Source organism: Dipodomys merriami, unplaced genomic scaffold (assembly GCF_024711535.1).
Source record: "Dipodomys merriami isolate MVZ:Mamm:240054 unplaced genomic scaffold, mDipMer1.0.p SCAF_42, whole genome shotgun sequence".
Taxonomy (NCBI): Eukaryota; Metazoa; Chordata; class Mammalia; order Rodentia; family Heteromyidae; genus Dipodomys; species Dipodomys merriami.
In genome coordinates, this window is record NW_027205826.1 from 1,796,508 (window position 1) to 2,072,747 (window position 276,240).

General features: G+C 52.4%; 11 protein-coding genes, 1 long non-coding RNA gene and 3 other non-coding genes across 24 annotated transcripts in view; 7 read left to right on the top strand and 8 right to left on the bottom strand.

The window, feature by feature from the left end:
- The first annotated feature begins 17,448 nt into the window (after positions 1 to 17,448).
- Positions 17,449 to 34,417, top strand: St6galnac2 (ST6 N-acetylgalactosaminide alpha-2,6-sialyltransferase 2). 2 transcript variants are annotated; one of them, XM_069992931.1, is made up of 9 exons: positions 17,449 to 17,617; positions 22,435 to 22,495; positions 26,304 to 26,478; positions 27,061 to 27,229; positions 27,572 to 27,710; positions 29,526 to 29,629; positions 31,388 to 31,471; positions 32,736 to 32,835; positions 33,619 to 34,417. In XM_069992931.1, exons 1-9 carry the CDS (start codon positions 17,493 to 17,495, stop codon positions 33,784 to 33,786), a joined length of 1,125 nt encoding a protein of 374 aa, XP_069849032.1. In that variant the 5' UTR covers positions 17,449 to 17,492; the 3' UTR covers positions 33,787 to 34,417. The 2 variants fall into 2 exon arrangements, with proteins under 2 accessions (XP_069849032.1, XP_069849031.1); XM_069992930.1 differs by lacking the exon at positions 17,449 to 17,617 and having other exon boundaries at positions 22,144 to 22,495.
- Positions 30,488 to 31,392, top strand: LOC138807305 (testis-specific serine/proline-rich protein). Its single transcript, XM_069992933.1, has one exon. The coding sequence runs from the start codon at positions 30,503 to 30,505 to the stop codon at positions 31,385 to 31,387; it is 885 nt and encodes a 294-aa protein (XP_069849034.1). The 5' UTR covers positions 30,488 to 30,502; the 3' UTR covers positions 31,388 to 31,392.
- A 1,034-nt stretch (positions 34,418 to 35,451) lies between the features above and the next one.
- LOC138807306 (uncharacterized) lies at positions 35,452 to 40,363 on the bottom strand. Of its 2 annotated transcripts, none has more exons than XR_011366119.1 (5): positions 40,279 to 40,363; positions 39,639 to 39,801; positions 38,964 to 39,057; positions 37,084 to 37,165; positions 35,452 to 35,789 (listed from the first exon to the last, which is right to left on the bottom strand). It is a non-coding gene; the product is annotated as an uncharacterized lncRNA (long non-coding RNA). The 2 variants fall into 2 exon arrangements; XR_011366118.1 differs by having other exon boundaries at positions 38,964 to 39,060.
- On the bottom strand, positions 36,821 to 36,894 carry LOC138807520 (small nucleolar RNA R38). Its single transcript, XR_011366188.1, has one exon. It is a non-coding gene; the product is annotated as a small nucleolar RNA R38 (small nucleolar RNA).
- Positions 37,287 to 37,369, bottom strand: LOC138807519 (small nucleolar RNA R38). The gene has a single exon (XR_011366187.1). It is a non-coding gene; the product is annotated as a small nucleolar RNA R38 (small nucleolar RNA).
- On the bottom strand, positions 39,315 to 39,392 carry LOC138807521 (small nucleolar RNA R38). Its single transcript, XR_011366189.1, has one exon. It is a non-coding gene; the product is annotated as a small nucleolar RNA R38 (small nucleolar RNA).
- Positions 40,364 to 44,165: 3,802 nt separating the features above from the next.
- On the bottom strand, positions 44,166 to 54,833 carry Prcd (photoreceptor disc component). The gene is made up of 5 exons (XM_069992937.1): positions 54,760 to 54,833; positions 54,414 to 54,488; positions 51,472 to 51,552; positions 50,850 to 50,933; positions 44,166 to 46,015 (listed from the first exon to the last, which is right to left on the bottom strand). Exons 1-3 carry the CDS (start codon positions 54,831 to 54,833, stop codon positions 51,531 to 51,533), a joined length of 171 nt encoding a protein of 56 aa, XP_069849038.1. The 3' UTR covers positions 44,166 to 46,015; positions 50,850 to 50,933; positions 51,472 to 51,530.
- Positions 54,834 to 56,418: 1,585 nt separating this feature from the next.
- On the top strand, positions 56,419 to 67,581 carry Cygb (cytoglobin). Of its 3 annotated transcripts, none has more exons than XM_069992935.1 (4): positions 56,419 to 56,818; positions 63,211 to 63,442; positions 63,580 to 63,754; positions 66,380 to 67,581. In XM_069992935.1, the coding sequence occupies exons 1-3, from the start codon at positions 56,676 to 56,678 to the stop codon at positions 63,745 to 63,747; spliced, it is 543 nt and encodes a 180-aa protein (XP_069849036.1). In that variant the 5' UTR covers positions 56,419 to 56,675; the 3' UTR covers positions 63,748 to 63,754; positions 66,380 to 67,581. The 3 variants fall into 3 exon arrangements, with proteins under 3 accessions (XP_069849036.1, XP_069849035.1, XP_069849037.1); XM_069992934.1 differs by having other exon boundaries at positions 56,420 to 56,818; positions 63,580 to 63,743; XM_069992936.1 differs by lacking the exon at positions 56,419 to 56,818 and adding an exon at positions 57,090 to 57,315 and having other exon boundaries at positions 63,580 to 63,743.
- Positions 67,582 to 75,762: 8,181 nt separating this feature from the next.
- Rhbdf2 (rhomboid 5 homolog 2) lies at positions 75,763 to 100,948 on the top strand. Of its 3 annotated transcripts, none has more exons than XM_069992938.1 (19): positions 75,763 to 75,831; positions 89,170 to 89,313; positions 90,998 to 91,160; positions 91,850 to 91,974; positions 92,405 to 92,600; positions 92,678 to 92,881; positions 93,665 to 93,793; positions 94,151 to 94,269; positions 94,371 to 94,565; positions 96,477 to 96,588; positions 96,778 to 96,852; positions 96,991 to 97,152; positions 97,400 to 97,515; positions 97,652 to 97,715; positions 97,810 to 97,904; positions 98,091 to 98,166; positions 98,330 to 98,430; positions 98,562 to 98,665; positions 99,458 to 100,948. In XM_069992938.1, exons 3-19 carry the CDS (start codon positions 91,011 to 91,013, stop codon positions 99,997 to 99,999), a joined length of 2,565 nt encoding a protein of 854 aa, XP_069849039.1. In that variant the 5' UTR covers positions 75,763 to 75,831; positions 89,170 to 89,313; positions 90,998 to 91,010; the 3' UTR covers positions 100,000 to 100,948. The 3 variants fall into 3 exon arrangements, with proteins under 3 accessions (XP_069849039.1, XP_069849041.1, XP_069849040.1); XM_069992940.1 differs by having other exon boundaries at positions 98,562 to 98,715; positions 99,458 to 99,962; XM_069992939.1 differs by lacking the exon at positions 75,763 to 75,831 and adding an exon at positions 76,229 to 76,344.
- A 748-nt stretch (positions 100,949 to 101,696) lies between these two features.
- On the bottom strand, positions 101,697 to 103,880 carry Aanat (aralkylamine N-acetyltransferase). The gene is made up of 4 exons (XM_069993271.1): positions 103,768 to 103,880; positions 103,177 to 103,395; positions 102,653 to 102,807; positions 101,697 to 102,047 (listed from the first exon to the last, which is right to left on the bottom strand). The coding sequence occupies exons 2-4, from the start codon at positions 103,337 to 103,339 to the stop codon at positions 101,742 to 101,744; spliced, it is 624 nt and encodes a 207-aa protein (XP_069849372.1). The 5' UTR covers positions 103,340 to 103,395; positions 103,768 to 103,880; the 3' UTR covers positions 101,697 to 101,741.
- A 14,516-nt stretch (positions 103,881 to 118,396) lies between these two features.
- Ube2o (ubiquitin conjugating enzyme E2 O) lies at positions 118,397 to 172,273 on the top strand. Of its 2 annotated transcripts, none has more exons than XM_069992942.1 (18): positions 118,397 to 118,882; positions 158,779 to 158,838; positions 158,954 to 159,064; positions 160,779 to 160,876; positions 161,261 to 161,324; positions 161,792 to 161,935; positions 162,253 to 162,362; positions 162,489 to 162,564; positions 162,890 to 163,362; positions 163,708 to 163,862; positions 164,023 to 164,135; positions 164,220 to 164,348; positions 165,079 to 165,168; positions 165,580 to 166,276; positions 166,542 to 166,678; positions 168,969 to 169,172; positions 169,268 to 169,325; positions 170,308 to 172,273. In XM_069992942.1, exons 1-18 carry the CDS (start codon positions 118,463 to 118,465, stop codon positions 170,976 to 170,978), a joined length of 3,810 nt encoding a protein of 1,269 aa, XP_069849043.1. In that variant the 5' UTR covers positions 118,397 to 118,462; the 3' UTR covers positions 170,979 to 172,273. The 2 variants fall into 2 exon arrangements, with proteins under 2 accessions (XP_069849043.1, XP_069849042.1); XM_069992941.1 differs by having other exon boundaries at positions 118,404 to 118,882; positions 162,489 to 162,639.
- An 855-nt stretch (positions 172,274 to 173,128) lies between these two features.
- On the bottom strand, positions 173,129 to 175,314 carry Sphk1 (sphingosine kinase 1). The gene is made up of 5 exons (XM_069993272.1): positions 175,232 to 175,314; positions 174,749 to 174,901; positions 174,567 to 174,661; positions 174,356 to 174,471; positions 173,129 to 174,092 (listed from the first exon to the last, which is right to left on the bottom strand). The coding sequence occupies exons 1-5, from the start codon at positions 175,239 to 175,241 to the stop codon at positions 173,327 to 173,329; spliced, it is 1,140 nt and encodes a 379-aa protein (XP_069849373.1). The 5' UTR covers positions 175,242 to 175,314; the 3' UTR covers positions 173,129 to 173,326.
- A 28,863-nt stretch (positions 175,315 to 204,177) lies between these two features.
- On the top strand, positions 204,178 to 234,687 carry Prpsap1 (phosphoribosyl pyrophosphate synthetase associated protein 1). The gene is made up of 10 exons (XM_069992943.1): positions 204,178 to 204,534; positions 207,993 to 208,045; positions 210,787 to 210,853; positions 219,564 to 219,736; positions 222,507 to 222,622; positions 223,403 to 223,458; positions 224,830 to 224,975; positions 231,128 to 231,198; positions 232,572 to 232,718; positions 233,792 to 234,687. Exons 1-10 carry the CDS (start codon positions 204,365 to 204,367, stop codon positions 233,948 to 233,950), a joined length of 1,158 nt encoding a protein of 385 aa, XP_069849044.1. The 5' UTR covers positions 204,178 to 204,364; the 3' UTR covers positions 233,951 to 234,687.
- A 1,592-nt stretch (positions 234,688 to 236,279) lies between these two features.
- Positions 236,280 to 269,021, top strand: Qrich2 (glutamine rich 2). 3 transcript variants are annotated; one of them, XM_069992945.1, is made up of 21 exons: positions 236,280 to 237,148; positions 237,340 to 237,432; positions 238,721 to 238,780; positions 239,255 to 239,365; positions 245,908 to 252,100; positions 255,245 to 255,330; positions 256,712 to 256,809; positions 257,859 to 257,973; positions 259,450 to 259,704; positions 261,040 to 261,162; positions 261,261 to 261,335; positions 261,972 to 262,136; positions 262,244 to 262,365; positions 262,884 to 262,949; positions 263,359 to 263,460; positions 263,671 to 263,865; positions 264,228 to 264,369; positions 264,982 to 265,072; positions 265,207 to 265,248; positions 265,759 to 265,884; positions 268,812 to 269,021. In XM_069992945.1, the coding sequence occupies exons 1-21, from the start codon at positions 236,504 to 236,506 to the stop codon at positions 268,994 to 268,996; spliced, it is 9,090 nt and encodes a 3,029-aa protein (XP_069849046.1). In that variant the 5' UTR covers positions 236,280 to 236,503; the 3' UTR covers positions 268,997 to 269,021. The 3 variants fall into 3 exon arrangements, with proteins under 3 accessions (XP_069849046.1, XP_069849048.1, XP_069849047.1); XM_069992947.1 differs by lacking the exon at positions 268,812 to 269,021 and adding an exon at positions 266,063 to 266,154; XM_069992946.1 differs by lacking the exon at positions 265,207 to 265,248.
- A 2,180-nt stretch (positions 269,022 to 271,201) lies between these two features.
- The window catches only part of Ubald2 (UBA like domain containing 2), a 5,277-nt gene continuing 238 nt past the window's right edge, over positions 271,202 to 276,240 (bottom strand). The window contains exons 1-3 of the mRNA XM_069992948.1: positions 276,069 to 276,240; positions 275,883 to 275,945; positions 271,202 to 272,359 (exon numbers count right to left, since the gene is read on the bottom strand). The exon at positions 276,069 to 276,240 is cut by the window's right edge and continues 238 nt beyond it. Of these exons, the coding sequence (XP_069849049.1) occupies positions 272,051 to 272,359; positions 275,883 to 275,945; positions 276,069 to 276,188 (492 nt within the window). The 5' untranslated portion in view covers positions 276,189 to 276,240 and the 3' untranslated portion in view covers positions 271,202 to 272,050. The remainder of the gene's footprint in view (positions 272,360 to 275,882; positions 275,946 to 276,068) is intronic.

Here is a 276,240-nt window from a genome sequence, read left to right on the forward strand (position 1 = left end):
TTCCCACGCGAACCCCGCTCAACAGATATTTCAGTTCTTTGTTCCAGCTCTCCCCCAGGAGGTGGACTCTCCACTCCCTGAAGACCCTAAACAGAATGCGGGTACCACATAGCCCAGATAGAGGTGGAGAGGAGGACAGATGCCTGGGGGAGGGAGAGGGCGGGCAGGAGGGAGAAGGAGCTGGAAAGAGAGAGAAGAAGGGAAAGAGAGGAAAGGAAAGGAAAGGAAGAAGGAAGGAAGGAAGGAAGGAAGGAAGGAAGGAAGGAAGGAAGGAAGGAAGGAAGGAAGGAAGGAAGGCAGGCAGACAGGAAGGAAGGAAGGAAACTTCCCCCAGCCTGAATGCCTGGTTCCAGTAGGCTGGATCACGCCACTCAAGCAGGGTGCAGTGCCCGCTCCAGGCAGCAGGGGGCAGCAGCCCCTCTCTGGCTCTCTTGGGTGGCAGGCAATGTCTCTAGCAACCCCAGAGCACAGGGTTGACAAGGCTTATTTGGGCAGCACTGTCCGGGAAGAGACCCCTGGAGCTAATTCCATGCTGTGTGGGGATGGGGCGGGTGGGACCGGGTGGGGTGAAGTGGGGTGGGGATGTCCAGAAACCCCAAGAATGCAGCTGGTAGGCACTGAGAGGTGCGAGTGGCCTAGCCCTCTGGAGTAGACCACTGCACCTGGGGTGCATCCCGGGTCCAGGCCATGGTGGGGAGGTTGGGCAGGGGACAGGAAGTGGCCTGTGGGGGCTAACGTTGGGCCCTGCCCAAGGTCACCCCTTCCCAGTGCCCTGTGCCCAATAAGAAGCAGGAGGGCTCAGAGCCGTCCTGGGGTGATCCGACAGGAGGTGCCTGCGGCTGGACCCCAACTTCTCAGGTCTGGAGAGCAACAGAGGCTTTCTCCTCAGCCACTAGTCAGCATGGCTTTGGTGGTGGCACCATATCCTGTTGGAGCCAGAGAGAAAGTCACAGCCACCGCCATCCACACACCTGCCGGAGTACGCCGGGGCTACAGCTTGACCTCACAGAGCGCCCTCTTAAGTCCAAAGTGTGGTCCACCCACTCAGAGACATCAGCCAACAGAATCAGACAGGAGGAACTGGGGCGGGCTCAGTGCGACAGGTCAGGCAAGAACCTAGCTTCATCCCCAGCAACACAATATCCACTTAATCAATTCCTTAATCGGAGGGACAAGAATCGGAGAACACCAAAACTGTCTTTCTGCACAGATGATATGGTCATGTATGCTAGACTATGTTATATATCACAAATGCAATGCGTGAGCAAGATATTAGGTTAACATATAGAAATCAGTAGACTTCATTTACACAAACAATTATCAGCTAGATGATATAATACATAGAAAACCCATCAACAAAGAAGATAAAGTACAGGGTCATAAACTTGGCAAGAGAATGTCCCAAATCCATATTAGGAAAGCATTAAAGTACCTCTGAAAGGCCGTGATGATGTGGCTCAAGTGATAAATCGCTCTCTGTGCCTTGAGCACAGAGAGGCTCAGGGACAGTGATTAGGCCCTGAGTTCTAGCTACTCAGAAGGCTGAGATCTGAGGATCAGGGTTCAAAGCCAGCCCAGGCAGGAAAGTCCATGAGACTCTTATATCTAATAAACCACCAGAAAATCAGAAGTGGCACTGAGTGCTCACCTTGAGCTGAGGAGCTGAGGGACAGCGCCCAGGCCCAAAGTTCAAGCCCCATGACCGACAAAAAAAGAAAAGAAAAGAAAGAAAGAATGGAACACATCAAATATATCAGAAGCAGATCTGAAGAAGGGTGAAAATAAACAAAGAATAAAACAGGAATCTATATTAATACAAATAAACATGAAAAGGAAAACTATTAGATGGTAATAAATAATTATGGATAGAACTTTAAAAATTGGAAAATTACTACTTGACAATGATCAAACTTACAGGTTCAAGCAAGAAGTAGGTAAACGTTCAGTAGAAAATAAAACAGCGATACAGTCTCAATCCCTACAAAATACTAATTATTTTGTGCCCATACTGGGGTTTGAACTCAGGGCCTTGTCTTGCTTGGCATTTTCACTCAAGAATGATACTCTACTACTTAAGAGGCACAGCTCTATTTCTGGTTTTTTTCTGGTTAAGTGGAAAAAGAGTCTCACAGACTTTTCTGTCCAGGCTGGCTTTGAACCCCAGTCGACAGATATCAGTCTCTTGAGGAGCTAGGATTACAGGTGTGAGCCACTGGCACTGCGCCTACTGTGAACTTCTAAGAGGAGGTGTACCTCCAAGGAGGACCTCAATTTCAAAATGGAGCTTGGTAGCCATTTGGTGAGTGTGTGTGTGTGTGTGTGTGTGTAAAATACACACATACTTTGTGTTCCTGAAAGAACTGCCAAGTGAATTTTTGGGGCCTGTACTGTGCATGTTCCTGTTTCAACAGCTTCTGGAAAGTCCCATTTTTATCACTGGGACGGGACCGGGAACTGTGATTTACAATCGACCAATCAGGACCAGGTACTTCCCAAACTGACACTGCTTCATTTACGTAGCTGATCCTGCGGAGACCTGGGCCTGCCTGCACTCTCTCCGCGTGAAACAGCCCTTCTTGTTTTCTCATTTTCCTTGGATGACTGCACAGTTTTTGGAAGTCCACAATCAAGCTGCTGGCATGGAGCCAGGGCCTTCTTGCCTTGCCAGCCCACGGTGTCATCACTTACAGGAACTGCAAAAAGTTCATTTCTGAACTGGGTGTGGTGGCTCATACCTGTAATTCTAACTTACTTGGGAGGCAGAGATCAGGAGGACTGTGGCTCAAGGCTAGCCTGACCATAAAACGTCAAGAGATCGCTTTCTAACCAAGAAAAAGTGGGTGAAGCTGCAGGTCCCTGACATCCCAGCTACTAAGGAAATATAAAATAAGTGGGCTGCAGTCCTTGGTATGAACGTGAGGCACCATATCAAAAAATAACTAAGGAAAAACATAACAAAACAAACAAAGAGTTGTTTCCTCCAAGAAGCCCTGTCCTGAGCCCTCACCCCAAACTCTTTCCAATATTTCTATGCCCTGTTAAAGACAGATAAAACAGACCAGAGGATCAACTCAGGGGGGTGAGGGGCAAAGGAAGTCACTTGCGATATACTGAAACCATTCATATGTCTCTCAAACGCTCAGATGTTAAGCTGAATATTCATCTACCTAAATAAAAAGTCTACCCTCAGAAGAAAGTCCCTAGATGCCCAGAGACCCATGGCCAGCATCCAAAGGACCTTGAATATCTTCTCAAAAGACAAGATCCTGGCTGGTAAGGTGGCTTAGTGGTAACGTGCTTGTCTAGAATGCATGAAGCCCTGGGTTCGGTTCCTCAGTACCACATAACCAGAAGAAGGAGGGAAAAAAGCCGGAAGTGGTGCTGTGGCTCATGTGGTAGAGCGCTAGCCTTGAGCAAATAAAGCTCAGGGACAGTGCCTAGGCCTGAGTTCAAGCTCCAGGACTGGCAAAAACAAACAAACAAAAAACAAGATTGTGGTGAGACATCTCAAACTGTAGTTACACTCATCTCAAATTACATTGCCTGTACTCTTGACTGTCTCTTCCTACCCCAACCTCCATTTCACTCCCTGGGCTGTGCAGATGGGGCCCTCACAGCCTAACAGCACCAGCCTCAGGCTGGTGGCAGGGTATTGAAGAGCGCCCCCTCTCGGCCACTGGTGGCCTGGCTCGGAAAACTCGGCCAGCCTCCCTCACTTTTTAGGGCAGAGATTTTGTAACTGACTTGAGAACCTAGATGCAGGCATGTTCCCACTGCCTCACGGGAAGTGTCTCCTCCCTCTTCTGACCACACACTAAAAAAAACAGTCCCTGGGTGAAGGAAAGGGTGCGTTGGCAAGATGAAGGCCGGATATAAAGGTGTGATGTGTACTTAAAGATCTGGGGGCTTCTCCCCTCTGCCCCCGTGGCTGCTCCCATGGCCCTGTTTGACCTACATACAAAGGAAAGATGAAAGCCAACCACTCATACTCACTGAAGGAGAAAAGTACACCTTCCAAGCCCAAGGATTTAGACCTGTCGTTACACGAAATTGTTTGCAAATTGGCTGAAGCTAAACATAGCGTTGTCTGACGCCCCTCCACCCCGCCACAGCTGGGAGTCAGTACTGCACGGGACTCCGCAGGCCTTGTGGGGGGCCTCCGGGAGCACACCTGCATCACCAGCACCCCCGGGAAATGGGGAATGCTCGCCAAGATCTCCTCCCTGGCACAGCTGACAAACGGGAAGCCACCTGTCCCAGCACGTCCAGGCTTCGGAAGAGCAGGGGCAGAGGAAAGATGAACTACCAGCCAAACCCACACCATGGGTGGGGATTCCTCTCTCCCACAGACGCATGGTGGATATCCCACACTGCTTGTGGTTTGGGGGTGTCAGGAGACTGCAATGAGAGAGGGCTAAAAAAGAACAATTCAGAAGAACCATGCCAAGCAGCATAGGGTGGACAAGAAAGGCCAGCCAAGCCCATACCTGTCACCCTGGCTAGTCAGAAGGCGGAGATCAGAGGATGGGGGGTTTCAGAAACAGCCCAGGCCGTGAGACTCTTATCTCCAATTAACCAGCAAAAGGTTAGAAGTGGAGCTGTGGCTCAAATAGTACATATCTAGGAACAACAACAACAACAAAAAAAAAAGCTCAGGGACAGAGCCCGGGTCCTGAGTTCAAGCCCCAAGACTGGCCAGTGAGTGAGTGAGCCTAGAAGAAGAGAACGAGAAGGTGAGAGGGGGAAGGGGGAAAGAAATAGAGACTAAATAGAGAGAGAAGAGAGAAATAGGTGGGAGGGAGGGAGAGAGAGAGAGGAAAGCCTAAACAGACAACCACAGCAGAATCACTAATTACAGGACTTGGCTACAAAGACACCTACACAGCTCAAATGTCAGAGGCTTCTTCAAACATTGATCCACCCTTAGTAGGGAAATTGTGAAAGCTTTTCTGTCACCTCAGCTTATTCATAAGAAGCCTGCTCACTCTCCGATATGCTTGACAAACTTACCAATATCAGAGTGACCTCCTCTTGGTCTATTTAACTCCCAGATAGATTTTCCCAGAGGGTCCCAGGATCCATACACACACATTGAAGTCATCTTTATGTCACTGTTATTATAGACGCATAATTCAAACTTGCATGTGAGTCTGAGAAATCTGCCTGCGTGAGTGAGCACGTGTTCTCGGTCATGCGCGAAGGCTGGGTTGTCATAAGGCTGCAGAAATAATCACTGCTTTTTGGTCAATTGTGAATTATCACCAGACCTCTGACAATAGCTGTTTTGTTTTCTCCTGGAGTCAAATTGCTTAATTTGTATGGATGTGAGCAATTATAGAGGTAAAATGTTTGTCTTCAGGGAAGTCACTGGCAAGAGTAAAATGAACTCTGGCAAAGTACAGGTTTCCAATCACTTTGGGCTAACCCAGCAAATCCAAAGCATTTGAAGGGGGTCTGTTTTTGTTTATTTTTAAAAGTTTTAAAAAATAGATCCAGGGCTGGGAAGGTGGCTCAGTGGTAGTGCTTGCCTTGCATGCATGAGGCCCTGAGTTCAATTCCTCAGCACCACATAAACAAAAAGAAAAAGCCAGAAGTGGCGCTATGGCTCAAGTGGTAGAGCGCTAGCCTTGAGCTGAAGAGCTGAGGGACAGCACCCAGGCCCAGGGTTCAGGCCCCATGACTGGAACCCCCCCCAAAAAAAAAATAGATCCAAAGCCAGGGGACAGTGGCTCACACCTGTCATCCTAGCTACTCAGAAGGCTGAGATCTAAGGATCACGGTTCAAAGCCAGCCGGGGCAGGAAAATCCCTGAGACTCTTTTTTTTTTTTGGGGGGGGGGTCCGGGTACTCTGGGCCTGGGCACTGTCCCTCAGCTCTTCAGCTCAAGGCTAGCGCTCTACCACTTGAGCCACAGCACCACTTCTGGCTTTTTTCTTTTTTGCTTATGTGGTGCTGAGCAAGCACTCTACCACTGAGCCACCTTCCCAGCCCCCCTGAGACTCTTATCTCCAATTAACTACCAGAAAACTGCAAGTGACACTGTGGCCCAAGTGCTAGAGCACTCACCTTGAGCTGAAGAGCTGAGGGACAGCGCCCAGGCCCAGAGTTCAGGCCCCATGACCCATAAACAAATACATATAATAGATCTAATCAGTTTTTACCCTAGTTTTAATGTTTCACCTCACCTAACAGGCTGAAAGACTTGACATAGGTCCAGAGGTGGCAGGGAAAGGAAACAAAATATGGTTCACTGAAATGCCCTTTCTGTGCCTCTTAGGAAATATTAGACTGCCAAAAGGAAATGAGAGGCCTCAACAATCAGACCAGGATTTAATCATCGGCAAAGAGGAGCACCAAGTGGCACAGAACAGAGTCGAGATCCAAGGGGCAAGAAGCGCGGCGGGGTTAGGCTTTAATCTCTCGTGGAGTATGAGAGTTTTGGATGTGGAATGCCCTCGTAATTGTAGCAGAAGGTCCAGAAGGTTTGAGATGTCTTCTCGGTGGAGGCAGATGGTCCTTTTCCTTCTGATGAGGCCGGGGGTGAACAGAGATCCTGGGCTGGGAATGTGGCTTAGTGGTAGCTGTGCCGGCCTAGCATGCATGAAGCCCTGGGTTCAGTTCCCCAGTACCACATACACAGAAAACCCGTAAGTGGTAGAGCTCTAGCCTTGAGCAAAAGAAGCTCAGGGACAGTGCTCAGGCCCAGAGTTCAAGCCCCAGGACTGGCAAAATAATAATAATAATAATAGGGATCCTGGGGGAGATTGCCCGAAGGGTGCCCAGGGGAAGGGCTTCAGCACAGCTTTACGACGCGTGTGAAAGATGGTTGGATTTCTCATTTCCCTTTAGAAATTTTAGTCCTTCAACTGCCAGGGGTCCCTGTTCTCTTTTCCTCTGAAAGTCACCCCTCACCCCCAGAGGAGGGGAAGTAAGGATTTAGTCTGCCTTTTAGGAAAGCTAACATTTGTTTAGGACTGTGGACAAGCAGGGAGTTGGAAATTATATATATATATATATATATATATATATATATATATATATATATATATATATATATATATATATATATATATATATAAGGATGAGCAATTATATTAATATTTCCGGTTCTAGTCGTTTTTTTGTTTTTAGTCAGAGTAGCTAAGTTTGTGGCCAGGTGCAACCTTGGGGATTTTGTAATTCAAGTGTTGTGGGTTTTCTTTTCTTAATGTTCTTTCTTCTTGTCATCCAGAGTTCTGTTAACATTATTTCTAATAAGTTTGTGATCCATTAAAAGAAATTGTTCTCCTAAAAAAAGAATGAAGGGAAGAACTTTCCCAGACTCTAATGAGGAAACTGATGTGTTCTTCAATCTGCTGATTAACATCAGGCAGGATTAATTAACTTGAAGCCAGGCACCAATGGTGCACACCTGTAACCCCAGCTACTCAGGTGGCTGAGATCTGAGGATCACAGTTCAAAGCCAGCCCAGGCAGGAAAAATCCCTGAGACTCTTATCTCCAATTAACTACCAGAAACCAGAAGTGGCTCAAGGAGTAGAGCACTTGCCTTGATCTGAAGAGCTCAGGGACAACACCCAGACCCTGAGTTCAAGACCCAGGACTGGCACAAAACAAAAAACAAATGGAGTGGTGGCTTCAAGACAAGAAACATAACTAGAAATAAATAACATTTTATGATGATAAAATGGTCACGATATCAATAGAGAAATCCTAAATGATATGCAGGTGACCGTCATATAATATATGGAGTTATGGGGACTGATTCCCACCCCCCCATAGTAGCAAAAATCCACAAATAATGGTGTGTATGTATGTGTATATATACCAGTATTAGAGCTTGAACTCAGGGCTTTGTGCTCTTACTTGACTATTTTGCTCAAGACTGATGATCTACCATTTGAACCACATCTCCACTTCCAGCTTTTTGCTGGTTATGAGAAATAAGAGTCTCACTGATGTTCCTGCCCCAGAGCTGGCTTTGAAACATGATCTACCTCCCGGGTAGCTAGGATCACAGGCGTGACTCACCAACACTGGACACTTGGCCTCATTTTTAAAGGGAGAAAAGTACTGAAGATTTCTCTCAGGGATAGAGTACCTGCTCAGCAAACACAGAGCCCCAAGTTCAAATTCTAGTATCTTTCTCATGCACACAAAGAGGTGTGGCCTAGTAGGAGGGGTTCAGGTCTTGTAGGGCACCTCTCTCCTGAGAGGTTAATACAGAGCTTGTAGTAGCAGGTGGGTCTTCAGGAAGTGAGCTGTTGTTAAGCCAGCCTGGTCCCTCACCTGGGCCCTGTGATCTCTTCCACAACCACCATTGTGATACTGGCTGTCTGCCCTGATGCCCTCACCTGAGCCGGACAAACATCAGCATCACGCTCCTGACTCTCTCAGACCTGGCAGCTAAATCCAAACAGACTGAAACCCTAGGGGAAAGAATCTTAAGGGAGCCTGTGCGGCCCTCTCTGAATGGAGTCTTGCTGCTTTCAGATAACTTACTCTCTTTACTTTTTGTTTTTGTTGTTGTTTTAAAGACTCTTCTAGCCGGGTGCCCGTGGCTCACACCTGTCATCCTAGCTACTCAGGAGGCTGAAATCTGAGGATCATGGTTCAAAGCCAACCTGGGCAGGAAAGTCTGTGAAACTCATAACTCCAATAAATCACCAAAAAAAACAGAAGTGGCGCTGTGGCTCAAGAGGTAGAGTGCTCGCCTTGAGCTGAAGAGCTGAGGGACAGCGCCCAGGCCCAGAGTTCAAGCCCATGACCAACAGAAGAAAAAAAAGATCTTCTTAGCCAGGCACTTGTAATCTTAGCTACTCAGGAGGCTGAGATCTAAGGATCACAATTCGAAGCCAGCGTGGGAAGGAAAGTCCATGGGATTCTTATCACCAGTTAATCAGCTAAATGCCAGAACTGGAACTGTGGAACTGTGGCTCTAGTGGTACAGTGCCTTTGAGCTTTGAGCAGAAAAGCCAACGGACAGTACCCAGGCCCTGAATTCAGCCCTAAGACCAGTACTTTAAATAAATAAATAAATACATAAATAAATAAATAAGGGCTGGGAAGGTGGCTCAGTGGTAGAGTGCTTGCCTTGTAGGCATAAGGCCCTGAGTTTGATTCTTCAGCACCACATAAGCAGATAAAGCCAGAAGTGGCACTGTGGCTCAAGTGGTAGAGCGCTAGCCTTAAGCTAAAGAGCTGAGGAACAGCACCCAGGCCCAGAGTTCAGGCCCCATGACTGACCAAAAATAAACAAACAAACAAATAAATAAATGGGAGGCAGAGGGGTCAGAAGATGACTCTAATAGGAATGGATATGGGGCATTGGGCATCTGGTGAAGAGATGGGCGCAGATTTGAAAAACACTTCGGAAGAAGGTAGCTAATAGGTTTAACTTGCATTCTAAACTATTAAAAGAACCACTGTGAAGAATTTTAATACAGTCTTCATAAGTAGACAAAGAACAAATCACAGGACTTGTTTTGAAAGTCAAAGAATTACAATGTATGTGATATTATGGCAGTACAATTGAGATTAATGATGAAACAGTTTCTGAGTTTCCTCATTTTAACATCTTTGTTTCCTATTGTTACCAAGATGAATTACAATTGTGCAAGATTCCATCAGCTGTGTGTAATATAAGCAGGCAAATCAATCATTATTGTCCAAATTCCTTTCTCACTTACGATAAAATAACATTTTTGAATTGCATCTTTAACAAGTTGAAAAACATAATCTTCCCATTAATAGGTCTATAGAAAAGATATATAAAAAAAGAAATATTTCCAATACTGAAAGGCATTGAGCTGTAATTGAGAGGCTTAAGAGTTCATCCATTTTTCTAACTGATCCAGCACCCTGACTTCCATTCAAAACAGCCATCAACTTCATTTTCTTTTTGCAAGCACCCTTTATACTCAGCAGAATTCAGTGCATAAATTTGCCTCTTTTTTAATATAAATTCTTGACATACAAGTGGAACAATTTGCATCATGTCTTTTTTGCATAAAATCATTAATCATTTAAATGCAATTTTGATTGAAACAAAAAAAAAGCCTGATATACAATTAGAACATCTAATAAGTTTTGATTGGGAGTCTGGTTGAAATTCAGGCCATTTCAGAGAGTAAGAAATAAATCCATTTTAGTAAACATGGACTTTTGCAAAGGTGCTACCATGATTGTTTACAGCAGAGTACTGAAGTTTTGCTCTCTCAATTTCTTTCGAATATTTTAACTTGAGTTAATGGCAACTTAGTTTTTAGCAATACCAGGATTTGTATTCAGGTCCTTGTGTTTGCTAGGCTGTATCACTTGAAGCATGATTCCAACCCAATGATATCTTTATATTTATTAATAAAAATATCTGAGTTTAAGCCGGGCACCAGTGGCTCATACCTATAATCCTAGCTACTCAGGAGGCTGAGATCTGAGGATCGTGGTTCAAAGCCAGCCCAAGCAGGAAAGTCCGTGAAACTCATCTCCAACAGACCACCAGAAAACCAGAAGTGGCTCTGTAGAGCTCAAGTGGTAGAGTGCTCTGAGCTGAAGAGCTGAGGGACAGCATCCAAGCCCAGAGTTCAAGCCCCACAACCGACCAAAATAATAATAATAATAATAATAATAACAATAATAAATAAAAATTTATTTCTGATGTAGGAAAAAGAACATTACTAACAGATAGGACCTCCCACATTATTTTTTACTATAATGTAAGATTGACTTAAATGGTTTGGATTCATGTCCAAAGGCCAGAGCCTGTGTTAAAGTTTTTATAGTTCCTGCGTATTAGTGGCTAGTCATGGGGCTGAGACCCAGAGAATTTTCATGGTTAATTAGAAATTAAATTCCTACCCAGGCAGGCTTTTTTTTTTTTTTTTTTTGAACTGTCCCTGAACTTCTTTTCCTCAAGGCTAGCACTTTACCACTTAAACCACAGTGCCATTTCCAGCCTTTTCTACTTATGTGGTACTGAGGAATCAAACCCAGGGCTTCATGAATGCTAAGCAAGCACTTTACCATTAAGCCACATTCCCAGCTCCAGGACTTTTTTTTTAATGTCAGTTCTGGGGCTCAAGGCCTGAATACTGTTCCTGAGATTCTTTTTCCTCAAGACTAGCACTCTACCACTTGAGCCACAGCTCCACTTGCAGTTTTCTGAGTGGTTTATTGGAGATAAGAGTCTCATGGACTTTCCTACCTGGACTGGCTTTGAACCACGATCCTCAGATCTCAGCCTCCTGAGTAGCTAAGATTACAGGTGTGAGCCACCGGCACCTGGCGAAGTATGTAGTTTTGCTGGTCCTAGGGCTTGAACTCAGAGCCTGGGCTCTGTCCCTGCGTTTCTCTGTGATCAAGACTAGCACTCTACCACTTGAGCCACAGCGCCACTTCCAGCTTTTCACTGCTTATGGGGTGCTGAGAAATCGAACCCGGGGTTTTATTCATGGTAGGCAAGCACTCTACCACTGAGCCAAATCCCCAGTTCCACTTTCAGCTTTTTGATGGTTAATTGGAGATCAGAATCTCATCAGTCCCTGCCTGGCCTGGCTTTGAACCAAGAAGCCTAGATCTCAGCCTCTTGAGAAGCTAGGATGACAGGCATGAGCCACCAGTGTCTGGCCAGGGACTTCTGAGACAATGATTCTGGGTGGGTGGGATGGGTGGGTGGGTGAGGCCACCCAACCTCAGACAACCTTCAGGACTTCTGCCTCATGGCCACATCTCACTTATCCTCCAAAGAGAAGCTCGGGAGGTGGTCCTTATAAGCAAAAAATCTCAAAAACCAGGCCAACATCTAGTCCCATGTTCTGCCCATCTCCCTCTGTCCAGCCCCACCCCTGCCCTTGGGGTGACCCAACACTTGCTCCCTGACTCTGACGAAGGTCATGAGGGCCGGCTCTGTGACACGGGCTGGCTCTGTGACATGGGCGGGCCGGACTCTGGGAGGATGGCCCTGGAGATATTGACAGGTCTGCCTCTGGACACAGGATGGATAAAGGGACAAACAATTATACATACATACACACATATATATATATATACTATATGTGATATTATATATGTATATATTATATATGTATAGTGTGTGTGTGTGTGTGTGTGTGTGTGTGTGTGTGTGTGTGTGTATGTGTGTGTGTGTGTGACAGTCCAGGGGCTTGAACTCAACCTGGGCACTGTCCCTGAGCTTTTTTTACTCGTCTAATGTTCTACCATTTGAGCCACAGCGCCACTTCCAGTTTTTTGGTGGCTAATTGGAGATGAGTCTCATGGACTTTGCTGCCCAGGCTGGCTTTGAGCCACAATCCTCAGTTCTCAACCTCCTGGCTAGCTGGGATTACAGGGGTAATAAGCCCTCAGTGCCCAGCTAAAGATAATCATTTTTGCTTGGGGCTTTGTCTTGTGTGTGTTGCTTTTTGGTGTTTTCTTTCTTGGAACGGGATCAGTCCCAGGACACTGCTTGCCAGGCAAGCACTTCGCCATCGAGCTACATCCCAGCCTGAGAAATGTATGTTCAACAAATATCAAAAGGTCCAGATTCAGAAATTGAAATCAACAACTGAAAAGGCAGTTAAACCCCTCTCCCACCACACCCACTTCTAGATGTTAAGTTACACTTTTATCTCCCTCAACCGCAACACAAATTAATCTTTCTCTACTTTATTCCACCTTCCCGTTAAACCGTTCTTTAAAAGCTTAGCCCCGACGTTTGCCAAAATAGTCCAATAGAACTGTGCCCTCTATCTCCTCTTTACTACCACCATGGTCAAGGAAAATCTAACGCAGGAGGATATGTTTTGGAGCCTCTATTCCTCTAAAAGAAGAAGCCAGGTGCCAGTGGCGCCACCTGTAATCCTGTAATCCTAGCTACTCAGTAGGCTAAAATCTGAGAGTCGCAGCTCAAAGCTAGACAGGGCAGGAAAGTCCATGAGTGCTGTCCCTCAGCTCTTCAGCTCAAGGCTAGCGCTCTACCACTTAAGCTACAGCACCACTTCCGGTTTTCTGGTGGTTTATTGGAGCTAAGTGTCTCATGGACTTTCCTGCCCGGGCTGGCTTTGAACTGAGATCCTCAGATCTCAGCCTCCTGAGTAGCTAGGATTACAGGCATGAGCCACCGGCGCCCGGCTCCACGAAACTTTTATCTCCAAATAACTACCAAAAAGAACAAAAAAAAAAAAAAAAGCTAGAAGTGGATCTGTGGCTGTAGTGATAGAGTGCTAGCCTTGAGAAAAAAAAACCCAGGGACAGTATATTTTGAATTCAAACCCCAGGATGGGCTTGAAAAACAACAGCAATAAAAAACCTTAATAGGTGGAAATTAAAAAAAAAAAAAAGATGAATGAAATGGAGACAAAAGAAAGAAAGAAAAAGCTGGGCACTGGTGGTTCATGCCTATAATCCTAGCTACTCAGGAGGCTGAGAGCTGAGGATCTCAGTTCAAAGCCAGCCTAAGCAGGAAAAGCTGTGAAGTTCTTATCTCCAAAAAACCATCAGACAACCGGAAGTGGCACTGTGGCTCAAGCTGAAGAGCTGAGGGACAGCGCCCAAGCCCAGAGTTCAAGCCCTATGACCAACAAAAAAAAGGAGGAGGAGGAGGAGGAGGAGGAGGAGGAGGAGGAGGAGGAGGAGGAGGAGGAAAGAAAGAAAAAAAGAAAGAAGAAGAAAAGAAAGGAAGCCAGGTACTGGTGGCTCACACCTGTAATCCTAGCTACTCAAGAGGCTGAGATGAGGATCTTGGTTCAAAGCCAGCCCAGGCAGGAAATCCATGACTTTTTTTTTTTGTCGGTCGTGGGTCTTGAACTCTGGGCCTGGACATTGTCCCTCAGCTCTTCAGCTCAAGGCTAGCACTTTACCACTTGAGCCATAGCACCACTTCTGGTTTTCTGGTGGTTAACTGGAGATAAGAGTCTCAGGTACTTTACTGGCTGGCTTTGAACTGCGATCCTCAGATCTCAGCCTCCTGAGTAGCTAGGATTACAGGCGTGAGCCACCAGGGCCCAGCTCCATTTTGTTTTAAAATTTGTAAGCTGGGGATGGGAAGGTGTTCAGTGGTATCACGCTTGCCTAGCATGCATGAAGCCCTGGGTTTGATTCCTCAGCACCACATACAGAGAAGGCTGGAAGTGGCACTGTGGCTCAAGTGGTAGAGTGCTAGCCTTGAGCCAAAGAGGCTCAGGGACAGAGCCCAGACCCACCAGGACCGGGGGAAGGTGGTGGCTCCAGGCTAGGGGAGGTGGCCCAGATGTGGCACCAACCACTGAGAAAACACAGAAAGATACTTGGGGCGGGTCAGGGGGCTGAGACTCCCAGCTCTCTGGGGCTCCAGGCCAAGCCTAGGAGGAATCGAGTGGCAAACTTAGCGGCAGATGCCACAGCATTGGGCCTGGGAACTGTCTGCTCCGGTAGGACTAAGTACGTGCTCCCCGCCGGCTTCTGCGGGTACAGTTCCAGGGCCCTGGCAGCTCTAGAAACCAGCTGCAGCGAGGAAACAGAGCAGAGTTCTTTGCATAAAGAACTTGGAGGAAGAAAAAAGCAATGAAGAAGGGTGCCAGCTCCACAGTTTCTGTTGACTTGTCGCTTTTCTTGATAGGACAAGCTATTTGGGGCCATATTTATTTGCTGTGATGTCTGCCTGGTGGCGGGGGTGGCTGCCAAGGATGCCACAAGCAGCAGGACACTGGGCTCAAGCCACGGGGCCAGCACTAAAAAGAAGAGAGGAAAGGAGGGGAAGGGAAGGGAAGGGAAGGGAAGGGAAGGGAAGGAAGGGGAGGGGAGGGAAGGGAGGGGAGGGGAGGGGAGGGAAGGGAAGGGAGGGGAGGGGAGGGGAGGGGAGGGGAGGGGAGGGGAGGGGAGGAGAGGAAGGAAAAGAAAGAGAGAAAGGAAAGAAAGAAAGAGAGGAGGGAAGGAAGGAAGGAAGGAAGGAAGGAAGGAAGGAAGGAAGGAAGGAAGGAAGGAAGGGAGGGAGGGAGGGAGGGAGGGAGGGAGGGAGGGAGGGAGGGAGGGAGGGAGGGAGGGAAGGCAAAGAAAGAGAAAGGAAAGAAAAAGGGATGGAAGGAAGAAAGGGAAGGAAGGAAGGAAAAGAGAAAGGGAAGGAAGGAAGAAAGGGATGGAAAGAAGGAAGGAAAAGAAAGGAAAGAAAGAGAAAGGGAAGGAAGAAAGGAAGGGAGGGAGGGAGGGAGGAAAAAAGAAAGAGAAAGGAGAGAAAGAGAGAAAGGGAGAGGGAAGGAAGGAAGGAAAAGAAAGTGTCTCCTGTAGGGCCAGGGCAAGTTTGCCTGCAGCTTATTTTTTTATTGTTATTATAAAGGTGTTTTAGGGCTGGGAAGGTGGCTCAGTAGTAGATTGCTTGCCTAGCATGCATGAAACCCTGGGTTTGATTCCTCAGTACCATATACACAGAAAAAGACAGAAGTGGTGCTGTGGCTCAAGTGGTAGAGTGCTAGCCTTGAACAAAAGCAGCTCAGGGACAGTGCCCAGGACCAGAGTTCAAGCCCCAGGACTGGCAAAAAATAAAACCTAAGAGGTGATGTAGGGAGGGTTGCAGTTGGATGAGTTGGGTAGAGAACATTTCTTTTGGGACAGGGCCGTCCCTCCCTCCCTGCAGCATTGCATGCAGCATTTGATGTCCCTTGGTTCAGGCTTGTCAGCCAGGCTACGGCCCCCCTGTGTGAGCACACCCCCACCCCACCCCCACAGCCTGCACCTCACCATCATGGAGAAGTGACCCCGAACCCGACGCCTATGTGGCTTGCCAGACCAAGAGTGATTCCGTCCTTGGTCTCCAGTCCAGACATGGTATGTCTTCAGCCAGCTTGCCCGGAGCTGAGGTGGGCTCCACCCGTTGGTTACTTACCAACGAGACCATCTCAGGCCCTTCCCTAGTTCCTGACAAATGCTTATGGAAGTTGAAGCTCACTCATGATGCTCCCCCATTTTCTCAAAGGTATAGCAGAGACAAGAGAAGGCTGGGGGGGGGGGGGGGGAGAAAGCCCTTTCTAGCCAGGTGCCGGTGGCTCACGCCTGTAATCCTAACTACTCAGGAGGCTGAGATCTAAGGATCATGGTTCAAAGCCAGCCTAGGCAGGAAAGTCTGTAAGACTCTTATCTCCAATAAACCACTCAGAAAACCGGAAGTGGAGCTGTGGCTCAAGTGGTAGAATGCTTGCCTTGAGCTGAAGAGCTGAGGGACAGCGCCCAGGCCCAGAGTTCAAGCCCCAAGAACTGACAAAAAGAAAAGAAAAGAAAAAAACTCTTTCTAGAATCACTACCAAGCATGGCAAGAGCTGGAGCTTGGTAGGGCAAGGCAATGCCGGTGTGGGGCACCCAGCTGGCCTGAATCTGTGAGGTTCTCTTCTGTTCTGGTGCCGGCAGCACCAGCAGAGGTCAGCCTTGAATCCTTGTGGTAGTTCAGCTGGGCAGAAGGCGGGAGCTGAGGGATGTGGGTTGTTAGTGAAAGAGTGGGTGGGATGCTGACCCAGAGACCCCCCTACTCCAGGACATCCCCCCACCCCCACCTGGCTGAGAGGACCAGGCTGCAGGCCCTGGAAGATCTGAGGGAGGGATGCCATGGGGTGCTGAGGACAGGCCCTGGTCACAGGCAGGGAATCGACTCTCCTAAGGGAAGGAGGCAGGAGGAGGCTGGGCTGCCTTGGGGGCTGAGGGTGTAGGTTTCAAGGTGCAAAGTTGAAGCTGGGCTCCTGAGAGACAAGGGGATTGAGAAGAAGACGCCAGAAGGCTGAAGCTCAACTCTGTTGATCCCAGCAAAGCCTCAGCTATATACATTTTGCATCTTTGTCAAATGCTTGCATGGCATTGTTCCGGGACCCACCGCACGTCCTGCCTCATTCTCTTCCAAACAACCTTCGTCTACCAGACTCCCTCACATGAGCCCCCAGGCCCAAAGCCAAGAAAAACACTTCCTCAAGTAAAAGGGCAAGTACTTGCAGCCCCGAGGGTTGGAGTCGATGCCTTTGCTCACTCGTGGCCAGCTCCTGGCACGGCAGGGGCTGCAACAGGTATCGGCGGTGGCTCACGCCTGTCATCCTCGCTATTCAGGAGGCTGAGCTCTGAGGATCGCGGTTCAAAGCCAGCCCCAGCAGGACAGTCCGTGAGACTGTGATATCCAATTAACCACTGGAATACCAGATGTGCAGCTATGGCTCAAGGGATAGAGCCCTGGCCTTGAACACAAAAGCGCAGGGACGGTGCCCAGGCCCTGAGTTCAAACCCCAGGACTGGCACAGGCGCGCACACGGCCCTCACTCCTAACCACCCGGGAAGGGTCCGGGCCAGCAGTGCCTGGGGCCCCATCGCCCGGGTCTCGGGTGGCCCAGCGGGGACGAGGCGGAGGCGCCCGTGGGCAGCACCATGGGCAGGACCGGGCGGGGCGGGGCGGGGCCACCTCCGGGAGTCCTGCCCGGTGCCCCAAGCCTCGGCCTTCCGTGCCCGGACCGCCATCCGCTGGACTGAGCTCCAGACCCCCGCCCGAGCCTCATGGGGGTCCCGCGGGGCCGGGCCTTGCGGTTCCTGCTCCTGCTAGCGGCCGGCGGCTCCGGGATCCTCCTCGCGCTGTACTCCCGCGCGGGGGAGACGTCGCCGAGGTCCGGCTCGGCAGCCAGGTAGGGCTGCGGGGAGAGGGGCGCGGGGGGGGGAGCTGCGGGGAGAGGGACGCGGGCGGGGAGAGCTGCGGGGAGAGGCGCGCGGGACGAGATGGAGCTGCGCCGGGAGAGGCGCGCGCGGGGGGCGCGCGGGACGGGGCGCGGGGCGCGGGGAGGGCGCTGCGTCCCGGGCCGCAGACCCCTCGGCGATGGCCCGCCGCGGGGACCGGCCGCGGCCCTCGGTCCCCGGAGCTCCCGCCCGCGTCACCCTAGAGCTCCCCGGGCTCCTCGGGTCCCCACGTGGGGCCTGACCCCCGCGTCCCCGCCACCACCCCCCCCCCTCCGCGCGCACACACCGTGATTGCCCCCATCCGCATGACTATAAACCACCGGTCACCGGCTGATGAACAAAGCACCGTCCTCCAGTCCCCAGCTTCCCGCGCCCGCCCCGCCAGGCTGGTTTTTGTAGCTCTAAAAACAAAAACCAGAACCAGAACCGCACGGAGCCGGCCGCGCCGCGGCTGAACACGCTGCTGCCGGCGCCCAGCTCCAACCTGCATCCCGAACCTACAAATTCAGCCAGTGGCCGGCACTCCGCGTGGACAATCTATTTGTTTATGTATGTATGTATGTATTTCAGCAATCCCAGGGCTTGAACTCAGGGCCTGGACACTGTCCCTGAGCTTCTTTTGCTCAAGGCTAGCACTCGAGCCACAGCGCCACCTCTAGCTTTTTCTGTGTGTGTGGTGCTGAGGAATCGAACCCACTGAGCCACCTTCCCAGCCCTGGACAATCTATTTTTAAGGCATGATGTGGGTACAGCGGGGAGGGCGCGACTCCTAGAAGACGAGGTAGCTTCTGGGTCTCCCTCTCACCCTGCGCTGACTCCTCCCGGGCTCTGCTCCCTCCAGTGTGCCCTGGTACCCACTTCTCATTTGTGCACTTAGGGGGGCAGCCAAAGAGTCCGCTTTAGGCAGGGAACCATTGCAGTTCCCAAAGAAGCCTCGAGAGGATTTCACTTTACTTCAACTGGCAGGCCAGCCAAGCTGCACCCCAATTCTGAGTTTGGGAGGTGGGAAAAACTCCTCAGGTTTAAAAAGTCTCTGCTCACAACGCTTTTCCCTACCGAGCACTTTGCACATGTGCACCCTCAGCCAGGCTCCAGGTATAGGGGGAAGAAAGCAAAATTAGTAGCTAACTGGGAAGCGATCAAGTCAAAGAACAGATTCAAGTTGCAAAATCAGACATAACACATTTGCAAATGGCCAAGTTGAGTCTTAGAAGGAAGAATGCTCTAGTCCCCTCTTTTAAAAACACCTAAGATAACTTATATTCAGTTTTGGATGTTTCCATTCTGTCTCAACAAAGCTAGCTTTCTTTTCTTCTTCTTCCTCCTCCTCTTCCTCCTCTGCCTCCTCCGCCTCCTTTTCTTTTTCCTCCTCTTTCTCCTTCTCCCCCTCTCCACTCTCTCCTCTGCCCCCTCTCTCTCTCTTTCTCCCCAAAATCAGTATGACTCAGGAACCTGTCCATTTCCTGCTGTTCCTCGGTGATGTTTGTGTGTTTGTGTTACAGCTTCAACTCCAGGGCAGGTCAGGGCAGGTCAGGACAGCCTCCCAGGGCAGGTAGGTGAGTAGGTGGATATTTAGCGCAGGTATGAAGCAGGATGGGAGGTGAATGGCCTTCTGGGTAGTGCCAGCCGGCTTCGCTGCCAGGAAGCCTGAGGACAGTTCAGGAAGAGTTGCTGGGACAGGGTCTGAGGAGCCCAAAGAGGGGGCTCTCACGGCACTGGAGAAGAGTCTAATCCGAAATCTACTCACGGTTCATGAGGGCTCCTCAGAGACAGGAGAATTTCTAGAACTGTTCCTTTCATGTCTGTGTGTGTGTGTGCGTGCACGCGTGCACGCGCCTGTCTATCCTGGGGCTTGAATTCACACTTCAGGGTCTGGGTGTTATCCTTGAGCTTTTTTTTTTTTTGCTTCAGGCCATTTCTCTACCACTTGAGCCTCAGCTCTACTTCTGACTTTTTGGAAGTTCATTGGGGTAAGAGTCTCATGGACTTTCCTGCCTGGGCTGGCTTTGAATCACAATCCTCAGATCTCAGCATCCTGAGTAGCTAAGATTACAGGTGTCAGGGCCACCAGGGCCAGGCTAGAATTCTTTTTTGATTGTTTTAATAGAGATGGGATAAGGGTTAACACAGGGCTGTCAGTTACAATCTATTTTTAACATTTTGCAAAAGGGTCCCAAGTCAGTAACAATATAACCTCAGTTGAGGAAATTTAGTTTTATCAAAAAGGCATTATGCATGCCAGGCGCCAGTGGCTGACACCTGTAATCCTAGCTACTCAGGAGGCTGAGATCTGAGGATCGCAGTTCAAAGCCAGCCTGGACAGGAAAGTCCATAAGACTCTTATCTCCAATAAACTACCAGAAAACCAGAAGTAGTGCTATGGCTCAAGTGGTAGAGAGCTCACCTTGAGCTGAAGAGCGTAGGGGACAGCGGCCAGGCCCAGAGTTCAAGCCCCACAACTGACAAAAAAAGAAAAAAAACACTATGTTAAGTGGTTCACACCGTGATCCTAGCTTCTCAGAAGGCTGAGATCTGAGGATCTCAGTTACAAACCAGCAAAAATACAAAAGTGGAGTTGTGGCTCAAGTGGTAGAGTGCCAGCTGAGCAAAAAATTCCAGCAAAAGCATGGGGGCCCTGAGTTCAAACCCCAACACTGGCATTGAAAGAGAGAGGAAGGAAGGAAGGAAGGAAGGAAGGAGGGAGGGAAGGAAGGAGGGAAGGAAGGAAAGAAGGAAGGAAGGAAGGAAGGAAGGAAGGAAGGAAGGAAGGAAGGAAGGAAGGAAGGAAGGAAAGAAGGAAGGAGGGAAGGAAGGAAGGAAGAAGGGAAGGAAGGAAGGAAGGAAGGAAGGAAGGAAGGAAGGAAGGAAGGAAGGGAGGGAGGGAGGGAGGGAGGGAGGGAGGAACTGGAGCAGAGTCCTGGTTGTCATCTACCTTCTTCCTCCCTCTCCCCACCCTGCAGACTCTCATGTGGTCTAAAGTTTGCCCCATTCAGCCAGGTGCTCATTGGACTTACCTGGCAGGGGCGGGGTGGGGGTGGGGGGTGGAGGTGGGATTGGAATCCATGGATCAGAATCTCCTGGGGTGGCAGGGAACAGTGACTTGTTCCCAGGGGCTCTCCTGGGCAGCCTACACTGAGCAAACCCCCCCCCCTTCTTGGGGAGAGGGTCATGGTGCACCAGGGGGCGGGGCTTCAGGGCTCTGTGAGTGACAGGTGGGCCAGTTCTCTGCTCTTCCCACCCGCTGCCCCTCCAAGCCCTTTCAGGAAACCTGGAAAACCACAGTGAGTCAGATCACCTGAGTTCGTCTCAGCACCAACAAGAGGCCTTTGAGGCTTTTGCAAAGAACTGGTCCCAGGTCCTTGCCGCCTGCTTCCTTGTGGCTGCTGGCGTAACAGCTGCCTTTGGATGGTTCAGTAGCTTTATTTCTTTCTCACTGTCCCTCCACCCTACAGTGGGGGCCTCTGCTTAGTCTTTCAGAATCGGGAGTCCCTTACACCTCTCCAGAATGTACAGTCAGAGAGACGTTCTTTGCCTTCCTCATTCAGGAACAATAGTGACAGAGGAGCCCAGCACCCCCTTGGTCCTATTGTAGAGATGCAGACACTGAGACTGTTCTGCCAGCAAGTGGTAGAGTCAGGAGACAAAGCCACGCCCTCCAGCCCTCCACCAGGAAAAAGCTGCAGGAGCAGGGCACGCGCAGAGGACCTCATTCTCTGGACTTCGACAACTCCCGCGCCCCCACAGTCACAAACCCAGGGCCAGCAGTCTTTCTTGCTTAATATTTTCACATTTTAACCATTTATCTGCTCCTGTGAATTTCACATTTCTCTCACTCATTGAGGGGTTTCTCTCATTTGTGACAGTACTTAGTATTTTACGTGCTGAAAGATTTGAACAAGAGGACTGGGAAGGTGGCTCTGTGGTAGAGTGCTTGCCTAGCATGCATGAAGTCTTGGGTTTGATTCCTCAGTACCACATACACAGAAAAAGCCAGAAGTGGCACTAGGGCTCAAGTGATAAGAGTGTTAGCCTTGAGCGAAAGAAGCTCAGGGATAGTGCCCAGGTCTTGAGTTCAAGCTGCAGGACTAGCATTAAAAAAAAAAAGGGGGGGGGTTGGGAAGGTGGCTCAGTGGTAGAGCGCTTGCCTTGCATGCATGAGGCCCTGGGTTCCATGGCTCAGCACCACATAAGCAAAAAATAAAAGCTGGAAGTGGCGCTGTGGCTCAAGTGGTAGAGCGCTAGCCTTGAGCTGAAGAGCTGAGGGACAGCGCCCAGGCCCAGAGTTCGGGCGCCACAACCAGACTTCCCCCCCAAAAAAAAAATAGATTTGGACAAGACTAGAAAGTGGAAACAGAAAGGTCAAAAGAACAGACATCTGGGTGCCGGTGGTGGCTCACGCCTGTAACCCTAGCTTCTTAGGAGGCTGAGATCTGAGGATCACCATTCAAAGCCAGCCCTGGCTTTGAGATGCTGTGAGACTCTGATCTCTAATTAACCACCCAAAATCTAGAAGTGGAGCTGTGGCTCAAGTGGTAGTGCATTAGCCTTGAGCACAAAAGCTCAGGGACAGCGCCCAGACCTGATTCCAAGCCCCAGGATCAGCAAGAAACATAGAAAAAAATAGAAAAAGACACCAAATGGTGTCTATTTTTGGTCAGCCCCAGAGCCAAGGGAGTCAGTCCAGAAGCTTCCCCGGGGGTGGGGTGCCGTTCCCCAGGGATGCTTGTACCAAGCCAAACCCGTGCTTTATTCCTGCCATGTCCTCCAGGCACATCGTGTCACCTCAAGCATTCTTTCAAACCAAGACATGGAAGTCTGGGCCCGGAAAGGTACAGTGTTCAGTCACCCCATGGCAGTTTTCCACATCCTCAGGTTAGTGGGGGGAGGAGGGGAGAGCTGAGCACACTAGAACATCTTCTTGATATTGCTGAGTCTGAGTGGTCCGGAGCGCCACGCTGAGCTGCTGATAAGCTTGAAGTACCTCAGACCCAACCACCAGGGTATCCTTTACTCCTAAAGCACAGAAGGACGAATAAGTAAGTTCTGCTGGGGTCTAGCCAATGGAAAAGTTCTTGGTAGTTTGCACCTGAATTGGTCAAGTAGAGCCAGAAGCTGATGGCTCACACCTGTCCTGTCAGCTATAGGTGAGTCTGAGATTAAGAAGCGTTCAGGGGCACTGGGAAGGTGGCTCAGTGATAGAGCGCTTGCCTTGCATGCATGGGGCCCTGGGTTCGATTCCTCAGCACCACATAAGCAAAAAGAAAAAAGCCGGAAGTGGCACTGTGGCTCAAGTGGTAGAGTGCTTAGCCTTGAGCTGAAGAGCTGAGGGACAGCGCTCAGGCCCAGAGTTCAGGGCCCACGACCGATAGAAAAAAGAAGACGATCCAGGCCAGTCCAGGCTCCTGCCTCCCACCTCCCCCCCCAAAAAAAAAAAATCTCAACTCTCATCTCAACAGAAAAGGCTAGGCATATCAACACACACCTGTCAGCCAGCTACAGTGGGAAGCACGGATAGGAAGATCACAGTCCTGGAGCTGGCTGGGCAAAATTGAGACCCTATTTCAAAAAATTAACCAGAGCAAGCAGGGTGCAGGTGGCTCATGCCTGGAATCCTTAGCTACTCAGGAGGCCGAGCTCTGAGGATTGCGGTTCAAAGCCAGCTCAAGCAGGAAGTCTGTGAGACTCTCATCTCCAGCTAATCACAGAAAAAGCTGGGAGTAGAGCTGTGGCTCCAGTGGTAGAGCGCTAGCCTTGAGCTGAAGGAATTCAGGGACGGGGCCCAGGCGTAGAGTTCCAGTCCTAGGACTGGCAAATAAATAACCAGAACAATAAAGGCTGGAGGTATGGCTCCAGTGGCAGAACACCTCTCCAGCAAGCTTGAAGCCCTGAGTTCAACTTCAGAACTGAAAAAAAAGGGGGTGGGGGCAGGTGAATTTTACACTCTACCCCTAGAAATGACTTTTAACTATAAATCACATTCAAACTACTCACTATGGAGAATTATCTCCAAATTCGGGCCAGATGTTGCATTGTTGCTCAGAAGGTTCAATAACTTCAGGACTCTAACCCACAACCCTAAGTAATACCTGCACAGCTCTTACCCACGTTCTCTTGGAATGGAGAGCTAGGAGGTAGCCATCCCAGACGATTAGCTGGTGGATGGAGCAGTTCCCCTGCCTTGCCTTGGTCCTGGGATAGAGGCCTGGTCTCCCCCTCCCGGGCCACCCCAGCTCTGTGTACTGCTGACCCATAAAGGATTAACACAGGCTTAGAGTTGTTTTCAGCTCCCAAGAGGCTGAACTGGAACATGTGACCTGAGTCTCAGGGACTCAAGGAGAAAAGACTTCGGTGCATACAAGAATTTAGTGAAGGCCAAAGGTGCAGATACTGAGCAAGAACAGAAGCTAATGGACACTTGGCCAGCAGGCTGCCTCTTCTGAGTGCCTGGAACAGGTCATCTTTGTTTCCCAAAATTTTTTCAACCTCAAGCTACTTGATGCCAACAGACATATCTCCCTATCTGGTTTGTGCTGTGTGTGTTTATTTCATGCCAGCACTGGGGTTTGAACTCAAAGTCTTGTTCTCCTGTTTGGCTTTTTCTGCTCAGGCTGACACTCTACTACTTGAATCACAGCTGCACTTTGGAGTTTTTGTTTTGTTTTTAAGATTTTTTTTGGGGGGGGGTTCCGGTTGTGGGGCCTGAACTCTGGGCCTGGGCACTGTCCCTCAGCTCTTCAGCTCACGGCTAGTGCTCTACCACTTGAGCCACAATGCCACTTCCGGCTTTTTTTTTGCTTATGTGGTGTTGAGGAATCGAACCCAGGGCTTCATGCATGCAATGCAAGCGCTCTACCACTGAGCCACCTTCCCAGCCCCTGTTTTTAAGATTTTTAATCTATCTATCTGTCTATCTGGTGGTTACTTGGAGGTAAGAGTTTCATGGGCTTTTTGCCTGCATTTATTTTGACCTTGATCCTCAGATCTCAGCCTCTTGAGTAGCTAGGATTATAGGTGTGAGCCATGGCATCTAGCTAGTCTTGATTTGTTTGGGGGGTTTTGGTGGGCTAATCCTGTGGGGAGGGGTTGTTTTTTGTTTTTGTTGTTGTTGTTGTTTTTTGCTGGTCCAGGGGCTTGAACTCGGGGCCTACATGTTCAAGGCTAGCTTGCTTCCACTTGAGCCACAGCTTCACTTCCAGCTTTTTTTGGGGGGGGAGGGTCAGGGGCTTGAACTCAGGGTTTGGGTATGGTCCCCGAGTTCTTTTGCTCAAGGCTAGAAAACTTTGAGCCACAGCACTACTTCTGGTTTTCTGGTGGTTTACTGGAGATGAGAGTCTCAAGGACTTTCCTGCCCGGGCTGGCTTTGAACCACCATCCTTAGATCTCAGCCTCCTGAGTAGCTAGGATGACAGGTGTGAGTCATGGGTGGCCAGCTCAGTCTTGTTTGACTGCAATTTTGCAAACCTTGGTAAATTTAGACATTCATACATTACATTAGAGCCGAAATAGCTGAACAGAAATTCTTTTGCTCTCCCCTTTGACTGACCGCTACTCAACGGGCTTTGTTCAGAAGTACTAGTACTAGTACTAGTACAGGCTCTGTGAGATTCTGATATTAATTCTGATAATACTGAAGCAATAGATTAGGCTGGGGCCTCTGGAGACTCCCTCCCTCCCTCCATGCCTCTGGATTCCCTATTGCTGGTGGAACAAATGCCTGCAGATCGGGGCTTTAAACAGCAGGCATCTGCTCTCCGGCTGTTCGAAGGTGCTCGCAGGATCACCCCCCCACCCCGTTCTGAGTTAGCTCCCTTTGCCTTATCCCAGCTTCTGGGGGCTCCACACATTCCTTGTGTGCAGGTGCACCACCCCAGTCTCTACCTCCATCATCACAGGACCGCCTAGGCCCAGAGAGGCCTCAAGGACACCTGCAAAGACCCAGTTTCTAAGTCAGGTCACTTGAGTAGCTAGTTTTTTCTTTGATTAAAAAAAAAAAATAGCTAAAAGGGGAAAAGTTGTCTTTCCAGCTCACGGCTTCTGAGGTTTCAGACGTGGGTCATGTGACTCCATTGTTTCAGAGACCTAAGCTGAGGGAGAACATTACTGACATTATAGCAGACAGCCTGCGTCAGGGGAGAGAGAAACAGGGGGGGGGGGACCTAGGTCTCACCTCTACACATTTCTACAACTGCCCAATAATGCCCTTAAATTATAAACTCATCTAGGGAACGCCTCACTGATGAAGGCAGAGCTCCTGAGCTAAACTGGCTCCAGGTTGGATCCTTAACCCAGAATCCTTTGGGAGGATTCTTTATGTGCAAACCAGGTGGGAGAGGAGAGACTGGGGAGGGGTGATGCTCAATAGACTGAATACATGCACCCGAAGGTCGCTCTCGAGTGTTAGAGGAGCTTGGCTGGCATCTAGGAGAGAAAGGACTGGCCTGGCTAAGTCCAGAAAACTCTCTAATGCCCACCTACCTGGCTGTTGGGCCACAAACTTGACCTGAGCCAGCAGACCCAGGGGTGGCCCCAGGCTGGAAGGGGGAAGGGAGGCTCTTCTCCCCCCCACCTGTCCTGTGAGGTCTGTGGGCTCCCCCTCCCCCCACATAACAGGGCTCAGCCCCCTCTTCTCACCCGCAGAACCAGCCCTGCCAGCGCCCACTCTCCCTGGCCATTCAGCGTCACCAGCGCTTCCGGGGGCTGTTTAATCTCTCCACACCAGTGCTGCTGTGGGGGGGCCTGTTCACCCCAGAGCTCTGGGACCACCTGAGCAGGCGTGGAGACCCCTACAGTTGGCAGGGGCTGTCCCAGCAAGGTAACGCCTCTCCCCTGCCTCTCCTCTGCCTTCTGACTCAGTGCACCCCTTCTACCTGCTGTTGGCCCCAGGCTGGACCAGGGATGACTGCCTTCACTGCACCAGTTATGTGGGGCTCCCCACCCCCCACATCTGAGCTCATGCCTTTTGCTTCACATCCTTCCTTCAAGCCCCCAGGGTTCCGGGAAGGGTCCTGGGGCCCTGTGGTTCTCCCTGGCACGGCCGGGTCCAGTGTCCAACAGTGGCTGAGGACAGAGGCCAAGCAGCATCCACACAGGACCTCGAGAGCTACCATGGAGACATCACACCACCTCATGCCTCAGATTCTTCTGCAATGCAGTCTTGAGAGAACTAGTTATTCCAGTTCTTCAAGCCCAGCTGGGGCCCCAGGCCCCCCTCTCCCCCGCCCACCCCCCAGCCAGCAGGCTTTTCTCAGTTGTCTTTGCCCATTGACTCCCCTTCTCTGCCAAACCGCTCTGCTTCCTGGGCGCTAGGTGGGCACTGGGAAAGACAGCCCACAGCAGGAAGGACCCGAGGGCCCTGGTGCCAGCCCTCAGGGCTGCTTCTGGTCCTCATTCACAGCCATTGCCTCCACCCTGAGCCTTCTGAACAGCTCAGAGTGCGCCAGGCTCTTAGCCACCCCCAGGAAGCCACCTGCGGGCTGCGTGCGGTGTGCCGTGGTGGGGAACGGAGGCATCCTGAACGGATCTGGGCAGGGCCCGAACATCGATGCCCACGACTATGTGTTCAGGTCCGAGGGGGGTAGGCCCTGGGCGGAGTGGGATGCAGGAGCTGGTGGGGAGCCCCGTTCAGCTGGCCCTGAAGGCCAGGCCCAGGTGGCACTGATTTGGAGGCGGCGCCACGGCTGCGATGGGGCGGATGCTTAGCCAGCTCTGAGGACAGTGCTCACTGGCCCAGAGGAAAGGGGATTCAGGAGGAGGGGGCCACCCTGGTGTCCCTTGGGGGCTGAGGGAGTGGGGATCGGGCTGTGGGCCCAGCAAGTGGTACGGAGGCTACTGGGGCTCTGCCTGACCCGTGGAGGTGATTGAGCGGCATAGCCGCAAAGATACCCATAAGCCTCTGCTCTGGGCAGGCTCAATGGAGCGGTCATTAAAGGCTTCGAGCACGACGTGGGCACCAAGACTTCCTTCTATGGCTTCACCGTGAACACAATGAAGAACTCCCTCATCTCCTACCAGCACCTGGGCTTCACCTCTGTGCCTCAAGGACAGGTGAGGCCTGACGTGGTGTGCCATTGTGGTGGGCAGTGGGGGCCATGTTCCCCGGGCTCCCAGATCCTTCCTTAGCCAGTTGCTGAAGAGTAGTGCAGGATCTTGGACCGCTGAGCCTGGAGGCAGATCTGGTCAAGGGTTCCTTGTCCTTTAAGGCAGCTCAGGCCTGCTTTGGGCCGGGGAGGGGAATAGCCACTCGCTACTGAGTGCTGATGAAGACCCAGCCATCTGATGGCGGCCCTGTGAACCCCACTTTGCTTGGGAGATTAAACTCCAGTGTCTTTGACTTGGAAAGTCAGCATAGGCCAGGGTTCAAATCCAGACTGCCCACCCCAGAGCGCTCAGCTTCTCCAGGGAGATCAGCACCGGTGGCCCACACTTATAATCCTAACCACACAAGAGGCTGAGGTCTGGGAAGGTGGCTCAGTGGTAGAGTGCTTGCCTTGCATGTATGAGGCCCTGGGTTCGATTCTTCAGCACCACATAAGCAGAAAAAGCCAGAAGTGGTGCTGTGGCTTGAGTGGTAGAGTGGTCGCCTCGAGCTGAAATGCTGAGGGACAGCACCCAGGCCCAGAGTCCAAGCCCCACAACCAACAACAACAGAAAAGAGGCTGAGGTCTTGAAGATCATGGTTTGAAGCCAGCCTGGCCAGGAAAGTTCTATGAGACTCTGATCTCCAATTAACAAATTAAAAAACAAAAGCTGGAAGTGTCTCAAGTGGTAAAGCACTAGCCTGAGCAAAAAGGCTTAGGGACAGTGCCCAGGCCCCGAGTTCAAGCCCAAGAACCAGCACACACACTTGCACACATGTGCACACCCACACACAAACACTTCCAAGTCACGGATATTATCACATATTATGACTTCAGGAGTCAGGTGTTTGGGAGTGACTTAACAAAGATGGTTCTGGCTCAGGAGCTCTGAGGTGGTTGGTGTCTATCATCGAAGGCTGGAGCGGTGGCCATGATGCAGCCCCCACATCCTGACCTCTTGTAGGCTATTCTCAAGTAGTCCCTCTCGAGGGACCAAGAGACAAACAGCAAGGCAGCTGTGGTGCCTTTTATGACCTAGTCCACAAAGCCGTACACCACTGTGTTTCTGGTAGCTGCATACGGTCAGCCACTGGGGCTTGAACTCAGGACCTGGGTCCTGTTCCTTCGCTTTCTCAATCAAGGCTGGCATGCTACCACTTAAAGCTCCACTCCCAGCTTCTTGCTGGTTACTTTTGCCAGGACTGGCTTTGAATCACAATCCTCAGATCTCAAGCCCCCGAACAGCTAGGATTCCAGGCGTGAGCCACTGGTGCCTGGCTCTATAATTTCTGTGAGAAAAAAAAATTCTATATCTTAGTCACCACAGCCAGTTCATACCCAAGAAGATGGCAAGTAGACATCACCTCTTCTAGAGAGGAATTCCAAAGGGTTTGTGAGCCGGTGGCCCACGCCTGTAACCCTAGCTACTCAGGAGGCTGAGTTCTAAGGATGGCAGTCCAAAGCCAGCCTGGGCAGGAAAGTCTGTGAGACTTTTATCTCCAATAAACCACCAGAAAACCGGAAGTGGCACTGTGGCTCCAGTGGTAGAGTGCTCACCTTGAGCTGAAGAGCTGAGGGACAGCGCCCAGGCCCAGAGTTCCAGCCCCATGACCGACAAAACATAAAACACCAAAAAACTACCACAATTGCTCAAAGTGGAAATGGAAATGGCATGAAAGGGAACTCCCCAATCAGACTAGGGAGGAGGGGGGGACAGGAAAAACTCAGTGGAGGGCTGGTCTGTCAAAGCAAGGCATGAATGTGGCCTTCTCTGACACAACAGGACCTACGGTATCTCTTCATCCCCGCGGGCATCCGTGAATACCTGATGCTCAGATCAGCCATTCTAGGAGTCCCTGTCCCTGAGGGCCCTGATAGAGGGGACAGGTGAGTCACCAAAAGGTGGTGGTGTTGGGCTGCGGCACAGGCCGGTGACCCCGCGGTGGCTCCCACAGTCTCTGGTGGGGGGAGGGGAGGGAAGCGCTGTGGAGATCAGAAAATTTCCAAGAAGTCAATCATTGCTCAATGGCTCAATGTGTTCATTAAGCACAGTGTCTACTGTCCTACTTTGGGAAGAGTCCAGTGTCCCTTCTGGTCCCCTTTTCTGAATGGGGTGAACAGGCCTGGTGCTTTAGCTTCAGGCTGCTGTCTCCAGCTGCTCAAAGCCACAGCCAGCCACAGCAGAGGCCTTTTCTTGCTGGCCTTGGAGACCATTGTTCTAGAAGCTATGAGTCGGGACAGTATCTGTAGCATTCATGGGGGAGGTGGTAACAGGTGTGCATGCTCCCCAGGCTCTGCCCAGGAGACAGGAGCACTGGCGCAGTCTCCTGAGAGACAGAACAAAGGCCCCCTGTCTTCTCTCCCACCTTCCTGCTCAGTGGCCCCGGCTCCAGTGTTGTGTGATCCTTATCCTCAATCTGCTCCCTGCCTGTCCCCATGCCTTGTTCCTGGGTCAGGTGCTTAGGAATCTGTGCCCACTGTGGCTGAGACCAGCAGCCTCCACTCAGGGCTCTCAGGGCATCACCCCCACCCCCTCCAAAAGCAGTTTGGGAGGGTGGTCCTTATGGACGGAGTCACAAAACCCAGTCCTGTGTCACGGGCCAGCCGGGCCCCACCCCCGCCCTGGCGTTACCCAACAATTGCTCCCAATGCCACTGTTGGTCATGAGAACTCAGGATGGGCTCTATGACACGCGTGGGGATGGGCTCTTGGGGGGACTGCCCCAGACACACCGAGTGGCCATAAGCCTCCTCAACACCAATGAGCTCCCCCTCCCACACCCCCAATCCGTCCCCCACCCAATCCCCCTCCCAGTCCCGATCCAACCATTCTGTCATCCCTGCTGGAGGCGCAGCCCCTTCCCCTTCCCCTTCCCCGACCCGAGGCTCTTCCTCTCGCCAGACCTCCCACCCTCCCACCCCCAATGCCTCTCACCCTGCCACCCCCAATGCCTCTCAGCCCTCTTCCAGGGCTTCCTCCCTGTCTCCCAGCCCTCATGTCCAACACGTGCCTCGAGGGGCTTCTTCCCAAGGTCCCACTCCCCCTGCCTCCAAATCTCCCTCCCAGTCTGGCCTAAAGCCTCTCTCCCGGAACCCTTCCCTGACCCCGGGGAACTCTGTGACCGCGTCCAGGTCCCCTTCCCACAGCCCTGGCACCTCGGCCTCCTACATCGGGCCTGTCCGGTCCATCCCCTCCTACATCACCCCCTACGTACCCCGCTTCATGAAGGAGCCTCCGTTCTTCCAGCCTCCCACAGCCCCACTCCCTCAAACCAAGTGCTTCCCTTGCCCCTTCCCCTGCAAGCCCCAGGACCCCCCTCCCCCTCCGCCCCCTCCAGACTCGCTCTACTTTCCCCTGCTCCCCCCGCCCCCCCACCTCCCCCAGGTGAACTGCTCCTACGCCACCCCCCCAGCCCTGTTCATCCCCCCCTCCTCTCTCACCTACTCCCCTCCCATCGACGTCCTGGTGGGCGGAAAGCCACACGTGGTGCCCACCGTGCTGCCGGCCACCTTCTACACGCCTTTCTCCCGCTACTACTCCCAGCCTCGGCCCTACCGCACGCGGCGCCTCACCCCCTTCCCCCTGCCCTCCCAAATGCACTACGACAGCCCTGGGCGCTCCGTCCACTTCTATCGTGGATCCTAGGCCGCACACCTATTTTGGACCAGAAGCCTCTGCCAGAAAATTCAAGCTCCTGCATCCAGCCTTCATCAGCTACGTGACACAGAGGTACCAAGGCAGGGAGGAGGGGCAGGCAAGGGGGGCCGGGGGAGGGCCAGCCTCCTGGTGCTTACCCTGGTCCACATCCACCCTGCATCAGCTCCTGGACCCAAGCACTGGTGGGTGGCTTCCCCTTGTATCCTGGCTACTCAGGAGGCTGAGATCTGGGGATCACAGTTCAAAGCCAGCCTGGGCAGGAAAGTCCATGAAGATAGTACCCAGGCCTTGCATTCAAGCCCTAGTACTGGACTGGTGTGCGTGCGTGTGTGTGCACACACACACACCCCTTGAGCACTACACTTGGTTTCTTCATCTATTTGATTTTTTGCTTGATGAGGTGATGCCTTAGTGATCAGGAAAGTCAGAATAAACCATACACACTTAGTTCCTAGGAACTTTCACCAGGGCAGAATCTGGTGTGCGGGAGCTAGAGGGTGAGTAGCAGGAGTGGGTATTTGGAGCAAAGTGCCATTACCTGGAAGCCCAAACCCAGCCAACACAAGGCCACCTGAGAAACCAACAGCCTGCCCTCCCTCCCTCTTGACATAGAGGTGGGATGGGTGGCATCTGGTCCTGTCTGGAGACTGGACAGGGAATAGGAGGCAGAGGCCAGGACTTCTGGTGAACACCTCACTCCAAAGGACTATCCCATCCCATACATCAATAGTGCCATGGGTGAGAAACCCTGCTATAGATCACAGAAATACGCACATGCACTCACCCCAGGACAAGGAGGTGGTAAAGAGGGCTGGCAAATGGAACCTGGCACCATTATATCCCAATTCTGCAGAGGAACAAACAGGCTTGGGGAGCTGAGGGGACACCGGCCTGGCCAAGCCTGGCCACGAATGCAGGTCTAAGGCTAGGGACTTGTAGGTATCATCGTACCAGAGAGCCCAGGACCTGAGCAGCTCGTTCAAGATTCCTGCTTGGGTCAAGATGTGGGGTGAAACAGGTTTCTCTCCAGGTCACTGTGAACCGTGTGCCTCAGAGTAATAACAGCAAAGATGTTGTAGGGCAGGAGAAAGCAGGGAAGACCTCACTGAGTTCCTTTCTCACAGTTTATTTCAACCAAATATCCTCACACTTAAGTTCACTTGGCGTTTCCCCAGAATCAGGGGATGGCTTGGGATCGAAGGACCAGAAGTTTGTGAATGATTTTCAAATGTATTCGAATGGGTAGCTACTCACTGTAAACTTAGACCTACCAAACTAACTAGTATTTGACCTCTGAGTATCTTAGGTTTCATGTTTGTTTGTTTTTTGCCTCCAGGTTTTTGAAATCAAAGTTGATTAACACAAATTTTGGAAACATATATATGCCTAGTACTGGAGCCCTTGTGCTACTGACCGCTTTACATACCTGTGACCAGGTAGGAGGTGGTGTTCTCTTTCAGGAGCCAAAAGGAACAGAGGGAACAAGGAACTCTGACCCCATTTTCCTTCCCTGAGGCCTGCCACCCACATAGGTGGCAGAGGATTCCCCAGCAGCAGGGTGCCTTGTCCACTCACATGCCCACTGGCCATCAGAGGCCTCTAAAGAATGGGCCGGGGCCAGGACCCCTGTCCCAGTGCTTTCTCTGCCTTTCCGCTATATGGTCTGTTTAAGGAGCCCATTTTCAGACTGCTCTTCTAAAAGCAAAATCTCAACAGAACCGGGTTAAGGACCGCCTTTATATAGCCGAGGTTTACAAAGCTTTACTATTATGGGATAGGATGTGTTCCTCTGGTGTGTAGAAGTGGGAAGAGGTTGAGCAGTAGTTTTCAGAGGCTGAGCCCCTGTAAAAGCCAGCTTGAGAGTGGACCCAAATGCCATTCAGGCTGTATCGCTTTCCTGGATTCTAATGCAAGACTTGGAGCTGTCACTGTTGGAGCTGGAGTCAGGCTGTAATGGGCTGTTGGCTTCCGTCCTTGAAGTCATACTCAAGGTCTAAACTCAGGATGCATTTACTTTCTTCCCCTCTTTATGGCATCTGTTCAGTGAGAGTAAAGGGCCTATGAGGTCAAAGTTCCTATGAGGTCATACAGCCAGCTGAGGGGACCATGTAGAGAGCAAGGCCAGGGCGAGCTTGTGAGTTTCTTTGCGCTGGCATGTATCCTTCTGAATTCATGTCACGCCTGTCTACACACTAACCATTGACTGTCTTGGTGTCCAGGTCAGTGCCTACGGATTCATCACAAGCAACTACCAGAACTATTCTGACCACTATTTCGAACGAGAAAAGAAGCCATTGATATTTTATGGGAACCACGATCTGCCCTTGGAGGCTGCCCTGTGGCGGGACCTGCACGAGGCCGGCATCCTTTGGCTGTACCAACGCTGATCCCCAAACACCAAGTGTTTGGCTTCTCACACAGCTGTAACTCTGGTCCCAAGTGGCCAAAAGCCATTTTGACTCCTCCACCTCTGAAAGGGGCTTTGTCCCCCTTGACCACCTCCTCCTTCACAACAGAAGACAGACTCCCAAGTGCCGTCAAAGCCTGTTGGAGGCTGGAGCACCACCCACCTTGTCTTAGGCTCCTGAGAGAAAACTCTTCTCTGGGTCTTAGACAGTCATCCCCACTTTGTCCAAGGGAAGAGCGAGCGGACTGCTCTACTGGACTCTTTCCCAAACGGAAATTACCACTCCCAAGTTGTGACAGTGACCTTGACAAGGCGCAGACAAAACCCCAGATGAGCAGCTCAAAGCCAATTGTTGGTACTGAATTTCACAACGCAAGTGACACCAGGCAGGGTTCTGTTGGTAACCAAGATCAAGCAGCAGCGCGGGCAAATTGCTTGCTCACTCTCCAGCAAACCCTCCCACTGGCCCATCAAGCCCCCCCCAAACGCCAAAGTAGCTCAATTGCTGAGGACACCTATAAAGAACAGAAGATCCATTGGAGAAACATGCTTCTGCCCATGAGAAAGCGAGAGGCAGAATTTGATTTGAGAGTAGAGAACTGCATAAACGACCAATGACCATTGTCTTCTTTTGTGTTGGTTAACGTAGAGTAAAGCTTAGAAAGCACAGGGTGTCAAACATGGAGTTTTATGATCAAATTCTAACAAGGGACTTAGAACAGATAGCAGGATGACACAGCCCAGGGAGACAGGAACCTGACCATGCATCCTGCCACCACCACTGCCCCCTTCCCCCAACCCCCGCCCTGTGCGGCAAAAGAAAAAAAAATTTAAGAACAATGGGAGGCACGGGTGCTAGGTCAGCGCTCTGACACCTGCATGCCATAGAAGCCCCATCAGAGATGACGCCTTCTGTCACTTAATTGGTTGTTACTGGGTATTGACCCCAGCATGGCTTCAGTAGATGTGAGCTTCTATAGCTAACAGGCAGTTTCCTAATTTTATGGCCTCTTAGCTGACTTTAAAAAATCTTAGACCCTGAGGGCCTCCCCAGCGGCTGGCCAGCTTCCCAAGGCAGCAATCCACCAAGGCCAAGGAACTGGCTTCTGATTCTGGCACTGGTTTGGGAGGATGAGGAGGGACTCAGTCACCAGACACAGCAGCACTTCAGAAACCCAGACACGGCTGAGCAACATGACACTTGGGCTTTGATTACTAAAGCAGCTATTTGGGGGAAAACAGCATCCTGCTGCCCTGGAGGGCAGAAATTAGAGAAAAGCAGGGGTCAGGTAAAGCCTCTGCTGGTGGGCTCATCACACACAGCCCCTCTGCCAGAACACTTGAATGTAGTCAGTTGTGAAAATACACAAGGTATCTAGTCCCTTCCATAATGAGTCCTGGAGTGAGGAAGCCCACCCCGCCCTCACCCAATCATTGCCTTTCCCACTGGACAGTGTAACAAGGCTTCATTACGTTGCGAGTTTAATGTCTGCAGGTTGGTACCCCATCAGTAGGGCGTGAAATCTCAGGTTTTAAAAGAAGTAGAAGACATGAAGTTCTCTAACTGGGACTAAGTATTATGGTAAACTATGTGTTTTCCAAGTCACAGAATAATGCGTCTCAATCTCAAATCCACAATGCCAAATGTTTTAAAACATTTTTTATTTGTACTTCCAAGTGTAAACCCAAGCCACAGGTGGACTACTCAGAAAATGCAGAGGTGGTACTAGGTCACCATGGGTCACACTCCTTCAAAGCTACACATGGAGATGATATCCACGCACCCAAACTGCACTTCTGAATGATCTGTTACCCCCAATTCACCAACTGCCCAAGGTTTTCTTGAATCAGTCAATTCTCTGTGGTCACTTAGCTGAACAAGGCTTGTACAATACTTGATTGATGTTACCCCTCTCCAACTCTTAAGTGACTCTCTTGGAAAGAACTTTTGTTGTTTTAAACAGCAGAAGCAGGGAGATGGGCCTGGAAAGGCAAAGGAGAAATTTAAAATAACAAACTAAATGGCTCAAAACTAAAGGATAAATTATTCAGGATTCACTCTTCCCACTATTCACTGGGCACGTATCGTTGGGGGAGAACTGTTCCTGATCACGTCTCAGTGCAGGCTGCTGAGCTTCCAAGATTACTTCATTAAGCAGATGGTGCCGAAGGGATAAGTTTCTGGTAAGTGGCCAGAAAAGCTCTCCCACGACACGAGCAGAAATAGGTCTATTTCCCTCCCTGAGGGTGTGTTCTGTGGTGCCATCGATCCACCCAGACAAGTACAAAGAGCTGCCCCACTGTTAACCCACCTTCTCACTTGGCTTGACTTGCAAACCCTAAGCTGCTAGGGAGCGTCCCAGACCAATAAACCTCACCCCAAATGCAACTTCCTTTGTGACCAAACCAAAACATACAATCTGTATCCATTTCCACTGAAAAGACCCAGCTATCTGTGCTCACTTCAAGGCTGGCATTTAAATGAGGAAAAAAAAGACAAACCCCACTCCACCCTCCCATGCTACTTTGCTCACATGCCAGCCCGTTGCCAGTGGAGCAGCCTCACACCAGGCATGCCAATCAGACAGGAACCAGGCTACACTCAGAGGGCCCTGGTGCTGTTAACAAAGCACCTGAAAACCAGACAGATCTGCCAGAGCCACACACTGACCTCCTGCAAGCGTCAGGACGCCGCACAGGGCAAGGCCAGTCACTGAACATTCTCTCACTCCACAAGCTGGCACACTTCCTACATTCCTGTCAAAGAGTACATTCATTTCCTGAAATAAGTGACACGCACTCTCTCAGTACAAGCACACAAGGAGTCTGCGACTAGCCTGCTCCTGCCAACTCAGCCTGTGCCCCAAAGCACCAACCAGGACAGAGGCACAACCAGATCTTTGGTGTTTTAGAGTGATAACACACCAGACAGGGTCTCTGCAGGGCACCCACCCGCCCTGTGGAGCCCACTTAAAGCCCCCATCTCTTCTGGAGCATGAAGCCACCCACACCCCTCAAGCCTCAGAATAGATTAGTTTCCCTCAGCTGAGATTTTCAGACAGGGATAACTTGAGCATCACAGGCTGGTGGGGCTTCTCAGAGACACAAAAGATAGAAATATAAAGCTTCCAAATAGGAGTAGTGTTTCACTTGCCTCGGGCAAAGCAGTTAAGGTCAGGAAGCTGGCCAAGAAAAGAAAGAACTCTGATAAAGTGCCCCCTCTACTCAGCACAGCCATGGACCCCAGGGGCTCTCCTGGTTCAGGGGCTCTCCTTACGTGCATGGGGTACTCCATCATGGGTCCAGGTAGCTGCCACAGCTCCCTTTTCAGTCCCAGAAACTCAGACTGAAAATTGCACCTGGAGAGGGTGAAGATGTGACAAAGAAAAACTTACTCAGGAGACGGCTACGAGATGACCAGTAAGTACCTAGCTTTCTTTAAAATCAGGCCTAGATTGTGCAGGAGGCAAAGCCAGGGAGCGAAGTCTCAGATATCCATATTCCACACAGAAGGCCTTTCTTTGCCTTCAGACAGGGATAACTTTACATCATCACAGACTTGGCTCCTGGCAATCTGCCAGCATACAACATTATTTTCTATCAAACTGTGCTTTATTCCCTTCATAAAAAACTCTGTTGCCGGACACCAGTGGCTCACCTGTAATCCTAGCTACTCAGAAGGCTGAGATCTGAGGATGGCAGTTCAAAGCCAGCCTAAGCAGGAACATCCTGTGAGACTCTTACCTCCCATTAACCACAAGAAAACTAGAAGTGTCGCTGTGGCTCACTCAAGTGGTAGTGTTAGCTATTCAGCTCCAGGACAGTGCCCAGGCTGAGTTCAACCCCCATTACCAAACAAAAAACCAACCCTGTCAACCTTATTTTTGAGTGTAGGCTTTCCCTCCATGGTAAGAACTGTGCTACCTAGATGTATCAGGTCCAGACCTGGCACATGGGAGTTCCTGTCACAGGGTCACCTCAACTCCAGCGACCGAGCAGAGGCCAGCTTGCAAAGTCAAGGCTAGCCTGGGTTACGATGAGACCCTGACTCAAAAAACCAAAAGCCCCTATCCCAATACTTAGCAGTGTCTGAGCTGTGTACAGGTATGGATTTAAATCTCTGTAGCATTTGAGTGAAGTGCATAAGGCTGTGCAGGTTACTGGTCATTGTAGCTGGCCTACTGAAAGCCAGACCAACCAGTACCTGCTGCCAGCACATGACAATGTTATACAAGGTCACCACCCATTTGCATGCACAGAACCACCCTGCAGACCAAGCAAATCTAGTATGGTTTTTTTAAGACAGAGGATTAAAGATTCATCCTAAGAGCTACTTAAAAATAGCCAGCCAACATTATAATCTTGCTGTAATAAAATCCTTGAGCTAAAAACAGATCAAATCATCAAATTGTTCCTATGCACCTGCTCTCAGGCTGGCCACAGCCAGCAGCTGGTGCCCTTATCAGACAGCAGGTTGAGACCAGAGCTGGGTCTCTGGTTAGTATAATATGCAGTTCCCATTGGTTTCTCAACCTCAACTCTTTTGACATTTGTTCTTTTTCTAAAACAACTTATCTTTCAGTTAGACAAATCCTTTTACTTCTAATTAACCAGCAAAAAGTAGAAGTGTGGCCTTGAGTTCAATGCTGTCTGTAAGAATGCTAGGCAGGCACCAAGCTCAAGGAATTCCACTGTTGGAATTTGCCCTTTTCCTAAGGCAAAGTTGCTCCACCTTCCAGAAACTCTCCCGTGGAATCTGAATCTACGTATGAAAGCCCACCCACCTCAGGTGACTGCACCTGAGAGCTTCCACTGGCAGTCCACAAAACAGGTTCCAGGAAAGAGGCCATTACCAGGAACTCTCAAGGCACTTCCTGAAACTCCAGCAACCCTCCAGTGACATTCCACTTGTGTCTCCTGACCCTCCTCATTGGCATCCCTTTTAACTTCCATTAAAATTGATCTGGTTGATGTCCTGGCCTGCTTTCATTCTCCTCCCCTTTTCAAATCCATCCTTTTCCTTATCACACTACTTTCCTACCATGAGGATCATAATTCAGCACATCCCCAAATCTAACAGACAAATAGCTAGATAATGGGGACCATAAGCTATGCAACTCTATGAAAGAACTAAAAAATACATTAAAAAAATCTTACCACACACCGAAATGTCATCAAAGATTCTCATGCTGATAATGGATTCTCAAGATGATGGATGTTCATGTGACTTTTCTAAATCCACAGCCAACACCTTCTGGGGAAAAAAAATTCATTCTAACAGTCTTAAGGCATTTATTCTCAAAATACATGTTAAAAAAATGAAGCCTCCGGCTGGGAAGTTAGCTCAGTGGTAGAGTGCTTGCCTTGCATATGATTCCTCAGAACCATATAAGCAGAAAAAGCCCGGAGGGGCGCTGTGACTCAAGTGGTAGAGCACTAGCCTTGAGCTGAGGCCCCAGAGTTCAAGTCCCACCACAGACACCCCCACCAAAAAAAAAAACGCTGAGGCTGAGCCTCAGTAACTCAGAACTCCTCACACAAAACATCTTCTCAGACAGGGATAAGTTCAAATTATCCCTGGCTCAACCAGTTACAGCCCCTAAATGCCACCCAACTCAGACTTTTCTTCCAAGTTTTCCCTCATCCAATGTCTGCACAGTGTCGTTCATTGATTTTAAACAGTGACATCTAGCGGCCCCAAATTACACAGGTGGACCCCTTCCCCAGTCTTAGCAGCTCAGACTTAAGAACCTGAGACTGAGCATTCTGGCTAATTTTCTTCCCCTAATAGTACCCAAAGGTGTCAACATGCATGCATGCAGTTGAACATACTTTAGCATGAGCTAGACCATGCAAGACGTATCTGTTTTCCCACTGCAGGTGACCACAGGAAGTCTTGCTTCCACCCGCTTCCGGTTCTTCTGAGTCCATTCATCACTTTTTAAGGTGGAACCTGGAGCTTTGCTTCCCATCTTCTCAACAGATGCCAAAAGACCTTCAAGGCAGTGCAGGGAAAGGGGATGGTGTTAAAGCTACAGACTTCCAGTCCACAACCCCGCTCTGCTCCTTGTAGTGGTTAAACACCAACCACTGGCTGGGGGGGGGGGGGGTCCTCGGGGAGCCGAGGCGCACCCGTGAACGCGACGAAGAGGGGGCCGACCACCCCGACTCCCATCCCCCCCATCCGCCCCCCACGGGGGCGTCCACGCCGAGCACGTGGGTGGGGTAGGCGCGCGGGCCGCCAGCACCCCTCCCCCGGGGGGGGGGGGAGTCCCCACAACGCCCAGAGCGGGCCTGGGCCGCGAGCTGCCGCGTCCCGCCGCCCGGAAGCCATTTCCCCACACCCGGCCTCAGACGCGCCAACCACGCCGGGGACGGAGCAGGGAACAGAGCCTGGCGTCGCCATTTCCCCTCTGAGGAAGTGCGGGGGCGAGAGAGCCAGCGCCGTGTCCAAGAAGCCCCACAACCTTACCACCACCACGGGCCTGAGGCTGCCGGGCGGGGGCCGCGCAGACAGGAGCCGCCATGACCCTCCACACGCGGCGGACCTCGGAAAGAGCGCGAGAGCGCGCCTGCGCGGTGTCTTCCCGGGCGGTCTCGGCGGAGCTCTCGCGATGGGAGGAGAAAGGGCTGATGGGAAATGTAGTCCAACGCAACCGGCGCTGGGAGGCGGCCGCCACTCCTCCTCCCGTAACCGCGGAGCCCGGGTAAGATAGTGGCGGCCACCGGGAGCGGCAGTGCGACCGGGGGTGGGGAGCTTGGAAGGTGTGGAGAGCCGCGGCGGTCCGGAAACGGAGGCTGGAGGTCGAGTCAACCGGACAGAACTGTCCCTCACCGGGACTGGGGGGGGGGCTCTGAAAGTTCGCGGGGCGGGGCGGGGTGGGAAGGGGGGAGTGACCAAAAAGGAAACTGAGGCCGGGCCCAATCCCACTTTTAACTGCTCTGTGGGTTTCATGCGGGGCAGACAGGGGCGGCGCGTCCGGCTAGTGAGATTCCTTCCGCGTGGACGGCCGGGCGCGGGCGGCAGGGGGCGCCCGGGAGCTGCGGGCCGGGGTCGGCCGGGGCCCGGGGCCGCACCAGGCTGCGCACCGCACGAGGGAGCCCGGGCCGCGAGGACAAGGGAAGGCCTCACCCCTGGCGACAGTCCTTGTAGTGTGGAAGTCCGTTTCGTACGAACCCCAAGGCGTGTGGGCATCCTGCCCGCTAGCTGACCGCGCCAGGGCGCGCAGGGAGCTGGTCTGTGCGCCCCGGGCAGCCCCCGGCCTGGAAGCTGTCTTCCATCTTGTGTGCCAGGCAATTCTGGCCAAGTTCGGGGGAAGTTTCCTCCTTGCTTTCAGAAACAACAGCCTGCCTTCTAGCTCTGTGACCTTGTGAAGATGTGGCCACGTGGGACTGCCCCAGCCATCTGGCCTGTGAGGCGCCCTTCAAAGCAGGTGCCAGGGGCCTGGGAAGGGAGAACGAGGCCTGGGCGGATGCCTGCCTCCCAACGGCGGAAGCAGCCAGCCCTGGAAGCCCTAACCTTCAGACCTCTTGTTGTGATTTCAGAGACACATTTTGATATTGAATATTTCTGAATACGGAAGCGCAGAAAAAATACTTCTGAAGATGGTGAAGTATGTAGCTCCCCCCTCCCCACTCCAGTTTTACAGGGAAGGCCCTGCAGTGTTTTACAATAAGGGAAAATCTGGAGTGAAAGAGTAAACATACTGCCCCAGAGCAAATGGTTAAACTGGGACGAGCTTGCTTTACAACTTAGGACAGTAAGCCCCAGGTCATTTTTGTTTAATTAAGAGTATAGGCTGCAGGCCTTTCTGCTCCAGCCTTATCTAATCAGTACCTTATCTCCCTGGTGCTAACTACACATATGTAAATTTTGCAGTTTCTGCCTTTTAAAAGCCCCATTTGACTTTCCCTCAAGTCTTTGAGTTCCTTTGTTGATGGACACCTCTCCAACTGTCTGCTTAAATAAAGGAACTCCAGCTAGGGGCTGGAGGCTCACTCCTAGCTACTAAGGAGGCTGAGATCTGAGGATCGCAGTTCAAAGCCAGCCCAGGCAGGAAAGCCTGTGAGCCTCTTATCTCCAATTAACCACCAAAAAACTAGAAGTGGTGCTGTGGCTCAAGTGGTAGAGTGCTAGCCTTTGAGCAGAGGTACTCAGGGACAGTGCCCAGGCTCTGAGTTCTAGCCTCACGACTGACATAAATAAATAAGTAAATAACCTTCACCTTTCTCAGTGTGCTTGAGTATAACAACGGAATGTACCCTATGAGCAACAGCGCATAGTTTCAGCAATAGAGTGTGTGATTTAAAAGAAAGCTTCTTGAGCATGGTTACACAAGTCTGTAATCCTAGCACTGAGGAGGTAGAGGCAGGAAAATCAGGAGTTCAGGGCAAACAAGCATAGGCTGCACAGAGACCCTGTCTCCAAAACTCCAAAGATCTGGGACATAATTCACTAGTAGAATGCCAAATGTAGTAGTAGTCTGAATGTGTAAGGCCCTAGGTTTGATCCTCAGCCCTGCAAAAATAGAAAGTTCCTTGTTGCTGAAGTTAAGTCAGATGTCCTATTCGTGTCAGAAACATCTTAAATGATAAATAATACCAGCATGTCCCTTTTTCTATATAGTCATAACACCCTGGAAGGTGACAAAATACAAAAATGATTTGCCATGTACAAGCTGTCTTTCTGAAATGACAGTACATATACAGTACTTCCTATGTGCAGGGCCCTGCCCCGAGTGCTTTCCATCAACCACCTCATTTCATCTTCACAACAGCCTGTCTTTGCCGCACCCTCACCCCCATTTGCAGCTCAAGAAGCCCAAGTACAGAGAGGTTAAAGGAATCATTGAGATCTAGACTCAAGACAACTCAGCCCAAAAAAGCCAATGATACCTACCAGTGCTGTAGTTCTGATGTTGACTGTCCCCCAAAGGCCTATGCAGGGAGGGCTTAGCTTGCTGGCTGGCACTACAAGGTGGTGGTGGAGCCTATTGGAGGTGTGGCTTAGTGGGAGGTCTTTAGGTCATTGGGACCATGCCCCTTTGAAAGAGCTTTTGTTGCCCCAACTTTCTGCTTAACTCTTTGCTTCCTGGCTCATGAGGTGAGCAATTGCTCCACCTTGCCTTCCCACCCCCAAATAAAAGACTGAACCAGCCGGGTGTTGGTGTCTCACATCCGTAATCCTAGCTACTCTGGAGACTGAGATCTAAGGAATGGTTCAAAGCTAGCCCAGGCTGGAAAGTTTTATGAATCTCTTAAAACTCTTACCTCCAGAAAACTGGAAGTGGAGCTGTGGCTCCAAGTGGTAGAGCTAGCCTTGAACAAAGGAGCTCAGGGACAGAGCCTAGGTCCTGAGTTCAAGCCGCATGACTGACAAAAAAAAAAAAAAAAGACTGAATCCTTCAGAACTATAAACCAGCCGGGCGCCGGTGGCTCACGCCTGTAATCCTAGCTACTCAGGAGGCTGAGATCTGAGGATCACGGTTCAAAGCCAGCCCGGGCAGGAGAGACCGTGAGACTCCTATCTCCAATAAACCACCAGAAAACCGGAAGTGGCGCTGTAGCTCAAGTGGTAGAGCGCTCGCCTTGAGCTGAAGAGCTGAGGGACAGCATCCAGGCCCAGAGTTCAAGCCCCACGACCGACAAAAAAAAAAAAAAAGAACTATAAACCAAGCTAAAACATTCTCTCTTTATGAGTTCGTTATCTTGTGTGTTTTGTTTATAATAATAGAAAGCTTACTAACACAACACTGTGCTGGTTTCCTTAAAAAAAAAAATCATGCTGCAACAATGGAACATTTTTTCCTAACTCCAGTGCTTTTAGTTCATCCACCTCAAAAGTCCATTATGAAAACCTAAGAGATGATTGATTTTTTTATTCCCTTCTAAACCATGGAACATTGCTACAAATCATGTTCAGCAAAAATCTTGGGTTACTGAATATGGCCTTAACTTTCTAGAGGAGAAGAAATGTACTCCCATATATCCTGTTTGTTTGAGAATGAATGACCTTGGAGTTGTGGACTTACAGGCCGTGGTTCAGGAGGGAAGGCTGGGCATGTCACCTGTCTGCTCCGCCAAGCTACCTTCTCAGTAAAAAATCCATTTGAATATGGATTTTGAAAAAATAAGCAGATTTTAAGCATATATAATACTCTCTGGGCTTCATTTGTGGGTTCCTGGACATGTCTCCCATTCCCAGAAGCCCCTGCTTCTCACAACTGTTGCATAACCATTGCTTAAGGTGGCATTGGTTCCCTTTGCCTCAGAACTCCCTTCCCCTCATCTTCTTCTCTGCCTGGCAAGTTCTAACTGGTACTTAAATAACCATCTCTGCATAGTCCTGGCACTGTGCTGCAGCAGCCCCAAGATGGCACCTCCCTCTCTCCCTCTCTCCTTCGCTTCCCTTCCCTTCCTTTCTTTTCCTTCTTTTATTTTTTTTTTTGGGGGGGGAGGGGAGGCGCACTCCTGGGGCTTGAACTCAGGGTCTGGGCACTCTCCCTGAGCTTATTTTGCTCAAGGCTAGCACTCTACCACTTGAGCCACAGCGCCACTTCCGGCTTTTTCTGTGTATGTGGTACTGAGGAATCGAACCCAGGGCTTCATGCATGCAAGGTGCTAAGCACTCTACCACTAAGCCACCTTCCCAGCCTCTTTTCCTTTTTTATTTTCCTTTCTTCCTTCTTGCTCTCCCTCTCTCCCTTCTTTCCTCCCCCCCCTTCTCTTTCTTTCTTTCTTCTTTTCTTTCCTTCCTTGTTCCAGACCTGGGGCTTGAACTGAGGGCCTGGGTGCTGTCCTTGAGCTTTGGTTCTCAAGGCTAGCGCTCTAGCACTTGACCCACAGCTCCACTTCTGGGGTTTTGGTGATTCACTGGAGATAAGAGTCTCATGGCCTTTCCTACCCAGGATGACTTTGAACCTCAGTCTTCAGATCTCAGCTTCTTGAGTAGCTAGGATTACAGGTGTGTGCCCCAGTGCCCGGCATGACACCTTTCTTTTTTTTTGGGGGGGGGGTCCGGTCGTGGGGCCTGAACTCTGGGCCTGGGCGCTGTCCCTCAGCTCTTCAGCTCAAGGCTAGCGCTCTACTACTTGAGCTTATGTGGTGCTGAGGAATCGAACCCAGGGCCTCATGCATGCAAGGCAGGCACTCTACTGCTGAGCCACCTTCCCAGCCCGGCATGACGCCTTTCTGTGGCAGGTGGTTAAGCACATGCTCTGCAGCCAGGCTGGAGTCTGGAGCAGAGTCCCAGCTTGCTGCTTCCAGTCCTGCCTGTCTCTCGGGATCCTCATTGTCATCTATAAAATGAGGAGCTGATGAGCAATCAACCCTCACAGGACTGTTTCTAGACTGTACAATGCCTGGCACAAAGTAAGCAATCTACCCATGGGAGCTCTTGTTCAGACCAACTTCTAATACGGGGGGTGGGGGTGGGGGGAAGGGGGCACCCCACCCCAGTTGTTTGTTATTGTTTTGTTTTGTGCCAGTCCTGGGCCTTGAACTCAGGGCCTGGGTGCTGTTCCTTGGCTTTTACGCTCAAGGCTAGCACTCTGCCACTCCACAATACCGCTTCTAGCTTGATTCTGAGTAGCTTATTGGATGTAAGACTCTCACGGACTTTTCTGCATAGACTGGCTTGGAACCACGATCCCCAGATCTCAGTCTACTGAGTAGCTAGGATGAAAGGCATGAGCCCTGGTGCCCCGCTTTGCATTTTCTTTTATGGCCAGTGCTTTCTGAGTCCCATTGAAGGGTCCTTCCTTTCTCTTCGTTTGATTTGGGGATTCTGGTGACCCATGTGAATATCATTACGAGTATCAGTGTCTCCTCCTCACCCATGTGGCTGTCTCCCCGCTGAGATGAGGTAGGAAGTTGTTTCTCTGTCTCTTGGGGTCACTCTAGTGTGCTGCTCACGTCAAGGGTCTGCTTCCTATATTTTGCCCAGTTTTCTGGTTGCTAGAAGATCTTAATCCATTTTTGTGTCCTGGCACACAGGCACGCCGTAAGAGCTTGTCACATGGACAGGTCTTCGTCAGCACCTCCGGACATAATCCATTTTAGTCTGTCTTGCTGGAAGAAAATCTCTTAGGTCCCTGGAGATAATCTGGTGCAATACTTGATTTTACCAGACAGACCGTTTCCTGCGGAGGTCATTAGTCCCTTCCATCTCAGCACCAGTCCATGCAGCTTCACTGGTTGAATGGGGAAAACTGAGGGCCAAAGAGCAGAAGGCCATTATCAGAAAGGTTCCTCTTGACAGGCCATGCCCAGCAGCTGACACAGTACCTGTTGGTGGCCTCCTCATACACACATTCCTATAAACCAGCAATCGAATAAATATATTCATTTTTATTATCTCTTTTGCTTTTTTGAGGTAGGATCGTAATGCTGTGTAGACTAGGCTGGTTTCAAATCAACAATCCTCCTGCCGCAGCCTACTGAGTGCTGGGATTATAGATGTGTACCACTGTCTGTACCTGCCTGACTCCATTCGCTTCTTTGAATGGTTAGTTCACATGGCTTCTGTCTCTGCATATGATATCGTCTGTGTGTGTGTGTGTGTGTGTGTGTGTTTCACATGGGAACAGGACGGGGATTGACCATCCAGGCTCCATATACTCTTGGTAAATCCTTTTCTTTGTGTTCTTCAATTTTTTAAAGCTACCTTCTGATCTTAATTCCCACTAGGGGGCGCCTGTATCCTATACCAAGAGGGTCTGTGGTCCTGGCATACCGGCACTGATTGCTAGCCATGGATCCCTCTGGACGCTACCTCCTCCCCCCTCTGCAAACACACACAATCGGGGGTAGCCTTCCTCCTCCCCAGCTGGCTGCTGGCCTTTCCACGCCCCAGGGTCCTGCCCCGAACTGAAGGAGGCGGCAGAGCGACAGCGCCAAGACAGAGAGCAAGCCTTGCTCTGTCACCCCTGCCCCGGGCCGACACTTCCTCCCTGAGTGGCACTGATGCACGCAAGGAGGCAGCTCTCTGCACTGGCTTTCAGGGCCTGGAGTCGGGTCTGCCCTTGGCGGAGCGCCCTGAAGAGAACAGCGGGCATAGCTCGCCTCGGGCTAGCCTCAGAGCCGGGGCCAGCACAGGCGCACAGCTCCGCTCCTGTGCCCGGGTCGGTAGCTCACACCTTGAATTTCCTGACAGCCACTGATCCCAGCCTCAGGGAATCAGATTTCCCTGGGCACAGGCCCTGGCTTCGCCCCAGCTGTGAGTGCCCTTGAACAAGTCCCTGAACCTCTCTTGCTTTGTTGGGTAAATGAGGATAAGGACAGTTCCTGCCTCATAAACGAGGCAGTGCTTATAAATAAGGCGCCGGGCACTGTGCCTAGCACATAAGTGTTTGGTACAGATTAGCTTTTATTAATAGTATTATTAATGTCATTATCATTGGATGCCTGTCAGCCTCAGTATCACCACTTTGCCATTCTCCCTGTGGCTCAGAAGGAAGCTCTCCTTGACTCTAGCTCAAGGCTTTGGCTTTTTCCTAGCAGTGAGCCCTCCCCCCACCCCCCCCCCACAGAGGGCCTGAAAGTGGGGTACACTGCCCTTGGCTGCCACAAATTGGACCCCCCTCATGGGACGGTTCTGTGCACATGTGCACACCACGCATTTGGGGGGAGCCACATCTGTCCCTAGGGGTGGGCGGTGCAGGACCACAGCGGCTGTAGCAGCTGCTATGGGCACCTCCTCGCCGCCCCCCGCCACCTCATTAGTTCTCTGGTCATGTTCCAATCTCCAGGAGAGACTGGCAGCCATCCGAGTGTCAGCCACAGGGGCAGCAGACAGCAGCACCTCCTGCTCCCGCCGCTGCCCCTGGCCGCCCCGCAGCTCAGCAGCCTTTTCCCTGTCACTCAACCTCTCCTCTCACCAGCCTAGGATTAGCATTCAGATGAGGGGGAAGCAGCCGGGCAGCCAGCGCCTGGCTGCTTCTTCAGCAGCTCAGATTCACCGGGGAAGCAGAGCAAGCCGGGGAGAGGTGTCCAGGCCCAGACCCTCCTCGAAACCCACACACTGTGTGGGCATCTGGAGAGGCCCGGCTGGTCCTCTTTGACCGCTCTGGGTGGTCGGTCTCCCCCAGCCGGGCAGTGCTGGCCTTCTGCCCTCATTTGGTTCAGATCTGTCCTCTTTGGTGCCCGTGGGAAGATGGGGCAGGGAGGACCTTAGGTGAAGGGGGAGCACTCCACCTGGCCTGACTCGGCCATTGCGCAGTCGCCTGCCTTTCCCACCGGGCCCTCTAGCTCGCGTGGAGTGGATGGAGCACGCCCCGGGGCGCTCACACTTGCGACACAGGACCCACCCTCACCATGCCTCTGCCTCTACCCTGTCTCCCTCCACCTTACAGGTAGGAAAACTGAGACGCACAGACGTGCCTTAGGGACGTGACCCTCCACAAGGTCACGGAGGCGGCAGTGGGGTAAAGATTCCGAGGAGGAGCTCTGATCTTCCATTGTTATTTCATAAGAGCCTGCGCCTGGACCAGCGGCCGCCCGCTCTTCACCTCCCCCCCCCCCTGCAGCTGCCCCGCCGCCTCTGCCAGGTCCCTCGTGTCTCCGCTCCACTTGCAAGGAGTGAATTTTGGGTGGAAAACAAAATGGCAAGGGAAAGGACTCAGCCTCCCTATGAAGACATGCCAGGATCTCAGTGACTCCCCTAAAAAGACACCTCTAAGCCCAGCCTCACAGCCCCCCTTTTCCCCTGTGATGGGTGGGAGCTAGTGGCCAAGGACGGGCGCTTGGGTCTTGGAGAGGCGTTCTCCGCAAAGCTGCAAGTGTGCAGATTCTGCAGAGAGCCCAGGGGTGGGAGAGGCCCTGGGAATCAGCCGAGCGTGGGCTGGGTGTGGGGGGGAGGCGTAAACACAATCTGCTCCCTCCAAAGCCAGCCTGCTCCTTGGGGAGGGGGGAGAAAGTCCCCCCCAGCCCACATGGCACCCCAGCTGCCAAAGCCCAGGCAACCCTCAAGCCCGGGCAGTCATCCCCACCCCCCACCCCACCCCCAACTTCCACTAGAGCAGCCCCTTTCCTCTCTCCATCCCACCCTTCATCTGGAATGACTGTAGGAAGGAGCCACTTTCTCCCAGTGTGGGACACCGCCCATACAGGGGTGCTGTCCGAGGGGAGGGCCTCCAGGCTGGGATCCTCTGCTCTACCACCTTGGCCTGACAGTTCCTCCGGCCATTAGAAGAAGGAGGCGGGCAACTCTGAAAGCGGAGGGGGCTAGGATGGGATCACAGGAACGCGGCAAGTAGATGACAGAATGAATGCAAAGCGGGGTCCCACCTCTGGCCCTTGCCTGACAGCTCAGTCCCCGGAGAAAGACAGGCTGACAGGAGCCAGGCAGGTGGCCAGGGCTCTCGTGGAAGAGTTCAGGGGGGTGCTCGGCTCTGGTGGATTCCTTCCCCTGGCACAACCTTCCCCTGCCTCCACCCTGGCCTACTTTGAGAGGAGGCTCCCACGGGGCTCCCTCCCTCGGCAGGCTGCGGCCTCCTCCCCCTGAGCTCTTCTCCCTGCACCTTGGATGTGGAGGGGCGCCGGGGTGCTGCTGACTACAGCATGAGCGAGCCAGGCAGAGCCCACACTGCTGGGCCAGCAGTGGGGCGGGGTGGGGAGGAGAGACCAGTGGAGGGGGGTGAAGATTAATGACTGGGAGACAGTCGGGAGCAGCTGCCTGCAGGGTCTGTGCCTGGATCTGGGAGCAGAAACGGAAATCTGCTTTTATCTCTGCTCAGGATCCGGGAGGAGTGTAAAGAGAAATGGCAGAGCAGCTGGGGGCAAAGGAGGTGCCACTTCACTGACAAAACAAGTGTCAGGCTCTTCCCACACACGACTGCCCACTTAGAACACAGGCACGCGCACACACACACACACACACACACACACACACACACACACACACACACACACACACACACACTGGGAGAACGAGCTGGTGGCTCCTCTCCTCCAGCTGCAGGCAGACATGTCACAGATACCAGTGATCTTTCTTATTGGTAATTTCAACAGAGCTACCCATAACAGGGGGACTCCTGGGGACTGAGAGAGGCAAATACCATAAGAACTGAGTGCAAGCCGGGCGCCGGTAGCTCACGCCTGTCATCTAGCTACTCAGGAGGTTGAGATCTGAGGATCGAGGTTCAAAGCCAGCCCGGGCAGGAACATCCGTGACACTCTTATCTCCAATAAACCACTCAGAAAACCAGAAGTGGCGCTGTAGCTCAAGTGGTAGAGTGCTCGCCTTGAGATAAAGAGCTGGGGACAGCGCCCAGGCCCAGAGTTCAAGCCCCACAATCAACAACAGCCAAAAAGAACGGAGTGCAAACACCAGCACAGGCCCAGAGGACACAGGATAGTTCCGGAGCTAACTAGCACAGGGGGCTGGGTCATAGAAGCCCTTTTTCATCCTGCCATTGCAAGTTGGGCTAGGCTGTAGAGCCACAGGGTGAGTGAGCCGTGGGCTCCCCACTTCATAGCTAGGTGATGCTAGCAAGCCATTTAGCCTATCTCATTCCTGAGATGTGGGGAATATGGCCAGGTACAAGTGGCTTGTGCCTGTAAATCCTAGCTGGCTTACTCGGGAGGCTGAGATCTGAGGATCAACCTGCAAAGCCAGCCCGGGCAGGAAAAGTCTGTGAGACACTTTTCTCCAGTTAACCACCAAAAAGCCAGAAGTGAAGCTGTTGCACCAGCCTTAAGCGACAAAGGAAAGGGACAGTGCCCAGGTCCTGAGTACCAGCATACAGACACAAGCATAAAATAAAATGTGCGTATTACCAGTCTCCATGGGTTACAGGGAAGGATTGAATTCTAGAATGAATGGAAACCAATTGGTGTCCTTGACCAGGAGTCTGCTGGGCTGCCTTGGAGTTAAGCCTGGAGTTAAGCCTCTCTGTGTACCTCCTGTAGCTCTGCAGTCCCTCAGAGGCGGCACAGGACCGGGGAAAAAGCCCAGGAGCACTGAGCTGAGCACTCCTGCTCTTCCTATTCGCCCCAGCCAGGCTTTGCCAGGGCCCATCCTGAGGCTGAAGGGAAAGCCCCTACCTTCTCAACTACGGCTTCTCCCATTCTTCTGGCTGCTGCTTCCGGCCCTGTGATGTCCTCCTGGGCGTCAAAGCAGGACTTGAGCTGAAACAAAGCCAAAACAGATGGCACTTGCTCCCATGTTCCAAAAATGGGAAGGTGGCTCAGTGGTAGAGCGCTTGCCTTGCATGCATGAGGCCCTGGGTTCGATTCCTCAGCACCACATAAGCAGAAAAGGCCAGAAGTGACGCCATGGCTCAAGTGGTAGAGTGCTAGCACTCAGCTGAAGAGCTGAGGGACAGCGCTCAGGCCCAGAGTTCAGGCCCCACAACTGACCAAAGAAAAAAAAAAATGGGACATCAGAGCTCCCCCTTAGAATCTCCAGCACTACCCCAGCACAACCACCACCTCATGCCCAAGTCTCAAAAGTGTGTCAGGACCAGACTTTGCCCCGTGGCCTAGACTGTAGGAAGCTTAAGACAGGAGCCCAATGAATGAGTCCAGCCTCAGACTCAGCCTCTGCCCTGACCACAAGAGCTGAAGACCTAATCTCTCCCCCATGCCCAGGGCTGGGCCTTGCCCATTTCTTCTGTGCCCCCCCAGCCCTGCCCTCTGCCCTCTGGGGCTTCCGGCCCCGCCCTACCTGCCCATACCAGCCAATCCTAGGTCCTGGAGTTGAGCCCCTCCTGAAGAGCTGCGGACTTACTTCAAAGGCTCTTTTTCCCTAGATAGAGGAAAGCACTGGAATTAGAGGATGGAACGTCCTGTATTTCTGCTGTCTTCTTCCTCCTCACGCTTTAGGATCATGTAAGAAACCATTAGAATTCATGACTGGGTTGGAGAGCAAACATCTCACCCTGTGCACCCAGCCAGTTCTCTGTGGCAGCTGCCCATCTGTACTCTGACCCTCTCTGTCAAACCAATTTTTGTAGGAACAGACAACTGCTTCCTTCTGGCTGAGCTACATCAAGCCAGGCCTGGCAGATGGTGCCTCAATCGGGCTTTCCTCTCCTACCATGGAGGGTTACCGAATTTTATGTTGAAGAGCTGGGCTACTTAGAAGTTAGGGGACCTCACATTAAATTGTCCTGTTCCGCTAGGCACCGGTGGCTCACACCTGTCATCCCAGCTACTCAGGAGATCTGAGGATCACAGTTCAAAACCAGCCCAGGCAGGAATGTCCATGAAACTCTTACCTCCAATAAACCACTCAGAAAACCAGAAGTGGTGCTATGGTCCGAGTGGTAGAGCACTGGCCTTGAGCTGAAGAGCTGAGGAACAGCGCCCAGGCCCAAAGTTCAAGCCCCACGACCAACATAAATAAAAATTAAAAAATTGTCCTGTTCCTTAGTTTTCTCAACCCCTAACAAGTGACTGAAGAGCACATATCCTGCCAAACCTCTGAGGTGGCTGAGAATTCAAAGTGAGAAATGGGAAAAAGAAAGCACTAACCAAGCATAAAATAAGTAAGCAGCTACTCTGTGTCTTCCTCCGAACCTCAAGGCCACTTTGTTACAAACCCCAGTCCACAAGAAACAAAATGGGACTCAGAGCCAGTGATTCATGTCTATAATCCTAACTACTCAGGAGGTTGAGATTTGGGGATCCAGGTTCAGAGTCTGGGGCAGAAGAATCCAGGAAACTCTGTCTCCAAAATAACCAGCTAAAAGCAGGGCTAGACGCATGGCTTGAGGGGTAGAACACCAGTTGTGAAGAAGAAAGGCAAGTGAATGAACATGGCCTTGAGTTCAAACCTCTGTACTGCCAAAAACTTAATAGTAGAAAAAAAAAAAATAAGATAAAATGGCTACAGAAGTTGCCCAAAGTCTCTCATAAAAGGGGGAGCTGGGCCAGGCACCAGTAGCTGTAACCTCACTCCTATAACCCTCGGTACTCAAGAGACTGAGATCTGAGGATCATGGTTCAAAGCCAGCCTGGGCAGGAAAGTCCAAACTCTTCTCTCCAGTTAACCACCAGAAAACCAGAAATGGTGCTGTGGCTCAAAGTGGTAGAGCACTCGCCTTGAGCAAAAGTCGCTCAGTGACAGTACCCAGGGCCTGAGTTCAAACCTCACATCCAACCCCCCCTCCCCCCCCACAAAACCCCAAGGGGGTGGGGGACTAGGATTTAAAATCTGGCAACCAAACAATAGTGAAGACCTGTGGTCATGGGACAGTCTCCTACTGGAAAGGCCCAGTGGAGGTCTTCTCAGGTGCCAGCCTGCTCAGAGCGGTCATCAGGCACGCCTGTGGCCAGCTTAGCTCCTGGTGGCGTTAGGAAGGAGAGAAGGGTCACAGAAACGCTTCCGTCTCCCACACGTGCCCAGGGCTTCCTATTGGGTCTTCTGATAGTTTGCATCTGGGAGAATCCCAGGACTGAGATAGAGATGAACTCAAGTTCTTTCTGTGACCAGTTTGTACGAATCCAAGGGACTCACTGCAGACACAGAGGGTCACAGGCATTGGTACTGACAGGCCAGCCACCTGGGGGCAGCCTCCCGGGAGTGTGTGCCCTGGAGCCAGTAGACTCCACAGAATCTCTTACTTTGTTTCTCTAAGAATGACAGAATCGCTCTTCAGGCAGGTCTTCCATGCTAGAAAGGACCACACACACAGAATGTGTGTGTAAGGCGGGGGGGGGGGGGGAGGAGGGAGAGAGAGGGAGAGACACACAGAAACAGTGAGAGAATTTGGACTTGAACTTGGAGACTGGGCGCTGTCTCTTAGCTTATTCATTCAAGGCTGGTGCTCTACAACTTAAGCACACTTCCACTTCTGGTCCTCTTCATTCTTTTTGTGATTAATTGGAGCTAAGTCTCAAAGACTTTCCCTGCCTGGAGTGGCTTTGAACTGAGATCCTCAGATCTCAGGCTCTGTAGGATTACAGGTGTGAACCACCAGCACCTGGCTAAAAATACCTCATATTCAGGAAACTTAACAGACACTGGTTGACTTTTTTTTCAATGCTTTGTAAAAGGGGCCTGGGTCCCCTGTTATCAAAGGGCACTGGCTAGCCAAGGCCATGTAGAAATGCCCACAAGTTTGTCCCCAAAGGCCACATAGCTTCGGCCCCGGGAAGAGTTAACTTTGTGGCCACTGGAGACAGTGTCCTGCCCGTAGGGGCTGCTCAGCCAATGGCACTCAGCACCAGTGATGTCATGCACCTCCTGCGCCTCCTATTGGGGACTGGACAGCGAATCGGGCTGAAGGTTCAGACAGCGGAGCCCAGGCAGGCGGGGACAGAGGTAGGCAGAGGGGGAGGGAAGGACAAGGACAGGAATGCACAGCAACAGAGCCGCTTCTACCTCCTCCCTCTCTGCGCTCCTCCGCACCTTCCCACGGGAGGACCTCCTGGGGACCACCCCACACGCACACTCAGAGAAGCAGAGCTCTGGGCCAGAGGAGGGGGCTAAGGAGCTCCCACTCCTACCTGGTGAAAACATACCTGGCCTGCCTGCTATGCAATGAACAGGGTGACTAGGCTGAGGGCCTGGATATGGTGCACTGCACACATGTATTGGGCCACACACACACACACACACACACACACAGCTTCCTCCCCCCACCCCTGACTCTCCTCCTTCACCTGCCCAAGGAAGAGGACTGGAGGTCTGTATCCGAGCTACTGCCCATAACTGCTCCGTCCGCTCGGCTGGGCTCTCTGTGGGAGGAAAGAGCAGGTGGGAAGAGCTGTGGGCAGGGCTGAGTCCTCCCAGGGTAGAGCCACATGCAGTGTAGAGCCTGGAGGCTGCCGTCTAGTGCCCCCCACACACACACACACTCTGAGAGTGAACCTCTCAGGTTTCCCTTCAACCACCAGCCCAGCCGGGGTCCAGTCAGCCCCTACCCATCTTCAGCTTGCCCATCTTCATGCCCAGCCTGATTTCCACCACCCCCTCAATTCCCGATCCATAGCAGAGGCAGTTTCTCACGGTTCGACCCGGTTGGCAAATCGGCGGCGCCAGAGCATGGCCAAGGTGCTGAGCAGGAAGAGGGTGGTACACATGGTTGAGCTGCCCCATCCCCTCAGGCCCGGCCTGAAGAGGGGCTAGGAGATGGCCCCTGCCAGCTCTCAAGCCTCAGGGATGGATTAGGAGGCTCAAGATGATTAGTGGGGTCAGCAGCCCTGACCTTGTAGAGACTGATTAGCCTCAGGAACCCAAAATCTCCCCTCTAGCGGTGAGGTTAAGACTTGAAATGAGGATCTGATCTCTGATAGTGCCTGGGCCTCCTGCTCTAGGGCTCCCAGACAAGACAGCTGAGCCAGAGATTGGCCTACCGTGGCCTAGGGGCCACGAAGAGCACCTGCAGAGCAGGAATAGCAAATACGGGGCAACTCGAGGCAGGAATCAGGGTGTCTGAAATTACAGGTGTTCTGAGGGCACCTGAGGCTGTCAGCCATGGTGGCGAGAGGAAAGGGGAGTAAAAGGGGGAAGCCGTGGAGGATGAAGCCCACAGACAAAGCCAGAAAGTGAAAAGCTGGCTCCATTCTACCTTCTGGACATCCCTCTCTGAACTTTTCTGATTAGACTCCGTTTTGGCAAAGAGAGAGAGAGAGAGAAGGCAGCATTTAAGTGCGCTCACAGAATAGAGATGAATTATAAATTATATCTTATATAACCACATTATGTAATTTATATATAAATGATAAACTGATAAATTATATACTAGACCACTGTACGCATACATCCTGACGTTGTAAGACATAACATTTGAGACGAAAAAGCAACAGAAAGGAGACTTCTGCTTGTCTCCGGGTGGACTCTGGGCCCTGTGCTTGGGGAAGTCTCTCCACCCGCGGTGGGGGATGATGAGAGTTCAGAGCGAGCACAGCAGGGCCGTGATGGTGGGGCTGGACCCGGTCACCCCAAGACCCACAGAAGGCCCACGCTCGTCCTTCCCTCACCCGCATCGCAGCAACCACCAGAGCCCCGGGCTCCAGGAAAGGCCCGGGCTGGCCACGGGGCCCGCGCAGGTTCCCGCTGCTCCCCTCGGGCGAGGCCTGGGCAGCGGGCGGCGCGCGAGGGTCCTGGAGGGGCCCGGGCCCGGGGGAGGAGGACGGAGCCGAGGGCGCCCTACCGGCGCGGTGTCAGAGTCTGCGGGCCTCCAATCGGAACCAGAGCGGGGGGGGGGGCCCTGGGGCCCCAAGACTGAGCGGATGGAGACTTGGACGGTGCCTGAGATGTCCCCCACTATCCTGTGTCTCCCCCTCAGCGGCTGCTGGCTCCGCAGCCGGATGTGCTTCGCCCCCTTTCCCCGGGAGTGCGGGACTTTGAGTCCGTTCCCCCGCCGTGCGCAGGGCGCACCGACCGAGCCGAGCGGGGTGGCCCCCCGGGCCGCGAGAGCGAGAGCGCGCCGGAGACCCCCCGCCTCCCGGAGCCCCGCGCGCGCGGCGGGCCACGCCCACCAGCGGGGCCACGCCCACCTCCTGGGCACGCCCACCCCGCCGCGCGTCGCCCCGCCCCGCCTTCACCTTGCCAGGATCGCCCCGCCCACGCCGCGCGGGGGGGCTCCGGGCGCGTTTATTTATTTATTTCTTGAACATTCCTCCGACCGACCGCATCCCCGCCCCTGGCGCGCGGCCCCCGCCCACCCCCTCCGCACATATACCCTTGCGCACGCACACGCGCGCACACACACACACACACACACTCACACACACACCCGGCGCGCACACGCGCTCCTTCCCTCTCTGCCTCCCGCGCTCGGCCCCTCGCCCGCCGTCCGCGCACGCAGCCGGCCCCGCGCCCCGCGACCCGCGCCCTGCGCCCCGCGCCCCGGCTCCCCGCGCCCCTCCGAGCCGAGCCGAGCCGGGCCGGGCCGGGCCGGGCCGGGCTTGGAGACGCTCATGGCGAAAGTGCCCGGCGAGATGGAGATCGAGCGCAGGGAGCGCGGCGAGGAGCTGTCCGAGGCGGAGAGGAAGGCGGTGCAGGCGACGTGGGCCCGGCTCTATGCCAACTGCGAGGACGTGGGGGTGGCCATCCTGGTGAGGTAGGTGTCGCCCCGGCCCGGCGGGCCGGGCCCGGCGCGGGGACGGCGGGCTCGGCTCGGACCGAGCTCTGGCGCCGCCTCTCCAGCTGCGATCGGGGGGCCGGGTCGTGGGGCACGGGAAGCAGGGCGCGCGCGTCGGGCTCAGCCCTTCCAGGCTCAGGGCTTGGGGGCTCACCGGGAACTAGAACGCAGCTGCAGGAGGACACCCCCCCCCGCCGTCTCCCTCCCCTCCCTGGCCTCCGCTCGGGACCCCAGGACCTCAGCCAGCAGGCCGGCCAGGCCGGGCGCACACACATTCTACAAGCCCCGGTGGCTCTCATTTTGGGGTGGGGGGAGTGGACTGAGACTGCCAAAAAGGGGCTCAAAGAAGAGCAGTCTCTCCCCTCCAGTCCAACTTAGCTGATGAGCAAAGAGCAGGAGAGAAGAGGGCAGGAGGAGAGTGAGGTCCAGCTCTCCCACTGCCCCTTCGGCCAGCCCGCAGACCAGGTGACGCACAGGTGAGTTTGGTGCTTGGGAAGGAGAGAAACTTCAGGAAACAAGGCCCTGTCCTGGGACCCCCGGCTAAGGAGGAAACGGCAGTGTCTCTGGCTTGAGGTTCAGTCAGGCATCAGGGTCCCCAAGGGGACCCCACCCAAGGTCCCCCGGGTGCCCATATAGCCCCAGCCAGCTAGAGACCAACTACTGCTACAAACCGAGTCTAGACTTTCTTCTCACAGGTCGGATGTGGGGTACAGGAGGGGAGTCTGGGGCTCACTACCTCAGCCCCCTGTTTTAGACTCAAGGAGGCTGGCAAATGTGAGGCAGATCTGGTGGGGGGTCTTAGAGTGCAAGCATGGGGTGCACCCTTACTGTGGAAGGAGGGGAGGGCTCCTGTGTGCCTGTCTCTAGTCCTGGCCCAGCCTCTGGCTTCTTTCTCCCCCCTCTCCCTTCTGCTCCCCCAAACCTGGGCTCTACTGAGCTCCACATGGATAGGTTGGGGTTCCAACTGAGAAACAGATTTGATAGAAAAGACCGAGAAGCTCTTTTGGGAGGCTTGCCGAGGAAGGGGTGACAGCGAGCTAAGAGAGGGACTGGGGACCCCCGAAGCCCGAGATGCTCAGGATGCACTTGGCAGCTGCTCAAGCCCACAGTCCGCAGCCCAGGCGCTGCTCTATGCTGGCACTCACCGCCCTCGGCTCCCATGCATGGGGGGGGGGGCAGGGCAACACCACAGGACCTTGCGATTTTACCTTTTACTAGTGAGGGAGATCCTAGGAATCAGGGGAGGGGGAGTGGATGAATCCCCCAAGGGGAAGGCTGCTTCTTGGGTCTGAGTTCTTCGTATTATTTCCTTCCTCTCGCTGTTCCATCTCCTTCTGGTGGTCCATTCCCAACACGAAGGGTTACGAGGTCTGGCTGGGGGAAGGCATTTAGCAATCTTCCAAGTGCTTAGACCAAGACTAATCAATGCATTGCAGCGGTGGCGCTCACCTTTGGCTTGTTGACACCCCAACACCACCTCTGTGTTGACCAGAGCCTGCCCAGGACAGCCTGAGCCAACCCTGTCTCAGCCACACCCTGCCAGCTCCCCGTGCCACCAACTACTCCTTGTCTTCTTTCTCCTGCCGTCTGCCCTATGGCCTGTCTGGTAACAGGACTCATTAGCTCCATTAGCCCTGACCCCCAGCTCCTGTGTGTTCCAGACTTATCCCAGCTCCCATCCTCCCATCTTCCCCCACACAGTGAGCCCACCAGCCCCAGCCTAGCCTTCTGACCATGGCCACCCCCCTTATCGACCTGCTGAGAAAGAGGAGGCAGGGAACCTCCACCCTCCACCTTGGGAAGTTAGCCGTCCAGGTGGTGGTGAAGGAGGAGCTGGTGTGGGCTGAGGCAGACCCCACACTGCTACTCCCCGCCAGGGAGGAGTCTGAGGCAGACCCTCACCCACCCTCGCTCCTGGTTGTAACGCTGACACCTTCCCCCTCACACTCAGACAAGACTATTTCAGGCTCTTGGAAACCCAGATGCCTCTGGGAGCTGAGAAACTCCCCACGGCTGGCTGCCGAGGCTTCTCCCTGGCAGTGGGGGCCCGTCTGGAGGGTCCGGAGGAAGCAGAGACCGGAGAGTGAAGCCAGGACTCTGGAGAGGAACAGACAGGGCCCCACTCCCCTGGCTGAGAAGCGGGGCTCTGTCATTCTTCAGTCACAACAAGGTGCTGTGGGTATTGAGGCAGCAGATTCTCCCCTCCCCGAGGTGCCAGGGCCCGGCCCACCAGTCTCTCCAGGGACTCTGGGGGAAGCCATCAAAGCTTGGCTCCTTCATGATGACTCAAGCAATGTTGGGCATCAGTCTGTGAGATGGAGACCCAGTGCCAACCTCAGGAGCCCATACACTGAGTGCTCAGCAGAGAGTCCCTGTAACGATCTCAGTAGTGAAGTGGGACAGAGGACTGACTGCACAGTTGTGTGTGTGTGTGTGTGTGTGTGTGTATGCGTGCATGCGCGCACCATTACTAGGGTCTGAACTCAGGGCCTGGGTGCTGTCCCTGAATTTTTTTTTTTTTTTGGTCGGTCATGGGACTTGAACTCTGGGCCTGGGCGGTGTCCCTTAGCTCTTCAGCTCAAGGCGAGCGCTCTACCACTTGAGCTACAGCGCCACTTCCTGTTTTCAGGTGGTTTTATTGGAGATAGGAGTCTCACGGTCTCTCCTGCCCGGGCTGGCTTTGAACCGCGATCCTCAGATCTCAGCCTCCTGAGTAGCTAGAATTACAGGCGTGAGCCACCAGCGCCCGGCTTGTCCCTGAATTTTTTTCCCCTCAAGACTAGCACTCTACCACTCAAGCCAGCTTCTTGGTGGTTAATTGGAGGGAAAAGTCTCACAGTCTTTCCTGCCCAGGCTGGCTTTGAACTGTGATCCTCAGATCTCAGCCTCCTGAGTAGGATTACAGGCGTGAGCCACCAGAGCCTGGCTGGGTTGAGGTAATTAAGGACAATACAGAGAAAGAGGGGATGGGGAATGGAGGGAAGGAGGGACTTTGTAAACACATCCACTCAGCTCAGAAATCATTATTTGTAATGCAATTATAATGCCCTCCCCCCCCCCAAAAAAAGTCTGAGGTGCTCACTGACACCCAGACTGGATTTTTCCATTTTGTCTGTCAATACAATGCTTCTGTTGAAGAATCCAGCACATTGGTAGACTTCCTCTGTCCTTGCCCATTTGTGTAGGAGCCTTCCTAAGGCTCCTCTGGAACTTCTGCAGACAAGGAGGCCCCGGAGTGAGCCCATGGTCGCAGCCAGCCTCCAGGAGGGGTGCTTCTGGTTTGCCACCTGGTGACCAGAGTGTCCACATGGAGACCAGAGTGTCCACATGGAGCCACGTACCCTGGTTGTCTGAACCTCGCCTAGCCAAAAGCAACCAGCGCGCCATATGCTAGCCAGATGCCTGCTCTGTGCCCATCCAGCTCTCACAGCTGAGACTTGAGCCCTGGCTGAAGGCACAGATTGCCAGCTGTGTGCTATGACAGAGGGAAAAGGGCAGGCAGAGGAGTCCCAAGACCCAAAGGACGGGTCCCAGGTACTCCATTATGTGGTGGCTTTGCTGGAGTCCCACCATGTCTGCACGGGGTCCAGTCCCTGTGGGAGAGGAGGTACTGATGTCACCATCCCACACAGCAGACTGTGAGGGCGGAGGCCAGGAAGGCCTGGTAGATGGCGCCAATGGCCCTGAGGCGACATCCGTGGTCCTGGTCAGCCAGCCCAGTCAGGGAGGGGAGGTCTGCCTGGGGAGTGAGTCAGGGAGGCATTCCACTCCATGGAGAGGAAGGCTGGCCAGCAGTAAGGGCAGCTTGTGGGCTGGACCAGAGATGACTCAGGGCAGGGGTCAAGTGGATGCGGTACTGGAGAAATGACTGTGGAACCGTGGGTAAGAGGCCCGGAGCACCAAGTCAAATAGGTTTTTACATTTTTTTTTTCTGGTCAGTTGTGGGTCTTGAACTCAGGGCCGGGGTGCTGTCCCTCTTTTTTTTTCTGGTCAGTTGTGGGTCTTGAACTCAGGGCCTGGGTGCTGTCCCTGAGCTCTTCCTTTTTTGCTCAAGGCTAGAGCCCTACCACAATGCCACTTCTGGTTTTTGAATAGTTATTTGGAGGTAAGAGTCTCATGGAGAGGCTGGGAATGTGGCTCAGTGGTAGAGTGCTTGCTTTGCATGCATGAGGCCCTGGGTTCCTCAGCACCACATAAGCAAAAAGAAAAAAGCCGGAAGTGGAGCTGTGGCTCAAGTGGTAGAGTGCTAGCCTTGAGCTGAAGAGCTAAGGGACAGTGCCCAGGCCCAGAGTTCAGGCCCCATGACTGGACCAAAAAAAAAAAAAAAAAGAGTCTCATGGAGACTTTTTTGCCTAGGCTGGCTTCAAACCATGATCCCCAGATCTCAACCTCCTGAGTTTATGGATTACAGGTGTGAGCCACTGGTGCCTGGCACCAATTGCAACTTTAATAAATCAACCAGTGTTTACTGCAGGCTGAGGAAACTGAGCTGGAAGAGGAGGGGCTGACCCGAGCCTCTGTTTCCTCTCTTCACTGGCTGAGTGACCTTAGCTAGGTCACCTGACCTCCTAGGAAAGCATTAACTTTAAGTAAGGCTTCACTTAAGTTGGGAGTAGCGGGGCCTGCCTGCGATCCCAACTACTCAGGAGACAGAGGCAGGAGGACCATACCATAAGAGTCCAAACTGGGCAAAAAAGTAATGTGACTTTCTTTCAAAAACAAAACACAAGGGCTAGGGGTGAGGCTGGTTTAGTGCTTCTTATCTAGCCGACTTAAGGCCCTGGGTTTAATTCTCAGTTCTGCCAAAAGGGAGAGAAGTGGGGGAGGACAGAGGGAGAGAGAGGTAGGGGGAGGAGAGAAGGAGGGGAGGGGAGGGAAGGGAGATTTACTAAGGCCTGCATGTCTGAGGACACTGTATTCAGGACATATCGTTTCTCATCTGTCCTCACAGCCCCTTATGAGATAGGAACAGCAGTGCCCTTTTTATGAATGAGAATTGAGGCTCAGCTAGGCCACATAACTAATCAAGTGCAGTGTTATATGCCTATAGTCCAGACTGAGGCGGGAGGATTTTTTTTTTTTTTCAAATGCTCATCCTAAGGCTTGAACCCAGCGCCTTCTTCTCACTCTAAGCTTTTTCTTTCTTTCTTTCTTTCCTTTTTTTTTTTTTTTTGCCAGTCATGGGCCTTGAACTCTGGGCCTGCGCTGTCCCTCAGCTCTTCAGCTCCAGGCTAGCACTCTACCACTTGAGCCACAGCACCACTTCTGGCTTTTTTCTGCTTATGTGGTGCTGAGGAATCGAACCCAGGGCCTCATGCATGCAAGGCAAGCACTCTACCACTGAGCCACCTTCCCAGCCCCTCTAAGCTTTTTCATTCAAAGCTGGCAATCTACCCGTTGAGCCATACCTCCACTTACAGCACTTTGATTTGTCTGCCGGGCTGGCTTAACTCCTCCAGCCTCAGCTCTTGGTCTCCTGCATAGCTGGGATTGCAGGAAACCAGCACCTGGTTTGCAGGAGGAGCTCAATGAGCCCAGGAGTTCAAGGCCAGCCTGCAAGCAGAGCAAGATCCTGTCTATAAGGGAAAAAAAAAAAAATACCGCAAGTTGAACAACTGACCAATGATTCCAGAATCCAGGCTCTTGTGCTCTCCGTGGGGACTGGAGCCAACCTGCCAGGTTGTATAAGGCTGACAAGTCAAGACCAGGCTGAGGCCTGGGAGGAGGCGCAGAGTCCGCAGCTGGACGCGGCAGTATGGCCAGAGGAGGCGTCTGGGCTTGGGGGGCATGATGATGAAAAGCAGCAAAAAGAATCAGGGTGGGAAGCCGGGCGCCGGTGGCTCACGCCTATAATCCTAGCTACTCAGGAGGCTGAGATCTGAGGATCGCAGTTCAAAGCCAGCCCGGGCAGGAAAGACCGTGAGACTCCTATCTCCAATAAACCACCAGAAAACCGGAAGTGGCGCTGTAGCTTAAGTGGTAGAGCGCTAGCCTTGAGCTGAAGAGCTGAGGGACAGCGCCCAGGCCCAGAGTTTAAGCCCCACGACCGACAAAAAAAAAAAAAAAAAAGAATCAGGGTGGGCTGGGAAGGTGGCTCAGTGGTACAGTGCTTGCCTTGCATGCATGAGGCCCTGGGTTCGATTCCTCAGCACCACATACACAGAAGAAGCCAAAAGTGGCGCTGTGGCTCAAGCCTTGAGCAAAAGAAGCTCAGGGAAGCTCAGTGCTCAGGCCCTGAGTTCAAGCCCCAGGACTGGCAAAAAATAAAATAAAAATCATCAGGACGAGGCTGGCTCCTGCTTCCCTGTCCTGGCCCCTGCAGAGGGGCCTGGGCAGCCCCTCCTTCAGCGCCCCCCCCCCTCTCCTGCCAGGTTCTTTGTGAACTTCCCCTCTGCCAAGCAGTACTTCAGCCAGTTCAAACACATGGAGGAGCCCCTGGAAATGGAGCGGAGCCCTCAGCTGCGCAAGCATGCCTGCCGGGTCATGGGGGCCCTCAACACGGTGGTGGAGAATCTCCACGACCCTGACAAGGTGTCCTCCGTCCTGGCCCTGGTCGGCAAGGCCCACGCGCTCAAGCACAAGGTGGAGCCCGTCTACTTCAAGGTAGGCAGCTGGCCAGCATACCACCCTGCCCGTTGGTGTCATGGGACAGCGAGGGGCCCCCCCCTGGGGTGGGGATGGGGGTACCGAGGGAGGTAGGGCGTCCAGGCGTTCAGTCCTCCTTCCTCCCTTGGCCCCAGATCCTCTCTGGGGTCATTCTAGAGGTGATCGCCGAGGAGTTCGCCAACGACTTCCCCCCTGAGACGCAGGGAGCGTGGACCAAGCTGCGGGGCCTCATCTACAGCCACGTGACGGCCGCCTACAAGGAAGTGGGCTGGGTACAGCAGGTCCCCAACGCCGCCACGTGAGGAGGGGGTGAGGGCGGGCTGGGAAGCCCCCCATGTTGTCTCCTTTCCTGGCCCCTAGGCCTCCCACCTCTCTGGGGACCCTGGCCCCGACCATCAGGGTGGAAAACGTCTGGTAGACTAGCTGACTTTGGAAACCTTAAAACCAGGCGTTCATAGGAGAAGGCCTGGAACACAGATCGGTGGGACTGGAGGCCAGCGCCGGCCCCAGCCGCTGCTTCCTCCCCAGACAGAGCAGCCCTGGAGCCCTAGAGGTTCCTAGCACCCAGGTTCAAAGGGCTCTTCCCAGCCGGGCGCTGGTGGCTCACGCCTGTAATCCTAGCTACTCAGGAGGCTGAGATCTGAGGATCGAGGTTCAAAGCCAGCCCGGGCAGGAGAGACCGTGAGACTCCTATCTCCAATAAACCACCAGAAAACCGGAAGTGGCGCTGTAGCTCAAGTGGTAGAGCGCTCGCCTTGAGCTGAAGAGCTGAGGGACAGCGCCCAGGCCCGGAGTTCAAGCCCCATGACCGACAAAAAAAAAAAAAAAAAAAAAAAAAGGGCTCTTCCCAGGCAGGAAGGCTCTGAGATGGCCCAGGTCAGCTCAGCCCCTCTCCCTGGGCCTGCGGTCAGCCATCCAGTGCTGGCCGTTCCTAGCCGCCCTCTGCCTCAACAGGCCAGGGAGAGCACGAGGATGTGTACACGCATGCACGCATCAGGTACACGTGTGTCACATGCCTGCTACCGCGGGAGCGTTCCTTTGCACCCTGCCCTGAGGCCAGCTCCCTCCCAGCTCCCGGGGCTCTAGGAGGGTGGTCAGCCCCAGTGACCAGGCCCCCAGACACAGCAGACACAGCAGCTGGGAGCGCTCGCCCCCAAGGGTGGAGGCAGGGCTGGAAGAGGAAGGACGGAGCTGGCGGAGGCGGGAATGGGAGGTAGGGGTCAGCCAGCAGCTGGGGACGCACATTGTAGGGAAATATTCCCAGCAGCTTCCCTGGGGGCGCGGCGGCGGGGGGGGGGGGGGGGGGGGGGGGGGGAGGGGGGAGGAAGGGGGAGGGGGAGAGGCAGCTCTTCCAGGGCTCCTCCTCCCCCTTTACGGGCCCAGTGAAGGAGGTCCCCCAAGCCTGCCGGCCTTCCTGCCACTGACCCAACTGGTGGAACGGCTTCCTTGCTCCCCCCCTCCCCCTCCCCCTCAGGAAAGCAGAGTTCCCAGGGCCCGCTGCAGCCAGGCCAGCCCCAGATGTGCACAGCTGGGCCCTGGCCTGTCCCCAACGCAGGCATGGACGGGAAGCGAATGGAAGGCTTTTACCTACCACAAGAAGGCACTGGGAGAACTGGGGCTACCTGCCCCTCCTTCAGCTGTCACCCCAAAGGGCCTTGGAAGGGAATTTGGGGCAGGGGTACCTTCCCCTCCCTCCCAACCCTCCCCCCCCCAGGCAGGCTTGTCTGCCCGGTGATGAGTTTGTTTACAGCTAGGAGACAAGACTTCCTGCTTTTCGAGAAAAGGCTGTTTTACAAGGGCCTAGAGGGACTCTGGGGGAGAGCTGGCCGGCGAGCCCCAATGAATCAGAAACACATGGCTGCTGCCCCCCCTCACCCCCGACTTCTCCTGCCCCAGCTGGACCTCAGGGACTTAGATCACCACGCCAAACCTCAAACATCAGGAAACCACCACCACACCCTCTGCCTTTCTGCCCCTGGTGGATGGGACAGAGATGGGCAGCGACCAGGAGAGGGCCAGGGTCTAGCTGCCTCCATCCGGGCACTGTCCTGTCACGGGCCTGTCCCCACCTACCCCCATCCTTGGGCCGTAGCTCTGCCCCCCCCCCCAAGCCTGCAGCCCCACCCCACTGCCGGAACCCTTTGAGCCCCACGGGTGGGCTGGTGTTACAGAGCTGTCTAGAAGGCCCATCCAACTTCTCTTATCAGGGCTGTAGCATGGGCCAGAAGCCACTGTTTACTCCACGTCTGGGCTTCAGGGTGTGTGTGTCTCTGTGTGGGTGGAGGGGCGGTGGGGTAGGGGACAGGGCAGCCAGCAAGCAACCACAAAGGGGCTGCACAGAAACCCCCTGGGTGGCCAAGGGAGGGTCATGACCTGAAGGAACAGAAGAGGATTTGTATGAAATGCTCTTGTAGTTTGTGTCGCTCGCTTCTCTCACGCAGGCAGGCCAGGAGGCTGCCTCCACCTTTAGGAAAACAGAGCTTGGGCTCTCAGGGTCTGCAGGCCGGCCTGAGGTCACACAGTGAGTTGTGGTAGAAAGGTATGGTGGTCCAGGCACCTTAGCGCACACCTGTAATCCTAACTATTCAGAAGGTTGGGATGTGAGGATCGCAGTTTAAAGATAGCCCAGGCAAGAAAGTCCATGAGACTTATTTCCAATGAACCACCAGAAAAAGGCAGAAGTAGAGCTGTGGCTCAAGTGGTAGGGCACCAGCTTTGAGCAAGAACAAAAAACGGTTCAGGGACAGTGTCCAGATTCTGACATCAAGTCCAGGGCTGGCACACACACCAAAAAAGAGAAAATGGGTTGCTATCATGCTGGGGTACCCTGCCTCACCACCCCAAGATCCCTCTCCCCATGTCCCAGGAGGCGGGGGCTTGATCTCCCTCTAGACCCCCCGTAACCTATGACTCCATCTCCTATCTTGTCCACAGCCCCCCCACCACGCTGCCCTCCTCGGGGCCATAGGACCCCTCCCAGCTCCCCCCTTCCAAGGCAGCACCTTGAGCAGAAGGCTGAGTTCTGAAGACCCTCCTTGACCCTCCATTTTGGGGTGCCAAGGAAGCTGGAGGAACCCCGACTTGACTTCCTGGAAGGAGGCCTTCGCCACGCCGGCCTCAGTCCCCCCCCAGCTACCGGGAGGCCATGTTGGCTGCCTGGATGCGGACCCCAGCTGGCGGCTGGGGGGGGCACCCTCCCGCCCTGCAGAGGGGGCCACTCTTAGCTTTTCTATTCACCGTTTAGAGAGGGACCAAGCTGAGCGGCTGGCGGGGTGCGGGGACGAAGTCTAAGTCACTCTGGGAAAGAATCAGCCCAGTTGTGTTGTTCTGGCCACCAGCATGCAGGTCTCCACTTCAGCATCTAGAGTTGAGCGCACATCTACCATCACCACAGATATATTCTATATACGATCTCTATAGAAATCTCTATACCTATATATCTATATCTATATAAATCTATACCTATCACGTGTATCTGTAGGCCTGGGACCCTCGCCTGCCCCTCTCCCTGGGGGGATGGGAGGTGTGGGGGGAGGGGAGGCCTGGTTACACTTCTGCGCTGACAGCCGAGTTGTGCTGTCCAGAAGAACGTGGGACAAGCACCGAGGCTTGGGCTGGCTGGCTGGGAAAAGCTGGGGTGACCCAGCCTTGTGGGACAAGTCCAGCCACTCAGACCAACTCCCCACATTCCTGCCTTCCACCTCTGGGCAAAAATGATTTCGCATTCCTACCCTTCCCCCAAAGAGCTTTGGCTCATGGACTTGTCCTAGAATGGGGAAAGGGCCAGGACAGGCCCAGAGGCTCACAGCTCCCCACTGGGTGGCCACGTGGGGGGAGGTCGGGCAGGGAGGGGCTCAGTAGGGAAGGCTGACAGGCCAGGTTCACTGACCCTCTGGCAGACAGCACCAGCCCAAGTGCAGAGCCTGGGGCTCACCCCCTCCCCCCTCCTCTCCACCCATCCGCCTCCCTGGGCCCCTCCCCCCATGTGTGCCCTTGGTCACGTGATTGTCCCGAAGGATAGTTTGCCTGCATCCCCTCCTGTCCCATCTTCCCAAGGTCCTCCTGTCCACCTTTTGTAGTCTCGGGTGTTTGTAACCAGACCCAGCCGTGTCATTAAACAGACCTGTCTTCGTGTCCCCGAGCAGTCATTCCATGTCTCTCCCGCCACCTGCCCCCCACCCCCACTCCCCCACGAGAGACCCTTTCACCCGTGTCTGAGCCATAGCATCTCAGGACCCATCTTTCCCTTGGGACCGAAGACTCCTGTGGCAGTGCTGACACGTAAGCTAGGAACACAAGCTACAAACGAGAGGAGCCTGGGGAAAGTCTGTCCTGATTAAAAAGTCAGAGAGCTTTTGGGATTTTGTTCTGGAAGTTGCCTCACCAGCCTAGATAAAAGAAAGGAATCGGCTGGGCACTGGAGGCTCAAGCCTGTAATCCCAGCTGCTTACAACACTTAAATCTAAAGGTTGAGGTTTGAAGCCAGCCTAGACAGGAAAATCTGTGAAACTCTTATCTCCAACTAACACCCCCCTACACACACACCCCAAAAGCCAGAAATGAAGTTATAGTGCAAGCGATAGAATGCCAACCTTGAGCAAAAAGGCTAAGGAACAGTGCCCAGGTACTAGCGAAAGAAAAAGGAGAGAGAAAGGAAGAAAAGAATGGCCAAGCTGGGCACTGGTGGCTCATGGCTGAGATCTGAGGATCGAGGTTCAAAGCCAGTGCAGGCAGGAAAGTCTGTGAGACTCTTAGCTTGAATGAATCACCAGAAAACCGTAAGTGGCACTGTGGCTCAAGTGGTAGAGCACTCGTCTTGTCAGATGAAGAGCTGAGGGTCAGCACCCAGGCCCAGAGTTCAAGTCCCATGACCTACAAAAAAAAAAAGGAAAGCATGCTAGGTGCTGGTGGCTCATACCTATAATCCTAGCTACTCAGGAGGCTGAGAGAAATCTGAGGACTGCAGTTCAAAGCTAGTCTGGGCAGGAGACTCTTATCTCCAATTAACCACCAGCAAACTGGAAGTGGAACTGTGACTCAAAGTGGTAGAGTGCTAGCCTTGAGCACAGAAGCTCAGGAACAGAGTCCAGGCTCCAAGTTCAAGCCCCACAACGGGGGGGGGGGGGGGGGAGGAGATGGGCATTGGTGACTCATACCTGTAATCCTAGCTATGCAGGAGGCTGAGATACGAGTATCACAGTCCAAAGTGCCTGCAGGAAAGTCTGTGAGACTCATCTCCAATTAACCACCTGAAAAGCAGAAGTGGAACTGGGGCTCAAAGTGGTAGAGTACTAGCCTTATGCACAAAAGCTCAGGGACAGTGCCCAGGCCCTGAGTTCAAGCCCTATGACTGTCCCCCCCCCCCAAAAAAAAAAAGGAAGAGAAAAGGAATCAGGGGAGAGATTCACAGGGAACAGGGACCTGACCTCCCTGTTTGAGCATTGTAGCAAGAGTCAAGGATTGAACTTGACCTTCTAGATCTGAGCACTGGCCTTGGTGGAGGAGGGGGACAGGGGACCGCTGAGCCCCGGCCAGTGACAAGCGGCACCCCAGTCCTTGAGTTCTCAGCCTCCAGAGCCCCTTTCCTAAGCCCTGCTGGGCCAGGCCTGCCCAGCCCCCACCCGGATGGAGGCCGACAGTCAGCGGTAGCATCAAATCCCCAGGAGAGAGAAGCAGGAAACAGCCTCTGCCCCTGGGGAGGCTTCGGCTGCCTGGAAGGACTCAGCTGACACTGGAAACGTCTAGTCTCGCAGACCGTGAACTTGCATTTAGGCAGCGCCTCCATCTCCTGGGGCTGGCTCTGTGGAATACTCCATGGAAATTCAAAGAATAAATAACTGCGACTCTTCGAAAGCGAGAGCAGTACACCAGCCAAAGAGTCCACTGCACGCAGGGTGCCCAGAGGGGGGGCAGGCTGGGCCTGTCCAGGAGGCGCCATGCCAGGCAGGGCTCCGGGCTCAGGTTCAAGTCATTGGACAAAGCATCCAACCTTTCTAAGCTTTGATGACTTCTAGAGACCGCGAGGACCAGGAGGATGGCGCCCAGGCCCCAGGGAAACTAAGGAGGAGGAGGAAAGAGGGTAGAATCCTGAGAGAGAAGGAGAAGCCACAACAGGGGGAAGAATCAGGTCAGAGCCGGGCACCGGTGGCTCACGCCTGTCATCTTAGCTACTCAGGAGGCTGAGATCTGAGGATCGAGGTTCAAAGCCAGCCCGGGCAGGAAAGTCCCCGTAAGACTCTTTAATAAACCACCAGAAAACCGGAAGTGGTGCTGTAGCTCAAGCTGTAGAGCGCTTGCCTTGAGCTGAAGAGCTGAGGGACAGCTGAGGCCCAGAGCTCAAGACCCACCACACACACACACACACACACACACACACACACACACACACACACACACACACACACACACACACACACACACACACACACACACACACACACAGAATCAGGTCAGCCACTTCCGGAGACCCAGGACAAAGATGGGGCAGCAGCAGCCTGGAGACCTTCTGGAGTCCGGGCTGCATGACCCCTGGGGGCTCAGGCAAAGCTCAGGCTGGCTGGTGGCCATTCAGCCATGGAGGTGGTTGGCAGGGAATTGTCTCTGAGAAGCAAGACCCCCACCCTATTTCACTCCGATTGGCGTAAGAAGCCATGCTGAGGCGGGAAGCAGACCCACCTTGCAATATATGGCCCTTGGGAATGACCCTCCCCTCCCCACCCCTTGGACAGGGCTCGGCTATCACCCCAGGCCCTGGCTAGGGCAGCTGAGTGGGGGTTTGTTCTGCACTCTGCCTTCTCAGAACAATGTCTGCAGAACAACTGGGTCAGCTTCCCCTGGGGAGCTCTGCCTGTGCGCCATGGGGTGTCAGAAATGGGGGGGGGGAGCAGGAGGCTGAGGTTCCTTCCAACAGTGCCCAGTGCGCAGTCCCACAGTGCCCCCTGCTGGCCACTAGGGAAACATCCACGTGTACTCTGCCTGCCCCACCAACTTCTTCACGTCCAAGGAGTCTAAAGAGACAAAACAACAAATGCCCAGCCCTAACTGCCTGTGAAAACGTCCCCCCCAGATCAACCCAAAAGGTAATAAATGCTCGATGGTTTAAAAGATGTAGCCAGATGATGTGGTGGATCAAGTCTCACACGGGCCGGTTTGACCTTTGACTTTCCTGTTCCCTTGATCACTTTTACCGACTGTGATTCTGTGACTCTGTCATAGAAAACAGAGACTTCCTACTCATCTTCCTGAGATTCTTTTTCTTTTTTTTTTTTTTTTTTGTTGGTCATGGTGCTTGAACTCTGGGCCTGGGTGCTGTCCCTCAGCTCTTCAGCTCAAGGCGAGTGCTCTAGCGCTTGAGCCACAGCACCACTTCTGGTTTTCTGAGTGGTTTATTGGTGATGAGAGTCTCACAGATTTTCCTGCCTGGGCTGGCTTTGAACCATGATCCTCAGATCTCAGCCTCCCGAGTAGCTAGGATGACAGGCTTGAGCCGGACCTTCTTGAGATTCTTATCTCCAATTAACCTTCAAAAAGCCAGAGCTGAGGTAGAGCACTGGCCTTAAGCAAAAGGAGCTCAGGATCAGCACCCAGGGCTTGAATTCAAACCCCCAGGACTGGGACACAGACACAGACACAGACACACAGACACACAGACACAGACACACACACACACACACAAATTATTAGCATGAATTTTACTGTCCATCTTTATGTTGTGCAGTGCATCTTGGGTGTGGAATCCACACCAGCACACATTTTCTGATTTGTAACTTGCAGATCTCTGGGGATGACAGACAGGCGCCACTGTACCTAACCATTGGTTGAGACGGGGCCTCATCAACTTGTTTGCTTAAGCTGGCCTCAAACCAAGATCCTCCAATCTCTGCCTCCCAAAGAGGATCACAGGCTTGAGCTACTATACCCAGTTTTCACTGGCCTCATCTCACATCTTGCTTGAATCCTATTCTAGGGAAGCCAACTCCATTGGAGTGGAGGGCTTCTCTGGAATCTTGTCGCCACCCATGCCCTGGGGGTCCCCAGAGCCCTGAGCTCATGGGTTGCTCAAGAATGGGGGGGGGCATGTGACCAGGAGCATCTCCGCTGCCCTCAGCATGGCTGTGTCCTGTCCCGGTGGTGCTCATTTACAAAACACAAGTTCAAAGATAAAATGATTCGGAATCTCGAGACAGGGACAGCATAAGTAAGACAAACTCAGTGTCCTTCGGAGCCTGGGATCCCAGACACTGCCCAGGAGACACTCCGAGGCACAGGACAGGAGCCGGTGGGGAATTAAATCCTGCCACCATTTGAGCTATCCTGGGAACGGACTATCCCCATCAGCCTGAAGATAGCCTTCGGCCAGCGGCCCTGTCTCACTCAGCCTGTGAGAGATCCCAAGGGGAATGGCAGACCTCCACCACCGCACCCATGAGGTCATAGCTGTGACATTGTAAGCAGCTGCGTTTGGGGGTCATTTGTCCTATGGGGGCCTCTCGTGGGAAACCCTTTCTCTAAATCCTGCCCTGGAGCTAGCTGGCGACTTTGAACTAGCTCCCAGTTGTCAGGCAAGATGAATGTTTCTCTCTTCCCTTCCATGCCTCAATTTTCAAAGCGCCATATTCACTTAATTAAGCGCCTAATAAATATGTTCAGTGATTATGTGTCAAAGAAAAAAAATAAAAATAAGCAAGAATTAAATTGGATGTAGGAATCAAATTAAGATCCACTTTTTTTTTTTTTTTTTTTGGTGTGCCAGGCCGGGGGCTTGAACTCTGGGCCTGGGCACTGTCCCTGAACTCTTTTTTTGGGGGGGTTCTGGTCGTTGGGCCTGAACTCGGCCTGGGCGCTGTCCCTCAGCTCTTCAGCTCAATGCTAGCGCTCTACCACTTGAACCACAGCGCTACTTCCGGCTTTTTTCTTTTTGCTTATGTGGTGCTGAGGAATCGAACCCAGGGCCTCGAGCATGCAAGGCAAGCACTCTACCACTGAGCTACCTTCCCAGCCCTGTCCCTGAACTCTTTTGCTTAAGATTCAACCACTTTGGGCCACAGCTCCTCCACTTCCAGCCTTTTGGTGGTTAATTGGAGCCAAGAGTCTCACAGATTTTCTGCTCAGGCTACCCTTGAATCACAATCCTCAGATCTCAGCCTCCTGAGTAGCTAGGGTTATAAGTGTGAGCCATCCATATCTAGCCTAAAATCCTTTTTTTTTTTTTTTTAATGTCTTGGGGGCAGTTCTCTGGGTTTGCCTGGGTTTGAGTTTCTCAGGAACGCAGAGGAGTCTGCAGAAATCGAGGGCATCTTGCTCTCATTCAATCCTTTCGATGTTCAAGCTGTTAGCAGTTGGCCACTGCAGTTCCTTCCGCCAGCTCCTGTGTCCTTGGAGCCTGACCTCGTTAATCAGTGACACTTCCGCTTTAAATAAGATGCCTCAGCTCCCTCCATGAGAGCTGAGGCCTAGTCCTGACCCCAGGGTTTCCTTTCTCCAGGGAGCCCTGCTTCCTTAAGGGTGGGGGTGGGGTGCCTGCTAGAAAGACACAGAGAGCTAAGCTGCATCCCTTCATGACTAGCGAGGTTGGACACTGGTTCTTGATTTTGATTTTATTATTATTTTTTTTTTTGTCAATCCTGGGGCTTGAACTCTGTTCTTGAGCTTATTGACTGGCGCTCTACCAACTGAGTCACGCTTCCACCCGCAGGACCTCTTTTTTAGTTCTAGATAGTGGTCCTTGATCAGTTACACTGCCTTCGAAATCCTTTCTCCCCCTCGCTTGCTAGGCTCTGGCCGGCCTTTTACCGCATACAAGTCTAAGCTTCTATATTCTCTGACCTCATAAGCCCATTGGTGGTGAGTTGGGGTACCTGAGCATTTAGTTGCCTCCAAAGCCAGTGTGCTTCCCCCAGGCCAGGCTGCTTTCCTGGGGTGACTACCACCTCTGAGGGGTGCTGGTGGATAACAGTGGTGCTCAGAACTCTGCAGATGAGTCCAGGAAGGGTACAGAGGTGAAATCAATCAAGTCCACTGCCAAAGGAGGCGTGCGCAGCCCTGGCTGAGGTGACTGAGGAGGTTGGTGAGGGAGGAGGAGAGTCTGCACCAGGAACAGGCTGAAGGGGGGGGTGGAGATTATTTCAAGGTCACCTTGGGGAAGGTGAAGGCATGGGGGGGGGGGGAGTGGACAGGGCTGAAATCTTTTCCAGGATCCCAGGAGTCTGACCACATCAGCCCCCTTTCCCCTTCTCCCCTGGGGATGCCTGACACCCCAAGTTTTCTCCTGGGAGGCAGACAGCTTTTGGAATGCCCAGGGTCGTAGAGTATATGAACACCTAGATGAGTGTCCCTGGAATCCTGTGTCACAGAGAGATGGGAATCTTATAAACCACTGAAAAGCCTTCCTAAGAACAAGCGTGGCTCTTAACCTGGAGGTCAGAATACCTGGTTTTCAGATGGAGGGAGCAAAGAGACCTCGAGGTCACTTGACTAGTTGGGGCAGCACCATGCAATACCTGTTAGAACCACCAGAGGGCGGTGCCCCACCATCCACACCAGCGGTGGCGCCTTCTGACAGCTTGGCTCTTTTTTTAGGAGGGTGAACTTCACACCTGGGCCGTCTCCCCCTTCCTTTGTCCCCTGGCGCCCCTTGGGTGAAGAGACGTCAGAGTACAAGTTCTAGGAGGAGTGGGGACCTGCCTGAACATGCAGATGCTCAGGGGCCGCCCCACCCTCACCCAAACCCATGTGTGGGAGGCTCTCAGGTGTCATCCTAGCTATTCAAGAGGATGGAGGTTCAAAGCCAGCCCTGGCAGGGAAGTCATTGAGACTCCTACCTCCGATTAACAACACCAGAAAGCTAGAAGTGGAGTGAGCTGCGGCTCCAGTGGTAGAGTGCAAGCCTTGAGCAAAAACAAGCTCAGGGACACCACCACAGTCCTGAGTTCAAGCCCCAGCAGTCACACACATTAAAAAAAGTTTTTGTGGCTCTTCCCACCTAAATGTGTGTGTTAGCTTTAAAATTAGGTACATTATACGAAGCATAAACTTTTCTTTCTTCAGTTCATGTATCTTTGAGATGATTCTTTACCAGCACTCGGAGAGCTGCCTCTTTGTTTTTAACAGCAATTGGCATCACCACAACTGACAGCCCTGGTCTGTTTCCCCTCCCTACCTCCTCCCTTCCCCCTCTCCTCCCTGACAGGTGCTTGTACTAGGTGAGGCTGTGATTTGTGTCCCTGCATCTACCAGGCTGGGCAGCATGCCACATTTCTATGGCAAGATCCCTGACATCAGCTTAAAAAACACCCTTCATCTCTACCCTCACGGGGGCTCTGACAGACTCCACAACAACATTTGCTGTAGTCAGATTGTGTCCGGCTTCTGTACAACCCTAGAGCTCCACCATCTTCTTCTGCTCAATTTTTCCCCCTTCCCACCATGGGGAGGAAGGATAATAAAGGCACTCACTTCTTGGAAGTGTGCCAAGGATTCAGCAGAATGACAGACCTAGACTAGAAAGTTTCTCTCTCTCTCTCTCTCTCTCTCTCTCTCTCTCTCTCTCTCTCTCTCTCTCTCTCTCTCTCTTTCTCTCTCTCTCTCTCACACACACACCCCAGTAGATAGGCCTGTGGTCACACTCAAGGAGGACAGCTGAGTCCAAAGAAGGTTTTGGGGGATTTGTCCAGGGCCACACAGGTGGTAACTGGCAGGTGGGGGATTTGAACCCCCACCTGTTGGTTGCTAATGTAACTTTACCTGTGCTTCTCATTGCCTATGCACATCAGCTGCATGGAAGGCCCCTAAGTTGCTACTTGGCCAATTAGGATTAGACCAGCAGCTGGGCCCTGGGAGCTCCAATTAACCACCAAGAAGCCGGAAGTGGAGCTATGGCTCAAGAGGTACAGCGCCAGCCTGGAACGGAAAAGGAAACAGGCCCTGAGAACACGGGCACTGCAGGCAGGGAAGGGGAAATGATTTTTCCTGAGGACGGGGCGGAACATCACAGTGGCAGGTCAGGCCTAAATTAGGCTTTGTCAGAAGAGGGGAAAGGGGGTAAAGGGGTGTGGGGCGGGCGGGAGTGGGAGACAGATCCGCTGGGACCGGAACCTCGCTGGGCCGGGGGGCAGAAGCCGGGGACTCGCTCAACCAATCAGCGGAGGCCCGCGCAGCGTTAAGGGCCCCGACCCGGACTCCAGGTCACGCCCCTAGCCATTCGGCCCGGCCCCGGACTCCAGACCACGCCCACCGCCGTCACGCCCCGCCCCTGCCGCTCGGCCCCGCCCCCGCCCGCGCGCAGGTAGGGAAGAGGCGGAGCGCCAGCGGCGCCCGGGAGAAGCCGCCGCCCAGCCGCCGGCCGGCGCCGCTGCGAGCTGCGTCCCGGGTCGCGGGACGCCGGGGAGGTGAGCGCGCGGTGCGGCCGGGCGCCAGGCCGCAGGCGCGGGGAGGGCGGCCGCGGGCCGGGGAGCGGGGGGGGGGGGTAAGCGAGGCCGATCCCAAGTTGCCCTGAGCGGCTGCGCGGTGGGTGCGCGGTGCCCGCCCCGCCGGCGCCGGGGCCCGCGTGGGTCCTCCGGGGCGGCCGGGGCCGCGCTCGCGCTCGGGCGGCGCCAGCCCGCCGGGCCCCCGGACCCCGCGTGCCGGCCCGCGGCTGGGCCCGGGCGGGACGCCTGCGGGGGTCCCCAGGACGGGGGGAGCCGGCTGGCTGGGCACGTGGGTAAAAGCGGCTCTTGGGGGGGTCAAGCCCAGGTGCCCGTCGTGCGTAGTGTTTCCCGGTGGCCACGCTTCCTGGGACTCTTTGCCTTTGGACACAACCTGTAACTTCTCTGGACTGTTCGGGGCCAGCGAGCCGCGCGGGGAGCGTGGATCTCGCGTGGAAGGAGCCAAGGGGCGCTGCCGGGACCGGCTGGCCGCGAGAGGTCGGTGGAGGTGCGGGTTGGAGACCCCCCTCCCGCAGCCCCCCTCTCCCGCAGCCCTCCCCTCCCGCAGCCCCCCTCTCCCGCAGCCCTCCCCTCCCGCAGCCCCCCCAGCCCCGGGCCGGGCCGGCCGGGACGGAAAACAAAATGGTAAACCTTTGCTAAGAAGGAAGGAATGGCCCCCTCTCTAACCTGGTAACCCGCGGTTCTCGGGCTGTGAGCCCAACTCCTGGACCCGGATGAAAACAGCGCGCTGCCCAGCTCCGGCTGGAGTAACGGAATCGCATCCTTTCCCTGCGAGAGTAAATCGCCCCGAGCAAGTCTGGCGCGCCTCTGGGTGTCTCTTCATTTCTGACACCAGAGCCAGGTGTCCTAGCTCGGGGAGGGAGGGAGGGCTGGCTGCCCCGGCAGAGGTGTGCGGTGCTGTCTGCCATCCAGACCCCTCCTTTCTTGGGCGGAGGGTGGGGGCTCCAGGTGGACCCACGCTGAGGTTCGCCTGTTGAACTTCACCCCCTGTGAAAAAAGGTCAAACAAGGTCCCAGGGTCAGAGGGGGAGCAGCCTTACACCACCAGGCTGGACTGTAGCTCAGAAAGGGGACTCATAAATCCTGACGGGGATTTGGGGAGGTTGCCCCTGCCCCAGTGTCCCGGCAGGAAATTAGGTGAGTGGGTTCCGGAGGGATAAGTCCTATAGGATCCAGATCCCTCCCCCAAACCAGACTGGTAGCACTGGTCTCCGTCCCTGCCCAGTGCATGGAAAACTTAGGGAGAGGTCTGTCGGCTTGGTTACATGGAGGTGAGGAAATCCAGCCGAAATGGGGTGAATGCTGCCAAGCAAAACCTAGCACAGGTGACATTTGCCAGAGCCAGTATCTGTGTTGGGTGCTATGTGGGGGAGGGGGTTCAGTGGGAGAGGGCAGGGAATGGGCAAGGGAAGCTTGCCTTACTGAGAGCAGTTTGCGACCAGAAAAGGGGAAGGAGAGGGCCTGGCACTGCCTGGGAATGTTGTTTTGTTTTGTTTTGTTTTGGTGGGGCTGGAGCTCTGGGGCGGCTTTTTCTGCCCTACCCCTTGCGCCACACCTCCACTTCAGGCACTTTGCTGGTTAATTGGAGATAAGAGTTTCCCCAGGCGTACCTGCCTCGGCTAACTTCAAACCGTGGTGATCTTCAGATCACAGCCTTCTTAGAAGCTGGGATTACAGGCCTGGCCACAGGCACCCCTGCTGGGGGGAATGAGCAACACTCTCTGGAGTTATTTGTCCTGTGGTCGACCGAGCCCACGCTGGACTGTTGTTGCTCTTGGAAGATAGCAGATAAAGGCCAGAGACATTGCTAAACAGCCTGCGGTGCACAACTCAATCAATCACTTGAAAGGATTGTCCTGCCCTCCGTGCTGACGGGTTGTGCTAGCTTTGAGAAACTGCTGGAGCACCTGGTCCAAGGTGTAGCTCGAGGTTATCTCCTCCTTCCCTCAGTTGTCCCTGTGGTTACCAGAGACACTGGAGTTAACCTAGATGAGATGCGAGGTTAAGGAGGTCTGCTTCTCTGGGCAAGTGTTCTGCTCTGGTCGTGTGAGCCGCCTCTTCCCTGCTTCTGGCCCCTGCTTCTCATGGGTCTTGTGGGAGCTTAGGCCTGGGGCACTTCACCCCAGGGCAGCCTGGGTCAAAGGGTGAGCCACAGAGTGGCCCTGGGACTCAAATATACCAGAGGTTTTTCCCTGCCCAGATTGCCGAGACCTGTGTGCAGGCGTGATGCCGCATGACCGTGTGGAATTTTCCACACCTAACTCCTCCAGTTATAGTTCTACCTGGAAAAGAACATCAAGGAATTCCCAGGGCTCCTAGTTCCTCCTAATTGTGGGCTTCTGTTCCTCCCTCTTGCAGTACAAATTTCCCCAGTAGTGGTGGGGGCACCGTGGCCCTCAGTGGGCTCAGCTGCTGGTAGATGAAGCAGCTTTGCTTGTGGTGTTAGCTGACCCGCAGCCAGTGTCTGGTAGGAGATGTCTCAGGATGGTTGTGTTGTATTGGGTGAGAGGATGTGATTTCTAGCTTTCTGGGAATGTAAAAAATGGGGGGGGGTGCTGACAGGGTGGGACAGGAGCAGAAGACAGACACACCTGTATGTGGAACCCAGGCCTCCATTTCCTGAGAATTCTGCCTCTCTCTGGCCTGGACCCACTCAGGTACCTGGATTTCTTGTCTGGGAACTCTGGCCAAACAAGTGGGCAGGTGGGGGCTTTGGGTTGCTTAGTGCTGGTCTTTTTACTATGTATAAATAGACTGGACCAGCTGGGAAGGTGGCCTGGGTTCGATTCCTCAGTACCACATAAGCAGAAAAAGCCTGAAGTGGTGCTGTGGATCAAGTAGTAGACCACTAGCCTTGCGCAAAAGAAGCTCAGGGACAGTGCCCAGGCCCTGAGTTCAGCCCTAGGACTGGCAAGAAAGACATAAAATAAAAAGATTGGAGTGAGCCAGGTGCTAGTGGCTCATCCTAGCTACTCTGGAGGCTGAGATCTGAGAATAGAGGTTCAAAGCCAGCCCGGGCAGGAAAGTCCCTATAAGATTCTTATCTCCAATTAACTACCAGAAAACCAGAAGCAGTGCTGTGGCTCAAGTGGTAGAATACTAGCCTTGAGCTGAAAAGCTGAGGGATAGTGCCCAGGCCCAGAGTTCAAGCTCCACAACCACCAACAAAAGACTAGAGTGAAACTTTACATTGAATAGAAATAATAATCATATTCCCAAGTCAGCCTCTCAATGTACATTGTACATAGCCGATCACCCAGGCCTCTGCAGACCATGTGGGGACTCCTACTGCACCTATGCACCTACACACTCCTCAGCCAGCGCTGTACCTGGTATGTCACACACACACTTTCTCTGTCGCTCTATCTGCTCACACATGCATGGGCGCACACACACAGTTTTTCTTTCTCTCTCTCTCTCTTTCTGCTGGCCAGGAAGAGGACTTCCTCTGTAAAAGGAGACCAAGTCAGCCCACACATGTGCTGGAAGGCCATTGGGTTCAAGCTTGCTCTGGGTTCCTTGGTGGTTTTTGTTGTTGTTGTTGTTTTTCTCCTCTTGTGCCCTGAGCTCTGGAAAGTGTTATGGCCCTCAATGAGATTCTTGTTCTACTTGTACAAACTGTGCCTCAGACAGATGGAGGAGAGTCAGACAGACAGACAGCAGAGGAGAGCAGGAGGAGGTCCAGAGGCTTCCGGTGGGTGTCGGTCCTGGCTGAGTTACCTGGACCAGCCACCCAGCCCTTGGGCCTGCGCTTGTCCCTCCCCCGCCCCCACCTCCTCTGTATGCCACCCACTTTGGAGTAGGCCCAGGTGTCGCCCGACTGCCAGAGGGGCTTTCCAGAATGAGCTCATTCGGCATGGCAGGTCAGAAGCTGCTCCCGGTTTCCTTTCTGTCCAGCTGAGCCAGGCTGGGGGAGGAGTGACGTCACCCCGTGGCTGAGTGAGTGCCAGCTGACCTCTGTAGCATGGCGGCTGGGAAGTGCGTTCTCTCAGTGTCACTCTCTCAGTGTCACCGGAGGCCAGCCACCCCCTGCCCCACTGTCGGGGAGAATGTGGGTTTTCCCAGGACTGACCCTAGGACTCCCCCCACCCCCCTCAAGTAGACAGGTTCAATAAGGAACACCTATCTTTCCTTCTGGTCTTCAGGGAGGTGCAGCGGGCCGCCAACTCATGTTCTATAAATCTATCCAGGGGCCTAAACACAAGTTCCTGTGGTTCAGATGCTCCTGGGGGGCAGTTCCAGCCCCATCTGCCCCAGCCTCTCTGGGATGATGGTTTGAGCCAAACGGGCACTGGCCTGGTCGTGGGATGACCGTGGTGGCCACAGGAAGAGGGGTACAGGGACTCCAAGCTCACAGCCTGGCAGGCACTGGTCTAAACTGTCCGGGCCTCTGTTTCCCCATCTGTCCAGAGGTGGACTCTGAGGTGCAGGTGGCATCCCAGCCTTCAGGCAGGACGTGGCCGTGGTGGGGACAGGGTCGTGCTGCTGGTCTTAGGAGCTGTTTGGGGGGTGGGGTGGGGGCGGGGGGACCTTTTTGTTGGTGTCAAGGGAGTATCAGTGGGTTTCCATCTGGGTCTAAACTGCTGTCCCCCCTCCCCCACTCAGGATCTCCTGGCCTGTGTCACTGATAGCTTTGGGGGATCACCCCTCCAGCTCAAGCTGTCATGCTGGTGATTCTGTGCTCCACGTGTGGTCCTGGAGCCCGGTTCCCTTTCCCTCTCCAGAGGGTTCCTCCTCGGTTCTTGTCTCATGTGGACACCTGGAGGCCTGGAAGGGGAGGCTGGGGGAACTTGCGGTGGGAGTGGGGATAGGAGCAGGACTGCTGCCGGTCTCTTTTAGGCAGAGCCCTTAAATGACAGCTACCTCCCATCTGGGCCTCCACGAAATGAGCTAATGCTGGAGATAAGCTGGGAGGCGTTGGGAGCCTTTGAAGTTGACACATGGCTGGAGGGGTTGGTGGGGGTTCAGGAGCCAAAGGTCTTTCCACTTCCACTTTTCACTCCACTAGCCACCACCCTAGGTGTGGCCTTTTGCCTCTTGGCCTCTGCAGTTCCAGAAGGCCACTCTGAGTGGGGGTTAAGAATGTAAGGCCGTGGGCTGGGAAGGTGGCTCAGTGGTAGAGCTTTTGCCTTGCATGCATGAGGCCTTGGGTTTGATTCCTCAGCACCACATAAGCAAAAAGAAAAAAGCCGGAAGTGGCGCTGTGGCTCAAGTGGTAAGGCATTTGCCCTGAGCTGAAGAGCTGAGGGACAGCGCTCAGGCCCAGAGTTCAGGCCCCATGACCGGACCCAAAAAAAAAAAAAAAGTAAGGCCTGGGGTTGGAGGCGTGGCTCAGTTGGTAGAGCACTAGCCCATGAGCAAAAGCGGTAACGTGTACCTAGTCCAAGTCTCTGTCTGGGACCTAAAAAAAGAAAAGAATACAGGACCGGGTCGCTGGGAGTTCACACCTGTAATCCTAACTACTCAGGAGGCTGAGATCTGAGGATTGAAATTCAAAGCCAGCCTGGGCAGGAAAGTAAATGAGACTCTTATCTCCAATGAACCACCAGAAAACTGGAAGTGGCACTCACCTTGAGCAAAAGAGCTGAGGGATATGCCCAAGTCCCGAGTTCAAGCCCCACGACTGACAGTAACAAAAAAAAAAGAATATAGGCGTCAGTAACTCCTAGCTTCTTAGGAGGCTAAAATCTGAGGATCCTGGTTTGAAGCCAACCCCATGCAGGAAAATCCTTGAGACTGTTTATCTCCAGTTAACTACCACAAAAGCCAGAAGTGGAGCTGTTTATCAAGAGTAGACCACTAGCCTTGAGCGAAACCACTTAGGCAGCCAGGTCTGGGAGGTTTACACCTGTAATCCTAGCTGCTCAGAAGACAGATGCTGGTCCAAGCCAGCCCATGCAAGAAGGTCCATAAGACTCTTACCTTCAATAAACTACCCCTCCCCCCAAAAAAGCCAGAAGTGGAGAAGTGGAGTCCTGGGTCAAGTGATAAGAGCACTGGCCTTGAGCAGAAAAGCTCAGGGTCAGCACCCAGGCCCTGAGTTGAAGTCCTGGGGCTGGCACAAAAAAGAGTGACTCAGGGAGGAGCAAGAAATAGGACTATGGGTATGCCACACCCCCGCCTGACTTCCTACCTAATTGATGACTTAAACTTTCCGAGCCTCAGTTTCCCCACCTGTCAAGTAGAGCTCTGTCACCTGTAGAGCTCTCACTCAGACATAGAGGCACCCCTCAGTCAGGAACAAAAGGAGCCAGCTCTTGACGTTGGTTTTGTACCAGGCCCTGCACACTCGGGCTCTGCCACCTCTGCTGGCTCCCTCTGGACATCACCCCACTGCTCAGGGAACCATTCATACTGCTGACACCAGCCCCCAGCTTCCCAGTGCCACCCTTGTCTGTGCCCCCCCCTCATTCTTCAGTAAGGGAACACATAGTACCCCCAAAGCGAGGAGGCAGGCATGCAGCCTGGTCAGCCCAGCCCACCTGCTGTGGGTGTGTTCAAGTGCCCTGGCACCTACTGGGGCCTGGGCCAGTCCCTTCCCGGGGAATGGAGGAGCCCCAGGGCAGGATTCTGGGAAATCAGGTTTATTACTCCTTAATGAGTGTTTACAAGCTGAAAAGTGTTTGTATGGCATATTCCCTCTGCCAGGGGCTCTAGGCAAACTGAAGCCGACCTGGGCCTCTGGACCCCCCCCCCCCCCCCCCGTCTCCGCATGAGGGAGACACACCCAAGGGCAACCTGTAGCTCTGGTCTTCATGGCCTGCCAGCTCTGCCAGCTCTGCCAACTCTGCCAGCTCGGGGTTTGTCTGGTTCCGTAACACAAGGCAAGGCGCTTTTCCTCCATAAGCTTGGTCCTCAGCCAAGCCTCCGCCAGGCTGAGCCTTTGTCACTGGTGAGACAGCGACCCACAGATCTGAGGCTGAGTACCGGGAAGCTATGCAGCATCTTATGCACAGATAAACTGAAGCTCAGAGATGCTGAGCCATTTGTCCATGATTGCACAACAGTCAGGGCCCGCCCTTGTGACCCTGCTTTCCCCAAGCTAGCGATCTTTTCACTCTCAGTAGCCAGGCCACGAGGCCGTGGGTGGAAATTGGATGAGCATGTGGGAAATAGCACGCACAAGATAGAACCCAGCCTGTGTGCATAGGGGTGTCAGAGAGCCCCCAGAGGAAGTGAAGTGGATCTTCTCCCCTCCACCACACCGTACCCCCATCTGGTCCCACCCATTGAGTGCAAGCTAGACCTCTGCTGCTCCTGAGAACCGGCAGAAAGCCAGTTCCCCAAAGAGGCAGGTCTTCAAGGTGAGCACTTCACAGCTCACACCCATATGGTGTTAGTATGACATGGCCTCCTCCTGTGTCCTGGTGTGGAGTCTCCTTAGAAAGCCAGGATCTGGCCCTATGTTTGCTCCCCAAAAGCTGCACTCCGCACCCCTTATTTACCTACCTCTGAGGCTATTTGCCCGGGCATGGGAGGACACCTGCTGTCCACCTGGACTGTCACCACCAGGAGCTTCTGGGGCTGAAATTCTCAGGGGACTCAGGGAACCACGCCGAGCTGGTAAGGCTTAGCTGTGTTCTTACTTCCCATGGTGCCTGCCCATGTGTGACCAGCAACCAGTGCCTCCTACCGAATGCAGGGTTCAGACACCCCAGTTCCTGGACCAGCAGAGGAAGAAGACTTTTCATTTGCTTCCTCCACTGGCCAATGGTTTTGGAGAGCCCAGATGGGCAGGGCAGAGGCATCGGGGGCTGCTCCTCTCAGGACCAGGCGCCCCCTCCCCTGGTGGGTGGCTCAGTGTCACCCTGCTCCCATGGCACTGGAACCCAGTGCCCGCTCCCTGTGTCTGTGGCAGGCTGGGACCCAGCTGTGATGACGAGATGTTCCAACTGGGTCAGGGGAGCCCAGAGCTGGGGTCTGCCAGGAAAAAGCCCCAGAAAGTCAGCAGCCCTCCAGTTGGTTTTGTTCCCCTTGGTTTGGTCCTGGGTTTCACCTTGGCTTGGGTGCTGTCCCTGAGCATCTTAATTCAAGGCCAGTGCTCTGCCACTTGAGCCACGGCTCCCTTTCTGGCTTTTGGTAGTTAATTGAAGTTGAGTCTCAGGGGCTGGGTGCCAGTGGCTCAGGCACCTAGTTGCTCAGGAGGCTGAGATCTGAAGATTGTGGTTCAAAGCCAGCCTGGGCAGGAAAGTCCATGACACTTTCTTATTTTTCTTTTTTCTTTTGATTGGTCATGGGGCTTGAACTCTGGACCTGGGCACTGTCCTGAGTGAGCTCTTTAGCTCAAGGCGAGCATTCTACCACTTGAGCCACAGCACCACTTCCAGTTTTCTGGGGGGTTCATAGGAGATAAGAATCTCACGGACTTTCCTGCCTGGGCTGGCTTTGAACAGCGATCCTCAGATCTCAGCCTCCTGAGTAGGATGACAGGCATGAGCCGCCAGCATCCCGCTCCGTGAGACTTAAAGACTCTAGTTCTAGCCGGGCGCTGGTGGCTCACGCCTGTAATCCTAGCTACTCAGGAGGCTGAGATCTGAGGATCGCGGTTCAAAGCCAGCCCGGGCAGGAGAGACCATGAGACTCCTATCTCCAATAAACCACCAGAAAACCGGAAGTGGCGCTGTAGCTCAAGTGGTAGAGCGCTCGCCTTGAGCTGAAGAGCTGAGGGACAGCGCCCAGACCTGGAGTTCAAGCCCCATGACCGACAAAAAAAAAAAAAAAAAAAAGACTCTAGTTCTGAGTCCACTTATCACCTTCGCTTTTCTCTCCAGAGTGCCTGCCAGGGCTTGTTTCTTTGTCTTGTGCTTCTCTGTCTCTCCTGGCCCTTTCCAGCCCCTGGCCCCAGACCCTGGGCTGCCCGGCTCTCCTCTCCTGCCCAGGGCTCCATCCTTACTGCCCCTTGCCAGGGCCAGGGGGTGTGTAGGGGTGAGTCTCCTCCCCTGTGGACTCTCCTTCCTGGCCATCAAGGCTGAAGAGCTCCCTGAGGCCAGCAGAACGGGGGTCTTCCTGGGAATTGCAGCGGGTAACCCCCTCACACACACACCCCACCCCCACACTTCCTCTTTGCTGCTTTCTAAGTTCTTCCCTGGCTTCCAGCAGGGCCAGGGGAAGGGGAGAGTCTTGGTTTCTCTGACTGGAACGCAAGGACAGAGCCACTTCCTTACCCTGGCTGTGTCACGAGCCCGTGATCTAGCAGGCCACGGCCACGGCCACGGACAGGGACAGTGGGCCTCCTGCTGGAGGCTTGGCCACCACACCAGAACTGCATGTGACTTCTCACCTGCTTGCTTCACTTTCGCCCCTCATGTCCAGTCACATCCAGAGGTGACTAGTGGTCCCCCTCTCTCTTTCCTCTGTGGGGGGAGGTAGCTGTTGACTCCTTGTCCAAGGGCCCTTCCTTCCCTTCTGTCCTCATTGTCACCCACACTTGGGCTTGGCCCTTGTGTCAGGCCCTTGCCTGTTCAGGACCACGCTGCCCTCCCCCCCCCCCCCCCCCCCCGTCTGAGCTGGTGGAGGCAGGGGTGTGGGAACGCATCCACCATTAGCATCCAGATGCCTGCCAGTGTGGGGTGCATTGGTGGTGGGCAGCGGGAGGGGGCGGGCCCTCAGGCTCACAGGTACAGGTGTGATGGCACCTGCGGCGGGCCGGGAGGGGACAGGAAGCTGGCCCTGTGTCAGGGTTTGGGTTCCTGCCACCTGCGTAGTGGAGGAGGATGCCTGCCACCCAGCACCCTGCCCGGACTGGCCTCTAGCAGTGCTGGGGGGAGGGGGACGTCCCGCGGTGGCTTGGTTGGGAGTGCCTGGCCCCGCCTTGTGTGGGGAAACCGGATTCTCTGGGCAGTGGCTGGGTTTCTGAGTCTGCATTTCTGTGCGTCTGTGCCCCTGGCTGCCTGGGTGGGTGGTGCTGTCTGAAGAGGGGGTGCTGAGCCCAGGTGGTAAGGATGGGGTACCTTGAGACTGCAGCACTGCATGTGACTTTCCTTCTGCGTCTGCCTCACCCACACCCACTCCCCCGAAGAAAAAGTGAACTCAGCCCACCTCGATCTTGTCCCGGGTAGAGCCCCTCCCTGTGATCCAGGCCAGCGTCCAGCTCGGACAGGTGGCCTTGGCTCTGGCCTGGGCCTGGCCACCCCTCCCACCCCCGTGGGTCAGCTGAGAAGGCTGGCAGGCCTGAGGGTCTCAGAGCACATGGCGGATGTGACTGTGGGCAGGAGGAAGCCAGCTCCCAGGATGTCACAATTTCCTCCGCAGTGAACAAGCATTGCAGAGTAGACGCTGGCGGTGGGAGGGCCGCCAGGCCTCTGCTCCAGTCATTTGGAACCCTGAGCCAGGCTGACAGCCCGCCCCCGCCCCCGGCACCTGCCAACCCACCGAGCCCAGACCCTAACCCCACGGCACAGGCCAGGCTTGTGGCTCTCATTCTAATGGTCTTCAGAGGTGTGCCAGGGAGTGTCTGGGCTCTCTGGACGTCAGTGCCTTCCCCCTCCCCACCTCCCTGATGAACAGAAAGGGAGGCTGGTTGGGTGGCTTAGTCTGTAAACCCAGCTACTGGAAAGACAGATGAAGAGGATCATGGTTCAAAGCCAGCTTGAGCAGAAAGTTGGTGAGGCCACCCTGCCCCATGTCAGCCAGTAAGAAAGTGGCCACGGTGGTACATACACCTGCCCTGTCACCCTAGCTATGCAGGAAGTGTAAACAGAACTGAGGGCTGGTCCAGGCTTGGCCAGAGGGAGAAAAACGAAAGCAAAAAGAGCTGAGGGGGGGCGTGACTCAAGTGGTAGAGCTCTGCTTAGCAAACATAAGGTTCTGAGTTTAAACTTCAGTTCTACAGGGGCTGGGAAGGTGGCTCAGTGGCAGAGTGCTTGCCTTGCATGCTTGAGGCCCTGGGTTTGATTCCTCAGCACCACATAAGCAAAAAGAAAAAAGCCAGAAGTGGTGCTGTGGCTCAAGTGGTAGAGCGCTAGCCTTGAGCTGAAGAGCTGAGGGACAGCGCATGAGGGAACAGCTTTCATGATGCTCTCTGCAGGTGGTGGAAGTGGCCTTGTTCCTCACCAGTCCAGGCCCGCCCCCCACTCCAGGGGTTGCCCTGGGGCTGATCAGAGCCTACCCCTGGGTCTTCCCCTCTGGAGACTGGTGTTGATGCCAGCAGCACCGAGAGGGTCCTTAGTGGAGACCCCAGCTGGGGTGGCCTAGCCTCAGGATGGAGAAAGCTAGCTAGCCAATGAACTGTCGTGGTGGTGTGGGGTCCCCGGGGGGGGGGTCCCCTGGGACCTCATCCCGGGCTACCAGCATCCAGCTCTTCCAGCCAGGGAGCCCCACAGAGGACAGCTCCCTGGGGGGAATGGCTTCTGCCCAGTGTCCCTGTGGTCCCAAGCACCCCACACCTTCCCATGAGTCTTGTCCATCCAGTAACAGTTAATAGGCCAGCTGCCTGCAAGGCTTTGTGTCACCCGGTCACCCAGATCCATAGGAATCCGTGAGCGCGTGGTAAGAAAGTGGTTGATTCTGGCAGTGGCCAGGCAGGCTTCCAGGAGGAGGTGACATTCCGTAAGGAGCAATGGTGGTTGGCTAGGCAGAAGGAGGGAAGCATGGTCTAGGGGTCAGAGGGAGGAGGCAGGACCTTGGGAAGCTACCAAACAGCCTGTAGCACTGATCCTGAAGAAATAGGGTCCACTCTGAATTCCAGAAGGATCCTCCTGGCCTTGTACCCATAGCTGAGCTGGAGTCAGGTCTCCCCTGTACCCCAGCCTTCTTCTCTCCCCCTTGGTGCCAGTTTCCCAGGGCGATGGCCGCCGGATGCCCTCTCGCTGTCCCAGAGAGCCTGGGTCCCAGAGCCGAGGAGCTCCATGTGACAGCCCCAGGGGGGGGGCTGTTACCTTGGAACTGGCACCACATGGCCTCTTCCTGTGGCAGCCAGCCTGGCCCCACCTGGAAAGAACTCAGCCTCTGATCTGGGTTTGGAGTCAAGTCCCAGAACCTGGGATAAAGCAGCCAAGACCAAGGCTGTTGGTTGTCCTTCCTTAAAGAAGTGTAAAGCCACACGCCCATGGTGCACACCTGTAATCCTAGCTACTCAGGGGCTGAGATGTGAGGATCACAGTTCAAAGCCAGCCCAGGCAGGAAAGTCCATGAGACTCTGATCTCCAAGGAACTACTAGAAAACCGGAAGTGGTGCTGTGGCTCAAGTGGTAGAACACTCGCCTTGAGCTGAAGAGCTGAGGGACAGAACTCAGGCCCAGAGTTCAAGCCCCACCACCAACAAAAAAAAACAAGTGTAAATGTCCAGGGGCAGCTGTGCCTCAGTTGCTCACCTAGGAGTCCTTTCCCTGTCTTGCTCTCCCCACTTGGGATTGGGGGACTTTCAAAATGAACAGCTCTTTTTTGGTTGGTCCTGAGGCTTGAACTCAGGGCCCGGGCACTGTCCCTGAGCTGCTCTTACTCAAGGCTAACACTCTGCTACTTGAGCCACAGCCCCACGGCTGGCTTTTTTTTATTAGAGATAAGAGTCTCACCTTTCCTACTTGTGCTGTCTTTGAACCTTGATCCTCAGGTCTCGGCCTCCCAAGTAGCTAGGAGCTCCCTGGGAGACCACAGGCTTTGATCCAGAATGTAAAGCATGAAGGGGCCTGGGCCGCATTTCTTGCCATTTGTGTTTGATGCTGCTCCAGCTCCCTCCTAGGGCTCTTCCGGTCCCAGGTGTACCCCGGCTTTAGGGAAGGAGGCTTCTCGCACCCCTTCCTGACTGTGTGAGCTTGGGTAGCCCCTCCCCCCACAAAATGGAAGTGGTGGTAACTAGAAGGGTCCAGCAGGGCCTCCACCCTGACATTCATCCAGCCCAGCACTATGGCCCTTCCCAGCAGCCCCTGCGGCCATTCCTGGGGGGAGGGGGTGGCGTTGTGCTCTGCCGAGGACTTTCTGTAAACTCAGGGGTGCTGCTGCTGAGTCCTCTTCAAAATGGCTGACCTTAGCTTGTGTGGATTTCCACTCAGTCAGGGGTGAAGACAACGGCCCAGTGAGAGGACACCGCCTGGCATCAGGCTGACTGTCGTGGAAAGCAAACCACAACTACACTTCCTGCACTTCTCATATGGAGATACAAAAAAGCAGGGACCATCTTGACTCTACTGTTTGCCTTCCCAGAACGGGAGGGGTCGGGGGAGGCAAAGGCTGAGGCCCCTGGCCACCGAGGTGCCCAGCCCGGCCCTGTAGGGGGTCTGGGTCTCCTTTGGTCTCCCCTTCTCAGAGAAAGGTGGATTTGGTACCATATTTTGCACAGCTCTGTAGACTGTCTTCTCTCTCACAGGCTGACAGTGCTTAGAAGCCATCTGTCCAGCAAATGTCCACTGTCCACAGCGCAGAGCCTTGACCTTGGCAGCGTGAAGAGACAAATATGCACTAGACATTGCCCAGCAAGCCGAGGAAGCCGCCGCTGAGCCCTGAGTACGAGGTAGCAAAACCTGGCACTTTGCTTGTTTGTTTGATTATTTATAGTTGTTTGTTTTCCAGTCCTGGGGCTTGAACTCTGGGCCTGGGTGCTGTCCCTGCCCTCTTCAGCTCAAGGCAAGGGCTCTACCACTTGAGCCATAGCTCCACTTAGGCACAGTTTACTTGGTGGTTATTTGGAGATAAGAGTCTCAGGACTTTTCTGCCCTGGCTGGCTTTGAACTGTGATCCTCAGCTCTCAGCCTCCTGAGTAGCTAGGATGACAGGTGTGAGTCACCTGCATCCGGCTTGTTTTTTTGACAAATAAGTATTGTCGGCACCTGTGAAGCATCAAGATAGATAAAACAGAACAGTGACTCAAGGAGGTCAGTTCAGAGAGCCACAGAGACGGCTGCCATGGCTGTGGCCAGGGCCAGAAAGGAGACAGGGCTGCTCAGGTGGTGGAGGAGGGCAGTGGGAGGGTGGGAAGGGGCTGCCCTCCCTGCCACATGGCCATCAGGGGTGAGGCTTGGGTGAGGCTCAGCATATCTGAGCACTTGAAGCTTTCCTGTGAGGGGCTGGGGCTGGAGCCAGGGCCTTGTACATGCTGCACCCCTGCGGCTGTGGTTGTGGGGTTTTAATGGCTTTGTTGAGACCTAGTTCATGTCAGCCACTTCAAATTCGCTATTCAGTGATTTAGTCCATGCACAGAGAGCTCTTTTTTTTTTTTTTTTTTTGGTTGGTCATGGGTCTTGAACTCTGGGCGCCGTCCCTCAGCTCTTCAGCTCAAGATGAGTGCTCTACCACTTGAGCCACAGTGCCATTTCCAGTGTTCTGGTGGCTCACTGGAGATAAGAGTCTCATGGACTTTCCTGCCCAGGCCTGCTTTGAACCGTCCTTAGAACTCAGCCTCCTGCGTAGCTAGGATGACAGGCGTGAGCCCCCAGCACCCGGCGCACAGAGCTCTTTGTACAAACATCACCAGTCAGTCTTAGAACGTTCTCATCATGCCAAAAAGAATCCTTCTACCCCTACACCTTGCCCTATTATAAACCAGCCCCTAATCCAGGGTTCCCCCTCCCCCACCACACACACAGCTCAGCATCCACTTCAGACACCAGGCCTGCTTGCTCTCCCTGGCCCTGTGAAAGGGGAAGAAAAACTAAGCCTGCCCCTGGGAACTTAGGAAGCGGAGGAAGCAGCTGTGAGGAAGAGGATAGGCAGGGGCTGTCCCTCCTGCACCCCCCTCCTCTCCCCTCTATCTTCTCTCTCTCTCCCACTTGGGCCACAGCGTCACTTCTAGCTTTTTCTGAGTAGTTTATTAGAGATAAGAGTCTCCTGGACTTTCCTGCCCAGGCTGGCTTTGAACCGTGATCCTCAGATCTCAGCCTCCAGCGTAGTAGTAGCTAGGATGACAGATGGGAAGCCACCAGTGCCTGGCCAAGGTTTGGTTCTTGCCTGAAGCAGAGACAGAAAGTCTGGGACCTCCTGACCCCCCCGTGGGTCTGGAGTGCAGATGTAGGTCAGAAATAGACATCAAGCTACTCCACCCAGCCCAGGTTTCAGTCCCTTCAGCTGGCTTGGCACCCACGTGGGGCAGGTTGGTTCTGGCCTTGGTTGGCTGCCTGCCTTGCTGCCAGGGTTCCCACACCCCTCGAGCCCCGCCCCCCCTCTCATTCCCACCGCCTTCCCTGTCTCCTCCATTCCAGCCTCCTGCCCACCATGGCCTCGGCGGACAAGAATGGCGGGAACCTGTCCTCTGTGTCCAGCAGCCGTCTGCAGAGCCGGAAGCCACCCAACCTGTCCATCACAATCCCTCCCCCTGCCCCCGAGACCCAGGCCCCCAACGAGCGGGACAGCATGCTGCCTGAGGTGAGGGCTTCCCCAGGGCCCCTCCATTCCACCCTCTCCCCTGCCTTCCTGGGTCCAGGATAATGGCAAGGAGCAAGGGCCTGAATTTAGAGCTCCATTGCTGAGGGCCTGGGGGGCGGGGCAGGGGGGGCGGGGCGGGGGGGGGCAGGGCGCTGCCCTCAAGAAGGGCAGGCCTGGGCCCCAGCTCTCGGAGGGGCTGAGCAGGACAGAGGGTCCCGCAGCCCCCCCCCATGCCCCTGCTGCAGCCTGGCTGCTGTGGGGGAGGGAATGAATTCATGTTTACAACCATCTGGACGCCCGCCCCATAAAGAGCTCATTGAGAGCAGGCCTCAAGTAGCGTGGGCTTCCCACATAGCCCAGGACAAAAAGGGGAGCTGTACTGGTGCCCCCTGCTGCCTTCCCCCCCCCCCCAAAGAGCTCCATAGAACATAGGAAAAGCAGGCAACGAGGTCATGCATAATGGAAAGTTCTGGATGCTGAGGGCATGCTAAGGTTTGCTGGAAGCAGCTAGAAGGGTTTTTCAGGCTACAGGGCGGGCTTGGTGTAGCGCTCTCGCCACCCATCCACAACGAGCAAATGGATGGACAGAGCCGGGAAGAGGGGCTCCGTCCTGGGGCTTTCCAACCTGGGGTCACTCGGGGCCAGGGCTGCATATTACCTCCCGTCCTGTCCTCCCTGCCTCCCCACAGAGGCCCAAGAACCCAGCCTACTTGAAGAGCGTCAGCCTCCAGGAGCCACACGGACGATGGCAGGACGGCACCGAGAAGCGCCCCGGCTTCCGCCGCCAGGCCTCTCTGTCCCAGAGTATCCGCAAGTGAGTGCCCCGTCCCCCGCCCGGCCAGCTGGACGCGCTCGGGGCCTGGACCCTGGGTCCCCATTCCGCAGGTGGACAGGCGTTAGCGAGCCACCGCTTCCTGCAGAGGTGCGGCGCCGTGAGAACCGAACAACATGGCAGAGATGGGGAAACTGAGGCCCACGGGTGTGCACAGCAGGTCCATGGGGAGGCTGAGCTGCAGCAGGGCGGAGGCCGGGCTCTGTGCCTCCGCTCCAGCCTGCCTTCCACCTCTCTGGGCCTCCGCTCCAGCTTTTTGTTGGTGGTGGATCCCTTCTCCTGGGGGTTCACGGGCACAAGTACCCACTCTCCGCTCATGGCGGGCCCACCCAGGCACCCCCCCCCACCGCCCTGCCACTCGCACATGCACACCCTTGGGAGCACGTGCCCACCCACCTGCTCTGCCCTGCAGGGGCACAGCCCAGTGGTTTGGCGTCAGCGGCGAATGGGAAGGCAAGCGGCAGCACTGGCAGCGTCGCAGCCTGCACCACTGCAGCATGCGCTACGGCCGGCTCAAGGCCTCGTGCCAGAAGGACCTGGAGCTCCCCAGCCAGGAGGTGCCCTCCTTCCAGGGCATCGAGTCTCCCAAGTCCTGCAGGATGCCCAAGGTGGGCTTCCCTCGGGGATAAGACGTGGCCGGGTGGCTCCCCTGGGGCTCGCTCTGCTCACCCTCTGACCCCTCCAGATTGTGGATCCGCTAGCCCGGGGCCGGGCCTTCCGCCACCCAGACGAGGTGGACCGCCCACACGCGCCTCACCCGCCGCTCACCCCGGGGGTCCTGTCCCTCACCTCCTTCACCAGCGTCCGCTCGGGCTACTCCCACCTGCCCCGCCGCAAGAGGATGTCCGTGGCCCACATGAGCTTTCAGGCCGCCGCCGCCCTCCTCAGGGTGAGCCCCCTCCCCTCCCGGAGCTCACCCACGTGCCTGTGAGCCGGGGCAGTGGTGTGCTGGGACCCCGGGCAGGGAGTGGACACCAGAGCCCAGAGCCTAGGCCCCGTCCTCCAGGCTTGTCCGCCTGTGAGCACCCCACTGCCCCTTGAGTTATGTCACGCCGAGGGAGCAGGAAGGGGGGAGGCGCCCTCCACTCGCCTCCTGTGCTAAATGAGTCTGCCGGGGGTGGGGGGGTAATGCAGGCTGCGCAGGCTGGTGGTATCCGCCCAGAGGGAACCGGCATTCAGCTGATGCCAAGAGAATAAGGAAATGCTCTCTAGCAGGAGTGCAGGGAACAGCGTGCTCCATGGCGGGGGCAGGGGGAGGAACAGCCTGTGCGAAGGCCTAGAAGAGCAGCAGGGCGTCTTGAAGAGGCAGCTGTTCCGAGGCTTTGTTAAGGGGTATATGGGAGGAAGGGTGTGAAAATAGGGACAGACAGGTGGGCAAGGGGCAGAAAGGAGGAGAAGCTGCCAAGCCTTGCGTGGAATGTGGGTTACTTGGCATGTTGGGAGTGCCATCTACTCAAGTCAGGGAGGTGACCCCGTACGTGGAGGGAGTCCGAGACCAAGTGCAACCGCACGCGCCTTGCCCTCCACTCCCCAGCAGTGCGTGCGTGCCTCTCAGATACCCAAGCAGGATCCCTCCTGCCCACCAGAAGCTGCCCTCCCCAGGGCGGGGCTGCAGTGTCCACCCGGTGCTGGGTCCTGGCCCTGATGGCTGTGTCTCTTCCCCCACACCCAGGGGCGCTCGGTGCTGGATGCCGCCGGACAGCGGAGCCGGGTGGTCAAACGCAGCTTCGCCTACCCCAGCTTCCTGGAGGAGGACGCTGTCGACGGGGCGGACACCTTCGACTCCTCCTTTTTTAGTAAGGCAAGCATGGGGTGTGGGCCCTGGGGACAGGGCAGCGAGGCCTGGGGCCCCTGAAATATCCAAAGACCCCCTGGCCATTGGCGGGATAGGGTGTCTTTGTGCTTGTTCTGGGACTTGAACTCAGGGCCTGGGCGCTGTCCCTGAGCTCCTTTTGCTCAAAGCTAGAGCTCTACTACTTTTGAGCCACACAGCTCCACTTCTGGCTTTTTCTGAGTGGATTATTGGAGATAAGAGCCTCGCAGACTTACCTGCCCAGGCTGGCTTCACACCGGAGCCTCCTGAGTAGCTAGAATGACAGGCCTGAGCCACCAGCGGCCAGCCTGGCCTCACACTGTGTCTTTGGGTCCCCCACCCTAGGAAGAAATGAGCTCCATGCCGGATGATGTGTTTGAGTCCCCTCCACTCTCTGCCAGCTACTTCCGTGGGATCCCACACTCGGCCTCCCCAGTGTCCCCCGTGGGAATGCAGATTGCGCTGTGAGTGTGGGCTTTGGTCCGGCCTTGCCCCTGCTGTGCTGTGTACCCACCTGGGGGGAGGGGGGGTCATAGGGCTAAGATCTACCACCCTCCCTGGGCAGGAAGGACGGGGCCCGAGCTGCAGCCCCCACGGCCCGGCGGGGCACACGCATCGCCTCCAAAGTGAGGCACTTCGCCTTTGACCGGAAGAAGCGGCACTACGGCCTGGGCGTGGTGGGCAACTGGCTGAACCGCAGCTATCGGCGCAGCATCAGCAGCACCGTGCAGCGGCAGCTGGAGAGCTTCGACAGCCACCGGTGAGCCCCGGGCAGCTGGGACCGGCCAAGGTGCCCCTGGGCCCCCAGCCTCTGCTCTTCCCCACTCGCATTTGTGAGTGTCTCCTGTGAGTCCAAGTTTGGAGGCACCCCGTGCCCGGGGATGGTGGGGGGGACCCGTGGGGAAGGACCCACAGGGCCGGTGGCCTCTTCTCCATCCAGATGGTTCCAATGGCAGGCAGTCAGCTAGCATTCGCTGAGCACCACCACACACAGGCCCTGGCACAGAACCCCAAGAGAAGGGAGCTGGGGGCGGGGGGGCGCTGGGAAGCTGTGGCCCTCATAACTCAGGAGGCTCCAATTTGAGGATTCCAGCTTGAAGCCAGCTGGGGAAGAAAATCAATGAGACTCTTAACCTCCAATTGACCACCAAAAAAAAAAAAAGGGAGAAAGAAAGAAAGAGCAAAAGAGAGAGAAAAAGTGCGCTGTGGCTCAAGTAGTAGAACGCTAGCCTTGAGCAAAGAACCTCAGGGACACCACCCAGGCCTTGAGTTCAAGCCTCAGGATAAGCACACTTTTTTTGTGGGTCGTGGGGTTTAAACTCTGGGCCTGGGTGCTGTTCCTGCTCTCTTCAGCTCAAGGTGAGTGCTCTACCACTTGAGCCACAGCGTCACTTCTGGTTTTCTAGTGGTTTATTAGAGATAAGAGTCTCATGGACTTTTCCTGCCTGGGCTGGCTTTGAACCACGTGATCCTCAGATCTCAGCCTCCTGAGTAGCTAGGATGACAGGCGTGAGCCACCAGCACCCAGCTTAAAATAAATAAATAAATTATATATTTATTTATATAAGTTTATATATGGATATATATATTTATACATATGTTTTATATATTTATATGTGTTTATATAATTCATTTATTTATTTTTGAACTGTGGCTGAGGAGACACTGGAGGAGTTCCAGAATGAGCACTGGCAGGTGCAGCGCTCATGCTGGAGGAAGACGGGGTGGGGGGACAGCTGGTGAGGAAGGGTGCTGGACAGGATGGGGAGGGTGGTGGGTGAAGAGGGAGGGGGAGAGGCTCCCAGGCAATGCAAGTGTCACAGGCAAAGGCCCTGGGCCTGCAGGAATGTATCTTGTTCCAAAAACAGCAAGAAGGGCAAGGCAGGTGGGGTGGAACTAGCCAGGCTTTGCGGCCAGCAGCAGGGTGATTCTGGATTTTACCCCAAAGGGGCAGTGGAGTTCTTAAGCCAGGAGAGAGACACTAGGGGAAGCATGGTGGAAGGCTGATATTGGGGGGATTATGGTTCAAGGCCAACCAGAGGAAAGTTCAAGAAACCCTCCTCCCCCACCTCAATAAGAAAGCTGAATATGGTGGTACACATCTGGTACCCAGAAGGATAAGTAGGGTCATAAGTCTAGGCCTAACCTGGGCAAACAGTGAGACCCTAGAAAAGTAACAAAAGCAAAAGAGGCTGGAGCCATGGCTCAAGTGGTAGAACACTTTCCTGGTAAGCGTGAAGCCCAAGTTTAAACCTCAGTACCTACAAAAATAAAAAATAAAAGAAGTGAGCTGGGCGCTGGTTGCTCACGCCTGTAATCCTAGCTACTCAGAAGGCTGAGCTCTGAGGATCACAGTTCAAAGCCAGCCTGAGCAGGAAAGTCTGTGAGACTCTTAACTCCAATAAACCACTCAGAAAACTGGAAGTGGCGCTGTGGCTCAAGTGGTAGAGCACTCGCCTTGAGCTGAAGAGCTAAAGGACATCGCCCAGGCCCACAGTTCAAGTCCCAAGACCACAAAAAATTAAAAATTAAATAAGTGGGTCTGAGGCTGGGCATAGTCACACACACCTGCAGTCCCAGGTGAGTTGGGATGAGTAGAAGCAGAACACATGTTGCTAAGTGAAGTCTTAATGGCAGCCTCTTGACCCAAGGCCTCTGCTTCTGCCCACAGGCCCTACTTCACCTACTGGCTGACCTTCGTCCACGTTATCATCACCCTGCTGGTCATCTGCACCTACGGCATCGCACCTGTGGGCTTTGCCCAGCACGTCACCACCCAGCTGGTGAGTCAGGCTCCCCGGGGTCCAACCTCCCCCAAATCTGCCCCCTCCACACACACCAGCCTACACAGGAGATGCCCAGGACCACAGCTCGACTCTTTCCCCAGAGGCTCTGTCCTGGGCACCCTGCCCCATCCCGATCTGCTCATGCGCGGGGCTCAGCAGTCCCTTCCTCCGCTCCCTCCGCCGCAGGTGCTGAGAAGCAAAGGCTTCTACGAGAGCGTCAAGTACATCCAGCAGGAGAACTTCTGGGTCGGCCCCAGCTCGGTGAGGGCCAGTCCAGGGGATGTCGTGGGAAGGGGGGAGGAGGGAGTCCATGGGCCCTGTTCCCTGCCCCTCCTCCCTCCAGCTTTCCCTGTCCCCCAAATCTGGGGCTCTGGCTCACCAGCCCATCCTCACCCACAGCTCGACCTGATCCACCTGGGAGCCAAGTTCTCGCCCTGCATCCGGAAGGACCAGCAAATCGAGCAGCTGGTGCAGCGTGAGCGGGAGCTGGAGCGAGACTCGGGCTGCTGCGTCCAGAATGACCACTCCGGCTGCATCCAGACCCAGAGGAAGGACTGCTCGGTGGGGCGGCCCCCCTCCCTGCCAGCCCTGCCTGGGGGGAGGGGCCCTCTGAAGGCAGTGGCCTGTCCCCTCCCCCCCCCCCCCCCCCCGCCTCTCCTGCAGGCACCAGGCCAGCACAGCGCTGTTGCCAAATGGCCACTGCCTTCCAACCGCCCAGGGCAGGCCCAAGGCCTTCTCCTAGAGAGTCCTCGGACCTGCGCCAGCCAGGTGACCTTGCCTGGCATGACCAGACTCCTCTGCCCTCCAGGAAACGCTCGCCACTTTTGTCAAGTGGCAGGATGATACGGGCCCCCCCATGGACAAGTCCGATTCCGATGTGGGCCAGAAGCGGACGTCCGGGGCTGTGTGCCACCAGGACCCCAGGTACGGCCTAGAGCCACCCGAGGGCCCGGAGTGGCCCCCAGCCTGGCTGCGGAGCTGCCTGCCGGGGTTCCATTAGCTGGCGTGGCCAGCTGGGGGGCCCCTGCCCCACGTGCCCAATCCGACCTCTGCCCCCCAGGACCTGTGAGGAGCCAGCCTCCAGTGGTGCCCACATCTGGCCCGACGACATCACCAAGTGGCCGGTGAGTGAGCATGCTCGTGAGAGGGTCCCCAGGCAGAGGGTGGTTGGGGGGGGTCCTCATCACTCGAGCTGTCCCCACTTCTGCCCCTTCTCAGATCTGCACAGAGGAGGCCGGGAGCAACCACACGGGCATCCTGCACATAGACTGCGAGATCAAAGGCCGCCCCTGCTGCATAGGCACCAAGGGCAGGTGAGCCGGCCAGCCCTGCTCGCCACTTCCGAGGAAGGGCCAGACCCTCCCCCTGCTCTGGGGCTGCCCACACTGCCAGCAGGGGAGGGGAGCTTGTTCCCAGGCTTCAGCCAAGTTCTGGGCTCCCACCTGGGTGAGCGAGGGCTCCCCAGGACCCTGAGCCCCCCCTCTCCTCTCTGTCCCCAGCTGCGAGATCACCACTAGGGAGTACTGTGACTTCATGCATGGCTATTTCCACGAAGAGGCGACACTCTGTTCCCAGGTGTGGGTTGGGAATAAGGGCTGTTGGACCTGGCAGAGGAGGTCGGGCACCTCTTCTGTCAGGGCCGGGGCTGCTCCTTCCTTCCCATATCGGGGTGCTTCTGCTTCTGACCTGGCCTGCTTCCTCGGCAGCGCTGACGGCCATCCCCCCGCCCACCCCTCAGGTGCACTGCTTGGATAAGGTGTGTGGGCTGCTTCCCTTCCTCAACCCAGAGGTCCCCGATCAGTTCTACAGGCTCTGGCTGTCTCTGTTCCTTCATGCTGGGTAAGAGGCTCCTCTCCGCCCCCTCCCTGGACCCCAGGGCACAGCCAGTCCAATCTGCCACCCCCACTGCTCCTGCCTGGCGAGAGGCCCAGGGCAGCTCCGCGTGGCTCACGCCTCTGTCCCGCCCCCAGCGTGGTGCACTGCCTCGTGTCTGTGGTCTTCCAAATGACCATCCTCAGAGACCTGGAGAAGCTGGCCGGCTGGCACCGGATCGCCATCATCTTCATCCTCAGCGGTATCACAGGCAACCTTGCCAGTGCCATCTTCCTCCCATATCGGGCAGAGGTGGGGACTTGGGGGACAAGTTGTGGAGGGGGGGTGAGGGTGTCCTCCTCTTGAGCCTAAAGCTTTGAAGGCTCTCGGGAGGGCTGCTGCTTCCTACCCCAGCAGCCCAGGTCCACCAGGGTCCCTCCCGTCCCTGCACAGTGGCAGATGGACAGCTAAGCTGGGGGCTTATTGCCCGGTCCCTTAATCCCCAACCAGAGGGGACCGTGATCCTCTTGAATCGTGTGATTCCACACTACGCCCTCCACAAGTGTTACTTCCAGAGATTTCCCAGAGCACTGGCCTTTCCCTGTTCCTGAGTCTGCCCGCTTGCCTATCAAGTGCCCGTAGGTTGAGCCTTATGAAAGTGCCAAGCATGGGCACCCTGGGCCTGCAGATGTGGCGGCCTCTGATCTGTCAGCCTCTTGTCACTTGTGGTCTGTCCCCTCCCCACTGGGTGCCACCCACTGGGGAGTGGGCTTGTTTGTAGTACTGTATCTATCTGGGTCTCACACAATTGTGGGGCTTGAACCCTGGGCCTGGGCGCTGTCCCTCCGCTCTCCAGCTCAAGGTGAGCCACAGCGCCACTTCTGATTTTCTGGTGGTTTATTGGAGATAAGAGTCTCATGGACTTTCCTGCCCAGGCTGGCTTTGAACTGCGGTCCTCAGATCCCAGCCTCCTGATTACAGGCGTGAGCCGCCGGCTCTGAGGCTGTTTCTTGACTGGTACTCGGAGCTAACGCATCTCCCTTCACCGCTGCAGGTGGGCCCGGCCGGCTCGCAGTTCGGCCTCCTTGCCTGCCTCTTTGTGGAGCTCTTTCAGAGCTGGCAGCTGCTGGAGCGGCCCTGGAAAGCCTTCTTCAACCTTTCGGCCATCCTGCTCTTCCTCTTTGTGTGCGGCCTCCTGCCCTGGATCGACAACATCGCCCACATCTTTGGCTTCCTCAGTGGCATGCTGTTGGCCTTCGCCTTCCTGCCCTACATCACCTTTGGGACCAGCGACAAGTACCGCAAGCGAGCCCTCATCCTGGTGTCACTGCTGGTCTTCGCCGGCCTCTTCGCCTCCCTGGTCCTCTGGCTCTACATCTACCCCATCAACTGGCCCTGGATCGAGTACCTCACCTGCTTTCCCTTCATCAGCCGCTTCTGCGAGAAGTACGAGCTGGACCAGGTGCTGCACTGACTCCCCCTGACCTGGCCAGGCCAGGCACTGATGACCCAGGGACGATGCCTGCTGTGCCATCTGCCCTGCCCACCAGAGGCTCACGGGCAAGACCTCAGGCCCTCTCTGCCAGGCAAGGCTGACCGGGTGAGACCATCAGGAAGGACAGGTTCCCCAGGGGAGTGAAGTTTCCCTTTCTCACTCTGTATGTTGTTCCCGGCCCAGGCTAGGAGACCCCCAGGACATTGCTTTCCTGAGGCTCCAGTCCCAAGCCTGCCTACCTCCTCGCAGTAAGGAACGCCTAGGGCAGAGTAAGAAACCCTTCCCAGGGCCCCGGCTGCTACCTGTGCCAGTGCCTTCACTGTGTGATCTCGCTGTAACACAGCTGCTCCTCCAGCTGGACCCCCGCTGCGGGGGTCCCCCGGGCTCACAGAACTTCCACACTGTCTTACATCTCCTGGACTGGCCATTGTGAAGAGGCTTCGGCCACAGGCTGGTGGCAAAGAACGGGCAAGAGGACGCGACTGGACAAGGATGCTAGGAGCCTTTGTGTTAGCAGCCGCCCCTCAGCCCTGGCTCCAGCCGCAGCCTTCGGCCTCCTGGGTGGCTCCGATGACAGGGCGACCCCGTCACTTCTCTCTTACCCCGAGCCATTCCAGGACCTGTTCGCTGGGGGCTGGGGGGGTGAGGGTCTCAGCCAGGCCTAGTGGTGTTCTCTCACTCACTTATAAAAACTGGCTTATAGCAGCCGGGCGCTGGTGGCTCACGCCTGTAATCCTAGCTACTCAGGAGGCTGAGATCTGAGGATCGCAGTTCAAAGCCAGCCCGGGCAGGAAAGACTGTGAGACTCCTATCTCCAATAAACCACCAGAAAACCGGAAGTGGCGCTGTAGCTCAAGTGGTAGAGCGCTCGCCTTGAGCTGAAGAGCTGAGGGACAGCGCCCAGGCCTAGAGTTCAAGCCCCACGACCTACAGAAAAAACAAAAAAACAAAAACAAAACTGGCTTATATCACGGTCCTAATTTTGAAAAGGCAACGCTAACTTTGTACGGATGATGTGAGAAGTGTATTAAAAGAGATTCTTCACGGAAATCCGTAGTCTGAGATCTGGAGCTTTGGGCACGAGGGCCGTGGTAAGGAGCTCAATGATGGAAAGCTTTTTGGAGAAACCTTGAGGACTTCCGTGGGGGTCTCTGAGAGGGCTAGGTGGCATCTTTTTTTCCTTTTCTATTTTTGTTGATCAGGGGGCTTGAACTCTGCACCTTGGGTGCTGTCCCTGAGCTCTTTAGCTCAAGGCGAGCGCTCTACCACTTGAGCCACAGCGGCACTTCGAGTTTTCTGGTGGTTCATTGGAGATAAGAGTCTCCTGGACTTTCCTGCCTGGGCTGGCCTTGAACCGCAATCCTCAGATCTTAGCCTCCTGAGTAGCTAGGATGACAGGCGTGAGCCACTGGCACCCAACTTAGGTTGCATCTTTAGGCCCATGGGGTCCTCCACCCCAAATGCTCTGCCAGTGCTCCAGGGAGGTGAGGGATGGCCTCTCCCAGGGGGTTCCCCCCAGCATGTCCATTCCTGTGTCTGTGTCTTCACAAACTACAACATGCTAGCAAGCCACCACAGAGGGACTGAGGATATAATTGCTGTATTGCTGTGGGCTGGAGAGCCAGGGTGGGGGCTGCTGGGGTGGCCAGGAGGGAAGGGAGGCCAGGGGACCCACGTGGGAGGGGAAGCCACCCTTCTGCCCTGGGGTTCCCACCATGGCACAGCCCCTGGACTGTCCCCCATCCTGCTCCTGCTTGTCCCTGATGTCAGGGCCCAAGGGTGGGGTGGGGGAAACTCATCAGGGGGAGGGGGAGGGGTTTCCACCGCCAGGTACGCAGCCCGGTCAGCAGCCGCTGTTCCTGCGCTTGGAGGCGTGGCCCCGCAGCGAACACTGTAGCTCCGTGAAGGTGAGGGGGCCCACGGCCACGGCGCACCGGCCCACGCGCTCAAAGCCGAACTTCTCGTAGAAGGGTACCAGCTCATCCTCGCACATGAGCACGGCCCGGCGCACGGCCGGCTGGCTGCCCAGGTGCTGCAGGTACCGCCACAGCAGGACGGAGCCCTTGCCCTGCTGCCGGCAGGCCCGGTGCACCGCCAGCACGTGCAGGTGGGCCGTGCGGCCTCCGGGGCGGTGCAGCGTCAGGGACTCCTGTGGGCCACAGAGGAGAGGTGTCCGGATCACCTGCTCTGACACCTGCCTCTCCCCAGCACACTGCCCTGCCCAGGCTGGGCGTGCAGGCCCTGAGTGCCAGCAGTCAGGCCTCTCTTCCCACCCAAGGAAGGCCATAAGTTGGGAGCTATACCCCCCAGCTCTTTTTTTGGCGGGGGGATTGTTTGTTTTTGGTTGTGGGGCTTGAACTCTGGGCCTGGGCGCTGTCCCTCAGCTCATCAGCTCAAGGTGAGCGCTCTACCACTTGAGCCACAGCGCCACTTCCAGTTTTCTGATAGTTAATTGGAGATAAAAGTCTTGTGGACTTTCCTGCCAGGGCTGGCTTTAAACCAGGATCCTCAGATCTCAGCCTCCTGAGTAGCTAGGATGACAGGCCTGAGCCACCGGCGCCCAGCGCCCCCAGCTTTTTGGAGAAAACCTCAGAAGGCTTTCCAGACCGCAAGGGGCTGGGCTAGGCTCTCTTGCTCTGGGAGGGACCCGTGGCCTAGGTTTTATCTCCAGTGCTGGAGGAATAGTGCCGGCACCCTCTGTCTGGCCAGTCTCTATTCCAGGCACTGGGTGTCACAGCCCTGCCCCGCCCTCACCTGTGTGAGTCTCTCCTGGTCCCAAAGGGAGCCAATGATGAAGGCTACAAGGCGGCCCTCCTGGAACCATCCAAGGGACAGGTCTGGACACAGGGTGAGGAAGTGCCGGATCTCATCCAGGTGCAGGGGACAGGTGCCCGAGACAGAGATGAAGGCTGTGAAGGGGTGAGCGCAGGGGGCGGGGTGACTCGCTGGCCATTGGCTGGACGCTGTCTCTGAGCTGCTTTTGCTCAAGGCTGGCACTCTACCATCTGAGCCACAGTACACTTCCAGCTTTTTTCTGTGATTAATTTCAGATAAGAGTCTCACGGACTTTCCTGCCCAGGCTGGCCTTGAACTGGGATCCTCAGATCCCAGCCTCCTGAGTAGGTAGGATGACAGGCGTGAGCCACCAATACCCAGCTATCCTACCTTTTGAAACACATACATGGTCTGATCTTCTGGGACCAAGCCCTCAAGGATAAAAGACCTGGGAAGACCGGACAGCTTGGGACACCCCTACCCCATCCCACAGGGCTGCTCACCTTCCCGCTCGATCTCGAACACGCTGACGGCATCATCGGGGGTCAGGCAGCGAAACTCGCTGGCAGGGAGTGTGTGGCGCCGCTGGCAGCCCGGGGACTCTGAGATCCCAGGTGGCAGGCACAAGGCCTCGGGTTTCAGGGGGCAGATGCTCAATGTGTTCATTCCGGTTGTTGGTACCTCCCTGGGCACCCCAGCTTCGGAAGGACCTCAGCACCGATCTGTCAGGAGAGTGAGAGGAGGGGCCTGGCCTCATCTCCAAGGAGACAGCACATCTGGTCTCTTCTGGGCTGATCCCCTGCCCCCCAAAGTAATGGGCCCCTTGTCTAAGACCTGGTCTCCAGAGCAGCGTCCAGGAACGACAGACGTGGATGCCGTCTCCCCAAGAGACAACAGCCAGAGAACAGATTCTAGTTCCATTGCTGTCTGGGGGCATCTGAGCCTCGGGAGACAGCAGGGTGGGGTGAGCAAGGCTGGAGATCCCCAATACCACTGCCCGAGGGGACAAGGCGTGGGAAGCACCTAAGCCTCCACGCATCCAGGGGTGCCCAGGCCCTCGCTCCCCGCATCACCATTCACGCCACTTGGCTGACCTGCCCACAGGGATCTTCCACTCCTGTGTTGCGTCAGACGGTGGGGCTGGCAGCGGCTTCCGCAGACTCTGCCCTCAGTTCTGCAGAAAAAGCCCTTTCGTCAAAGTCGGTCCTTCAGGAGTCTCCAGATTTACTCAGAGGGCCTCAGCCTGAATCAGGCCAGATGGGGGATGGGACCAGTTTGAGGGAGTCAGGAGCTGCAGGGGGGTGGGGGGAGGGGGGGGAGACAGCAAGGCACAGGCATGGAGAGCCCACGGGACACCCCGTGCTCCACTCCTGGCTCATCAGATGTGTCATGTGGGCACCTAGTCTGTCCTGTGACAGTCACCAGTTCTTAGAGGCCATCCCTCCCTCTGCCTTCAAAGGCACTTACCCTGGGGAGGAATCCCAGCGTCCCATCCACAGGGCCAGTGGTCCACAGGCTCATGAGCGAGGGGAATTTGAGACCGTTGGAGCAGCCAGTGTTCCCTGATGGCATCTGATGTTGTACTCAGGAGTTTCTAATCCTCCAAACCTGCTTCCTCATGTTCTGCCAGGCAGAATGATGCCAGCGGGGCTTGGCAGCTTTGGGCCTTGGCCCTGTCCTGCTGAGAGCAAGCGTCAGCACTGGCAAGGTGGATAGGGATTACCAGCAGCCGCCTGAGACCCTGGGGTTTGAGGAGGAGGGCTGGCTAAGCCTCAGGGGGTCTGGCTCTAATCCTGGCTCTGTCCCTCACTGGCTGGGCATCAACAATCCCTCCGTCTCTCAGAGGCCAGCTTGCCCACGCCACTGAAGGTCTTTCCTGTCTAAGCTGCCCCGGAGCCATGCTTCCATTTATAGCCACAGGCCAAGCCCTGGCTAAGCAAACTCCTGCAGCCCACACCCGGGCCCTCGTGCCCGAGAAGAACCTCTTCTAACAGAGCTGGAAACAGAGGCAAACACTGAAAGGGCAGGATAGTCCATCTCCAAAAGAACCAGCAAGGCGCTGGACTCATGGCTCAAGTAGTAGAGTGCCAGTAGATCAAGCAAGCTGAGTGAGCTTGAGGCCATGAGTTCAAACCCTGGTACTAGAAACACAGAAAAAGAGAAAAGAAAAAAGCAGAGAGGTTCCTAGCGGCACTTTTTTTTTTTTTTCCAAATTCTTTATTGTGATTAAGTAATTGCATAATTTCCCAAATTTCACAGTATTGTAGATAGTAATGCTTAGTTGAAGTCACACATTCTAACTTTCATGGGGCAAATTGTCTATCATGGTCCAAAACATTTATGAGTTTATGAGCTTTGACAATACAGTTATTTCTTCCACATTGGGTGATATGTACATTTCTTTTGTTTTGCATAGCGTCAGCTGTTCCCTCCCTCCCATCGCTGCCAATTGAGATGCTTAGATCATTTTGATCAATGTCCAGTGCAGCTGATGGGTCCCGCTGGTGTATGTTTTTCCCTGATTCCCTCCAGTTCTGTGTTCTCCTGGTTTCCCATCAGTGTGCACATATACACCATATATGTGATCAGTAGCATGGAGTTATTTAGTAGTGATTCGACTAGATGAGTGGAAGTCCTTTGTTTCTTAAGCCTTGCTAATTTTGTCGTATCACCTAACGTTTTGGATTTAACATCCACTTATCAGGGAGACCATGTGCCGTTTGTGTCTTTGCTCCTGGCTTACCTCGCTCAACAGGATTTCTTCTAGCTCCATCCATTTCCCTGTAAATGCCATTATTTTGTCCTTTCTAATGGCTGCATAATATTCCATTGTGTATAGATACCATAATTTTTGGATCCATTCATCTGTGGAGGGACATCTGGGTTGTTTCCATATCCTAGTGATTGTGAACAGCCTAGATACACTTTTTAAAAAATATTCCAGGGCTGGGAAGGTGGCTCAGTGGTAGAGTGCTTGCCTTGCATGCATGAGGCCCTGAGTTTGATTCCTCAGCACCACATAAGCAAAAAGAAAAAAGCCAGAAGTGGCACTGTGGCTCAAGTGGTAGAGCGCTAGCCTTGAGCTGAAGAGCTGAGGGACAGTGCCCAGGCCCAGAGTTCAGTCCCCACAACCGGACCAAAAAAAAAAATTCCAAACTGGGGGGTGGGAAGGTGGCTCAGTGGTAGAGTGCTTGCCTTGGGTTCGATTCCTCAGCACCACATAAGCAGAAAAAGCTGGAAGTGGTGCTGTGGCTCAAGTGGTAGAGCACTAGCCTTGAGCTGAAGAGCTGAGGGACAGTGCCCAGGCCCAGAGTTCAGGTATCATGACTGGCAAAAACAAAAGAAAAAAAAATTCCAAACTGGAAACAAATAGCATCAACAACAATAAAAAGACTGTGAGTATGCACAAAATAGCATATTAGCTGGGTGCCGTTGGCTCACGCCTGTCATCCTAGCTACTCAGAAGGCTGAGATCTGAGGATCACAGTTCAAAGCCAGCCTGGGCAGGAAAGTCCATGAGACTCTTATCTCCAATTAACCACCACAAAATGGGAAGTGGCACTATGGCTTAAAGTGGTAGAGTGCTTACCTTGAGCAAAAAATGCTCAGGGACAGCGCCCAGGCTCTGAGTTCAAGCCCTACAACTGACAAAAAAAAAAAAAAAGAGACACATTATTCTGTAATAAGAGTGACAAGGGGCTGGCTGGGAAGGTGGCTCAGTGGTAGATGCTTGCCTTGCATGCATGAGGCCCTGGGTTTGATTCTTCAGCACCACATAAGCAGAAAAGGCTGAAAGTGGCACTGTGGCTCAAGTGGTAGAGCACTAGCCATGAGCTGAAGAGCTGAGGGACAGCGCCCAGACCCAGAGTTCAAGCCACGACTGACAAAACAAAAAAAACAGTGACAAATGAAGAACAAAAAAGCTCAAAGACAGTGCCCAGACCCAAGTGCACAGCGCTAGGGCTGTAGCAATGGCCTAAAAGCAAGACTATGGATTCCGTGCTGGGTTTTTGTTATGGTTGTTCCAGTACTGGGGCTTGAACCTAGGCCTCCCAATCTCACCTGGTTTTTTATTTCTCTCCGGTCAGGGAGCTTGAACTCTGCTCCTTGGGTGCTGTCCCTCAGCTCTTGAGCTACAGCGCCACTTCCAGCTTTCTCTGTTTATGTGGTGCTAAGGAATTGAACCCAGGGCTTCATGCATGTGGGACAAGCATTTTACCACTGTCTTTGAACTGTGATCCTCAGATCTCAGCTTCCTGAGTAGCTAGGATTACAGTCGTGAGCCACGAACACCTGGCTATCTTTAGCTTTTTAGCTCAAGGCGGGCTCTCTATCACTTGAGCCGCAGTTCCACTTCTGGCTCTTTTCTAGCTAACTGGGAATACGAATCTCATAGAGTTTTCTGCCTTGGCTGAGTTGCTAGGATTGCAGATACAAGCCACCAGTAACCAGCATAAAATCTATTTTATAAAGTCGATGTCATTTCCAGGGAGGAAAGGCTAAATAACCGCGGTGTAAGCACATGACAGGCTATAATGCAGCCATGAAGAGGAATGCAGTGCTGATAGAATCTGCGACCTGAAAAACCTTGAAAAACTTGGTTCGTGAAAGAAAGGGTCCTGTGTCACCACAGACACGCTGTGGGCGGGGCTTTGGCCATGTCTACTGTTGGCTGGAGGAGGACCATTAATAAGGAGACAGTTAAGGCCCTGAGATGGCAATAAGACACATCCCAGAGTCCAGGGGACATGCTGTCAGTCTCAGCAAATGCCAGTGCCAATGGGGAAAAGATCTCAAATACTTTCCAACCAGGTGGCCCCTTAGCCCCATTAAGGCAGAGTGTCAATGCTCTTATCTGAGTTGGCCTCAGATAGAGAGCCTCCTGTCTCTCTGCCTTCCCAGCAGGTGGCAGGTGTATACCACCAGGCCCAGCTTCCTGGTACCTTTTTAAAAGTCCTTCTGGGGCTTGCCTAGCAAATACAACATCCTGGGTTCAATCCCCGGTATTGACAACAACAAAAATACAATTAAAAAAAAAATGTTCTTCTGAAAGGCTGGGTGCCAGCGGCTCACACCTGTAATCCTAGCTACTAAGGAGGCTGAGATATGAGGATCATGATTTAAAGCCAGCCCCAGAAGGAAAGTCCATGAAAGTCTTTGAAGTGGCACTTTGGCTCAAGTAGTAGAGCACTAGCCTTGAGTACAAAGCCAGGAACAGTGCCCAGGCCCTGAGTTCAAGCCCCAGAACTGGCAAAAACAAAAAGTCCTGGAAGGGCTGGGGGTGTGGCTCCGGGGACGAGCCCTAATCTGGCATGCCGAAGTCCTGGACTCCCCAGCACTGAAAAAAACAAATATTCTCCTGGAAGAGAAGGATTTCCAAATGCAAAGAAGTTGCCTAAGTGGAAACAAGGCAGAGGTGGGCAGAGGCCCCATGTTAGCCCATGGACATAGCCCGGGCCTGGAGATTCTCTCTCTCTCTCTCTCTCTCTCTCTCTCTCTCTCTCTCTCTCTCTCTCTCTCTGGTTACCAATCCTGCATCAGCTTACAAAGGGCCTGGTCCCCCATTGGAGTACATCCTCTGGGCAGGAGACAGTGCCTCAGACACCCCGGTTTTCTGTGTCCAGCATTGACAACCGTTGAAGGGCAGTGAAGACAGTCCTACATCCGGGCACTTGTGCAAGAAGTTGTATTTTCTAGTAATTTTGTGTGTGTGTGTGTGTGTGTGTGTGGTGTTTTCGGGTATGCTGGGGCTGGGGCTTGAATTCAGGGCCTGGGCACTGTCCCTGAGCCCCTTGTGCTTGAGGCTCACACTGTATCACTTGAGCCACAGCTGCATTTCCTCTTGGTGGTTTTGACGGTGGCTTCATTCAGCCTTTCCTCTACGTCTGAAGTCTGCACCCACAGACCCTGCGCTGCACTCATTTTTCCGTAAGGTCTTTCTGTCTTCCTGTAGTTCCTGGGGAACCACAGGCAGCAGCGGAAGCCTGCGGTATGGTGGGAAGCGCTCTTGGGAGCGCCCCCTGCTGGGAAGAAAGGAACACAGCTGGACGATGGTTGATGATGATACACTGGGGTTGATGGACGCCTCCCTTGGCAGAGCTCTGGAGATCAAGGCTGAGGAGGCCTTCTTGTTCTGCACCAGCCTTGGATGATGCACGTGTCTTTAGTTGAGGGTGATTCATGGAGGGTCTTCAGCATTGGGCCAACCAGGTGCTGTGGATCAAGTTCTCCAAGTGTCCCCAAAGCCATGCTAGCAGTGTGTTCACACCAACGCGTGGAGTCCTTGCTGAAATGATAAACCGTGCAATGCTGGGAAGCACTCCCATCCCAACGCATCGTCCTTCCTGGCATCCTCCAAGCCCCGGCCCCGGCTTCTCCTTTAGGGAAGGTGGAATAAACACCCATAGAGTCACTGTCCTCAGGGAAGGGGAGTCACGCTCATGAAGGTTCAAGAAGAACCTGATATCTCAACCTTTCCCCCTTTCCCCCTTTCCTCCCCAATTCTGAGGCTTGACCTCTGGGCCTGGGCGCTGTCCATGAGCTTGTTTTGCTCAAGGCCCAGTTCTCTACCACTTGAACCCCAGCACCACTTCCAGCTTTTTTGAGTAGTTTTATTGGCGATAAAGAGTCTCACAGACTTTCTTGCCCAGGCTGGCTTTGAACCACGATCTGCAAATCTCAGCCTCCTGAGTAGCTAGGATTACAGGTGTGAACCACCAGTGCCCAGTTGTTGTTTTTTTTTTGGTCAGTCGTGGGGCTTGAACTCTGGGCCTGGGCGCTGTCCCTCAGCTCTTCAGCTCAAGGCGAGCACTCTACCACTTGAGCTACAGCGCCACTTCCGGTTTTTCTGGTGGTTTATTGGAGATAGGAGTCTCACGGTCTCTCCTGCCCGGGCTGGCTTTAAACCAGGATCCTCAGATCTCAGCCTCCTGAGTAGCTAGGATTACAGGCGTGAGCCACCAGCGCCCGGCCAGTGCCCAGTTTTTATACTTCCCTTTCAATCAGTAACTAATTCACTACTCCCATTTCTCTGATACATCCACTGTGTCCAACAAGTCTTTCTGTTCCACAGTTCCAGCTAGTATGTCTCCCTTACCTCTCTAGCCCTAGAGGTTTTTGTACCTGACCCTTCATTCTCTCCCACTCACCTCTGGCTCACTTAACAATCACTCTCAGTGTGCCAGGCCCATCTACTGGCACATGCCAGCAGTTATGGGTCCTTGGTAGCAGGTGGGTGACCTAGCTCCAAACTCCCACCTCCAGTCTCTAGTTTCCTAGGTCCACAGGGGCACCAGTGGCTATGCAGATTGGCTGTCTCAGGAAGACTCTGAGATCAGCATGGAGGTGTTGATTGGACGCGGCTCTGAGCAACCCCTTTGAGGGAGCAGTTGGCAGAACAGACATAGGGACATAGGGGAATGAGACATTCAACCACAGCCTCTGCCCACCCTAGGAGGAGCTTTTGTTTTTTTGGTTGTGGGGCTTGAACTCTGGGTCTGGAAACTGGACTGTTTTCAAAATCTAGTGTGTAGGGAGCTGGGAAGGTGGCTCAGTGGTAGAGCGCGTGCTTTGCATGCATGAGGCCCTGGGTTGGATTCCTTAGCACCACATAAGCAGAAAAAGCCGGAAGTGGCACTGTGCTCAAGTGGTAGGGCACTAGGCTTGAGCTGAAGAGCTGAGGGACAGCGCCCAGGCCCAGAGTTCAGGTCCCACGACTGACAAAGAAAAAAACCTAATGTGTACTTACTTATTTATTGGTACTAGGGATTGAACACGGGGCCTCATAGCTGCTAGGCAAGCACTCTTCTCCTGGGAGTTATCCTGGTGGAACAGCCTCATGGGATGTGACTGGTGTGACAAGGGACAAAGGGGCCAAGACTTGGGCTTTGGTTGCACGCAGAGCTTGAGGATGAGGGCTGTGTGCCAGGTTGGTACCCAGGAGATGTGATGCTGCCATCCATCAGGATGAGGTTGCTGGAGGGGAAACTGGTGGAGGAGATGCACAGTCCACTCTGTACTTGTGGCTGGTCACCTTGGAGAAGCGACCAAAGTGGCCCTGAAGAGATTGCATACTCTGGCCAGGTGTCTGGGGAATTGGCAGCAGACAGAGTGGCCTGGTTAAATGTGCAGCCCCATCGATCTCTTAGAGGACCTAACACATTGGATCTTCAGGAAGGAGGCATCCACCAGTTCTGAACCTTTGCCATTGCTCATTCTTGTAGCTGTCGCCAGCAGAGAGCTTTGCCTGCTAAAATGCAACCCATAGCCAGAAGAGGAGAGGCCAAGGACCGGCTGGTCTGCGTCTCTATCTGGAGTAGACCGCATGGTGACCTTGGGCGATGCCAATGGTAATTCCCAGAGCACCGGTGAAAGGACAACCTCTTTGAACCCCAAGGGCCCATGAGCCTTGAATGACCCAGGGCTGGAGCCTGGACAAGCATTTCTCCAGCCAGCCACAGGAGGGTGCAGGAGCTCGCTAAAGCCACCCTTCTCCTACCCATCTTCCCAGTGGAAAGTCCTATAGGTGCTTTCTGGAGCCCCCTGAGGTGGGAAGAGCCTGGTACGCTGGCATGACTGTAGCTCCTCTAGCGGGCAAAGCGGAGGGGGGGGGTGTCCCTGGAGAGTTGCCTCAAGGCTATTTAAAATAGAAAAGAGACATAGCCGGCTTCCCAGAACTCAGCATTCAGGTAGATACCGGCTCTGGTAGACTCCCTGCTCCACCCCACCCCCACATGTGTGTATGCATGCATGCACATGTGCAAACAGAAGGGAAATGGCTAGAATGGCTCTGTGTCTGGCTGGCACATTGCTAAATAAGCAAAATTCTCCTACAAGAGGATGTGTTTCATTCAACAGAGTGAAGTCTCCTCCCTCCCAAAACTTTCCTTTTTTAAAAAAATTATTTTGATTTTTGGTGGGATTGAACTCAGGGCTCAAGGCTCAAGGCTAGAGATCTACCACTTGGAGCCACAGTTCCACTTCCTTCTCCCCTTTCCTATACCTCAACAATAAGCATCATTAAAAACAAAGCACCTGCTGGGTGCCAGTGGCTCACACCTGTAATCCTAGCTACTCAGGAGGCTGAGATCTGAGGATCCTGATTCAAAGCCAGCCCAGGCAGGAAAGTCCATGAGACTCTAATCTCCAATAAACTACTCAGAAAAAGCCAGAAGTGGTGCTGTGGCTCAAGTGGTAAAGCGCTACCCTTGAACAAAAGAGCTCAGGGACAGTGCCCAAGCCCCAGTTTAAGTCTCATGACACAAAAACAAAGCACCAAGCTGGGGGCTGGCAGCACATGCCTGTAATTCTATCTACACAAGAAGCTGAGATCTGAGGATGAGGATCTCTTTTAATTTTTTGTCATCCAAGGGCTTGAACTCAGGGCTTGGACTTGGTCCCTGAGCTCCTTTACTCAAGGCTAGGGCCCTACCACTTTGAGTCACATTTTCTGTCCCCCTCACCCCACCCCCCCGTCCCAGTTTTCTGGTGGAGATAAGAGTCTCACAGACTTTCTTGCTAGTTGGCTTTGAGGAGACCCTCAGATTGTGGTTCAAGCCCAGGAGGATTCTTCTCCTCACCCTGGTTTCAACTCAGGGGGCGGAAGGGAAACTGATGGAAGGGAGGGGCAGGAATCTCAGGTCCAAAGCCAAGCCCCAAGATGCACAAAAAATAAAAAATAAAAAGATGGAGAAGGATGGGAATGTGTAGAGTGCTTGCTTTGCACGCATGAAGCCCTGGGTTCAATTCTTCAGTACCACATAAACAGAAAAAGATGGAAGTGGCACTGTGGCTCAAGTGGTAGAGTGCTCACCTTGAGCTGAAGAGCTGAGGGACAGCGCCCAGGCCCAGAGTTCAGGCCCCACTACCGGACCCCCCCAAAAAAAAAGATGCTCAGGAACAGTGCCTAGGCCCTGAGTTCAAGCCCAGGACTGATTCAACAACAACAAAAAAAAAAAAAAAAGATGAAGAAATCAAGGATTCTCCCATCTAACCAGCAGGTTTTCATTAATCTATGTAAAGCACTTGATATAGCATGAAATTACAGCTCACTAAGTGGTAGCTATTATTAGCCAAGGAATAAACACAGAACATCTTCCTAGACAGCCAATGTAATTCAACCATTAGGAAGGAAACGACCAACAAACACAGGCCTAAGTTGGAGCAGAATGTAATACTCAGGTTTTTATTTTATTTTGTGCCAGTAATAGGTCTTGAACTGTGGGCCTAGGCCTTGAAGCAATTTTGCTGGGGGCTAGTGCTCTACCACTTGAGCCACAGCTCCACTTACAACTTTTTGCCACTGAATAGAGACTCAGGGCCTACCTTGCCTTTTCTTGTCTACTTGCTCACACTCCCACCCTTCCGGGGCATGGGGACACACAGCCTCCATCCCCTGTCCTCTACCTCCAGCTCCCACACTGCCCTTCTCGGGCAATCAGGAGCTCCTCAAAGAAAAGTCAGGAGAAACAGCAGAGTTGGAGGAGGGCCTGTGATTTTAAGTAGGCACTGGATTCCTTGGGTCTTGTGTTGATAAAATAGGGTACACAATGCCTATATATGTGTGTGTGTGTGTGTGTGTGTGTGTATATGTGTATATATGTGTGTATGTATATATGTGTGTATATATGTATATATATACATATATGACTGAAGTGTATATATACATATATATGTATATATGTGTGTATATATGTATATGTGTATACATATATAAGTGTATATATATGTATATATACATATATATACATACATATGTATATATGTGTGTGTGTATGTATACACACACACACACACACACACACACACACATATAATGACAAGAAATAAGTTAATGTATGTGAAGGGACCTGGCACAGTTCCTAGACAATAATATGCTCAATAAATGGTGGGTTAGCCAGGCACCGGTGACTCATATCTTTAATCCTAACTACTCAAAAGGCTGAGATCTGAGGATCTTGGTTCAAAACCAGCCTGGGCAGTAAAGTCCATGAGACTCTTTTTTTTTTTTTTTTTGGGTCCGGTTGTGGGGCCTGAACTCTGGGCCTGGGCGCTGTCCCTCAGCTCTTCAGCTCAAGGCTAGCGCTCTACCACTTGAGCCACAGTGCCACTTCCGGCTTTTTTTTTTGCTTATGTGGTGCTGAGGAATCGAACCCAGGGCCTCATGCATGCAAGGCAAGCACTCTACCACTGGGCCACCTTCCCAGCCCCGTCCATGAGACTCTTATCTCCAATGAACCAGCAAAAACATGGAAAGTGGATCTGTGGCTCAAGTGGTAGAACTGTAGCCTTGAGTAAAGAAATCTCAGGGTTAGCACTCAGGCTCTGAGCACCAGTCCATTCAATATGTCAAAAACAAAACAAACAAAATAAAATAAATTAGAGGTCAAGGAGACAGGACTCAGAGTCAGGAGGGGCCAGGGGATGCTGTCATATCTGACAAACCCTCCTGGTTTTGGGGGGGAGGGAGTGGGGAGCTGGGCCCAAGAGCAATGGTTCTTCCAGCTGTTCTGCTCTGCGGTCTGGGATGGAAGACTATGATCTAAGCACCCAGATTTCTTCTAAGTTATATCCCAATTCCTCTTCAGCTTTCAGTCCCAGTTTCTTCTATACTTAGTTCATGAATTTTCTGACTTGGGTCCACAGACAACCTGCCCGAGTCCAATATTACGTCAATGCTCTATAAGTACTCGGTCTACAGCATCTTATGTACCCAGCCTGCCATCTGCTCTGTACACGTCCTTTTAATCTTTCCATGCCTGAGTTCTATATTCCCAGAAGCCTGTGAATTACCCTAAGAGCAGGCTTTACCTTTTTTCTCTTTTCTTTCTTTCCCTTTCTTTCTTTCTTCCTTCCTTCCTTCCTTCCTTTCTTTCTTTCTTTCTTTTTCTTTTTTTCTTTTTTTTTTTTTTTTTGCCAGTTCTGTACCTTGAATTCTGGGCCTGCATGCTGTCCTTGATCCTCTTTTTGCTCAAGGCTAGCACTCTGGGCCTGGGAAGGTGGCCCAGTGGTAGAGTGCTTGCCTAGCATGCATGAGGGCCTGGGTTCCATTCCTTAGCACCACATATGCAGAAAAAGCCAGAAGTGGCGCTGTGGCTGCAGTGGTAGAGCACTAGCCTTGAGCTGAAGAGCTCAGGGACAATGCCCAGATCCAGAGTTCAGACCCCACCATCGACAAAAACAAACAAAAACCCCCACAAGGTTAGCACTCTATCCATAAAACCACTTTGGCTGTTTCTGAGTAGTTTATTGGAGGTTAGAGTCTCATGGACTTTCCTGCCTGGGCTGGCTTCAAACCATGATCCTCAGATCTCAGCCTCCTGAGTAGCTAGGGTTACAGGCGTGGGCCATCAGTGCCCGACTTACATTTTTTTTAAAGAGTCTAAATATTATAATATCAAATCATTTCACTAGTCTGTCATTGACAGGTTGCAGAAAAGTATGGACAGGGCTGGGAAGTTGGCTCAGTGGTAGAGTGCTTGCCTTGCAAGCCTGAGGCCCTGGGTTCGATTCCTCAGCACCACATAAGCAAAAGGAAAAAAGCCGGAAGTGGTACTGTGGCTCAAGTGGTAGAGCGCTAGCCTTGAGCTGAAGAGCTGAGGGACAGCGCCCAGGCCCAGAGTTCAGGCCCCACGACTGGACCCAAAAAAAAAAAAAAAAAAAAAAAAAGTATGGACAAAGAGATTAAGGCCAGGCCTCAAAGTTTCTTAATTTCTTTTTATTTTTATTTATTTTTGGGGGGGGTTGGGTCATAGGGCCTAAACTCTGGGCCTGGGCGCTGTCCCTCAGCTCTTCAGCTCAAGGCTAGCACTCTACCACTTGAGCCACAGCACCACTTCTGGTTTTTCTTTTTTCTGCTTATGTGGTGCTGAGGAATTAAACCCAGGGCCTCATGCATGCAAGGCAAGCGCTCTACCACTGAGCCACCTTCCCAGCCCCTTAATTTCCTTTTAGAAACCTATTATGAGTCCTTCCTCTTAGAGAGAATGTATCTAAATTTTTGGAACTTACTTAGTAGAATTACTATTTATATTTTAAAATGGCAATATGAAGCAGATCACAAAAGTAACGGTGTAACAGTGCTACCAGCCTAAAATTTAATCTAGATAGGAGGAGAGTTAAAGTATTACAGTTATGGTTTGGCTTTTTTTTTTTTTTTTTTTTGGTCAGTAATGGGGATTGAACTTAGCCTGGGCGCTGTCCCCCAGCTCTTTAGCTCAAGGCAAGTGCTGTACCACTTGAGCCACAGTGCCACTTCCAGTTTTCTGAGTGGTTTATTGGAGATAAGAGTCTCATGGACTTTCCTGCCCAGGCTGGCTTTGAGCCATGAGCCTCATATCTCAGCCTCCTGAGTAAGTAGCTAGGATTGATTACAGGCATGAGCCACTGGCACCCAGTTGGTTTGGCTTTTTTATAAACCAGACACTTCACTTGACCTTTGCAACTACTCAGTGATACAGGTGTTGTCATTATCAATCTTATTTTACAGATTAGAAAATTGAAATAAAAAGAAATTAATCTGGGGGTAGTAGTAGAGGGATGAATTTGGCTAAAGTATATGATATGTATGTATGTATGTAAATATCACAATGGAACACTTTTGTACAATTAATAAATATATGCTGGGGCTGGGAAGGTGGCTTAGTGGTAGAGTGCTTGCCTTGCATGCACGAGGCCCTGGGTTCAATTCCTCACTACCACATAAGCAGAAAAAGCCAGAAGTGGCGCTGTGGCTCAAGTGGTAGGGTGCTAGCCTTGAGCTGAAGAGCTGAGGGACAGCGCCCAGGCCCAGAGTTCAGGCCCTATGACTGACCAAAAAAAAAAAAAAAAAGCTAATTAAAAAGAAGGTAATCTGGTTATTTACCCTTGAAGATTTTTAATTGTTTCATATTTTTTTTGGTGCCAGAATTGGGGCTTGAATGGAGGCCTAGGTGCTGTCCCTTAGCTTTTTCATTCAAGGCTGGCATTCTACCATTGAGTCACAACTCCATTTACAGCTCTCTCTCGCTCTCTCTCTTTCTCTCCCTCCCTCCCTCCTTCCCTCCTCCCCCTTCCCTCCCTACCTCTTTCTTTCTTTTTCTTTCTTTCCTTTCTTCTTTGTGAATTGGTGATAGTCTCATAAACTTGCCTTCACAGGTTGGCTTTGAACTAGGATCCTAAGTCTCAGCTTCCCGAGTAGTTAGGATTACAAGTGTGATCCACAGTGCCTGGCTCTACTTTTGTAGATTAGTAAGTAGCAGGGCCATAAATTGGAATCTATTGTTCCCAATTTATCTACCTTAAACTCTATTTTTTTCCTATGCATAGTCCAGCTTTAGACTCAACCTAAAGGGACTTAAAGTCAAGCTACCAGGGCACTGACACTTGCTTTTATTTTCTTACCTTTCTCTGGTACTCTAGCTCTAGACCAATCCCTAAGGGGTCATGACCTTCTAAATTTGGCTCCGAATTTCCCAATACAAAGCCTTATACATAGGTTCTATACATATCTATTATAGCTTTGCTTACAAGCTGCCTGAGGAGTTGCTTTTTTAGATATTTAATATGTATTTGTTTCATGTTCCTAACTAGATTGTAAACAGTTACTAGGACAGGAGCAGTGCCTTTCTCCTTCAGTAACCCCTGCAATGCCTAGGGCTAGGCTGGGATGCCAAGGGTGCTCATTAAAAGTTGTTGACACGCTGGGAAGCAAACGCCTGTAATCCTAGCTACTCCGGAGGCTGAGATCTGAGGATCAAGGTTAGAAGCCAGCCCAGGCAAGACAAATCCTGGACACTTTTTTTTTTTTAACTCTAGGTCTGGCACTGTCCCTCAGCCCTTCAGCTCAAGGTGAGCACTCTACCACCTGAGCCACAGTACCACTTCTGATTTTTTGATGGTTTACTGGAGATAAGAGTCTCATGGAATTTCCTGCCTGGGCTGGCTTTGTTTTTTGTTTTTGTTTTTTTGCCAGTCCTGGGGCTTGAACTTGGGGCGTGGGCACTGTCCCTGAGTTTCTCTTCCTCAAGGCTAGCGCTCTACCACTTGAGCCACAGAGCCACTTCTGGCTTTTTCTGTGTATGTGGCACTGAGGAATCAAACCCAGGGCTTCATGCATGCTAGGCAAGCACTCTACCAGTAAGCCACATTCCCAGCCTTGGGCTGGCTTTAAAGGCCAATCCTCAGCTCTCAGTCTCCTGAGTAGCTAGGATTGCCCGGCTGAGACTCTTAAATTAACATGCAAAAAGCCAAAAGTGGGGGTGTGGCTCAAGTGGTAAAGCACTAGCCTTGAGCAAAACAAATGAGCCTGTGGTCCTGGGTTCAAGCCCCAGTATCAACACACACAGACACAGACACAGATACACACAGACAGACAGACAGACAGACAGACAGACAGACAGACACACACACACACACACACACACACACAGAGTAGTTGGCCATCCTGGCGGTTCCCTTTTCCCCGGGACCACTCCACGTCTTCCCTGGGGTTTCCGCCCCTTCCCACGCCCATCACTTTCATCTCCTTGGCTCCCGCCCCTCCTCCTGGGTCCACCCCTCCAGCCTCCACCCCTCGGCATCTTCAGCGTCCCCTAGCGACGAGGAGGTGGCTCCTAGCAACCGCATCCCGGTGCCCTGACGACGGCGGCACGCAGCGCCACGTCAGCGCGCCGGCGCCCCGCCCCCACGCCGCTGGCCCCGCCTCCCCGCGCCTCGTCTGCCGCCGCCGCCGCCGCCGTCGCCGCCGCCGCCGCCGCCGCCGCCGCCGCCGCCGCCGCTGCCACCGCCGCCCGAGACTCGCGCAGAGCAGTTATGGCGGATTCCGCAGCCCCCGAACCCGCAGCTCCCGCTCCCGCGCAGGCCCCGGCCTCGGCTCCGGAGGCAGCCCCGACGCAGGCCGCGACCCCGGCCTCCGTCCCCCCGGCCTCCGCCCCAGACTCGGCCTCCGGGCTGTCCTCGGACTCCGGCCCCGAAGCCGGCTCGCAGCGCCTGCTGTTCTCTCACGACCTGGTGTCGGGCCGTTACCGCGGCTCGGTGCACTTCGGCCTGGTGCGCCTCATCCACGGCGAGGACTCGGACTCGGAGGGCGAGGAGGAGGGCCGCGGCAGCTCGGGCTGCTCGGAGGCCGGGGCCGCTGGCCACGAGGAGGGCCGGGCCAGCCCGCTGCGCCGCGGCTACGTGCGCGTCCAGTGGTACCCGGAGGGCGTCAAGCAGCACGTGAAGGAGACCAAGGTACGCGGAGGCCGGGGCGGGGCGCAGGGCCGGGCGGAGCCGGCCGCGGAGCCGGGGCCGCGGCGCCGAGCCTCGGCCCGCAGCGTCGCCTCTGCAGTGGGCGCGGCGGGAGCGCGGCCTCCGCAGGGGGTGCGCTCCGTGCACCGTCATCGCCCGGGCCCGGGCGCACCCGGCGGCCGGGCACCGGCGGCCCGGAGACCCGGCGGCCCTGGGCTTCCGGGCTGGAGGCGGAGGGAACTTGCGAGCCGCGCTCCGCCGCGCTCCCGCCGCGGGGTTGGCCTCCCGATGCCCGCGGGGACCCCCCCCCCTCCCCGGCCATCCCCACCAGTGCCGACCTCGGAGGAGCCGCAGGCTGCATTGTGCAGCGGGAAAGACAGGCCCGTGCCAGGGGCCGTGCGGGGAGGGGCCGTGGGCATCCCTAGCACAAAGATAGAGGTGAAGATCCCAGCTGCTGGTTTTTGTTTTACCCCGAGGCCTCCTCTTCCTTGCTGCAGGGAAGTTGGGGAGTAAAATCTGCACACGGGAGCCATGATATTACTAGGACTGGGGTGGGGGGGGGTGGAGATGGTGACAGCCGCCGCCAAGGTGCACTTGGACTGCTGGGGGGCGGGGGTGGGGGCGGGGTGGGGGCGGGGGTTGGCACAGAACCGTTGGAAACCGACTGGGTTTTTCCTGACCTCAGGCTGTTAAGCAAACGTCGTTGTGTGTTGGGATGAGGCTGGAGATGATAGTTTTTGTAAAACGTGGACGTTTGTCTTCTTCATCCTGACACCTTCAGCCAAGGTTGCTTTGGCTTGTTTTTTTGTTTTTTTTTTCTGAGTGTGAGTCCCTATCAGTGATTCACACACACACACACACACACCTATCTCACACTGCTTTCCTTCCCCTCCTCTTCCTCTGCCCCTCCCCTTCAAGAAAACATTTCTAGACGTGAATGTGGACTGCATCGAGATCTTCAGAAAGGGAACCATCTGATTTTCAGGGAGGCACTTATTTACTTCGGTGGCCTTGGCTATTGAACCTCTCAATGTTTTGCACATGCTCTAGGTCAGTGATCTACTCAGCTACATCCCTAGCCCATTTTGCTAAGTTGCCTGGGTTGGCTTCAAACCTGAGATCTTCCTGTCTCACCTTCCCCAGTAGCCAAGACTGTAGGGTGTGTACCATCATGCCCCTCAGTGGAGGCACGTTGATTAATCTGGGTTAAACTTCTGTTACACTGGATTTAAATTTAGTTTTAGTTAATCTGGGTTTCTTGTACTGAGAGGCAGAGGTGGTCAGGGGAATAGAATAGGGCTTCAGTCACATTACAGAGTCTTGTGAGGAAGTTTAGGGAGGAAAGGTCCCACTTCTGAGAAGAGCCTCTGATGCTTACCCTGGTAGCACAAGTGACTGCTGATATCAGCAAGGTCTCTCTCACTAATCTCTACATGTCGTCACAGCCACAGATTCACACATAGCCCTCAGATAAATGTAAAGCGCACAGCAACCTCTCTGCCTCAGAAAGAACTATAAATTCATTTTCAGTGTCTGGATTGCATCACATCTTGCCACAGAAGACACTATTGTGTGTCTGGCCATGTTGTCTTTCTGTGAATTTTTATTTTTTATTATTTATATTTTTAAATTTTTGCCAGTCCTGGGGCTTGAACTCAGGGCCTGGGCACTGTCCCTGAGCTTCTTTTGCTCAAATCTAGCACTCTACCAACTTGATCCACAGCATCACCTCTGGTGCTTCGTGAGTGCTAGGTAAGCACTCTACCACTAAGCCACATACCCTGCCCTCTGAATGTGTGTGTGTGTGGGGGGGGTGTTTGTCGGTTGTGGGGCTTGGACTCTCAGCTTGGGCACTGTGTCCCTGAGCTCTGAGCTCAAGGTGAGTACTCTACCACCTGAGCCATAGGACCACTTCTGGTTTTCTGGTGGTTAATTGGAGATAAGAGTCTCATGGACTTTTCTGGCTTTGAACCGTGACCCTCAGATCTCAGCCTCCTGAGTAGCTAGGATTTTATAGGTGTGAGCCACCAACACCCTGCCCTTTGTGAGCTTTTAAAAGTGCTTTTCCCCACTCAGCTTCTATAGAGGTTTGGAATGGCCCTTGTACTGTAGTCTCCTGTCCCAGGACTCAAAAGTGGGCCCAGCTCACTGGAGCTGCCATCTTTATCAGTTATTTATGTTCATTTTTACTTTGGTGGTTAACTTTGTTTATACTTTGTTTATAGTTATGTTCTGCCCACCGGTCCCACCTTGTGTAATTGCAGAAAGTTTAGCTTAAAAAATTCCTATTTGGGGATCATATAAAATAACTTTAAGGGATGGGATTGGATGGATTTAGAAGTTGCCCTTGAGTTTGTGAAACTCATCCTGTGGCTCTGATAGTATTTACTTTGTGTTTGGTTTCTGTAGCTTCTGAACTTAGGATTTTCAAGGAACTGTTGGGGTGTAGCATCTAATTATCAATGTCAGCGCCCAGTTCTATTTTAAGAACTTGAGTAGTTTTATTTATTTTTTTATTTTATTTTATTTTTGTTTGGATCTGGTCGTGGGGCCTGAACTCTGGGCCTGGGCGCTGTCCCTCAGCTCTCAGCTCAAGGCTAGCGCTCTACCACTTGAGCCACAGCGCCACTTCCGGCTTTTTTTTTCTGCTTATGTGGTGCTGAGGAATCAAACCCAGGGCCTCATGCATGCAAGGCAAGTGCTCTACCACTGAGCCACCTTCCCAGCCCCTAGAACTTGAGTAGTTTTAATTAATTAATTTATATTATTATAAAGGTGATATGCAGAGGGTTACAGTTATATAAGTCAGATAATGAATGCATTTCTTTTTGGACAATGTCAACTCTTCTCTCTGTTTTTCCCTCTCATCCCACCCACAAATTGTATAGTTCTAGTTCATTTTCAACATAGTGTCTGTTGAGTATCATTGCTGCATTTGTTCACCCCTTGGTGTTTTTATTTTTAATTTTTTTGAGAAGACTGATCAGCTGAATGACCCCTGCTTTTTCCTGGCCACTTACCAGAGTGGAGGGCTAGCAAGCAGTGCTTTGGCTAAGGAGCTTTTCTTCCTCAGCTTCTCATACATTCCATCACATCAAGACCATGGTGTGCTGTAGCAAAGACTTTTAGATAAAGTCCAAGTATTTAGGTCTGATTCCTACTCATCTCACAATTTTTTTTTTTTTTTTTTTGCCTGTCATGGGACTTGAACTCTGGGCCTGGGTGCTGTCTCTTAGCTCTTCCTTCAGCTCAAGGCTAGTACTCTACCACTTGAGCTACAGTGCCACTTCCAGTTTTCTGGTGGTTCATTGGAGATAAGTCTCAAGGACTTTCTTGCCCGGGCTGCCTTTGAACCGAGATCCTCAGATCTCAGCCTCCTGAGTAGCTAGGATTATAGGCATGAGGCACGAGTGCCTGGCTTCATCACAATTTTGTGGGATGTACGTGTGAGCATGCTTGTGTGTGTGTGTGTGTGTGTGTGTGCGTGTGCGCGCGCACGCGCGCGTGTTGTACTGATCCTGGGGCTTGAATTCAGGGTCTTGTGCTCTTGCTTAGCTTTTTTTCCCACTCAAAGCTGTTGGCTCTACCACTTGAGCCACATCTTTAGTCCTCATCGCAAATCTTGCTATGAGATGGGAGTTACTGATAAAATAATATAGTGACAGTTTTGAGAAAGTAGTTTTTTAAGCTATCCCCTATTGGGGTCATTTTAATATCCATTTAATGTTTCTTAGGCCCTAAAATATTTTTGTAGTTTTTATATTCAGTTAGGAGAGTTGTGAATAAGGGCTTAACACTTATCTGTGTCTTTTTGAGCTAATCTTGCTATGTAGCCTGGTCTGAGTGAAACTGGTTATTAAGCCCAGGCAATTCTCTTTTTTTTTTTTTTGGGTCCGGTCGTGGGGCCTGAACTCTGGGCCTGGGCACTGTCCCTCAGCTCTTCAGCTCAAGGCTAGCACTCTACCACTTGAGCCACAGCGCCACTTCCGGCTTTTTTCTTTTTGCTTATGTGGTGCTGAGGAATCGAACCCAGGGCCTCAGGCATGCAAGGCAAGCGCTCTACCACTGAGCCACCTTCCCAGCCCCATAAATTTATCTTAACATATATTTTTTTTTTTTTCCAGTCATGGGGCCTGAACTCTGGGCCTGGGCACTATCAGCTCTTCAGCTCAAAGCTAGTACTCTACCATTTGAGCCATAGCACCACTTCCGGCTTTTTCTGCTTATGAGGAATCGAACCCAGGGCCTCATGCATGCAAGACAAGCACTCTACCACTGAGCCACCTTCCCAGGCCCAGGCAATCCTTTTGTTTGTGTCTCCCAACTGCTGGGGTCACTGGCATGACTTACCTGGCTTAATACTAGTGTTTTTAAGTTTTTAGTTAATAAGTTTACAAAGACAGGTGAAGAGATGGACACAGCACTACCCTTTTCCTGCCACCTCCTTGAAGATGAACATCAGAAATAAAGCCTGCTCTTTCATGAAGATACAGAATTGATGACCTGATCTGAGGCTCCCAGCAGCCAGGATTGGGCTTCTTGAGGATTTAACAGAGAGAAGCAAGCAGCCAATACTTCTTGCAGTCTCCTCTCCCCAATTTCTTAATCTTTTCAATCCGGTAGACCATTTATGAATATTTCCCACTTGGCCACAGACCTCCAAGGAGGCTTGTCCCTTCCCCACTGCAGGCCACCCTTACAGTATGCCTTGGAATAGAGCCACATGTTGAAAGCATCTTCAGTGGTCCTGAGCACCGGCTGAACATGGTGGATCTTTCTAGTTGCCACTTGCCATGGTTGGCCAGAGCAGCCTCCCATCCCAGTCCTGCACCTTTCCAGGAGCAGATCAGGACCCCGTCTGTCCATTCAAGTTCAGCTTTTCCTCAGTGGCAGCTCTACATTTTTTATTGCTTTTGCTTTTGCTTAGACACTTTTATTTCCAGTTTCTGCAACATTCAGGGTCTCCTTGCTTGGGTTTGAGATATAATGTCTCGAAATGAAAGGTATCTGGTTATCCTGCTTTTGTGAGGCTGTGTGGCCTGTGTGTGTGAAGCATTCCTGATGACAGGTCCTCTGGGAATTGGCTTTCCAGTTTATTTTTGGCTTCTACTAGGCTAGCATTTCCTTGGGGAAAGCTATTTAGGTGTAGCATCATAGCTCAAGAAGTTTGTCTCTTTTTCAGGTGCCAGGCCCATTAAAAGCAATTGTTCTTAGTGATGTAATAGGAAGAAGTTATGTAAGGTTAATAAGATGCAGAAGTAAGTGCTTCTAAATTGCATTTTATTCAGATAGGATCACAGCTTGGAGACTCTTAACAGCTGTGTTGTGATTTTATTCTTTGTCCCTTGGTTTTTCCCTATCTTACTCTACCACCTACCTGATCATTGTCTGACTCAAGGGCACTTTAACCAGATGAGGAATGTATGTTTGGTACTCCAGTTGAAAGTCAAAACCCTTGGGTGCTCTTCTGGCTGGCACCAGTTCTGAATGACCCTGGCCAAATCACTGCTTTAATTTCTCTTACTCCAATGAAATCTGTGGCCTGGCTTTTCTAGTCCCTGAAATGAGCCTGCACAGATGGGACAGTCAGAAGTGTAGCCCGGTCATGCCTGGACTAGCCACTGTTATTTAGCAGAGACTGTTCTGATGTGGGTTAAGCAGAGCCAGCCCTATTCCATAGGACATTGCTACTCTGGATCACAGAAGAGGCACCTCAGGAAGCAAAGGGGGATGGGGCACTCAGCAGAGCAAGTCCTAATTTGGCTCTATTAAGCCTCTTCCAGCAGTACTCATGACCCTCATGCCTTTGTTACATTAGAAGAAATTCAGGAGTGTATGCTCAAAATACCACCTCCAATCTCTAGGAGGTGGGGCAATGAATATATATATATATATATATGGATGGTATGTGAACATGCTTGTCAGCATCTGTAAGACCTTGAAGACCTAGAGTACTGCTTTTTTTCAAATAACAAGTTTACTATTACCTATATACTGTTTACTGTATGCCAAACACTACGTGCTTTATATGCTTTACTTATGCTAAGAGCATAAGTATGTTATGTGCTGCAACTAATCCCTGTTTCAGCAGAGGAAACTAAGGAACTCGCCCAGTATCACACACTAAGTGGAAGAACCTGAATACAAGTTGAAGTCCTTTGTTCTCATCAGAGACTGTATAGGTTCAGGATTCATTCATAGCTCTTAGAACTTACAAAGCATGGTATACCGGCATAATCACACATAATCTCTATAAACACCGGAAGTCTTTTTTTTAATTTTTTAATTTTTGGGTCTGGTTGTGGGGCCTGAACTCTGGGCCTGGGCGCTGTTCCTCAGCTCTTCAGCTCAAGGCTAGTGCTCTACCACTTGAGCCACAGCGCCACTTCTGGCTTTTTTCTTTTTGCTTATGTGGTGCTGAGGAATCCAACCCAGGGCGAGCGCTCTACCACTGCCACCTTCCCAGCCCTAAACACCGGAAGTCTTGGTGGAGGGAATAGGAGGGAGGCCAGTGCAGAGGTTGGAAGGGTGGAGGCGGAGAGGGCTGGCAGGTCCTGGGTGGGGAGGAGTGCTGTGCTGGCATTGTGTGTTGCTGCGGTCCACATTTTTCATTCCTGAACCTCTTGGTCTCTCTCTGAATAACAGTCAAAACCCTCTGGCTTTTTCTGCTTATGTGGTGCTGAGGAATCGAACTCAGGGCCTCATGCATGCAAGGCAAGCACTCCACCACTGAGCCACCTTCCCACCCCCACCCCCACCCCCACCCTGCCCAGACTCTTAACTCCAATAAATCACCAGAAAACCAGAAGTGACACTGTGGCTTAAAGTGGTAGAACACTTGCCCTGAGCTGAAGAGCTCAGGGACAGTGCCCAGGCTGAGAGTTCAAGCCCCACCACTGACAAAACAACAACAACAAACCCTTAATTTCTAGAGAACCTTTGAATGCCCTAGAGCGTTGAATGAAGGCAACTGTAGCTTGGTTCCTTCCAGCACCGGTCCACACTTCAACTTCCGGGTGCAATTGAGTGTGCAGACACTCAGGCAGCTGGCCTTTCCCTGTCCGCTCAGAGCTCCAGCTTGACTGCTGTCTTCTTGGCTGCCTTGTTCTCTTACTGGGAGTGCTGAGTCATGAATCAGTGGGGAGGGATTCCTTGGAGAGAGGCTGAATCTTTCCCCAATTCCCTGTACTCAGCTGTGTTTGCTTTAGGATGTTAAAGGTCTTATGCTCTCCCTGTCCCCACTTCACTGTTATCTCTGTTTGCACACCTTCCCCCTGCCCCCAAGTCCTGGGGCTTGAACCACCAGAAAACCAGAAGTGATGCTGTGGTTCAACTGGTAGAGCACTCACCTTGAGCTGAAGAACTGAGTGACAGAGCCCAGGCCCAGAGTGCAAGCCCCATGACCAACAAAACAAAAACAAACAAAAAGAAACCCTTGTCTCTCCATTTTACAATGACACTATTGGGCCTCATGGAATCCACTGGAACCTGTTGTTAGGGGTCGGTACTTTAGAATTGCCATTCCCACAGCACAAGGCACATGATCAGCGTCAGCTGTCCTTGGTGGGTGCTCCTCTCAAAGGTGGAGTCAGCGCAACCTCCGGGGCTTGTCACCCCAGATCCCATAAACTGAGTTCTGATTCTGGTCCATAGAAGAAGCTTTTGGAGTTTTCCTGCTCAGAATTTAGCCTGCTTCTGAACGGGTGTGGCTCCTAGTTTCCATTAGTAATCGGGAAGGAAGGTTCTCCGTTCCCAAGGTGCGGTCACCTTTCCCATTGGTTGGCCCCAGTGCTGCCACAGCCCTGCTGTGGCTCTTGCTGACCAGGAGGCCCCACTCAGAATGGCTTCTGCGCTGCCATCTCAGCCTTGGGGGTCCCTTGGAGACCACTTGGCCTGTGTGGTTGCAGACAGAGAAGAGCGGCATGCTTGCTGAAAATTTTGTAGCTCAGAGTAAAAGTGAATCATGTTCATGGATAACTGCCTGAATTTATCTACTCCAAGGTTATTTGCCTTTTCAGAGGGACTATTGAGTGGAGACACAAGTGACTAGAGTCACCCTGAAGCCACTTAGGCACAAGTATGCTATATGTCCTTCTAAGGCAGATTGTGCAAAGCAATTTACTGATTTAAATATTGTGGCAAACGATATGCCACTCACAAGTGTTCATACGGCAATAGGTTTGCAGTGAATGTTTCTTTTTGGGTTGAGTCTGGTAGGCTGTTTGGTTGGGGCAGTTTCAGTTGGTTGGCTGTTTGTTTTTGTGTTTTTTGTTTTTTGCCAGTCCCAGGGCTGGAACTCAGGGCCTAGGGACTGTCCCTGAGCTTCATTTGCTCAAGGCTAGCATTCTACCACTTGAGCCACAGCACCACTTCTGGCTTTTTCTGTTTATGTGGTGCTGAGGAATCAAACCCAGGCCTTCATGCATGCTAGGCAAGCACTCTACCACTAGGCCACATTCCTAGCCAAGTTTGTTGGCTCTTTGTGAGACCACAGCAGTAGTTACTGTTTTGCAGCTGAGTTAGGGATGGAAAGAGTGTGTGTCACTTTTGGTTCAGAGTGATAAATAGCTGTATCTGGAAAACAGTCTGACTGTGGCAATTTAAAGGTAAAAATATTAAAATACTGAGTCATAACTCAGCATCACTCAACCCTACCCAAGGATGAAAACTCCCTGCCAGCACTATCAGAGATTTCCTGTAAGCACCTTCAAAAAGAGCTGCCTTCATTTGCATACTGCAAATGAGAGCTGATCTTTCACCGGCAACTTCCTCCTTGTTTTAATCCCCCTCCTTTCATTGTGGGAACTACTGGAGCAAGAATGCAGGCTGGTGAAGCTGCCTCTTCCCTGGACTGCATTTGCTGGGCCCCTGGTGAGCAGGTGGAAAGTATACTGACACACAAACATGTGTCTCTCCTGCGGTTGGGGAGTATCAGGCCTGGCATATGCAGCACTGGAAGCAGCCTGTATTTGTCTGCTTCTGCTTAATTACTTAAGGGATTTTGAGGGCCCTGATGGTTGATGACATCATCTTCTAGCACAGAAGAAAGCATCTCTCCCTGCTTTGGGGGCATCCATCCAGTATGCTGGGGTATGGATGCCTACTTCCATTTCCTAGTGATCTATTCCCCTCTTTTGCCTTCTTTCTACCCTCCCATACTCCCCAAGGTGACAGATGATGAATTCTTGGCCACTGCATCTGCTCACATTGTCTCAGCCTTTGTCTTTCTTTGGACCTACTAGTCTTACTGTGGTCAACAATTCTCTCTCTCTCTGTCTCTTTTTTTTTTTGCTGGTCCTGGGGCTTGAATTCATAGCCTGAGTGCTATCCATGAGCCTCTTTGTGCTCAAGACTAGTGCTCTACCACTTGAGCCACAGCCCCACTTCCAACTATACTCCTTAATGGAGATGTAACATTCTGGGGTTCCATTATACATGATAGAAGCAGTGTTTTCTCTTTGTCTTTTGTCTTTGTGTGTGTGTGTGTGTGTGTGTGTGTGTGTGTGTGTGTGTGCATGCTTTGTGTGTGTGGTGCACACACGCACAAGTACATAGGCTATGAACTGAGGGCCTAGGTGCTGTCTCTCTGATTTTTTTTTTTTCTTGTCTCAAAGCTAGTATTGTACTGCTTGCCACTTCCAGCTTTTTTGGTAGTTACTTAGAGATAAGAGGCTCAAGGACTGTCCTGCTGGGCTGGCTTTGAACCCTGATCCTCAGATCTAGCTACTCAGGTCCAAGGTACTCAGCCTCCATTTGTTTTGAGTGCAGTTGGTGGGTGTATTTAAATGGATGCAACATCTGTGTCACACTACTGTCTGCCTCCTGCGGGTCCCTCAGCCTCCAGCTTTACTCTCCCCATCCCCAAGTCTGTATGATTTATTTATTTTTCTCTCTACTGGATTTGAACCCAAGGCCTCCAGCTTAACTGGGCTGGTACTCTAACACTTGAGCTATGCCTCCAGCCTGGCTTTTTGCCAGTTATTTTGGAGATGGAGTCTATAGAACTTTTCCGCCTGGGCTGTTGCTAAACCACATTTCTTTGGATCTTAGTCTCGTTGGTAGCTAGGATAACAGATAACTGGTCTGAGTCTTCACTATGAAAACCTTTCAAACATACTGCAAAGTTGAAGGACTAGGCCAGTGATTACTGATTGCCAGCAATGGCGAGTCAGCAGCTGTTGACACACATGCCATCTGCCTTTATCCATGTGTGTGCAAATATGTTTCTTCCCAAGACATTTCTAAATTGGGAGCAGATAGTACTTTACCCCTCAATACTTAAGCTGTGTCTTCTAAAAGTAAGAATATTGGGGGTCACCCTTTGATACCTCCATTCTAACCTGTTTGTCACCAGTGTTTTCTTTATTTTTTTAAAGTTGGTCATGGGGCTTAAATTCAGGGCATGGGCGCTGTCCCTGAGTGTTTTTGCTCAAGGATAGCACTCTAACACTTGGAACCACAGCATCATCTCCAGTTTTCTGGTGATTTAATTGGAGTCTCATGGACTGTCCTGCCTGTGCCAGCTTCAAACTACAATCCTCAGATCTTGGCCTCCTGAGTAGCTAGGAGTACAGGTGTGAGCCACTGGCAAAATAGCTCACCGAGGCAAAGTCACTGGTAAAGCACTATTATTATTATTATTATTATTATTATTATTAGTCATGGGGCTTGAACTCTGGGCCTGGGCGCTGTCCCTCAGCTCTTCAGCTCAAGGCTAGCACTCTACCACCTAAGCCACAGCGCCACTTCTGGCATTTTCTGTGTATATGCTGCTGAGGAATCGAACCCAGGGCCTCATGCATGCAAGGCAAACACTCTACCAGTGAACCACCTTCCCAGCCCAGCACTATTATTTTTGAAAGCACTGTGAAAAATGACCCTGGGATTGACATAGGTGTGTATTTCATTGCCAGTAAGAGTAGATGAATTGGGCTGGGAGTGGCTCAGTGGTAGAGTGCTTGCCAAGTAGTAGAGTGCTAGCCCTGAGCTGAAGAGCTGAAGGACAGCCCAAAGTTCAGGCCCCATGACAGACAAAAAAAAAGAGTAGATGAATCAAAAGGCATCATACTGTAGTTTATTGTAGCATCTTCCATCACAATTGTGTCTGGGTTAAGCCACAGGGTCTCCAGACATGGACTGGGTGAGACCTGAGACTAAGAACTGATGAAATGACACCTCCTGTCTGCCACTGTTGTGGGTTATCTTCAGGCCCTCAGTATCAGTGCTCTGAACTATTTTGGAAAAGCCCCAGTTTGACACATACACAAGCTGTCTGAGTTCTAGTATCTGAAGTAACTTCAAAACCTAGGTGGGAGTAATCTACCCTCTTGGTTTCTAGGCTTATCCAACTGGGGTAAGAGCCACTGTAATAACTCGCTGAAAGCACTTGGTAGATCTGCATGCTTCCTCAATGGTGATCTGCACTAGCCTTTGCCTTAGGAGGGAATGTGATCCCTCTGTTGGAGACCGAATGCCATCCCACATGCAAATGACCCAGGTGGCCGCTGTGGCTTGGTGTTCTGCCAGCATGGACATCCAGATGGAGGAAGAGTCTGGGAGTATAGCCTGGAATTGCAGCAATTATGCTAGGCCTATCACTTTGGAGGAATCTAGAACCATGTGTGAAAGTGGACATGACCGTCAGTTTATCCCCCCATATTAGTGGACATGTGGTATCAGAGAGCATGAACAACCTGAGACTAGCACTTTTCCACACTGATTTGCCTGTCTGCCATGTGGAGTTCTCCTTAATGCAAGTTATTCTAACTCAGTTGCTGAGCTGAGAATCTGCAGGTCAAACAAGCTCCTGGTGTTGCTGGCCAAGACTACCCTCAGAATTGTACTGATAAGACCTTCACAATTCTATGGATGCCTTTGGGGTCAGCCGTCTTTATCCCTGTGCCTTCTCCCCTTTTAGTATGTAATCAATATAGTTGCTTTTGTTTGCCAGTTCTGGGCTTGAACTCAGGGCCTGGGCACTTATCCTTGAGCTTTTTGCTTGAGGCTAGTGCTCTACCACTTGAGCTCCACTTCCATCTTCTTGGTGGTTAATTGGAGATGAGAGACTCATGGCCTTTCCTGCCCAGGCTTTTCACCCATGATCCTTAGGCCTCAGCTTCCAGAGTAGCTAGAATTATAGGCATGAGCTACTGTTGCCCAACAGTTTGATTTTTTTTCTTCCCTTGGTTTGTGCTTTTTTGCCAGTGTTAAATGAAACAGAAGGAGTCAGAATGTAGGCTACTGAGGGGCAGGACATTGATTAGATGGTTCTAACAGACAGTTCTTTCTTTTTCCTCCTCCCTACACATTGCTGCTAATTTTTATTTATAGCTACTTTACTCATTAAACATCCTTATTCTGAAACCAAAATCTAAATGCTCCACTATTTATTCCTTTTGTGTGTTGCTGCTTTAGATTTCAGAACACTTAAAAATTTTGGATTAGGGTATTTAGCCAGTAGAAAAAATGCAGGAACGCATAAAATCAGGTTTTAATAGTCACTTATAATTCCATTATTCTAAGATAAATGCATTTTATTTACACCTTGTAGTGAATGGTTATTTGAGGCTTTTATAGGCCTATAAATACTTCCTTGCAAAACACATACCATGTTCGTGCTAACCTTCACACTACCCACTGCCCAGCAGACTTTACAAATAGGTCAGAGTCCAAAGGAGAGGGGTTCTGATTTGCAGTACCCATACCGCGCTGTGTGTGTGTGTGTGTATGTGTGTATGTGTGTTATTATACAGGGGATGCCTTAAAATCACAGAGGGCCTTCTCTTTGACCAGTATTCTAGAAGGCACCTTTCCAGAAGCAGAGCATCAACACCATTGCTGGTACCCCAGGAAACTCCTTTGCAGTTGATGGAGTGTTCTCTTGCTTTCCTGGAGCCACAGGAATCATTCCTGATTGTACTTAAAAAACAAAGAGCAACAGTAACAAGAATGCCTCTGGCCTGTGACCTTGCTTAGATCATCTGAGTTCTAAGCCTTCTGCATTGCAGCAGGAATAAGGCTCTTCCTCTGCTGCCTGCCTGCCTCTCTCCCTCCTCCTCCACCCTTGCAGGAATTCCCTCAGCCCTGCAGTTGGTCAGCTCATCCCTCATACTCTTGAAGTGTCCCTCATGCCCTTGTTTTCCTCTGCCTTAGATTTGGTGGTGCTTTGGAGGCCTCCATAATCAAAGTCTTTCTGTAGCAGCTGTTTCAGTGTGTAGGCACTTTGTTTGCTCTTTTCAGGTGCAATTGGGTCTGTATTGTTGAACAGACCAAGCACTTGGCACAGGTTGAAAAGGCCAGGTGGCATGCTTTTCCCAAGAACCTGGCTTCGGTCCTATCTGCAGTACTTCTGAATGAGAGATGCAGAGGCAGAGGTGGTTGGTGTCTCTGTGTCAGGAACCTTTCTTCCTGTTTCAGAAAAAGCAGTTTGACCAGAAGTCTGCTGAATGCCTGCCATGCCAGTCTCCCGATGACAAGTTAAGTTGTTTTCAGTTTAAGTAGTGGGAACTAGCGTTGTGCTTTTGCTTTATACGTTTTTTTGTATCTTGATGTCTATAAGCCCCACAGGATAGATTTCTAAATGAACTTACTGAGTACACTGACAGGACCCATGATTCATTTTTCCACTGTACTGAGAGTGGCCCCCTGTTCACGATCCATCCTGGACTACCTGCTCCCCTGCATCATGGTGAGGCTTTGTTGTGACATATGCAGGTCCCAGCTACTTGGCAGCATCTGGAGGTCTGCTGCTTGGTTGCCTATATACTGCCCTCTGCATTTGGGGGTGTCCCTTTGTATAGCAAGCACACTGGCTTATTGTGCCTGGGGGGAGGAAGCCCTTTGCGCCCAAGGTCGGCGGGGGGGGGGGGGTCCTCAGTGGTGGAGCACTTGCCCTAGTGTGTTCATCCGTAGCCTTATAGGACAGATGGCAGCAGGAAGGTAGGTGGCATTTTAGACATGAGATTGGAGTGCACATGCGGACCGGTGATTGTTAAGTGCCCACAGCTAGAAAAGACAGACTCTTGTCTGGCTGTTGGGGTTAAGTAGGCTGGCCTTTGAGAGGCACTGAGCAGAGTGTTTGGTCAGTAGTAACTGCTAAGTGTGGGACAGTTGCATTCTGCTACCCTTTCCCTGTCCTATTAGAAGCCCAGCCCACAGAGTAAGTGTGGGAGATTTAGGGAATTCTGTCCAGAAGGCTGACTTGCGTGTGTGTGCGTGTGCGTGTGCGTGCGTGCGTGCGGGTGGGCATGTGTGTGTGTGTGTGTGTGTGTGTGTGTGTGTGCGTGTGTGTGGTGTGCATGCAAGTCCTAGGGCTTGAACTTAGGGCCTGGGCACTATCTCTGAGCTCTTTAGCTCAAGGCTAGCATTCTACCATTTGAGCCACAGGTGTACTTAAGCTATTCTGACAACTCTGTTAAGAGACTCTGATAAGAGTCATGGATTTTCATGTCTCAGCCTCCTGAGACTAAGTCTTGTAACTAAGATTACAGGCATGAGCCACTGGTGCCTGGCTAAGGCTGACTTTATGGATTTATTTATTGACAATGCCAGGGATTGATCTCAGGGACTTGCATATGCTAAGAAATGCTCTATCACTAAGCTACACTCCCACCCTTTTTGTCTTTTTGTTGTAGTTAACTGTGAAAGTTTTAAAATCCTTTTTAACTTTTTGAAACACATAGTACATAATTATTATCTGTAATCATAGGCTGATTTTAAATCCTAACCTGTGTACGTATATATCCATATGTATTTGAGGAGATAATACATGCAAATGGCACAATTTCATTTTTTGTCTTTTCTGATTTGGTACTGAGGATTGAATCCAGAATGTTGCAGTTGCTAGGCAAGCACTTTGCCACTGAGCTACATCCCAGCCCTGGCACAATATTTTAAAAGTGAAAAAGAATCTGTAGTGGTCAGACATAGGTGGCTCACTCCTGTAATCCTAACTCCTCAGGAGGCTGAGATCTGAGGATTGAAGTTTGAAGCTATCCTAGGCAGTAAAGTCTGTGAGACTCTTTATTTCCAGTTAACCAGCAAAAAGCTGGAAGTGGAGTCATGGTTCTAGTGGTAGAATACCAGCTTTGAGAGAGAAAAAAGCAAGTGAGAGTGCACAACCCTAAATTCAAGCCCCTGTACTAGCACACAAACACACAAATACATAGTATTTATCTTTTTCTTATCCTTTCTACTTCCCAAAGACAGACACAGTAACCAGGTCAAAAGTATGCATACTTTAAAGTGTGTGAGAGAGAGACAGAGAGAGAGAGAGAGTGAGAGAGAGAGAGAGAGAGAGTGTGTGTGTGTGTGTGTGTGTGTGTGTGTGTGTGTGTGTGTGTGTGTGTGTGTGTGTGTGTGTGTGTGTGTATTTGTTTTATGCTGGTACTGGGGCTTGAACTCAGGGCCTGGGTGCTTTCCCTGAGTTTTTTCATTTTCATGACCAGGCTGGTTTTGAACTGTGATCCTCAGATTTCAGCCTCCTTGAGTAGCTAGGATTATAGGTATGAGTCACTCACTGACTGGTACCTGGCTACGTATGGTTTTATCTGTAGCCATCCTAGTGAATTTGGAATGGTCTTGCATTGTGATTTGGTTTGCCTTGCCCTATGACTAGTGACAGGGAGCATCTCGTGTTTATTGACCATTTTTGTCTGGAGAAGTGTCTGTTCAAATCTTGGCCTGTTTTGAGTTGGATTCTTGGCCTGCTTACTGTACATGTGCTTGAATCTCCACTGTCAAGTCAGCAGGTGGGTTGCCTCTGTGGTAGGTGACCTATTTGTGTCACTAGGATTTGTGCCAGGCATCTCGTGTTGGTATTTAACTCCCGTCTCCACTGAAATAACATTTCAGAGATTTGAGAACCTTAGAATTTGGGAGTGCATAAGTTCCAAGTCTTTCCAGCAATAGAATTCTAGTTTTAAATCTGGGGCTCTGCAGCCTCCACAGGATGACAAAGGGGTTGTTGAGTAGATCTTGGACATTGCTTGAGCTATGTAAACATGAACTGTGGTATTCTAGGCAAGTCCATACATATTATCTATGTCTCTTGAGACTCTCTGTGTTGTTAGGATTGTGATACTTCTTTTACAGTAGGATGAAATATGTGTTGATCGACAGGGATGTCCTTTGGTAACTGCATTGCTCCTGCGACCTTGCTAGATTGAGGTTGTAGAGCATTGTGCTGAAGCATGGGAGAAGGCCCTTGGGCCTGGGCCTGGGCCTGGGAGGCCTGAATCTTCTCTATTTTGTCTTGGTTACTGCTGCTTCGCAGCTCCTTCATCCCAGGTGTAAGCAGGGTGGCAGTTTGCTGAGAGGCACATGCGTTGCTATTTATATTTGGTGACTTTCTCAGTGATTGTTTTTGGTCTAGCATTTAAGAATCTGATTTACTTTCGTGTGTTGATGCCTGCCACATGACACTGACGGCAAGTCTCTTCCACCTAAAACCTGACTTTTTCTTGGATCTGAGCTGTCATGGCCAAATCATAGCAATCTGTGGAATTTAAAATTGTTGACATTTGAAACAAAAAGCCATTTGTAGGAACAGTAGGAGACTCAGGTGTTAGGAAAGTCTAACAGATCCACATATACTTCCATGTTCACTGTTTCAAATCTCAGAGTAGCTCATTGGAATAGTCCACTGAATGTTTAAACTAGTCTCTTCACTGAATAGGTGATACCTAAACATAGGGTTTAAATTTAGAATTTGTGATTCCTTGTTTTTGTTGACTTATTAGGTCGTCTTCATCTTCAAATATGTCCTATGATTGTATGTATTTTACAAAGTTAAGTTAAAGACCTCTGCTTGAGCTAAGTGCTGGTGGCTCACACCTATAATTCTAGCTATCCAGAAGGCTGAGATCTGAAGATCTTTATTTGGAACCAGCCGGGGTGGAAAAAGTCTGAGACCAAGCAGAGGAAGAGAGCATCAGGCCCTAAGTTCAAGCCCCAGAAACTTCTACTTCCCAGCTGACATTGAAGAATATTTTACAACCTAGGAGATATAAATCTAGATAATCATAACAAGACCCCATCCTCCTCTCCACACACAAAATCTCTACTTGGCATACTTTAGGTAACAGAAAGTAGATTGTTAAAGACTCCCAGGGAATAGAATAAAATCAACATCTAGAAGATCTTCAGAGAGAGACAGAACAATAGAAACATATTAAAAAAAAAAAAACACTACCAGAATTTATAGTTCTAGCTTCTGAAAATGGAGACTGGAGAATGTACTGACTGCACATTGTGAAATTCCAGAACACTGGTGAAGCTTCAGATGGAGAAAGAGGGGTCACATGCAAAGGATTAGGAGTGAAGAGGCAACGTGTTTTCCAACCTCACTGGAAGCCAGAATATAATAGAGTGGGTTTCAGTCCAGTACATGGTAGATGGAGCTGAAGTAGAGTCTGGCTATGATCAGTGAGGAAGTGCTATGTAAAATACAGCAGAAAGACTAAATATATAGCTGAACTTATGAGAGAGAAAAAAGGGGATACAAACCAGAATCAAAGCAGGAACTTAAAGCAGAGTAGGCAGCTCTGTGTGTGTGTGGGGGGGGGGAGGATTAAAAAATGGCCTCACACCTATAATCCTAGCTACTCAAGATGCTGAGATTTGAGGATCAAGGTTCAAAGCCAGCCTGGGCAACCAAAGTCTGTGAGACTCTTTTTTTTTTTTTTTTGGGTCTGGTCGTTGGACCTGAACTCTGGGCCTGGGCGCTGTCCCTCAGCTCTTCAGCTCAAGGCTAGCGCTCTACCACTTGAGCCATAGCGCCACTTCCGGCTTTTTTCTTTTTGCTTATGTGGTGCTGGGGAATACGAACCCAGGGACTCAGGCATGCAAGGCAAGTGCTCTACCACTGAGCCACCTTCCCAGCCCCAGTCTGTGAGACTCTTACCGCCAGTTAACCACCAGAAAACCAGAAGTGGCCTGGTGGCTCAAATGGTAGAGTGCTTACCTTGAGCTGAAGAGCTAGGCCTAGAGTTCAAGTCCCATGACCAATGGTTAAAACAAAAATAAGTCACCCTCATAGTAATAGCAAAAAAGGTACAAAAAAATCCCCCCCCCCCATGGGGCCAAAGACTGAGCAAGGGAGCGTGTGCTTGCACCAGTCTGGCAGAGGTCTTCTGTGAGTAAGGGAACATCCAAGACAGAAGTCTGTATGCACTGTGACCTTTGTTTCAGGAGCCCCCAAACCAACACATGTGGGTAATGCCCTGCAATCTCCTCTTGGAAGCCAAGGCAATACTCGCCTTAGAGAACCTTTCTGGAGCCGGGCGCTGGTGGCTCACGCCTGTAACCCTAGCTATTCAGGAGGCTGAGATCTGAGGATCGCGGTTCAAAGCCAGCCCGGGCAGGAGAGACCTTGAGACTCCTATCTCCAATAAACCACCAGAAAACTGGAAGTGGCGCTGTGGCTCAAGTGGTAGAGCACTAGCCTTGAGCTGAAGAGCTGAGGGACAGCGCCCAGGCCCAGAGTTCAAGCCCCACGACCGACAAAAAAAAAAAAAAAGAGAGAGAGAACCTTTCTGGGTGCTGGCCACTAGGAGCCCAGAATTCTGTTTAAGATGATTTGGACTAGGAAGTTCCTGAACACATAAAAATTATACACAAGGGGCTGGGAAGGTGGCTCAGTGGTAGAGTGCTTGCCTTGCGTGCCTGAGGCCCTGGGTTCGATTCCTCAGCACCACATAAGCAAAAAGAAAAAAGCCGAAGTGGCACTGTGGCTCAAGTGGTAGAGCGCTAGCCTTGAGCTGAAGAGCTGAGGGACAGTGCCCAGGCCCAGAGTTCAGGCCCCACGACCGGACCCCAAAAAAAATTATACACAAGTCAACCATCAAAACCAACTGGCAGAGCCCCAACATAAGGATTTCAGCTGATAGATGAGACAATATAATGTTAAAAGTGATTAAAAGAATTTAGGAATGCTGAAGCATCAATTTTTTTTTTTTTTTTAATTATTCCGGTCGTGGGGCCTGAACTCTGGGCCTGGGCATTGTCCCTCAGCTCTTCAGCTCAAGGCTAGTGCTCTACCACTTGAGCCACAGCACCACTTCCGGCTTTTTTCTTATGTGGTGCTGAGGAATCGAACCCAGGGCCTCGAGCATGCAAGGCAAGTGCTCTACCACTGAGCCACCTTCCCAGCCCTGAAGCATCAATTTTTTAGAAAAGGGGAAGAGCAGCAAGAAAAAGCCAAAAGTAGTGAGGAACCAGGTTGTAAGAGGCTTCATGCATGCAAGGCAAGCGCTCTACCACTGAGCCACCTTCCCAGCCCCTATATATAAATTTTTAAAGAGCCAAATAAAACCTCTGAGTGAAAATTGTAATCCCAGTGGAAATGTTAAACAACAAATGGTATAGATTCTCAAAAGTCATATGAACCAGAAGATAGGTCTGGAGAAGTGAACAGGAATTCTTCACAGACAGAGATGGTGCCTAGTGAAGTTAGGAACTTGGATAACAGAAGGGAGAGCCCAGGGTTGTCTTCTTGGGAAATTTGCATTTAAAAGTCAGTTTGGGAGCAAAGGACTGATTTTCCCAGGTTCTAGGAAGGAATGGCAAAGCACTGGGGAGGCCAGGTCACAAGAAGTTTTCAATAACCAGCTTAAATTATCTTTCAGTAGGAAGGCCAAATAGAGACATTTCAAGAGAGAGAAAAAAAGTTCATTCATTCACAGCTACTTACTGTAGTGTAGGAAGAAGGAACTAAAGGAGGAAAGATGCAGGCAGGTGTGCAAAGACATTAGAAAGCTAGTAACTCCGAAGAAATATCACCTACAAATCAGTGATCCTCAATATTCTGGAGAGGCTACAAATTAAAATGCTGACAATTAGTAGGAATGAGAGGAAGTGATCTGAATGATTATATTCTAATGTCATTAAACTACTGAGAACAGGGAGAGGGACTGTGCAAGTCAAGGAAATGTGTTCAAATTTGGTAACTCCTAAAAGAATTAAGATGGAATTTAAAACTAGGTCATTCTTCTAGAGGAAAGAACACCGAAAAAAATATAGCAGATAGAAAGCCCTGGAGGTAATAGAAATCTGCATGGCTCACAGAGAATATAAACAGATGAAATAAGCCAGTTAAGGCACAGGTTCACAGATTGGAAGACAAGTAAATTTCTTGGGTGGGGAGGGGGTGTGCTGGAGGCATGGCTCAGTTGGTAGAGTGCCAGCCAATGAGTGAAAATATCAGGTACTGATTTCCAGTCCTAGTCTTGTACCTAAAAAAAAAAGAGTAAATCCTTCAACATTCTGAGAAAATCACATATCCAGGCAAAATTCCAGTCATGTAAGAGTAGGAAAAAATTCCTCCTTAGGTCCACAAGGACTGCAAAAAGGGTCTAGATGAACCTTCTGGAGCCATCAGGGAACTGGTTCTGCAGAGAAGCAAATACAAGGGATCTTGATACAAGTAAATGGCAGAAAAAGGTCCAGGTTGGAGAGGAAGATGGAATTCTGCAGAAGAGAGCCCAAGAAAAAGATCCAGAAAATCTGAGCTTGAGTTGATGTTTATTTTTATTTAATTGTTTTTGGGTCCGGTCGTGGGGCCTGAACTCTGGGCCTGGGCACTGTCCTTCAGCTCTTCAGCTCAAGGCTAGCACTCTACCACTTGAGCCACAGCGCCACTTCCGGCTTTTTTTCTTTTTGCTTATGTGGTGCTGAGGAATTGAACCCAGGGCCTCAAGCATGCAAGGCAAGCGCTCTACCACTGAGCCACCTTCCCAGCCCGAGTTGATGTTTAGAATAGGTGGATGGCTGGTGTTGCATTGGACACAGACTCTCCAGGTACCACTGGACCAGTGGGGCACTGCAGGTCTGCATCACAGCGCACTCATGTTTCAGCTAGGACACACAACTGTGGGAAGGATGAAGGTGTGGGGGCAGAGGGGGCAGGGGAGCAGTTGGGTCTTCAGCTTCACAAAGCAGGAAGTCAGTAGGTACTACCTATATTTAAGTACAACTTAGTGGCACAAATATGTTGTTTGTATATGGTGGTAAATACAGGTTGAACTCCTCAAATCAGAAATTTGAAATGCTCCAGATTCAAAACTTTTTTAGTGCCCATGTGAAACCACAATTCCACACCTGACCTTATGCGACCTGTTGTGGTCAAAACGCAGATGCAGTAAAGATACGGTGTTAAAAATCAAGTTGTGTGCCTGGTGCCAGTGGTCCAACAAAAAAAGCAGCCAGGGGCTGGAAAGTTGGCTCAGTGGTAGAGCGCTTGCCTTGCATGCCTGAGGCCCTGGGTTCGATTCCTCAGCACCACATAAGCAAAAAAGAAAAAAGCTGGAAGTGGCACTGTAGCTCAAGTGGTAGAGCGCTAACCTTGAGCTGAAGAGCTGAGGGACAGTGCCCAGGCCCAGAGTTCAGGCCCCACGACTGGACCCCCCCCCCAAAAAAAAAGCAGCCAGTCAAGCTTGAATGGTAAGTGTGCTGGACTTGAACAAAGAAGTTCAGGGATAGTGCCTAAGCCCTGAGCTCAAGCCCAGTACTAACACAACAATAACAACTACAGAAACAGGTTGTGTATATAAGGTGTGTGAGTGAGACATAAGTGAATTTTGTATTTAGATTTGTGTCCCACTCCCAGGATACTACATACATGTAAATAACTTCAAAATCCCACGCACTTGTTGTCCAAGCATTTTGGACAAGGGTTACTCAGCCTCTACTCAAGTAGCTAAGTTCGGAAAGGTCACAATTTGAAAGAAAACAGAAGGCTGCTCTCTCTTTCCCTTTCCTACAGTTCCTGGGTTCAAACTCTCAGTCCTTTTGCCTCAACCTTCAGATGCTGATGTGAAAGCTGTGCTCCACCACACCCGCCCAAACTCAGGCTTTGCTCTGTTGAGGGCTTCCTGCCCCAACTTGACATCATTGGTTTTCTGTAGATACAGCCTCCCACTGTGTAGTCCCGGCCCTTGGTAAAGTAGACAACTTGCTTACCTCTGCAGACCTTAGAACGGTGTGTCTGCTGTGTTGCGTGTTTATGCAGTGGTTAGGCAACCTGGCCCTCTTGAGATGTGCTTGTTCGGTTGTGTTCAGGGCCTCCAGAAGTAGTGGTGCATCTCTTGGCTTTGCAAACATAACACTGAATCTGCAGTATTAGGAGTCATGGTTCAGTATTAATATTTAAACGTCTGTTTCTTAAACTGGAATTCTACCTAGATTCCTGGAACTCAACCTCAAATGTCAATTAGCCGTAAGATTGTTTTAAGGGTGCCAGCATTGCTGTGTGTTATAGCTCTTGGTGACCCTTGTCCTTCCCTTCCATTATTTTCATCACTCTATTTTTGTGTAACTATTCTGCAGATCAGGAAATCATGGTACACCAGTGGATTCACACACATACACCTTTCATGTGGCTCTTTCCTTTTTTCTTCTTCCTACCCCTTCCAGAAAAGACTTATTTTTTATAAAAACTACCATTGTACAGGTCTAGTCTTAAAACTGAGCATGCAGGAAGTGTTCGATATGTCCACAAGTAAGGAAGGGTGCCAATCCCACCCCTTCAAGACCCCAAGGAAGGCACAGAATGTGGTCCCAAGCATAGCACCATGTATGGTGCCAACACCATGGGCTGCCAGTGGAGGACCAGGATATTGGCCAGGGGTGGTGTGCAAAAGCTGTGCCTATTGTGTACAGCCATTAGAGAGTACCAGAGAGCAGCCGTGCCCTGCCCTAAGCAGTGTTGGTATAGTTGAGAGGGAGCTCATACTCTGAAAAGCTGGCTGTAGCAGTCTTTTGTAGGAACCGGCTGCTCATTAGTATTGGAGGCTCCAGTGAGGGGCTGAGAAGCAGCAGCTGTGACCCCTCAGTGCCAGCTGTCACCCAGAGACAGTGGCAGGTTCCAATAAAACACTCTGGAATTGGCCTTACCCAACCACAGGATTTTCTCCTGTTTGTTGGAAAACCCGGTCAGCCAGAGGGAGCTCAGGCCGCTGGAAGGAAGGTGACAAGTCCTCCTCCTGTGGTCTGGTTCGTTGGTGGACCCCACGCTAGAGACTAATCTGTGCTTACCTCTTGAAGCCGGCTTCCTGTGTGACCCCATTTTGAAGACACTCTTCATGCATCCATTCCTCGCTCACCCCCTCCTCTTCACCCTCTTCAGCCCTGTCCCTGAGGAGCTCCACCTTGTGCCTGTTTGCTGGGTTGCTCTCTTCCTCAGCCCTGCCCGAGAGGCTTTTGTCCAGACCTCCCTCTGGGACCTCTGAGCCAGAGTGGCAAAGCTCTGTGATCCTGTGGCCCTGAGTCTCTCAGGAGTATATTCTTTCTTGACACCCCCACCCCAAGGGCTTTTCTCCTAGTGATCCTCAAGCCCAGGAGCTTATTGGGGTGCTTACAGCACCACCCCTTCCCCCGCCTGGGGCTTACATTCTGAGCCCATGCATCAGACAGCCAGCAGGAGGCCCAGAAACTGAAAGGTAGGAAGGACATGAAGAGTAATAGAGTAAGTCTAGATGGGGCAATCAGAGAAGCCTTTTTGAGGAGGTGACAACCAAAGACTTGGTGCTGTTGTGTGGGCACATGGCAAAGCTGTGACTGTTCCTGTGTCAGCTCACACGTCCCCTCACCCAGTGTTGCTTCCCCCGCCCTGCTTTGGGCTGTGCAACTTTCCTGATATCTCACTAGCACCTGACCTGGCAAATACTTTGAGGAGTTACTGAACGACTTGATGACAGGACAGTGCTGTGCGTGCTGGGAACTCCCAGGTTCTGCTCATACGCAACATTCTCTCTCTGTGTTGGACTCTTGCACATTATCTGCCAATTTAGGACAGTTCACTTTGAAATAGTTGGGAAATTGGGAGAGCCAAGGTGGACATAAGGAAGGCCCAGGGCTTTGTGTCTCAGGCTGAGCTTTTTGGGCTTAGCACTCTAGAAAGATCTCCAGGCCCTCACAGTAGGCCTAATTCTACCCTCCCTTATAGCCAGGACCTTGCTCTGGAGATGCTGTTTCCATCTTCCTGCATGAGGTGTTGTGGTCCCTGGAACTGTTGGGGACAGCTCTGTAGGAGACCTGAGGAAGGCTTTGATGCAATCTGACATTGCCTCCTGGTATTTTCAGGCTTGGTCCTGCTTCTTTGTTGAACCTGGCCTAGGTTGGGGAAACAGCCAGCCCAGGTGGGAGAAGGAGAAAACCAGGGCATTTATTCCATACAAGAAAAGACCAGGCTGGGAATGTGGCTCAGTGGTAGAGTGCATGCATGGAGCCCTGGGTTCGATTCCTCAGTTCCACATACATAGAAAAAGCCAGAAATGGTGCTGTGAGCAAAAGAAGCTCAGGGACAGTGTCCAGGCCCTGAGTTCAAGCCCCAGGACTGGCAAGAGAGAGAGAGAGAGAGAGAGAGAGAGAGAGAGAGAGAGAGAGAGAGAGAGAGAGAGAGAGAGAGAGAGAGAGAGGAGACCAGACCTCCCATCAGAGTTACCTACCGATGCCCCTTGCATCTGGGTGTGCCCAGTGAGGCTGACTGCTACCCTCTGGGAGAGCAGAAGGAAGACAAGGAAGACATTCAAGCTGTGGTCTGCTCTGGCTTCAGTAGGGATGACTGCAGCATTTCCTCTCTGGAGAGGTCATCATCCCCTTCGCCACAGGCGACAATAAGTTGACACTTCATTTGCAGTGAGCCCAACTGTGGGGGTTTGTGTGATCATTTCCCATTTTCTGCCAAAGCAGGACAAGGGCTGTGCTGAGCTAAGCGCACAGTGCTCTCACCCTGTTTCCAGGTGGGAGTTGCACGGTGGTTTGTCCCAGCCCTGCCACTTACCAGGAGCTGAAGCATAGCTGTGTTCAATTTTACTGTACATTTTGGCTTAGATTGTGGATACTTGATTCTGTGCGGAACTGGTTTTGGTGATGTTGGGAGTGAACGAAGAGAAGGCACCGTCCAGGGTTGGCGTTGTAAGTTCAAGAGACCGAGTGGCGAGGCATCCGCGCCAACTCAGCAAGGTTGGCCTGTGCATGACCTCTGCTGCCAGGGACATCAGTGGTGGCTACAGCTGGCTTTGGGCTAGCAGGAGGGGCGCCGGCTTGCCCTTGATCCTGTGCTTTTCCCACATTCCTGCTTCCTATATAAAAGAAGTTTTCTCAGCAGCCCATCCAGTTGGTCTTGGGAAGACACGGGGAAGTGGGGAACTGGCATCATTTTGTCATGGCTGTTTGATAGGTTGTGAAGCCTGCCCATTCTTGCCTGTGAATTCTTGTCTGTTCATGGGATCGCTTGGACACATGTGGGAGAAAGGTCTGGTGTAATTTTCTCTGGAAAACCCACTGGAGGTGATCTGAACACACAGGCATTAAGGACAAAGAAGGCTGCGAGAGTCTAGGACCGCCACATAACACCAGCCCTTGCCCATCCTCCTCTGGAAATAGCCTTTCATCTTACAAATAGTTCTTACATCTTATTTCTCACTACTTTTTCCTCCCATATTTGCATTTTTAAAAATAGCAGTGCTGAGTGAATCCTTTTCTGTGTCTGCCTAGCAAGGCAGGATGATGCATTTTTGCAGGGTGGCTATTGATTAGTGGCTGGTTCTCAGCATTTGCGAGCCTGCTGGTGCCCTGCTGGGTAGGGTTGAGGCTCCCAGTCTCCAGCGGCTGCAGGAGGGGGTGTGTGGTTCTTTGCTGTCTGAGGATTACATCATTCAGTGGGTTCACAGAGAGGGTAGGGGAGAAAGTGGTAGGAATAGATTCCTGAGGACTGTCGCCAAGGATTGGGGCAGGCAGTCTGCCTCTTCCTGCCAGGACATGTGCCTCTCTGATGTGGTTTTTACAGGTAGGCAGCATCACACATTTCACACGCCAATAACCAAGCTCTAAAAATTGGTCTGTCATAGCCACACCAGAGGCTCAGGAAGCTGCATCACCGCTGGGAAGTCTTTAAGGGGACGGAATGGTGCCCCCTAGGCAGGCTGGCAGCATCTGCCTTTTGTCACTGCAGCAGCAGCCGTCCAGATCTCCATCATCCAGTCCTCACCCCAGGTCCACAGCAGGGCTGCACACCAGAAGGAATCCCTTGTTGGTGTTCCAGGGCTTTGCTGACCTAACATATGTGAGGTCCTAAATTCAACCCGAGGCAGAGAAAAGCAAAACAGTTTGCAGTTTTAGTTTTAGGGTGGTGATTGATACAAGGGATTGAACTCAGGACCTCTCACTCTTGCTTGGCTTTTTCACTTCTAGCTGACACACTACCACTTGACCATTCATTGTCATTTTGTTGCTTAATTGGAGCATCTCTGACTTTTCTGCCCAGGCTGGCTTTGAACTTTACCCCTCAGATCTCATGAGACCTAAGTAGCCAGGATTACTGATGTGAGCCACTGCCACCTGGCACATATTCCAACCTTCACTCAGAGATTTATTTTAGTAGGACTAGGGTAAGAAATCAGGAATTTTGTTTGTGTGTGTATGTATATGCATGCGTGCGTGCATACTAAGGCTTGAGCTTGATCAAAGTCTTGTTTGTTTGCTTGACTTTCTGTTTTTGTCCCGTCGTGGGGCTTGAACTCTGGGCTTGGGCACTGTCTTCAGCTCAAGGCTAGCACTCTACCACTTGAGCCACAGCGCCACTTCCGGCTTTTTTCTTTTTGCTTATGTGGTGCTGAGGAATCAAACCCAGAGCCTCAGGCATGCAAGGCAAGCGCTCTACCACTGAGCCACCTTCCCAGCCCCCCCTTTTTTTTTTGTTTTTGTTTTTTGCCACTCAAGGCCTGGGCACTGTCCCTGAGCTGCTTTTGCTCAAGGCTAGCACTCTACCACTTGAACCACAGCACCACTTCCAGTTTTTTCTATGTATTTGGTACTAAGGAATCGAACTCTGGGCTTTATGCATTCTAGGCAAGCACTCTACCACTGAGTCACCTTCCCAACCCTCAGTCAAACTCTTATGTTCACAGTTGGTGCTTTACATATTTGAGCCATGCCTCTAATCCAGTATTTTGCTGATTAACTGTAGATGGTTCTAAAGGCTTTCTGCCTGGGCTGGCTTTGAACCAGTATTTCCCAGGTCTCTACCTCCTGAGTACCTAGGATTTACAGACATGAGCCTGTGGTCCTGGCTAGGATTCTGTGTACCTATGATCCCACCACTGGGGAATATGAGACAGGATTGTGAGTTCAAAGCCAGCCCTAGCTACATTGTACATTGTAAGTTCCAGGAAAGCCTATACATAGGGAGACCCTTTCTCAGATTAAAACAAAACAAAGTCCTCTGGGAATTCTCATTAAGCAGTTTCTCTAAAACATGTTCCTCCTTCCAAGGGACCTTTCAGAGCTGCTTCCATTTTCATTGCTTCCTAGTCTCAATTTTTCCATACTAAGTCCAGTGTTAGACCTCTCTAATTATACAGGGCTATTGTTATTTTCTACAGGTGCCCTTCAAATATCAAACAACAGTGTGTGTTCGGCCATGACGATGATGCTCTGATTGCTGGTTCTAAGTCACAGCGTCAAAAACTTCAAATAAATTCCATCTGTTACTCTTACGTCCTGTGTCCTCCCTCAGGCCCACGATTTCCTTCATGGGACCAGAGAGCCCTCTGGAGGCCATACATGCTTAGAGGAAGAAAGTTTATGTATAATTGTATAATAGCCATCAACAGAGGCTGAATCCTGCGTCTCATGCTGGTTCCTGTATGCTAGTTATTAGCTGTCCCTTCCCCCAGGACCCCTCCCTAGGGCGGGGCTGGATGTAAGCTCACTCCAAGGGGGCCCAGGAACTCAGAGACTCCAGTCTCTGGGGGAAGACAAAACCTTCCTTTAAAAAAAAAATAGGGGGAGCCGGGCGCTGGTGGCTCACGCCTATAATCCTAGCTACTCAGGAGGCTGAGATCTGAGGATCGAGGTTCAAAGCCAGCCCGGGCAGGAGAGACCGTTAGACTCCTATCTCCAATAAACGACCAGAAAACCGGAAGTGGCGCTGTAGCTCAAGTGGTAGAGCGCTCGCCTTGAGCTGAAGAGCTGAGGGACAGTGCCCAGGCCCAGAGTTCAAGCCCCACGACCGACCAAAAAAAAAAAAAATTAGGGGGGCTGGGAAGGTGGCTCAGTGGTCCAATGCTTGCCTAGCACACATGAAGCCCTGGGTTTCATTCCTTAGTACCACATACACAGAAAAAGCCATAAGTGGTGCTGTGGCTCAAGTGGTATAGTGCTAGGCTTGAGCACAGAGAGGCTCAAGGAAATGCGCAGGCCCTGAGGTCAAGCCGTGTGTGTGTGTGTGTGTGTGTGTGTGTGTGTGTGTGTGTGTGTGTGTGTGTGTGTGTGTGTGTGTGTGTGTGTGTGTGTGTGTGTGTGTGTGTGTGTGTGTGTGTGTGTGTGTGTGTGTGTGTGTGTGTGTGTGTGTGTGTGTGTGTGTGTCCGTGTCCCTGAGGTCAAGCCCAAGGGTGTGTGTGTCCCCTTCAAACTCACCTCCTCTGTGTGTGTGTGTCCCTGAGGTCAAGCCCAAGGGTGTGTGTGTGTCCCCTTCAAACTCACCTCCTCTGTCATTCTCCCTTATCCCCTCTCTTACCTTCTTAAGACAGTTTCAACAGGAAACCTTTCTTGAGTTGCCCAGCAGTGTCTGTGAAGCCCCAGATGCTCATTTTCTCACCCCATTCTTTCCTGGACCTGAAATGACCTTTCTGCCTATGGCCCATGCCAGGATATTCTTCCTGTGGCCAGGAGTCCTTTGTAGCTCTTTGTGCTGAGATGCATTAGTGTAGCCTCTGGAGACCTGCTTGGATCACCTCTGAGTGTCTGCTGATGTACAATAGTTCAGACTCCATCCGTAACTGGTCAATCACTAGAGTGGGAGTGCCCTGGCTCATGAAAGGAGAGGAATAGAAAACACTGATCACAAAAACAAGATATTGGTCAATACTATATGATTCCTGAGGGGTTTCTTCACATTGTTCCCTTGGTATGCCTACAATTCCTTGAATTTAATAGTGCATCTAAGTCATGGTGTTGGTTTCTGTATCTCATGCCATTCTTTGTAACTGTCACTTCATGTGCATTTGGACTCTCCAGCTGAATTATTTGTTCTTCAGGAAAGAAGCTGTCCAAGGTCTTGTTCAGGACATGCCCTGCTGTTTCAGTCCCTTCTCAAGCCATGCTGACTGTCTTCCTCTCAACTGCCCCCTGCTTTAGGGATCTGTTATGGTATCTGCCCTAAATAGGAAGCTCTCACGTAGGAGTAGAGGTCTGGCTTGAGGCAGGTAGCACTCTGGGCCCCTGGAGACAGACCTTTTAGACAGCTAACGCTGGAAGTACTCATCCAACCTGGTGCCTCCTTGTTCCCAATGAGGTCTGTGCCCAGCGAGGTGATATGGCACCCTCAGCGTGTGTGCCTGGGAGTGGCGGTGCTGTGTCTCCTAAGCAGAACCTTGTTCTTGGTGCCTTTGTCCCCTGCAGTGTGTAGCCTCCAAGTGGCCAGCTGTATCTTGTCTCTGCATTTGTAGAATTAGACAGATCATCTCCCAGGCTCTGTGGTTGTACTTTTTAGTTCATACATCTTTTGTTGTTTGGTGGTGGTCATGGGGCTTGAACTCAGGGCCCGGATGCTGTCCCTGAACTCTTGCTCAATGCTAGTATTCTGCCACTTTGAGCCACAGCTTCACTTCCAGGTTTTCTGGTGGTTAATTAAAGATAAGAATTTCATGGGCTTTCTTGCCTGGGCTGGCTTTGAACCGCAATCCTCAGGTCTCAGCCTCCTGAGAAGCTAGGTTCATACGTCTTAAGTTAGTATCTTTGTCCTGCTCTCTGTCTTGAAATGTGTGCTTGTGAGATTCTTTGATGTAGCAACCCAACTAGGAGGAGTGGTGAGCTCCAGGAAGTCATTTTGGTTATCCCTGCCCAAGCGGTAACCCAGCGATGCCATCATTGTAGAATGCTGTTGGTTATCCCTGCCCAAGCGGTAACCCAGCGATGCCATCATTGTAGAATGCTGTTGGTTATCCCTGCCCAAGCGGTAACCCAGCGATGCCATCATCATAGAATGGTGTTGGTTATCCCTGCCCAAGCGGTAACCCAGCGATGCCATCATCGTAGAATGCTGTTGGTTATCCCTGCCCAAGCGGTAACCCAGCGATGCCATCATCGTAGAATGGTGTTGGTGTGGCTCCAGGGTAGCTAGCTGTTTCTCCCTATGAGGTCCTTTGAGGCCGAGAGCAGGAAATAGGGGATGGGGATTCTCCTGGGGAGCATAGATATGGAGAAGCTGGTGTTCTCCCAGGCTAGGATTTTCTCAGGAGCAATGGGGTAGGTGGGGGTACAGCCCCTTTCAGTTACTCCTCTTTCCTTGCTACCTTCATTAGACACCAGCCAGAATAGCTGGATTTGGGGGACTTTCCCTGATGCCTCTTTTGGAACATGCTGGGGTGAAATGGAGCGTGCGTGTCCTGTTAAGAGCCCCTGCTCTCTGGGGACATGGAATATGCACACAGGTTCCCTGGAGACCTGTATTTCCAGTGAGCTCGGGACCCAGGGCCTCCCTTTAGCTTGAATTGCACCAAGAGTATCACAGGACGAGCTGGAGGGACTGCACATCCCATATGAGGAAGGACCGGACCACTTAGCAGACCCAGAGCTCTGCAGTTGTGGTGCTTGGGTGACCTTACCCACTTAGCTGCCTGGGAGGACTGAAAGCAGGAGTGGGCCCCACTAGTTGGGATCAGAAGAGGCACAGTAAGAGCTCCAGAGAGTTGATGGTTGTGATTGCCACACTAGCATGGCATCAGAACAGACAGGAGAGAAGGAGGTGATCTGAAGGGCAGTATGGAAGCAGAGCACTCTGGGTGCTGCATTTGACCTGCCCCTGCATCCTCTCAGGGATGTCCGGGCAGCCCCAGGACAGTGGCTTGTCACATGACTTCAGCACCACTGGGTAGCAGTGATAGCCCAGGCAGGACAGCCAGAACAGGGTGACACTTGTGCTGTTCTACCTTTATTTATTTATTTTTGGTTTGGTCGTGGGGCCTGAACTCTGGGCCTGAGCGCTGTCCCTCAGCTCTTAGGCTCAAGGCTAGCGCTCTACCACTTGTCACAGCGCCACTTCTGGCTCTTTTCTTTTTGCTTATGTGGTGCTGAGGAATCGAACCCAGGGCCTCATGCATGCAAGGCAAGCGGTCTACCACTGAGCCACCTTCCCAGCCCCTCTACCTTTATTTTTGTATTTTATTTTATTTTTTGTCAGTTGTAGGGCTTGAACTCTGGGCCTGTACTCTGTCCCTGAGTTCTTCAGCTCAAGGCAAGCGCTCTACCATTTGAGCCACAGTACCACCTCCAGTTTTCTGATGGTTCATTGGAGATGAGTCTCACAGACTTTTCTGCCCTGGCTGGCTTTGATCCTCCCGAGTAGCTAGGAGTGTGAGCTACCAGCACCTGGCTTACCTTTATTTATTTGTTTGTTTTATTTTTTGCTGGTTCTGGGGCTTGAACTCAGGGCCTATGCACTGCTCCTGCACTTCTCTGTGTTCAAGACCAGTGCTCTACCACTTGAGCCACAGCAACACTTCTAGTTTTTTCTGAGTGGTTTATTGGAGATTAGAGTCTCATAGACTTTCCTGCCCAGGCTGTGTTTTTGTTTTTGTCGGTTGTGGGGCCTGAACTCTGGGCCTGGATGCTGTCCCTCAGCTCTTCAGCTCAAGGCTGGCACCCAAGCACTTGAGCCACAGCGCCACTTCCGGCTTTTTCTGCTTGTGTGGTGCTGAGGAATCCAACCCAGGGCCTCATGCATGCAAGGCACTGTACCACTGAGCCACCTTCCCAGCCCAGCCTAGCCTGGTTTGAACCATAATCTCATATCTCAGCCTCCTGAATGGCTAAGATTACAGGCATGAGCCACCAGCGCCAGGCCTGTTCTGCCTTCATTTTGTACTTCTCAAGTTTTGTTCCTCCTGCCACAAAAGGTTACTGCGTCTGTAGAGACCAGCCCTGCTGCCCAGGCTTCCTGCTGGTCTCCAGCCAGGCACAGCACCTCATGGCCGTTCCCTCACTTAGCACTCAGTTGGACTCAGTCCCCTGTCTCGTGGCTGTCTTAGCCAGCTGAAATTGCAGCTGTGTTTTCCAGCAGCGAAGCCATCGTGCTGTATGGCAGTCTGCAATGTGATAACAGGCAGGTCCTTGGGGAAGGGACTGCCCCAGGGGTTGAGCTTGCTGGGGAAGGAGGAACTATCCTGTGGCTGAGTCCTCTGATAGGACCTGGATAGCCTGCCTTCCCTTGCCTGCCACCTGGAATAGGACATAGTGACCCTCTATTCAGCTCAGCAGTGTCTTCACTTGTTTAGGTGCAATTTTGTTTTGCCTCCCCGTCTAAATATAAATTCTCTAAAGCCAGGGCTAGGCAAGTGCTCTGCCACTCCGCGACACCCCCAGCTTTTGTGTTGAATTCTTGTCCTGAATTTGTAGGAAGCACTCAAGGTTATGACTGTAGACTGCAGCCTCTGGAGCAGAGTTGGTAGAATGTTTTAGCTAGGGGCACCAGCATTGCTTCTACTTCCTCCTCCCTTCCCAAACACAGGAGTTCCTCTGACTATGTGTGTTTTGCTGCTGAAGCCTCAGATGGGCAGGTGCTGATTGCTGGGTTATCAGGATTCAGCCACATGGTAGTCAACTGCTATGAAACGTCCTTAACTACAATCCCTGAGGAGTCACATCCCCAATCTAGGCTGAACTAGCATTAGGAAGAAGCTGCCTAAGTGACATTTCAAGTGAGGCCATAATTATGTATGTTCGTGTGAACATCTAGATGCTGGCTGTGTGTTTGCTTGTAGGTATTCATTGGTGAGGAGTGGGGATGTCTTCTACTTTACTGGCTGAAACATTAGCCCCAATAGAACCAGTGGGGGCCCTGGCTATTACTGCTGGGCAGACTAGGCAGGATGGACAATCTCAAACTTCTTTAGAGTGAACAGTTTACATCATGATTCAGGACATGAGCACCACATATGCAGCTGAAAAGCTTTTCTCAAAATAGTACTGTCCTAACTACATGGTGTCATATACCAAGTTTCCCTCTTCTTCTTTTTTTTTTTTTTTTTTCAGTTTTTTCCCCTTCTTTTTCTTTCTTCCCTAGTGTAAGTTGACCCTGTAATCCACTAAAGAGTTATAACCCATAGTTTGAACAACCAGAACAACAACAAAAACCCTGTACAGGGCTGGGCATGGCTCCATTGCAGTACTGTCTAACATAAGGCCCTGAAGTCAAACCCTGGTAGTACCAAAAAATAAAAGAACCTGCTCTGGGATTCATCTATTCTAGGATTTCCAATAATGTCTTTAGAAGCCCATTAGGATGGATTTGTTAGGACCTTGATATGCTCACTTTAGAGCATAGAGGTGAGTAGCCCTTCCTCTAGCTCATCTCTGTACCAAATCTATCTGTTTCAAGCCAGGATTCAGGCTTGAACTCAGGTCTGGGCACAGCCCTTCAGCTTTTCAGCTCAAGGCGGCACTCTATCCCTTGATCCATAGCTTCACTTCCAGCTTTTTGCTGGTTAGAGTCTCACAGCCTTTCCTGCCCAGGCTGGCTTCAAACAGTGGTCCTTAGATCTTAGCCTCCTGAGTAGATAGGATTACAGTGTGAGCCACCAGCTCCTGACTCTATACCAAATTCTTGTAACCCAGGCTGGCTTCAGACTTTCCATTCTCTTCCTCAGCTTCCTGAGTACTGGGAATTATGAGTGTATGCTACTAGTCTTGGCGGCTGCAGCAGTGAAGGTGGTGGCTGCGGCAGCTGCTGCTGCTGCTGCTTCTTCCTCTTCCTCTTCTTTCTCTTCATCATCTCCCTCCCTCCCCCCCTTTTCCTTTCTCTCCCTCCCTTCCTTCCTTCCTTCCTTGCTTCCTTCCTTCCTTCCTTCCTTCCTTCCTTCCTTCCTTCCTTCCTTCCTTCCTTCCTTCCTTGCTCCCTCCCTCCCTTCCTCCCTCCCTCCCCTTCTCTTTCCCCTTCTCTCTCTTTCTTTTTCTCACTTTCTCTCTTCTTTCTTTCTTTCTTTCTTTCTTTCTTTCTTTCTTTCTTTCTTTCTTTCTTTCTTTCTTTCTTTCTTTCTTTCTTTCTTCTTCGTACTGAGGCTTAGGTTCAGGGCCTCACACTTGCTAGATGAGCACTGTACCACTTGAGCTACACCTTCAGTCCTTTTTCCACAGGCTATTTCACGGTGGGTCTCTCTGGCTTTGTGCCTAGACTGGCCTGGATTGTGATCCTTCTACTTTAGCATCCATGTGTTGCTGCACCACCTCGCCCAGTCATTGGTTTATATGGAGTCTTTTGAACTTGTTTCTGCGCAGCCTGGCCTTCAACCACAATCTCCCAGTCTCTGCCTCCCAAGTAACTAGAAGTACATGCTTGAGCCATCATGTCTGGCCCTTTACAATTTTTTTAAAAAAACATTGTATATTTATTGGGGCTGGGAAGGTGGTTCAGTAGTAGAGTGCTTGCCTCGCATGCATGAGGCCCTGGGTTCTATTCCTCAGCACCACGTAAGCAGAAAAGGCCAGAAGTGGTGCTGTGGCTCAAGTGGTAGAACGCTAGCCTTGAGCTGAAGAGCTGAGGGACAGCACCTAGGCCCAGAGTTCAAGCCCCATGACTGACAACAACAACATTGTGTATTACTTATTTTACGTTTCTATTCTGGTCAAGCTCATAAATTATAGGAGGCATTGTTATCTTAGATATTAACAGAGTTCTTAGTTCTTGTCCAATGTCTTTTTCTGTTCTCCCAAACTGAGATGGGTTTCTCAGCTAGGGAGCATGAGTATGTGTACTGATAATAGAGCCCACCTGTATTTTTTTTTTTTTTTGGGTCCAGTTGTGGGGCCTGAACTCTGGGCCTGGGTGCTGTCCCTCAGCTCTTCAGCTCAAGGCTAGCGCTCTGCCACTTGAGCCACAGTGCCACTTCCGGCTTTTTTCTTTTTGCTTATGTGGTGCTGAGGAATGGAACCCAGGGCCTCGTGCATGCAAGGCAAGCGCTCTACCACTGAGCCACCTTCCCAGCCCCCACCTGTATTCTTGTCTGGGCACACACGGAGGTGCTGCCAATTGTCCCTGCAGCGCAGTGGGGCTGTAGACAGTGGGTGGGTTCTTAGACAGTCAGTATAGCCAGATCCTTTAAACCCCGGAGCCTTGGACCGGAGTGGCCTTCAGTGCCTGCAGCTTCTGCCAGGACAGGAGGGGAGTGGGAAGGGCTGGTCTGGGTGCAGAGCTCCCGTCGGGTCAGGAGGCCCCATGTCCCCATTTGCCCCTCTGCCTTATTTTACTTTGCATTTCCAGACTCAGCCTGGCTCAGAAGGGTAGGTAGGTCATTTCTCAGGTTGTTTCTAGCCCTTGGAAAGCACAAGTTCAGATTAGAGATTCCTCATGCTGGACTCCCTCTTTGTAGGGATTGTCCCGGTATGCCCACTGGGCTTCCTGAGTTCTAAGCTCTGGCTCTACTTGGGGAAGGCAAGCTTTCTTCTGTAAACACAGATTTAAACCAGGAGCCTCATAAATTGCTTCTGTTTTTCTACTCACTCACCAGGGACACAGCGTGGGGCTGCAGGCAGTTTGTCCTTGTGCATTAAACCTCTGTAGGTATCTGGCCTGTGCTGGCTGTTGGTGTGAGTTGAAGATCTGATGTGGGTAATGCCACTGACCCCAAGAGAGAAGTGGTTTCCTTCCTCTGAGACTAAAGATACTAACTTTTTTCTCCCTGTGGCCTCGTATGGTATTAACAGAATGGACCATGGTGCCATTGGTGGCTTCAGTTATTGAAATGTGCATTTAGGCCTCACCAAAGCCTTCTGTGGCTGCTCCACAGCTCCCCCTTTTAACGAGTGTTCCAGGTGTTGGTGCTAGTGACAGGGTCAGCCACCTCTTCCCTCCTCTGAGCAGCCAGCCCTTGGGCCACCACCCCTGCAGGGATGCCAGGTCAAACCAATTGCAAGCATCATTTGTTGAAGGTTCCTTCTATTTTCAACCTGTTAATCAGCTTTGGTTCGTGTTTTCTATTCTTAGAACTTGTTTTGTTTTGTTTTTTGTTTTTTGCAGTGAATTTCAATTCTACTTTGCAGCCAAGGTCAGTGTTATATGAATGAGTGTCAGAAAAGCAGCATGAGCCTCAGGAGGTGGCAGTCCTCCTAGCAGGACCTTGAGTGAACTCCTGTGGTTCAAATAGGGCTAGGACAGGAGTGACCCACCACCTTACAGACATGGCTTCTCCAGGGGGGGTTCGCCACCCATCTGTAGCCATTTGGTTGCCTGCCTCTCCAGCTCCTCTTAGTGCTGCCTTTGGAGTGTATCCAGTGTAGTTATAGAATACCACCCGAACATGTGTCTATCTGCTTCTCCCACTGCCCTGGAGTGGGGCTTAGCAGAGAGAACCCAGTCTCTCCAGAGCTTGGCATGTGAAGACTGGGCCACGCAGAAGACGCGTCTGGGGCCAGGATGTCCTATTTCCAGAGGAGGCCAGAGATTGTGGCCCTGAGTCCCACAAAGTAATCCATGTTTATTTCCAACCTCCTATGACTCCTACCCACAGAGAGCCACCATTTAGTTTTGCAGTCATCTTCATTGTGCTCTTCCTGTGTTGAACTTTGATTGCTTAGTATACCCATGCCTCAGTTCAGCTCTTAATACTACTGGCAGTGGTTTAGAGAAGCAGTAAGGATGCAGGTTTTGTTTCAGGGCCTTAGTCCTTAGTTTTGCTTTTGAATCTTGATTTTTCTAGAACAGATGTAGTGCCCCCTTGCGTTCACCTCCCAGCACTGTCTGGCACTTGAAATGTTGGATACCTTGATGTTTTAGGAAGGCAGAGAATGTGGAAGGCAAACAGCTTAGGGCCCTACTGACAATCTCAGCCAGAAGCCTCCACAACTGCCTTCCAAACATACCAGAAGCATTTGTTTTATAACCAGAAGACTCTGTCTTTGGAATGTATAGATTTGCGAGAAATATGTTTTTTGCTGTTGCTGTCTCTAGCTCTGGAGAGGAAAGAGGTTCTTATGTGGTTAAAAGAAAGGACTCTAGCTGGGCACCAGTCGTTCACACCTGTAATCCTAGCTACTTAGGAAGCTGAGATCTAATGATTGAAGCTCAGAGCCATCCTGGACAGGAAATTCCGTGAGATTGTTAGCTCCAGTTAAGTACCAAAAAGTCTGGAAATGGAGCTGTGGCTCAAAGTAGTAGATATTAGCTTGAGCACAAAAGCTCAAGGATATCACCCAGGCCCTGAGTTCAAGCCCTAATAACAGCACGGGGAGAGAGAGAGAGAGAAAACTCAAGCTACACTGATTTCGAGTACAGGCTCTATCTCTACAGGTTATGCCACCCTGAGCAAGTTACTTGCTTTCTCTTTGTCTCTGTGTACTTATCTGTAAGATGGAGATGACAGTCTTGATGTTAATAATATGGGCCATCCTGCAGGTGCTTAGAAAACTGCTAACATGTACTGAGCTGGCTTATGTTGCTGCTAAGGGCAGAGGAGACTTCTTTATCCCCCGAAGCACAGCACATTTTCCACAGTGGGGTCATAAAGGCTCCAGCAAGCAGGAAAGCACATGTGGGGGTGAGAAGAAGACATTGGGAAGTTCTGTGCAGGGCAGCAGCACACAGGAGTGTTTGGAGGAAGGGAGTCAGAAAGTTAGGAGGAAACACCAGGAAGGATGATGGAGACACTTACTTGCCTGTCATCCTTTCAGATACTTTGGTCTGGAATTCCCAAAGGAAAGGAGTCTAGTCAGCATGGTGGCCCTCATTCCTCTCTCTGACATTATCTCCACCCGGTCTCCAGTACTGACAGGGCCCTGGAGAAGTGGACTTCTTATCATGGAAGGATTAGAAGAGCCCTGAAGACAGCTCCTAGCTGGCCAAGAGTCACACTGTAGACATAGGACCACACAGACAGGCCAAGACTTTCCTAGAACATGGCTCCATCTGCCCCCAGGCCTCACAACTGAGCGGCCTACTCAGCTGCTCTCCTCCTTTCCCTGGCCATGTTCTTGGGCCTGATAAGCCCCACATCTCCACCAAGGACATAGTCTGCCGATGGTTTTCTCGTGGCCCCACTTGTTTTGGATTTCCGACACAACAGCATCTGATTCCTGTAGCGGCTTAGAGTCCCCATTAGGGGCTTACTGAAGTCTGAACTGAGGAAGGGGCTGAAAAAGGTTAAGGGAGCACAGCAAACACAGGTTCCAGAGCAGGGATCTGGTGCCCAGTGGTTCTCCTAGAATGCTCTTTGGGATCAGATAAGGGCACTGGCATCCCAACAGCCCCTCACCAACCAGAGCAGAGGTGGGCCAGCTTGGCCTCTCTCAGGGCAGTAGGATGGAGAAGTCCACCATGGGCTGATGGATTCCACTAGAGCTACTTTGTGTGCGTGCAGAGATCAGAGCAGCAGCTTAACCGCCTTGATGAACCACGAGGGTGTTGCCCTGTGGGCCAGGCCTGTGGGGATTTCTGCGCTGCTGGCTGCTGGCGGGACGGTGCTTCCCTTTGTTGTTAAGTCACATCCTACTCACAGAGGTGTTTTAGTTGTCATAGCTAAGATTTCGGGGAACTTAAAACAGCTTCTTCCCCTTTCAGCATTCTCCCTCTGTTTTTGTGGTCACCCCTGCCCCAGGGATTGTGAGCAGAGACCATTGCGGAGGACTGTCAGGCTGGCTGGAGTTTGAGGGCCATGGTATGGGGTGTTGGATACAGCAGTGGGCAGTTTGCTGAGACCTACCCACTGCTCTTGCTCAGTGAAGAGCTACCGTGGAGCAGCCCAGGTTCAGGAACCCAGGCTGACCTGGCTGTAAACTAGCCCCTGCCTGTACTGGGGGAGGGGCACAGCCTGCAGGAGGAGGTGGCAGCTGCTAGGAGTTCATGGAGGGACAGGTCAGATGCCTTTCCCTTGGCCAGGCTCCTGAAGCACTATCCTGAGACTTACTCAGCAGCCGCAGTGCTCTGCAGCACTGTAGATAAGGAGCCGGCTGGGCTGGGAGCAGGGATAACCCAGATTAGCAGGAGGTGTCTGTGGGTTGATAGCTGGGCTTCAGGGTGACCCAGCACAGCCTAGTGTCCTGCTCATTCCCCACCAACTCCTCAGGGCTGATCAGTTGGGGTCAAAGGACAGGCACTTACACAATGTAGAAAAGGATTTAACTCACAACAAAATGTCCTATGAGGATGAGCTGTGTTAAGCCTTGTCATCTGTCACCCAACAGTAGTTCTCATGCTTATGATACCTCCAGGAGTCTAGAGTCAGGGACTTCAGGAACACTAGGAGGCACACATTCTGTCTCTGGTTCTACATACTAGGGGAGGTAGTGTGTGCAATTATTATTATTATTATTATTAATTACTATTTTGGTTGGTTATGAGGCTTAAACTCAGGGCCTGGATACTGTCCCTGAGCTTTTTTGCTCAAGGCTAGCACTCTACCACTTTGAGCCACAGTGCCACTTGTGGACTTTCCTGACTGGGCTGGCTTTGCACTGTAATCCTCAGATCAGCTTCCTGAATAGCTAGGATTACAAGTGTACGCCACTGGCGCCCAGCATCTACACAGTTTTTGAAAATGCTTTGAGCCAAACACTTAGTGCTTGTGCACTTGGTGGTATGGATGACACTTAGAAGTTGGAGCTGGGCGGCCGGTGGCTCACGCCTATAATCCTAGCTACTCGAGAGGCTGAGATCTGAGGATCTCGGTTCAAAGCCAGCCAGGCAGGAATGTCCATGAGACTCTTATCTCCAGTGAACCACCAGAAACCGAGAGTGGCGCTGTGGCTCAAGTGTTAGAGTGCTAGTTTTGAGCTAAATAGCTGAGGGACAGCGCCCAGGCCCCAGAGTTCAAGCCCCACCACCGAAAAAAAAAAAAAAAAAAAAAAAGTTGGAAGAAAAATACATTCTGTAGTGGCTTCCAATACTTCCTGTCACCCTGCATTTCCTTTTACAGCTGAAACTAGAGGACCGCTCCGTGGTGCCCCGGGACGTGGTCCGGCATATGCGTTCCTCGGTGAGTTCTAGCCAGGCCCCTGCACTTTGTATGCAGGGAACTGCTGGACTCAGGGAGGTGGGGGGTGGGGCACTGGATGAGGTGGCCTTGCCTGGATGCTCTCTTCCATCCCCAGGACAGCCAGTGTGGCACGGTGATTGATGTCAACATTGACTGCGCTGTCAAGCTCATCGGCACAAACTGCATCATCTACCCTGTCAACAGCAAGGACCTCCAGCACATCTGGGTGAGAGCCTCTCCTCACTGCTCTCAGGGCTGGCCGTGTGACTCCAGTGCTTGGCCCTCCTGGACCACCTGGGCAGGCTTGCTCTTGGCACTCTCCCTGTTGCCCTTGTGAATGATGCATTTCCACACAAGGTCAGGATGTGCCCTTCCTCATCCAGCTCAGGCTCATGTCTCAAGTGTAGCTGTCCTCAGTTGTCTCCCTTTCTCCTATAACATTTCCTTTAAAGGCTTTTCTTTAATAATTTTAAAACTATTTTGAAAGTTAGAAATTCTTGTGTCTCTGTCCCATTTACTCCTCCATCTGTCTCAGCGGCTACCATTTCTCTCCATTTGACCATAACTTCCCTCCCTCCTTTGCTAGGCACCTTCCCTCTGCTCTTCTTTTCCTGAACCATCTAATAATAAGCTGCAGGTACAATGTCCCATCATCCCTAAACAAGACAGTGTTTTCCAGAAAGGAGGACATCCTCCCACAAAACCCCCTCCCCCAGCACAGCTAGCAGGAGCCCCTTCCGGCTGGCTTTTGTGGTTTTGCATGTCCCTCCCAACCTTTTTTTGTTACAGTCAGACATTTCATGCTCATCTTTTATTTGTTTCCTGATCCAGTCCCAGAACTGGTCACATTTCATAGGAGAATGGCATGTTAAAAACTAAAAAACACAAAACTAAAATCTCATGCAAGACACTATGTTAAAAAGGGGTAACAATGCTCAATAGGAAATTTCCTCATTATCTTTCATGTAACTGTAACTCTTCTGTACAATATCTTTACAATAAAAAAATTAAAATAAATAAAATCTAAGATCTCAGCCGGGTGCTTGTGGTTCACACCTGTAATCCTAACTACTCAGGAGGCTGAGATCTGATTATCATGGTTCAAAGCCAGCCTGGGCAGGAAAGCCCATGAGCTGCTTATCTATAATTAACCACCAAAAAGATGGAAATGGAGCTATGGCTCAAAGTAGTAGAGCACTGGCCTTGAGCAGAAGAGCTCAGGGACAGCGTCCAGGCCCTGAGTTCAAGCTCCACAACCAACCCAAACATTAAGGTGTCAGAGCTGGGGATGTAGCCCAGTAGTAGAACATGTGCAGTATAGACATCAAGCCCTAGGTTTGACCTCCAAGACAACAAAATAAAAGAAACCCAAGTTCAGGACACTTGGGCGTGACTAGGCTTCTTAGGCTAATACTAGGACCATTACATAGCTATGTGATGTGCACGTGCCCAGGCATTTAGTCAGTAGCTGGTCTACATGTGCATGAAGATCATGTTCAGCCTGACACTCCCAATTCCGGTGGAACCCCTGACCTTTCTGTTCTGACCCTTTCTGTTGCTGGGTACCTTCTGTACTCTGAGAAACCACTTCCAGTTCAGTTCTCAGTTGACTCTTTATTTGTCCACAAAGCTCACCTCCCAACTATGTGCTGCTATCTCCTCTGCCTCTGGGAGACTCTCCAGCACGTTGCCCACCCTCCACCCCCAGGAAACCTCCTCACATGCCTACCTCCTCACTTGAAAGGGGCATGGGATGCAGTCCTAGGCTGTATCCCAAAGGGGTACAGGGAGCCTGCTCTAGCATTTGTTTGAGTCCAGTAGTGGACAGCCAAACAAGCTGTTCAGAGCCTTTCTCCTCTGTCTTTGTGGGGCAAAGATGTCCCCGTGCCCTGAGCACAGACAGTGTTAGCTCTCTCACTGCCCTTGTGCTTTGTCTGCAGCCCTTTATGTATGGGGACTACATTGCCTATGACTGCTGGCTAGGGAAGGTCTATGACTTGAAGAACCAGATCATCCTGAAGCTATCCAATGGTGCCAGGTAGGCATCTCACTTCCCAGGGAACCATCAGCCCAAGAAGGACAGCTTGGTGAAAGGCAGGCCGAAGGTGTTTGCTCACTGGGCCTGTGAGGACAGGTTTGATCCCGTGACAGATATTGTAGTCATCCAGAGCCTAACCCTGTTCTGGTTTGCTTATCTCCTCTAGCCTAATTCTCTTACTCGGTTTCTAGTCTATCTTGGCTTGGTGAAATGTCTTCATGTAGGTGTCTGTTAGGGGCTGGTGCTCTAGTAGGCTCTCAGACAGGGCTCAGTGGCTTACTCCAGCACAGCGGCAGGTGGGTAGTGCCATCTTGGTCCTCTGCTCATCACTGTTGGGTGTGCATTGGGCCCCAGTGTAGACCAAGCCTCTGTTCTCGGTTTCAGGTGCTCCATGAACACAGAGGATGGCGCCAAGCTCTATGATGTCTGCCCACATGTCAGTGACTCAGTATGTATGCTCTAGCTTCATAGGAAGAACTTCTAAGTCGAGAGCTCTGATGTGGCCTGGGCTGAGCAAAATGGGTTCTTAGGAAAGAGCTGTTAGGCACCAGAGTAGTTGGAGGTACAAGTGTGGGCCCAGAGCATCAGAGCTCTCATTCTATCCGTGCTAGCTCATCTTGCGCTTTTACATAGAGGAACTTAGTCCATAGAACACACTGGCACAATACTCTTTGGACCCAATTTGTACTGGAGACTGCTGCTCTCTAGAGAGTGGAATCTCTGAGCAGACACACTGATGCTGTGTGACAGCTTGTTAGAGTCTGCAGCCTCATTTCAGCATCTCAGTTGTGCCTTGTGCTAGCCATGTGCAGAGCTAGGCGGAGGCCATTGGGGGTGGGTTTCCGTAGGCTGGGGGCTGGGCTGGCGGGGAAGGTTGGGCCACAGAAGTCACTCACAAGGATTTAAACTCTGCAGGGTCTCTTCTTCGATGATTCCTACGGCTTCTACCCAGGCCAGGTGCTCATTGGGCCTGCCAAGATCTTCTCCAGTGTGCAGTGGCTGTCAGGGGTCAAGCCGGTGCTCAGCACCAAGAGCAAGTTCCGAGTGGTGGTGGAGGAGGTAGGGATCAGCATGCTCCCCAGCACCGCACCCTGTCACTTGAAAGAGTGCCAGAGGGTTAAGGGAACCCCCCTTTCCCCCTCCCCCGCCACGCTCTGTTCATGGAGTGGCTGACAGATGTCCTTCCACCTGTCCTGCACAGACTGAGCTGGGGCAGATAACAGGTGGCCCCTGGCGCTGCAGTGTGTGTGCACAGGGGCTTCTGATCCCCGCTCCGGAGATCGCAGGGGTGGGGCGGGAGGCCTCTGGGCAGCTGGTTAGGAGAGGACTGCTCAAGCCTGCCCTCCTCAAGGTTGCCCCTGCCCTGCTGTCCCCAGGTGCAAGTTGTGGAGCTGAAAGTCACATGGATTACCAAGAGTTTCTGTCCAGGGGGCACAGACAGCGTCAGCCCCCCACCCTCTGTCATCACCCAGGAAAACCTAGGCAGGTAAGCGTGTGGCCATCGCCAGGGGCACATCTGGGGAGCGCCCCTGGGCCCCAGCCATAGATGTACCAAGAGGGCCAAGAGCCCGCTGACCTGTGTGAAGTCAGCCCACCCTGCTTCTCCCCACAGGGTGAAGCGTCTCGGATGCTTTGACCATGCTCAGCGGCAGCTGGGGGAACGCTGTCTGTATGTCTTCCCAGCCAAGGTAGAGCCGGCCAAGATTGCCTGGGAATGTCCAGAAAAAAACTGCGCCCAGGGGGAGGGCTCTATGGCCAAGAAGGTATGTCCTTGGAGTTGGGAGTTGGTGGGCATTTGAGGAACTGGCCTTGAGCCATTTCCATGGCCAGGAAAGGAACAGTCTGTGCTGCAAGCCTGGGGGGGTGCCAATCTTGAGGACCCCCTTGCCGGCTGCTTAGGTGTGTATAGTGTAAATCCCCCAGACTGATGCCTGGAGCCCAGGCGACCCAAGGTGTGAGGCCTGACTACCTGTTGTGCCCCGCAGCCCCCTGACCCCTGTTTGACCCTTGCAGGTGAAGCGCCTACTGAAGAAGCAGGTTGTGAGGATCATGTCTTGCTCCCCGGACACCCAGTGTTCCAGGGACCATGCCACGGAGGACCCGGGCAAGAAAGGGGAAGCCAGTGCCAAGACAGAGATAGGGCCCGCGAGCCCCGAGGAGCTGCCCGACAGCTCAGCCGGCCCAGCTGAGATTCAAGTTGAGATTCCCGAGGAGATCCATGAGGCAGGCGAGCCGCTGCCCCCCTTCTTGCTGAAGGAGGGCGGAGATGACGGGCTACCCTCAACAGAGCAGGATGCAGACGATGAGGCCGCAGACGACACAGACGACACCAGCTCCGTGACCTCCTCTGCCAGCTCCACCACGTCCTCCCAGAGCGGCAGCGGCGCAAGCCGCAAAAAGAGCATTCCCTTGTCCATCAAGAACCTAAAGCGAAAACATAAAAGGAAGAAGAATAAAATCACTCGTGACTTCAAGCCAGGAGACAGGTAAGTGTGCTCTCCCCAGCCTCCCGCCTGAATTCACCAGAGCCCATGCCCTGGCTGACACGTGTGTCAGCAGCTCATTGGTCTGTGAGCCTTGTAACCGCTCCGGGTGCCCCCACCCCCCTCCGGGCAACATGCAGTGCCCAGGGGGCGGGAAAGGTTTGCGGGTAGAATGGTGGCATTGGCCTCGAGCCTGGCCTCTTGGGACCACATTTGCTTAAGTCCTGGGCCCCATCCTCAGAGCATGGCACTTTGAGTAAGCTTTGCAGGCTCCAGACACCACGAGGAGGCAAGAGCCCCTTCCTTGGAGCACTTTGGCATGGTTGTCTCTCCGTGTGCCCCTGGCAGGGTGGCAGTGGAGGTGGTGACCACGATGACCTCGGCTGATGTGATGTGGCAGGACGGCTCTGTGGAGTGCAACATTCGCTCCAACGACCTCTTCCCAGTACACCACTTGGACAACAATGAGTTCTGCCCCGGAGACTTCGTGGTGGATAAGCGAGGTAGTGCTGGCCCTGGGGGAAGCCGGGCTGGGGAACTGGGGTCACTGGGTCGGGAAGGACCCCTTGAAGGATTGAGAGAGCCTGTGTGAGTTGATGAGATGGGTGGCAGGCTGGTTCCAAAAGGGCTCCTAAGCCAGTCTTGTCCCCGCTGCTGCTCTAGTCCAGAGCTGCCCAGATCCTGCCGTTTATGGAGTGGTGCAGTCTGGGGACCATATCGGCCGCACCTGCATGGTGAAATGGTTCAAGTTGCGGCCTAGCGGGGATGATGTGGAGGTGAGTGGAGCCCTTGCTTTCTTCAGGTGGGCTGTGGGGGTGGACGGCTGCCTCCGGCTCATGACAGCGCATCTTGTGCCACAGCTCATTGGAGAAGAGGAGGATGTGAGCGTTTATGACATCGCCGACCACCCTGACTTTCGATTCCGCACAACTGATATTGTCATTCGTATTGGCAACACTGAGGATGGGGCTCCACCAAAGGAAGATGAGGTACACCCCCAGTGTCTGGAAGCAGCTGTAGAGCCTGGTAGTGCCACCAGGTGGCTCTAGGAGCTAAGACCTGTCAGTCCTCTGGCCTCAGGGCCCAGGCAGCCTGCAGTGTTCAGACTTCCTTTTTTTTTTTTTATTTTGCCAGTCCTGGGGCTAGCTCAGGCAGTAGAACCTCTTGAGTCACAGCACCACTTCGGGCTTTTTCTGTTTAATGGTACGGGGCTTCCTGCATGCCAGGCTAGCACTCCCCTGCTGGTTAGGATTCTTGGAGGAGCTCAGCTTCATCACGAGCCCGTGGGGGAGAGCACACAGTCACACTGTGGTCAGGTACTGTTCTTGACTTCCAAGCAGACTTGGGAAGAAAGGCTTCCGGGAAAGGCTTAGGAGTGGGGGCTTGAGCTGGGCCTTCAAAGAAGAGGCGGGAGCTTTGTGAAGGCTCAGCGCAGATTCCAGGCAGTAGACGAGCAAAAGACAGGAAGCCCTGTAGTGGAAGGGTGTGACACAGAAGCTCGAACAGTACCCCGATTAGTGGGTGCTTGTGAAGAGTGTGTTTGGCACTCAGTGTCAGGCAGAGGAGCGGGTTCTTGAACACCTGAATTACCTGCAGGTGACGGTATCCCTCAGTCCTACAGCCTCATCCCCAGCTCCACAGCTGGAGCTCCTTCAAAGGTGCTTTTATCCTCCCCTCTCCCAGACAGCTGCCCCTGACTCTCTCCCCTTTGCTTGACAGCCGTCAGTGGGCCAGGTGGCCCGTGTGGACGTCAGCAGCAAGGTGGAGGTAGTGTGGGCTGACAACTCAAAGACCATCATCCTGCCCCAGGTAAGACTGGCCAGACCCGACCACTGAGCTCAGAGCTATGGTCCCTACGTCCAGAGTGCAGGAGCGCTGGTCCAGCTCCATCCCTGAGTGAGGGTGGCTCTCTCTGGCCTTTGCCTACTGAGCCTGGAATGCGGGCTGTCCTGGGCTGAGAAAGTACAGGTTCCTTCCTAAGAGATGGAGATTTACTACCAGCGTCGCCTAGGAAAGCTGGTAGGTCAGGGGAAGAGGTGTCCAGGGAGGAGGCTGCATCCCAAAGACCTGGCTGCGGAGTTAAGAACAGAAAAGGGAAGGGTAGAATAAGGCCAGCAGAGCCCCGGAGAGTCACCATTAGCTGGAAGGCCAGTGACTCCCGAGCTCCCCCTAGTGGACAGGGTTCCGTCTGCACTTCCCTCACCCTCCTTTCTGCCCCAGCACTTGTACAACATCGAGTCAGAGATTGAGGAGTCTGACTATGACTCGGTAGAAGGCAGTACCAGCGGGGCGTCCTCGGATGAGTGGGAGGACGACAGCGACAGTTGGGAGACGGACAACGGCCTGGTAGAAGATGAGCACCCCAAGATAGAAGAGCCCCCCCTCCCGGCCGCCGAGCAGCCTGTGGTCCCTGAGGAGGACAAGGGGGTGGTCATCAGCGAAGAAGCTGCCACCGCTGCCATCCAAGGGGCGGTGGCCATGGCGGGGCCCATGGCAGGGCTGATGGAGAAGGCTGGGAAGGACGGGCCGCCCAAGAGTTTCCGGGAACTGAAAGAGGCCATCAAGATCTTGGAGAGCCTGAAGAACATGACGGTGGAACAGCTGCTGACGGGCTCCCCCACCTCCCCCACCGTGGAGCCCGAAAAGCCAACCCGGGAGAAGAAGTTTCTGGATGATATCAAGAAGCTACAGGAGAACCTCAAGAAGACGCTGGACAACGTGGCTATCGCCGAGGAGGAGAAGATGGAGGCCGTGCCTGACACAGAGCGCAAGGAGGACAAGCCCGAGAGACAGTCTCCAGTGAAGGCCGAGTGGCCCAGCGAGACCCCTGTGCTCTGCCAGCAGTGTGGTGGCAAGCCCGGTGTCACCTTCACCAGCGCCAAGGGCGAGGTCTTCTCAGTGCTGGAGTTTGCACCCTGTGAGTCAGCCCCCACCCTGCGCCCGCCCCCACCCCCACCCCCACCATCTACAGTCCTGTGTGTCAGCACCTCTGGAGGCCAAGTGGCTTGTCACATCCGCCCCTCTCCTGCCCTGGAGGACAGCCATGGCCCATCAGGTCACCGTCCTGATGCCAGAAGCACTAGATGGGAGGCGCTCTAGGCCACGCATCCTGGGACAGCAGCTGTGTGCAGGCGGCTCTCTGGGCCTCCATGTTTGGACTGACTATTCTCTTTCCCCTCCAGCTAATCACTCTTTCAAGAAAATTGAGTTCCAGCCTCCTGAAGCAAAGAAGTTCTTCAGCACGGTCCGGAAGGAGATGGCGTTGCTGGCTACCTCACTGCCCGATGGCATCATGGTCAAGACCTTTGAGGACAGGATGGCAAGTGCCTGGCCGGGGCTGGGTGTGGGCAGGCGCAGGTGTACTATTGGCGCTCCGTCTGGGTGCCCGAACCTCCAGAGTTGAATAGCACCTGAGAGACCACCCACCTACTCCCACTTCCAGGGCCCAGCCAAGGACGGGCACCACACGATATTCTGCCTTTCCTTTCCTCCCTCCTTGTAAAAACTAACTTGAAGAGTCTTCCAGTACCATTCCACTCTTCTCTCTTCTCTTTCCCCTTCCTTCCTTCCTTCCTTCCTTCCTTCCTTCCTTCCTTCCTTCCTTCCTTCCTTCCTTCCTTCCTTCCTTCCTTCCGTCCTTTTTCTTGCATTCTTTTTTTAAACAAAAACTGGAAATTGAACCCAGGGCCCGTGCTAGCAAGTGCTCAACGACTGAGCTATATCCCCAGCCCTTTTAAAAACTATTTCTTTGGTCAGTTGTGGGGCTTGAACTCTGGGCCTGGGCGCTGCCCCTGAGCTCCTCAGCTCAAGGCAAGCACTCTACCACTTGAGCCACAATGCCACTTTTGGTTTTCTGGTGGTTAATTGGAGATAAGAGTTTCATGGACTGCCCTTGCCTGGGCTGGCTTTGAACTACAATCCTCATATCTCAGCCTCCTGAGTAGCTAGTATTACAAATGTGAGCCACTGGCACCTTAAACTTAATTTTTTTTTCCAGTCCTGGAGCTTGAACTCAGGGCCTGGGCACTGTCCCTAAGCTTCTTTTGCTCAAGGCTAGCACTCTACCACTTGAGCCACAGTGCTGCTTCTGGCTTTTTCTGAGTATGTAGTACTGAGGAATCAAACCCAGGGCTTCATGCATGCTAGGTAAGCACTCTTAACACTGAGCCACCTTCCCAGCCCTAAACTTAATTTTTAAAAATGGTTTGCTCATGGCTCGTGTGCTGCCATTTAAACCACCCCTCCACTTTCAGATTTGGGGCTGGTTAATTGGAGATAATTGTCTCGCAGACTCTCCTGAGTAGCTAGGATCACAGGCATGAGACGTTAGTGTCCTGCGACAGTGTCTGCCTAAGTCGCCTAAGCTGGCCTTCTAACTATGTAGACCTGGCTAGCCTTGAACTTGAGGTCCTCCTGCCTTTGCCTCTTAAGTAGTTGTGGTTGCAGGTGTACTATAACCAGCAAGAGTCTGCTCTTTTTTTCTGAAACATTAGAACTTTAGTGTTCATGTTGCCTTTGAACAATCTTCACCTCCTTTTCCCTGAAAATCCAAGGCCTTTCTTCCCTCCTGGCAGTTGTGGCTGCTGGGACTTTATATTCTGAGTCACCGTTGTGTGCGGTGTTTTTGTGTGCTTGTTTGTGTACATGTCATCACACGCGTGACACTTGCCTTCTCCACCTGATCCCGTGGTCTCGAGACCTGCACTTGCAGAGTCCTATTGGCTCACAGAGCATTGCATTTCCTCACTCTTCTGGAACAGTTCTCAGTCCTCTCTTGAGAAGGCAGTGTGAGGACTGGGGGGGCATGTTGGCTGCCCTGTCCTGGCAGAGAGGCACAGAGGAAAGCAAGTGCGGGTCTTGAAAGGGCAAGTCAGTTCATTGGGCCCACAGCCAGCTGCGCAGCACAGCCAGTAGGCACAGCTTAGGTTCTTGGTTATACTCTAGTGTTTCTCAGGTGTAAGATTCCTTCAGAAAATTCCAGCCTGGGCTGGGCGCCAGTGGCTCACACCTGTAATCCTAACTAGTCAGGAGATCTGAGGATCGTGGTTCCAAGCCAGCCCGGGCAGGAAAGTCTGTGAGACTCTTGTCTCCAATAAACTTCCAGAAAACCAGGAGTGGCGCTATGGCTCAAGTGGTAGAGTGCTCACCTTGAGCTGAAGAGCTGAGGGGCAGCGCCCAGGCCCAGAGTTCAAGCCCCGCGACCAACAAAAAAGAGAGAAAGAAAATTCTCAGCCCTGCTGAGGAAAAAGAAATATTTTTTGTTTTGTTATGCTGTTTTCCAAATCTCAGAGGTCTTGGGAGTAGCAGGGGTCAGACATGCATAAGGGTACAGTTAACCCCTTGGCTGTCGCCACACATGCGCACACTTGCATAGACATGTGTACTCAGATATATATATATCCTAGAAGTCAGAGGCTGGCTCTCAGGACTTAACCACTTTACTTGGGTGGTCTCTCAGCCTTTGCCCTGGAACTCAGATCCTTAACTGCTGGTTGGGAGACCACCACACCCTTGTTCCTAAAAGCAAGTGCAGAAATAACAGGCACGTGGCATGTCCACTGTTGGTGGCTCTCCCCCAGATGCCAGCCTCAATTCTCCTTCCCTTCTAGGATCTTTTCTCGGCCCTAATCAAGGGCCCTACTCGAACTCCCTACGAGGATGGCCTCTACCTATTTGACATCCAGCTCCCCAACATCTACCCGGCCGTGCCCCCCCACTTTTGCTACCTCTCCCAGTGCAGTGGCCGTCTCAACCCGAACTTGTATGACAACGGGAAGGTGTGCGTCAGCCTCCTGGGCACCTGGATTGGAAAGGTGGGGAGACGACGCCATCGCCCGGTCAGGGCAGAAAGGGGGCTGGGCTTGGGCAGTGCAGTGGGGCAGCCCTGCTGACGCTGTGTGTGTTTCAGGGGACAGAGAGGTGGACGAGCAAATCCAGCCTTCTCCAGGTGCTCATCTCCATCCAAGGTGCGGCAGGAGCGGGGCTGGCGGGTGGCGATGGGGCAGGAGCAGGGCTGGCGGGTGGCGATAGGGCAGGTGATGGGGCAGGAGCAGGGCTGGCGGGTGGTGATGGGGCAGGAGCAGGGCTGGCGGGTGGTGATGGGGCAAGTGATGGGGCAGGAGCAGGGCTGGCAGGTGGCGATGGGGCAGGCGGAGGGCTGGCAGGTGGCGATGGGGCAGGTGATGGGGCAGGAGCAGGGCTGGCGGGTGGCGATGGGGCAGGCGCGGGGCTGGCGGGTGGCGATGGGGCAGGAGCAGGGCTGGTGGGTGGCGATGGGGCAGTTGATGGGGCAGGCGGAGGGCTGGCGGGTGGCGATGGGGCAGGTGATGGGGCTGGCGGGTGGCGATGGGGCAGGAGCAGGGCTGGCGGGTGGCGATGGGGCAGGTGATGGGGCAGGCGGAGGGCTGGCGGGTGGCGATGGGGCAGGAGCGGGGCTGGCGGGTGGCGATGGGGCAGGCGCAGGGCTGGCGGGTGGCGATGGGGCAGGCGGAGGGCTGGCGGGTGGCGATGGGGCAGGAGCGGGGCTGGCGGGTGGCGATGGGGCAGGCGCAGGGCTGGCGGGTGGCGATGGGGCAGGAGCAGGGCTGGCAGGTGGCGATGGGGCAGGAGCGGGGCTGGCGGGTGGCGATGGGGCAGGTGATGGGGCAGGCGGAGGGCTGGCGGGTGGCGATGGGGCAGGAGCAGGGCTGGCGGGTGGCGATGGGGCAGGTGATGGGGCAGGCGGAGGGCTGGCGGGTGGCGATGGGGCAGGAGCAGGGCTGGCGGGTGGCGATGGGGCAGGTGATGGGGCAGGCGGAGGGCTGGCGGGTGGCGATGGGGCAGGCGCGGGGCTGGCGGGTGGCGATGGGGCAGGCGGAGGGCTGGCGGGCTTGCTGGCCCCTTGCAGGTGGAGGCAGGCCTGTTCTGGTCGACTTTCAGTGCCCGCTGAGGAAGGGTGTCCTCTCACAGGTTTGATCCTGGTAAATGAACCGTACTACAACGAAGCCGGCTTCGACAGCGACCGGGGCCTACAGGAAGGCTACGAGAACAGCCGCTGCTACAACGAGATGGCGCTGATCCGCGTGGTGCAGTCCATGACGCAGCTGGTGCGGCGGCCTCCCGAGGTCTTCGAGCAGGAGATCCGGCAGCACTTCAGTGCTGGCGGTTGGCGTCTAATAAACCGCATTGAGTCCTGGCTGGAGACCCACACCCTGCTAGAGAGGTCCCAGGCGCTGCCCAATGGGGTGCCCAAGGATAGCAGTTCGCCAGAGCCCCCCACTGCAGCCGAGCTCTCAGACTCCGGCCGTGAAGACCCCGAGGATGGTGGACTGGCCCCTGGGGAGGCCTCCCAGGGCTCAGACTCAGAGGGTGGCGCCCAGGGCCCGGCCTCAACTAGTAGGGACCACACAGAGCAGACTTCAGAGACAGCGCCTGATGCGTCGGTGCCACCCAGCGTCAAACCAAAGAAGCGTAGGAAGAGCTACCGGAGCTTCCTGCCCGAGAAGAGCGGCTACCCTGACATCGGCTTCCCCCTGTTCCCACTCTCGAAAGGTTTTATCAAGAGCATCCGGGGTGTCCTGACGCAGTTCCGGGCCGCCCTGCTAGAGGCCGGCATGCCAGAGAGCACAGAGGACAAGTAGCCACTGGCTCTCGCAGCAGGAGCGCCACTGTGGGAGAGGCTGGCCGCTGCCTGCTCACCTCCCCGCCCCCCACTGGAATCGCCCCGTCCCCACCCCTCTGTCTACTGCGATCCTCCTCCCAAGATGAGTTTGATGCTGAAGTGCAAGAAGTGTCCTAAGATGCTGCGTTCTGTTCTGAAGCGATCCTTCAACGAATGTCCGGCGCCTGCTCCCTTGCTGTCCCCTTCTCAGGTCAGAGGTGGGGTGCTTGGGGCCTGGCGCAGGGCTGGCTGTCTGGGCCCAGGGACCTGCACATGGGCAGGAGAGTGGATGTGCCTTGCATGAAGTGTGGGCTGCTCCTGCAATGCCCTGGTCCCTCCCAACCTCTTCACTTTGACTGTAGCCTCCCATCCCCACCCCGGTGCTCCTGCCACCACCGCCACGGGGTCCTCCCAGCCCCGAGCATCGACACTACTACCCGTGGGAGTGACCTCCACACGTCATAGCCCTTAGGCCTGTTGAACTTACTCTCTGAGAGAGCTTGGGACCAGGCTAGTTCAGGGTGACACCCGGAGAGGTAGTGGAGGACAGGAAGCTGCTGGGAAAGAGATGGCTGCAGGTGCCTTTCTCTTTCCAGTCCGCTGGCAGGAGCCCGGGCAGGTCTGCTTAGGCCCGCCAGTGCGGACTGCGCATATCTACTCCCTCTCAGTCACCAGGATGGCAGCAGCAACCACAGGGCCTCACCCCATTGGGTGGCTTGGCTGTTTCTGGGGGGCCGGAAGGCCCTGGCCCTTGCTTCCAGACTTAGCAGGCACAGTCCAGGGCGAGGGAGGGAGGCAGGCAGGGAGCGGCAGCAGCAGGACTCCCCTCCCCCCGGCCCAGAGGTTTACAAGTTTTCTAAGCTTTTGATAATGTGAAGCCCAGGTTGGGAGGGTGCTGTCCAGCACACTGCAGCTGTGTCATTTCCGGTGTATGTATGTAATATTTAAGGTTGGAAAAAAAATAAATCTCAAAAGCAAAGATGCTATTATTAGAAAAAAAAGACAAAAAAAAAAAAGCCAAAGCATGATGCGTCTTGTCAGCCTTAAGTGGGCTCCACACCTGTGCTGCGCCAGGACCACCCAGGCTGCCGAACCGCGGGAAGGACCGAGCCGGACACACCGCACGCAGGCCAGCACTCACTCAGAGCCCAGAGTCTGTCTGGAGCACATCCGGGTACCTGGTGCGTCCCGTGCGTGGCTCATGTGGAGATGGGAATGCCTACTGCTTACAATACCTGTATAAAGTGCTGTGTGATTAAACATTTTTTACTTGCATTTTTTTTTTTGGTTGGCTCATTAACAAGACAAGGTGACACATTAAACCTGCCTCTGCCATTCATCCTGGCTCCGTTGCCTCCTTCTTCATGTGCCAGTGTCTCCCTACAGACACTACTGCCAGGGAAGGCTTGTGGCAGCCGTCCTGCCCCCTGCGCTGTCAGAATGCCTTTGTTCGCTCTCGGGGGTGGACTTTGGGAGGTGAGGATTGGTACGTTGGTGGGACTGGCCTCCCTGGCTTGCAGTCTTCAAGAGCCAGTTGAGAGCACTGTCTGCCTCCAGGCAGCTGTGGGCCTGAGTGGCCTGAGCGGCCCATCAGCGCCTTCCAGTGCCAGGGGAGCTGATGTCGCAGCACCTGGAGTGGCAGGTACCAGTCTTCTAGGCTGGAAGCCAAAATGGTTGCTCAAGTTTGGCAACTGCACCTCCCAGTCTCGGAGCCCTTCAGTCCTGCCCAGCACTCCTGCTGAGAACGGGGCCAGGGCAGAGCCCTGATGAGCCCACATGGGGTGCCAGACTCCTTGGAAAAAGAAGGCTCCGCCCACTATAAAACTGACCTCTTGCTCCTTGGCAGTTTTCCTCCAACATCTCCACACTATGTGGCCCAAGGTCGGCAGCAGGAAGGAGTGCAGAGCCTTGCTCTCACTTCTGGGCTGGGCAGTTGGCCAAGAGGAGGCCTCTTCAGGCTACAGGAGATCTGATTATCAGCACAAAAAGAAGGTTGTGCTGTGTGCCCAGGCCGGTTGTGTGCCTTGTGCTCTCCAGGGGGCATCACTAACATTAAACTCCATAGCCCCTGCTGGCTGGCATAAGACTCCCCCCCACTTCTCCCCAGACCCCAGGACAGGACCAACAAGCTGAGAATTTAATTTTATTTATGTCTGATATGGGAGTTGGGGGTGTGGGGGGGCTCCACAGGCAACTGGCCCAGCCAGCAAGGAGGTCCCTACCCTACCCTCCACAGGAACTGTAGACAGGCCCTGCTTTCCCAGGGCAGGGGATAGGACCCCCGTCTTAGACTAGCTGTGGCTGACATAGGCATGGTGGACCCCTAAGTCACAAAGGCTCTTCTGGGGGTGGTCTCTGCTGGGGATCCCCACAACCGCTGACCATCCAGAAGTAGTCCGGGTGCACCTGGCCCTGCACAGGCTCACTGGCCATCAGCTCCCCGTCCACGGTAAACACACCGCTATGATTCTTGGGCTCCAGGCGGAAGGCCACCACGGGGACGTGCACCAAGTAGGGGCAGTTATACTCCAGATGCTTGCCCTTCTGCATGGCCAGGAAGAGACGCAGCAGCATGGTCCTCGACACGCCTGCCCGCACGTAGAACAGGTGCATGACGCCAGCGGCGCAGCGGCCCATGGGTGCCGCGAACAACTCGCTGCCCAGGTGGCTGTGCAGCAGCAGCAGCACCAGCACAAAGTCCTGCTCAGGCACCACCGTCCAGTGGGAGGGCACCGGCTCCTCCAGGGGAACAAGGTGTGTGTCTCCAGGACCCTGCTGCTGCGCCTGCTTGGAGGCGGCGGGTAACGCGGAGATAGCGCTTTCTACTGGAAGGTAAGCCAGTTGGCCCTGGTAGATGCGAAGGGTTGCCAGGCGCAAAAAAGTACCCATGGTGAATCGCAACTCCCCAAGGCGCCGGTACTTCTCACTCTCCAGGTCCACGTCAGCCACGAAGCCCCACGCCAGGCTGAGCACCGAGTAGAGGTGCAGCCCGGAGGCGGTGTGCAGCGAGAGCAGGTTCATGGGGGACAGAAGCCTGCTGCACAGCAGCTGCGTGCAGTTGGTCAGGAGCTCTTCGTTTGTCACCTGCTCGAAGCTGCAGAGGAGAAAGTCAGATGGGGCAGGGCAGGAGCCGCCATGCCTCATCCTCTTGCTTTTTTGGGGGAGGGGGGGAGGGGTCGGGGTCGGAGTCAAGCAAAGTAATGCACGGTGGTCCCCAGGGAGCCAGTGGGGCAGTGACAGAGCAGATGGAGGCAGCCAGCCGGGAGAGAGCCCCAGAACAGAGGACCAGGTTCTGGGGAGGAGTGTCAAGGCCATGGAGGGGGAAACTGAGGCCCACTCTGGCCCACGGACTCTCACCCAGCATAGTGATTGATAGAAGCCGCCAGGGCGTTGCCAGAGCCTCCTGGAAGGGTACACAGGGGCTTCCGGATGGCGGTCTCCCAGTCAGGCCGGTCCATGAGCCCGTTCACCACCTGTTAAGAGTAAGAGGGCAGCTTTGGCCTCCAGAAGCTTCCAGATCCACCCCTACCACAAGCCAACCAACCGACCCACGGGCGCAGGGCCTCACTTCGTGCATCAGGCCGTCCCCGGACATGACAGCCAGGGCGTCCCAGCGGCTCAGCTCCTCCGCTTGCACCAGCTCCCGCGCGTGGTTCGGCCGCTCTGGGGGAAGAGGGGGAGGGGGGCTCGGGTCCTGCTCCGGAGGGGTCGGTGCACCCAGCATCCCCTGGGGCGGGGGCGGGGCCTCACCGGTGAGCCGCAGCTTGAAGGAGACCTGGGCCTCGTCCAGCAGGGGCTGCACGCGGCTGTGGAAGAGCTGCAGGGCCTTGCCCTTGCCTCCGCGCGGGTTCAGCAGCACCAGCACGCGGCAGGGCCTGGGCAGCAGGCCCCGGGGGGCGCGGGCTGGAAAGCAAACCCTGGACGGTCGGGTCCTCCGCCCGCTACCGGGGGGACGGGAGAGAGCGGCGGGGGACGCTGGGGTCCCGCGGCGCTCGCCATCCATATTCTGGGAACTGACCCCGCAGAGCACGGCCCGAGGGGGAGGGCGCCCCGCGGGGAGGCGGCGCGGGTGGGGCGCTGCGCCCCCCCCCCCCGCCTCTTCCCGTGGTTTGGGGGCGGATCGGCGTCTGACGTCTCAGGGTTTCTCTCCAGCGCCCCTTTCTCACTGGCCCCGTTCTTTCTGGGGGGTGGGGGGAATCCCCTGCAGCCCTGCCCAATCAGGCCCCCACACACCTGAGTCCATGGCCCGACCCCGCGGCTCCGGTCGCCAGAGGTCTCTCCGCGCCGTTCCAGCGCCGCTCTGGGCGTCCGCGGCTCCTGCCTTGCGCTCCTTATCGGTGCAGCCCAGAAGGGCGTCGCGGGGCTGGCGCGGGGGCTCGCCCTCCCCACCCGAAGCCGGGGCCGTGGGGGCACCCGCGTTATTCCTGGCGGCGGCCAGATCTGAGGGAGGGGGAGAGACAGCGCTGGCCGCGGCCGGGACGCGGGCTACGGCTCCTGGGGCCGATCCCGGGACCTCGAGCCCGGGAGTTCTCCAAAGCCGGTGGGCCGGGGACGTAGGTTTTCCCCGAAGGAATAAAAAGGAGAAGCGAGTTGTGATGCCCCCGAGGGCCTGACCCCGCCCCGCGCGTGCCTCCCCGAAGGGGGGCTTTCCTCCTTCGGGCCCCCGAGTTCCGGCCCGACGGCTGAGTCAGAGCCCCGAGGCTCTCCCTCCGACCTCCCCGCGCCTCACCCGGCGCCGCCGCCGCCGGAGGAGGAGGAAGGAGCAGCACCCAGTTGCGCAAAAGTGCCAGAGCCGACACCGCCAGGCACCGATCCGCGCCCGGGACCCGACCCGCGCGATCGCCGAGTTCCCTGCGGAGGGCCGGGGTCGCCCGCGCGCCGCCCGCGCTGCCGCCGGGCGCAGGGACTGAGCCGAGCCGAAGCTGGCCCGACAGCCGCCGCCGGTCCTGCCCAAGCGTGCGTGGCCCAGTTCCCTGCGCAGCGCGAGGGCAGGGCGGCGGCCCTACCCAGTGGGGCTGGCTCGCTGGGGGAGGCGCCCGCGCCATTCCCGAGGGCGGCCTGCGGGGAGGGGCGCAGCTGGCCCCAGGCTCGGCCCCGCGATGGCGCGGACCCCCGCCCGGGGCCCGCTCCCCTCGGGTTCAAACTTTTTTCTTTTGCTCAACTTCACCGCGTGGCGCCGCTCGCCCCGCCATTTCTGGGCAGAACCGGCGCTCCGCGTGATCCCGACCCCGGCACCGACCCGTGCACCCGTTCTCCCCGGAGCCTCTGGCTACCCCCCCCCCCCGCCCCAGCACGGTCGGCGCCCACGAGCGGCTCGGCCACGCGGAGGCGCTGCGCTGGGTCCCGGGACGCGCGTGCCCGCCGCGCGGAGGCCGGGCTGCGAGAGCGGCTCGGACGGCGGCGCAGTCCCGGACCCGGCCACGAGCGGCGCACCAAGGCGAGCGCGCGGCCCAGGCCCGCGTTTCCGGACTCGGAGAACTCGGCCCGGTGCCCGAGGTTCTGAGCGGGCGGCGGGCGCGCGCGCTCGGGAGCCCGCGGAGGATCCCGTTCGCGCCCTCCTGCCCCAGCTCGACCAGAATTAGAGACTCCGGACCCCGCCTGTCCCGGAGCCCCTCTCCAGGTTGGGATGTCTCACCTGCCACTCACGGGCTCCCCTTTTTCCTCTTCCCCTGCCCTCACGGAGAGGGTTGGTTTCAGCTCGCCGGGCCACCCGGCACCCGGCCGGAGGCAGCCTGACCCGCCGTCCCGGACGGGGCTGGATCGGCTGGGGGCGAAACCGAGGCACGCTGTCGGAGCCCGGAGCCCGGTTCAGCAACCGCAAAAGTTGAGCCTCTTCCCCCGAGGGGACGCTCACGAGGCTCCCTGGGCCCGCGAAGCCGCCCGCAGCCGGGGATGCCGAGCTCCCGCTCCCCGCTCGCTGGCGAGGAGAGCGGCGGTGTGGACAGGCCGAGGGCCCCGGGCCGGGCTTAGGGAGGCCGGCATGGGGGGCGTGGCCCCGCCGCCCCCCGCCCCTCGCGCGGGCTCCGCGGCACCCGGGCAGCGCGCGCGGGGGTTCGCGCTGAGGTGGATGCAAAGGTGCTCGCGGGCGGGTGCGCGTGACCGCACCGGGGACCCGAGCGTGTCCGTGGCCACCTCGAGCGAAGTTCCTGGAAGGTTATTGGCGGAGGGTGGGAGGGAGGGGGCGGCGAAGACCCAACGCGTGAGCCGACCTGGTGGGGCCCGAGTGTTTACACACAGCGATTTCACCAAGAAATCTCGCTCCTGCCGGCAGCTGGCGCGGCCCGGGACCCGGCGGCGGGGGGCGCGCGCCCCCGCCGGCCCCCGACCCCGCACCTCTCTCCAAGTCCAGAAGAGGCGGGCGCGACGCCGGGCCGGCCTCGGGGTGTCTTCTCTCCCCCGAAGCCCGCCGTTTGCTACCACTTGGCGGGGCGGGGGGGGGGGGTCCCGAGCGGAGTGAGAGGCGCCGGCTGTGGCTGGCGATCCCCGGATGGGACGAGGTCCCCAGCGCCCCGCGCGCGATCCGAGGTGACTCAGCGGCCGCGCTGCCGGGTGGAGAAACTCCCGGAGAGCTGGAACTACAGCTGCACAGGGCGGGGGGTGTCCACGCCGCGCGCGTCCGCGGAGGCCTGGCTCTGACCCCCCCCCGCCACACCCCAGGATCCCGGTGGGGCGCGGGGCGGGCGCGGGGCGGGCAGCGCCGCAGCCGCAGTGCCGCGGGCGCGCGCCGCGGGGCGGGGGGGACTCCGCGGCCGCCGCGCCCGCCCGCACCCTCTTTCCATCCGCTCTCCTCCAGGCATGGTTGTGATCCCGGTCTGGATTTGGGGCGCCCAGGAGATCCTGCACCTCCACATCTCAGCACGGATGCCCCTCCTTTTTTGCGCCCTTACTCGGGAGGACTTTTCCATCAGGAGGCCCCGGGGAGCCCGCCCGGTGCTCCTGCTGCGGAGGGGAAACTGAGGCAGGCACGGGGAAGAGGGAAATCTGGTCGCGCGTGAGTTCATTCATGTTCATAAAGCCGGGCAGGGCCTGCCGTGTCTCTGCGCCCCGGGCTGGAGTCCCGGAGTCTGCAGGGGCGGGGGGGGGTGGGCAGCGCTGCCTGGAAACCCAGCTGGCAAAGGGCGGAGGGGCAGCCGGTGGGCTGGGCACCCCGTGGCCTCCCGAGGCCCCGGGGCCCTCCAGACGCTCGGGAAGGCCCCAGCGGGGGGGGGGGGGGGAGGTGAAGGGCAGAGCCCTCCGCCCCGGTTCCAGCCGGTTCCAGCTAGCACAATGGCGGCTCTGTCCTGGGGGCCTCGCCCCCCGCCCCCTCCTCTCCAGGCCTCTGCCTCCCCCCTCTTTCTTGTCATTCATCTCCCCCGTCGGGGTGCCTTTTCCAGACCCTTGTCCCTTTCAGTCTTCAGAAGCTCAGCCCCCCCCCCCCCCCCCCCGCGTCCTTAGCCCCGGCGACAGGGCGGGATGGAAGCAGCAGACGGCTCTGCGCCCGACACGGGGAGCTGGAGCCTCGAGCCGCCCAGGGTCAGCCCGATTCCCACGGCGCTGAGCCGCAGGGTCCGGCCCTCCCCCGGGTCGCGCCGCTGCTCCCTGCCCATCCCTGCCCTGCCCCGCTTCTCCTCCCAGCTCCAGTATCTGTGGGTGGGGGAAGCAGCTCCGAGGCTTCTCTGACTCCCCACTCCCACCCCACCCCCGTTAACCAGCTGCTTCCAGCTGCCAGCAATGCCCAGCTGGCCGCAGGTCTGGGCCAAGACGATGGAGATGACCAAGGCTATTGAAACGAACTGTTTTTCTCCTCTCCTACCCCCAGTCTCCTGTCCTGGAGTTGAGGCTACCAGAAGGCTACTTAAATCACTCTGGTGTGTGTGTGTGTGTGTGTGTGTGCGCGTGTGCGTGTGTGTGTGTGTGTGCACGTGTGCGTGCGCATTCACATGCGCATGTGTGTGCATGCCAGCACTGGTGCCTGAACTCAGGGCCCGGGCACTCTCAGCTTTTTTTTGGGGGGGGGTCCGGTCATGGGACCTGAACTCTGGGCCTGGGCGCTGTCCCTCAGCTCTTCAGCTCCAGGCTAGCGCTCTACCACTTGAGCCACAGCGCCACTTCCAGCTTTTTTCCTTTTTGCTTATGTGGTGCTGAGGGATGGAACCCAGGGCCTCATGCATGCAAGGCAAGCGCTCTACCACTGAGCCACCTTCCCAGCCCCTCACTTAGCTTTTCCATTCAATGCCGGAGCTCTACTACTTGAGCCATGCATGCCTTCACTTCCAGCTTTCTGTTGGTTGATTGGAGAGAGAGGAGTCTCTCAGGCTTTTCTGCTTGGACTGGCTTTGAACAGAGATCCTCAGATCTCAGCCTCCTGGGTGGATGACAGGCATGAGCTAGCAACACCCAGCATGATGAATTGCTTGTAGTAGGCCACCTCACCCTTCTCTGAAGCTTCCTTCGAGAGAGGGGTTTCAGCCGGGCACTGGTGGCTCACGCCTGTAATCCTAGCTACTCAGGAGGCTGAGATCTGAGGATTGCAGTTCAAAGCCAGCCGGGGCAGGAGAGACTGTGAGACTCTTATCTCCAATAAACCACCAGAAAACCGTAAGTGGCGCTGTAGCTCAAGTGGTAGAGCGCTTGCCTTGAGCTGAAGAGCTGAGGGACAGCGCCCAGGCCCAGAGTTCAAGCCCCACGACCGACAAAAAAAAAAAAAAAAGAGAGAGAGACAGAGGGGTTTCAGCTCCACTGCTGCAGGGTCTGCTGACCTTGAGCTCTTGCCTTCTTTTTCCAGGCCTTCCTATCTGCAGTGTGGAGCGGGAAAGGAGGGAAAGGAGGTATCTGCTAGGCACATTCTCAGCATCTGGTTCTGATTTGGCCTAGGGTGTGGCTTCCATTCTGAAAGTTTCCTAGTTGCAGTTTCTAGGTTAACCATGCCAGGTATTTGGGGTGCTGTTGGCCCCATATGGAGATCAGGGGAGCAGACTTGCCCTGCAGGATTCCAGCTAGGTGCTAGACTGTGGGCTTTGCCTGGGTTTCTCCTCTGGGAGGTGTGAGGTGGCCTTGGCTGTACCCCTGTCTTCAAAGGTTCCCCTTGTTGGGAATGAGCCTCTGCCTTTCTGCAGGCCTGTTGACTCTGTGTGCAATGGTGAATCTTAGATCATTCTAGAACGTTCTCAATATGAACACCTAGAGACCATGCATGCTCTATTTTAACCACCTGCCTGGCACCTGGAAGCATTTGTTTGGGTTTCTTGTGGGTTCAAACAACAGATACGGACATTGTCTCAACCCCTGTGTCAACAAGACTGGTTCTTTTGGGGCGTGAGGAAGGTCTGTCCCAGGCCTCGCGGTGCTGCTACTGGTTGGCTGACATTCTTTGTTGTCCTTTAACTTGTAGATGTATCCATCACCCTGACCCCTGTCCTTCCTCCTCAAGGCACTACCTCCAGACTAGTACCTGTTGATTAGATTTAAATGAGATTGGTGTTATCTTCTATAGCATACTCTTCTTCCCATATAAATGACTAGGGGGGAAAACCTGAAAGCAATTAAGACCCTGGTGTAAATCAGTACTTCATGTGTTCAATGGAAAAGTATAGTATTACTAGCAATTGTGTATGTATGTGTGCATGCACACACACACACCACCATTAATGCTTGAACTCATGCCCTGAGCACTGTCTCTTCTTTTTTTTTGCCAGTCATGGGGCTTTAACTCAGGGCCCTGTCCCTGGGCTTGTCCTTTTGCTCGAGGTTAACACTCTACTACATGAGCCACAACACCACTTCCAGCTTTTTCTGTTTATGTGAAAGTACTGAGGAATCAAACCCAGGATTTCATGCATGCTAGGCAAGCGCTCTACCACTAGGTCACATTCCCAGCCCCTGGTCCTTAGCTTTTTCACTCCAAGTTAATTGCTCTACCACTTGAGTCACAGATCAACTTCCAGCTTTTGGATGATTAGTTGGAGATAAGAGTCTCACGGACTTTCCTGCCCAGGCTGGTTTTGAACTGTGATCTTTAGATCTCAGCCTCCTAAATAGCTAGGACGACAGGCATGAGCCACGGGCACCCAGCTGATACTAGTTGTCTTGAAAAAGGTAAATAGTCCAATTGGTGTCAGTGCTCTAGTAGAGGTAAGGAGAAGGTCCAGTGTGGAAGCCAGGATACGTATAGTCTATTGGTAGGCTTTTTGTTGTTGTTGTTGTTGTTGGTCATGGGGCTTGAACTCAGGGCCTGGGCACTGTCCCTGAGATTTTCTGCTCAAGGCTAGCACGCTACCACTTGAGCCACAGCACCACTTCCAGCTTTTTCTGTTTTGTGGTTCTGAGGAATGGAACCCAGGGCTTCATGCATGCTAGGCAAGCACTCTACCACTAAGCTACAGCCACAGCCTTGGGAGAGATTTTTATATCTGCTGACAGCCAGGAGCCCACACTGTTTCCACTACCTTGACCTTCAGATCCTGGCTTTACCTTGTCCTGTGGCATCTTCAGCTTCCTGAGCAGATGGATTTGTTCCCCAGTCCTTGGAAGAGCAAAGCTGATTTGTTGGATGGTTATTTAGCTACCTACTGCTGCACAAACTTAGCATGACAGATGTAATAACCTGTATTTCTAGAGAGCAATCTATCAAAGACCTGAGTGGCTATAGAATTCTTACCTTTTCTACCTTCTAGAGGCCACCTTAGTTCAGGGTCCCATTCCTTAACTCTCCAATCTAGTATCTTCAAATCTTATTTCTCCAAATCTTATCTTCAAGTCTTACTTTCTAATTCAGTTGTCACATCTCCTTCTCTAACACTGGTTCAAGTGTACTGGCACTTGAACTCAAAGCTTTCAACTTGCTAAGCTGGCAATCTATTACTTGTTTTTTGTTTTTGTTTTTGTTTTTAGTCATGGGGCTTGAACTCTGGGCCTGAGCACTGTCCCTGAGCTCTTCAGCTCAAGACTAGAGCTCTACCACTTGAGCCACAGCACCACTTCCCATTTTCTAGTGGTTTATTGGAGATAAGAGTCTCACAGACTTTCTGCCTGGGCTGCCTTTGAAACACAATCCTCAGATCTCAGCCTTCTGAGTAGCTAGGATTACAGGCGTGAGCCAACAGCGCCTGGCTGGCAATCTACTTCTTGAGCCACACATCCAACCCTGCTTTTTTGCTAGTTATTTTGGAGAGGGAATATTCCACTTTCCTACCTATCCTCCAGATCTTAGCCCCCTGAGTAGCTAGGATTATAGGCATGAGCTACTGGCACTCAGCTTCTTTCCTTAGGATTCCACTGGCCACACAGCTAGATGACTAGGGACAATCTCTCATCTCTAAATCCCAATCACATCTTCAAAGTCCCTTCAGCTATATCAGGCAACATTCATTCCTAGGTCCTAACAGATTAGGACAGCGACATCTTCAGGGGCCATTATTTCATTAAGATGGGAAGGGAAAAATAGGAGGGGTATTATGTCCTTAACTTGCCTCCCGAACCTTCTTTTCCAACTCTTCTTCCCTTCCCCAGCTCTACCCAAGTGACCACAGCCAAATAAGTGTCCATTCCCAAATAAGCACTTGTGGGGTGGGACTGAAAACCCCTGGCTGGGAACGAGGCATGATCCTATATTCCCTGTGGTCTTTGGTTCATCCAACCCAAAGAAAATTGGTTTCTATTTCTGAGAATTACCCAAGAAGGAGAAATCTGCATCTCTGCTAAACAGTAATTACAGGATTGCAAAACCCCAACTTTCACCTGAGGAAAAGGGCTGGAAGCAGACCAGCCTGCCCGTTTTCAACCTGGCAGAATTCCTCACAGTGTTTTGCAGCAAGGGTTTGGCCTCTGGGCACTGCCCCTGGCATCAATGGAAGCACATGGCCCAACTCCCTGCTGTCACGTGACCTGGCAGTCCTGTTGCTTCTGCTCCTCTGTGATGTGGCTAGACCAGACCAACCACACTGGTCAGCAGAAAGAGTTACAGATGGCACATTCCATGGACTTCCGCCAACATCAGCTCCCAACTGGTCCCAAAGTGGGCTCTCGGCTGGCCTTATTAGAGACCCAACTCCATATCCTGGATTCTCATGAAGGGAAGACTGAGTCTCCTGCCCAGGCCACAACCAAGCCCCACCCCACAAAGTTCCTGGTTGGGAGATCTCACCTTCCAGGCGAAAGAAACCAAGGTCTGTGTGTCACACCTCTGGAGGGGGCTGGTCCCAGGAGATGCGGGAAGTGGGGGCAGACGTGGGCCCCCTGCAGAGAGGCAGGGCAGGGAAGCACACTGCTTTTTTAAAAATATATTTATTTATTTATTTTTGGTGGTCGTGGGGTTTGAACTCTGGGCCTGGGCGCTGTCCCTCAGCTCTTCAGCTCAAGGCCAGTGCTCTACCACTTGAGCCACAGCGCCACTTTGGTTTTTCTGATGGTTTACTGGAGATAAGAGTCTCATATACTTTCCTGCCTGGGCTGGCTTTGAACTATGATCCTCAGCTCTCAGCCTCCTGAGTAGCTGGGATGACAGGCGTGAGCCACTGGTACCCGGCTTACTTTTTTTTTTTTTTTTTTAATTGTGCTGGCACTGGATCTTGAACTTGGGATCTGAACACTATCCCTTAGCTTTTTCACTCAAGGCTGGTGCTTACCTCTTGAGGCACAGTCCTAATTCCAACTCTTTGTCTTGTTCATTGGAGATAAGAGTCTCATGAACTCTCCTGCCCAGACTGGCTTGGAACCAAGATCCTCAGTACTCAGACTCCTGGAGAGCTGGAATTACAGGCCTGAGCCACAAGCACCAAGCTGCTTTTCATGCAGCTAAACCCTAAGCAGGGACTCTCAGGGGTTCGGTGTCTGCACTGTTTTCCAAGGGCTTTTTATTTTGGAATGTTTTCTGCTCTCAAAAAGTAAAATGTGTTTTTGGGTGATTCCCAAAACAAACAGACAGTGTGCTGGACGTGGCCTCCAGCCAGATTGCCTTTGTAAAAATGGTCTGCGGCTGTTTCCACTGCCTGAGATAGACTCTGTGCTGAAGGGCCGTGGATTCTCAGCCTGGTCCCTGACACACACACAGGCCATTGGGGACTCCCTCCCGCCCCCTCTGTGGCCTCCCTAGGTACCCCTCTTTAATTCAGACCTGCCGCTTCCTCAGTTGAAGCCGGTTCCTGGGGGCTTGGGGGCGAAGGGGGAGCAATGCCCTGTGTCACCAATCTGGAAAAGACATGGAGCCTGCTTCCTCATGCTCATTATTGGCATCTGAAAATAGAACGTTCCCGTCCCTGGAGGCTGGCCTCCTGAAGGTCAAACCCTTGCATTCTTTGCAGACACAGCCTGGTAATTTAAGTCATCATCATACGGGCTGGGCTTGGACAGCTGGGACCTGGAAGGAGTGCTCCAGACCAGGGGTGCCCTGGCCTAATGCCACAGGGGCTGAGGGGAGACTTCATGTGGCGGGGAGTGAGTCTGGAGAGCCCCAGCCAAGAGTAGAGTTCCTGGTTCTCTTAGCCAGTTGCCCTAGAATCTCTCCCACAGCAATGGGCCAGGCCGGTGAGGATGAGTTATGAGGGATTTCTCCTTCCAGGCACTGTCAGATCGGCCCACAAACTAATCTGATCATCCTCATCTCAAAACTAAACTGAACAGGCAGCTAAGTGAATATTTATCTGGGTCTTGAGGGGGACTGTACTGTTTTCTTTTCCTTCCTCCCTCCCTTCCTCTCTCCCTCCCTTCCTCTGTCCCTCTGTCCCTCCCTCCCTCCCTCCCTTCCTTCCTTCCTTTTTGTCTTTCTATCTTTCTTTTGTCCTAGGGCTTGAATTCAGGGTCTGGGCATGGTCCCTGATCTTTTTTGCTCAAGGCTAGTGTTCTGCCACTTTTGAGCCACAGCTCTATTTCCAATTTGGGGTTAATTGCAGATAAGAGTCTCAAAGACTTTCCTGCCCGGCCAGGTTTTGAAATGCACGATCTTCAGATCTCAGACTCCTGATAGGATTACAGGCATGAACCACCAGTGCCCAGCTTGAATATTTTTGTCTTTTTTTTTTTTTTTTTGCCAATCCTGGGCTTGAACTCAGAGCCTAGGTGCTGTCCCTGAGTGTGTTTTGCTCAGGGCTAGCACTCTACCACTTGAGCCACACTGCCACTTCCAGCTTTTTCTGTATATGTGGTACTGAGGAACTGAACCCAGGGCTTCATGCATTCTAGGCAAGCACTCTACCACTAAGCCACCTTCCCAGCCCCCAGCCTGAATGTTTTTAATGTCTCTGATAGTACAAAGTTTTCAGGCTGATTTGTGAAAAAAAAATCTACTTAAATATAAAATATATGTATTTAATATATAAACCATCAAATTACACATACTTACATTAAAATATATGTCATATGTACATATATATATTATGTATATGTATAGTATGGGAGTTTACTATAGACAACTGGAAAACCTACTTTTTATTCTTTTTTTTTTTTTCCTGCTAGTATGGGGGCTTGAACTCAGGGTCGGAGCACCATCCCTTAGCTTTTTTGCTCAAGGCTGCTCCTTTGTCACTTGAGCCACAGCTCTACTTCGTTAGTTCATTGGAGGTAAGAGTCTCATGGAGTTTCCTACCTGGACTGGCTTCGAAATTTGATCCTCAGATCTCAGCCTCCTGAGTAGGAATACAGGTGTGAGCCACCAGCACCAGGTTTTCTCGTTTTTCTTTGTACCCTTAAACTGCAGTCGGGAAGGGTCTGCGCCCACCTGGAAGTGCAGGTGCACGGCTCCGGGCTCGCCTCTCCTGTCCGATCCCCTCTGGCAGGGGCAGCAGGCCCCAGGGGAAGGAGTCTGGATGCAGAAATGTAGACAGGCCAGGAAGGACACCTTCCTCCGGGGTCCAGAGAAGGGGAGATGTGCCTAACAGAGTTAAAAAGAGACATTCTTAGTCTTCCTGACTCTGCATGGCCTGGAAAAATCCATAGCATCGGAATCTGGCATTTGCAAACAAGCACAAACTATTTTGAGTTCCGCTGGGCATGTGACGACTCTAACTCTTTGGTTATCCTCAGATTGAGAGCTTTGGACTCTTGAAGGGAAAACTGGAGGAAGGAGATCAGGGCGGGGCTAAGCCCCACTCCCGTGTTAGTCCCAAGGAAGGACAGGGCAGTGCCCCAGGGGGATCTCCCCACCTGTTGCAGCCTTCCTTGTATAGGAGCCGCAGGAGTGGGACAGTGGAAGTGGGAGACAGGAGGTAAAACGTGACCCAGCACACGGAAGGGCACATGAGAGGCTGAGGTCTCGCCATGTTAAATGTGTTGCGGTGCCCTGGAGCAAAGGCCTACCTCAGATTCCACATCACAACCTTGCATGGTTTTTTTGGGGGGAGGGAGGGAGTTGTTTTCACCCATCCTGAGGCTTGAACTCAGGGCCTGGCTGCTCTTTTGTTTTTGAGACAGAATCCCACCTAGGCTGGCCTTCAACTCATGATCTTCCTTGTGTCAACCTCCTGAGTGCTGGGATTACAAGTGTGACCTATACTACTGTGTCTTACTCAAGAAAAAAAAACTTTTTAAAATGAAAGACATGATATTATTTTTTAAAATCATTATTTTGGTGGTTGTTACTGTTGGTTTTGGGGCTTGAACTCAGGGCCTGGGCACTGTCTGTCCTGAGCTCTTTTGCTTAAGGCTAGTGCTCTACTACTTTGAGCCACAGTGCCGGTTTTTGAGTGGTTAATTGGAGATAAGAGTCTCATGGGGACTTTTCTGCCCTGGCTGACTTCCAACCATGATCCTCAGATTTCAACCTCCTGAATAATAGGATTATATATGTGAGCCACCACCACCCAACCTACATTTTTTTTTCCCAGTCTACCACTTGAGCCACAGCGCCACTTCCAGTTTTCTGGTGGTTAATTGGAGATAAGAGTCTCACAGACTTTCCTACCTGGGCTGGCTTTGAACTGTGATCCTCAGATCTCACCAGTGCCCTCTTGTCCTTGATGCTTTTAAAAATTAAACAGAAGCCTTATGCAGTAGTACATGTCTTGTAATCTCAGCCACTCATGGAGGCTGAGATAATTTGAGCCCAGGGGTTCAAGGGCAGCTTCAACAACACAATGAACCTGGGCACCAGTGGCTCACACCTGTAATCCTAGCTACTCAGGAGGCTGAAATCTGAGCACCATGGTTCAAAGCCAGCCCAGGGCAGGAAAAGTCCGTGAGACGCTTATCTCCAATAAACCACTCAAAAAACCAGAAGTGGCGCTATGGCTCAAATGGTAGAGCACTAGCCTTGAGCTGAAGAGCTGAGGGGCAGTGCCCAGACCCAGAGTTCAAGCCCCACGACCCAAAAAAAAAAAAAAAAAAAAAAAAAAAAGTGAGACCTCCTCTCTTCAAAAACAAAGCAGGAAATCCCAAGAGAAATAAAAATATGTGTCTACTCAAAACCTCACTCAAGAATGTTCATAGCACCGTTTGATTCTCAATGACAAGAAGCTGGAATCAGCTCAAATGAACCTCAATGGCTGCATGGGTAAATACAGGGTGGCACATCCATCCAGTGGAACGTGATCTGGATGTGTTGCTGGTCAGCTTTCTGTTGCTGTTACAACTGAAACGATCTGTTGATGGAGAAAAGAGGTTTCTCCGGGATCAGGTTTGTAGCGATCTCAGGTCCTGACTGGTTGGTCCCATTGCTTCTGGCCTATGGTGGCAGATCCTGACGGGAGCGTGTGCAGAGCGAGACACTCCTTCACTGGCACGTGAGAGCCAGAGGAAGGACTGGGTTCCTTTGCCCTCTCTGAGGGCTCCTCCCTAGTAGTTATCAGTCAGCCTGCTGGGGACCTTCGCCTCTGCCTGGGAAGGGCTCGTGGGTAGGTAAGTAGAAGCTTTGCCAGGGCTAGAAGTCCCAGGCCCTGAGTAGGAGTTTTCTGTTGTTGTTTTCTTTTTTGCTTTGGTGATACTAGAGTTTGAACTCAGAGTCTTGCACTTGGCTACGTATATTGCTTGAGCTATCTGCCCCCAGCCACCTTCCCAGCCCCTCCTCCAGCCCTTTCTATTCTAGTTATTTTTTCCAATAGGGCCTCACATTTTTGCCAGGGGCTGGCCTGGACTTGGATCTTTATTTGTTTTTGTTTGTTGGTTTGTTTTTGTCAGTCATGGGGCTTGAACTCTGGGCCTGAGAACTGTCCCTCAGCTCTTCAGCTCAAGGCTGGTGTTCTACCACTTGAGCTATAGCACCACTTCCGGTTTTCTGGTGGTTTATTGGAGATAAGAGTTTCATGGACTTTCCTGCCCAGGCTGGCTTTTTTTTTTTTTTTTTTTTTTGTCGGTCGTGGGGCTTGAACTCTGGGCCTGGGCGTTGTCCCTCAGCTCTTCAGCTCAAGGCGAGCACTCTACCACTTGAGCTACAGCGCCACTTCCAGTTTTCTGGTGGTTTATTGGAGATAGGAGTCTCACGGTCTTTCTTGCCCGGGCTGGCTTTGAACCGCGATCCTCAGATCTCAGCCTCCTGAGTAGCTAGGATTACAGGCGTGAGCCACCAGCGCCCGGCCCCAAGCTGGCTTTGAACCACAATCCTCAGATCTCAGCCCCCTGAGTAGCTAGGATTACAGGTGTGAGCCACCGGCGCCCAGCACATCTTTATATTTATGCATCAGCATAGCTGAGGTGAGAGGTGAACACTACCACGCCCTGCTTTATTGGTCAAGATGGCATCTTGTGGTCCTTTGTCTGGGCTGGCCTAGAATCATCTCTGCCTCCTGTGCAGCTGGGATGACAGGCATGCATCATCACCACAACTGATTGGTTGAGAGGGAATCTTGTGAACTTTTTGCTCAGGCTGGCATCAAATCACGCTCCTTCTGATTGCAATCTCCCAAGGAGCTAGGATTACAAGCATAAGCCACTAGGCCAGGCCCCTTCATGGTTTTCGTAATCCTTACCAGAGTGCAGCAGCCAGGAGCAATGGGTCAGGCCGTCTATAGAGTTACAGCACTCTTGGATAGTGGGTGCTGTGCGCTACCCGCCCCCACCCCCACCCCCAGGGCTACTGCCACGAGTGTTATAACTCGTGGGTTAAAACACTGAAGAGGGCTGGAAAGGTGGCTCAGTGGTAGAGTGCTTGCCTTGCATGCCTGAGGCCCTGGGTTCGATTCCTCAGCATCACATAAGCAAAAAGAAAGAAAACACTGAAGAGCCTCAGGATCTTCAGCCCTAGACAGCCACAAGGAGCATTATAGCTCTGTTGGGCGTCTTTCTCAGTGACCACTGCCTGTCTGCCATTTCTCTTGTTCTGGCTCTTATCTTTTCTCAGCCGCAGCTCTCTACTTTCTTTCTACTTCCATCAATCTTTCTCTGTCCTTCATCACAGTACTGAAGCTTGAACTCAGAGTCTAGGCACTGTCACTTAGCTTTTTCATTCAAAGCTGGAGCTATATCACTTCCAGTTTTCTTGTGCTTGACTGGAGATAAAGAGTTTCATACATTTTCGTACCTGCGTTGGCTTTGAACAGTGAACCTCAGATTTCAGCCTCCTGAGTGGCTGGGATTATAGGTGTGAGCCACCAGTGCCAGGCTCCTCATCCTTTCTTCTCTGACTGCTGTCACCAGTTCTACTGCTGTCAGAGCCATTTGTCATTGCTACCCAGTGGGCTCTCTGCTCCCTTCATCTTACCAGCTCTAATGATCAAAAGTAGGCAGGCCAGTAGGGTGTGTGGCTCCAGTGGTGGAGCACTAACCCGGCAAGTGTGAGACCCTGAGTTCAATCTCCAATACCAAAAAAAGAAAGAAAGAAAGCTTTTACCAGATCTAATGTTGCAATACCAGGCTGACTCACAAAGGGAGCCAAATAGCCTCCTTATATAGCCAGAAAAAACAATTACAATGGTCTGCAACCTTCATGCAAATGAAGGACTATGTTTGCACCAATCACAGGCTGCCTGTTGGGCCACTCAGGGAGGGACTCCCTCATTTGCCTGGGTGAAAATGTTTGTAAGGATGTCTGTAGCTTCATGCAAATGAAGAACTGTGTTTGCACCAGTCACAGACCCACTGTTGGGCTGCCAGGGGAGGGGCTCTTCTAGCCTGGGTGAAAATGGCTGCAAGGGTGTCTGCCCCTTCATGCAAACGCATGATTGTTTTTGTACCAATCACAGGCACCTGTTGCACCTCCTGGGGAGGAGCTCTCCTCTGGCCTGGGTTTCAGGGCTTAGAGTTCACCCAAAACTGTGATGGCAAAAATCTGACACAAACTGAAACAGTCATGGCTAGTCTGCCTTCAGGAGTCAGAGGTGTGCTTGAACAGCAGGCGGCTGGGTTGCAGTACAGCTTCCTCAACCTTGTACAGGGGGCTCAAAGCGGCCCACGTGAGCTCCCGTGACCTGCCACTTGGGAGCCAAAACTTCATGAATTTATGAACCAACATACCTGTATTGATTATAGTCCAAGAAATAGAACACAGTCTAAAAACCCCTCCAGCCCCCTGCTAATCCCTCCTCAACCCAAGGGTGACCACTCATGTGATCTAATATATTTGAGGAGAACTGACTAAAAAATTATTTGATTATTGATTGAAAAGAAGGATAGCCTTGAACTGTGATGTTCTCATCTCTTCTTTCCAAGTAGGAAGGATTACAGGCACAAGCCACTGCACAAAGCACCTTCTCTCAATTCTTACTGCAAAAAAAATGTCCTTAGCTCAAGGTCCTGAAGGATTTTTCCAGTTTTCTATCATTGCTGTTAGGCATTGCAAGCACTTGTGCCAGGTTCTTTTCCTGGCTAGCATCTGTAACAAGTCTGCATCCCTTTTAGCTCAGAGCTATCTTGGCCACCAAAGTTTAGGCTTAACATTGCTGATCTAATGTGTAGTCAGATGCACCAAGTCAGTGGGCAGATTAGACAAGAACTTGCTGAGATCTCTAGTATCACCATACAACATAGCTTGAAGGTCATTGTGAACTGAAATGGTCTCTGACAATTTCATTTCTGGGAATGAATCAGGCATAGTACAGAAATGACACATGCTATTACAATCTCTCCCCACTTCCTCCCAGACACCAGTGTGGGAATGTGGATGTGGGAATGGTGACAAAGCTGGCTGTCACACAAGCTCCAAGGAAAGTCCTAGGTCTGCACTTCTTACCGTCACTCCCACCATATGGTAGCAATCTAAATTAGAAAGGGGCAACGTAGATCACCAAGCATTGTATGGATTCATACACTGCCTTGTAAATTGGCAACTCCTTTGTCCAGCCAGGCACTGGTGGTCACCCCTGTAATCCTGGCTACTTAGGAGGCTGAGATCTGAAGATTGCAATTCAAAGCCAGCCCAGGAAGGAAAGTTTGTGAGACTCTTATCTCCAATAAATTACTCAAAAAAAGCCAGAAATGGAGCTGTGGCTCACATGGTAGAGCACTGGCTTTGAGCACAAAAGCTCAGAGACCATGCTCAGGCCCTGAGTTCAGGCCCCAGGACTGGCACCAATTAAGACAAGGAAAGGTCTGATGATTGGATACCTCATCCCGCTGACCACAAGTCCTGGAACCTACAATGCTATTCAGCTCTGGCCCACAGCTCCAGGGCCCACGGGTACAGCATCTGCCTGCCTTCTCAGCCCCTGGGCTGGGCTGCCCAGCAGGCCAGTTGTGGATGCTTGCCAAATGTCACCCGGCCCAGGCCAGACCAGCCAGTGCACCAAGTGGTCAATGAAACGGGGCACAAGGTCTTCCCAGTCTTCTGACAAGCTTCACAATGACTCCTGTGTGTCTGTCACCCCAGCCCCAGCCCACCTGTGCAGGAAAACCAGTCAAGTGCTCAGAGAGGAGGCCTCTTACCACGCTCACTGGCTCTCCAGTGTGTGCCTCGCACCATCCACCTCCCCACCCCCCCAGCACTGGGGTTTGAACTCAGGGCCTTGCCCTTACTTGAGGCATACCCGCCAGTCTTCTTTATATGCTTTATTCTATTGCAGTTTGTTTTTTCCAATAGTCTTTCTTAGTCCCCAGTCCAGCCTGAACCCCAGTCCCCCTAACTATGCTCCCCCTGTAGCTGGGATGACAAGCGTGTGCACTGCATGCCCAGCTATTGATTGAGATGGGGCTCTCGCAAACTTTTGGCCTAGACTAGCCTCAAACTGTGTTCCTCCTGCTCTTTGCCTCCCAAGTAGCTGGGATTATAGATGTGAAGTCCAACCCCTTTCTTTTGGAGCACTGTGCAACAGCTAACACCAACCTCGTAGACTTGGGCCATTAGTCCTATGCATGGGGTGCATCCTCCCTGAAACTGCCTGCTCTCCAGACACTGAGCACAGAGTGGGGACTCCAGTTTGATGCCAGCCCAGGTAGAAAAGTTCACCAGAGGCCTGGGAAGGTGGCTCAGTGGTAGAGTGCTTGCCTTGCATGTATGAAGCCCTGGGTTCGATTCCTCAGCACCACATATACAGAAAAAGCTGAAAGTGGCTCTATGGCTCAAGTGGTAGAGCTAGCCTTGAGCAAAAGGAGCTCAGGGACAGCACCCAGACCCTGAGTTCAAGCCCCAGGACTGGCAAAAAGAAAAAGAAAAAAGATCACCAGAATCTTACACAACCCATAGCTGGATGCCTGCCATCCCAAGCTATATGTGTGGGGGGAAAGTGGGGGGTAGAGGCTGAGATTTGGAGGATCATAATCCAAGCCTGGGCAGAGGCATACTCAAGAGTCAGTGTCCAGGGGGGAGGGGGGAGGCTGGGAAGGGATGTGAAGGGTAAACCAAAGGAGGAGGCTGCAATGCTTGGTAAGAAATGTACGCATTATCCTGCCCATGTAATTGTAACCCCTCTGTACAGTATGTTCACAAATAAAATTAAATTAAATTAAAAAAAAAAAGAGTCAGTGTCCAGGGAGGGAAGCTGGACATGGTGTAGCATCTCACTAGCCAAGCAAGCACCAGGCCCTGAGCTCAAACCCCAGTCCCGTCAAAAAGTACAGGGTGGGCCGGGTGCTGGTGGCTCAGGCCTGTCATCCTAGCTACTCAGGAGGCTGTGATCTGAGGATCACAGTTCAAAGCCAGCCTGGGCAGGAAAATCCATGAAACTCTTATCTCCAATGACCACCAATTAACCGGAAGTGGTGCTGTGGCTTGAAGTGGTAGAGTGCAAACCTTGAGCTGAAGAGCTGAGGGACAGCGCCCAGGCCCAGAAGTCAAGCCCTATGACCAAAAAAACCAAGAACAGGCTTTAGTTTGTCCAGTACTTACCACCAGCTGATCTTGGTCATAATCCTCTCTCCCTGCAAGCAGCCAGGAGGGGCCTCCTTCTGGTCTTCCACACTGCCATCTTCCTCACACAGGCAGGCCCGCAGCTCCACACCGCTGCAGCTGGGGTTGGGCGGGAGCATGTCATTCACCACTACCCCCTGCTCTGTGCATTCTTCTACGTGGTGGAGGCAGGAAGGAGAGAAATGCAGAACAGATGTGTTTCCCACAGTGCCTGGCTGGCTGCGGGGGGAGGGGGGGCAGGGGGCGAGTTCCTTCTGCTGGCCAGGGGTTGCAGACATTTGGGGCCCTGTCCTGCTTTCTTGCCATGCACTGTTTGGCAATTCCCCTGGCCTCTGCTAGCCCCTGCCTATGACAACCAAAAATGTCTCCTGATTGAGATCATTGGCTCTGTGTACTCACAATAAAGAAAAGGTCTAGCTGGGTGCTGGTGGCTCACACCTGTAATCCTAGCTAACTCAAGAGACTGAGATCTGAGGATTGTGGTTCAAAGCTAGCCTGGGCTACAAAGTCCATGAAACTCTTATATCCAATGAGCCATCAAAAAAGCCAGAAGTGGAGCCGTGGCTCACGTGGTAGAGCACTGGCCTTGAGCACAAAAGCTCAGAGACCAAGCTCAGGCCCTGAGTTCAGGCCCCAGGACTGGCACCAATTAAGACAAGGAAAGGTCTGATGATTGGATACCTCATCCCGCTGACCACAAGTCCTGGAACCTACAATGCTATTCAGCTCTGGCCCACAGCTCCAGGGCCCACGGGTACAGCATCTGCCTGCCTTCTCAGCCCCTGGGCTGGGCTGCCCAGCAGGCCAGTTGTGGATGCTTGCCAAATGTCACCCGGCCCAGGCCAGACCAGCCAGTGCACCAAGTGGTCAATGAAACGGGGCACAAGGTCTTCCCAGTCTTCTGACAAGCTTCACAATGACTCCTGTGTGTCTGTCACCCCAGCCCCAGCCCACCTGTGCAGGAAAACCAGTCAAGTGCTCAGAGAGGAGGCCTCTTACCACGCTCACTGGCTCTCCAGTGTGTGCCTCGCACCATCCACCTCCCCACCCCCCCCAGCACTGGGGTTTGAACTCAGGGCCTTGCCCTTACTTGAGGCATACCCGCCAGTCTTCTTTATATGCTTTATTCTATTGCAGTTTGTTTTTTCCAATAGTCTTTCTTAGTCCCCAGTCCAGCCTGAACCCCAGTCCCCCTAACTATGCTCCCCCTGTAGCTGGGATGACAAGCGTGTGGGCTTGGCCAGAAGCCCTGCGTGTAGCACGTGTCTCCCCAGGACTGCCAGCTCTACAGACACCCAGCACCAGTTCAGGGGTCCCAGGTTTTTTTTTTTTTTTTTGACCAGTTGACCACAGATCCACAGGTCCCACTGCTGGCACCAGAGCTAGTCATTCACCGGAAAGACACAGCATGCAGGAAAGTTCTGAAATCCCTTTTATGCTTCTAACAGAGTGATAGCGATTGGCTACAAATCCGAGCCAGCCTGGAAGAAGGGACTCAGAGTGTGGTCTGGGGAGGGGGGGCCCAAATCACTGCTCTGTTGTGCTGGGGCACGTCCCAGAAGACACCCTGCTACCACACTGTGTGTGTGAGGTGTCCAGAGGTGTTGGGGCTCAAACTGGCCTTTTGTTCCCATCAGGGACCCGGGCACTGGCTGGGCAGTGCCCCCTTCTGGAGGCTTCGGGTACCTTCTGCAGGCTGCTAGGACCTGCTAGGACCCCAAATGCTACTCAGTTCTCCAAACCCAGGGGTGGAGGAGCTGTCTGCTTTGGCCTCTATCTATGTTTCTTCCCTACAGTCTCCTTACGCAATTCCCCGGATTAAGATATTACTTAACATAAAAGAGGTGATTGCGGCTTTCTTGATTCAATTGTCAGTCAGCCCCCCCCCCCCAATTGAGAACTCACTGACACCTCACAAAACCTGGGAGATGGGTATTTCTCCTTATCCCACTGATCAGAGGGGCAGGGGGCGGGGGAGGGGGTAAGGGGCTCAGCTGAGGGACTCAGAACTTACAGCAAAACACAAAAGCAAAGTCCTCAAGGACATCTGGGCATTGGACACAGCCTGAAATGCCCCGAGGCACTGCCGAAATCCTCCCCCTTCCCCATCCCCCCCCCTCCAGCCCCATAGGTGAGGTCTGTGTCTTACCTGGGACTCTCAACTCTGCCAATCCACTTCAGCTTTTCCAGCGGCCACCACCGCAGCTGGTCTGGACCACTGTCCTTGCTCGGGTGGGAAGGGTCACTCCTGGTGTGCTTGGCTCTTGTGCCTGCTATTTTGCCCTCGACCCCAGCATGGTTTCTGGAATCCTGTGGAGAGAATCAGCTTAGAGATCCAAGTTGGTATTATTTTTAGAAATAAAGATCATCCATCCAGGCTCAGCTAGTGGAGACCTGCTCCGGGAATGAGAACAAGGAGAGAGAAAGGTTCCGGATGTTTCCAAAGTTGGAGTTGGAGTAAGACAATGCGAATGCAGGACTCGAGAATTGGTAGATTGGGGTCGAGTGTGGCTCAGTGGGTGCGAGGCCCAGGTTCCATCCCCAGCACCAAACACAACCAAACAAAAACTCCTGCAGGGGGCGGGGGGGGGGGGGGGAGAGGGGGAATGGGAAGGGATGGGAAGGGAAAACAAAGGAGGAGGCAACAATGCTTGATAAGCAATGTACTCATTACCTTGCCCATGTAACTGCAACCCCTCTGTACGGTATTTTCACAATTAAAAAAAAAAAAAAGATTCCCAAGTTCCTGCCTGAAATGTTGTCTTTTGTTGCAGAGAGTGACCTTGGCTTCCCAGATGTCCGTCCCTCGGGACAGGGCACGAAACATTCAGCATAATGTCTTTGTTTTGTCTTGTGGGCTCTTGGACAGCATCTCACTCAAACCCAAATGCTGGCCATCCTGCATTTTCTAGTTTCTAAAACAAAGGGTTTGTCTGCTTATATATAATTCATGCTGAGCCTGCAGCCCAGTTAACAAAAGGATTTTTTTTTTTTTTGCTAGTCCTGGGGCTTGAACTCAGGGACTGGGCACTGACCCTGAGCTTCTTTTGCTCAAAGATAGCACTCTACCACTTGAGCCACAGCACCACTTCTGGCTGTTTCTGTGGTACTGAGGAATGGAACCCAGGGCTTCATGCATGCAAGGCAAACACTACCACTAAGCCACATTCCCAGCCCCAATTATCTTTTTCTCCCCCCTCCCCCGCCCCTTATTTTTGTGCTAGTCCTGAGGCTTGAACTCAGAGACCAGGTATTGTCACTTAGCTTTTTTGCTCAAGGCTAGCACTCTACCACCTGAGCCACAGCTCCAGCACTAGCATTTTGGTGCTTAATTGGAGAAAGGAGTCTCATGGACTGTCCTGTCCAGGCTCGCTTTGAATCACGACCCTCAGATCTTAGTCTTCTAAGTACCTAAGGTTAAAGGCAAGAGCCACCAGCGCCCAGCTTTAGGACATCCTTTTTTGTTGTTGTCGTAAATTTTTTTATTGTTATTATAAAGGTGATTTACAGAGGAGTTATAGTGTCATAACCAGGCAGTGAATATATTGCTTTTTTTTTTTTTTGGGGTCAATAGTGGGGCTTGAACTCTGGGCCTGGGTGCTGTTCCTCAGCTCTTCAGCTCAAGGCTAGTGCTCTACCACTTGAGCCACAGCACCCCTTCCTGTTTTCTGGTAGTTTATTGGAGATAAGAGTCTCATGGACGTTCCTGCCTGCCCAAACTGGTTTTGAAACATGAGCCTCAGATCTCAGCCTCCTGAGTAGCTGGGATTTTAGATGACCAGGCTATATTTCTTTTTTGATGTCACCCTTTCCCTCACTTCGTTTTTCCCTCCTGTCCTCACCTACAAGTTGTATAGTTCATTTTCAATATAACATCTAGTGAGTACCACTGCTGCATTTGTTTACCTTTTGTCCCTCCATTTGTGTGCTCCCCATTACCCTCCCAAAGACAGATAAATAAAATAAAAAGAGAAGAAAAGCCGGGCGCTGGTGGCTCACGCCTGTAATCCTAGCTACTCAGGAGGCTGAGATCTGAGGATTGCAGTTCAAAGCCAGCCCGGGCAGGAGAGACCGTGAGACTCCTATCTCCAATAAACCACCAGAAAACCGGAAGTGGCGCTGTAGCTCAAGTGGTAGAGCGCTTGCCTTGAGCTGAAGAGCTGAGGGACAGCGCCCAAGCCCAGAGTTCAAGCCCCACGGCCGACAAAAAAAAAAAAGAAGAAGAAGAAAAAAAAAACACCTCATTTCCATTTCCTGGAGTTGGGTTCAATAACTATTATTTTACATGATCAGAGGCGCACAGGCATCACACCTTCGTGTCTCTCCCCTAAGAACATGCTCCTTTGGAGGACCATCTTTTACTTTTTAGATCAGACCTGGAGCTTGAACTCAATGCCTGGGGGCTGTCCCTGAGTCTTTCGCTTAAGGCAAGTACACTACCACTTTGAGCCACAGCACCATTCCTGGTTTTCTGGTGTTTAATTGCAGATAAGAGTCTCACAAGGACTTTTCGGCCTGGGATGGCTTTGAACTGTGATGGTCAGATCTCAGCCTTTGAGTAGCTAGGATTATAGGAGTGAGCCACTGGTGCCAGAACAAGAACCTTTCTTTTTTGACTATGTTACCCTTTCCCTCACTCTCAGTTTTTTCCCCTCCTATCCCTACCCCCCCATCCCCCCCGGAACACACACACACAGAATGGGTTAAGGCTAAGGACACGGCCCAGTGCTAATAGTCTGGTTTTATATGGGCAAAACCCTGGGTTCCATCCCCAACATCCCCTCTCCACAAAAAAGTAGATTAAATATAATTGATGTAACTCAGAAACTTTCATGAAAGTATAAAGCCAGGGGCTGGGAAGATGGCTCAGTGGCAGAGTGCTTGTCTTGCATGCATGAGGCACTGGGTTCAATTCTACAGCATCAAATAAGCAGAAAAAGCCGGAAGTGGTGCTATGGCTCAAGTGGTAGAGCGCTAGCCTTGAGCTGAAGAGTTGAGGGACAGCCCCAAGCCCAGAGTTCAAGCCCCATGACTGACAAACACACACAAAAAAGGTATAAAGCCAGAAATGGTAAAACTCATTCCAAGACCACAATAGAGTTAACTAATGTCTACACCCACTCATGTATGCACACACACATATACACACATACATACACACCCACATTTTGTGTTTATACAATTCACATCACTGTCATAGGAGACAATAAAACTTTCTGTCAGATACTGGGGTCTAGGTGCCTATAGTCCTAGCTAGGAGATTGAGAACTGGAAGATGGAGGTTTGAAGCCAGCCCAGTCAGAAAAATATGAGAGATTCCACCACCAAAATAACCAGCAAAAAGTAAGGCAGGAGGCATGGGGCTGGAGGTGTAGCTTATGGGTAGACTTTTTTTTTTTTCTTTTCTTTTTTGGGTCCGGTCGTGGGGCCTGAACTCTGGGCCTGGGCGCTGTCCCTCAGCTCTTCAGCTCAAGGCTAGCGCTCTATTACTTGAGCCACAGCACCACTTCCGGCTTTTTTCTTTTTGCTTATGTGGTGCTGAGGAATTGAACCCAGGGCCTCAGGCATGCAAGGCAAGTGCTCTACCACTGAGCCACCTCCCAGCCCATGGGTAGACTTTTTGTCCAGCACGCTCAAGGTCCTACATCTCCTAAGAAAACAAAAGGCAAAAGTATGAACCAGGTACTAAATATGTTTGACTTTGTGGCCAGGTGCCTCTGTGGTAATTACTTTGCTGATGTAAGTCAAACAGCGTCATAGATCATATACAAATGAACAAAAAAGCTTAGGGACAGTGCCCAGGCTCTGAGTTCAAGCCCCACAACTGACCAAAAAAAAAAAAAAATCCAACCGAAAAGTTGGCTTCAGATTCATAAATCCCAACAAGTAATATGAAAGCCAACAATACCCACAAGACAACAATTCCACAATAAAGGAGCTGAATGATGTGAAGTGGATCAAATCTTAATGAACGAAACAACAAAAAAAGGGTAAGATGCTCAAGGAAATTAAAGAGGATATGTATAAACACCAGTATGAATCCAAATTAACAACTGCATGAAACAAGGAAGACAATGCCTGGTATAAGAGGAGAATTCATAGAAAGACAAAGTTCAGTTTCTTTTTTTTTTTTTTTTTTTTTTTTGGGTCCGGTCGTGGGGCCTGAACTCTGGGCCTGGGCGCTGTCCCTCAGCTCTTCAGCTCAAGGCTAGTGCTCTACCACTTGAGCCACAGCGCCACTTCCGGCTTTTTCTTATGTGGTGCTGAGGAATCGAACCCAGGGCCTCGAGCATGCAAGGCAAGTGCTCTACCACTGAGCCACCTTCCCAGCCCAAAGTTCAGTTTCTTTACATAACACCTAACATGAATGACCCCGTTGTGGTTTTCTCTGGTCCGTGAGACCTAGTGTATAATGGCTCGCCATAAAGTTTATTGAACAAGATTAAGCCCAAGTCTCCATGTTCCAGGACTAGTGTGTAATAGAGGCTCTGAGATTTTCCTGGTCCTGCGTTTCAGGAGGAACCCCTGGCCTCCCACAGCTCAGATCCCTGAGAGAGGCCCTCGCCTTCAGCTACACAACTTGTCCCTATTCCTGAGCCCCCTCTCCAGGCTGGGACACTGAGACGCTCCAGCTCTCTGCCTCTGGGAATTCAGGCCTTAACCTTCAATAATAAAACCCACTGGATACCGGTTCATCCCTAGCTACTCAGGCGGCTGAGATCTGGGGATCAAAGTTTGAAGTCAACCAGGGCAGAAAAGTCTGTGAAACTCTTATTTCCAATTAACCACTGTTGTGAGGAAACTTGGTCTTGAGAAATAGAGATGCTCAAGAGGCCAAATTGTGAGCCTCTAGTGGAGAGCTGGAGGAGTGCTGGTGGACTCCTGTCTCAAAGACCAGCACGCCAAATGCAGTTAGCACAAAGCTTATATAGACCAAAACCACATAAGGTGTGAGGAATTAAACCTAACAAACGTGTTATACATAAGCGAAGCAAACCAGATGAGGACACTTAAACCTAAAAAAAGAGTTAAATAAATAGCAAACCGTCTAGGCAAACAATCAAGGGAAATCAAGGGCCAGTTATCTAGAGGAAGCAGAGACCCAGTCTCCTTACTTCACTATCAAAAGGCCAAAAGTGGAGCTGTGGCTCAAGTGGTAGAGGATCAGCCTTGAGTGAAAAAGCTCAGGGACAGAACCCAGGCCCTGAGTTCAAGCCCCAGTACCTGCACAAATAATAATACTAGCGACCTCCTCAAGAAGTCTCAGGTTCCCAGCACCGGTCCTAAAAGCCCCTTCCTCTTAAGGAGAAAGGTAAGGAAATAAAACATAATTTCTTTCCTTTTTTCTTGGTTTGAGACCAGGACTCAAACTCAATACTTATGGCCACTTGTACTCCTTGGCTAGCACTCTACCAAATGAGCCATATATCCAACCCCAAAGGGTTGGTTCTTTTTCTTTTCCTTTTTTTTTTCTTGGTCCAAGACTGGAACTTGAACTCAGTACCTTTGGCCATTTGGGCTCATTTGCCCTCTAACAATTGAGACACAACTCCGATCCCAAGATACAATTCCTAGATCAGGTGATCATTTAATGTAAAGGGAGTCATCAATGCTCCTTTAAAAAAAAGCCAACTTTGAAGGGCTGGGAAGGTGGCTGGCTCAGTGGTAGAGCACTTGCCTTGCATGCACAAGGCCCTGAGTTTGATTCCTCAGCACCACGTAAGCAGAAAAAGCTGAAGTGGCACTTTGGCTCTAGTGGTAGAGCCCTAGCCTTGAGCTGAAGAGCTGAGGGACAGTGCCCAGGCCCAGCGTTCAAGCCACACGACTGACAAAAAAAGGAAAAAAAGCCAACTTCGTGTCTAGTGCCGGCACCTCAACACCTGTAGCTACTTAGGAGGCTGAGATCTAAGGATCATGGTTCAAAGCCAGCCCAGGCAGGAAAATCGATGCGATTCTTATCTCCAATAAACCACCAGAAAACCAGAAGTGGCTCTGTGGCTCAAGTGGCAGAGCTCTAGCCTTGAGCTTGAAGAGCTGAGGGACAGCGCCCAGATCTAGAGTTCAAGTCCCAGAACCAGAAAAAAGAAAGGCAACTTCACTGGCTGCCGTGTACGCCATTGAACGGAGTGTTCATAATTGATTGAGTCTCCCTGTTTTCCTCAGGGGGCCTGCGGCCTGCCAGAAAGCAGATCCCAGTGTGGAGAACCACACGGCAGTTATGGCAAAGCAGTTTGAGTATGAGCCACTAATGAGACAGAGAAATGAGAAACCAGGCGCTGGCCAGGTTTGCTGGTCCCACCAGATGCAGAGCCGTGACACCTGAACCAGCCTCGGTGGAACTGCCTTACTCTGTGGCAAAACACAGCCTGTGTGACTTAAACAACAGGAATTTCACAGTTCTTGACACCAGAAGACCCAGATCGGGGAGCCAGTGTGGCAGTGCTCTATGGGGGAGGAGGGGTGTCTCTTCCAGGATGCAGTCAGCTGCCTTCTTACTGTATTCACGTGTGGCAAAGAGAAAGAAGACATGGGCATCTCTTCATGCAAGGCACTAATTCTATCCTAGCCCCAGTGACCTCCTTAAGCCATCAATTGGAGGAGGAGTTTCAACAGACTTGTGACTTCCAGGAGAACACAAACCACAGGCCTACAGCAATGATCATTGGCCATACCAGACTATGGTCTGTAATGTACCAAAGCCCATTTTGATGTTGGGAATTCGAGCCCCTGCTGACAGTCTCTTTTCTCAACAAGCATTTACTGAGCACTTACTATTACCCTTCCTCCCTCCCTCCCCCCCACCCCCTACTAGGGGACAAGGACCTAGTGATGGAATTCCATAGCAGCTACTCCTCAAGCAGCTCAAGGTCCAGTAGGGGGCACTGTGGTAGGGACCAACTGGTCTCCTTTCTCCCCGGGTTGAATCACCTAAATGAAGAGAATTTCCAGGGCTGGGAAGGTGTGGCTCAGCGGTAGAGCGCTTGCCTTGCATGGATGAGGCCCTGGGTTTGATTCCTCAGCACCACATAAGCAAAAAGAAAAAAGCCGGAAGTGGCACTGTGGCTCAAGTGGTAGAGTGCTAGCCTTGAGCTGAAGAGCTGAGGCTGGCAGCGCTTTCCACATACCTGGATCTCTGGCTGACTTGAGACAGAACAGAACCTGTCTACCTGCTGGGCCTGAAGGACTCTCTAAACCCTGTGTGTTAAGTCTTTCGGCCACTGCTGTTTATCCTTTGCAAATTATTTCATTCCCATGAAACGAAGAAAGAGGGGCAGACAAGAGAGGGAAGTTATCCTTTTGGATCCATCAAGGAAAAGAGAAAAATCATCTGGGGGTTTGGCACAGGGGGAAATGGATGGCCAATGATGAAGAGGCTGAGAAACCAAACGGGGCCATGAGGCCACTTCCTATGAGTTACAACAGGAAATTGCTTCCAGCCCAGGCTCCAGGCAAGAAGGATCAAGTGCATCACCAGAGCCCGCGGCAAGAGCCACAGGATATGTGCTAGAAGCCTTGAGCTGTCCACTAAGAGCTGGACATCTAATACTGGTGACATTTTCCAGGTCAGAGCAAACCAGGAAACACTGGGCTTCCTCCTGCCTCACCCCAATCTCCACCGGGCATCTGCCACAGACCAAAGTCGGCCAATAGTAAGCTGACTCTTGCACCCAGACTACCCTGGCTTCTGGCTGGAGAGTGAGTGCGCTTGTCTTCTAGGGGATGAGGCATGCGTCCTAGGGCTAACATGTGGGATCCTCGCGGATCCAAAGCACACACTGAGCGCCTACTGCCTTCCAGGCTACATCGGGGGCTGCTGTACTGTCAGAATCCTCCCGAAGCTCTGCACTGTCCCGTAGCTTTTTGCTTTGAGAACCACCCGGGTACTTGGAGCAGATGTTCCACAGTGTCCACCACGGGCTGGCGTTTCATGAAACCGTCACATTAAGCAACATGGCTGGGCCCAGGTGGCTCACGCCTGTAATCCTAGCTACTCCGGAGGCTGAGATCTGGAGGGAAAGGGGGAAGGGGAAGGGTGCTTAAAAATGCTTTCGCTGGGCCCAGGAGCAAGATGAAGCCTAGGTCTCCTAGACTCCTTCATTTTGTTCCTGTGTCTTTGTCCTGCACCAGTCTCTTCGGAAGTATCCAGGAAGGAGCGGACCACTGGCCAGGTGTCAAGGCCCAGGACCCCGACCTGAGCAACCCTGAGACAGCCAGCGGCCTACCAGACCACCGGACTCAACCTCCGACCCCACCAGGAGCTTGGGACCGAGAGTCTCAGGCTTACATCCATTGGCCTATCCGAGGGGGACCGGTGTACGAGAAAGTCAACACCAGCCCCAGCATCCGCGGCGGGCAGGGAGGCTTCCGGGGGCTGCGGTGCCCGGGTGGGGCCTGGCTGCGTCTCTGGGCAGAGCTGGAAGGGGAGGCGGAGGCCGCTGTGGTGGAGAGAACCGAGAGAGCAAAGGCGGGCGCCAGGTCGGGGGACCCTTGCCTTAAATGCAGATGGAAGAAGGGGAGTCTAGGAAAGCCTTCAGGCTCGGGACCACCGGGCCGGAGAGCTCGGCAGCGCCGCCGCGCCGCAGGACCCGGGCGGGAACCAGCCCCGCCCTCCATTTTTTCAAATCAATCCCGACCCCGGGCACGCGTCTCTGGGGCGCATGCGCGAACTATAACCATAGAGGCGCGGAGCTGGAGCGTCCTCGTCCACGCAGGCTGACATTTTGGATCCTGGCAAGAAAAAGTTGCAAACGGCGGCCACCGCTACTAAGCCGGGATGCGCCCCCCTTAACCGTGAAAGCGAGGTAGCTCCCGGGGGAGCCGCAGAAGCTGACGGCCGAGCGAATTCGTAGTACGTCCGTCTCAAGAGCAGGCCTCGCAGCGTGGCCCACCTCTCTGCCCTCACCTAAGATGACGTCCGTGCGGCCGCTCTAGCCGCCGCCTCTCGGCTTCCCGGAGGGGGCGTGGCCTGGAGGGCCGCACTCGGGTGTCTGAGGCGCGGCCGGAGAGTGGCGCGGGCTCGGCGCGTTGCTCGGTGGTGTCGGGCAGCGCCGCGCTCTCGACCCGCTTCCCCGCCCCGGGTTTCCTCAGCGTTCGCCCGGCTCGCCGCCGCCGCCGCCGCCTCGGGTGGAGCGGCGTCCGGACCCAGCCCCGCGCGGGGCGTCCGTAACCGCGCCTCGGGCCGGACGATGCCCAGGAAGCTGCTGCTGCTGCCCCCGCTGTCCGCGCGCTCGGCCTCCCGCGCCCCGCGAGCCCGGCCCGCCGCCTCGCCGGCCATGAACGCCGCCCGCGCCGGCTACCGAGTCTTCTCGGCCAACTCCACGGCCGCCTGCACCGAGCTGGCCAAGCGCATCACCGAGTAAGCGGGGGAGGGCGCCGCGTCCACCGCGGGCCCCGCCGGGGTCGTCCCGGGCCCCTCGCCGCGCCGCCCCGGGCCGGGCCACCTCCGCCCCTGCGGCGGGGAGAGGGGGCGGGGTCGCGGCGTGTCTCACCCGGGCAGACCCCCTCGGTCCTCCCGAGCCGCCCCGCGGAGCTTTCGTCAGGCCAGGCCCGCCCCCGGGCCCCCGCCCCGCGGCGAGGGTCGCCCTCAGCATCCGACCGCCCGGCGGAGGTAGCTGTGACCGAGGGCTGGTAAAGGGGGTGTGTTGGGAAGGAAGCGACTCCAGCCCCCGAGTCGTGGTCGGAACGAGGTGGGGAGGGGGGGGGCGGAGAAAAGTGGTTGTTGCCTGGCCAGGTCCCCGTACTTGGTCCAGCGGTGGGTTGGATCAGTCATTGCAAGCGCAGACTACCTTTTCTGGGCTGTTGGTTGGACCCTCACTTTTCTCCGGCCGCAGTTAGTTACACCAGGAGGTCCTCTTTTGACATGGCCATATATGCATACAGTGTATCTTGATCAGACTCCCCTCCCCCCCCCCCCCCCCCCCCCGCCGCTCGCCCTGCCTCCCTGCCCCGCACCCTACCTCAGCAAGCGCTTGAGACGCCTTCCCAGACTTGCCACTTACCAACTGCGTGACACTGGGCAGAGAGACGTGGATCTCTGAACTTCCACTTGTGAAGTGGGGGTGATTCCCTCTGTTGGGCCCGGGGTATTTGGGGAGAGCTAAAACCTAGGCCAGCAGGAGCCCCTAGCCGCCTGTGATGACACCTGCCTGCTAACCTGCTTCACACTTGGCTCTTTTGCGGAAAAACCCAGAATCCTAGTATAAAAGAACAGTGTTACAGGCCCATTTCCAAATACACTTGTTAGTAAAGTGTAGTGAATGTTGTTTTCACCTAGGTACTGGTAGTCTGGCTCCGTTGTAGGCTGAGATTTAAGGATCACTATTGGAAGCCCAGTTCAAAAGCTAGCCCCAGCAGACAAATCTGAGAAACTCTTTATCTCTCCTTAACCAGGAACAAAGCTAAAAGATTAAAAAAAAAAAAAAGTGGAGATATGGTCCAAGTGGTAAGAGCACCAGCCTTGAGTGGGAAAAACTAAGGAAGAGCATGAGGCCCCCGAGTTCAAATCTCACTATGGCACACACATGCACAGAGAGAGAGAGTTTTCCCATTTTATGCAATTTACACTAGATTTTTATTTGTGAAAACTTGGGGTTGATAATAATTGTGCAGCATAATTTAAATCCTAGGTGGAAATGTAAAAGATGAGAAACTTTTGTCACTTCGCCACCCACTCTTTTGTTTTTTTTTCTCTTCAGTTATAATCCTAGCTACTCAGGAGGCTGAGATCTGAGGATCACAGTTCAAAGCCAGCCTGGGCAGGAAAGTCTGTGAGCCTCATCTCGGATAAATTACAGAAAAAAAGCTAAAAGGGAAGCTCAGACAGCGCCCAGCCCCTGAGTTAAAAACCCAGGCTCTTTCGTGGGGAAAAGTGTTTTTAAAAACTTATTTTGCAATCTACTACCAAGTTTCTATTTCTAACTTTTGAATATTTGTCTTCTTGGGGCCAACTAAAATCCTGATTTTTGACTGTGCAATTTATGTTTATTTATATTAGGTTAAGTTTACTGCACTGGGGAAAGTTGCCAAGGGAAAGTTGTAGGGCGGAGTTATGCCTTTTTGTTTTGTTTTCTTTGCCCAGTACCTGAAAGGCTTTTAAGTTACTTTAAACAATAAATATTTGTAATACTTCTCTTATCTGTTTCCTGTCTTGAGTTGCTAGGGACTAAACTTACAAAGTGAATCACATTCTCCCACCTCAGTCCCTCCTAATCTTTTGTTAGATAAAGGGTTTGAGAACTTACTGAAGCTTAGAAAATCTTTAAAGTTGATGACTCTTGAGGTAAAGATTTTCATTAATTTATTTTTTGCCAGTCCTGGGGCTTGAACTCAGGTTCTGGGCACTATCCTTGAGCTTCGTTTACTCAAGGTTAGTATTCTACCACTTGAACCACTTTCAGCTTTTTCTTTGGTACTAAGGAATTGAACCCAGGGCTTCATGCATGCCAGGCAAGCACTCTACCACTAAGCCACATTCCCAGCTGTCAGTCTTCACTCTAATCCATGCCTGAGGTGCATTGCATCCCCAGGATTTGTGTGTTACAACTATCAGAATCCTGTATACCCAGCAGCAGTTCACTTCTCGTTCCTCATTAACTCTTATCTCCCTCACAATTTATTTTGTGGGGTGAAGAGAGTGAGTTTTTAGAGAGGAATATCCATAGCATATAAATGTACCGTTTTAATAGCTTTTTAACATATACAGTCCAGTAAGTTTGAGAATGATACTCTGTTTAAAAATTGTTCTATGCAGGGCTGGGAAGGTGGCTCAGTGGTAGAGTGCTTGCCTTGCATGCATGAGGCCCTGGGTTCCATTCCTCAGCACCACATAAGCAGAAAAAGCCAGAAGTGGAGCTGTGGCTCAAGTGGTAGAGCGCTAGCCTTGAGCTGAAGAGCTGAGGGACAGCGCCCAGGCCCAGAGTTCAGGCCCCATGAGTGGCAAAAAAAAAAAAAAAAAAAGTTCTATGTTTATAAAAGATGATAATGTATCTTTGCAAAAATTGAACTAGGGTTAATGATGTGGCTCAGTCCTGGAATGCTTCCTTTGTATGGACAAAGTCCTGGCTCAATCAATCCATAGTACCAAAAAAGAAAAAAAAGGCTAGAAGAGAAAAATAGAGGTCGGAAACTCTTTCCAGTAAAACTTATAAAATGGTGTGCTGCTTATGGAAGGACGGTGGGATTTTAGTTTCTAATTAGATGTTCTAAGCTGTTTGGGAAAGAGTAGACTGTAGTTACTTGAGTCTTTTTGTTAAAGTCTATGAACTGGAAAATTTCTTTTAAAGAATTCCCAGTACCAGGCATTGGTGGCCCATGCCTGTAATCCTAGCTACTCAGGACGCTGAGATTTGGGCATTGGGCTTAAAGCTAGCCTGTGCAGGAAAGACCATGAGACTTTTTTTTTTTTGTCAGTCGTGGGGCTTGAACTCTGGGCCTGGGCGCTGTCCCTCAGCTCTTCAGTTCAAGGCAAGCGCTCTGCCACTTGAGCCACAGCGCCCCTTCCGGTTTTCTGGTGGTTTATTAGAGAGAGGAGTCTCACGGTCTTTCCTGCCTGGGCTGGCTCTGAACCATGATCCTCAGATCTCAGCCCCCTGAGTAGCTAGGATTACAGGCGTGAGCCACCAGCGCCCGGCTCCACGAGACTCTTACTTCCAGTTAATCATCAAAGAAAGCTATGAGTAGGGCTGTGTGGCTAAAGTGGTAGAGCACAATCCTTGAGTAAAAAAGCTCAGGAATAGTGAGTGCCTAGGCCCTGAATTTAAGCTCTAGGACTAGCACAAAAAAGAGAATTCCTAATTGCCTGTGTTTTCTTATTAGGCGCCTTGGTGCTGAATTGGGGAAGTCTGTTGTATACCAAGAGACCAATGGAGGTAAGTCAAGGTTTTTCTTAAACATTTCTTTTCTAAACTGCTTATTCAGCTTGCCTGGTGAACCAGCCTAGCTGATAAATATTTCTTTCATCAGTGACGTCAAGAGCAGTATATTCTAGGAATACTTAATGACATTAAAAAATCCTTTTGCCAAGCATGATGATTTAATGCCGGTAAACTTAGCTATGCTTAAGAGACAGAGATTGAGGGGGCTGGGAAGGTGGCTCAGCTTGCCTTGCATGCCTGAGGCCCTGGGTTCGATTCCTCAGCACCACATAAGAAAAAAGAAAAAAGCCGGAAGTGGCGCTGTGGCTCAAGTGGTAGAGCGCTAGCCTTGAGCTGAAGAGCTGAGGGACAGCGCTCAGGCCCAGAGTTCAGGTCCCACGACTGGACCCCAAAAAAAAAAAGAGCAAGACAGAGATTGAGAGAATCTCCAAGGCCAGCCTAGGCAGAAAAAAAAAAAAAAAATCTCTTGATTAGTGCCTTTAATCGTAGCTACTCAGGAAGCTGAGAGCTGAAGATCTCTGCTCAAAGCCAGCCCAGGCAGGAAACTCCATGAGACTCATCTCCAATTAACTACCAGAAAACTGGAAGTCAAGCTGTGGTTCAAAGTGGTACAGTGCTAGCGTTGTGCACAAAAGCTCAGGGAAAGCACCCACACCTGAGTTCCAAGGCCTACGACTGACAAAAATAATAATGAAAGCAAAATAGTCTGGAGGTAGGGCTCACGTGGAAAAGTCCCTGTCTTTATAAAAGCACAAGGCCCTGAATTCAAACCTCAGTACCACACAAATAAAAGTGCTCTTTAGGACTGGGAATGTGGCTTAGTGGTAGAGTCCTTTCCTAGCATGCATGAAGCCCTGGGTTCAACTCCTCAGTACCTTATAAACAGAGAAAGCAGGAAGTGGCACTATGGCTCAAGTGGTAGAAGGCTAGCCTTGAGCTCAGAGAGGCTCAAGTAGTGTCTAGACCCTAAATTCAAGCTCCAGGACCGGCAAAAAATAAAATGAAAGTACTCTTTAAATTCTTTCCATCTTTAACTTTTTTTCAAGTATCTTACATTATAGATTTTCACACTAGGTAAAGTAGGTAGCTCATTTTTGCCTTCCCCTGTACAGTGTGAAAATTAGATGGTGACATTAATGATAAGTGATGGTACCTGAAGCACTTAGCTGGTGGCTGATGTCTCAGAGATGCTAAATCATAAACCTCTTAGTGGGCCATAGACCTTAAATTGCCTTACATACTTACTCCTGTTCATTGCAAATTAGTACAGAATAATCTAATTGTTTTTTGCAAAGCGGGAGTGTAGGTGCCAATTTTATGCTTCCCTTTTCCTTTTTAAGCTATATTTTCACAAAGCTTGAGAATAAGAATTGCTAAGACAGTGATGTTTTGGGCATACCTTGCCCCCAAAGTCTCCCATTTTCCCCTATTTGAGTGCAATGCACCATTATCGAGGTATGTTCAGGTCCTGTATATAAATATAAATGTAAATAAATAAGTAAATATATATATTGGTTGGTCATGGGTCTTGAGCTCTGGGCCTGGGCACTGTCCCTGAGCTCTTCAGCCCAAGGCGAGCACTGTACCACTTAAACCACAGTACCACTTCTGGTTTTCTGGTGGTTAATTGGAGGTGAGAGTCCCATGGACTTTCCTGCCTAGGCTGACTTTGAACTGTGATTCTTACATCTCAGTCTCCTGAGTAGCTTGGATTATAGTCATGAGCCACCAGCGCCCAGATTTTTTTGTTCTTTAAGTTTTTATTTATTATTATTATTAGTGTGTGTGTGTATGTATGTATGTATGTACTGGCGTGCCAATACTAGAGCATGAACTAAGGCCTGGGTGCTGTCATTGAGCTATTTTGCCAAGGCTAGCACTCTACCACTTGAGCCACAGCTCCACTGTAAACTTTTTTTGTATCTGTGTATATGTATGTTCATTTGGAGGTAAGAGGCTCATAGATTTTCTACTTGGGCTGGCTTTGAACTGCAATCCTCAGATCTTATACTCCTGGGTAACTAGGATTACAGGTATTAGCCACCAGCACCTGGTCATACTTCTATTTATTTATTTCCTGGTGCTGATACTAGGGCTTGAACTCAGGCCCTGGTGCTGTTGTTCTTGAGCTCTTTTGCTCAGGGCTGGTGCTCTACCACTTTGAGCCACAGCATCACTTCTGGTTTTCTGGTGGCTAATTGAGAGATCTGGCATCAAACCACAATCCTCAGATCTCAGCCTCCTGAGTAGCTAAGATTACAGGCATGAGCCACTAGTACCAGTTTATTACTACCACTACTACTACTACTATTATTATTATTGGCTTACTTTCCCCCTAGTTTGACTGTGTTTTCATTATGTTCTTGTCATTCTGAAATCTATTAAAGAATTTGTTTGAGCCAGATACGGTGGTGCACACCTGTAATGCAGCCATGTGGGCAGCCAAGGTAGGAAAATTAAGATCTGAGGCTGGCCTAAGGATAAGCAAAAAGTCCTATCTGAAAGCAAACTAAAGGTAAGGACTGGGGACATGCCTCAACTGAAAGTACACCTGCCTAGCAAACTTGAGGCCCTGAGTTCAGAACCCAAACAAATATATAGATTTGATATTATATCATCGAGTGAAGTATTGGTTTATATTTCACTTTATTTCCTCTAAATGCCTTCTACTTATTAAAGTGTTTTTCTTAGAAAGAAAAGGAAACCAGCAACTTTAGAACATGTTTATCTTTCAGAAACAAGAGTTGAAATCAAAGAATCCGTTCGTGGCCAAGACATTTTCATTATCCAGACAATACCCAGGTAAGAGCACCTGCTACTTTACATTTCCCTGACTGACTCCCCGAGCCTTAACGATAGAAGTCAAGATCCCTTCACCGGAACAGCAATGCGGGGTGGTTGATGTTTGAACTGTACGTCTGGATGTGTATAAAACTAGATGCTTCCTAAAATTCCGCCCTTGTCTTTTGAGTTCCTGTTTGTCAGACTCTACATTTGTCATATTTGATCATCTTCCAAATTTTAAACCCCTCAAGGGAAAAATCCTTCTGTATGCACTGACTCAGGCAGTGTCTGCCAGCTCGGCCCTGCTGGAAAGCTTGTAGACATTGGCACACTTCATGGCTGCCTGGGCTGGGCATGTGAGCATCCTGGATGTGCAACACTCTGCCCACCTTCTGTATCCCAGGAATTGTTTGGTGCAAGGATCAGTGTATTCTAGTGTTCAGGGATCAATGCATTCTAATGTTCATAGATGCACCTGCACAGTAAATACTTGGAGCATCTGCAGCAACACTACATCTGACTGTTGGCTCCATTTGGATATATTATTTCTCCAGCAATTTTGGTTTTATATTGTTTACCTCCTGGTGACTGGAAGTCTTTGGCTCATTGATTTTGACATGCACTGTAAATTGAGAGGAAAAAGGGGCCCAGTGTGGTAGCTCACACCCTTAACCCCAGCTCTTCAGGAAATACAGATTGGGAAGATTGCGGTTCAAGGCCAACTCAGGCAAAAAAGATAGACCCCATTTTACCAAATAATCTGGGCATGGTGGCACAAGTGTATAATTGTTTCGGTGCCAGAGGCTTAGGTAGGAGGATCATATTTCCATACTGGTTGAAGCAAAAACATGAGAGCCAATCCAAAAAAATAATAAGACAAAGGATATAGAGAGTGTGGCTCAAGTGGTAGACTGCCCACCTAGCAACTTTGAGTTCAAGTCCCAATACAACCCAAAACAAAAAGCCAGATGAAGTCCTGAGGAACTCCCTAGGAATCTGTGGGGCAGGAGATAGGCTTCCTTTGTTCCTCGTAACTGGTGTTAGACTGAGTGCCAAGAACTTGGAGCAGGCTGAATTTCCCTGTAGATCTGGAAATGTGAATTCAGGGTAAAGAATGGGCGTGCATTGCCACCTAGCAGAACCTTAGACCTTGCAGAGGTCATCGGTGAAGAAAATATTGTGTGCCGGGGTGGCTTGGAGACTGATAGAATTTATAGTAGCCCAGCCAGGAGTGAGGAGTGTTTCCTTACAACCTTCAGCACTGCCTAGACTTGTCTGCACTGAGACACCCATGTGCTATGTTTCTGTCCTTCCGGTTTCTGTTCATGTAACACCTAACAGCCAGGCACTGGTTGCTCATGCCTGTGATCTTAGCTACTCATGAGGCTGAGATCTTAGGATTGCAGTTCAAAGCCAGCCTGAGCAGGAAAATACATGAGACTCTGATCTCCAGCTAACCACCAAAAAGCCAAAAGTGGTGCTGTGGCTCAAGTAGTAGAGCTCCAGCCTTGAGTGAAAAAGCTAAGAGACAATGCCCAGAACCTGAATTCAAGCCCAAGTACTAGCACAAAAAAAAAAAAGCACCCAACAAAAGACCTTTGTTGGCCAGCCTTATAAAACCTTATGAGCCTTGTAAAAGCCTTATAAAAACTGAGTTGTTTTCCAGTACCTTTGCAGCCTTATATTCAGCTTTAGTGACATAGAGTAAGGTGCTGTGCTGCTCCAGATCCATGTGCTTTCTTTCATGCTGAAGTGAGAAGCCAAGCTACCTTGGCTTTTTTCTCCCCAGCTCCTCAGGGCATGGGGGAGCATGGCATGTAGCTCCAGGCTCTTGGCATAGCTGTCTCAGACTGCTAGTCCTCCCATTACAGAGGGTGGCAAAGAACCGAAATCACTATCCTGTAGAGGACCAGCCTTGCAACAATCGCCAAGGTCTAAGTCCAATCAAGCTCAAGTAGCAAAGTCTGTGCAAGCATTGTGGCTAATCAGTGCTGATCTCATGAGCTTTGACCTGGTTCTCCAGGAAAAGACCCAGTGAGTGTATTGGGGTGGCAGGACCAGAGCAGGAGCAGCTGAAATGCGGGTACCTTGGATCTGTTGCTTGCACGTGAGAATCTCCTGCATCAGGTGGTTTTAGATGGACTGCCCAGCCTGGCCATGGATGGCTGGAGTTGACCAGCTGTGGCCATTCAGATGTGGCTGCAGGAGCATTGGGAGGGTTGAGGCTTTGTGCCTGTGAAGGGCATATTTTGATGCCTTTATTTAGGTCTTTTTTGGTTTTGTTTTTGCCAGTACCAGGGTTTGAAGTCTGGGTCTTGCACTTGCTCATGGCTGGTGCTCTACCATTTGAGCCGCACTTCCAGCCTGGCTTTTTGTTGGTTATTTTGGAAATTAAGTCTCACAGACTTTCCTACCCAGATTGGCTTCAAACTGTAATCTTCCAGATATTAGCCTCAGAGTAGCTAGGATTACAGGCATGAGCCACCAGTGCCCAACTACAGTCTAACTACTTGTGCTTTTCTCCATGTCTCTGGGACAACAACTGTGTATCACTGTGCCTAGATGTCCACCTATCTAGCCCAGGCTAGCTTTGAACTTGAGATTCTCCTGCTATTCCTTTCTGAGTATTGGCATTGCAAATGTATGCCACTGTTTTATTTTTTTATTTTATTTGTGAACATACTGTAGAAAGGGGTTACAATTACATGGGCAGGATAATGCATACATTTCTTACCAATGTATGCCACTGTTAAGTGTTTTTCTAGTGTGCTTTTTTCCTGAGGCCATCATAAATTCTTTTCTCTACTTCTATTGTGATTTTCCTTTTTGGCTAGCCCATGGATAGACATGTAACCATAGCATCCTGGAGGTCTTCACATGAACCCTACGAGCTTATAGATAGTTTGTTCACTGCTATCTATAATACCTCAAAAAGTGCTGAGTTTCTGGCCTATAACAGATCTCCCTCCTTGAATTTTTGTTTACTAGATTGTGTGTGCGTGTGTGCACACGCACTGAGGATGAAACCCAGGCAAGCGCTCTGCCACTGAGCCACACACCTGCACAATCACACACTCTCAACACTGTCCCTTTGTCACCCCCTCCCTATGTTCATGGTCACCCCAAACAGCCAAGATGTTGGCCTTGGTGTGGGAACAACACGTTGTTAACGTCTTTTGAAATAAGAAGTTACATTTTAATTAATTTTTGGTCTCCAGATCTCAAGGTAGTCAAGAGTTCTCAGGGTGAATATTCATTATAGCAGTCTAGCCTGACAGTGGGCTGGAAGAGAGGAAGAACAATTGGGTGGCTCCCAGGGAGAACAAAGAAGCAAGGAGAGAGGTGGGCTGATCCCATCTGCAGCCACTTCTTTACTGTACTCACAGCCTTAGAAAACAAGTGAAGAAGGGGCTGGGAATGTGGCTCAGTAATAGAGTGTTTGCCTAGCATGCATGAAGCCCTGGGTTTGATTCCTCAGTACCATATAAACAGAAGAAGCTTGAAGTGGTGCTGCGGCTCAAATGGCAGAGTGCTAGCCTTGAGCCAAAAGAAGCTCAGGGACAGTGCCCAGGCCCTGCGTTCAAGCCAGGACTGCAAAAACAACAACAACAACAAAAAATAAGTGAAGAAGTCTTGGGAGCAGCCCTCAGGCTGCAAAGGGCTGAATCCTTAACAACAGCCAAGAGGAGGGCTTTGCCCTTGAAGCAGCTCAGAGCCTCTGTAAGGGTGCACACATGCACCCGTGCACAGTGGCGGTCAGCTTGGCAGTGTCAGAGCATAACCTGCCAGTTCTTATGTCTCTGGGATGATGGGGATGAAAGAAGAGAAGGAAAAGAATGGTGAAGGGGTGGGGGTGCGTGTGTTGTTTGGGTGTGTATCCATAAAGAAGTTTATTGGGCTGTGTGTGGTGGTGCATACCATAATCTTAGAGGCTGGAGGAGCTTAAGTTGGCTAAAGACCCACCCAGGATATAACAAGACTTTGTCTCAAAAAACAAAAGGATTTGGGGCCCTTCACAATAAACTAGTGCTATTATCACTTAAGTACCAACTAAGAGACATGCCTCTAATCAAGCTACTGAAAAATAACTGAAGCAAAAAAGGGCTGGAGGTATGGCTTAAGTAGTAGAGCTCCTACTTAGCTAGTGTGAGATACTGAGTTCAAACTTAGTAATAGAATTTAAATGCCCCGGGCCTATGCTCTTTCCCTGAGCTTTTACTCAAGGCCAATGCCACTACTGGCTTTTTCTGAGTAGTTTATTGAAGATAAGAGTCACAGGGACTTTTCTGCACTGAGCTGGCTTTGAACTGCAGTGCTTAGATTTAAGCTGTCTAAAGTAGCTAGCCCACCAGTGCCCCACTAGATTTTTTTCCCCCCTGGTCGTGGGGCCTGAACTTGGCCTGGGCACTGTCCCTCAGCTCTTCAGCTCAAAGCTAACACTCTACTACTTGAGCCACAGCGCCATTTCCAGCTTTTTCTGCATATGTGGTGTTAAGGAATCAAGCCCAGGGCCTCATGCGTGCAAGGCAAGCGCTCTACCACCGAACCACCTTCCCAGCCTTAGAATTTAAATTTTAAATAATACCAATGGTAGCCAACATCTGCAGTCATAGCAACTCAGGCGGGTGAGATCTGAGGACCCAGGTTTAAAGTCTACTCAGGCAGACAAATTCTCAAGACTTTGTTGTTGTTGTTGGTCATGGGGCTTGAACTCTGGGCCTGCGTGCTATCCTTCAGCTCAAGGTGAGTGCTCTACTACTTGGACACAGCGCCACTTCCAGTTTGCTGGTGGTTAATTGGACATAAAGAATCTCACGGACTTTTCTGCCTGGGCTGGCTTTGAACTGCAGTCCTCAGATCTCATCCTCCCGAGTAGCTAGGATTATAGGCATGAGCCACTGGCACCTGGCTTTTTTTTTTTTTTTTTTAAAGATTTTTATTTTATTGTAAGGGTGATGTCAGAGGGGTTACAGTTACATAAGTAAGGTGATGAGTACATTTCTTGTTGAACATTATTTTCTCCCACTTTTTCTTTTTTGGTTGGTCATGGGGCTTGAACTCTGGGCTTGGGCGCTGTCCCTGTGCTCTTCAGCTCAAGGCGAGTGTTCTACCGCTTGAGCCACAGCACCACTTCCTCTCCTCTCCCACTTTTTCTCTCCCCCCCCACCCTGCCAATCTCAAGACTTTTATCTCCAGCAAAATGTCAGAACTGGTGGCATGGCCCAAGTGGTAGAGCACCAACACTGAGCCTAAAAGCTGAACCAACAGCATGAAGCCCTTAGTTCAAGCCCTAGTATCTACACATAAAAACAATAAAGAATATAAGCTGGTGGCTCACGCCTGTAATCCTAGCTACTAAGGAGGCTGAGATCTGAGGATCGAGGTTCAAAGCCAGCCCGGGCAGGAGAGACCGTGAGACTCCTATCTCCAATAAAACCACCAGAAAACCGGAAGTGGCGCTGTAGCTCAAGTGGTAGAGTGCTCGCCTTGAGCTGAAGAGCTAAGGGACAACGCTCAGGCCCAGAGTTCAAGCCCCACGACCGACAAAAAAAAATAAAATAAAGAATATAGATAATTTAGTGTTTTTTTTTCTTTAGTTGATAGGGAGAGAATGTTATCAAAAACTGATTTAGACAGATGAAAGCTTAGACATTCAATTAAGCCTCATTACCTTCAGAGAGTTCACCCTCACATCACATATATGTGTGGGTGCATGCATATGTATGTGTGTGTGTGGTGTGTACATATATATATGTATGTGAGATGATGGTGTACAGAATGGGTTTGGAACACTTGAAACCACTCAGAACTTACTTGTAATAGGTTTCCTTTGACTATTCCAATATTAACAAGGCTTTGGTTGCTGGGAGTGGATCTAAGTCTGAGCACAGCACAACCATCCTTGATGAAGGATGATTATGCTGATTGTTGAGCTGTGCAGTACTACTCAAGAAAATGTGTGTACTGAGCAGAATAACTTAAGTCAATAATTATGAAGCTTAAAAGGTGCTTTTTTGAAGGACATGTTCCTGGCTATGTAGAAGCACTTGCACATTGATGTGAAATTAGTCATTCACTTGCCATTTACAACTTAACTTGCTGCCAATGATGAGTGGCTGGGCCGGGGTAAGTCCTGCGCCATTATCATGTTTCATTACCCGTATCCATGGCATTGTCTATCGTTTGCAGTCCTGAGCAGTTTAATGTACTGTGTGTGGTGTATATTTTCTCATCTCCCATTAGTTTTTGTCTATTCAGAACAATAAAGCAGTCAAGGCTGACTTTAATACAGCATGTGATTACTCTTGGGAAAAGAAAAAAACAGTTGGTAAAATAGTTAAGATTGTCCTACTTCGATACAAGGACTCCAAGAACTAGCCAGGATGTACTGGGAACATTGTTAGGGAACAGATAAACAAAGCAAGCCTGCCAGCCACGTTCCTTCCCCCTGCTAGCCCACAGAGCAACCGCCTGTGTCCGATTCCTTCAGTATCTCAGCAAATGGGGGAAGCCAGTGCCACAAAGGCCCCTTTGTTGCCTTGCTGGCCAGGAGGGAAGAGGGCGACAGGGAGGCTTTCCTTAATCACCTTGGGTTGGAGAATGTTGAATTCCTTAGCATGAGTCATCAGGTAGAAGAAAGAGTGGAAAATAAAACCCTCATATGGAAAATCAGTGAAATGAAAGAAAAAGTTCCCCAAATATTGTTCGTTGTGCTGAGCCTGCCAACCTCCTGATACCAGGCAGTCCTGTATTGTAACTCACAAGGCCAGCAAATACAGACCCGCTGCTCAGACACCTGCGCTCACCCCGTCTGCTCAGATAACCTCAGCTCCCATGTGCTGTTGGCGTCTGCTCAGATAACCTCAGCTCCCATGTGCTGTTGGCGTTAGTCCCTGTGCAACATGTGGAACTTCTCAATCAGCTGGGGGAGCTAAGAAGTTCTCTAGTGTCATTTCCAAGTAGCCCCCCTCCCAATGGGAAAGAACCTCCGTGATGTCTGCTGTTGAATCTCAGCGCGTACTCTTGGGATTTTATGTGCCATCCCAGTGGGTGCTGTGCAGGCGCCCAGCTAACAGTGTTTGGTTGATGTAATGCAGTGAGCCAGGCCTGTCCTGTGTAGACTTGTCAAGTGTGAACATCTTTGGGACAGAGCATTCCTGCTTGAGTCAGCTGACCTCCTTGGGCCAGGTGACTACAGCAAGGGATCTGAGTGGTCTTCAGCCTCCCCCTGAGGGTGGGGAGGGTCTGCCTTGTTTACTGGTTTGTCATTTGCCCCTGCCCCTCATACCTGACGCTGTGCTTGACTCATCTTGTTCAATGAGTATGTTGTCTGTTCCCTGACCAAACATTGGGACTTCCCAAAGGCCTTGAATGTACTTGGTAATTGTTTCTTATTCTGGTAATTCCATATGACTGAGTCTTCTGTCCCCTGTGCCAGACTTGAGCATTATTAATTTGGGAATATGAAGACAACAAAAAGTGGTTCAGTTTATATCAGAGGAAAGATGTTATAAGGAAAAAAGATTGGAGTTGAGTCCTGGAACCACAGTGCCTACCCTGGGGAGACTAAACCAGAAACCCATAATGGTGACAGCACATACAAATGACACTCCAGGAGTGAGCATGATGCGGAGAACATTTGTCAGCCAAAGGAACTTGCCGCCCCTGCCCCCTTCCTCAACTCTGCCCGTAGTGGGAAGGGACGGGTGGTGGCCTCCTGACCTCTAAGCTGGAGGCCTGGCTCCATGGCTGTCCCTCTCAGCCACCTAGTTGACAACTATGCTGAAGTCTGCTGTCATCCACTTCCCAGTACCAGTGGCCACCTCTCTAGTAACCTATCAGTTCAAGAATTGCACCTGAAGCGCTTGTGCCTCCCTCGGGCAGTCTGTGATGTGAGGGTCCCTCCTAGGCTTAGAGAAGGGGGGTGTTAAGGACTAGTGGAGAATCTGGGGAGTGGGAAGAGGCTAAATGATGTCAAGATTGCTGTTCAAAGGGCAGCACTGTTGGGCTGGGAATGTGGCTTAGTGGTAGAGGGCTTGCCTAGCATACATGAAGCCCTGGGTTCGATTCCTCAGTGTCACATAAACAGAAAAGGCTGGATCTAGTGCTGTGGCTCGTGGTAGAGTGCTAGCTTTGAGCACAGAGAGGCTCAGGGACAGTGCCCAGGCCTTAATCCTCATTCCCCTCACATGCCTATCCTGCCTTTCACCAGGAAAACAGCAGATCTTTTGCATAACAGTGCCTAAGCAGATGGGCAGGTGTGCTTCCCATGGCATTCACACTGGCCTCAGTCTGAATCCCTGGGAGGTGCTAGCAAATGTCAGGTCACCCTGGTCCAACAGCCGCTTCCTATGCCACTGCAGTGACCAAGTCACTGAGCAGAAGATCCAGGCGAAGGTGAGACAGGCCACCAACATGGGCTTGAGTATCCACAGGTGAAAACCAGAGCTGAGTCTGCTAGGAACACCTGCATCTTTCCCCCCTGCTTTTGTGAGGTGCCATCATGAGCTGGTGTGACAGATAAAATGCCTCCTGTACCCTCCTCGCAGGCCCTGCTAGCGACTAATACATGGAATCCACACAAGAACACAAATCTTACCGGAAGTGGAGCTAGGGCTCAAAGAGGTTGAGAGCTAGCCTTGAGCAAAAGATCTTGGACAGTACCCAGGTCCCAAGTTCAAGCCCCACGACCAAAAAAACACAAAAACACAAATCTTGCCTGTTTCAGAGATGTGAACACAGCCGTGATGGAGTTGCTGATCATGGCCTATGCGCTGAAGACGGCCTGTGCCAGGAATATCATTGGCGTCATCCCCTACTTCCCCTACAGCAAGCAGAGCAAGATGAGGAAGAGGGGCTCCATTGTGTGCAAGCTCCTGGCATCCATGCTGGCAAAAGCCGGTGAGTGTCAGACAGAGATTGGGGGTCCAATACTCTTCCTTCCCTGTTGGGGATATATAGGTATATAGTTTGGGACGTATTTCTTCACATGTTCACTGATTACATTTTCCTTTTGTATAGTTTGGTTAGCCGTAAGCTTCGGTATTAAATTCTTCCTTTTCTCTGTCTTACATTAGAATGATACTGCTTCAGTGGTTTCTCCTCTGATTATGAACTGTTCCTATGTTCTGTTATATCTGTTCCATTTCATCTTGTCATTTGGGTAGTTGACTGCCATCCTGTAATCTGAGCTCTATCAGCTACATTACTTCCTTTTTTGGTACCATCCTGGGGCTTGAACTGTTTTTGAAGGTTTTGTTTTTTTTTTTGTTTTGCTCTACCACTTGAGCTGCAGCTCCACATCCTTTTTTTTTTTGCTGGTTAATTGGAGATAAGAATTTCACAGTTGCTGGGCACCGGTGACTCACACCTGTAATCCTAGCTACTCAGGAGTCAGATCTGAGGAATCCGGTTCAAAGGCAGCCTGGGCAGGAAAGTCCATGAGACTCTTATCTTCAATAAACCACCAGAAAACCAGAAGTGGCCCTGTGGTTCAAGTGGTAGAGCTTGCCTTGAGCTGAAGAGCTGAGGAACAGCAACAAGGCCCAGAGTTCAAGCCCCATAACTGAGGAAAAAAAAAAAAAATCTCAGTCTTTCCTTCCTGATTGACTTTGAGCTGTGATTCTTAGATCTTAGACTCCTGAGTAGCTAGGATTGTAGAAATGAGCCACCAGTGCCTGGTGCTATGTTCTTTTTCTGTTCATACCATTTAAACTTAATTTTTCTTTTACTTCTACTTCAATTTTTATTCTCTTTCCTCCCAGCACCCAGTTCTCTTGTGTCCAGCAGCTCATTTTCATTGTGTTTGTGCTCCTTGTATAGCAGTGTCCTATAAGTCAAATGTAATAACATGTTACAGTGATTTTTATTTGTCTGATGCTTGTTAGAAGTGCTGCTGATTTGCTCTGGAAGTTTTCCAGTGACCTTTGACCATTTGCAGTGTATTTATAGATATGAGGGGAATTATTCAAACTGTAGTATCATCCAATGCACATAGTATTTTGTCTTGCTTACTCTTTTTAAAAATTATTTTCTGCCATAACTACTGGCCTTCACATTTCTTCTCTCTCCTCCTCCTCCTTCTTTGGTTTGAACTCAGGGCCTCACTTTTTTTTTTTTTTTTGTCAGCTGTGGGGCTTGAACTCTCAGCCTGGGCTCTTCAGCTCAAGGCTAGAGTTCTGCCACTTGAGCCATAGCACCACTTCTGGTTTTCTGGGTGGTTTATTGGAGATAAGATTTGTCTCAGAAACTTTGCTGCCTCGGCTGGCTGTGAACCGCGATCCTCAGGTCTCAGCCTCCTGAGCCACTGGCACCTGGCTGAGGGCCTCACTCATGCTAGGCAGGTGCTCTACCACTTGAGCCACTATGCCGACTCTCTCTCTACACTCTTTAATAAAGGCCTTCCTAATTTTCTTGGTTGTACTGGCGTTTGAACTTTGGGCCTTATACTTGCTGGTGCTCTAGATCCTTGAACCATACCTTCAGTCACTTTTTGTATTAGTTATTATTTTTTGTTTTTTTGGTCAGTTGTGGGGCCTGAACTCTGGGTCTGGGTGCTGTCTCTCAGCTCTTCAGCTCAAGGCTAGCATTCTACCACTTGAGCCACAGCACTACTTGTGGCTTTTTCTGCTTATGTGGTACTGAGGAATTGAACCCAGGGTCTCATTCATACATACAAGGCAAGCACTGTACCACTGAGCCACCTTCCCAGCCCTTGCATTAGTTATTTTTGAGATAAGGCCTCACTTTTTGCTCAGGCCTGTACTAGGACCATGCTCCTCCTATTTGAAGCTTCCTGTAGTTAAGTCCCAGTTATACAGCCCCATGCTCACCTCTTCTATTGAAAATGGGGTCTTTTGGACTTTCCTGTCCTGGCTGGCCTGAAAGTGTGATCCTCTTGATCTTGGCCTCCTGCATAGTTGGTAAGACTGGTGGATGTTGCTCTATGATGATAAAGGGTCTTACCTGTATGCCTGGGCTGGCTCAAAGCATGATCCTTCTGTTCAGTCTCTCGAGTAACTAGGATTATAGCTATGAGCTACTGGCTCTTTGTTTTTATGTTTTGTTTTGTTTGGGTGTGTTGTTTGTTTGCTGAGATTTGAACTTGTGCTTACTTGGCTAGCACTCTGCTACCACTTGATCCACACCTTCATCCCTGTCTTTTGCTGGTTATTTTGGAGGCATAATATCTAAAACTTTTTTTACTCAGAATGGCTTCAAATCTCAGTCCTCCTAATGTTAGTTTCCTGACTAACAGGCATGAGTCTGTGCCCACCTCCCCACACCTTTTTTATGCCTACTGTTGCTTTGGTATTTATTAATTCCATGTTCATATTTTAGCTTCTGTCTGATTTTTCTTTTATCTATGCTCAAACTTGTCATAAATGGGAGAGAGAGCATGCCTTTCTTAGCTTTTCATAAATGGGAGAGAGAACATATCTTTCTTAGCTTTTTAGTTCTTTCTCCTCTGGAAGGTCCTGGCTTCTTGGTATTAGGCTGAACTTATTCTTCACTTTTTTAAGGTTAACAATGAAGTCTGTAACTACATTGCGAGTCACAGTGTCACTGACTTCAGTGTGGTAGGATGCAGGAGCTGAGCATCTAATTTGTGTCCACTGTAGCCATGGACTTGTAGGGGAGAACTTTGTAATTTTTTGTTTTGAAATTTCAGGTTTAACTCACATTATCACTATGGATCTTCACCAAAAGGAAATACAAGGCTTTTTCAGCTTTCCCGTGGACAACCTTAGAGCCTCACCTTTCCTGCTTCAGTATATCCAGGAAGAAGTGAGGAGCCACCAACAAACACCCCTTTGCCCTCCAAGACATCCCATTTAGTGTCCTCTGGTATCAGATTTCACTATTAAGAGGCACATGAAGTGAGCTTTCCCTGAGTTGAAGCCACTGTATCCAGATAGACTCCGCATTTAGTCACAGAGGATGAGACTTTCAGAAGACGTTAAGAGCAAATTGGCTTTCCCTGCACTTTTATCAATTTGCTTTTTTGCTTTTTGAATGAAGGGTTTGGTTTTATTTGATGTTCTTGTTTTGTTTTCAGAGTTGAGGACTGAACTCAGGGCCTTGCACTTGTCAGGCAAGTGCTCTTCCACTGAGCTAGAGCCCCAATCTCATTCCTGGGGTTTGAACTGAGGACCTGGGAGCTGTTTCTGAACCTTGTTGCTCAAGGCTAGCCCTTTTTTATTTCAGCCATAGTTCCAGTTTTTGTTTTTGGTGGTTAATTAGAGATAAATCTCATTCTTAACCTGCTTGGACTGGGTTTGAACTGAGATGCTAGATGTCAGCCTCCTAAGCAGCTAGGATTACAAAGCATGAGTCACCAGCACCTGGCTAAGAATTATTTTTGACCCTCTAGATGTTAGCAGTACTTTTGCAATCATGTCAAGCAATCATGTTAATTGATAAATGATGAGAAAGTTTAAATATTTGGATGCAATTCTAGCGTATTTACTAGTGTACATTACTATATGAAGAAGAAAATATGTATACAAGTGTCCAGGTATTTTTTTAATAACTTCTCAGTATTTTTTTTTTTTCTTCCAAATCTAGATTCCAAACTACAGAAATGCAGTCATTGTGGCTAAGTCTCCTGATGCTGCAAAAAGGTAAGAAACCAGACATTTATAAAAATCCTATCTAGGGCTGGGAATGTGGCTTAGTGTTAGAGTGCTTTTTTTTTTTGTCGGTCATGGGGCTTGAACTCTGGGCCCGCTGTCCCTCAGAGGCTAGCGCTCTACCACTTGAGCCACTGTGCCACTTCCTGTTTTCTGAGTGGTTTATTGGAGATAAGAGTCTCACGGACTTTCCTGCTCGGGCTGGCTTAGAACCGTGATCCTCAGATCTCAGCCTCCTGAGTAAGTAGCTAGGATTACAGGCGTGAGTCACTGGTGCCGGCTAGAGAGCTAACCATGAGCAAAAAGAAGCTCAGAGACAGTGCCCAGGCCCTGAGGTCAAGCCCCAGGACTGGCAAATAAAAATAAAAATTCACACGTAGGTGCTTGTGAAATAGAATTGGCATCTGGGAATCGGGGGCTGCTGCAGCGTGGGCTGTAAGATCTGAGTCCCATCACCCTGGCTTTGTCTCTAGCCTGTAGACAGCACAGTGCAGTGCTGAGTTACTGGGTTTTCCTGAGGGAGAGAATGAAGCTCTTCCTTCAGAGTCTCAGGAAAAGGAAAGCTGGCCAGAAGCATTTTTTTTAAAAAGAGTTTTAGAGATGTTTGTAGTTGTTTCTGGTGGTGCTGGTCCTGAGGCTTGAACTCAGGGCCTGGGTGTTGTCCCTTAGGTTTTTTTTTTTTTTTTTGCTCAAGAATGGAACTCTGCCACAGGTCCACTTCTGGCTTTTTGGTGGTTAATTGAAGATAAGAGTCTCACAGGTGGGTGCTGGTGGCTCAGGCCTGTAATCCTAGCTACTCAGGAGGCTGAGATCTGAGTATCACAGTTCAATGCCAGCCTGGGCAGGAAAGTCTGTAAGTCTCTTGTCTCCCAGTTAACCACCAGAAAACTGGAAATAGAGCTGTGGCTCAAAGTGGTAGAACACTAGTCTTGAGTGAAAAGCTCTGAGACAGCACCCAGGCCCTGAGTTCAAGCCCCACAACTGACAAAAAAAAGAAGTCTCACAGTCTTTCCTGTTTGGGCAGGCTTTGAACCCAGTTCTCAGATCTCGGCCTCCTAGTATTACAGGTGTGAGCCACCATGTCCTAGCTTGTTCAACCTTTTGGGCAAAATTCTTCCAAGAGCAATATTGTAGAATATTGGACCACAAAAAGAGGAAACAAGAAAAACTGGGACAAAAGATAGAACCAAAATGGTTTAGACACAGAACCCAGTTCCTGTGCCCTGAGCCATCTGCATTCTGGCCTGATTTATAGAAAGAATTCCACTGTGTGCCTTTAGAGGGCTGATCTGATCAACAGAGTGACAGTAGTGCTGTCAGCTGTTACCATCCATCACCCATTGCTCTTTTACTTCCTCATAGGGCCCAGTCCTATGCTGAGAGGCTGCGCCTGGGGTTGGCAGTGATCCATGGGGAGGCGCAGTGCACCGAGCTGGACATGGATGACGGGCGGCACTCCCCTCCGATGGTCAAGAACGCCACAGTGCACCCCGGCCTGGAGCTGCCTCGTAAGCCTCACTCTGACTTTGGATTCACTAAGCGAATGCTTTATCCCGCAGGAGTGGCTGGGAGTTAATACCTGTCAGGGATATGTGCTGGCTTGCCTATTTTGCTTGTTTTGTTCTTTTTAAACAATCACATGGGGGGCTGGGAAGGTGGCTCAGTGGTAGAGCGCTTGCCTTGCATGCATGAGGCCCTGGGTTTGATTCCTCAGCACCACATAAGCAGAAAAAAAAAGCCGGAAGTGGTGCTATGGCTCAAGTGGTAGAGCGCTAGCCTTGAGCTGAAGAGCTGAGGGACAGCGCCCAGGCCCAGAGTTCAGACCCCACGACCGGACCCCAAAAAAAAAAACAACAAATAAGCAATCACATGGTATTTCCTTCATCTTTGTAAAGGAAATTGTGTGTGTTACTTATATTTGCAGACTGTGTAAGGACAGTTAAACTAATCCAGGTAGCATTTAGCATTCAGGAAACACTACACATTAAAACCTTTGTTCACTTTAGTAAGCAAGATGGGGTGGGGGGTAAAGTCCAAAGACTTCACACTTGAGTAAGCTGGGTGAGAACGTGATGATCAAATGATCAGAAACCAGGTTTTGGCCATGAACAACTTGAGCGTTTGTCTAGTAATGTAATGTAGCTCTTTGACCTGATTCCTGCTCACTTGCTGTTGATAATCCAGCACCGTGGAGTCCGTTCACTTCCATGGACTTTGAGTGACACAAACAAGCATTTACACTGGCAGATAGGTTCAAGGTTTTTAGAACAAGGAAATTATTTCTGGTTAGAATCTTATTAGCAACATTTCAGAACAATCTAGAGACTAAGAGGATGGAGGAATACTCAGAGCTCCTTCCACTCTTCTTCAGAGGCGCATCCTTAGGGTTTTGCCCTATTTATCTACCAGGCTTCTTTTTATGTAAGAAGCTAAGTAAGCCTGGAAGGGGTGGTGCACGCCTATAATCCTAGCTACTCTGGAGGCTGAGATCTGAGGATCAAGTTTCAAAGCCAGCCAGGCAGGAAAATCCTTGAGACTTATCTCCAATTAACCACCAGAAAACTGGAAGTGGTAGTATGGCTCAAAGTGGTACAACCCTAGCCTTGAGTGAAAAAGCCCTGGGATAGCACCCAGGCCCTGAGTTCAAGCCCCACAACTGACCAAAAAAAAAAAAAGGAAAATAATAGATTTATAATTTTGTTTGTAGGTAAGAAGTTAATATTCCCCCCCCCCCTTGCTTTTTTTTTTTTTTCCCTTTGGTCGTGGGGCTTGAACTCTGGGCCTGAGCGCTGTTCCTGAGCTCTTCAGCTCAACGCAAGCTCTACCACTTGAGCCACAGTGCCACTTCCGGTTTCCAGGCCTGGCTTTGAACACAATCCTCAGATCTCAGCCTCCTGAGTAGCTAGTATTACACATGTGCGCCACCAGCGCCCAGCTTTCTTTGGGGCTTGAACTTTGGACCTGGGTGCTGTCCCTCAGCTCTTCAGCTCAAGGCTAGCACTCTACCACTTGAGCTACAGCACCACTTCTTGTTTTCTGGTGGTTTATTGGAGATAAGAGTTTCATGGATTTCCTGCCCGGGCTGGCTTTGAAGCTGATCCTCAGATCTTAGCCTTCTGAGTAGCTAGGATTACAGCTGAGACCAGCACCCGACCTCTTTGATTGTTTTTTGAGACATATTTTTCTAAGTGGCTTAGGCTATCCTCAAACTGGAGCTCTCTATTTAATCCAGGTTGGTCTCGAACTCAAGATCCTCCTACCTCTGCCTCCACCCCTTCCTGAATGCTAGGATTGCTGGCATACCCACCACTGTCTTGCTTCATTCATAAACTCCTTTTTAAGGCAGAATTCTCAGTCTTTGTCTGTCATAGTTGTCCATATCATGGTTCTATCATAATTTATTTAATCAGTCTCCTATTGATGGTATATAGATTATTTGAAGCTTTGGCCGTGAGAAACAGCACTGTCATGATAACACACATACTGATCCTTCCTTACACACCAAGAGCTTCTCTGTGCCATCCACTTAGGGACATGTATTAGCCTACATCCTGCCACAGAGCAGTTGGCTTCTTTATCCTGTTAGCTTTTAATTTTGAACTAACCTCTGACCTAGGGAAAAGGCTAAAGAAGCATACAGGGGACAGGGACTCTTAGCTCACACTTGTAATCCTAGCTACTCAAGAGGTTGAGATGTGAGGATTCCAACCCAGGCAGACAAGTCCAAGAGCCTTTCTTTTTTTTTTTTTTCCTTAACCAGCAAAAAACTGGAACTAGAAGCATGGCTCAAGTGGTAGAGTACCAGCTGTGAGTAACAGCACAAGGCCCTAAGTTCAACCCCTGATAACTGGCACATACCAAAAAGAAAAAAAAAAGAATACAAGTGGTCTGGGGTAGTATGATTCAAGTAGTAGAGTGCCTGCCACCAAATGCAAGGCCCTGAGTTCATACCTCAGGATGGCCAGAAAAGGAAAAAAGGAAGAGAGAAACTTTTACTAATTATAGTCCATATTGAGTCCCCAAATCTAACATTCCATGTACTGTTTTTTGTGTTATTTGAGAGTGAGCTAGAGACATAATGCTGAATGTATATTGCCTAAAAACAAAACAGTCTTACATAACCACTCAGGAAACTAGTGTTGTTACAATACTATTACCTAATCGCAGACCATATCCAAGTTTTACCAGTGTCCTTCCAAACAAAAGGAAAAATGGTTTTTGGCCCAGGTCCTGATCCGGGGCTGCAGATTGCATTCAGTCCTCATTTATTTCTCTTCAGTCTCGTGTAGGGTAATCTGGACCAGCTTCTCTGTTCTTTGTCTCTGCTGACCTTGCTGCTTCAGGACAGTGCAGGCCATTTATTTTACAGACTACTCCCTAATTGGAACTTGTTTGTGTCCTCATGCTTAGATGCAGGAATGTCACAGGAAACATGTGATGCGTCCTTTTTGCTGGTGAGGTTGATTTTGGTCCCTTAGTGAAGGTGGTGTCTGGCAGGTTTCCAATGGAAGTTAGTTACTGGCTTTTCCCTTTGTAAGTAATAGTGTCATAAACTGTAAAATGTTCTCTTTGAAGTGGCATCCATTGTTTTTGTTTTTGTTTTTGTTAATTGTCCAGGACCAGACTCAAACTCAGAATCTGACGCTTGCTTTCACTCATTGGCCAGCACACTAACATCTGAGCTACACTTCCAGTCCTCCATTGGTTTTTATTGTTTTGCTTTGCTTTGTTTTTGTGTTGGTGGTTCTGGGACTTGAACTCAGACCTGGGCATGGGAAATGAGTCTTTCAGATTTGTTTGCCTGGGTTGGTGTTGAACTGTTATCCATAGATCTCAGACACCTGACTAGCTAGGATTATAGATAGGAGCCACCAGTTCCTAACAAAACCTAGAAATTTCATTTTCTTTTTCCTTTTTGTTCGTACTGGTCCTAGGGTTTGAACTCAGGCCTGGGAACTGTCTCTGAGCTTCTTTTGCTCAAGGCTAGAGCTCTACTACTTGAGCCACAGCTCTACTTCCCATGTTTTTTTGTAGTTTAGTGGAGATAAGAGTCTCACAGAGAGGCTGGGAAGGTGGCTCAGTGGTAGAGCGCTTGCCTTGCATGCCTGAGGCCCTGGGTTCAATTCCTCAGCACCACATAAGCAAAAAGAAAAAAGCCGGAAGCGGCACTGTGGCTCAAGTGGCAGAGCACTAGCCTTGAGCTGAAGAGCTGAGGGACAGTGCCCAGGCCCAGACTTCAGGCCCCACGACTGGACCCACCCCCAAAAAAAAAAAAAAAAACAGTTTCACAGAGGGGCTGGGAATTCCATTCCTCAGTACTATATAAACAGAAAAAGCTGGAGTGGCACTGTGGCTGAAGTGGTAGAGTGCTAGCCTTGAGCAAAAAGAAGCTCAGGGACAGTGCTCGGACTCTGAGTTAAAGACCCAGGACTGGCAAAAAACAAGAGTCTCACAGACTTTCTTACCAAGGCTGGCTTAAAACCAGGATTCTTACATCTCAGCCTCCCAAGTAGTTAGGATTACAGCTGTGAGCCACTGGTTTACACCTTCCTTCCTTTATTCTCTCTTTCTCTTCCTCTCCCCTTCTCCCCTTTTCTCCTTCCCTCCTTCCCCCTTCTCCCTCTTCCTTCCTTCCTTTCTTTCTTTCTACCTACCTCCCTCTCTCTATCCCTCCCTCCCTCTCTTCATTTCTCTTTTTTCTTTCTTTCTGTCTTCATTCCTTCCTTCCCTTTCTTTCTTTCTTTCTTTTTTTGTCGGTCGTGGGACTTGAACTCTGGGCCTGGGCGCTGTCCCTCAGCTCTTCAGCTCAATGCGAGCGCTCTACCACTTGAGCTACAGCGCCACTTCCGGTTTTCTGGTGGTTTATTGGAGATAGGAGTCTCATGGTCTTTCCTGCCCGGGCTGGCTTTGAACCGTGATCCTCAGATCTCAGCCTCCTTAGTAGCTAGGATTACAGGCGTGAGCCACCAGCGCCCGGCTCCCTTTCTTTCTTCCTTCCTTCCTTCCTTCCCTTTCTTTCCTTCCTTCCCTTTCTTTCCTTTCTTCCCTTTCTTTCTTTCTTTTCTTTCTTTCTTTCTTTCTTTCTTTCTTTCTTTCTTTCTTTCTTTCTTTCTTTCTTTCTTTTCTTTTCTTTCTTTTCTTTCTTTCCTTGCATGAGGCTTTCAGTTCAGCTCCATTTCTGCAGGCTCAGGTGTTTCCCTGCCTCTCTAGTGTTGATCTATTGATAAGGCTGGCATTTCTTTGAGTTAGAAGCATACCAGGATTTCAAGAGCAATTCCTCACAGCCCTCCTTTGGCCTTGTTCTGGCAGTGGAAAGTTTGGCTAGCTAACACCAGAGAGAGTAAGGTGTGCATGTGTACACATGTGCACTGTGCTGTGGAAACATGCTTGTACTTTTTTCATAATGCAGTTGCATTCTACTTGGAAAAAAACCCGCCATTTTGGGGGTCAAAATCCAATGTAGTAAAAAGTGGGAAACGGTTCCTTAATTCTCTTGTAAAGAAGAAGGAAAGAGAAAACATTTCTACCATAGTTGATATAATTTTTTTTTTTAATCAGTTGTGGGGTCTGGACTCTGGGCCTGGGTGCTGTCCCTCAGCTCTTCAGCTCACAGCTAGTGCTCTACCACTTGAGCCACAGTGCCACTTTCGGCCTTTTCTGCTTATGTGGTGCTGAGGAATTGAATCCAGGGCCTCATGCATACGAGGCAAGCACTCTACCACTGAGCCACCTTCCCAGCCCTTGATATAATTTTTAACAGTGACACTGGCTCCAAGTAAATTTTTTTTTTTTTTTAACCAGTCCTAGTGTTTAAACTCAGGGCCTGGGCACTGTCTCTGAGCTTCTTTTTGCTGAAGGCTAGCACTTTACCACTTGAGCCACAATGCCACTTCCTCCTTTTTCTGTTTATGTGGTGGTGAGAAATCCAACCTAGGGCTTCATGCATTCTAGGCAAGTACTGTACCACTAAGCCACATTCCCATCTTCCAAATAATGTTGTATGACTCATTTGTGTGTGTGTATGTATGTATGCATGCACACACCAGTCCTGAAACTTGAACTCAGGGCCTGGGCACTGTCCCTGAGCTCTTTGCTCAAAGCTAATACCACTTGAGCCACTTCCTGCTTTTGCTGGCTAGAAATCAGAGTCTCATGGACTTTCTTGTCCATGCTGATTTCAAACAAGATCCTCAGATCTACCCTTCTGAGTAACTAGTAGTATAGGCGTGATCCACTGTTACCTGGATTCATTTTGTTCTTAAAGAGAGTGAGCTTTGTTTGACAAAACAGAGCATAGACTCTTAAACAGGGAAGTTTCAGCATGCATATGGAAAGTAGAATCTTGAGCGGTTTCTTCTCTGAATAAGCTATTGGAAGTTGTTGGTGTTTTTGGCCTGAGAGGTACTCATTATTTCTCCTACCCCATAATAAAGGCTTTCTGTTTTTCACAAGCCACCAAATTATGTGTTTAGCTTATCTAGACCCCCGAGATACAAGGAATGAGACTGGGGAGAGACTCCTTAGTTGCTCCAGACAACTGTTGGCTGAGCGACCCCAAGTGATGGAGGGGAATATGCTTGCTGTGACTGCATGGTGCTGTGACTACGTTTATTCTGCAACCTGCGGTGACTGGGTCTTGTGTTTTCTTTTGTTTTGCTAGTGATGATGGCCAAAGAGAAACCGCCGATCACAGTGGTGGGAGATGTCGGGGGGCGCATCGCCATCATTGTGGTATGTGCCCTGTCTTTGAAGTTTTCTACTCTGGGGTTGCGTTTCTAGAAACAATGGTGGGTTTCCATGGGTCTGTCCATTTCTCACCCAAACCCTTTAGGAAAAGCAGCAGAACTTCTTTTTTTTTTTTTTTTTTTTTTTTTTTTTTTTTTTTTTTTTTTTTGGGTCCGGTCGTGGGGCCTGAACTCTGGGCATGGGCGCTGTCCCTCAGCTCTTCAGCTCAAGGCTAGCACTCTACCACTTGAGCCACAGCGCCACTTCCGGCTTTTTTCTTATGTGGTGCTGAGGAATTGAACCCAGGGCCTCAAGCATGCAAGGCAAGTGCTTTACCACTGAGCCACCTTCCCAGCCCCACAGCAGAACTTCTTAATGTAAATGAACAGATAAAGGTATACATCCAAGAGCTGAACCTCCCCTAGGAAGTTCAGCACTATGACTACCTTTTATCCGATGGGCTCTGATGGGTCCCTAAGTCAGCTTGCTTAATCCTTAAACTTGCAGGCATGAGACAAAATAAAGATGAGCTGTCCCGTTTGTCACTAATGGGACCCAGGAATCCCCAGGCAGCCTGGCTTTGCACTGATATGCTAGCTCCACTTGCAAACACTTCTGGCTAGAAAGCTATGGGACATTTGTGGGTGCCCTCTATTTCTGTCTTCTTTCTCTTGGAAAGCAGTAAGGGGTCGCTGGCTCTGTGGGACGAGTTGGGAATCTGCAAGGGGGGAGCAAGCCTGCTAGTCCTCTGCTCCTGCTTCCACTCATGCACACTGCCAAGAAGGCTCTCAAACGCTTCCGCTGCCATCCGTGGATCCTCAGCTTTATCACCAAAACCTTTCCAAACAAAATGCAACTGAGGGGCCAGGGGGCCAGTGGCTCACACCTGTAATCCTAGCTACTCAGGAGGCTGAGATCTGAGGATTGCGGTTCAAAGCCAGCCCAGGCAGGAAAGTCCATGAGACTCTTATCTCAACCACCAGAAAACCAGAAATGGTGCTGTGGCTCAAATGGTAAAGGCTAACATTGAACTAAAAAGCTGAGGGATAGCACCCAGGCCCAGCGTTCAAGCCCCACCACTGACAAAAAAAAAAAAAAGCAACTGAGGGGCTGGGAATGTGGCTTAGTGGTAGAGTACTTGCTTAGCAAACGTGAAGCCCTGGGTTCAGTTCTGCAGTACCACATACACATACAAAGCCAGAAGTGGCACTGTAGCTCAAGGGGTAGAGTGCTAAACTTGAGCAAAAGAAACCCAGAGACAGTGCCCGGGCCCTGAGTTCCAGCCCCAGGACTGGCCAAAAAAAATAAAAAAGCAACTGAGTTATGGTCTCTGTGGGCTGGAAGAGAGGACAGCCCCAGGACACTTGCTCCTCTTGCAGGATGACATTATTGACGACGTGGAGAGTTTTGTTGCTGCTGCCGAGATCCTGAAGGAGAGAGGAGCTTACAAGATCTATGTTATGGCCACACATGGCATTCTGTCTGCCGACGCCCCCCGCCTGATTGAGGAGTCCTCCATCGATGAGGTCTGTGTGTGCTGGAACAGTTTGGACCATGCAGCCAAAGTCAGAATTTGCTGCTGTGCTTTCTGTGAATGATAAAGGACTCCACTGGTCATTAGCTGCTCAATCTCCTGCTTACAGCTAGCAGCTTTGTTGAGGATGTCTACTTCCACATACACACCTCTCGTATTTGTCACTCCACTCCTTAGTGTAATTTGACACTGTAGTAACATTTGAGACTTGACTTCTTCCCAGCATGGAGCTGGGACTCACTACAGCTCTGTAGTGAGTATAGGACATTTCCTAGGATTTGATTTCTGTCTTCTTTTTTTTTTTTTCCCCAAAGTCTGAGATCAGGACTCAAACTCGGTATCTGATGCTTTTGCTCATTGTTTAGCACTCCACCTGCTGAGCCACATTGCTAACCTTGAGTTCTGTGTTCTGAGTCACCTAACCTTTCCCTGTGTAGAACTGGTTTAGTCTGTAAAGCTATAGCTGAGCACCAGTGGCTCACACCTGTAATCCTAACTACTCAAGAGGCTGAGATCTGAGGATGATAGTTCAAAGCCAGACCAGGCTTATGTTACCTCCAGCTAGCCACCAAAAAGCTGGAAGTGGAGCTGTAGCTGAAGTGGTAGAGTGCTAACCTTGAGCAAAGAAGCTCAGAGAATTTAAGCCCTAAGACTGGCACCGAAAACAAAACAACAACAAAGCAGAGCCAAAAGGGCAAGAGGCATATGCTCAGCCCTGGGTAGCAGGCTTAAAACCCTGAGTTTGAACCCTAATACAAACAAAAAAACCTCTAGCCCAGCACTGAGGGCTCAGGCCTGTAGTCCTAGCTACTCAGGAGACTGAGATCTGAGGATCATGGTTCAAAGCTAGCCTGGGCAGGAAAGTCAAGTGCCATGGCTCAAGTGGTAGAGCACTCGCCTTGAGTTGAAGAGCTCAGGGACAGCACCCAGGCCCAGAGTTCAAGCCTCATGACCTACCAAAAAAAAAAATCTCTGGAACAAAATTTCATTGGGATTGGAGCTGTGGACACTACCAGCACTACCTTTCAGAGTCACTGTGTTTATTTTCTTCTGCCGTCCGCCTAGGTGGTGGTGACAAATACGGTCCCTCACGAGGTCCAGAAGCTGCAGTGCCCCAAGATAAAGACTGTGGACATCAGTCTGATTCTTTCTGAAGCCATTCGGAGAATCCACAACGGGGAGTCCATGGCATACCTCTTCCGGAACATCACAGTGGATGACTAGCCCATGGGTGCCTCCACCCTGGAACTACAGAGGACAACACTACAGAAGAGCGCCGTGGTTACGTGCAGTGTGTCCTGGCAGGGGAGGATGGAGTGGTCTCTCACCCAGACTGCTTGGGGAGGAGGCAATAAGATGGGCAAGGAGCTCTCGAGGGGATAAGGAAGAGGCCTTAACTGTCCACCCTGTACCTTAGCAGAACTTGCAGAAGTTCTCCTGGATAGAAGCGAAACTCTAGTTGATAATGAATATATAATATGAATATATAGGGCTTTATTATTTCATCCCAGTGTTTCAGCTCTGGGTGTCACGTTGAACTTGATCAGGGAATAGAATGGCCCTGGAATTGGTTCTGTCTAGTTGTCCTCTCCCTAGTTAAGCTTATATAAGTTTTATATAGAGAATCTTTTTTTTTTTTTTTTTTTTTTTTTTAGAAACTACTGTGCCATCTGGGCAGGGTAGCACTGCCTATAATCGCAGCATTTGGGAGGCTGAAGTAGGAGGGTCGCAGGTTTGAGGCAGCTTGGGCTGCAAAGCAAGTTCAGGCCAGCCCAGGCTGCATAGTTAGACACTGCCTCAAAAAAGAAAGAACAAAATAAGCTAACAGAAATTGCTGTGCCTACTGCCATCAAACAAACATTGGTTTCCCTGCTCCTCTTGAGGTTTCAGTTAGAGAATAGATCCTATTTCTGGGTAACTGCATTGCTCTGAAATTGCAAATAAAATAACTTTTTTGTCTCTCTGGTCTCTTCCCTTGGTTCACAGCTCCCTGATCTCCTACCCCCCCATCCCCAGCTACTGACTCACATCAGCCAGACTGTAGAAAGCACTGGCTACAAAATAAAGGGTGGTCAGGGTCCAAGGCTGCTGTGGACCTAAGACACAAGTCTCCTGCGCTCCATCCGTCCCTCAGTGTCCGAGTTCAATCCTTGTTGAAGGTGTAAGTTCACAGGAGAATGAAGTGAGCTGTCAGTTTCCTCTGTCAATGTAACATTAACTGCATGCTTAAGGACTGAGCTTTCCTCTGAATCTCAGCACTGTAATCTGCCTGTCAGGAAGATTCATTGCGAATGCAGCAAGCCGGGCTTTTTATCCCCTGGAGCCTGCATCAAGTCAGGACAGAGAAGCATCTGCTGGGAAATGAGCTGGGGTTGCTTTGGGCTCTCAGCTCCTGAGAAACAGAAGTTCCTTTATTTGTACAATTGTATTTCTCTGTTGGGGAGGTTTCCTCTACTTTTAATCCCTTTCCTGAGGACAAGAAAAGTTCCCAGTCCGCAATCAAGACCTTAAGCACATTGGCTTTTTCAGCACACAAATAACTTGCCTTCTGTGAATGATCCAAGTACACAGACTTGTTCAAGGAACTCAACCATTAAAATAATGAGTGGTGGCGGAGGAAGAGCTGGGGTACCGCTGAGCAGAGGACCTGGTTCTTAACTAATAGGTTGAACAGATGACATAGTGTTTTGGGGGCTTCTATCTTTCTTCTGTTGGGAAGAAGTTGGGATTTGAAAGCTAGGATTCAGACTGGGAAGGTGGCTTGGTGGTAGAGCACTTGCCTTGCATGTACCAGGCCCTGGGTTTGATTCCTCAGCAGCACATAAGCAAAAAAAGCTGAAGTGGTACTTTTGCTCAAGTGGTAGAACACTCACCTTGAGCTGAAGAGCTGAGGGACAGTGTCCAGGCAGAGTTCAAGCCCCATGATAGACCAAACACACACATACACACAAAAGATTATAAAGCTGAGCTACAGAGGGGTTACAGTTACATTAGCCAGGTACAGAGTATACTTCTTTTTGGATATGTCACAGTGTTCCCTCTCATCCCCACCCACAAGATGTATAGTTGATTTTCCAGGTAGAATCTGAGTACTGAGTACCACTGCTGCATTTGCCTTGAGCTTTTCTCCCTCCCTCTCTCCCTTCCTTCCTCCCTGACTTCCTCCTTCCCTCCCTCCCTCCCTTCTTCTTTACTTCCTCCCTTCCTCCCTCCCTGACTTCTTCCCTCCCTCCCTGACTTCCTCCTTCCCTCCCTCGTTGACTCCTTCCCTCCCTTCTTCCCTCCCTCCCTTCTTCCCTCCCTCCCTCCTTCCCTCCCTCGCTGACTTCCTCTCTCCCTTCCTTTTTTGTTTTCCCGCTGGCGCTCTCCCTCTTGAGTCAGGCTCCACTTGCGGCTTTTGGGTGGGAGTGCCCTGGACCTGGGCCGGCCGCCCGCGTGTCCGGGCGGGCGGAGCTCGCAGGCCGGGCTCCCGCTGGGGGCCTGGCACGCGGAGCCCGGGGCGCACTGGGCCCGCGACGAAGCCGCCAAACGACTGCCGGCCTCGAGCCGGGCGAGGGCAGTGGAGCCCCGGCGGCCGCGGACCTGACCGGAGCCCCGGTCGTTGGACCCCGCTGGAGGTGGCAGCCGGTTCCTTCTCCAGTCCTTGACACCCCCCCCCACACCCCGACCCCGACCCCGACCCCGGGGCGGCTGGGAGGGGGCAGGCCCCCGCCCCCCCTCCCCCGCGGCGGGCGGTGAGCGGGGCGCCCACCCACGGCCCCCGGGCCCCGGCGCACCATGCCGCCCCTGCTGCTGAACACCCGCGTCTCGCTGGGGGAGCTGGTGGACCTGGCCATCGGCACCCCCGAGGTGGGCGCCGTCAACTTCACGGCGCTGCACACGCTGCTCGTGGCCCTGCTGAAGACGCTCAACCTCCAGGACACCACCATCGACTACCAGCCGGTGATGACCGAGCGCGACCTGCCTGAGAAGCTGGCGGCCGCCGCCCCGCCGCGGCCGCCGCCGCCCCGGGAGAAGGAGCGGCGCCGCAGCAGCCTAGGCAAGACCGCCTCGCAGACCCAGACACTCGAGACCCAGGTGAAGGACCTGGGCGGCCAGGTGAACGACCTGGGCGACCAGGTGAGCGACCTCAACAAGCAGATGAAGACCATGGACACGAAGGTGCAGGGCATCGCGACGCACGTGGAGCTCATCACCTCCCAGGCCGGGCTGGACCAGGAGGAAGACATGATGGTATCGGCGGAGCCATGGAAAAGGAAGGGCCAGGAAGGCCTCGAGGAGACCGCCTCGGCCACCCTCATAACCAGCGCCCAAGGGCTGGGGAAAAGGGCCCCCAAGATGCGACCTGAGGACATGGCCAAAGGCCCCCAGGCCAAGTTCTGGTCGGGCCTTAAAGACTTAAAGGAATACACCCCAGAGGAGGTACGAGCCCACCTCGGGCACCCTCGGTGGGCATTCTCTGTGCCAAGCTGTTCCCCTGCCCCAGGAAGGCAGGTGGCCAAGGGGTGGGGAGAGGTGGAAACTTGGGGGCGGGGGTGGGATTGGGGGAGGGGGGGAGGGAAGGCCTGACTGGATGGGAATGGGTCCCATACAGCCCTTGTTTTACTTTACAGACCCAAGAGCTGCTCCAGGACCTCATGGAAGAAGTGAAAACGCTGAAAGATGCTCAGCAAAAGATACAGGAATTGCCAGCGATGCAGCCCCTGGTAAGGAAGCCTGGGACTGCTACCTTGGGAGCAAAATAGCTCCTTTCCACCCCCTTCCTGACCCTCAACTTCAGATGCACAGTGGCCACAAGGGGGTTACCACCTTCTTCCAAGATTCTTAGATTATGTGGGGTGCCTGTGGCTCATGCCCATGATCCTAGCTTCTCAGGAGGATCTGAGGATTGGGTTCAAAGCCAAATTCAAGAGACTCATCTCCAATTAACCAACAAAAGGCCAGAAGTTGAGCCAGGGGCTCAACTGGTAGTGTGTTAGCCTTGAATAAAAAAGCCAAATGACTGGGCTGGGAAGGTGACTCAGTGGTAGAGCGCTTGCCTTCCATGCATGAGGTCCTGGGTTCAATTCCTCAGCACCCCATAAGCAGAAAAGGCCGCAATTGGCCCTGTGGCTCAAGTGGTAGAGCGCTAGCCTTGAACTGAAGAGCTGAGGGACAGCACCCAGGCACAGAGTTCAGACCCCATGACAGACAAAAAAAAAAAAAAGCCAAATGAGAAACACAAGGTCCTGAGTTCAAGTCCCAGTACCAACACACACACACACACACACACACACACACACACACACACACACACACACACACACACACGTGAATAAATAAAAATAAAGGCTAGCACAAGTTATAAGAAGCAGAGTAAAATGTAGCAGTTTGCTCAGTCCCTCTTTAAAGGCTTTTCTCTCTGTGTGGCACAGACACGCAGACTGATGCTGAAGCCCCTGGTACTTGTTTAGTGAGAGGCAGGATAGACCTCATGCCTCAGTTGCTACAAGGTTCCAATAGTGACACTAACTGCCCAGCACCCTCATCCACCCCCTGCACCCACTTCCCTTCCTCTTGTTCTTATTAGTCAGGAAAAGAACTAGTGACTTGGCTTGGCTGGCCAGGCAAAATTAGAGAGAAATGAGAAAACACCATCCCAGCTACTCAGGAGACTGAGATCTGAGGATCTGGGATCAAAGTCAGCCTGGGCAGGAAAGTCCATGAGACTTATCTTTAATGAACCATCAGAAAACTGGAAGTGGCACTGTGGCTCAAGTGATAGAGCGCTCGCCTTGAGCTGAAGACCTGAGGGACAGTACCCAGGCCAAGAGTTCAAGTCTCACGACTGACAAAAAAGTAAAAACACTTTCCCTCAAGACAGACAGACCCCACACACACATACTTCCTCTTCCCCTTCATGTGGAGTCTGTGTATGCACACATGTACACACAGGTGTATATGAAGCACCCCAGGAGAGTAGTATGATGCTCTGTTTCTGATCTGTGCTTCCAGCAACTCCTCCAGCGCATTGAGAAAATGGAGAGGCTACTCAGGGATCGGGATGAAATCCTGGTAACGTGGGCAGCTTGGGAAATGGGCCTTTGGGAAACGGGAGTGGGGTGGGGGCCTCGGTCTCTCCTCTCTGGGATTGAAATGCCCCCTCTGTGCATGTATGTCCCTCTAAGATGGTGGAGGGTGGTGGCTCGTTCCTCTGCCTCTCTAGGCACTGGTCTAGGACTAAGGGGGAATCCTTTCCATCCCTGCTCAGGGCTCTATTGGGGGCCAAGTGAGACAAAGAACTGGCTGCAAGGTCACTGGAAGGCTAGTGAATTATCCCTGGGGCTAGGGCTGTGGAAAGTTATTTTGGTCAGGTCTGTTCTTATACCCCCTTGGAATTAGACTGTGTGTGTGTGTGTGTGTGTGTGTGTGTGTGTGTGTGTGTGTGTGTGTGTGTGTGTGTGTGTGTGTGTGTGTGTGTGTGTGTGTGTGTGTGTGTGTGTGTGTGTGTGTGTGTGTGTGTGTCCCTGACTTGTCTGTTACCATCAGGAACAAATAGGCCTGAAGCTAAATTCTCTTACCGGAGGAGATGAGGTCACCATGGTCACCTGGGAAGACCTGGAGCAAGCTATCACCGATGGCTGGAAGACTTCGCAAATGGTGAGCAGACAGGGGCCTGGGCGGGATCCCCAGAACCTTCCTCTGCTTACCACTACAGGGCGTCAATATAAATTATGTTCATCATTCATTGCCCAAGTTTTTTTTCAGCCAGGCACTGGTAGCTCACACCTGTAATCCTAGCTACTTACAAGGCTGAGATCTGAGGATCATGGTCGGAAGCTAGCCAGGGCAGAAAGGTCCATGAGACTTATCTCCAATAAACCACCAAGAAAACCAGAAGTGGAGCTGTGGTTCAAAGTGGTAGGGCATTAGCCTTGAGCAAAAAAAAAAAAAAAAAAAAAAAGCTCAGGGGAAATGTCCTGGTCCTGAGTTCAAGCCCCAATACCAACAAAAATAAAATAAATAAATATTTTTCAAGCTTATAATAATTGCTTCAAGATGACAGCCACGCAAGTGAATAGGACACATGGCTGGACACATTGCTCTAGGTGTTGCCAAACTGTTTTTGATATCAGCTATTTCTGCCCAATCTCCTAACCTATAGACAGGCAAGAACTTATTCCTTGACCCACTACCCACAGGATAGGTTATTTAATACCCATTTAAGTGTGTGTATGTGTGTGTGTGTGTGTGTGTGTGTGTGAGAGAGAGAGAGAGAGAGAGAGAGAGAGAGAGAGACCACATGCACATACATATGCTGGTCTGCAGGAGATTGGGATAAACATGGCTGATAGGGAAAACAGTTTGGTAACAGCTAGCCCAATCGCAAAGACACATCTCCATTTCCAGCAATGTGTTCTATTCACTTGTGTAACTGTCATCTTGGAGCAGTTATTATAAGACTGAAAAATACTTTTTTGTTCGTCCTGGGGCTTAAACTCAGGGCCTGGGCACTCTACCGCTTGGAACACATATCTACTCTCAGCTTTTTGCCGGGTAAAGTTTCACACAGGAGCCGGGCGCTGGTGGCCCACGCCTGTAATCCTAGCTACTCAGGAGGCTGAGATCTGAGGATCGTGGTTCAAAGCCAGCCCGGGCAGGAAAGACCGTGAGACTCCTATCTCCAATAAACCACCAGAAAACCGGAAGTGGCACTGTAGCTCAAGTGGTAGAGCGCTCGCCTTGAGCTGAAGAGCTGAGGGACAGCGCCCAGGCCCAGAGTTCAAGCCCCACGACCAACAAAAAAAAAAAAAAGAGTTTCACACAGGGCTGGGAAGGTGGCTCAGTGGTAGAGTGCTTGCCTTGCATGCATGAGGCCCTGGGTTCGATTCCTCAGCACCACATAAGCAAAAAGAAAAAAGCTGGAAGTGGCGCTGTGGTTCAAGGGGTAGAGCGCTAGCCTTGAGCTGAAGAGCTGAGGGACAGCGCCCAGGCCCAGAGTTCAGGCCCCAGGACCACCCAAAAACAAACAAAAAAAAAAGAGTTTCACACACTTTCCTGCTCTAGATGGCTTCAAACTGCAACCCTCCATCTCAGCCTCCTGCATAGATAGGATTACCGATGCGAGCCACCAACCTGTTACCCAATTTTTTTGAGCTTTGCCAATGGGCTGGTTGGAAAATGGTACCTGTTTAGTTTTTGTTGTTTCAGTAGTTTTTCAAACCTTATTTATGGTCCGTCCTGAAATTTTAAAAAATGCCTGTTTGAAAGCCAGGCACAAATGGCTCACACCTGTAATGCTAGCTACTCCGGAGGCTGAGATCTGAGGATGGCGGTCCAAAGCCAGCCCAGGCAGGAAAGTCTATGAATCTTTTATCTCCAATTAATCACCAGAAAACTTGAAGTGGAACTGTGGCTCAAGTGGTAGAGTGCTAGCCTTGAGCTGAAGAGCTCAGGGACAGTGCCCAGGCCCAGAGTTCAGGCCCTCCAATGGACCAAAAAAAAAAAAGTATGTTGACTTATTCACAGATGAGGATGGCACATTCCTGAAAATAAGGCCCTTGCAGGAAGCCCCTGGCTTATGGTGACTTTTGTGCATGGGTCAGGTGTCTGTCTATCCTGAAACAGTGCACAGGATGGCTAAAAGATTTTCAAATCCTTCTCTTTCTTCATCTGAATATCCATCAGCCTGTTGTTTTTTTCACTAGCTTTTTCACTAGCTTTTTCACTAAAAGCTAGTGCTCTACCACTTTGAACCATAGCATTTCTTCTGGTTTTCTGGTAATTAACTGGAGATAAAAGTCTTGACAGCTGGGCACCAGTGGCTCATACCTATAATCCTAGCTACTCAGGAAGCTGAGACCTGAGGATCGAGGTTCAAAACTAGCCTGGGCAGGAAAATCTATGAGACTCTTTATCTCCAATGAACCACCAGAAAACTGGAAGTGGTGCTGTGCCTCAAGTGGTAGAGCACTTGCCTTGAGCTAAAGAGGTCAGAGACAGTGCCTCCGAGATAGTGCCCAGGTCCAGAGTTCAAGCCCCACAACACACTCTCTCTCTCTCTCTCTCTCTCTCTCTCTACACACACACACACACACACACACACACACACACACACACACACACACACACACACACACACAGAGTTGACAGACTTTGCTGCCTGGGCTGGCTTTGAACCTTGATCCTCAGATCTCAGCCTCTCCTGCGTAGCTAGGATTACAGGCGTGAGCCACTGGCGCCCAGAATCCTGTTTTAGTTGTTATTGTTGTTGTTGGGTCAGTCATGGGGCTTGAACTCTGGGCCTGGGCACTGTCTCTGAGCTCTTCAGCTCAAGGCAAGCGCTCTACCACTTGAGCCACAGCACCACTTCTGGTTTTCTGAGTGGTTTATTGGAGGTAAGAGTCTTACAGACTTTGCTGCTCTGGCTGACTTTGATCCCAGATCCTCAGATCTCAGCCTCCTGAGTAGCTAGGATTACAGGCGTGAGCCACCAGCATCCCACATCCTGGCTTATTTTTGTGTGGCCCTCACAGAGCAGGATTAACTGCCCTGTTGGTCTTGTTATTGTGTGTGTTCCTCAAAGAGGAATGATCACACAGGCCTCCACACACAAGCCAGGTAAACCAGTTCACTGCCCAGAGCGAGCCTTTTGGCGCCCCTAAGTGGCCATTCCAGGCAGTGCCACCTACTGTCCGAATGCATTAGGTACCTGCCAATTTACAAGACACTTTTCTGAATTCCTGGCACACCCAAAGAAGTGGCATCACAAATAATTGTAAGAGGACCCTTCAAACAAGTAAGTTCCTACACAAGAAAAAGTAGCATCTACTTTTTTTTAAGGTACTGGGGATCCAACCCAGGGCCTGGACTCCCACCCCATAAGCCAAAGCTTCTTTAAACATGTGTTACAATCTCATGATATTTAGTGAGCACCACATTCCCTTAGCGTGACAGCAGAGAATACCACAGAAATAAATAAACACAAACATCTTTAGACATTTTTGTTCTGTAGATGTAAGAAGGCATTGTGTTTATTTGTTTGAAATAGGATCTGGTTGGGCTGGGAATGTGGCTCAGTGGTAGAGTGCTTACCTAGCATGCATAAAGCCCTGAGTTCAAGACCTCAGTACCACATAAGCAGAAAAAGCCAGAAGTGATGCTGTGGCTCAAGTGCATTAGCCTTGAACACAGAGAGGCTCAGGGACAGAGCTCAGGCCTTAAGTTCAAGGCCCAGAACTGGCAAAAAAAAAAAAAAAAAAAAAAGGGGTCTGGCTATGTAATATTGGACTTCAACTACTCCTGTGTCAGCCTCCCAAGTTCTGAGATTACAGGCATATACACCACATCTACACAGTATTCATAATCAGAAATAATTCCAAAGGCAAATGAGAATCTATGGTTAAGAGGTTCTGTGGGGGGGGGGTGTGGGTGTGTGGGGGTATGGGTGTGGGTGTGGGTGTATGTGGTTGAGGTTTTAATTCACAATCTTGTACACGCTAACCAACCACTCTGCTAGAGCCTCACATAAAAAGATTTTTTTTGGGGGGTGTGGGATGCTGGTCCAGGGGCATGAACTTGGGGCCTGGGTGCTGTCCCTGAGCTTTCTGCTCAAGGATAAGCACTCGATCATTTGAGCCACAGCTCCACTTCTGGCATTTTGTGGTTAATTGGAGGTAAGAGTCTCATGACTTCCCTACCCCAGCTGGCTTCAAATCTCCATCCTCAGATCTTAGCCTCCTAAGTAGCTAGGATTTACAGGCGTGAGTCACCGCTATGAAAAAGATTGTTGAGAAGCAGGAGGATGAGCAGGTGCAGTGACAGCTTGTGCCACTGCATAAACCCACTGTCAGGTCTGTCCAGTGGCAGGAAGACACACAACAGGAGTAATGATTGAAGGGTGGGTGGGTCCTGGACAGGAACAGGAAGACAGGACTTTGCATCCAGATGGGTTTTGGTAGACAATGGAACTATGAGGACTATGATGCAGACCTGCATGGTAAACAGAGCCAGGGTGCGTGGGCAGAGGCAGCAGCAAGCCCTGGTCAGCTGGGGAAAGGAGCTGAGCTATGGTGCCTCCTTCCTGGCAGCCAACAGCTCAGCAGTCCAGATCTAACATGCAGGTGCCTATTACAGGCAGGGCTTGAGTGGTAGGATACACAACAATCAGCCCTTCCCAGTAGCCCTTTCCAAGGATGTCCTCTATTCTTTTGGCAACACTGGGGTTTGAACTCAGGATCTTGTGCTTGCTAGGCAGGCGCTCTACCATCTAAGCTATTCTGCTAGCTCTTACTGCATTGGTTAGCTTTTGAGATAGGGTCTCACTTTATGTCTGGGTGAGCCAGGAATATGATCCTCCTAATTGTGCTTCCCTCAATAGCTGGGATGATAGCCACATACCACTTTGTCCAGCTATTGTTTGAGATGGAATGTCTTGAACTGCTTTTGCTTAGGCTGGCCTTGAATGTCTCCCCTCCCCCTACCCCAATCTCCACCTCTAAAGCTAGGATTAAGGCCACTTGTTTGCTTGCTTGCTTGCTTCCTTCCTTCCTTCCTTTTTTTTTTTTTTTTTGGTCAGTTTTAGGGCTTGAACTCAGGACCTGGGTACTGTCCCAGAGCTCTTTTGCTCAAGGTTAACACCCTACCACTTGGAGCCACAGTTCCACTTCCAGTTTTCTGGTGGATAAGAGTCTCATGGACTTTACTTGCCTGGGCTGGCTTTGAACTATAATCTTCACATCTCAGCCTCCCGAGTAGATAGAATTCCAGGTGTGAGCACCAGCTCCCGGCCCAAGGGAGTTTTCTAATGAGTATCTGGGCACTTCTTCATGGCTTTGTTCCTGTACCCCAGGACAACCACGATAGAATGACACTTTTCCAAGTCCTCCTCCTCCTCCTTTTCATGATATAAAGGAACAAAAGATGCTACTGTCAGTGTCTCTATTATCAAAAGCTGAGGTCTGAGGATCAAGATTTAAAGCCACCCTGGGCAAGAAAGTCTGTGAGACTTATCTTCAATTAACCAGCAAAAAGCTGGAAGTGGAGTTGTGGCTCAAGTGGTAGAATACTAGCCTTGGAGCAAAAAAAACCTCAGGGACAGCACCCAGGCCCTGAGTTCAAGCCCAAGACAGGCAAATAAACATGCATACACACACACACACACACACACACACACACACACACACACACACACACACACAGACACACACACACACACACACAGAAATGGCAATTGTAGACAATAGCATGGTATCCCATGCCTTTAACTCTAGCACTCAGGAGGCTAAGACAGGAGAATTCTGAGTTTTAAGACCACCCTGGTCTATATCTGTCTCAAAAGCAAACAAAAAATAGTCCTGTTCCTAGCCTGTGAGAATCTGGGCCCTGTTCTTTCTGAACTTGCAGGTCACCTTAGCTCACCAACCCTGGGTGGTCTCCTCACACATGCGTGCTGACCAAGTCTGTGCTGCTGCTACAGGGGCCTTTTGCATCTCCCTGAGTTCTGCTGCTCTATCTTGTGAGCCTAGCAGCTCAGTTCTGTGCCCTCTCTGTAATGCAGTCTACTACCTTCACCCAGCAGTAAGCTGAAGGGATGCAAGGGTTCACGCCACCCATTTCTCTTATTTTACATCCTTTGGTACCCAATACCCAACATTGGAACACTGCTCTTTCAGCCTTGCTGGGGTTTGGATTTCTCTTCATTTTGGTTGTTACAGAGAAGAGGACAAATCTGGTCCTTAATATTCCATTTCCCTTTTGGATGGAAATGGGAAATGCCCATGATTCGTTTGCCAGGCATTTGTCAGCATCACACTGCAAGGCTGTGCCTTAAATGTATCTATTTGTGTGTGTGTGTGTGTGTGTGTGTGTGTGTGTGTGTGTGTGTGTGTGTGTGTGTGTATCTCCTTTTTTTTTTTTTTTTTTTTTTTTTTTTTGCCAATCCTGGACCTGGGCGCTGTCCCTGAGCTTCTTTTGCTCAAGGCTAGCAATCTACCACTTGAGCCACAAGCTCCACCTCTCTTGCTGGTTGATTGAAGATCAGAGTCTCATGGCCTTTCCTGCCTGGGCTGACTTTGAACCACAATCCTCAGATCTCAGCCTCCTGAGTAGCTAGGATAACAGGTGTGAGCCACTGGCACCTGGCTCCTTCCTACAATCTTTTTGATTTCTAATTATTTATTCCCTTCTTCCTCTTCACCCAGGGCTCAGAACCATCCGCAGATTCTAGTAAGCGCATGGATAGTTCTGCTGGACTCCCTGGCAAGGGCACAAGTGCTGACCAGGCCGCGGATGCTGCTGGTGCCCCGCATCGCCCCCCTGAAAAAACTCCGAGCAAACAATTGGACAAACCTTCCTCTACTGCACTTCCTGGCAGAGAACAACCGCGGGCCCAAGAGGAAGCTGGTGGTCCAAAACCCCAGCCACCTCCTGCATCCCAGGCTGATCGTCGCAAGGCTCGAGAACCATCCTCTGCCACACGTTTAAGACGAGATGAACGAGATGCAGGTCCTGGCCCGAGTCAACAGGACTTATCCTCAGCCAGCCAGCAGCAGCCTTATGCACAACCAGACCAGCAAGCGGGGGTGCCCATTGGTCCGGGTCAAGTCTACCAAAGGCCAGATCAGCCCAGATTAGGGTTACCTACCATGGATCAGCTGGGAAGGCCACGTGCTGGTGTCGTCCACCCACAACGTGTGCCACCCCAAACTCTGGGTCACCCTGGTATGCAAGCACCTCGAATGGGTGCTCAGGGATTGGTTACACCTGGCATGGATCAGATTGGCATGATGCCATCAATGGTACCTGGCAGAGATCAACAAGGCTTGCAGCTTCCTGGTACAGACCAGTTTGATATGGCTTCCTTCGGTACATATCAACCTGGCATGATATATCCTGACATGGACCAACAAGCTGTCATGCAGGAAAGTGGGATGGGAGTGCCCGGAATGGACCAGTCTGGGTTGATACCAATTGGCGTTGATCAGAATGGATTTGTAATATATGGCACAACTGAGCAAGGACTGGTCCCCCCTGGCATAGATCAATATGGACGGCCTCTACCTCTTACAGATCAGTATGCTTTTATGCCACCTGGCTTGATGCCCATTGGTGTGGACCAACAAGGTTTTATACAGCCCAGTTTGGGAGCCTCTGGCTTTATACAGCCTGGCACAGAGCAGGGTGATTTAGTGCGGGCTGGTGAAGATCAAGGTGGTTTGGTACAGCCTGGCACAGACCAGCAAGGTCCTGTACCTCCTGGTGCAGGTCAGCCTGGCTTGGTCCAACCTGGTGCATATCCACCTCGTTTAGCACAAGTTGGTCCAGATCAGAGTGGTTTAGTGCAGCTTGGGGCAGATCAACAAGGTTTAGTGCAGCCTGGCACAGGTCAGCCAGGCTTGATGCCACCTGGTGCAGTTCCTTATGGTTTGGCACAGCCTGGTGCAGCTCAGCATGGTTTGGCACAGCCTGGCACAGGTCAGCCTGGATTGATGCCACCTGGTGTATACCCACCTGACTTGGTACAGCCTGGTGCAGTTCCGTATGGTGCAGTTCCGTATGGTGCAGTTCCACATGGTTTGGTGCAGCCTGGTGCAGTTTCACGTGGTTTGGTGCAGCCTGGTGCACAGCAGTTTGGTGTGGTGCAGCCTGGTACAGTTCCACATGGTTTGGTGCAGCCTGGTGCAGTCCCACGTGGTCCAGTGCAGCCCGGTGCAGAGAAGCTTGGTGTGGGGCAGCCTGGAGCAGAGCAGCTTGGTTTGGTGCAGCCCGGTGCAGAGCAGCTTGGTGTGGGGCAGCCTGGTGGAGAACAGCTTGGCGTGGGGCAGCCTGGTGCAGGTCCACGTGGTATGGTGCATCCTGGTGCAGGTCCACGTGGTATGGTGCAGCCTGGTGCAGGTCCACGTGGTATGGTGCAGCCTGGCGCAGGTCCACGTGGTATGGTGCAGCCTGGTGTAGGTCCACATGGTCTGGTGCAGCCCGGTGCAGAGCAACTTGGCATGGGGCAGCCCGGAGCAGAACAGCTTGGTTTGGTGCAGCCCGGTGCAGAGCAGCTTGGCTTGGTGCAGCCCGGTGCAGAGCAGCTTGGCATGGTGCAGCCCGGTGCAGAGCAGCTTGGCGTGGGACAGCCTGGAGCAGAGCAGCTTGGCGTGGGGCAGCCTGGGGCTATTCCACGGGGTTTTATGCAGCCCGGGGCAGTTCCACAGGGTATGATGCAGCCCGGGGCAGTTCCACAGGGTATGATGCAGCCCGGGGCAGTTCCACAGGGTATGATGCAGCCCGGGGCAGTTCCGCAGGGTATGATGCAGCCCGGGGCAGTTCCGCAGGGTATGATGCAGCCCGGGACAGTTCCGCAGGGTATGATGCAGCCCGGGGCAGGTCCGCAGGGTATGGTGCAGCCCGGGGCAGTTCCGCAGGGTATGGTGCAGCCCGGGGCAGGTCCGCAGGGTATGATGCAGCCCGGGGCAGGTCCGCAGGGTATGATGCAGCCCGGGGCAGGTCCGCAGGGTATGGTGCAGCCCAGGGTAGGTCCGCAGGGTCAGGTGCAGCCCGGGGCTGTTCCACAGGGTCTGGTGCAGCCCAGGGCAGGTCCGCAGGGTCTGGTGCAGCCCGGGGCTGTTCCGCAGGGTCTGGTGCAGCCCGGGGCAGGTCCGCAGGGTCTGGTGCAGCCCGGGGCAGGTCCGCAGGGTCTGGTGCAGCCCGGGGCAGGTCCGCAGGGTCTGGTGCAGCCCGGGGCTGTTCCGCAGGGTCTGGTGCAGCCCGGGGCTGTTCCGCAGGGTCTGGTGAAGCCCGGGGCAGGTCTGCAGGGTCTGGTGCAGCCCGGGGCAGTTCCGCAGGATTTGGTGCAGCCCGGGGCAGTTCCGCAGGGTCTGGTGCAGCCCGGGGCAGTTCCGCAGGGTTTGGTGCAGCCCGGGGCAGTTCCGCAGGGTCTGGTGCAGCCCGGGGCAGTTCCGCAGGGTTTGGTGCAGCCCGGTGCAGTTCCACGGGGTTTTGTGCAGCCTGGTGCTATTCCGCCGGGTTTGGTGCAGCCCGGGGCAGTTCCACAGGGTTTGGTGCAGCCTGGTGCTATTCCACCGGGTTTGGTACAGCCTGGGGCAGTTCCACGGGGTTTGGTGCAGCCCGGGGCAGATCAGCTTGGTTTGGAGCAGCCTGATGTAGATCAGGTACAATCAGGTGCAGATCAGAGTGGCTTAGTACAGACTGGTGCAGATCAGCAAGGTTTGGTACAACCTGGTACAGTTCAGCGTGGTTTGGTACAGCCCGGTGCAGATCAGCAAGGTTTGGTACAACCTGGTACAGTTCAGCGTGGTTTGGTACAGCCCGGTGCAGTTCAGCAAGGTTTGGTACAACCTGGTACAGTTCAGCGTGGTTTGGTGCAGCCCGGTGCAGGTCAGCAAGGTTTGGTACAGCCCGGTGCAGGTCAGCAAGGTTTGGTACAACCTGGTACAGTTCAGCGTGGTTTGGTACAGCCCGGTGCAGGTCAGCAAGGTTTGGTACAACCTGGTACAGTTCAGCGTGGTTTGGTACAGCCCGGTGCAGGTCAGCAAGGTTTGGTACAACCTGGTACAGTTCAGCGTGGTTTGGTACAGTCCGGTGCATATCCATCTGGATTGGTGCAACCTGATATAGATCAGGCTGGATTTGTCTACCCTGAAATGGATCAGTACGGTTTGTCTCAACCTGGGGCAGTTGGCTTGGTGCAACCAGATGCATATTCACCTGAAATGATGCAGCCTGGTGTGTATCCACCTGGTTTGGTATATCCTGGTACAGATCCACGTAGCTGGGTCCAACCTGGCGTAGGTCAACAAGGTTTAGTCCAGCCAAGAGATGTTCAGTATGGCTTGGGGTGGCCTGGTATGGCACAGCAAGGTTTGGTCCAACCTGGTGCAGGGCAACCGGATTTGTATCCTGTGGGTGAGCTTGATTGGACGCAACCTGACCTCAGTCAACGTGGTTTGGCGCAACCTGGTGCAGATGAAAGTGATTTGGCACAACCTGGAATAGATCAGCCTTCTTTGGAACCACCTGGTGCAGTTGAGCCTGGTTTAGAACTTCCTGGTACAGTTCAGCGTGGTTTGGCGCAGCCTGGTGCAATTCAGCGTGGTTTGGTACCACCTGGTATAGCTCAGCGTGGCATGGTGCTACCTGGTGCAGTTCAGCATGGTTTAGGGCAACCAGGTATGTACCCACGTGGCTTGGTACCCCCTGGTGCAGTTCAGCCTGGTTTGATACCACCTGGTGCAATTCACCCTGATTTGGTACCACCTGGTACAGTTAGCCCTGGTTTGGTACCACCTGGTGAAGCCCAGCCTGGTTTGGTGCCACCTGGTACAGTTAGCCCTGGTTTGGTGCCACCTGGTACAGTTCAGCCTGGTTTGGTACCACCTGGTGCGGTTAGCCCTGGTTTGGTGCCACCTGGTGCAGTTAGCCCTGGTTTGGTGCCAACTGGTGCAGTTCAGCCTGGTTTGGTGCCAGTTGGTGCAGTTCAGCCTGGTTTAGTGCCACCTGGTGTAGCTCAGCCTGGTTTAGTGCCACCTGGTGCAGTTAGCCCTGGTTTAGTGCCACCTGGTGCAGCTAGGCCTGGTTTTGTGCCACCTGGTGCAGTTAGCCCTGGTTTAGTGCCACCTGGTACAGCTAGGCCTGGTTTAGTGCCACCTGGTGGAGTTAGCCCTGGTTTAGTGCCACCTGGTGAAGCTCAGCCTGATTTGGTACCACCTGGTGCAGTTCAGCCTGGTTTGGTACCACCTGGTACAGCTAGGCCTGGTTTAGTGCCACCTGGTGCAGTTAGCCCTGGTTTAGTGCCACCTGGTGAAGCTCAGCCTGGTTTGGTACCACCTGGTGCAGTTCAGCCTGGTTTGTTGCCACCTGGTGCAACTAGGCCTGGTATGGTGCCACCTGGTGTAGCTCGGCCTGGTATGGTGCCACCTGGTGTAGCTCGGCCTGGTATGGTGCCACCTGGTGTAGCTCGGCCTGGTATGGTGCCACCTGGAGCAGCTAGGCCTGGTTTGGTGCCACCTGGTGTAGCTCGGCCTGGTATGCTGCCACCTGGTGCAGCTAGGCCTGGTATGGTGCCACCTGATGCAGCTCAGCCTGGTTTGGTGCCACCTGATGCAGCCCAGCCTGGTTTGGTGCCACCTGGTGCAGCTTGGCCTGGTTTGGTACCACCTGGTGCAACTCAGCCTGATTTGGTACCAACTGGTGCAATCCAGCCTGGTTTTGTGCCAGTTATGTATCCTCATGGTATGGTACCACCTGGTCCAGATCAGCTTGGTATGGTCCCACCTGGTGCAGCTCAGCATGGTTTGGTGCAACAAGGTATGTATCCATATAGTTTGGTACCACCTGATGAAGCTCAGCTTGGTATAGTACCTCCTGGTGAAGTTCAGCCTAGTTTGGTACCACCTGGTGAAGTTCAGCCTGGTTTGGTACCGCCTGGTGAAGTTAAACCTGGTTTGGTGCCATCAGGTATGTATCCACATGGTTTGGTACCACCTGGTGAAGCTCAGCCGGGTACAGTACCACCTGGTGCAGCTCAGCGTGATGTGGTGCTACCAGGTATGTATCCACGTGGTATGGTACCACCTGATGCAGCTCAGCGTGGTTTGGTGCCACCAGGCATGTATCCACATGGAATGCTACCACCTGGTACAGCTCAGCGTGGTTTGGTACCACCTGGTGCAGCTCAGCCTGGTATGGTACCATCTGGTGCAGATCAGAGTGGTTTGGTTCAGCCTGAAACCATTCAGGATGATTTGGTACCACCTGGCATGGAACAGCGTGATTTGGTACAACCAAGTCTAAGTCAACCAAGTTCAGTGCAATCAGAAACGTACCCACATGATTTGGTGAGGTCTGGTTCAGATCAAAGTGGTCTGGCATTACACGATCGGGCACATATGCCTCCTTTGTCCCCATACGGTGCATATCCACCAGCTTTCACACAGACTGATCAGCAAGGTGAGATGGTGCTGGATCATTCTGCTTTAGACCAAAGAGAAACCTATCAGGAGGTCCCAGAAGCAGTCATCTCAGTTCAACCAGGTCCTGACTGGACTGGCCAGTCACGTTTGGATTTGACCAGACTACCTTCCTCAGCCCAAGTCCAAGCTGGACTTCCATACTGGATGATCCCCAGCTCAGAGGCCACCACCTTCAGGAGTCGGGACTCACTTAGCTATCTCCAGCGACGCTCATCAGAAAGGATGGAAGGCCGCAGTGACCGCCAGGAATCACTGGACAAGCTAGCTCCTTCCTTCCCCATGGCAGTGGAGACATTTCGTCTCTTGGGAGAACTCATTAGCCTCTATTCAGAGTTGAAGGAAAATATGAAGGATCTGAAGGAAGAAGCTGGCCTATCAGAAATGGAGAAGCTCCAGCTCATGATCAATATGATGGGTAGGTACCACTTGCTGGTAGAAGAGAGATTACTTCCTCCTCCTCCTCCTCCTCCTCCTCCTCCTCCTCCTCCTCCTCCTCCTCCTCCTCCTCCTCCTCCTCCTCCTCCTCCTCCTCCTCCATTTTATGTGCAAGTCCCAGGGCTTGAACTCGGGGCTTGGGCACTGTCCCTGAACCTCTTTGTGTTCAAAGCTAGAGCTTTACTACTTTGAACCACAGTTCTACTTTTTCTTTTTCTTTTTCTTTTTTTTTTGGGGGGAGGGTCCAGTCGTGGGGCCTGAACTCTGGGCCTGGGCGCTGTCCCTCAGCTTTCATTTCAAGGCTAGCGCTCTACCACTTGAGCCACAGCACCACTTCCAGCTTTTTTTTTTTAATGCTTATGTGGTACTGAGGAATCAAACCCAGGGCCTCATGCATGCAAGGCAAGAGCTCTACCACTGAGCCACCTTCCCAGCCCCACTTTTTCTTTTTTCTTTTTTTTTTTTTTTTGTCAGTCATAGAGCTTGAGCTCTGGGTCTGAACGCTGTCCCTCAGCTCTTCAGCTCAAGGCTAGTGCTCTGCCACTTGAGTCACAGCGCCACTTCCAGCTTTTTGGTGGTTTACTGGAGATAAGAGTTTCATAGCTTTACCTACCCAGACTGGCTTTGAACCGTGGTCCTTATCTCAGCCTCCTGAGTAGCTAGGATTACAGGTGAGGGCCACCAGCTCCCTGGCTCATTTTTTTTTTTTCTAAGTAGGTTTTTTGTTATTGTTGTTGTTGTGGGGCTTGAACTCTGCACCTGCGTGCTGTCCCTCAGCTCTTCAACTCAAGGTGAAGCATCTCCCACTTGAGCCACAGTGCCACTTCCTTTCTGAGTAGTTTTTAGGAGATAAGAGTCTCAAGTACTTTCCTGCCCAGACTGGCTTCAAACTGTGATCCTAGATCTCAGCTTCTTGATTAGCTAGGATTACAGGGTAAGCCACCTGAGCCTGGCTTTGTCTTCCTTTTAAGTAGATCTCATGCTTTTCCCTCCCTGCCTTAACCCATGGCTGCTGGACTGATGGATTAAGTCCTGACCCTGAGAATAGCAAGTCTGTTCCTAGACCTCCTGGGTTCTCTTTTGTCTTTTTCCTCTGAATGAATAGCAGGCACAGGTTGGAAGGAATCCAGCAGGATCACAGGGGCCTTGGGAGAAGAAGGAACTCGATCCTCATGTTTGTCAGACTCCCTGGAGAGTGGCTGGGCTAAGAAGAAACCATGGCATTGAGAAACAAGTGGAGAAGAGAGTGTTGAAGAATGAAACCTAGCAGGTTGGGAAGGTGGCTCAGTGGTAGAGTGCCTGCCTTGCATGCATGAAGCCCGGGTTCAATTACTCAGCACCACATAAACAGAAAAATATGGAAGGGACAGTGCCCAAGCCCTGAGTTCAAGCCCCAGAACCGGCAAAAAAAAAAAAAAAAAAAAAGCCTAAAATTTGCCCATCACGATTTTAGCAGTATCCAAGTACCCATGGCTCATCTCTGTAATCCTAACTATGCTAGGATCTGAGAATCACAATTTGAAGCCAACCCAGGGCACAAAAGTCCCTGAGACTCTTAGCTCCAATTAACCAGAAACAACAACAACAACAACCAAAAACCCAGAAGTGAAAATGTGGTTCAAGTTGTGCCTTGAGCAAAACGGCCAAACAAGAGCTAAAGACCCTGAGTTCAAGCCCCAGTACTGGCACAAAAAGACAAGATTTTAGCAGTGGGTAGGAATGTGGGTCAGTGGCATCCAGGATTTAGGCTATTAGCAAGAAGGTATGGGGTTTTCTCTGTGAGTATCGCTGTTTATCAACAGTACGCTCTGCATCATCTCACCCCATTGTCCCCGTTATTGGGGAAAGGATAAAGAGAGATATCCTGGGCTGGGCAGGTGGCTCAGTGGTAGAGTGCTTGCCTGGCATGCATGAGGCCCTGGGTTCAATTCCTCAGCACCACATAAACAGAAAAAACCAGAAGTGGTGCTGTGGCTCAAGTGGTAGAGCGCTAGCCTTGAGCTGAAGAGCTGAGGGACAGCGCCCAGATCTAGAGTTCAGGCCCCACGACTGATGAGAGAGAGAGAGGGAGAGAGTCCATAAGCTGCTGCTGCTGCTGCTGCTGCTGCTGCTGCTGCTGCTGCTGCTGCTGCTGCTGCTGCTCCTCCTCCTCCTCCTCCTCCTCCTCCTCCTCCTCCTCCTCCTCCTCCTGTCAGTGGTGGGGCCAAACTCCTGGGCGCTATCCCTCAGCTCTTCAGCTCAAGGCTAGCACTCTACCACTTGAGCCACAGAGCCACTTCCGGCTTTTTTCTTTTTGCTTATGTGATGCTGAGGAATCGAACCCAGGGCCTCAGGGATGCAAGGCAAGCACTCTACCACTGAGCTACCTGCCCAGCCCTGATTCTTCTTCCTCCTCCTCCTCCTCTTCTTCGCCAGTCCTTGGGCTTGAACTTAGGGCCTGGGCACTGTCCCTGAGCTTCTTTTTTTTTTTTTTTTTTGGGGGGGGTCCGGTCGTGGGGCCTGAACTCTAGGCCTGGGCACTGTCCCTCAGCTCTCCAGCTCAAGGCTAGCACTCTGCCACTTGAGCCACAGCACCACTTCCGGCTTTTTTCTTTTTGCTTATGTGATGCTGAGGAATCGAACCCAGGGCCTCAGGTATGCAAGGCAAGGGCTCTATCACTGAGCCACCTTCCCAGCCCTTTCTGAGCTTCTTTTGCTCAAGGCTAGCACACTTACCACTTGAGCCACAGTGCCACTTCTAGATTTTTCTGTTTATGTGGTATAGGAATTAAACCCAGGGCTTCATGCATGCTAGGCAAGCACTCTACCACTAAGCTACATTCCCAGCCCTCCATAAGCTTCCTATATCCAATTTGCCCACCCCCCCCAAAAAAAAAAATCCAGAAGTGGAGCTGTGACTCAAGTGTTAGAGTAACAAGCCTTGTACAATAAAGTATAGAAATGGTGTCCAAACCCCAAGTTCAAGCCCCAGTACCAGCATAAGACAGAGACAGAGGCAGAGACAACAGAGAGACATAGATGTCCTCCTGTTATCTGAGGTGTTTCTCTTTGAGCCCAGAAATGGTGAGCGGGGGCCTATGGGGCCTGCTAGGTCCTCTGACAGCGGGGCTCCCATTTTCCACAGTCAAAAAGTCACTACCGGATGACCTTCAGGACCAGCTGAAGAACATAAAGACCTTGGCCAAAGAAGTTCGACAAGATAGGATAAGAGTACGTAAGAGAGGGTCCGCCTCCTAAGCTATTTATATATTTATTTGTGTGGGGGTGGGGAGGGGGGCTGTATTGATTTTAGGACTTGAACTCAGACCTGAGCACTGTCCCTTAGATTTTTCACTCAAAGCTGACTCTACTACTTGAGCCACTTCCAGTTTTTTGGTGGCTAATTGGAGTCTCACAGACTTTCCTGCCAGACTGGCTTCAAACTAAAATACTCAGACTTCTGCTTCCTGAGTAGCTAGGACTACAGGCATGAACCTCCAGCACCCAGCTCTTTGGCTTTTTAGAGTGAATCTTAGCACTTGCAATTTATGCTTTAATGGATCAGTTCCTCCCCATGTGCTGTTGAATCATTGGTTCCTTACTGTCCTACCAGGCAGAAAGTGTGCCCACCACCATTATGTCCATTTCCTGTATCTAGAAATGGATACTGAAGCTGGGCGCCCATGGCTCACGCCTGTAATCCTAGGTACAAAGGAGGCTGAGATCTGAGGATTACGGTTCAAAGCCAGCCCAGAAAGGAAAGTCTGTGAGACTCTTAACTCCAATGAACCACCAGAAAACCTGAAGTGGTGCTGTGACTCAAGTGGTAGAGCACTAGCCTTGAGCTGAAGAGCTGAGGGATAGTGCCCAGGCCTAAGTTCAAGCCCAAACAACCAAAAAAAAAAAAAAAAAAAAAAAGATATATCTTGACCAGTTGCTGGTAGCTCACACCTGTAATCCTAGCTACTCAGGAGGCTGAGATCTGAGGATTATGGTTCAAAGCCAGCCCAGGCAGGAAAGTCCATAAGACTATTTCCAATTAATGACCAGAATACCAGAAGTGGCACTTTGGCTCAAAATGGTAGAGCACCCAGCCTTGAGCAAAGGAACTCAGGGACATACCCAAGCCAAGTTCAAACCCCATAACCAACACTCCCCCCCCCCAAAAAAAAAAGAAAAAAATATTTCAGTGGAGATGTGGCAAGTGCTAATCTTGAGCAAAAAAGTAAATGAAAACCACAAAGCCCTGAGTTCAAGCCCTAGTACCAGCACATGTTTATGCTCGTGCATGCATATACACACACACACACACACACACACACACACACACACACACACACACACACACACACACACACAATATTGCTTGGCTAATGGAAAGACCTATGGTCCTTTCTTTACATGTGGCAGCCCTGGAGCCTAATGTGGAATTTTGGGGGGTGTGGGCCAGGAGGCACTGCAAGAGGCTGCTAGACCTTCAGTGTTAATGGGGTGAGTAGTTCAGCAAAGAGACCTAGGTTTTCGTCAGGTTGGGTTAGATAAGGAATAAGGAATGGGGAAGGGCTTTCCTGGGCTTCCGCTGCCTGAGTCTCCTCTTTCATTGCGCTTCCAGCTGGACAAGCTGCAGAGGTTTATGAAAGGCGACATCACGGGGGATGGAGCAAAGGAGGTGAAGACAGGCCAGCTAGGCTTGCAGCTGGGCATTCTCAGGTGAGACCGCAGCCCTGCCCGTGCCCTCCCTGCACCCCCAGTGCACTGTCACCCCCAGCAGCGGCGGTTACTTCTGTTTCCCTCCTGCCCCAATCTCTGGCCTGCATCACACCTGCTCTTCAGTTGCCCCTATTTCCTTTAAGAAACTGCTAGAAGCCTGCACCAGAGGCTCACACCTGTAATCAGCTACTCAAGAGGCTGAGACCTGAGGATCCTGGTTCAAAACCAGGCCAGGCAGAAAAGTCCCAGAGATTATCTTCATTTAACCACCAGAAATCCAGAAGTAGAACTGTGGCTCTAAGTGATAGAGTGCTAGCTTTGAACAAAAAGAGCTCAGGGACAGCCCCCAGCCCTGAGTTCAAGCCCTACTATTGGCACAAAAAATAAACCAGTGGAAGTACCCCCAGGTTCCTAGCTCAGCTCAGCACCAGTGGGGAGGAGTGAAAAGATGTTCCTCTCAAGCATCTTGTTGGAGAATTCTAGTTCTAGCCTATAGGTTCTCTCTCTCTCTCTCTCTCTCTCTCTCTCTCTCTCTCTCTCTCTCTCTCTCTCTCTCTCTCTCTCTCTCTCTCTCTCTCTCTCTCTCTCTGTCTGGTTGGTTGTAGGGCTTGAACTCTGGGCCTGGTCACTGTCCCTGAGCTCTTCAGCTCAAGTTTAGTGCTCTACCACTTGAGCCATAGCACCACTTCCAGTTTTCTGGCAGTTCATTGGAGATAAGAGTTTCATGGACTTTGCTGCCCAGGTTGGCTTTGAACCATGATCCTGAGATCTCGGCCTCTTGTTTAACTAAGATTACAGGCATGAGCCGCCAGCGCCTGGCTAGAGTTCTCTTTTTTGCAGGGTCCTGGCCCACTGCCTAGCAGGCCAGGCCAGTACACCAGGCATCCCCTGTGGGACAAAAGTAGGGTGTTGAACTCCCTAAGTAGAGGCCTCTGGGCAGTGAACATCCTTCCTGCCATCATCCTGTGTCCCCCACGGCCAGGCCTCTGCACCCCAGGCTCAGGCATCTGGGCTGGTAGTGAAGTCAGATTGTCTTTCCTGCCTGACAGAGTCACCGTGAGTGACATTGAGAAGGAGCTGGCTGAGCTGAGAGAGAGCCAAGATCGAGGGAAGGCCATCATGGAGAATTCGGTCTCAGAAGCTTCCCTTTACCTGCAGGAGCAGGTGAGTGCCAAGCTCGGAACATTACTTTTTTTTTTTTTTTTTTTTTTTGTCGGTCGTGGGTCTTGAACTCTGGGCCTGAGTGCTGTCCCTCAGCTCTTCAGCTCAAGGCAAGCACTCTACCACTTGAGCCACAGCACCACTTCCCGTTTTCTAGTGGTTTATTGAAGGTAAGAGTCTCACAGACTTTCCTGCCTGGGCTGGCTTCAAACCTCGATCCTCAGATATCAGCCTCCTGAGTAGCTAGGATGACAGGCATGAGCCACGGGTGCCCAGCTGAACATTACTTCTGATAAGCCTTGCTGAACTCCTAGATGGTTTGGAGCGGCTCCTGGCCACCTCCCTCTGTCTGTCTCAGTTGATGCTGGACCATCATTGCTTTTTGCTTTCTCCCCACACTGCCTCTCCCTGGCAGCCACTTACACTTCTGTCAGCAAGAAAGGAGACACACACATGGGCCCTGGGAGGGTGATAAAGAGCTGATATTCTTTTTTTTTTTTTTTTTTTTGTCGGTCGTGGGGCTTGAACTCTGGGCCTGGGCGCTGTCTCTCAGCTCTTCAGCTCAAAGCGAGCACTCTACCACTTGAGCTACAGCGCCACTTCCGGTTTTCTGGTGGTTTATTGGAGATAGGAGTCTCACAGTCTTTCCTGCCCGGGCTGGCTTTGAACCGCGATCCTCAGATCTCAGCCTCCTGAGTAGCTAGGATTACAGGCATGAGCCACCAGCGCCCGGCAAGAGCTGATATTCTTGTATTGCAAAGCTCTTCCATCTTGAACTTCATGCTGTGACATTTCTGTCATGCTGGTCCCCCACCCCACCCCAGAAGCACTGCAGGGGAGGCTCTGCACTCTTCGGTCATGATATGCTCTAAATACAGGTCCTTTCAGATCTGAGGTTTTAAGGGACAAAGGCCCATCATGATGCTGACCCCCCTGTCCAGTTCCAGGGACCCCCTTCAGGCTTAGTGACACTGACAAATCACTGTCACCAGGCCCTGGAGAACATTCCAGCCCTTCCTCCCAGCTCTACCTATCTCTTTGACTCTTGAGGAGTGGCATTGCTGGCTAGGGATGGAGCACCCACTAAAAGCCCCACTAAGAGCCCCCCATGACTAGGTACTAAGGAGGTGGTGACAGCCTGTCTTACAGCAGGGCCAGACAGAAAGCACGATCCAAAAGCCGGGCACCGGTGGCTCACACCTCTCATCCTAACTACTCAGGAGGCTGAGATCTGAGGATGGTGGTTCAAAGCCAGGCTGGGCAGGAAAATCTGTGAGATTCTTATCTCCAGTGAACCACCAAAAAAGAAGGAAAAAGCTGGAAGTGGAGTTGTGGCTCAAGTGGCAGAGCGCCAACCTTCGGTCAAAAAAGGTCAGGGAAAAACAAAACAAAAAGCTCTGGGACAGCACCCAGCACCAGGATGGAAACAGGCATGTCCGCGAGCCTCGCCCTGCCCTGCCCGGTCTCTCCTAACCCCAGTTAGACAAACTGAGGACAATCATTGAGAGCATGCTGGCCTCCTCCTCCACGCTGCTGTCCATGAGCATAACCCCGGAGAAGCCCCAAACCATGATGATGCCTGGCCACGTGAACCTGGAGGCCACATGCCCGGCCTGCAGCCTGGACGTAAGCCACCAGGTCAGCCTGCTGGTGCAGCGCTACGAGCAGCTGCAGGACATGGTGAACAGCCTGGCCGCTTCCCGGCCCTCCAAGAAGGCCAAACTTCAGAGCCAGGTGGGTTCCTGCTCGAGTCTGTCACCCTGCAGCTGGGCCCTAGGCCACAGCGGACTCTCCAGAAGCGCTCTCCAGGGAGGGACTGAAGCCCCTGGTCCTTCCCAGAGCCGCAGCGAGGGCAGCAGCAGAGATGTCTGGGGACAGGAGACTGTGGGGGTGGCACTGGCTAACCGAGGGTGGAGAAGAGTCTACCAAGTGGCGGGGGGGGGGCAGGGAGAACATGATCACAGAAGACATCCTGCATGCCAGTCTCCCCAACCCTTTCGGAACACCCCCCCCACACACACACACAAAGGGCAGGCTTGCCGGTGGGGAGGGGCTCCACAACAAGTCCTTGGGTCTTGCCTCTGGGTTCCAAATGTAGACTCAGGGGTTCAGCTGTGTGGTTCAGGGAAGATGGCAAAGCTATGGATCATACCTCAACCCTCAGAGGCCACGGGACAGCACATGACCCCTGAGCCTCTGTCACCTCCACTGAGCACCCCCAGATCCGTGAAGACATGGGGGAGCCCTGCCCCATCCGTTTGGGGAACAACTCATAGTGGGAAATGGTGAAAGCAGAAAGGGGCTGATAGCCGCTGATCTGTTGGGGGGTGTTTGGTCTGGGTTTTCTAAGGCAGGGTCTTTTTTTTTTTTTTTTGGTCTGGTCGTGGGGCCTGAACTCTGGGCCTAGGCACTGTCCCTCAGCTCTTCAGCTCAAGGCTAGCGCTCTACCACTTGAACCACAGCGCCACTTCCGGCTTTTTTCTTTCTGTTTATATGGTGCTGAGGAATCGAACCCAGAGCCTCAGGCATGCAAGGCAAGCGCTCTACCACTGAGCCACCTTCCCAGCCCCGTAAGGCAGGGTCTTGAGATTCAGTCCAAGCTGTCTTCCAACTTAAGATCCTCTGCCCCATTTGTGTGTGTGTGTGTGTGTGTGTGTGTGTGTGTGTGTGTGTGTCACGGGGCTTGAACTCTGTCTGTGTGTGTGTGTCACGGGGCTTGAACTCTGGGCCTGGGCGCTATCCCTCAACTCTTCAGCTCAAGGCAAGCACTCTACCGCTTGAGCCACAGCACCACTTCCAGTTTTCTAGTGGTTTATTGGAGATAAGAGTCTCACGGACTTTCCTGCCCGGGCTGGCTTTGAACTGTGATCCTCAGATCTCAGCTTCCTGAGTAGCTAGGATTGCAGGCATGAGCCACCGGCACCCGGCTTGCTCCAGTTCTTGAGTGTTGGGATTACAGGCACGCACCACCACACCGGGCCAGGTGGAGTGTCATAGGACAAGCTATCAAGGGCAGCCTCGGGGTTGGCCAGCATCTTCAGACAGCCTACCCTGTGGTTCCTGTGGCAGGACGAGGAGCTGCTGGGCCATGTGCAGAGCGCCATCCTGCAAGTCCAGGGTGACTGCGAGAAGCTCAACATCACCACCAGCAACCTCATTGATGACCATCGGCAGAAACAGAAGGAGATTGACGTGAGCCGCTGCCCAGAGCCTGCATGGGGCTGAGGCCCAGCCTCCTCCTCCCAACCCCCGTCACTCAGTTCTTCATTTCCGGCTCTCTGGGCCCCTAGGAGCTGTATCAGGGCATTCAGAAGCTGGAGAGAGAAAAGGCCAACAGGGAAAGCCTAGAGATGGAGATCGATGTTGTAAGTACCCTGCCTCAGGTGGCTGGGGGGGGGGGGGGGTCGGGTAGACTCCAAAAGTCTCATGGACTTTCCTGCCTGGGTTGACCTTAACCCTCCATCCTCAGATCTCAGCCTCCTGAGTAACTGGGATTGCAGGTGTGAGCCACCACTACCAGCTGAGCATGTGAACTCTCTTTTTTTTTTTTTGTCTTTTTACCAGTCCTGGGACTTGAACTCAGGGTCTGGACACTGTCCCTGAGCTTCTTTTGCTCAAGGCTAGCACTCTACCACTTGAGCCACAGTGCCATTTCTGGCTTTTTCTGTTTATGTGGTACTGAGGAATCGAACTCAGGGCTTCCTGAATGCTAGGCAAGCACTCTATCACTAAGCCACATTCCCACCCTGGGCATGTAAACTCTTAAGCACCTGTTCAACATCCAAGGCCCACACCTGGACCCTGGCATGGCACTCCTGCTATCTCTCATTGTCTCTCTCTCATTGTCTCTCTCTCATTCTCTCTCTCATTGTCTCTCTCTCTCTCTCTCTCATTCTCTCTCTCATTCTCTCTCTCATTCTCTCTCTCATTCTCTCTCTCTCTCTCTCTCTCTCTCTCTCTCTCTCTCTCTCTCTCTCTCTCTCTCTCTCTCTCATATGCAGAAAGCTGACAAGAGTGCCCTGGCCTCCAAAGTGAGCCGTATCCAGTTCGATGCCACCACGGAGCAGCTAAACCACATGATGCAGGAACTGGTGGCCAAGATGAGTGGGAAGGAGCAGGACTGGCAGCGGATGCTGGACAAGCTCCTTGCTGAGATGGACAACAAAGTGAGTGTGGGCAGAGCTGCAGGATGGGCGGGGCAGGGCCCTGCCCCACCTCCCCATGCACCTCTGCTTCCTGCTGCCTTGAAGCTTACCTGGCATCTCCTCCCCAGCTGGACCGCCTGGAGCTGGACCCGGTGAAGCAATCCCTGGAGGACCGGTGGAAATCTCTGCGGCAGCAGCTCCGAGAGCGCCCTCCACTCTATCAGTCAGATGAGGCAGCCATCATGCGGAGGTGAGGCCAGGGAAAGCAGGCAGGTTCTGCTGGAGAGGGCAGGTGACAATTGGAGAGCAGGATTGGAACCTAACAAAGGCCTCTTGGATCCTGGCTGGATCAGATCAACTGTCCCACAGGTGGAGGGACAGAACTTGAAGAGCTGGAAGAAGTCTTCTAGCTGAGGGGCTTTCCATGACAGGGGGGAAAGGGAGTGGGGAGGGACAAGGTTCTCCAGGCTAGCGTGTGCATACTGCCTTGAGCCCTAAGGACCAGGAAAGGTCCTGGTCAGGCTTGAAGCCAAGCCTGGTGTTCACATTTTTGCCACCAGGAGGCACCCAAGGCCTGTGCAGGGTACGCTTAGGTCCTGCCCTGTGCCAGCTTTGGGTGAGGTCCCCGCAGGTGCCACATGTCTGTCTGCCCAGAACAAGCGAGGTGTGATCAAGAACCAGTCTCCAGGAAGCAGGGCAGGGATCTGCCACCCCGTAGTCTGAGTTTTGGAGCCACGGCTTTCCGACTTACCAGCCCATTCTCCACAGGCAGCTCTTGGCTCATTTCCACTGCCTCTCCTGTGACCGTCCCTTGGAAACACCTGTGACTGGACAGTGAGTACCCACATCTGGCCCACCCCAGCTCCTCCGCCCGCCCACCTGGCCTCTCCCTGGCCTCTCCTCTGTCCTGGGTCTGCTTCCCTCCTGGGTGGTGAGGACACACGGACACACACACACACACACACACACACACACACACACACACACACACACACACACACACACACACACACACACACACACACACACACACACACACACACACACACACACACACACACACACACACACACACCCCTTCTCTCTCTCCCTGCCCAGAACCATTCCTGTGACCCCTGTGGGACACACACACACACACACACACACACACACACACACACACACACACACACACACACACACACACACACACACACACACACACACACACACACACACACACCTTCTCTCTCTCCCTGCCCAGAACCATTCCTGTGACCCCTGTGGGTCCAAGCCTGCCCAGACACCGGTCCCTCCGCCCCTATACAGTGTATGAGCTGGAGCAGATCCGCCAGCAGAGTCGCAAGTATGAGGGCAGCAGTTGGTGTCCTGGCCAGATCTACAGGGAGGGAGTGGGGTGAGACACCAGAGGGCATTTGGCTAGGATGGGGTGGTGCCTGTCTTGGGGGAGGGGTTCCTGCAGCCAGAGGGGGAGTGTCCGCAGGCCTGGTAGTAGAGTGTACCTGGAATTCCATACAGTCTTGGGCCTGACCCCCTCCCCCGCCTGGGCCCTCAGCCTCAAATTGGGCGCCCCCTTCGCCCGGGGTGACCAGATGGACCGGAGTGTGGGGCGCCTGCGTACCATGCACTCCAAGATGCTGATGGACATCGAGAAGGTGCAGATCCACTTTGGAGGCTCGGTGAAGGCCAGCAGCCAGATGATCCGCGAGCTGATGCAGGCCCGGTGCCTCAACCGCCCCTGCTACAAACGGTAGGCGCACAGGACCCGGGGCGCACGGAGCCCTGGCGGCTGAGCTCGGCTTCTGCCCAACGTCTCCATGCAAGACAGTGCGTGCGTGCGTGCGTGCGTGCGTGCGTGCGTGCGTGCGTGCGTGCGTGTGTGTGTGTGTGTGTGTGTGTGTGTCTGTTGTGAGTTTAGGGTGGTGGCCACAAGGCTGTTCCTCTCACTCACCTGCCTCTTCCGGGTCCCCTGCTCCTGTCTCGACTCCCATGCCTGGTCCCTGAGGATCCCTGTTGAAGAGAGCTGCCCGTCCCCCTCTGGCCAGCCCCACCACGGTGCATCCCAGCTTGTGTTCCCAGTGGCTTACAGTGACCCAATGCTGTCTACCCCAGGGTGCCAGATTCGGATTACACCTATTCAACCATACCCAGGCGCTGTGGGGGCAGCCACACGATCACCTCCCCGTACCGCCGCAGCCGTCTGCAGCACCTGCAGGGCCTGATTCCCCATGAGGACATCCAGATTGCCATGAAGGTCGGGCCCTGTGGGAACCACAGAAAGGAAAGGCCCTGCCCTGCCCTCAGATGCCCAAGTCCCTCTGGAAAACCCTACTGGAAGTCATTTCACCTTAAGGCAGTTTCTTTTTTTTTTTTTGGTCGGTCGTGGGGCTTGAACTCTGGGCCTGGGCGCTGTCCCTCAGCTCTTCAGCTCAAGGCGAGCGCTCTACCACTTGAGCTACAGCGCCACTTCCGGTTTTCTGGTGGTTTATTGGAGATAGGAGTCTCACAGTCTTTCCTGCCCGGGCTGGCTTTGAACCGCGATCCTCAGATCTCAGCCTCCTGAGTAGCTAGGATTACAGGCATGAGCCACCAGCACCCGGCTTTAAGGCAGTTTCTTAACCCGTTTCCAATCCAACTCAGTCCCTTGGGTCCTCACCCAACAGCTGCCCAGCCAGGTGCTGCCTCCCATGCCAGGCTGGCAGAGCAGCACTGTCCACATCTTCCATGTGGGTGCTCTGCCGTGGTGCACAGTCTCTGGGGAGGGTTCAGAGCGCCACTTGGTGCCAGGAGACAGGTGGTGACCAAGGCCGTCACAAAGCCCGCACTGGATGCGACAACAATCACAGATATGCATCCGTCTATACAGCATGACGAGGTAGACATCTTGGGCCTGGATGGACATATCTACAAAGGACGGATGGACATGAAGCTGCCTGACATCCTGACCAAAGACAATAGTGAGTATCTAGTCAGCCCAAGAGCTCCTCGGGGTGCTTGCTTGGGTCTCATGAGACATCCATCTCCTGGAGATGTCTTGACAGGATCTAAGGGTCTTTCTTCCTTCTCTATTTCCTTGCCTTCAAATGTTCAGGTTTCTCCAAGACCCAGCTGTCCAGCCTCAGCCCATTGCCTGGTAGGTGGTGGCCTCATTTTTTTCTTGCCAGTCTTCATCCTCCTGTTCCACAGCTGAGCTTCTCTACCGCATCGCAGCCAAGCCCTCCTTCCCTCCCGCTTCTTGGAAGTTCAGCAAAGTGCTGTCTCCTGAGTCCTACCACCTGGCAATGATGTGTGCTGTCTATCACTGCCCAGGGTGTAGGGGTAGGGCATTGCCAGTGGCCATGTCTTGTCTTCCTGTTCTGTACCAAAATCCCCTGCCCAGAACTCATCGTACCAATATGTATAAGCACTCAGAAAATCTGAGTGGATGAACGGGAGGGTGGATGATGGCAGAGTGACGGGGAGATGTGTGGATACCGGCAGGGACAACAGATGGACTGATGGGTGGGTGGACATGGGAATGAAGTGCTCCGAAAGGGCATATTTGCCCGGTAAATGGCCCTACGCCACGCCTCAGTGCCCTGGGTCCCCACAGAGCCCTCTCTCCCTGTGCTGGGACCGACCCTTGCCTCCGCTGCCTCCTCAGTCTCGGGGATGACAAAGCACAAGTCCAGGCTGTCCCGGGCCCACATCTCCAGGCAGCCGTTCCTCGGCAGCAATGGCCAGCTGTTCTCCCGGCCTCACAGCGCTCAGATGTCCCCTGACAATTCAGGTAGGAAGCTTCCTGCTGCACGGATTGTCCTTCTGGGAAGCCTGGTCTGGTCTGTCTTCCTGCCTCACAGCCCCCCAACCCCAACCCCTTTCCCATCCATACTGGGTTGTTTTGTTTTTTGTTTTTTTGGGGGGTCAGTCATGGGGCTTGAACTCAGGGCCTGGGCGCTGTCCCTCAGCTCTTCAGCTCAAGGCGAGTGCTCTACCACTTGAGCCACAGCGCCACTTCTGGCTTTTTCTGCTTATGTGGTGCTGAGGAATCGAACCCAGGGCCTCCTGCATGCAAGGCAAGTGCTCTACCACTGAGCCACCTTCCTAGCCCCTCACCCATGCTAGAGACATCAAGGGCCTTTTAGTAGCTGCAGGGTGGGATGGAATGGGAGGAAGGAGAGAGAAAATCCAGTCACTGTGTGCTTAATTGGTGCTAGTTCTGTAGGGTGGACACTTGGACTGTGCTATTCCATACGAAGGGTCCCAGTCACAGGCTCCAGACCCAAGTCCTTCCCTGCTCAAATGCTTAGCTCGTCAGTCAGCCTCACAGGCCCTGAAAGGTCCAAATGGCTGGTAGACAGCAGGGCCAGGCCCTGGGACTCCTCTCCAAATTTGTTTTGTTTTTGTAATTTTGTGTGCCCCTCCTGGGGGCTTGAACTCAGGGCCTGGGCACTGTCTCTCTGAGCTTTTTTTTTTTTTTTTTTTTTTTTCCTGGAGGCTAGCACTCTACCACTTGAGCCACAGCTCCTTTCAGCTTTCATTGGTGATTAATTCAAGATAAGAGTCTCATGGGCTTTCCTGCCCAGGCTGGCTTTGAGCCCAGTCCTCAGATCTCAGCTGCTTAGATAGCTGGGATTATAGGCTTGGGCCACTGGTGCCAGCTCCACGCCTGTTTTGAAGGCAGTCCTTCCTTCCTGCTCCCAGGTCTGGGAAACACCCAGCATCCCCGCTCTCCTTCATTCACTGGACCCCACTGGAGTGCAGCGAGCAAGGCCTCGGGGCTTAGCCCCACAGAGTCTAGAGTTCTTTGCTGGGACATGGGGCTGGGGAGTTGGATCACTTTAGGCTGGTCCCACTGTAGACCTCAGTTTCCTCATCTGTCATGGAGGGGGTGCTGAATTTGTGCTGCTTACCTGTCTGAGCTCCCAAGAAAACGGAACGGGCTGATACTCCTCCTCTAAAACAGTCCTGTACCCACAGCATTTTGCAGGTGGCTGCAGGAAATTCTGGAATCTCCAGGACCCATACCACACCCCTGTCCCCAGGCTAAGAACCAGAGCCTGCAGGCCATCTTTTCATTCCTGAATTCAGTGAGGGTGAAGGGGATAAAAGGTAGCACCGCCCCTCTCCCCCCCTTCAGGAGGCTGAGATCTGAGGATTATGGTTCAAAGCCAGCCTCCGCAGGAAAGTCTATGAGATTCTTATCTCCAATGAACCACCAGAAGACTGGAAGTGGCACTGTAGCTCAAGCAGTAGAGCCTTGAGCTGAAGAGCTGAGGGACAGCGTGCAGGTCCAGAGTTCAAGCCCCACGACTGACAAAAAACAAACAAAAAACAAAAAAACCCCTGCAGCACCCCAGCCTTCATTGAGGTCTTTTGTGGCTAGGCATTATTTGGGTTTACACTTACGAACAAAGTTAGCTCCCGTACAGCCTGGGGGGACTGAGGTATCTGCCTGAGGCTACACAGCTAGGATAGGAACTGGGATTCACGGCCAGTCTGGCCTCAGAGCCAGTTACCAAGGAGAAGGGGCTGGAGGAGGGGGCTTCAGAGGCTTTCTTAGCTCCTTCCCCCCAGGCACTCCACTGTCTACTCCAACAACATTTAAAATACAGAAGCAGGGGCTGGGAAGGTGGCTCAGTGGTAGAGCGCTTGCCTTGAGCTGAAGAGCTGAGGAACAGCGCCCAGGCCCAGAGTTCAGGCCCCACAACCAGACCCAAAAAAAAAAAAAAAATACAGAAGCAGGGGAAAGGAATGTTGTTCAGGAAAATCTTCTGTGCCTATAGGGTGACTATTGTGAGAACAGCCCTTACATATGTACCTGTGCAAGTACTGGGGCTTGAACTCAGGGTCTGGATGCTATCTCTTAGCTTTTTCACTCAAGACCGGCATTCTACCACTTGGGCCACACCTCCACTTCTGACTTTTTGCTGATTAATTGGAGATGAGAACCTCATGGACTTGACGTGGTGGGTCTTGAACTCGGACCTGGGTGCTGTCCCTGAGCCACAGCCCCACTTCTGATTTTCTGGTGGTTGACTGGAAATAAGAATCTCAGGACTTTCCTGCCCAGGCTGGCTTTGAACCATGATCCTCAGATCTAAGCCTCCAGAGTAGCTAGGATTACAAGTGTAAACAAATCAGCACCCAGCTCATCATGGACTTTTTTTTTTTTTTTGGTCAGTTGGGGGGGGGGCCTTGAACTCTGGGCCTGGGCACTGACCCTCAGCTCTAGTGCTCTACCATTTGAGCCACAGTGCCACTTCCAGCCTTTTCTGCTTACGTGGTACTGAGGAATAGAACCCAGGGCCTCATGCATGTGAGGCAAGCACTCTACCACTGAGCCACCTTCCCAGCCCCCAGGGCTTTGTCTGAGCTTGCTTCAAACCCTGATCCTCAGCTCTCGGCCTCCTGAGTCTTAAGATTACAGGGGTGAGCCACCAGCATGGGGCAGCGCCAGCCTCAGCAGGAAGCATTACAGCCTCTAGGCCCAGGCAGGAGGGCAGGGCGCCTGTTCACTAGTTGTCATTCGCGAGGATTAGAAAGGGGTTTCCAGTCTTTGCTCACCAGCTCCAATGTGCACTTGCACTGAGCACCCCAGCCCATCAGCCTGGCTAAGGGGGCTGCTCCCGGCTCCCCTAGACTTCGGGCACGCTGGGGTGGAACGTGGCAAATGGGAACCGAGGCAGAGCTGGCTAAGCCCCTCTTGTCTTGCAGAGTCTTCTTCGAAGCAACAGGAAGAAGCCTCCGAGGGGCATTCCTCCCAGGGGGGCTTCCGGGAGACAGAAAGCCTGCCCGAGGCCCTCCAGGGAAGGGCTGCAACTTTAGGCAAGCCTCTCGCAGACGAAGAAGAGGATGAGGAGCCCACCCGGGGGCCCAGGTCATCTGCCCGGACTCTGTGAGCAGAGCTTGAAATAAATGTAGGGGAAGGAGCTGTGGCTAGCTGAGGCTTCTCTGCGGGCTTTGACCTCGGCAGGATGGAGTGAGCGGGAGGTGGCGCCGGCTGTTGGGCCAGGCCTCCAGGCGGCTCTCATGCCCACGTGCATGCGCGCGCATGTGGCTAAACTTTTCTTGGAGAGCAGCAAGTCTGGGGTACAGTCCAGAATCACCAGGCCCCTAGAAGATGGAGCCCTGTCCCGAAGGGTGCTTGAAAGGTCAGCTGTGGCCAGACTCCAGACCCCACTTGGGATGAGCTGGGCCTTCTTCCGCCCTGACAGCTAGTCCTGCCACGCCGCCTTCTCCTCCAGCTAGTCTTTGGGCTGGCCTAAGGCTCACTGAGCAGAAACTACAAACCCACTCCAAGAGATGGGGGTGCAGCTGTTCACTGCTTCCGCCGCCACCGGCCAGACCACACCGCCCCCCACAGGTGCCACCAGCCACCTGTGAAAACCTGCAGCCACCAGAAGGGGCGTGCTGGCTGCGCGGGGAGCGCTGTGCACAGAGGCTGGCCCGGCCAGTGCCAGGACACTGCCTTGCGAACTGCAAGGTGAGCCTTTGTCCTGCTCCAGCTGGTGGGCAGGCCTCGCTGCGGCCCCCCCCCCCCCCGTCCCATGTTCAAGGCCTGAGGAACAGGGAGAGGGCAGCAACTGCAAGGGACAGGTCCCCAGCACGACCATCACCCACAGAAACCTCCCGAGCGTGGCGTGCCGCCCTCCCCCCCCCCCCCCCCCCCAGCCAGAGGTTCCCCCAGCAACCACAGCGGCCTCTCTACCTGGGGCCTAGGAAGCCCTGAGTCATCCAGGCAGGCTCTGCGCAGGTCTGTTCAGAATGGGCCACGGGGCTCCCCCCATCTCCCCAGTTCCCACCTACCCCCCTCTCACAGGGCTCATCTTGGGGTGTGAGAAGGGGTGACAAGATCACACAGGAAGAGTTCCAGAAACAGCCAAGAAATGTGTTTCTCACCCCTGGCCTGGTGTGGGCGAAGGCGGGCTTGGTTGGGGGTGTCGGGGGGGGTGCCCCCTTCTCCCTCCATCTGAGCCTTTATAGAGCCATGGATGGAGCACTGGGGCTGGATGGGAAGAGGAGCCGCCTGGACAGTCCCCAGCAGGTGCCCAGCCAGTGCCCTTTTCTCTGTAAGCAAGGGGCAGCGCCAGCCCCCCCCCCCCCAAGCTCCCATTTCTCTCACCCCAGCCTCACCCTGCGGTGAAATGTCAGGAGGTCGGCTCAGTTTCCAAGGTTCAGAAGCCAAATTCTACAGTGTGGCTGGCAGGGCCTTGCCCCACGCCCACGAGAGGAACCGCAGTCCCCAAGCTGCCCGGTGGCCCCCTCCACCCCACGCCACCCACACACCTGGGCTGCCTCTGGGGGAAGACCCAGCCCACGGGCCTCGCAGGGGCTCCCCCTGCGGCCTGGGAAAGCACAGGTGGGCAGAGGCAGGGGCGAGGCGGGGAGGAGTCCCCGGGGTTTTCAACCAGGAAACAAAACCGAAAGGACAGAGCCAGCTTCCAGGTCCATCCATGTCACACGCAGGAGACAGGGTTTGTGAGCGGGGGGGGGGGGGGGGGGGGGGGGTGGTTCTGCTCCACTAGAGGGCCGGGGCGTCCCGGGCAAGAGCGAGAAGATTCAAGGCCTGGAGACGGGCCCGGGTGGCTGTTTCACTTCACCCTGGGTCCCACGCACCCAGGCCCAGGTCTGTGTCCAAATAGTTTTGGGTCTTCCTCAAACCATGAGGAACAATAGGCCATACCCAGGGGTGCTGGGCAGGCTCCGAATCCACCTCAACATGCAGATTGTGGGCACTGAGAAGGGGCACTGGCCCCAAGAGGATGGAAGCGAGCCGGAGGGTAGTTTCCCCACGGACTAGAGAGGACACATCTCCTGGGGGGAAGTGGAGCGGGGGGCACAGCCTTCAGGCTGCCAGGTTCAAGGGCAGCTCTCCCTGGTGCCAGGGGCTCCAGACAGGGCCAAGCAGAGAGGGCACAGCATCCAAGTCAGGGCACACCCCTACCCTGCCAGCACCACCCATACCCTGGCGTGGGTGCCCTCCACTGGGCAAAGCAACTCCAAGAGCCCAACCACTGGGCCCCTCTCCAAAGCGCAGACCAGCCAGCACCCCACCATCCCCTCCCTAAACCCCAACCAAACAAAAGCATCACAAACCAGGGAAATTGGAAAAGTCTCTTTTTTTAGTTTTTTTTTTTAAATTAAAATTTCACCCTGGTGAGATATGACTGGGATTGAACTCAGCCCAAAGGCGGCTTTCTCCTGTGTCTCCCCCACCCTCCTGCCCTGGACACACGGGGAGGGGCGGGGGGCTTTGTGGAGCTAGGGAAGGCACAGCCACGTGCCACACTCAACAGGGGCTGGCCTTCGACGCCAGCCAGCTCTTCAGTCCTGTGAACCTTGCACACCCCGAAGAGGTCACAAGCAGCAATCGGCAAAGAGATGGAGAGGAGTCCTGGAGACAGCAGCAACAGAACCAGGACATAGGGATGGAGGGGACAATCCCACCATGCCCTGCTGGGACCCCCCCCAGCCAGTTAATGCTCGTTCCCAGGCCGGAGCAGAAGTCTGATTGCAGGTATGCCTTCTGGAGGAAGCAGCTCAAAACACCCCAACTGCAAGCTGTAAGAGCACTTCATCTGGCTGAGTCACCCCCTTTCCCCCAAGGTCAGGTTGGCCTTCCCCTCAAACCCCAACACCCCACGTGTGCCAACCCCACTCTCACATACATTAGCTATATTTATATATCCGTATATATTATATATATTAAAAAGAGGGAAAAAAAACTTGCCCAAAGAAAACTCCTGCGGGACCCAAGTAGCCCAGGACCTTTACTGTCCCCCCCCAACCCACAAAAAAACTTCTTTTATAAAATCTTCCAGTGCGATCTTCAGGAAAACCTCCCCCTCCCTTGAGCTCCCTCCCTCCCTGCCCCTCCTCCACGTCCCCACAACCCTGGACTGCCCTCCCTCTCCCTCCCCCCGCTCCAGCCCAGGGCCCAGCGGCATCCAGTCTCATCTCTGGCCATCCACGGCTGCCACGGCTTTCTGCTGGGCGCCCCCCTGCTGTGCCCCGGGGGGCCACATGGGCTGTGGGCAGTGGAGACGGAAGGACGTGGGGGAGGAGGGTGGCATCCAGGGCGGCTGGTGGCTGGGCGGGGATGAGGCCCAGAAGGGGCTGAAGTTGGTAGGGGGCGAGCAGGCCACGGCTGTCATGGGGCTGTTGCTGCTCTGCAGACCCTCGGAGGCGCGAAGCTTCGAGAACATGGCCAGGGCGTCGGGGAAGTTCGGGGGTGTGGCAGGGGTGTTGCTAGGAGTACACATCTGTGGAAGGAAACACAGTTGTGGGGAGGGCTGCCTGCCAGCGCAGCGCCGTCTCTCTTGGCCCATTTTTCATCCTACAGGAAGCCTGGACAGGACACGACCCCCCTCCACGCACGGGTTAAAAAAGAAGAAAAGGCAAACCCCGCCAACCCGTCAAAGCTGAGCACCGCAGGAGCTTAGAAGTGAACGCGTGCCAGGTAGCGGAAGGAAATGGTTAATTCCATCCAACCCGAAGTGAAGGTGTCGGATTAAGCGAAAGGACAAGGAGTAGCCCAGGACAGCACTGCCCAGCACTCAGCCACCTGGCTCCCTCCATCATGCTCCCTCAGATGTCCCCGGGGTGTCTGCCAGACCAGACCAGGGTCTCCTCTTGTGCTAGCCCAGAAACGCTGTGCTTCCTTGGGGTAGTATGCAACCCACGTTCACAACCCAAAGGCCTCGACTCCACTGTCTCCTCCCTTTTGGAGGCCTGGTGGGCAGAATTATGCTTCCCATTCTTATAAACCAGTTAACCAGGGCCCAGAGATCAAGCCATGACTGGCAGTGCACCCAGAGCGGGGATCAGAGCTACCGAGCTGGAATTCTCAGCTTCCAAGCCTATGGGCCTGAGCTCAGAACCGCTCTCCCCGGCTCACACTACATTCGTGCTCCAGCCATGCTGCCTCCCCACCCCCGGGGCCACCAGCTCCACCCTGCCAGCCTGCCTTTGGCCAGCGGTGGCACTCCCAAGTCTTCTTCCTCAGGGCAGCTCCAAAAACTGCCTTTGGCCCCTCTCCTGGAGGATATAGCTACGCTGGGACCGCAAGACCAGACCTCCAAGCCCACCGCCAGGCTAGGGGTGGGGACCTGCAGAATTCCCAAGTCAAACCAAAGCCAGAAAGTGAAGTGGGGACTCCCACCCCAAAGGCAGAGATGCCTTCAGCTCCCAGGAAGCACGGACCAACTATTTTCCCAGGAGCCCTTACAAGAGGCCAAAGGACTCAGCCAGAGGTTGGGCCCAACCCAGACACTGTCCTCCTACCCTAACCATTCCCTCCCCCCCACCCCCTGACTTCTCCTCAGCAGCAGGAAACAATGAATGGGGGGGGGGTAAGGGTGGAGGCCAATTGCATCACAGCATCGTGACTGACTTCCCCAGTTTACCCAGCCAGGGAGGCCTGGCCCCTCTAACAGCCACCGGGCTTCAGAGAACAGCCCTAGGTGGCTAACAGGGCCTGTGCCCACCCGCCTGCCTGGGTGAGCCTGGGCAAGTCCATGCATCTCTCTGGAGCTTCTCTCTTGCTTCAGCCGAGCCAGGGGCTGGGGCGAGACTCTATAATGGCCCCTCTGCAGTTCTCAAGTGAACACTGCCCCAGCATGACCCGGGTCTCCAGCTCCCGGTTCGCACTGCCCTGCCTGGGCCCCTCTAGATCCAACTGCAGACCGCTTCTTACCACCAGGGAAGCTCCCCCCAACCGTGGCAACTCCAACAATCTCCGGGACAATCATTTATAAGTGATCCATGCCCAGGTCACATGTGGTAATGCCAGTGTTTTTGTTTAATTTTTCTCTTTGTCTCAAGCTGCCAATTCTTAATTTTTTAAAAAAAAATTTTTGGTACCAGGACTGAGGCTACCCACTCTTGCTTGGCTTTTTTCACTCAAGGCTGGTGCTCTACCACTTCAGTCATTACTCTTATGTTTTGGACATTTTGCTGGTTAAGTGGAGATAAGAGTCTCTCAGATTTGTCTGCCTGAACTGGCTTCAAACCTCCTTCCTCAGATCTCAATCTTTTTTTTTTTTTTTTTTGTTTGGTCGGTTGTGGGACTTGAAGTCTGGGCCTTAGCGCTGTCCCTCAGCTCTGCAGCTCAAGGCAAGCGCTCTACCACTTGAGCCACAGTACCACTTCTGGTTCTCTGGTGGTTTATTGGAGATAAGAGTTTCACGGACTTTCTTGCCTGGGCTGGCTTTGAACCTTGATCCTCAGATCTCAGCCTCCTGAGTAGCTAGGGTGACAGGAGTGAGCCACTTGTGCCCGGCTATCAGATCTCAATCTTCTGAGTAGCTGGGATTACAGGAGCGAATCACTGGTGCGTGCCTTGAAAGTGCCAACTCTTGAGGGGTGGCATGGTATTCTTTTGGGGCTGATGAAGCCCAGTGGTTGTCACTGATGGACACAGGGATTATAAAACCTGCTGCCTTCTTCCAGGGAAGTTTCTGAAGACTACAGGCCCCCTAGGCTTGGCCGAGAAAGGGAAAGTGCTCATCCCTGTGAACCTCCCTGTTTGGGCCCCTTAGAATGGCCGGGTTGTTCCAAATGGCCAGTTGACAGGAACAAACCTCAAGGCTCTTTAGGGGGAGGGAGGAGGAGACAGGGAGCTCCCAGGGCTCTGGGAGCCAGAGGAGTCCATGGCTGGATGCTGGTGTGGGATCTCCTAGACATAAAACCTCTACTGCGCTTATTAGCCAGGCCTGAGCTGCCAGTCGAGCAGCCAGCCCTGTGCTCTTCCATCGCGCTCTTAATGCCATTCTCCGTTGATTCCTAGGCGGCAGGACGAATCGGTGAAAAACTTGAAAACAGGGTGCCAAGAAGAAAGCGGCACAACACACAGCAGAAGAGCCGTATGTGGTCTCTGCCTTGGAGAGAGCTCATTGGCCAAGGACACCAAAAAAGAAAAAAAAAAGCCCAAAATGCACTCTGAAAACCACAGCAGCTCTCCGTGAGAATGAATGTTTTACAACCCCCCACCACTGAGCCCAAACCCTTCCACCTCACGGGGCTAATAGGTAACCAGGGGATGGGATGGGGGGGGGGGTGGAAAAGGGATAGCCCCGGCCTCCAGAAAGCAGGGCAGTAGCTAGCAGCCCCTGGCCAGAAGGGCAAAGGCTCCTTCCTGCCTGGGGCCAGAACGGAGAAGAAAACAAATCCAGCCGGAGCCAGTAAGGTTTCCTGAACTGTGTGGAACCTTCCTTAAGATAAAAAGTAGATTCTAGGCCTTATCTTGGGTCAAAAATCTGTCCGCCTGTCCCAACCGGGTCTGTTCCCTGAGAAGGACCAGCATACCTTTGTGGCTTCCTGAGCCAGGGTGGATTTATATTCCCTTCCCTGTTTCCTGTGGGGCTGGGGGGAGGGGCTGCGCTCGACGACCCCCACGAACCCCCTCCGCGCCCCTGGATGTGTCAGCTCATCCTCCGAGGCCCCCTCCCCAGGCCCGGCTACCCGGATCCCGAGCCCCGGTTAGTCCCCGGGGTCAGGATCGCCCCTTCCCCCTGTCCCCTCATTCCGGCGCCCCCTTCCCGTCCCTCCCCCGCCCCCAACCGGGAACAGCGCCCCGGGTTCGGCGTCGGCCCCGGCGTCGAGCGGGCCGGGCGGCCGGGAGCGCTCTTTCCTGGAAGACATTTTGGCTCTTTGTTTACATTCGCGGCGCGGCGCTCCCCGGCAACATGGCTGTCACCGCGGCGCTGACAGCGGCCGGGCCGGCGCCCCGGCGCCCCCGGCCCGGCCCCGGCCCCCCCCCCCGGCCCGGCCCCCCGCCGCACTCACCATCTGCGGGGGGTGGTGGCTGCTGGGAATGTTGCTCTCTTGGAAAAACGTGCTCAGGGCGGTCTGCGGACAAACACGGGGCGCGGCGGCGTGAGCGCGGGCCGGGCCGGGGCTCGGCCCCGCCGGCTCCCGGCCCGCGCCCCCCGCGAGCCCCCGGCCCCCGGCGCCCGCGGCCCCCGCGCGCACCTCGAACTGCCAGTGCGCCGCCTGCAGCAGCTGCTTCGCCTGGTCGGCCGCGCAGCCCGCCGCCAGCACGAACTGGTTGATCATGACCTGGTGCCTCAGCTCGTCCATGTTCACCGACATGGCGCGACGCCAGGCCCGGCGCGAGCGGCCGCGCGGATGCGGGGCTCGGCGG

Excerpts from the sequence above, each read along its gene's own strand:
- St6galnac2 (XM_069992930.1), top strand. The coding sequence starts at position 22,304 with ATGGTGTCTATTTTTGGTCAGCCCCAGAGCCAAGGGAGTCAGTCCAGA. Across the intron at positions 29,630-31,387 it reads GGCCCTGATAGAGGGGACAG|GCCGCACACCTATTTTGGAC; the intron begins GTGAGTCACCAA and ends CGTGGATCCTAG. Across the intron at positions 31,472-32,735 it reads ATCAGCTACGTGACACAGAG|GTTTTTGAAATCAAAGTTGA; the intron begins GTACCAAGGCAG and ends TTTTGCCTCCAG.
- LOC138807305 (XM_069992933.1), top strand. The coding sequence starts at position 30,503 with ATGAGCTCCCCCTCCCACACCCCCAATCCGTCCCCCACCCAATCCCCC.
- Prcd (XM_069992937.1), bottom strand. The coding sequence starts at position 54,833 with ATGTGTACCACCCTCTTCCTGCTCAGCACCTTGGCCATGCTCTGGCGC. Across the intron at positions 54,489-54,759 it reads TTTGCCAACCGGGTCGAACC|AGAGCCCAGCCGAGCGGACG; the intron begins GTGAGAAACTGC and ends TTCCTCCCACAG. Across the intron at positions 51,553-54,413 it reads CAGTCCTCTTCCTTGGGCAG|GGAAAAAGAGCCTTTGAAGT; the intron begins GTGAAGGAGGAG and ends TCCTCTATCTAG.
- Cygb (XM_069992934.1), top strand. The coding sequence starts at position 56,676 with ATGGCGAAAGTGCCCGGCGAGATGGAGATCGAGCGCAGGGAGCGCGGC. Across the intron at positions 56,819-63,210 it reads GGGGTGGCCATCCTGGTGAG|GTTCTTTGTGAACTTCCCCT; the intron begins GTAGGTGTCGCC and ends CTCTCCTGCCAG. Across the intron at positions 63,744-66,379 it reads CAGGTCCCCAACGCCGCCAC|CCCCCCCACCACGCTGCCCT; the intron begins GTGAGGAGGGGG and ends TCTTGTCCACAG.
- Rhbdf2 (XM_069992938.1), top strand. The coding sequence starts at position 91,011 with ATGGCCTCGGCGGACAAGAATGGCGGGAACCTGTCCTCTGTGTCCAGC. Across the intron at positions 94,566-96,476 it reads GAGAGCTTCGACAGCCACCG|GCCCTACTTCACCTACTGGC; the intron begins GTGAGCCCCGGG and ends TTCTGCCCACAG. Across the intron at positions 96,853-96,990 it reads TCTGGGTCGGCCCCAGCTCG|CTCGACCTGATCCACCTGGG; the intron begins GTGAGGGCCAGT and ends CCTCACCCACAG.
- Aanat (XM_069993271.1), bottom strand. The coding sequence starts at position 103,339 with ATGAACACATTGAGCATCTGCCCCCTGAAACCCGAGGCCTTGTGCCTG. Across the intron at positions 102,808-103,176 it reads GTTCGAGATCGAGCGGGAAG|CCTTCATCTCTGTCTCGGGC; the intron begins GTGAGCAGCCCT and ends ACCCCTTCACAG. Across the intron at positions 102,048-102,652 it reads ACCAGGAGAGACTCACACAG|GAGTCCCTGACGCTGCACCG; the intron begins GTGAGGGCGGGG and ends TGTGGCCCACAG.
- Ube2o (XM_069992941.1), top strand. The coding sequence starts at position 118,463 with ATGGCGGATTCCGCAGCCCCCGAACCCGCAGCTCCCGCTCCCGCGCAG. Across the intron at positions 169,173-169,267 it reads TGGGCACCTGGATTGGAAAG|GGGACAGAGAGGTGGACGAG; the intron begins GTGGGGAGACGA and ends TGTGTGTTTCAG. Across the intron at positions 169,326-170,307 it reads GGTGCTCATCTCCATCCAAG|GTTTGATCCTGGTAAATGAA; the intron begins GTGCGGCAGGAG and ends GTCCTCTCACAG.
- Sphk1 (XM_069993272.1), bottom strand. Across the intron at positions 174,662-174,748 it reads CTTCAAGCTGCGGCTCACCG|AGCGGCCGAACCACGCGCGG; the intron begins GTGAGGCCCCGC and ends CTCTTCCCCCAG. Across the intron at positions 174,093-174,355 it reads TCTATCAATCACTATGCTGG|CTTCGAGCAGGTGACAAACG; the intron begins GTGAGAGTCCGT and ends TCTCCTCTGCAG.
- Prpsap1 (XM_069992943.1), top strand. The coding sequence starts at position 204,365 with ATGCCCAGGAAGCTGCTGCTGCTGCCCCCGCTGTCCGCGCGCTCGGCC. Across the intron at positions 222,623-223,402 it reads TTCAGTATATCCAGGAAGAA|ATTCCAAACTACAGAAATGC; the intron begins GTGAGGAGCCAC and ends TTCCAAATCTAG. Across the intron at positions 231,199-232,571 it reads GGCGCATCGCCATCATTGTG|GATGACATTATTGACGACGT; the intron begins GTATGTGCCCTG and ends CTCCTCTTGCAG.
- Qrich2 (XM_069992945.1), top strand. The coding sequence starts at position 236,504 with ATGCCGCCCCTGCTGCTGAACACCCGCGTCTCGCTGGGGGAGCTGGTG. Across the intron at positions 261,163-261,260 it reads AGAAACAGAAGGAGATTGAC|GAGCTGTATCAGGGCATTCA; the intron begins GTGAGCCGCTGC and ends CTGGGCCCCTAG. Across the intron at positions 261,336-261,971 it reads TAGAGATGGAGATCGATGTT|AAAGCTGACAAGAGTGCCCT; the intron begins GTAAGTACCCTG and ends TCTCATATGCAG.